The 273781-nt window shown below is 41.6% G+C and overlaps 1 pseudogene; it reads left to right on the top strand.

The window, feature by feature from the left end:
• Positions 1 to 38366: 38366 nt before the first annotated feature.
• LOC108705483 lies at positions 38367 to 253087 on the top strand (annotated as a pseudogene).
• Positions 253088 to 273781: the final 20694 nt, after the last annotated feature.

Below are 273781 nucleotides of genomic sequence, written 5' to 3'. Positions count from 1 at the left end.
CTTGTTCACATTCTGTCTAAATATCAATAATAATACCGTCTCCAGAAACACCACCTGAGTGACGTTTTTCAAGCAGCAATAATATATTCCGTATCCACCACTGCTGTAGTGTATACGTTGACCTTGTAGGCATTATTTGCCCAGTGTGTTCTTCATTTTCAAACCACTCCCATCTAGCTCTGTGAGCTTGTTCACATTCTGTCTAAATATCAATAATAATACCGTCTCCAGAAACACCACCTGAGTTGTTGTTGTTTTTGTTTTAAAAATAATGCCAGGCAAAGGCAGGCCGCCACGCAGAGGCACTAGGGGCCGTGCTGCTATGCTATCCTGTGGCCCTAGGAAATTGCCCAGTTTTAAAAAGGCAATGACCCTGAACTCCCAAAATGCTGAAGAGGTAGTTGACTGGCTTACACAGCACACCCCATCCTCTACCGTTTCTAACTTTACCACAACATCCTCATCATCCACTGCTATGGCCACCCCACGTAACACTTCCTCCACCACCGGCGCCCCTTCTTCACTGGAGTCAGAGGAGTTATTTTCACATGAGTTTCTTGAACTGAGTGATGCGCAACCATTATTGGCAGAAGAAGATGAAGGAGATGAGGACGTTACACCAGATTTAATTCTGGCAGAGAACACAACAGAGATGGACATAATGAGTGATGACGAGGAGGTCCCCGCTGCTGCTTCCTTCTGTGAGCTGTTAGAAGAAATTGATGCATCTGAGGAGAATGAGGATGAGGAGATTGATGTTTTATGGGTGCCCAGTAGAAGAGAGGAAGAGGAGGATAGTTCAGATGGAGAGACGGAGAGTCAGAGAGGCAGGAGGAGAATAAGACTTAGAAGAAGCAGGGAGGACAGCTCGCAGGGAACAGTAGGGCAACAACATGTATCGGCACCTGTGGTCAGCCGGCCAACGCACCCGCCATTGCCGCCAACGCCGCCGACTTCTACTTTTACCCCCAGATTGCCAGCCTCAAAAAGGTCAGCAGTGTGGGATTTTTTAATGTGTGTGCCTCTGACAAAAGCGTTGTAATTTGCAATGAGTGCAGTCAGAAACTGAGTCTTGGGAAGCCCAACAGCCACATAGGTACAACTTCTATGCGAAGGCACATGAACGGCAAGCACAAAGCACTTTGGGAGCAACACCTCAAAGGCAACAGGCAAACTAAAAGCCACCCTCCTTCTGGTCCAGCATCTTACTGCTCTACCTCTGCTGTCCTTGACCCGTCTGAACCACCCTCCACTCCGCCTTCCACCTTGACCACCAGTTCCCATTCCCAGTCATCTGCCCCCAGCCAAGTTTCTGTGAGGGCCATGTTTGAGCGTAAGAAGCCAATGTCTGACTGTCACCCCCTTGCCCGGCGTCTGACAGCTGGCTTGTCTGCACTCTTAGCCCGCCAGCTTTTACCATACCAGCTGGTGGACTCTGAGGCCTTCCGCAAATTTGTAGCAATTGGGACACCGCAGTGGAAGGTACCCAGCCGCAATTTTTTTTCAAAAAAGGGAATACCACACCTGTACCACCATGTGCAGAGCCAAGTCACCGCATCTCTGTCACTTAGTGTTGGGCCAAAGGTCCATATGACTACTGACGCATGGTCCTCCAAGCATGGTCAGGGCAGGTACACTGCCCACTGGGTGAACTTGGTCATGGCTGGGAAGCAGGAAATGTGTGGCTCAACAACGACAGTGGAGTTGGTGTCACCGCCACGGATTGCACGCGGTTCTGCCACCACCTCTACTCCTCCTTCGCTCTCTACCTCGTCTTCTTCCTCTTCTTCGTCCTCTGCTGCTGGGTCCTCCTCCTCCTCCACACCTGTGCACCCCCAGCTCCCCCTAGGCTATTCGACGTGCCAGGTACGCCGTTGTCATGCTGTCTTGGGGATGACGTGCCTGGAAAGCAAAAACCATACCGGATCTGTACTCCTGTCATCTCTGCAGTCACAGGCCGATCGGTGGCTGACCCCACACCAACTGAAGATCGGAAAAGTGGTGTGTGACAATGGAAGCAATCTGTTGGCAGCACTGAGACTGGGCAATTTAACACATGTGCCCTGCATGGCACATGTTCTGAATTTAATAGTACAACGTTTTGTCTCAAAGTACCCAGGATTCCAGGACGTTCTCAGGCAGTCCAGGAAGGTGTCGGCCCATTTCAGACGTTCCTATACAGCCATGGCACGCCTTGCTGACATTCAGCAGCGCTACAACATGCCAGTCAGGCGTTTGATTTGCGACAGCCAGACTCGCTGGAATTCAACGAATTCCTCATGTTGGAACGTCTGCTGCAACAACAAAGAGCAGTCAACGAATACCTGTTTGAACTGGGTGGTAGGACTGGATCTGCAGAGCTGGGGATTTTTTCCCCCGTTACTGGGTGCTTATGCGCGATGCCTGCAGGCTCATGCGACCTTTTGAAGAGGTTACAAATATGGTCAGTCGCACCGAAGGCACCATCAGCGACCTAATACCCTTCGCTTTCTTCCTGGAGCGTGCCGTGCAACGAGTGACAGATGAGGCTGTAGACCAGCGTGACGAGGAGCAGGAAGCGCACGATTTCTGGTCGGAATCACCAGAACGAACCCAGGCACCTGCTGCAACGCAGGGAGAGGTGTCAGAAGTGGAGTCAGAGGAGGAAGGTGGCTTTGTGGAGGAGGAGGACCAACAGGAGCAGGCTTCCCAGGGGGCTAGTGGTGACCTTTTGGGGACCCCTGGTCTTGTACGTGGCTGGGGGGAGGAGACCGTGGATGATGCAGTCCTTGATAACGAGGAAGCGGAGATGGATACCTCTGCATCCAACCTTGTGAGAATGGGGTCTTTCATGCTGTCATGCCTGTTGAAGGACCCCCGTATCAAGAGGCTTAAGGAGAAGGACCTGTACTGGGTCGCGACTCTACTAGACCCTCGGTACAAGCATAAAGTGGCAGAAATGTTACCAACATACCACAAGTCTGAAAGGATGCTGCATTTACAAACCAGCCTGCAAAACATGTTGTACAATGCTTTTAAGGGTGATGTCACTTCAGGAACTCATCAACATTCCAGGGGCAGAGGTGCCAGTAATCCTGCCACGAGCACACCTGCAAGGACAAAGCACTTTGGCCACTCTGTAACGTCAGACATGCAAATGTTTTTCAGTCCAAGGCAGCGGCAGAACCCTTCTGGATCCACCCTCAAAGAACGCCTCGACCGGCAGGTAGCGGACTACCTGGCATTAACTGCAGATATCGACACTCTGAGGAGCGATGAACCCCTGGACTACTGGGTGCGCAGGCTTGATCTGTGGCCAGAGCTGTCACAATTTGCCATGAACCTCTTGTCTTGCCCCGCCTCAAGTGTGCTCTCAGAAAGGACCTTCAGTGCAGCAGGAGGGATTGTAACTGAGAAGAGAACTCGCCTAGGTCACAAAAGTGTGGATTACCTGACCTTTATTAAAATGAATGAGGGGTGGATCTCGGAGGGTTACTGCACGCCGGAAGACTTGTTCTGAGTTTCTGATTCTGACTCCCCATGCAGCTGTCCTTCTCTGCACGCCTCATGACTCCACATACAGCTGTCCTTTAGCGTCCTCCTCCCTCCACCACCGTTACAAACTAGGGTGCAAACCCTACTGGTTTAATTTGAATCCAGGTAAATCCTGAGTTTTTCTGGCCTCTGTGCTTCAGTGGCTGCGACCAAAAAAAACAGAATATTTTCAGCATTTATATGGCATATTTTTTCTGGCCTCTGTGCTTCAGTGGCTGTGACAAAAAAAATGAATATTTTCAGCATTTATATGGCATATTTTTTCTGGCCTCTGTGCTGCAGTGGCTGCGACAAAAAAAATTAATATTGTTTGCATTTATATGGCATATTTTTTCTGGCCTCTGTGCTGCAGTGGCTGCGACAAAAAAAAATTAATATTGTTTGCATTTATATGGCATATTTTTTATGGCCTCTGTGCTGCAGTGGCTGTGACAAAAAAATGAATATTTTCAGCATTTATATGGCATATTGTTTCGGCCTCTGTGCTTCAGTGGCTGCGACAAAAATAAATGAATATTTTCAGCATTTATATGGCATATTTTTTCTGGCCTCTGTGCTTCAGTGGCTGCGACCAAAAAAAACTGAATATTTTCAGCATTTATATGGCATATTTTTTCTGGCCTCTGTGCTTCAGTGGCTGTGACAAAAAAATGAATATTTTCAGCATTTATATGGCATATTGTTTCGGCCTCTGTGCTTCAGTGGCTGCGACAAAAATAAATGAATATTTTCAGCATTTATATGGCATATTTTTTCTGGCCTCTGTGCTTCAGTGGCTGCGGCCAAAAAAAACAGAATATTTTCAGCATTTATATGGCATATTTTTTCTGGCCTCTGTGCTTCAGTGTCTGCGACAAAAAAAATTTATATTGTTAGCATTTATATGGCATATTTTTCCTGGCCTCTGTGCTGCAGTGGCTGCGACAAAAAAAAATTAATATTGTTTGCATTTATATGGCATATTTTTTCTGGCCTCTGTGCTGCAGTGGCTGCCACAAAAAAAAATTAATATTTTCAGCATTTATATGGCATATTGTTTCTGGACTTCTGGTTCAGTGGCTGCGACAAAAAAAACATAATTTTTCAGGAAAGTACACATGCCTAATTTTTCAGGGTTCTGCAACAGTGGCAAAATCGCATCTTTTATGGTCACCGCAGGTGATCAATAAAGTAGACCAAAACTGGGCCCACACTGCAGAATCAGTGTTTTTTGGTTCACTTCACTGTACATTGAATTACCTCTGCCTGACAGTGCACGTGCGCACAAGTACGGTGACTGCTAAACACACCACTACAGAAATATTGCCACCAACAGGACGAACATCCTGGAGGTGACAAGCAACTAGTAATTAAAAACTATTATTTGCTCACTTGACGGTATCATTCATTAAAGCTCTTTGCGTCTTTTTGCGTTGCAGTAAGCACCGCGTTTTGTCTTTGCGTGTGAACAGGCTGTAACCTTTACACGACTTGATTGGCATGTAGACGCCGGACGTTTTAAAGCAGTTTATTACACAGGTTTAGAAATGTAGTGTGATTTCTGCCCTTTACAGCACAAAACGCAGCGCTGTGTCAACAATGGATTTTTTAGAAACATTTTTGCCCTTGATCCCCCTCTGGCATGCCACTGTCCAGGTCGTTGCACCCTTTAAACAACTTTAAAATCATTTTTCTGGCCAGAAATGTCTTTTCTAGCTTTTAAAATTCGCCTTCCCATTGAAGTCTATGGGGTTCGCGACGTTCGCGAACCGTTCGCATTTTTGACGCAAGTTCGCGAACATTTTTTCCGACGTTCGCTACATCCCTACTCACAAGCTTATAAACTACATAGATGGGGTAACAGGGACATCCCCTATACAAACATTACAGATGTGTAACTTAAAAATGACATTACTTACAGGGAATGCCTTCAATGGGGTAATATAGGAAGCCTCACGTCTGTAAAGGTCTGTATATTAATCCCTTAACTGCCAATACTGGCTTCACTACCTTATACTCTCCCTTCCTGTTACATGCAACAGTTTAGCTAATAATTACAGATTGGGAATACCAAACAGATAAACTAAGCACAATTCAGCAGGAACAGTCCCCTAAGTTTGCTCATAGTCTGTACAGAGAGATCCCATAAAACTATGGCAGCATAGGTATTCCCTGTACTAAGCACAGTTCAGCAGGAACAGTCCCTAAGTTTGCTCATAGTCTGTACAGAGAGATCCCATAAAACTATGGCAGCATAGGTATTCCCTGTACTAAGCACAATTCAGCAGGAACAGTCCCCTAAGTTTGCTCATAGTCTGTACAGAGAGATCCCATAAAACTATGGCAGCATAGGTATTCCCTGTACTAAGCACAATTCAGCAGGAACAGCCCCTAAGTTTGCTCATAGTCTGTACAGAGAGATCCCATAAAACTATGACAGCATAGGTATTCCCTGTACTAAGCACAATTCAGCAGGAACAGTCCCTAAATTTGCTCATAGTCTGTACAGAGAGATCCCATAAAACTATGGCAGCATAGGTATTCCCCTGTACTAAGCACAATTCAGCAGGAACAGTCCCTAAGTTTGCTCATAGTCTGTATAGAGAGATCCCATAAAACTATGGCAGTATAGGTATTCCTCTGTACTAAGCACAATTCAGCAGGAACAGTCCCTAAGTTTGCTCATAGCCTGTTCAGAGAGATCCCATAAAACTATGGCAGCATAGGTATTCCCCTGTACTAAGCACAATTCAGCAGGAACAGTCCCTAAGTTTGCTCATAGTCTGTACAGAGAGATCCCATAAAACTATGGCAGCATAGGTATTCCCTGTACTAAGCACAATTCAGCAGGAACAGTCCCTAAGTTTGCTCATAGTCTGTACAGAGAGATCCCATAAAACTATGGCAGCATAGGTATTCCCCTGTACTAAGCACAATTCAGACTGCTGGTAACAAGCTATGTGTGTGCGCACCAGGAACAGGATCTCCTAAATTCTGTATAGTTACTTTCTTCTCCTTAAATGATGTCTCACCTCTGCTTTGTGTAACTGGGCTGGATAAAATTGCTGTGTAGTGAAAGCTCCTATTGTATCCTGCATGAAGATATGAATAGAAGGTAACTGGGAGTTTATATAGTACATACACATAATATACCCCCTGTTGTTACATGATAAGGATATTAGAATTCACTGAGGGGTTGTTCTGTGACCATATAAAGGCACAAGGCTGCAGGCTGAGTTATACAGGGAACTCTGAGTATCACTCATGTATTATAAGGGATAATGTACCCCCTACTGTAAATGATAAGGATATTAGAAGTCACTGAGGGGTTGTTCTGTGACCATATAAAGGCACAAGGCTGCAGGCTGAGTTATACAGGGAACTCTGAGTATCACTCATGTATTATAAGGGATAATGTACCCCCTACTGTAAATGATAAGGATATTAGAAGTCACTGAGGGGTTGTTCTGTGACCATATAAAGGCACAAGGCTGCAGGCTGAGTTATACAGGGAACTCTGAGTATCACTCATGTATTATAAGGGATAATGTACCCCCTACTGTAAATGATAAGGATATTAGAAGTCACTGAGGGGTTGTTCTGTGACCATATAAAGACACAAGGCTGCAGGCTGAGTTATACAGGGAACTCTGAGTATCACTCATGTATTATAAGGGATAATGTACCCCCTACTGTAAATGATAAGGATATTAGAATTCACTGAGGGGTTGTTCTGTGACCATATAAAGGCACAAGGCTGCAGGCTGAGTTATACAGGGAACTCTGAGTATCACTCATGTATTATAAGGGATAATGTACCCCCTACTGTAAATGATAAGGATATTAGAAGTCACTGAGGGGTTGTTCTGTGACCATATAAAGGCACAAGGCTGCAGGCTGAGTTATACAGGGAACTCTGAGTATCACTCATGTATTATAAGGGATAATGTACCCCCTACTGTAAATGATAAGGATATTAGACGTCACTGAGTAGCTCTGTGGCCATATAAAGGCACAAGGTTAAAGGCCAAGTGTTTTTGTAAAGGTTATTGAACTTCAAGGTGACTTTTAATATCCTTATCATGTTACAACAGGGGGTATATTATTTGTATGTATGTTATTATAACATTGAGTTACATGACAGAAATTGCATCACGGGGCCTTGTTTATAAGGAAATAATTTACAGAATATTCATGTTTCTTGTGATTATATGGGAATATATACACACACCTTGAGGAGATGGGCCATAACTCTTGCTAACAGGTAGGACTTATGTTCTCTTATCCAGGGAAGTATAAAGGGTGAGTTGCTGAGATGTTCTTTGTACTTAGATGTAAGCTTTGTATGAATGAATTTTGTTCCAGCAGCGCCACCTGCTGGTCAGTTTCCCACCAGTCTGACCAGCAAGTAGTCAAGGAAGTTGTCAGGAGAAAGAAAGAGGCTGCTCTGATGTTCTTCTGCTTAGGAAAGATTTGAGAAAGGTTTCTAATTTTATTCCTAAACAGATATATACATATATCTTTAGGAACCACAAGGTGGCCCTCTCACACAGCAAATATAATATATAATCCAGGAGGCTGCTGCTAGTGTTCCCTTCCCTCATCTGTCATAATGATTAGAACCATTAGCAACACCGTTATTTGTACCCTTACCATGTGCATTCTCTCTATATACATATATTAATCTCTGGTATAATGAAATAATATCAGCAGCATCAGTGAAGTACTTTGGTTTATGATAAATCACTAAATAGACCAGTGCAGTTAAGAAGAGCTTTTAAAATACACATATAAACTTATACACACACATATATGAGATCATTCAGAAGTCCAGAGTAGCGCTCTTTATGATAGTTATGGTGACGGCATTATTATTATCATTATAATACACAAAACACATGAATATCTTGTAAATTATATCCCTATAAACGGTGAGTTCTGATGTCATCAGTTATAAACGGTGAGTTCTGATGTCATTTCTGTCACATGACTCACTGAAACTTGTGTATTATAATAAATAAAGTACCCCCAGTTGCAAAATATGAGGATATTAGAAGTTACCTCAGAGTTCCATGACCTGTATAAAAACACTCGGCCTTCGGCCTCGTACTTTTATATGGTCATGAAACTCCTCGGTGACTTATAATATCCTTATATTTTACAAGATGGGGTACTTTATTCACTATATTATATATACAGCATGATTTTAACATTTCTGCCATTTTTGGAAAAAATAAAATATTTTAAACATCGAGTGACTTCTATTGATCATATTTCTATTGTCTCTCTAATGAAGAGAAGTAGCATTTATGCTTATTTTGTTTCAGCTGAATTTAGCCTTTTGCTGTTCGCTGGCGCTTTATTGGCTTCTATTTCCCACCTCATTTTTCTTCTATTAAAAACACATTGGCTGGTCGCTGGTGGGATTAAAAACTCCTTGCAAATCAGTTATTGTTATTCCACATTAAAATCACTAGGTGGCGCCAGTTCTTAGGTTTATTTTAACCCATTACACAGTATTGGGACTCTGCTGTTGAGACGTGTAACTTGCAGTCTGTTTTTTTCCCCAGACTGGCCGGCTTCTCTAATGCCAGCTATTGAAATGATTTCACATATTGGCGGCAGCACTGGCCTGTATGCTGGGTACAGCAGTAACTTTAGATTGTAAGCCTTTGAGAGCAGGTCCCTCTGATCCCAATGTTTGTTTAATAATTTTAAAGTGCTGTGTAACTTGCTGCCGCTATATAAATACACAATGCTGATGTTGAATAGCCCTATGCATGGGATGTTGGGTTTGCTTGTCCTTCCATGCTGGTGGGATTGGGGACTGACCAGAAGGATTATGGGTAATTGATGCTAAAAGCAGATGATAGAGGGGACTTATTCCTCTGGTTCAGTGCTATAGAAACAAGCGGTTGTAAATGAAATTATTGTCCCTATTTCTATAGGAGTCCTTTATTGGGGGTAGAAATGGCCAAACAAAGGTTATCAAAGACAAGTACCACACCATGCAGACATTGTGGATTCTCGGCAGGCGTTGAATTCGCTGCTTTGAAGGCAGGTGTCAGATTTCGGTGAAATGGAACATTTTGCGTCTGCCTGCACCCGAGTGGAGAAAATGCTTCCAGGCGCAACAGCAGTGAAGGAGAGGATTCTTGGCAAATATCTGGCACTAGCCAAAAGCTTTGCCTTCATGTCTATCAGGCCCGGAACTAGAGTTGTGATGCACATCTCCCAACTGTCCCGTTATTCGCAGGACAGTCCCGATTTTGTGGCAAATTCCCTAACCGGCGAAAATTCACCAGCGACGGCTTTGCAGTCATCACAACACTTCGCCAGGTGTAAATTCGCTAGGACAACGCTAATTCACTAAAATGCTTGCGTCCAGGACGCCCAACGCTGGCGAATTTTCGCTAGCGTTACGTCGGCAATCAAAGCGAAGATGCACTAGCGTTGCCTAATTTGCATACGGCGGGAAATGATAAAGTTGAATGGACGTATATGTTGCAGCAAATACATTACATTACACAAGTCCAGGGAACCTTAATAAAGACAATAGAGTTGTTATATTGCCCTACACATGAGCCCAGTGTATAGTTTATGTTCCATATGTTAGAAAATGTAGGGGGGAAACCAGTTCCCCAAAAATTTTACAGGCCTTTGCAGCCTATCACTCTGAAAAAAGGAGAAGACGCCAGCGTTTTTTGGGACTTTTTTTACTAAACATTGAGGAAAATCTATCAACTCCAGTGCACTTTGTCTGGTCTGAGCTGGTGAAGGCAAGTCTGGCGATTGAGGTAACGTTCGGTGAATTTACAGAGCTACATCCATTTGCCAGAGCCAAAATTCGCCTGGCGTTAGAGTGCGAATGATCGCTAGCGTCTGTCTCTTTCGCTAGCGAAGTTACACCTGCGCCCATTAGTAAATCGGCAAAGTGCCTGAATGACGTCACACTGGCGAATTTACACCAGCGTTAGTCACTTCGCCCCTTTAGCAAATCTGCCGCATACACAGCTCAACCCACAGTCCCGGGTTTGTTACTGAAATGTCCAGACTTTCTCTATGATCTGCAGCGCTGAACAGCCAGATAAAGATACAAAGTTTTTAAAACTCAATTGGCTTTTGGCAGAGCGCCCAGAATACGTGGCCGATGCACTTTTGTAACAATTTAAGATAAGCAAATAAGCAATTGTAACAATAATCAGGTCTCTTGGGGAAACTGATTTGCAGCTTAAAGGGCAATGCACCTTCATTAGCAAAACTGTAATAACACATAAAGACCACAGAAATCTGTTCAAACTTTATGAAAAAGTGTTCAAATTTTGTAAAATGAACATGGTAATTAGGGGGTGTGACCACAAAATGGGTGCGGTCAAAAAAATTCCGGCAGGCTCTGCGAGGCAAATCTTTTTGTCCCTCTTTCTGTTTCCAAAATGTAGGGAGGTGTGATAATGTGGCTCCCAAAACGTTTCTGTGCATTATCCTTGTACTTGGAGTTATGATTAGTGCATAAGGTTCTCCACAATGCACATTTACCTACCCACACACACTTGTGTATACATACTTATATCTAAATATTTGTCGTCTTCTTAAAGAGATATTGACACCAGAAAATTTTTTTTTTTTCCATAATAACATTATCTTTGAATGCTTTTTATCATTTTGCCATAAAAGTATTTGCCTGATGCTTTTCAATGACCTTTCCCTGTGTTCCTGTATGAGGGGGCTGCCATATTTGTGCAGCAGGAGTCCGTTAGCATTAGAAACTGTAACTAACAGTCTCAGATGGGACAATCAGGTTGGCAAAACTGTCAGGTTTAGGATCTTCAACTAACAATTACTTACAAAAACAAACCTTTCAGCAAAAAATGATCAACATGACCTATAGGTAACTTTTAATGTACATTCATGTTTTAAAAAGTAGTTTTTTAGTGTCAGTATCACTTTAAAGGACAAGGAAAGTCTAAAATAGAATTAGGCTAGAAATGCTGTATTTTGTATACTAAACATAAACATGAACTTACTGCACCACAAGCCTAATCAAACAAATGATTTATGCTTTCAAAGTTGGCCACAGGGGGTCACCATCTTGTAACTTTGTTAACCATCTTTGCAAGACTAAGACTGTGCACATGCTCAGTGTGGTCTGGGCTGCTTAGGGATCGTCATAAAACAAAGCTGCTTGAGTTCTGCATGGCTGGGAAGTAAGGTGAGGGCTCCCCCTGCTGTTCATAAGTATGATTGTTTCCCTGCTCAGCAGTTAGGGACTGTCTGACAATTCCTATCCACAGCAGTAAATGAAGGGAGAATTTCACTGCATACAGTCAGGTTTCTTATAAAAACGTTACACAGTTTTTAATTAAAGTATATTCGAGATAGGTTTCTTTTTCATTAAAGAAATTAAAAATGGGATTTTATTTTTGTTTGCCTTTCCTTGTCCTTTAAGAGCCCCAGCTAATAGTTCCATGTGCTTCTTTATTGTTCCAGGCCGGGAGAGTAGAGTGTTCCATTCATTTAGCATGGGGCTCCCTGGGGCAGGGGCGCTTCGCCAATGAGGCGACTTGACCGGCAAAAATGCCGCTCCTGGTACTTTAAGAACCATATTTCTGTTTTTCAAACAGGAAATTCGGCTCTTCTAGCGCAGAGAGCGCAGTTAGGCTTTCTGTGCTAGTGCACTGGCCCTCTCTGCCACCCTCGTGGACCCCCTCAGGCGCAAAATGGTAAGCGCACGGGGGAGGGGGCGGCGGAGGGGCCAGGATCACCCCTGCCCATGGCAATGAATTGCTGAACCCTGGCCTAACACTCCATCAACTAAATGGACTTTACTTGCTCGATCTGTTCCCGTGTTTGGTCCTGTGCCAGTTTGTTAGAGAACAGTGTGAAGCCTTTTTAGAGCTGAGCTGTGGTTAAATGCAGAGATTCACATATTCACATTTAATATTCACTTCCCATCTTTACATCCATTCACTCTTTCCTTCCTTCATTAATGAAGCGGCTTTTCCTGTGGTCGGAGCTGAACCAATAGGAGGTGCCGTTACTGCTGGGCAAGTGCCACCCCATGAATCTTGATGGATGACAGTTTGGGATATTTGCTTTGCTAGTGCTTAATACCTTCTTCATAACAGACTAATTGTTCAGGGCATCTCACTTAAGCCTGGAAGTGTATTTCTATTATTTAACTAAAGAAGGGCACTGTGTGCTCCGTGGCACATACAAAATGGCACATTTATATTAACTGCCCATATAAGAAGGAAGCCTCTTTGTCTATTAAAGTGTGATATTAGGGGAACATTCTTAAAGCAGCTCATCCATCTTGTTTTATTTGTGCAAGGGAAACAGAATGTCTTTTAGTTGGTAATTCAATGGATACTTTCATGGGAAAAAAAATGTTTTTTTCAAAACACATCAGTCAATAATGCTGCTCCAGCAGAATTCTGCACTGAAATCTGTTTCTCAAAAGAGCAAACAGATTTTTTTATATTAAATTTTGAAATCTGACATGGGGCTAGATATATTGTCAGTTTCCCAGCTGCCCCCAGTCATGTGACTTGTGCTCTGATAAACTTCAATCACTCTTTACTGCTGTACTGCAAGTTGGAGTGATATCACCCCCCCCCAGCAGCCAAACAAAAGAACAATGGGAAGGTAAACAGATAGCATCTCCCTAACACAAGATAACAGCTGCCTGGTAGATCTAAGAACAACACTCAACAGTAAAATCCAGGTCCCTCTGAGACACATTCAGTTACATTGAGTAGGAGAAACAACAGCCTGCCAGAAAGCAGTTCCATCCTAAAGTGCTGGCTCTTTCTGAAAGCACATGACCAGGCAAAATGACCTGAGATGCACCTACACACCAATATTACAACTAAATACACTTGCTGGTTCAGGAATGACATTTTATATTGTACAGTGAATTATTTACAGTGTAATTTAGAAATAAAAACTACGTCCTAAAATCATGACAGAATCCCTTTAAAGGGGTGGTTCCCCTTTAAGTTAACTTTTGGTATGTTATAGAATGGCCAATTCTGAGCAACATTTCAATTGGTCTTTATTATTTCGTTTTTATAGTTTTTGAATTATTTGCCTTCTTCCTGTGACTCTTTCCAGCTTTCAAGTGGGGGTCACTGACCCCATCTAAAAAATATATGCTCTGTAAGGCTACAAATGTATTGTTATTGCTGCTTTTTATTCCTCATCTTTTTATTCAGGCCTCTCCTATTCATATTCCAGTCTCTTATTCAAATCAGTGTGTGGTTGCTAGGGGGATTTGGACTCTAGCAACTAGATGGCTGAAACTGCAAACTGGAGAGCTGCTGAATAAAAAGCAAAATAACTCAAAAACAACAAATAATAAAAAATGAAAACCAACTGCAAACTATCTCAGAATATCCCTCTCTACATCATACTAACTGTAAACTCAGAGGTGAGCAACCCCTTTAAGGGTTTTTTCTTCAGTTCCTTGGGCCCCGCGAGGTCGTTGAAGTCGCTGCATATGGAAGAGCCTTTAAAATAAATGATCTCTCTCTGGCCACACAGAGTAACATGATTCTTTTCCTTTGCTGAAGTCTAGCACACAGCTAAGTAAGAAAGTGTGACCACTAGTGGATCCACAATTCGCTCTTTATTGTGCCGTGGACATTTGCTTTCAATTAGAGACGTGTAAAGCGGCCAGACCCAGGGACCACCTTGGAGATAAAGATTGAGATTTCCAAGAAACGTACTTTGAGTTAAGCGGAGACTGTTGGAAATGAAGAGAGTGAACTAGAAGGAGCACAAAGAGTGGGATCATGAACTCCGAGGGCTGGAATTGCATAAAGACCCATCACATGAGAAACAAAGAGAGATCCACAACCTCAAATCCGGTTCCTCTCTTACTAATCCCAATCAGATATTTCCTCCCTCGCATCTTTAGACTCTCCCGGTCCCACCCTGCTTCCAGAACCCTTGTCTAACCTACACATTCTGCCTATGTCTTCCTTTATTATCCATCTCCTGCTGGGAAAATCATAGGTTTCTCCAGCTGCTTTGCTGACTACTGCTTTGTTCTGTTACCTGTTATTTCTTCTCTATCATAAATTATTGCCAGCATTCCCCATGTTATATGAAAGGGATACCTCATACAGGTTCTACTTTTTAATTACGCCAGTCACACCGAAGCATGAATACGTGTACTTATAATGTATTAATTCACAAAGCTCTAGTTTATGTAACACAGACCAGGGAACTCTCGTTTAAATGATGAATGATAAGGATATTTGAAGCCACTGAGGAGCCCTGTGACCATATAAAGGCACAAGGCTGCAGGCTGAGTTATACAGGGAACTCTGAGTATCACTCATGTATCATAAAGGATAATGTACCCCCTACTGTAAATGATAAGGATATTAGAAGTCACTGAGGGGTTGTTCTGTGACCATATAAAGGCACAAGGCTGCAGGCTGAGTTATACAGGGAACTCTGAGTATCACTCATGTATCATAAAGGATAATGTACCCCCTACTGTAAATGATAAGGATATTAGAAGTCACTGAGGGGTTGTTCTGTGACCATATAAAGGCACAAGACTGCAGGCTGAGTTATACAGGGAACTCTGAGTATCACTCATGTATTATAAGGGATAATGTACCCCCTACTATAAATGATAAGGATATTAGAAGTCACTGAGGGGTTGTTCTGTGACCATATAAAGGCACAAGGCTGCAGGCTGAGTTATACAGGGAACTCTGAGTATCACTCATGTATTATAAGGGATAATGTACCCCCTACTGTAAATGATAAGGATATTAGAAGTCACTTAGGGGTTGTTCTGTGACCATATAAAGGCACAAGACTGCAGGCTGAGTTATACAGGGAACTCTGAGTATCACTCATGTATTATAAGGGATAATGTACCCCCTACTATAAATGATAAGGATATTAGAAGTCACTGAGGGGTTGTTCTGTGACCATATAAAGGCACAAGGCTGCAGGCTGAGTTATACAGGGAACTCTGAGTATCACTCATGTATTATAAGGGATAATGTACCCCCTACTATAAATGATAAGGATATTAGAAGTCACTGAGGGGTTGTTCTGTGACCATATAAAGGCACAAGGCTGCAGGCTGAGTTATACAGGGAACTCTGAGTATCACTCATGTCTTATAAGGGATAATGTACCCCCTACTATAAATAATAAGGATATTAGAAGTCACTGAGGGGTTGTTCAGTGACCATATAAAGGCACAAGGCTGCAGGCTGAGTTATACAGGAAACTCTGAGTATCACTCATGTATTATAAGGGATAATGTACCCCCTACTGTAAATGATAAGGATATTAGAAGTCACTAAGGGGTTGTTCTGTGACCATATAAAGGCACAAGGCTGCAGGCTGAGTTATACAGGGAACTCTGAGTATCACTCATGTATTATAAGGGAAAATGTACCCCCCTACTGTAAATGATAAGGATATTAGAAGTCACTGAGGGGGTTCTGTGACCATATAAAGGCACAAGGCTGCAGGCTGAGTTATACAGGGAACTCTGAGTATCACTCATGTATTATAAGGGATAATGTACCCCCTACTGTAACTGATAAGGATATTAGAAGTCACTGAGGGGTTGTTCTGTGACCGTATAAAGGCACAAGGCTGCAGGCTGAGTTATACAGGGAACTCTGAGTATCACTCATGTATTATAAGGGAAAATGTACCCCCCTACTGTAAATGATAAGGATATTAGAAGTCACTGAGGGGGTTCTGTGACCATATAAAGGCACAAGGCTGCAGGCTGAGTTATACAGGGAACTCTGAGTATCACTCATGTATTATAAGGGATAATGTTCCCCCTATTGTAAACTATAAGCATATTAGAAGCCATTGAGGGCTCATGTAATCACAGATTATGCATTTAATTTGTCTTTTCAGGATGTCTCCTAATTATTCTTTGTTTTGGCCGTCATACAGATTCCTAGCTGCTAGGGTCCGTGTGCCTAACAACCAGTTCAATTCTTGAGTATTTGCAAAAAAGTAAAACAAAACCTGTAAAAAGTACAAACAAAGAAAATGATTGTCTTTGAATATTGTTGTTTGCTAAAAGTTAATATTCAAGGTGGGCTCTGACTTAATGTGTCCCTGGAAACTGAAGCTCATCCTAAGGATCATTTCATAACCTTTGTGCTAAGATTGTTTATTCCTGAGCGTGCAGTAATGTTGTTTCCTATTTGTTCTGTTTCAGTGCCGACTCAAAGCTCCTGGAAGAGGGGACACTTTCCATCTGCAAGTCATTAAGTAAGGAAACTCACTCGATTCGATTAAAATGTAAATTTTTGTTTTATCTAAGCTTTCCTGGGGATGTTGTACAACAACTCTCACCTTCATGGAATTCTGGGAGTTGTAGTGCAACATCTTCAGGAATAATGGTTCCACTACTTGATTTACACTGGTTATTTGCCATGGTGTATAGCAAGTAATGCCTGAATAATTAGTACGAATCTTTGGTTATCCGCTCTTAGGCTCAGGGCACACAGGCAGATTCGGGGAGATTATTCGCCCAGCGACAAATCTCCTCTTCTTCGGGGCAACTAATCTTCCCAAACTGCCTCCCCTGCCTTCCCCCCAGCTAAAATGCAAATCGCCGGCGGGATGGCACTGGAAGCGATTCTTTTTCCAAAGTCGCCCGAAGTTCCCTTGTCAGGCAACTTCGGCGACTTTGGAAAACAAATCACGATTTACATTTTAGCTGGTGGGGAGGCAGTTCGGGGAGATTAGTCGCCCCAAAGAAGAGGAGATTTGTCGCTGGGCGACTAAACTCCCTGAATCTGCCTGTGTGCCCTGACCCTTAAGGTGGCCATTAAAGCAGATTAAAGCTGACAATATTGGTTATTTAGATAATTTCTACATATTATCTGCTAGTGTATAGTGGCTTCCGATGGGTCTCCCTGATCGATTGGCCAGAAAAATTGGCCAGATATTGATCGGAGAGGTTTGATTTTTCTAGCTATCGAGAATTGCATCGACTAGTTGATGAGGTCCTATGACCCATCAGCACCCATTCTCATTGGTGTGATCCGATCGTTTGACCCTAGGGCCGAAATGTTGGGAATAAACTGATATTGCCCTGCAGTTGGTGGGCATATCGGGGAAAGATCCCCTCGTATGGCGATCTTATCGTGTATGGCCGCCCTTAGAACCATGCAAACGTTCCATTCATACAAAAGGAACAGTTTAGTGTACAAATAAAAACTGGGTAAATAGACAGGCTGTGCAAAATAAAAAATATATCTAATATAGTTAGTTAGGCAAAAATGTAATGTATAAAGGCTGGAGTGACTGGATGTGTAACATAATAGCCAGAACACTACTTCCTGCTTTTCAGCTCTCTAACTCTGAGTTAGTCAGTGACTATAAGGGGGGCCACATGGGACATAACTGTTCAGTGAGTTTGTAATTGATCCTCAGCATTCAGCTCAGATTCAAAAGCAACAGTTATGACCCATGTGGCCCCCCCAGTCACTGATTGGTTACTGCCAGGTAACCAATCAGTGGAAAGCAAGAGAGCTGAAAAGCAGGAAGTAGTGTTCTGACTATTATGTTACACATCCAGTCACTCCAGCCTTTATACATTACATTTTTGCCTAACTAACTATATTAGAGACCCAGTTATTCACCCAGGTTTTATTTTTACCCTGAACAATTCCTTTAAGTGGGCCGGATGTGACTCTGTCCCTCAATCTGTCACCGCAGCTCCAAAATTTTAGGTGGTACTGAGTGATGGATATGCAGATTGGCTTCTCATTGTAGAATCAGCATATCCAATAAACCCCTGGGCTGTTGGCAAAGCAAACAAGGAGAGTTGCCATGTCAATGCCAGCAATGTGCTGCCAAAAAACTAACCAAAAAAAAAAAAATTGCAGCTCTGCTCAGGAGAACAGTATCATTATAGCAACTTTGGTTGAAGAAAGATAACTAGTAAAAAATAGATGTACAGTGTCTTTAAAAAGACTTGAAAATACTTGAACAATGTTGTTTTCAATGTTTGCCTGATTTGGCCACCAATGTCCCGGGCATAATCCATGAATTGATCATAACAGTGACTGGACTGTATTGACCTCTGTTATGATCTATTTACCGGCAGATTTGTCTCATCACATAGGTGGCCATATCAGACAAAGATCCACTTGTCCAGTAACCCAACCTTATAGTGATTGGGAAGGCCCCTCAATGGAGAAGCAAAGTCAGCAGCCTACAGCGGCCCCTGTATTTTCCACCAATGCCAGTGACTGGCCAATAGTGATTACCTGTGGGTTGGGCAGGTTTTGGGCAACTTCCGCACATGATTGTCTGGTCACGGGTGGGTTCAAGTTGAGCTCATCCTTCTGCTCTCCCTGCCTGTGACCTTACTGTGCTGGTTCCACCTCCAGTTAGAGATTCTTATAGACTGTAGCCCTTTCCTCAATGTCATATCAGGGCAAGGTGGGTGCAGGTCTATAAATTTGGAGGCACATCAGATTAGGGTCCGGTGAAAGTGGTGGAGTTTTAGTTTAGGGTAGGGTGCGGGTCTACATTTTACTGATTTGTACAACGCTACTGCCCAATGTTCTCCTCGCCACCTTTCATCAACTTTAATTTGTCCCCCTGCACAAAACTCTTTCTGCTAATTTGGTAAATTCACTTGAGTGGTTGGACCATCTCCAGCTGCTCCCATTGTTTGGTCTAAAAGTCAACAATCTGATCACTTGGGTACTCCTTCAGACCCATCTTTAGTTGATCACACTGGTGTAATGTGAAGGCACCGGGGACCACCCCATGGCCCAATTGCCCTCCCCACGTCATGATTCAATCAACTACCCACTAGTTTTCAGTGGTCAGCAAAGTTAAATCAGAAGAGACAATGAAACTGTGATGCTACTGGATTACCAGTGCCAGTATCAATATAATGGGAGTGTAACACCAAAAAATAAATGTGCACAGTAGATAACAGATAAGTACTACTATAGTTTATATAAACAAGCTGCTGTGTAGCCATGGGGCAGCCATTCAAGCACAGGATACACAGTAGATAACAGATAAGTACTACTATAGTTTATATAAACAAGCTGCTGTGTAGCCATGGGGGCAACCATTCAAGCACAGGATACACAGTAGATAACAGATAAGTACTACTATAGTTTATATAAACAAGCTGCTGTGTAGCCATGGGGCAGCCATTCAAGCACAGGATACACAGTAGATAACTGATAGTACTTATCTGTTATCTACTGTGTGTCCTGAGCTTGGATGACTGCCCCCATGGCTACACAGCAGCTTGTTTTTTACTTCCCTTCTTCCAAATCAATGAATTTGATTATTCAGTCTTGCAGGGAGAAAATGTGTTTGTTCCTTTGTCTATTATCTCAACAATCTGTTATCTATACAAAAATGTTTTTTTCCACAAGGGATACAGCTTTAAAACATGTGCTTTTTGTTTGATTTATAACCTGTCTATGACTTAAGTAGGGGGAGTTAAAGAATTGTACACAACATGCAATTTTTAACTTTGAACTGCCTTCACATGTGATTGTGAGTGGAATTAGCATGTTTGCTTAGACGTGGGTGAGTTCTAAAGGGAATATTCTTCACTTACACTTCAGAAAAAAATCACATTGCATTTATTAATGGCTTTTATTGCTTCCTTTGTAACAGTTGAGAATAATCCAAGAACTGGCGCTTTAATCAGAGTCTTCCTCAGCCGAACGAAAGAATTGAAAATATCGGCAGAATGTCAGAAGTACGTTTTTCCAGCTAGGGGTGCTTTATGTATTTTTTAATTCACTATTTGAACCATTCGATGATTCACACTAAAGACCCATTTACAGTAGGGGGTACATTATCCCTTATAATACATGAGTGATACTCAGAGTTCCCTGTATAACTCAGCCTGCAGCCTTGTGCCTTTATATGGTCACAGAACAACCCCTCAGTGACTTCTAATATCCTTATCATTTACAGTAGGGGGTACATTATCCCTTATAATACATGAGTGATACTCAGAGTTCCCTGTATAACTCAGCCTGCAGCCTTGTGCCTTTATATGGTCACAGAACAACCCCTCAGTGACTTCTAATATCCTTATCATTTACAGTAGGGGGTACATTATCCCTTATAATACATGAGTGATACTCAGAGTTCCCTGTATAACTCAGCCTGCAGCCTTGTGTCTTTATATGGTCACAGAACAACCCCTCAGTGACTTCTAATATCCTTATCATTTACAGTAGGGGGTACATTATCCCTTATAATACATGAGTGATACTCAGAGTTCCCTGTACAACTCAGCCTGCAGCCTTGTGTCTTTATATGGTCACAGAACAACCCCTCAGTGACTTCTAATATCCTTATCATTTACAGTAGGGGGTACATTATCCCTTATAATACATGAGTGATACTCAGAGTTCCCTGTATAACTCAGCCTGCAGCCTTGTGCCTTTATATGGTCACAGAACAACCCCTCAGTGACTTCTAATATCCTTATTATTTACAGTAGGGGGTACACTATCCCTTATAATACATGAGTGATACTCAGAGTTCCCTGTATAACTCAGCCTGCAGCCTTGTGCCTTTATATGGTCACAGAGCAACCCCTCAGTGACTTCTAATATCCTTATCATTTACAGTAGGGGGTACATTATCCCTTATAATACATGAGTGATACTCAGAGTTCCCTGTATAACTCAGCCTGCAGCCTTGTGTCTTTATATGGTCACAGAACAACCCCTCAGTGACTTCTAATATCCTTATCATTTACAGTAGGGGGTACATTATCCCTTATAATACATGAGTGATACTCAGAGTTGCGTATTTAACATGTCTTCTACCTTGTGCCTTTTTTTTCTGAGCTGAAATAACTGGACAACTGTATCAGACTTGGTCGGGTTGATTCCATGTTAATGAATAATTACTAAGTAAATACACTTATTTCTGGGATATTTTATAGGTGCGTGACACCACATAATTTGATTCTTTAATAAATACCAGGTGAAATGTTCACAGTTGCACTTCCAATCGCCCTGTAATCTGAGGGACCCGTTTTGCATTACTTGGATTTATTTCATTGCAATAACACTTTTTGGTGGGCTTCCTGCATGGATTTGGCCGGAGCAGACTTTGGAAGGATTCCAGGAGACGATCAAGTCAAACTTCTTTTGTTTTCTTTTAATCTGTCAGACGCTATGACACATGTTGGGCTTGAAAAGCTTGACCTGGGAATCAAAGTGTGAAAACTTGACAATCCAGAGTTGTAGTCTGATGTGACTTCACCCACAACACAACACTCTCTTGCCTCTCTGCTTATGTGTCTTGGAGACCCTCCAATCATATTTTTCCTTTTGCTTAACCAGCTCCTGGCAGGGGCCTTGGGCTTTATACAGGAATACTGACAGCTGGAAGGTTTTCACAATAATGTGACACTTTTCTCATTGAGCATATCCAGTGTCGGGCCCCGGGCTTTTGTGGGCCCAGCCGGCCCAGATCCGCTCCTTAGTGGGGCGGCGCGATCCCACTTTGTCGGGAGTCGCGGTAGAATAGAAGATCTGCACACAAACGTGGTGCTGCGCGACACGGAGCCGCACGCATGCAGCACATCGGAGCGGCAGAGGGGGGCCCTGGGGCAGTAGCCCCGTTGGGCCCCAAGCCCCCCAGTCTGACCCGAGCATATCGCTAACTAATATATTTTGTTTTTGGAAAAGCTGATGGCCTGTTTAACTGTGTATTCACACATATAGGGGCAGACTTATCAAGGGTCGAACTGAAAATTAGAATTTCCACATTTTTTTTATGGTCAAAATTGGCAAATTCAACTAAGAAGTTATTAAAATTCAATTCGAGTTTTTCAGAAAATTCGAATTCGAGTTTCAAATTTATCATACTCTGAACCTTTAAGAACTCAAATTCGACTATTCTCCACCTTAAACCTGCGGAACTGCAGTTTAAGTCAATCGGAGACGTCCTGGGATCAATTTGTTGTTTGCTGCCTTCCTGACATTTGTGGTTTTTTCAGAGGAAAAAACATGAATTGAGTTTTTAATGCTCAAATCAAATTCGATTTGAGTTTTCGGGTCGATTTCATTCATCCGAGTTTATAAAATTAGATTTTTTTAATACATTTTGATTGGTCAAATTTCGAGTTTATGGGAGTTTTTAAAAACTCACATGAATTGGAAATTCGACCTTTGTTAAATGGGCCTCTAAGCATCCATAATCCGGAAACCCGTTATCCATAAAGCTCCAAATTACCAGAAGTCCCATAGACTCCAATATAATCAAATACAGGTATGGGACCTGTTATCCAGAATGATCGTGACCTGGGGTTTTTCAGATAACGGATCTTTCTGTAATTTGGATCTTCATACCTTAAGTCTACTAGAAAATCATATAAACATTAAATAAACCCAATAGGCTGGTTTTGCTTCCAATAAGGATTAATTATATCTTAGTTGGGATCAAGTACAAGCGACTATTTTATTATTACACAGAAAAAGGAAACCATTTTAAAAAATTTTGATTATTTTATTATAGGGATGCACTGAATCCACTATTTTGGATACTGCCGAACCCCCAAATCCTTCGCAAAAGATTCGGGTGAATACCAATCTGAATCCTAATCTGGGAAAGGGAAAAATTTTTTACTTCCTTTTTTGTGACAAAAAGTCACGAGATTTCCCTCCCCGCCTCTAATTTGCATACGCAAATTAGGATTCGGTTCTGCCAGGGCAGAAGGATTTGGCCGAATCGCGCCGATAAAGGCCGAAATTGTAAATTATTACAATTGTTTCTTTGCTTATTTTACATTTTTACAATTACTTATTTGCTTATCTTAAATTGTTACAAATGGATCTAAGTGCATCTGCCTCGTATTCTGGGCTTTCTGCCAAAAGCCAATTAAGTTAGAAACTTTGTATTTTTTTTTCTGCAGGATATCAAAGAGAAAGTCAGGACATTTCAGTAACAATCCGGGACTGCGGGTTGATCTGTCAAAATCGGATTAGTTGCTGGGCAACTAATCTCCCCAAATCTGCACGTCTGCCACCAACCTGCAGCGTTGAGCATATCACTAACTAATATATTTTGTTTTTGTAAAAGCGGATGGCCTGTTTAACTGTGTATTCACACATATAGCGTCAGATTTATCAAGTGTCGAATTGAAAATTCGAAATGCAAATTTTCACGTTTTTTTATGATCAAAAAAGGCAAATTCGACTAGGGAATTATTAAAATTCATTTAGTGTTTACTGTAATTCGACTATTCGCCACCTTAAACCCGCTCAATTGCTGTTTATGTCAATGGGAGACGTCCAGGGATCAATTTGAAATTGTTTACAGCCTTCCTGACTGTTGAGTTTGTTTTTGGAGAAAAATCTTCAATTGAGTTTTTTTAAAACTTGAATTGAATTTGATTCTAATTTGATTTGAGTTTACGGGTCGATTTCATTCATCCGAGTTTATAAAATTAGTTGTTTTTTTTTTAATACATTTTGATTGGTCGAGTTTATGGGAGTTTTTAAAAACTCACATGAATTCGAAATTCGACCTTTGTTAAATGGGCCTCTAAGCATCCATTATCTGGAAACCCGTTATCCAAAAAGCTTCATTATGCATTAGACTGTATACAAACAAATGCATCTGAGCAGATCTACAATTGCACTGGTGCAATAAATTAGTCTAATTCATTTACTTTCTTTCTTAATGCTTCTTCGGGCAACTAATCTCCCCAAAGTACCGTCGGGATGGCAATCGGATCGCTTTGGTTTTCTCATGAGGCAACTTCGGGCGAAGCGATACAAAGGGGCTGATAATTGATTCACTAAATTCGAGTGAAGGATTCGAAGTAAAAAAACTTAGAATTTCGAAGGTTTTTTTGGGCTACTTCGACCATCGAATGGGCTACTTCGACCTTCGACTACGACTTCGAATCGAAGGATTCAAACTAAAATCGACCATTCGATAGTTGAAGTACTGTCTCTTTAAAAAAAACTTCGACCCCCTAGTTCGGCAGATAAAAGCTACCGAAGTCAATGTTAGCCTATGGGGAAGGTCTCCATAGGTTTGCTAACCTTTTTTTGATCGAAGGATATTCCTTCGATCGTTGGATTAAAATCCTTCGGATCGTTCGATTCGAAAGGATTTAATCGTTCGATCGAAGGAATAATCCTTCGATCGTTCGATCGAATTTTCTGCGCTAAATACTTCGACTTCGATATTCGAAGTGGAAGGATTTCAATTCCTAGTCGAATATCGAGGGTTAATTAACCCTCGATATTCGACCCATAGTGAATCAGCCCCAAAGTGTCATCCCACCGACGATTCACATTCTTGCCATTTGGGGAGTTTAGTCGCCCGAAGAAGATGAAATTTGTCGCCGGGCAACTAATCTCCCCAAATCTTCTCGTCTGCCACCAACCTGCAGCTTTAAATCAGACATAATTTACTTTTGCTCCTCTGGCTGTTTGTTTTTTCTGTTCCTTTTGGTGGTGATTGTGAGGTGTGAAAAGAAATATATATATATATATATATATATATATATATATATTTATATATGTTTGTATTTTATTCCAACTATTATTCTATTATTTACAGTTACATTGTACTATGCCTCCCTCTTTACGCCAAATCTTTGTCTTTTGCAAGGTGTGCGCTGTTAATTCAAATTTGAAACTCCCGATATTTAGCACAGGGTCTTTCCAGACGTTTCACTTCTGAAACGTTTATAAGGGCTCTTACACATGAGCGTTTTTACCTGCGCTTCCCTGCGTTCCGTTTTTCGGCGTTCAGCCGCAGGGGAGCGCAGGAATAGACGCATTTCATTATTTCAAATGGGGCTGTACTCACACAGGCGCGTGTAGGCGCCGAACGCAGGAAAAATGCAGCATGTTGCGTCTCAACCTGCGTTCGGCGCCTACACGCGCCTGTGTGAGTACAGCCCCATTTGAAATAATGAAATGCGTCTATTCCTGCGCTCCCCTGCGGCTGAACGCAGAAAAACGAAACGCAGGGGAGCGCAGGTAAAAACGCTCATGTGTAAGAGCCCTAACATGTTTTTCTTTTCTGCCAGCTTCAGCTCGTTATATTTCCACCCATCATGATGTCATTAGCAAACTTAAATGATGTGTAAAGCATGCTTTGTTTAAGCCTGATAAGGCCTGAAAATGTTAATGGGGTCTATAAACCGAATTATAATAAAATCTTAGTAACTGCAACCATGTGCGTTTTTTAGGATTTTTCCTTTTATCTATAGTTAAACTTTATAGATTTTAATTACGGGGACAACTTCAAAGAGGAAGAGGAAAAGCCGATCTGTTGTTTTAATTTAGTTCTGATTGAACCACAATAAGTTTCTCTGTCTCTTGCGGCACCATTTGGAAGAGAAACTGCTCTATATCGAGCAGACAGCAAATTTGGAAAAACACAATCTGCTTTTGGGGCCGAATGTTCGGGGGAACTCAAAGCCGGCAGAATGAGAATAGCTAATCCATTAAAGCTGGCCATAGCAGCAAAGATACAGTCGTACGAAACAAAGATTCATATGATTTTTGGATTGTGTGTGGAGTGACCAGACATTTTTCATGCCTCATCTGTGGGCACCTTTACTTCACCGTGCCAAGTGATGTTTTTGTGCTTGGAGCAAAATTCAAATATTTAAAGGCACCCCATCCCTATTTCCATTTTCCAACGTAGGTCTATTTCCATAGTTCCTGGGTGGGCTTATTGGTCTGATCTTTGTGCTTGACCCTTGCTTGTCCCTGACCTCTGCTGATTTGCTGCCTGTAGTGACCCCTGCCTTTTACTGATCATTTTTCACATCCTGACTTTATACTGCATTACTGATTGGTGTTGACTTTGCAAACTGGAGAGCAGCTGAATAAAAAGCTAACTCAAAGACAACAAATAATAATAAATGAAAATCAATTGCAAATTGTCTCAGAATATCACTCTCTTCATTTGGGTGGCCTCCCCAATCTTTTTTACTGCAACATTCATAAAAGTTAGGGAGCAACAAAAGCATGAAAATTGTTCCTGGGTGGTGCAAAATAAGGGCTGTGATTGGCTATTGGTAGCCCCTATGCGGACTGGCAGCCCACAGGTGGCTCTGTTTGGCAATACAACCAAAACTTGTCTCAAAAATAAGCACCTGCTTTGAGCCACTGGTTGGGTATCACTGCGCTTCTTGAACCAATACGTTTTCAAGCATAAGGCAGATGTAGTAGAATCACTCACCTAAGTAAAGACGTGGCATAGGTGCTCCAGCCCCAGGCCCTCAGCTCAAGGGAGCGGACAATCCGTATAGAAAAAACATAAATGTTGGTGCCGGGCACACTGGCAAACTCACGTATTGATCAGACCAGAAAAATAGTACATTTAAAAATTGAAGCTTTATTATATAGTCTTCTCTCGCCTGACGCGTTTTGTGTCACTAGGACACTTAAAGCACCTGCTTTGAGCCATTGGTTGGGTGTCACTGCGCTTCATCATACTAAAAGTTAGTTTAAGGGTGCGCAACCCCTTTAACTCCAACACTTTAGTGCGTGCATGTAACTTATGCAGAGCCAGCAGGTTGAAGCACATACACATCTAGAATGAGAGTGCTCAACCGTTAAATATAGTGGAATTGCATTGTAGTTGTAATAATACTATATATAATTTTAAATAGAATAACCCTTTTCCTAGTTATTTTTAACAAAACTTCCATAAAACATTTGTGTCTCAACATGTTTAATTAATTCACAAGTTCATTATATATATATAGTCGAAAGGAAGCAAATAGATACAGTTAGGAGCACTCACCGGGCACTTCCCGTGAGTGCTACTAACTGTATCTATCTATCTATATATATATCTATATATATATATATATATATATATATATATATATATATATATATATATATATATATATATATATAATATATAGAAGGAGAAAAGTGCAGTGCTAAAAAGTTTCATGAACTCAATTCATGAACACCAATTAAATGATACAGAAATCAAGTATTACCCATAATTAATTAATTGGAAATGCATCTGTGTCAATTAAAGTGCTGGGTTTTTCCCACTATCACACAAGTGCCAGTGCAATCAATAAACTAACAATTGATCAAAATTGAAATCAATTATCGCAAATTGCGTCTGTGGTTTTGTAGGATAAACGGTCTCTCCTGCAGTTTATGGTCAGGGCATACGCTCAGATTTGGGGCGACTAATCTCCCTGATCTGCCTCCCGCTGGCTAGAATGTAAACCGGCAGCGGAATGGAACTCCGAGCGCTTCGTTTTCCGAAGTCGCCCGAAATTGCCTCATGAGGGAACTTCGGGCAACTTTTGAAAACGAATCGCTCCAAGTGGCATCCCGCCGCCGATTTCCATTCTAGCCAGCGGGGAGGCAGTTCAGGGAGATTAGACACCCCAAAGAAGAGGAGATTTGTTGCCGGGCACTAATCTCTCCGAATCTGAGCGTGTGCCCTGACCCTTAGGGATGGTAAATTTTGAGATTGCAGCCGTTTGGCTTCTGCCTTCTCTATCTTTGTTATGTTCCCAGGGACTAGCAAAATTGAGGATAGAAGCTCCACCATTTTTTATTTCTATTTTCCAATCTCATCCTATTTATTAAGGTGATTCCAATGAACTGTGTGGCGTAATTTGCGCTAATTCAGTTACATTTTAATCAATTATTAGCTAATTGTTTGCACTGACACTTTTGTGATTGTGGAAAAACCTGGCACTTTAATTGAGACAGATACATTTCCAATTAATGAATTAATTATGGGTAGTAATTCATTACCATGGGATATCAATTAATTGGTGTTCATGAATTGAGTTCATGAACTGTTTTAAGCTTTTTAGCACTGCACTTTTCTCGTTATATATTTTATATATGTGTTAAGACAAAAATGTTACAGGGTTATCTCCGTATAATTAACCAATAGGGTAATTGATATTTTATTGAAGTTTTGTTAAAAATAACCATTAGGAAAAGGGTCACTTTCTTTAAAATTTTATATAGAATCTTTTTACACTTTTAGTATGTTATAGTTATGTTCTAAGCATCTTTTCAAGTGGTCTTCATTATTTTTTTTTTATAGTTTTTTTTAATTATTTGTCTTTCTTCTACGTCCCTCCATGTCAGTACAGTTGGGGCATTGCCCCTCCCAGACCTGGAGGTAGGACCTATAACATAGCCAATCAAAATTAAGCATGACCTATAAGACCACATGACTTCCTGCTCACCCCAGTTATTTTTTGTACTATTGGACAGGGAGGTAGGATCTCCCTCCTCACTCTTTTTATTTTTTTGGTGAATTTTGAGAGAACTCAAACACAGTTTTTTTTTTATCTTTTGTTTACTTTTTACCTCTGTGTGAACACAGAGAGATGATTCCCAGGTAATGGAGAAGGATTTACCTGATGCCTCAAGTCCCCTTTGCAAGGTGAAAGGGTACTGGGAATGCTTCTCTGGCAGTGCCTCCACCTAATGGGATCTGGGAATTCACCTGCAGTGGCCCCATTAGGACAACAAATCAATCACACACTTTATTATATAACAAATATAACTTTTATGCAAATTTAAAGGGGAAGTAAAACTTTACATGGTCATTAATATAATTGCCCACTACCCTAGGAACCTGTAGCTGTCCAATCCTGGTAATTCCCTACCAGGAAAAGTTCCTCAACTCCATTTTGGCAGCCCAAGAGTCTCACTCCCTTGTCCCCAAAAGAGTATCAGTTCTAGGTAGCGCTACCTGCCCACATACTTTCCCACTGGAAAGTGCTGCTCCCACGTGGCAGGCAAACAAACAGACTGTTTCTCCAAACAGGAGATCGCTGGATCCTCATACATTCCTACCCCTTCCCTCAGGTAGCACTCACCCCAAAGGAGTCACACAGACAGGTAGTCTCACACAGAGACACAGAGCATCCACAGTGATGAAGATTCTTTATAGGCGCCAGACTCTCCCAGTCGAGCACATAACAAGGCTTGAATCCTTCAGGTATTTGCTCCCAACACTGTCTATAGCGTGAGCTCTCCCGACACCCATTGCTGAACTGCAGCTCTCAACACTCTCCATAGTGTGAACATGAAAATCAGGCGATCCAAACTCTAAACCTTCCTGGTTGAGCTTTCAGGCACTGGAGGATCCTGCCCAGCCTTGGCAGGCCTATTGAACTCCCTTTTAGCCTACATTTTGCCAGATAGGATTCACTATCTCCACAGTGAAAGGTTCAGCAGCAAGACAACAGTAAAACTGTAAAACTGTAATGGCTGTGAGCACATGGCATTCTCCATTTATATTGGTGCACAGCGACACCTTGTGGCTGCGTTTGGGATCAGCCATGCTGCACCAATCCAAGAGCTCTGCCCCTGGAAACTCTAGGGAAACCCCACTCTCAGCCATGAGGCTCTGACTGAAGGGGAAATGAACTGTTAGGGTCCCTACAGAATGTTTTAGTTGGCTTCCTTCTGACTCCCAAACAGTACCTTTCTGCCCATCGCCTTAGACGTCCCATACTCTTCAGTTACGGCCATTGGCCAAAACACTAGGTTGTCAATGGAGATTTCTATCTGGGTGACTAGCTATGTAGTTGTTCAGACTGGAATCTCTTGCTCTGGAAATTTGGTTTGGTCTTGAGGCACAAGGGGCCAGAGGAAACGTACTCTTGGAAAAAAACTGAAAGAAAAAAAGAACCCTGCATATAACCAAAACGATTACGCAGTAATCTCTAAATTAAGGTGTATTACCTTATCGGTAATGGACAATAAATTAATTAAAGAAAAATGAGTGCCAATTAGGGTGTGTATCAATTCCTTATCCTAACAAACATATATTTAAATGAATGAATCAGGTAAAGAGTCAATTTATTTAAAATGCGTGCCAATCAATAAATAAAGTAGGATCCAATAAGTTAGTTAAAAAATAATGCTCTGGGCATTTAATAATAGATCTATACTTTATCACTCCAATTAATGACAATAAATTAGTATGGTGCAGTTCATAAGTGAATAAAGTGCTAGTGGGACAAATAGTAAGGATTACTTAAAAGTTCATGGAATATCTAAAAAAATTATTATATTTCTAATGACCAAAAGTGAGGGGCGAGTTGTTAAAAACAAATCGTGGCTCAAATCCCTAAAAAAGAGTTAATAGGAAAATTGGAAAAATTGGATAGAGGGTGGAGTTGTCCCAAAAGTTAACTGCCTGATCGTTTTCCAAGACCTGGGACACCACAAAGTAGGAGGCAGGACAGGGTAACCGGGACTGTGGCCTTGTTGTATTAGCTTGCCCTAAACTTAGGAAGAGTTGAGTAACCCTAAAAAGTCACAAATCCACTGCCCCTTAGAAATGAAGGAAGCATTCGCGATTGAGAGAAGAGATGGATTTTGCCAGGAAATATTAGACCTCACACCCCCAATAGTTCTGGACTGAAGATAATTAAATTTAAAAAGTAGGTTAAAAGTAGAAAGAACGCCAACGCGTTTCGCTTAACAGCTTTTTCAAGGCGCAAGTGGCCTCTGCAAGCGGTGTTGGTTTTTAAAAAGTCTTCTGCATTCAGCGCCATTATGCGTCATCGGCTAAGTCTTGCGAGAACTTAACCCCTGTTGATCCGGAGGACGTAAGTCCTGTCATCAGTTTGTCAGTGATTTCGTCGGGGGTTAGACATCATCTCAGTTCTCCCACTTCAGCCATCGGACCAATCATAATGCTACAATGACTTTAAGTCTATGGGGAATTTCAGTGCTGTTGCCTAAGTCAGCTCATACAAATATGTATGATGGATTCCATTTTTGTATGTAATGTATTTTTAATCAACTATTTTTTAATAAAAACAAAATTTGTTTGTATATACCCAATAAAATGTACTATCATGAATTACATTGCACTAATCATATCTATTGTATGAATAAAAGCCAGGGTAAGGGGACACAGAAAAAGGGAAGAAAAGGGGAAAGAAGTAGTTCAGAGAGAACATTAGTTGCTACATATAGAGTAGAGATGCACCGAATCCAGAATTCGGTTCGGGATTCGGCCAGGATTTGGTCTTATTCAGCAGGATTCGAATTTGGCCGAATCCTTGTGCCTGGCCGAACCAAATCCAAATCCTAATTTGCATATGTAAATTAGAGGTGGTAGGGAAAACATGTGACTTTTCGTCACAAAAGAAGAATTTTTTTCCATTTTTTCCTTCCCTGCCCCTAATTTGCATATGCAAATTAGGATTCGGTTCAGTATTCGGCCAAATCTTTCATCAAGGATTCGGGGATTCGGCCGAATCCCAGATAGTGGATTCGGTGCATCCCTAATATAGAGAGCATATTACATATTAGATTAGAAATTTTTCAAATAAAAGCAGTAAATAAATTATTCTCATTGATTCCTTTTGGAGAGATGGTGTCTAGTTTGAATATCCATTAGCAAGAGGAGGAGGGCTTGTTCCAGATCTCCCTTGCGGATAAGGAATTGATACACGCCCTAATTGGCACTCACTTTTCTTTAATTAATTTATTGTCCATTACCGATAAGGTAATACACCTTAATTTAGGGATTACTACGTAATCTTTTTGGTTATATGCGGGGTTCTTTTTTTCTTTCAGGTTTTTTGCAATTATCTATTCTGACAACCGTCAGACCTCTGCATATAACTATCAAATTAATCATTTATTAATTAAGAGGTGCCGTATTCTTTTTTTCTTCAGAAACTTAATCTTGGGTCATCATTAGGGATTGAACCTAGATCCCCCTGAATCCTGTGGCTTAACCTCTCGGCTATTATTATGTAACATAGCAGTACCATGGTGCCAAGATTGGAGTCATGTGAGGAGATCATAGACCTGTATGAAAACAAAAAGGAAAGGGAAAGTAGCAGGGAAGAAATACTTGAACAATAGGAGAACATTTAGAGGGTTATATATTAAAGGTCAAATTTCGAATTTATGTGAATTTTTTTTTAACGCGAAAAAATGTCAAAAACTCAAATGTCTGGAGTACTTGATCAAATAGTCCTGACACACAATTTCTAATCAAATTCGTATCGAGTTTTCCTCCAAAACTGACAACGGACCTCTGCCATTGACTTGTAAATTAACTTGGCAGGTTTTTGGTGGCGAATATTCAATTTGGAACTGTTTCCATGGTCGAGGTGTGAGTTTTGCCACAAAAAAAATGTGAAAATTGGAATTTACCATTCGAACCTTAATAAATCTGCCCCCCAGACATTACTTTTCTCCCTTCTCAGGAGAAAGAAAGAGGCTGCTCTGATGTTCTTCTGCTTAGGAATAAAATTATAAACCTTTCTCAAATCTTTCCTAAGCAGAAGAACATCAGAGCAGCCTCTTTCTTTCTCCTGACAACTTCCTTGACTACTTGCTGGTCAGACTGGTGGGAAACTGACCAGCAGGTGGCGCTGTTGGAACAAAATTCATTCATATTAACAGTACATGTATCCCTTAATATCTTGGAATAAAAAGAAATTAATTAATGAATGTAAATGACAAAAGTGCTTAGAATAGCCCCCTCATCAATTTTACAATTACTTATTTTACAGGTTTAATTATCCTTTAAGGATGACTTAGCCTTGCCGCGTATTGAAAGGCTCCCCTTATTTTGATTTTATTGAAAGCACACGGGACAGTTTGTGGCTTTGTTGCTTCCATGAATGCCTTCTTTGTCGTTGGGTTTGTATTTCTGCACTTCTTCTGTTCTGCAATTTCAACATTTCGTACAAGTCTTCGTTTGGAGAAGGTTCAAAGGATTTCTTCGTTCCCTTTCAAGTTCCCAAACAGGATACCATAAAAGCACAAAAGCCTTCTTCTTTGAGCGCAAATTAAAATCTCCAACTGAAACTGTGCATGCCCCGCCATGTTACCAGCACATGAAGCAATAATTACAGGGACGCTGGAGAGATAGAACATTTCATTGGGATGATTTCGGGGGAATCTTTACTTTGGAGCGTCAGAGATTGGGACCTTGATGAACTGCACATTTAGCCAGATTTAGCCACTTTTATTGCATTACCTGTAGTTTCATATGTGCCAACCCCTTCCATTGTGGTGCATGTCAGTGTCAAACCCACTGCTCTCCAGTTCTTGCCAACTACATATCCCAGCATCCTCTGTTCCCCTCCAAAATCTGCTTATGCTTGAATGATGAGGTGACCATCCTTGTCATGTTCCTCTCTGCTCTACTATCTGTATATATAATGGTTCAAAGCTCACAAGACTAATGGGTATGGTCAGTGGCCCACTATATATTTCTATATTTCCATTGCTTACATATACTAGTATGGGACCTGTTATCCAGAATGCTCTGGGGTTCTCTGGAAAATGGATCTTCCCCTAATTTAGATCTTCATACCTTAAGTCTATTGGAAAAGTCATGTAACCATTAAATAAATCCAATAGGCTTGTTTTGCTCCCAATCGTTTTTAAAGATTTGTATTAATTGGATAGAATGGAGTCTATGGGAGATGACCATTTCATAATTCAGAAGTTTCTGGAAAACGGGTTTCCGCATAACGAATCCTATACCTGTATCTTTCAGCCAAAGTTCCAATAACATGTAGGACAGCATATACAGGTATAGGACCTGTTATCCAGAATGCTGGGGGACCTGGGGTTGTCCGGATAACGGACATTGCCATAATTTGGATCTTCATACATTAAGGGGCACATTTACTTAGCTCGAGTGAAGGAATAGAAGAAAAAATACTTCAACTTTCGAACTTTTTTTGGGCTACTTCGACCATCGAATTGGCTACTTCGACCTTCCACTACGACTTCGAAACGAATGATTCGAACTAAAAATCGTTTGACTATTCGACCATTCGATAGTCGGAGTACTGTCTCTTTAAAAAAAAACTTCGACCCCCTACTTCGTCAAATAAAACCTATCCAACCTAAATGTTAGCCTATGGGGAAGGTCTCCATAGGCTTTCTAAGCTTTTTTTTGAATTTCGTTCGATCGATAGATTAAAATCCTTCGAATAGATTTGAAGGATTTAATCGTTTGATTGAACGATTATTCCTTCGATCGTTCGATCGAACGAATATCGGTAAATCCTTCGACTTCCATATTCGAAGTCGAAGGATTTAACTTCCACAGTCGAATATTGAGGGTTAATTAACCCTCGATATTCGACCCTAAATAAATGTGCAAGTCTACTAGAAAATCATGTAAACATTAAATAACCCCAATAGGCTGGTTTTGCTTCCAATAAGAACTAATTATATCTTAGTTGGGATCAAGTACAAGTTACTGTTTTATTATTACACAGAAAAATCAAGTTGTTTTTAAAAATTTGGATAATCTAAGGGAGACAGGCTTTCTGTAATTCTGAGCTTTCTGGATAACGGGTTTCTGGATAATGGATTCCATACTAGTAAAAGCCACTTTGGCATGCGATGGAAAATGATTTTGTATGTAAAGTGCTCTAATGTATTTATGAACCCGGCACCTGTGTGTATAATGTGCTGTGTAATTAAATAATAGTAACTCTGGGCCAACAGCTTAATTACTATGTCATAATTGGGGCAATTAGAGCTCCCATCCCATGATTTCATTGCTTCTAGGCTTAAATTTTGCAGATTGCAGAAAAGTTCACATCAGTGAAACACTTCTCTAGCAATAAAATTAAGATCTTCGTAAACTGATGTTTGGGTTATTTTTAAAGGGGTGAATGATGTTAAAATAATATTTAGTATTTTTTTAGTAAGTCCAAGAATAATTTGGGATGCACCGAATCCAGGATTCGGTTCGGGATTCTGCCTTTTTCAGCAGGATTCGACCGAATACTTTTGCCCGGCCGAACCGAATCTGAATCACGTGACTTTTTGTCACAAAACAAGGAAGTAAAACATTTTTCCCCTTCCCACCCCCAATTTGAATTATGATTCTGTTTGGTATTCGGCGACTCTTTTGCGAAGGATTCGGGGGTTCGGCCGAATCCAAAATAGTGGATTCGGTGCCCCCCTAGGAAAAATTCAGGCTAATTATACAGAAGAGACCTTAACAGGGCTGTTCATCTTTCAATTAACTGTTAGTATGATGTAGAGAATGATATTCTTAGATCATTTGCAATTGTTTTTTATTTTTTATTATTTGTGGTTTTTGGGTTATTTACCTTTTTATTCAGCAGCTCTCCAGTTTGTAATTTCAGCCATCTGGTTGCTGGGGGTTTTAGCTGAAAACCTAATGCCCCAATCAATGCTCTGTAGGGCAGCCCTCAAGGCACTAAAATTAGCTTTTCCAAAATTCATGTTTTTTGTTGCCCCAGTATATATTTGTTCTTTGCCCCAGACATTAAATGATATAACATTATGGTCACTATTACCCAGGGGTTCAATGACTTGCACATTCGCTATAAGTTCTGGGTCATTTGAGATCACTAGATCCAGAATAACATTATTCCTGGTTGGCTCCTCAACAACTTGTGCCATAAAATTGTCATGTAACAGTTTATAGATTTGTTCCCATTAACTGATCTAGCAGTAGCGTTGCTCCAGTCAATATCTGGGTAATTAAAATCCCCCATTATCATTACTTTACCCAAACTAGTAGCCTTTTCTATTTGCATCAGGAGCTTATCCTCGTCACTTACATTAGGGGGTCTATAGCAACTCCTTAAAATTAATTTGCTGGAATACTTACAATTGGTGAAGAACTCCACCCATAAGACTTCTGCCCCCTCAAGTAACAATAACAATAGATTTGTAGCCTTACAGAGCATTTGTTTTTTTTAGATGGGTCAGTGACCCCCATTTGAGATCTGCAAAAGGTCAGAAGAAGAAGGAAAATAATTAAAAAACTGTAAAAAAAAAAGAAAAAATGAAGGGCAGTTGAAAAGTTGCTTATGATTAGCCATTTGATAGCATTGTAAAAGTTAACTTAAAGGCGAACCACCCCTTTAATGATAACGAGTAGCGATGAGTGAGATTTCATGCCTTGTTTTCCAAAAAAAAAAATAAACCCGCCCATAGACTTCAATGGGTGAAATTGTTGCATGTCAAAAAAGAAAATCCCTTTTAAAGGGGTTGTTCACATTTAAATTGACTGTTAGGGGCTTATGTATCAAAGGTCGAAGTGGAATTTTTTAAAACTCTAATAAACTCGATTTTTATTCACAATTTGAATGGTACGTTTTTCATGAAAAAATTTGAACGATAAAAATTCAATTGAATAGTCCCGACCCAATAACTCGAATCAAATTCGAGTTTTCCTCGAAAAAAAACGTTTGCGCGTCAAATTTTTCTGATGCGCAACATTTTTTACTCACATTGGGGTGCCATACCTAACTACAGGTATGGGACCTGTTATCCAGAATGATCGTGACCTGGGGTTTTCCAGATAACGGATCTTTCTGTAATTTGGGTCTTCATGCCTTAAGTCTACTGGAAATTCATATAAACATTAAATAAAGCCAATAGGCTGGTTTTGCCTCCAATAAGGATTAATTATATCTTAGTTGGGATCAAGTACAAGTTACTGTGAACGGCCGCTGGTGTGTCCTCATTCGATCTCCTGCTCACGGCTCCTCACGTTTTCTCTGCATAGAAAGATGCCATTGATTTCTCATTGCTCAACAATTGTGCAGCAGAGCAAATACTTGTGTATAAGTGATGTTTATCTTTATTTGCCATTGAAATAATGAGGACATAAGTCGCCTTGTGTAAAGAACGAGCAGAATGACAACTGCCAGTCACAAGTATAAATATGTATGTAATGAAGGAACTGTCTGTGCACAAACAAACTATCACTGTATCACTTATACTCTAACAGTACTGGCATATAACTCAGCCAATGTCATTTCTTAGTGATGCTAATTCAGTGGGAAAACCTAAACATACTTTTTTTTTGGTAGGGAATACCTATGCTACCATAGTTTTATGGGATCTCTCTGTACAGACTATGAGCAAACTTAGGGACTGTTCCTGCTGAATTGTGCTTAGTACAGGGAATACCTATACTGCCATAGTTTTATGGGATCTCTCTGTACAGACTATGAGCAAACTTAGGGGACTGTTCCTGCTGAATTGTGCTTAGTACAGGGAATACCTATGCTGCCATAGTTTTATGGGATCTCTCTGTACAGACTATGAGCAAACTTAGGGACTGTTCCTGCTGAATTGTGCTTAGTACAGGGAATACCTATGCTGCCATAGTTTCATGGGATCTCTCTGTACAGACTATGAGCAAACTTAGGGGCTGTTCCTGCTGAATTGTGCTTAGTCAGGGTCGGACTGGGAGGCATGGGGCCCACCGGGGCTACTGCCCCAGGGCCCCCTCCAGCCGCCACTGCCACTCCGGAGTGCTGCAGGGGGCTAGTGCGCATGCGCAGCCATTCTATTCTACCGCGACCCCAAACAAAGTGGGGTCGCGCCGCCCCACTAAGTAGCGGATCCATGATGGGATACCTATGCTGCCATAGTTTTATGGGATCTCTCTGTACAGACTATGAGCAAACTTAGGGGCTGTTCCTGCTGAATTGTGCTTAGTACAGGGGATACCTATGCTGCTATAGTTTTATGGGATCTCTCTGTATAGACTATGAGAAAACTTAGTTGCTGTCCATAGTAGGGATGCACCAAATCCACTTTTTTGGATTCGGCCGAACCCCCGAATCCTTCGCAAAAGATTCGGCCGAATACCAAACCGAATCCAAACCCTAATTTGCGTATGCAAATTAGGGATGGGAAGGGGAAACCATTTTTTACTTCCTTGCTTTTTGACAAAAAGTCACACAATTTCCCTCCAGCCCCTAATTTTCTTATTCGGTTCGGCCGGGCAGAAGGATTCTGCTGAAAAAGGCCAAATCCCGAACTGAATCCTGGATTCGGAGCATCCCAAGTCCGTAGTAAATGCTGGTGGCAGCCACGTTGCAACTTGTCCCAGCCCTGCAGAGCTTACAATTAGATGGTTAAACTGTATGTCGCAGAGAGACCATTAGGTGCATTACAGGGAGCAGACTATGTAGGGATTGCTTACTCTGAGTGTCTTCCACACCTCTCAGTTTGTTTCCCATTAGTCTCCCATACACAAGTCGCTGGTGAAGACTCTGTTGTACAACTTTATAAGGCAAGAGAAAAGCCCCCCCCCTGGCTCTCATATAAGACTGAGGGGGCCTCCTTCATGGACTGGCATCTGGTGTGGCAAGTGAGTAACCTGTGGGGATGTAGATGTGGCACCAGTCTGTGTCCATGTAAAGATTTCATGCAGTTGTAGTTAAGGAGTCTACTTCTAAATTCACTATTAAAGGAGAACCAAACTGGTATTAAAATATATAAAAATATGGCTATAAATGATACAGAACTTACTGTACCAGCCTAGAACAGGCTTTCAACATTAATAACCCATCAGCTCAGGCTTCATGGATCCAGTTGGGCCTTCCCTTGTGTGTCAGTGGCTCTGCACATGCTCAGTGTGAGAATCTAAGCCTGATGCAACATGTTATAGCCTAACTCCAGAAAGCCCCTAGATTTAGCGTTAGCTTTAATGTAGGGATGCACCGAATCCACTTTTTTGGATTCGGCCGAACCCCCGAATCCTTCGCGAAAAAATTCGGCCAAATACCAAACCGAATCCTAATTTGCACATGCAAATTAGGGCTGGGAAGGGGAAAACTTCCTTGTTTTGTGACAAAAAGTCATGAGATTTCCCTCCCCGCCCCCAATTTGTATATGCAAATTAGGATTCAGATTCGGTTCGGTCAGGCAGAAGGATTCGGCCGAATCCTGCCGAAAAAGACCGAATCCTGGATTCGGTGCATCCCTACTTTAAAGGAGAAGTAAAGTCATCTTGCACTTGGGGGTGCCAAATGTATTTACTTACCTGCCAGGCCAATTCAATTAGGGTAAAACATGGTACAGGTATGGGATTCGTTATCCGGAAACCTGTTATCCAGAAAGCTCCGAATTTCAGAAAGGCTGTCTCCCAAAGACTCCATTATAATCAAATAATCCACATTTTTCAAATTGATTTCCCTTTTTTGTGTAATAATAAAACAGTATCTTGCACTTGATCCCAACTAAGACATAATTAATCCTTATTGGAGGCAAAACCAGCCTATTGGGTTTATTTAATGTTTATATGATTTTCTAGTAGACTTAAGGTATGAAGATCCAAATTATGGACAACAGCATTCTGGATAACAGGTCCTATACCTGTATATGCTGTCCTACATGTTATTGGAACTTTGTCTTAAAAAGACTGATACAAGTAAAGGATCCGTTATCCGGAAACCTGTTATCCAGAATTACAAAATGGCTATCCAAATAATCCAAACCTTTAAAAATGATTTCCTTTTTCTGTGTAATAATAAAACAGTAGCTTGTACTTGATCCCAACTAAGATATAATTAATCCTTATTGGAGGCAAAACCAGCCTATTGGGTTTATTTCATGTTTATATGATTTTCTAGTAGACTAAATATATGAAGATCTGAATTACAGAACGATCTGTTATCTGGAAAACCCCAGGTCCAGAGCATTCTGGATAACAGGACCCATATCTATACATTGATTTATCTGTATAATGATATAGATTTCTTGAGCGGTGTAGTCAAATATTAGTGTCTTGCAGAGACATGTGAATGTACCACTGTTCTTTATATAGTTCTATAGTAGAATATCTCAGCATTACTAGTTAGTAAATATCTGTGTGTGTATAGTAAGTGTCGGTACAGACTGTGTTCCTTGCTGCGGGATTCAAATGGAATCTTCTAAGAGAAGAAGAGGAGAGGGTTTGGGGAAAGTCCCACGGACTGACAGTTGCATTTATTGGTGGATGAAACATTATGACAGATTGAGCAGCGATATCGACATTCCGATGTGCTCATGTGAGTCTATTCATGAAATACTGTAATGTTTTACATCCCCGGGGCCCACAGACTGGAAACCTCGGTGTATATTAAGCATTTTAGATACAGAGAGATCAATAAGATTCCACACGATTAGCAGAGATAGCATCTTGCCCGTGATTAAGTGCTCTGCACAGTCAATAGGCAGATACATAACCAAAATGCCATTGCCTTTCACTGGGATGTAATTAGAGAAGCTGGTCAGCATGGAGGGTGAGGCCTAATAAAGTGGAAACGCAGCAATAGCCCATGGGACAGGGACATAAATCAGTAACATGCCTTAATATAGCATAAGTTGATCAGTGTATTTCATAGGATATGTAACCGGCCAATGTGTTGGGCTTGAGGCAAGTGCTTGTTGTTCAAATTGTGCCTCTTCTTCAGAATAAACAGAGGGAGCTGCTGGAATGAGGGCTCCTACTGTATATTTATCTTTTCAACTATATTTACCCTTTTTTCAACTTTGAAAACTCTGATTGCCATTTTGGAGTCAGGAAGGAATTTTTTCCCCTCTGAGGCAAATTGGAGGGATTTCAAATGTTTTTTTTTTGCCTTCCTCTGGATCAACTGGCAGTTAGGCAGGTTATATATAGACTTAACAGGTTGAACTTGATGACGTGTGTCTTTTTTCAACCTAACTTGCTGTGTTACTATGTTACTATGTTATGGGCAGGTCTTGCAGAACAAAGGCTATGGCCAGCCTATAGTGATTCAGAACATTGAAAAGTCTAGAACCAACCTATAGTGATGCAGAACAGTGACACGTCTATAACCAACCTATATTGATCCAGAACATTGACAAGCCTAGAACCAACCTATAGTGATTCAGAACACTGACAAGTCTAGAACACACCTATAGTGATCCAGACACGTTTAGAACCAACCTATAGTGATTCAGAACATTAACAAGTCTAGAACCAACCTAGACTTGCTCAGTCAGAAAAGGGGGTGTTTCTAGGTCCGTTCTAGACTTGTTAGTGTTCTGCATCACCATAGGTTGGTTCTAGACGTGTCAATGTTCTGGATCACTATGGATTGGTTCTAGACTTGCTAATGTTCTGAATCACGGTAGGTTGGTTCTAAACGTGTCAATGTTCTGGATCACTATAGGTTGTGATTCAGAACATTGACAAGTCTATAACCAATAGGGATGTAGCGAACGGCGGAAAAAATGTTTGCGAACATATTCGCGAACTTGCGTCCAAAAATGCGAACGGTTCGCAAACGTCGCAAACCCCATAGACTTCAATGGGAAGGCGAATTTTAAAAGCTAGAAAAGACATTTCTGGCCAGAAAAATGATTTTAAAGTTGTTTAAAGGGTGCAACAACCTGGACAGTGGCATGCCAGAGGGGGATCAAGGGCAAAAATGTATCTGAAAAATACATTGTTGACATAGCGCTGCGTTTTGTGCTGTACAGGGCAGAAATCACACTACGTCACTCAGGTGATGTTTCTGGACACGGAATGTGAAAAAGCTCACACAGCTAGGTGGCACTTGGTTAAAGACTGGGCAAACAATGCCTGCAAGGGCAACGTATACAGTAGTGGATACGGAATATATTATTGCTGCTGTAAAAACATCACTCAGGTGATGTTTACGGACACGGAATTATTATTGTTATTTAGACAGAATGTGAAAAAGCTCACACAGCTAGGTGGCACTTGCATACCTCCCAACTGTCCCTCTTTTGACCACTCAACCCCCTGTCCCTCTTTTGTACTGGAAAGTCCCTCTTTTCTCTGCACTGAACAGCCAGAAAAAAACCAGTTTCTAACTTAATTGGCTTTTGGCAGAGAGCTCAGAACAGCTAACAGGTGCAAATAAGATACTTTGTAACAATTTTGACTCTGGTTGGTGCTGGTAGTGGTGAACTACTAGGAGGAGCAGCACACCAGTCCCTCTTTTCTCTGAACTGAACAACCAGAAAAAAAACAGTTTCTAACTTAATTAGCTTTTGGCAGAGAGCTCAGAACAGCTAACAGGTGCAAATAAGATACTTTGTAACAATTTTGACTCTGGTTGGTGCTGGTAGTGGTGAACTACTAGGAGGAGCAGCACACCAGTCCCTCTTTTCTCTGCACTGAACAGCCAGAAAAAAACAGTTTCTAACTTAATTAGCTTTTGGCAGAGAGCTCAGAACAGCTAACAGGTGCAAATAAGATACTTTGTAACAATTTTGACTCTGGTTGGTGCTGGTAGTGGTGAACTACTAGGAGGAGCAGCACACCAGTCCCTCTTTTCTCTGCACTGAACAGCCAGAAAAAAAAACAGTTTCTAACTTAATTAGCTTTTGGCAGAGAGCTCAGAACAGCTAACAGGTGCAAATAAGATACTTTGTAACAATTTTGACTCTGGTTGGTGCTGGTGGTGGTGAACTACTAGGAGGAGCAGCACACCAGTCCCTCTTTTCTCTGCACTGAACAGCCAGAAAAAAAACCGTTTCTAACTTAATTAGCTTTTGGCAGAGAGCTCAGAACAGCCAACAGGTGCAAATAAGATACTTTGTAACAATTTTGACTCTGGTTGGTGCTGGTAGTGGTGAACTACTAGGAGGAGCAGCACACCAGTCCCACTCCCCAACACAGCTAGACTAATAGCACTGGGCTCTTATAGTAGCAAAGTAAAAAAACAAAAAAGAAAATAAAAGCAGTCCTTACAAGGACTATTGGGTTACAGGCAGCAGTCAGCAGATGAGAGATCAGCAGCAGTGCCCACAGCAGCTACATACAGAGCACTGCAGTAGAAGGTAGATTACTAGCCAGCAAAGCTACCTAACCTAAAATGTCCCTCAAATCCCTGCAGACTTCTGTCCCTACAATACAGAGCAGTATCAAGTAGATTACTAGCCAGCAAAGTTACTATCAACTGTCCCTCAAATCACTAACAGCTCTCTCCCTACACTAGCTCTTCCAAGCACACACAGGCAGAATGAAAAAACGCTGCAGGGCTTTAGTTTATATATGGAAGGGGAGTGGTCCAGGGGGTGTGGGGGTGGTCCAGGAGGGAGAGCTTCCTGATTGGCTGCCATGTATGTGTCGCGCGACGTTCGCGAACATTCGGTGGACGCGAACGGCCGATGTTCGCGCGAATTAGTTCGCGGGCGAACAGTCCGCGACATCCCTAATAACCAACCTATAGTGATCCAGAACACTGACAAGTCTAGAACTAACATATAGTGATTCAGAACATTGACAAGTCTAGAACCAACCTAGAAACATTCCCTTTTCTGACTGAGCTGTGTGACCATTTAGTGTTTTCCTTCTGGTAAGAGAATGTAGCACCATACATGGCTTCCTCGAATGTGTATTTAAAGCCTTGGCCATCCTCAGTTCTAGTCAAATTTCCAAATATCCCTTGTATCCCCCAAACCTTGGCCAGAATAAGTTCATATATGTAGGGGAAAGGGGTTCCAGAACTTGGAGACACCACTGAATTCACAAATCCTAAAATGGACCAAACGTGAGCAGTGTCTGGCTTGTATCAGCTGCTATTTGTAAAGCTGCCCCAATATTCTTTAGTCTCTGAGGTTCCCCTGGCCAGAAAAAAACATGCAATATGAGCTTATAATATGGTGGGAAGCCTTTAATGGTTTATGCCTTTATAATGACCTCAATTTATAAACAATATTTAAAGGTTTCCAAGAGTTATTTGCACATTACATTCAGCGTGGGAATATTTAGAATAAAGAAAACTGCAAATGAAGCCATAAATAGGTTGCCCAGAATTCTCAGAGTAATCCAAGTATTGTGTAGTACTAAACGCTGGAGAGAAGATGCACACGGACATGTAACCAATACCTGCTGGAATGAATAGTTGAATCTGAACCTAAAGAACCTCTGATATATAGTGATGGGCGAATTTATTCACCAGGCGCGAATTTGCGGTGAATTTGCGCGATTCGCCGCCTGCGAATAAATTCGCGAAACGCCCACGAAAATTTGCGTCAAAAATTCGCCGGCGTCAAAATTGATTTTTTCCGGAAAACGGACACCAGCGTCAAAAACGGGCGCCGGCGTAAAAAAGGGCGAATTCGCGCAAAGTTTTTCGGCGAAGCAAAACGGCGCAAAATCGCCCATCACTACTGATATACACCTTTTATTTTAAGGAAAATTAGCATTTTGAGTTTGCTTTCATTACAACGATACTGTATTATCTGCCAGACCATCACCTTTGAGAATAGTTTCTGTATCTGCCCTTTAAATAAAGCACAATAATAAAAATGCCACCATCCTTATTGTTTTATATAGCGCCAACAAGTTAAGCATCACTTTACATTAATTTATAAGAAACAGGGGTCTTACAAACATTTAACAAACAAGGAAAAGTGGGATCAGAGGGCCTGACTCATAGGAGTTTACAATCTAAAGGACTAAATCACCTCCAGTTTATATGGTATTCTTGAATTGCTAGATTTTTTTCGGGCTTTTTCCCTAAAAGTCTGACTTTTTCGGGCTTTATCCCAAAAAGTCAGAATTTTCCAGATTTGTGCCTGAAAATCCCAGAATAGTTTGATTTTCAGGCTAATTCCAATGCAGACCACAAATAGGATGGGGACCTCTCCCATTGACTTATCTTATATACAACCTCAGCAGGTCTGAGATGACAGATTTTCAGATTCAGACTTTTTGCATCCTCGGGGTATAATAAATCTCGAAAAAATTCTAGTTTGCTGTGATGTTCTTCTGCTTAGGAAAGATTTGAGAAAAGTTTCTAATTTTATTCCTAAGCAGAAGAACATCAGAGCAGCCTCTTTCTTTCTCCTGACAACTTCCTTGACTACTTGGTGGTCAGACTGGTGGGAAACTGACCAGCAGGTGGCGCTGTTGTAACAAGATTCATTCATATTAACAGTACATGTATCCCTTAATATCTTGTAATTAAAAGAAAATAAATAATGAATGTAAATGACAAAAGTGATTAGAATAGCGCCCTCATCAATTTTACATTCCTTATTTTAAAGGTTTACTTATCCTTTAATAAATAACCCCTTTAATGTAGAGAGAGAGATATATTCTGAGACAATTTGCAAATGGTTTGCATTTTTTATTATTTGGTGGCCCTGAATAGAAGGAGGAGTAATAAAAAGTAGCAATGACAATACATTGTAGCCTTACAGATGTTTTTAGATGGGGTCAGTGACCCCCCCCATTTGAAAGCTAGAAAGAGTCAGACAAAAACGGCAAATAATTAAAAAAATCACAAAAAAATAAATAACAAAGACCAATTGAAACGTTGCTTTACCATAATAAACCATAAACATTCCCTTACCTGGCACTCACTAACAAATATGTTATTTCCACCGGCGCCTGTGCCCAGCAACAACATGTGGATGTCTTGTGGTGTTTTCCTTCAGCCAGAAACCCAAACAGAGCCCTGTCGTTTATTCCATTGTGACCTTTCATTACATGTCTTATCTATATGTTTTCTTTGGACTCAGCACATTCTACAAAGAAGTTCATAATTCTCAATAGTCTCAGCCCTCCTGTGTTTAGCACAGACGCAGTCCTCTGATTGTCCTGCAGGAGGCACTAGCACTCTAGCTTCCAATGTGGCACAAACCTAACATTCTCCACAGTCTACACAGTCATATACAGAGGTGCACTTTGCTTTATTATGAGCAATAAAGCCTTACCTCACATAACATGTTTGCTAAACAAGAAAGCTGAACAGTAACAGGCGATGTGTGTTTGATTGTGTCTGTAAAGTAATAACTGCAGCTTATAAAAACCATTTAAAGTTCATTGTGCTTTGCAGGTTTTACATCACTAGGCTATAAGTGACCAATTGTCTGTGTAACATTAAACTAAAGGGCAAATTAAATGGATTTTGTATAACTAGAGATTAGGAAGACTTGCGCCCAGGACCGCCATCAGAAATCGCAGGGCCCCATACGACAAAATTTCCTGGGCCCCCTGGGCTGCACCCACCACAAGCCCCACCTACAGGTCCGCCCTCCCCACCCCACAGGTCCGCCCTCCACCACACAGTAAAAAAAAACATTTGTGGCCAGGGCCCCCCCCATTAAAAAATATTGGTGGCTAGGACCCCGCATGAGAAAAAAAAATCGGTGCCCCCCCACATTATGAGAAAATTGGTGGCCAGGGCCCCTTAAACGTCCATGCCTTCCCGAAGACAGCAGCACTCAGAAAGATGGTGGGCCCGGCTAATCAAGTAAGTGTGGCGTGGCCGGGGCCCCCTTACCCCCTACAACTCTCCCCCTTGTCCCCCCCTGATGGCTGCCCTGCTTGCGCCTGTAGGTGCCATCCTTGATTTGCCCTCGTGTTCTTCTCTAAGGGGCTCGTGCATCTTTAGTCTTCCCCACCGTGTACATACCTCCCAACTGTCCCATTTTCTGTGGGACAGTCCCAGTTTTAACAGCTCAACCCGCAGTCCTGGATTTTTATTAAAAAGTCCAGAGTTTCTCTTTAATCTTCTTCCCTGACTATTGATATGCAGGTTGAGAAAAACTGGACCTGCGCGCCCCTGATCCACGTCTGCCCACACCTGAGTTCCGCGTTACTTTTATAAAACCACTGACCTGCCCCGCCCTGTCAATGACATCACAAAAGGGCGGACAGGCAAGGAAGTCGGTAGTGTGAGGCAGCAGGTGGGGCTAAAGCAGGCAGAAAGAGCTCAACCCAAAACTGCCTGCAACCTGCAAATGGAGAAGCAATGTCTGCCTGAACCCACTTGACCCGCGTGTATCAGCCGGCCCGCACATCACTAGCCCTGGCGCCAGAAAAAGTTACATAGTTTCTGAAACGAAATTAAAATAAGAGGCTTTTTGGAAGTGAGCCTCAGCAGCTGCACTTGGAAACATTTGTAACAAATTAAGATAAGCAAAGATACAATTTATGATAAGCACTCACAGTAATTCACCTTCATTAGCAAAACTGTTATAACACATAAAACATGGCCCTAAAACTCCCAGAAATGGGTTCAGACTTTCATAACCTGCCACATTTTGTAAAATGGACTTGGTAATTAGGGGGTGTGGCTGTAAAATGGGCGTGGTTAAAACATTCTTTTGTCCCTCTTTGATGTTGGGAGGTTTGCATGTATAATATGTGGATAAGCAACCTGCACTTTCTGGATATCTTTATCAGGGGCGTAACTATAGTGGAAGGTATAGGGGCCCCATGAGGCCCTAATTCATATACAATTTCAATAAAACTTTGGTCAAACTCTAGACATTTTCAAGGCCTGAAAAATAATTTGCTATGGGGCCCCGTAATATCTAGTTACACCACTGATCTTTACTATGTCTATTTAATACCAGTGAACATCACGTGGGAAGGTTTTAATCATGGAACAGTGAGTGAGAACCAACCGGTTGAGTTGGTTATTTGAGAAATAAACGTCACTCTCCTGCCCCCCCCCCGCCCCTCAGTTAGAGGAATCGATAAAGAGTTGCAACTCCCTGTACCCTGTGAATGGATGCCAGCTGGGGCTCTAACACCCGCGTTCCTATTATGTATTACTTTTGCAATGTGTTTATTGTTCAGCAGGGCTTTGTTTTGGCTTCTTCCTAGGAAAGAGATTTGCCGAACTCATGAACTCATGAACTTGTGCTGCTTTACTCTTTAACTTCTTACAGCCTTTTTCATTTATCTTGGAACCCCATGAGGTGCAGACATGTTCCCACTTCCCCACTGACTAACCCACTGTCCCCTGATTAATTAGGTTTCTTTCCTCCCATTTCTTAATTATTAACGAGAGAGGGTAAACTCAGCCCCTAGTTCCCATCCCATGATACCTTTCAGCAGATTCTCTTGCCCATAACAAACCATGTCCATGTCCTAGAGTCCTGCGCCGAACCAATTTGTTGAACCCAACCCGGAACCCACACTCTTACCCGCCTGAACCCGCTACCCAACCCGCAAGTACCTTATCCGCAACCGATCCGCGACCCGCTGACCATCAAGAATCAGGAAGTGCTTTTACTGTAAACAGGAAGTGACAACATCGGAAATGATCAGAAAAAAAGAGTAAAACTCACTATTGAGAAGACCTGCGGCCCAACCCGCAGAACCGCCGACCCACGTCTATACCCGTACCTGAAACTTCTAACCCACAGGTTACCCACTTTTTTGCGAGTAACCCACAGGTAACTGACCCGCTGCGGGACTCTACCATGTCCCAATACTTATACGGTTTGTTTTATTTATCATTTTCTTCTCCAATTGGGCGCTGTTTTCGGCTGTTCGTGGACGTGGTTTATCCACCCTGCATCTCATGCCGTACAGACAACTTCATTAAAACAGACTTTAATTGTGAATTAAAGGCAATTTATAAGTAGTGTTTATAAACTGTTTATTTGTCCTTAAATAGACTGTTAAGTACACAAATAGGCAGAGGCAAAATACGCACACAATAGACAGTGTATGTCCTTGTACTTCACTATTTAAAGTGACTCCATTTCTGCCCAGATCTTTATAAAAGGGATGGTATAAGAAACATAAATAACTTATTTTTAAATAACTCGCAAGGTGATTTAAAGAGTCATTCTCTTTATGTCCTTAGTTTTTATCAGCTCAACCCTTACAAATACCATGAGGATTCTAATGCTAAAAATGTTTTTAATAGGGATGCACTGAATCCATTCAGGATTCAGGATTTGGATTCAGCCAAATCCATCTGCCTGGCTGAACCAAATCCAAATCCTAATTTGCATATGCAAATTAGGGGCGGGGAGGGACATTGCGTGACTTTTTGTCACAAAACAAGAAAGCAAAAAAATTTTTCCCCCTTCCCACCCCTAATTAGAACATGCAAATTAGGATTCGGTTCGGTATTAGGCCAAATCTTTTGTGAAGGATTCGGGGTTCGGCCGAATCCCAAATAGTGGATCCGGTGCATTCCTAGTTTTTTTATGTCTTCAGCCACAATTATTATTATTATCGTTTGTATAACCCCAACATTTTCCTGTGGGTTCATAATACTGGGTGATGCTGGTCGTGTGCTTTACTTTGAGGATATAATCTTGTTTCTGGACTCACAACTTCTTCCATGTTGTTGCCCTTATTGGGTTTGAGTTGTGGCCCAGGGTTTTGGAAGGTTTATGTCCCCTCTAAGTCACAACACTTAAGAAATGAATCAGCGGTTTAATAGATACAGGTTGAAGATCCCTGATAAACAACGTATTGGACAGAAGCTGGAAGATTTTGGAGAGAAACAAAGGCAATTTAAGGTCAACGCTGTTTTTCCTCTTTTACACAATATTGCGTTCCTCAAGCGCCAGTTTAACATACATGATGCAATGCAACTGACCAAATTGGTTAATTTGTTTAGTTTGGCCTGATATTGCTTGTTGTATGGTCAAAATGACTTTGGGAGTCCAGTGGTTTTGAGTTGGCTAACGGATCCTGTACTTTTGTGGTTCAGCGTAAGCTCTAGAGACGCACAGGGACTGGGAAAGATACAGTACAACACACAAAACAAAGCAATTACAAAGAAGCTTGATTAATGGAAATCACTATCAAAGCACTTGGAAATAATGGAGTTTAATCCTCTTCCTCAATCGCCCTGAAACTTCCTGTCTCCTGTTTTGTTTCCTGGTTTGTTTCCTATGCCGTATTGTTCTCTTCATGATGCCAGACCGTGTGGCTTATTTAGGTTCTATTTAAAAAGGTCTCTAGAAGTACAACGAGGGAGACGTCCCTTCTCTGGCATGTGTGTTGTCCATAATTCAATTACCTTGCACTTAGATATAAAGCCAAAGTGAATGCAACTTAGCCTTTTCATTCCACCTCGTCCAATTCATTTTAGTCAGAGTTGTTTTCTTGTGTATCTGTATCATGTGTCTGTGGTGTCCTGTCCATGAATGTTCCATGGAAATCTTAAAAGAGAAGTTAACTTTAGAGTTTAACGAGGGTCTAACCCCAATAAATCCACAAAAAAATATATTTGGTCAAAGATGTCTACTGGGCTCCTTTTTTTGTGGGTCCTTTCAAAGATTTAAATTTGTCTCAGGTGTCTTGATGTCCCATCCACCTGTTAATAAGGAAATCAGTAGATAATATTTTCAGTTTAGAGGGATTGGTTTCCCAGATGAAGGGACGGCTTGGTCAGAATCACCCAAATGGCTACCTCTGGGCATTTATGGCCACCTTAAAGGGATCCTGTCATGGGAAAACGTGTTTTTTTCAAAACACATCAGTTAATAGTGCTGCTCTAGCAGAATTCTGCACTGAAATACGTTTTTCAAAAGAGCAAACAGATTGTTTTTATATTTAATTTTGAAATCTGACATGGGGCTAGACGTATTGTCAATTTCCCAGCTGCCTCCAGTCATGTGACTTTTGCTCTGATAAACTTCAGTCACTCTTTAGGGTAAGGTCACAAGGTTTCGGGGAGATTTTGTCGACTGGCGACTAATCGCCTCGTCTTTGCGGAGACCGATCTCCCCAAACGCCTTCCCTCACTCTTGCACTGGCTAGAATGAAAAATCACCAGCGCTAAGCACATGCTGCAATTCGTTTTCCGAAGTTGCCCTGAAGTTTCCTCACAATTGGTCGCCGCAAAGACGAGGCGATTAGTCACCAGGCAACTAAATCTCCCCAAAACGCTCAGTGTGACCTTACCCGTACTGCTGTACTGCAAGTTGGAGTGATATGACCTACCCTGAGCAGCCTAACAACAGAACAGTGGGAAGGCAACCAGATAGCAGCTCCCTAACACTGCTAACAGCTGCCTGGTAGATCTAAGAACAGCACTCAATAGTAAAATCCAGGTCCCACTGAGACTGATTCAGTTACATTAAAGGGATACTGTCATGGGAAAAAAAAAAATTCAAAATGAATCAGTTAATAGTGCTGCTCCAGCAGAATTCTGCACTGAAATCCATTTCTCAAAAGAGCAAACAGATTTTTTTATATTCAGTTTTGCAATCTGACATGAGGCTAGACATATTGTCAATTTCCCAGCTGCCCCAAGTCATTTGACTTGTGCTCTGATAAACTTCAATCACTCTTTACTGCTGTACTGCAAGTTGGACTGATATCACCCCCCTCCTTTTCCCCCCCAGCAGCCAAACAAAAGAACAATGGGAAGGTAACCAGATAGCACCTGGTAGATCTAAGAACAGCACTCAATAGTAAAAACCCATGTCCCACTGAGACACATTCTGTTACACTGAAAAGGAAAAACAGCAGCCTAGAAAGCATTTCTCTCCTAAAGTGCAGGCACAAGTCACATGACCAGGGGCAGCTGGGAAATTGACAAAATGTCTAGCCCCATGTCAGATTTCAAAATTGAATATAAAAAAATCTGTTTGCTCTTTTGAGAAATGGATTCCAGTGCAGAATTCTGCTGGAGTAGCACTATTAACTGATGCGTTTTGAAAAAAAAACATGTTTTCCGATGACAGGATCCCTTTAAGTAGGAGAAATAACAGCCTGCCAGAAAGTAGTTACATCCTAAAGTGCAGGCACAAGTCACATGACTGGGCAGCTGGGAAACTGACAATATGTCTAGCCCCATGTCAGATTTCAAAATTGAATATAAAAAAATCTGTTTGCTCTTTTGAGAAATGGATTTCAGTGCAGAATTCTGCTAGAGCAGCACTATTAACTGATGTGTTTTGAAAAAAAACATGTTTTTCCATGACAGTATGCCTTTAAGTTATTGATGCCTGTTGAGTTAGATTGTTCCAGCATTGATTGTAGATGCTGGTCTTGATCATTGCATGACTGATTGGTTGATTTGGGAGGAAAACAGAAAGATTCCATGAATGATCTACAATACTACCAAACTAGTTATCAGTGACAAAACAAATACAAACTACCTATTTCCAAGAAACAAACTATACCAAAACTAACAATATTTATGGGTGTAGACTCTATTTTGGTGCCAGATAGTTTAAATTCCTAAGACATGTGCTCATAGAATTAAATGTCCCAATAAGTCCATAAAACACTTACCCACCCATGGAAGTCTTATGCAAAGACGTGTTGTAAAAACACATAACTTCACATCACAGATCAGATCAAGTTCAGAGGTCAGTGGAAGGAGAAAGATGGATTTGAAGCAGAGGAGTCTAAAGCAACATTTTTAGGAGACGGTTTAAATTTATATATGGTGGTAATTCGTTTATTTTAACGCTCTTATTGGTTATCGGTCTGGCCTGTGAATGTGCCATTGCCCTCATTGGCTATAAATTAATCTAATGGCCTAGGTTGTGGAATGTTAAATTGTTCTTATTGGCTATAGGTTGGTCTACTTTGTGGAATGTTCTATTTTCTCATTGGCTATTGGTTGGTCTAGCTAGCATGTAAATGTGTTATTACCCCCATTAGTCTATGTTTGAATACTGTAATTGTCCATAGGTTGGTCTAGCTTGTGGAATGTTCTATTTTCTCATTGGCCGTAGATTGGTGTAGCCTGTAAATGTGCTATTACCCATATTGCCTATAAGAACTACTTCTGCAAATGTTCTAATACTGTAATTGTCCATAGGTTGGTCTAGTTTGTGGAATGTTGTATTGTTCTCACTGGCTATAGGTTGTTCTAGCCTGTAAAACTTCTGTTGCCCTCTTTGGTGATAGGATGCTCTGGTACGGAAAGTTATGCTTTGATTATCTGTATATTGGTCTAGCCCAGTGATCCCCAACCAGTGGCTCTCCGACCCCTTGGATGTTGCTCCCAGTGGCCTCAAAGCAGGTGCTCATATTTTAATTCCTGGCTTAAAGGCAAGCTTTTGTTGCAAAAAAAAAATGTGCTACCAAACAGAGCTTCCCTCCTTGCTGCAAGTCCTTATAGGAGCTACCAATAGTCAATTACAGCCCTTATTTGACCCTTATTTTTCATGCTTATGTTGCTCTCCAACCTTTTTTTACATTTGAATGTGGCTCACGGGTTAATAAAAAAGTTGGAGACCCTTGTTCTAGACTGTAACGGGGGAATGTAATAAAAATCGCTAACGGAAAAACTATTCGCAATGCGAAAAGTTATGCCTTTGCGCGAACAAATTTTGCTTTGTGCGAATTTAATATAGCTTTTGCGAGCCCGGAAACTGTTTAGCGACCACTTCCGACAGTGAAAGACCGTTTGCGAATTTTATAGTTTGCGCCAATGCGCAGTCAATGTAATAAAACTTCTTACTGAAAAAGTCGTTATGTTTGCTCCAAAAGATTACGACACCTTCAAGCACTTCTTATAAGTGCGCAATTAAAATTCGCAATGTGCAATTAAAAGTCGCAATGCGCAATTAAAATTCGCAATGCAATAACAGTTTAAGAAACAATATTACATTGCGAGATGTGGATTTTTAGTCTTATTGGTGCGAATTGTTTTGCTCTTTGCGACTTTTATTACATTCCCCTGTAAATGTGCTATTGCCCTTATTGGCTATACGTTGGTCTTGTTCTACAACTGTTGTAATGCTGCGATTGTCTGTAGGTTGGCCTAGCTTGTGAAATGTTCTATTTTCTCATTGGCTATAGGTTGGTCTAGCTTGTGGGATGTTCTGTTGTTCTCATTGGCTATAGGTTGGCCTAGCTTGTGGAATGTTCTGTACTTCTCATTCTCTATAGGTTGGTCTAGCTTGCGGAATGTTCTGTAGTTTTCACTGGCTATAGGTTGATTTAGCTTGTGGAATGTTCTGTAGTTTTCACTGGCTATAGGTTGATCTAGCTTGTGGAATGTTCTGCTGTTCTCATTGGCTGTAGGTTGGTCTAGCCTGCAAATGCACTATTGCCTTTATAAGCTGGTCTACTTCTGCAAATGTTCTAATGCTGTGATTGTAGGTTGGTGTAGGTTGTGGAATATTGTATTGTTCTCATTGGCTATAGGTTGGTCTCTAGCCTATAAAACCTCTGTTGCCCTCATTAGCAATAGGTCGTTCCTAGTTCTGAAAATGTTGTTATGCTTTGATTGGCTATTGGTTGGTGTAGTGTGTGAGTGTTCTATTATTCTTATTGGCTGTAGTTCTGCAAATATTCCAAGGTTCTGCTTTCCACTCATAATTGCCATGTATTGGGAACTCTGCCTTGGGGCTAGTGAATCCCAGAATTAGGAACCAGTGTATGCAGTGTATTAAGTACATTATGGGGCCCATTCACTAAGTTCGAGAGAAGTAATAGAAGAAAAAATACTTCGAATTTCGAAGTGTTTTTTGGCTACTTCGACCATCGAATGGGCTACTTCGACCTTCGACTACGACTTCGAATTGAACGATTCGAACTAAAAATCGTTCGACTATTCGACCATTCGATAGTCAAAGAACTGTCTCTTTAAGAAAAAACTTCGACCCCCTAGTTCGCCACCTAAAAGCTACCAAAGTCAATGTTAGCCTATGGGGAAGGTCCCCATAGACTTGGCTATCTTTTTTTGGTCGAAGGATAATCCTTCGATCGATGGATTAAAATCCTTCGAATCATTCGATTCAAAGGATTTAATCGTTTGATCGAATGATTATTCCTTTGATCGTTCGATCGAACGAATTGCGCAAAATCCTTCGACTTCGATATTCGAAGTCGAAGGATTTTAATTTGCCAGTCGAATATCGAGGGTTAATTAACCCTCGATATTCGACCCTTAATACATCTGCCCCTAAATGAGATTACCATTATGTATGATGGGCCCGGGTGCACACGCCCAGTCCATCAGCAGAGGTAGCAAACACCAGGAAACATCAAAACAGGCCTATGACTGTGTCCCAGGGAAACACGAAACGCATCAGGCCTTGGTTCTTAATTATGGAAAATAAAATGTACGTTTTTTAACCTTTTACCATCTGACTCCGGCTCTACTACTTTGTTGGTCCAGGCCTGTGCCGGACTCTTCTGATGTTTGCTAGTGAATCCCCAAACTGCTCACAATCACTCCATTTGCGACGTGTCTCATGAATGGTCTTTCTTTCTATGCAAAATACATTTTTTTCAGAACCTGCAGTAATTTGTATTTAAGTATACAGTGTGTTGCTTTGACTTTCCCAGCTCCTCGTACGGTGACATTTCATGCCGTGTCAGTAATTTACAGTTGCCAGAGAGACTGTAAGTAGAAGACAAGACTCCATTTCCATTAATAAAGAAACCTGTGTACTCCACTGAATTAACAAGCAGATATTTCTCCTGATGTTCCTGCCCTCTGCGTCTGATAGTCTGACGCCTCCCTCACCTTCGTCTCATCATGACTCTGTAATGCAGTGATGGGCAAACAGGGACCTCTCTGTGTTAAATTATGGGATTCTGGGAGTTGTAGTCTATCAGAGGGCTTCTTGGTTGCAATAGTTTTCAAGGTTTGGACTCTTATTTCCATGTTACGGCTCTGCAGATGGTCTCTTGCTGCATGAGTTTGTACCTGTTACTTTAATTATTGATATACTCATTCTGCTCTCTGGGAATCTGCATGTAAATGACTGTCCAGCTTGTGCAATGTTCTGCGGTGCACACGCACATGTATGTTCAAGCCTTAATTAGGTTCTGGTCACAGGGATATGCAGCAAGAAAAAATTGCCATTGCCCGCGCTTAACAAGACTTAACAAGGGATTACATGAGCCGTAACAGTTTTACGGCCTTCTAAACATAGCATTTAGGGCTGGGATTAGAGCTGGGGATTATGGTTAGAAGGAGAAATTCCCAGATGAAAGGGTATGTGATAGATGTAGGAGGCTTCTGGGTGCAAAATTAGGGGCAGATTTATCAAGGGATCGAAGTGAAAATTCGAATTTGAGTCTTTTTATGGCCAAAACTGTGAAATTCGACAAGAGAATTGTTAAAATTCGGTTCACTTTTTTTAAAAAAAAAATTCTAATTTAATTTTCAAGATACACTGGCCCTTTAAGAAATGGAATTCGACTACTTGCCGCCTTAAACCTGCCGAATTGTTGTTTTAGCCTATGGAAGATGTCCTGGTATCAAGTTGGAGTTGTTTGCAGCCTTCCTGACATTCAAGTTTTTTTCGCAGAAAAAACTCGAATCGAATTTGATTCAAGTTTGCGGGTCGATCCTATTCACCCGAGTTTCAAAAATTCGATTTCTTTTTTTTTAATAAATTGCAATTGGTAGAATTTCCAGTTCATGGGGGTTTAAATAACTCCCATGAACTTGAAATTCGACCCTTGAAGTTAACTTTTATGGAAGTGGTAGAAAATGATCAGTGCAAATTCCCTGAATTTTTGTTTAAGAGGTCATCAAACTTTTTTTTGGGGTTGGACCTCTTATCTCTTGCTAATGATTTGTATATGTTAACCCGGAACTCAGAATTACAGGAAGGCCGCCTCCCATAGAATCCATTTTCAGCAAATAATTAATATTTGTAAAAATGATTTCCCTTTTCTCTGTAAAAGGAAGACAAAGCTTTGTACTTGATAATCCTTATTGAAGTGGAAAACAATCCTTTTGGGTTTAATTTAGGGATGCACCGAATCCACCATTTTTGATTTGGCCAAACCTCCGAATCCTTCGCAATAGATTCAGCCGAATACCGAATCCTAATTTGCATATGCAAATTAGCGGTGGGAAGGGGAAAACATTTTTTACTAGTTTGTTTTGTGACAAAAATTCATGCAATATACCTCCTTGCATATGCAAATTAGGATTTGGTTCGACCGGGCCGAATCCTACTGAAAAACGCAGATTCCCGAACTGAATTCTGGATTTGGTGCATCCCTAGTTTAATTAATGTTTAAATTATTTTTTACTAGACTGAAAGCATGGAGATCCAAATAACAGGAAGATCCCTTATCTGGCAAACCCCAGACTCTGGGTATTCTGGATAAGAGGTCCCATATTATACAATAAAACACTCATATCCATCACAAGCAGGAATGCCCAGTAAAGCAGATCAGCAGGGTCTGACTGGGCTGGCGGGACCCCGGGAAAAAACCTGGTTTGCTCCCAGCTGTCTGCTCCCTGCCCAAGTTTTTTATACCTGCCTCTGACCCCTCTTTCTGGCCTGCTTGTGGCAAAAAAAACTGGTGCGCAGCTCTTACCACTTCAATTGGGTTGCGGCTGGGGACCTGGAGGGGATTTTGTGATGGGGGCCCTGAGATAGCAGCCCCAGAGGGCCCTGTGCCCCCCCCCAGTCCAACCCTGCAGATCCGTATGCACCTACAATCTCACCCTTAAAGGAAAACGAAACCCCCAAAATGAATATTTAAGCAACAGATAGTTTATATCATATTAAGTGACATATAAAAGAATCTTACCAAACTGGTATATATATTTAAGTAAATATTGCCCTTTTACATCTCTTGCCTTGAGCCACCATTTTGTGATGGTCTGTGTGCTGCCTCAGAGATCACCTGACCAGAAATACTGCAGCTCTAACTGTAACAGGAAGAGATCACCTAACCAGAAATACTGCAGCTCTAACTGTAACAGGAAGAGATCAACTGACCAGAAATACTGCGGCTCTAACTGTAACAGGAAGAGATCACCTGACCAGAAATACTGCAGCTCTAACTGTAACAGGAAGAGATCACCTGACCAGAAATACTGCAGCTCTAACTGTAACAGGAAGAGATCACCTGACCAGAAATACTGCGGCTCTAACTGTAACAGGAAGAGATCACCTAACCAGAAATACTGCAGCTCTAACTGTAACAGGAAGAGATCAACTGACCAGAAATACTGCGGCTCTAACTGTAACAGGAAGAGATCACCTGACCAGAAATACTGCAGCTCTAACTGTAACAGGAAGAGATCACCTGACCAGAAATACTGCAGCTCTAACTGTAACAGGAAGAGATCACCTGACCAGAAATACTGCAGCTCTAACTGTAACAGGAAAAGATCACCTGACCAGAAATACTGCAGCTCTAACTGTAACAGGAAGAGATCACCTGACCAGAAATACTGCAGCTCTAACTGTAACAGGAAGAGATCACCTGACCAGAAATACTGCAGCTCTAACTGTAACAGGAAGAGATCACCTGACCAGAAATACCGCAGCTCTAACTGTAACAGGAAGAGATCACCTGACCAGAAATACTGCAGCTCTAACTGTAACAGGAAGAGATCACCTGACCAGAAATACTGCAGCTCTAACTGTAACAGGAAGAGATCACCTGACCAGAAATACTGCAGCTCTACCTGTAACAGGAAGAGATCACCTGACCAGAAATACTGCAGCTCTAACTGTAACAGGAAGACGTGTTGAAGCAAAAGACACAACTCGTGTGACCTAACATGTATGGTTTGTTTTTGTGCACCGTGAATCCTATGATCCTAGGATAGTTTTTAAAATTACCCAATGGCACAAACTACTAAAAACGTATATTATTATGAAAATGGTTTATTTACATGAAGCAGGGTTTTACATATGAGCTGTTTTATGCAATATCTTTTTATAGAGACCTACATTGTTCGGGGAGTATAGTTTTCCTTTAATCTGGGGCCCTCCAGTCCAATGCAGGTACAAGGCCCAGGTAGTGCAGAGTCAGCATCAAGCACAATCTGGAATGGATCAGGCTGGAGTCCCAGTGTGTAATATGATGGTGGTTGGACTCAGCCCAAGTTATCGCTTGTCCGAGCGAAGCTGGAACGTTCTGGATTGGGGATGTAGATGGCGCAGGACGCAGAGCATGTCGTTTCTGAATGATTTCATGCCATTAAAGAAACAAAACAAAAACAAAGAGAACGCACGACATAGTTTGGCAGTATCCAAAACATATATTGCCAAGTCATTTATTTCTTCTGTTGGACATGTCTTAAATAATCCCAGATGTAGTAAAGCCTGAGCACAGCCATCAGGGAAGTCTGGAGGGGGCTGCAGTGCTAATGGCAAGGTGTAAGGGCTGGGGAGACGCACCCATTACTAATTCTTATGGAATTGTGTGATATAAGAAAGTCTTCCCATTTCTAATATCTACGTATGCAAACGTGGATTATCCAACAGCATTTTATAGTCCTAGCAAAGCTATTGCTGCATATGGCTCTGTTTTCATTATTAATCCCTTGGATATCAGTGTATTTAGCAAACAGCTCTGAAACGTGTTACTGTGTATTCAGAGACAGGCATGCTCTGGGCAATCTGCCGATTTATGAAATCCTGATAATAAATAGACATTCTAGTTCTGTGTGCACCATACTTATCATTCAGACGCCACGGCCTGCTCCAGCGATATTGTTGGTGTTTAAAGATAACAGCAAATATACCTTCCTATAGTATTAACCACAAACTATGTGAAAAACCATATGTAAGGCTTCCCACACGGGCTCATTGCACACAAAAAATTTAAAGAAAACATAAAACCCTAACAAAGCTCAAATGGTTTGTAAGCTTGAAAGGCTATTGAGAGTAACTCCATGTCAGCCTCATTTGAGCAGTACTGATGATCCAAGGTTTAAAGGGGCAGTATACCCCCCTTTGAAAGTGAAAGTCACATTCTTTTTCCTGGTTCTAACAAGCACAGTCCACTGAGAAGCCCCCTGTATAAACAAACGGTTCCCTTCCCTCAGATGCAGGCTTTGTTAGGCTTCCAGATAAAGAGCAGCTTCATTACACAGAGGACTTCTCAATGGACTACCCATATGTTTTGATTTTGTTCATGACAACCAGGAAGCCTTACTTTCAATTGTGCCCTGCTAAGAGCAAGACTTATCAGAAGCAATTAGTAGTGTTACCTATTGTTTTAAAGGACAAGTAAACCTTTAAAACAAACAAATGTAAAATTGATGAGGGGGCTACAGGTATTCTAAGCACTTTTGCAATGTACATTCATTATTTATTTTCTTTTAATTCCAAGATATTAAGAGATACACATACTCTTAATATTGATGAATTTTGTTAAAACAGCGCCACCTGCTGGCCACCAGTATGACCACCAAGTTATCAAGGAAGTTGTCAGGAGTAAGGAATACAATTAGAAACCTTTCTCAAATCTTTCCTAAGTAGAAGAACATCAGAGCAGCCTCTTTCTTTCTCCTGACAACTTCCTTGACTACTTGTTGGTCAGACTGGTGGGAAACTGACCAGCAGGTGGCACTGTTGGAACAATATTCATTCATTCAACAGTACATATTTCCTTTAATATCTTGGAATTGAAAGAAAATAAATAATGATTGTAAATTGCAAAAGTGCTTAGAATAGCACCCTCGTCAGTTTTACATTCACTTATTTTAAATGTTTACTTATCCTTTAATAATTAAATATCTGATGCTCTTCTTGAGTGGTACATTGGCCTATGTTAACACAGACCGGCCATGCCATATTGCTATAAATTACACTCTGTTGTAAATTACACGCTAGATTTGTCCTGATTGTAGGCATCTTTTTACCCGTTTGTCCCTCTAGTTTCTTCTCTGCTATGAGGAGGTGAGTCTGTCTACAGGGAGTGTAGAATGATACAACAGGACCTGGGCCTAGGAGCCTCAAGGAAATCAGATCTTTAAAGCCAAAAGAAAGAATTACTGAGGATCCCAACGCTAAATCCAGTATACAGGGCTTGAAGTATATGAGGGTTAGAAGGTTGAGTTTATGATGGTGGTTAAGGACATTGGTGACTTCAAGTAACAAAGGGGACCAATGAGCCATTACCACATTGCAGAACAGACTTTGTTTTTGGTTATTAGAGGAGACCATTTTTTGCTGGTGCTACCTTAATGGATTTGCTGACCCGGCATCACTAAATAATGTTGATTATAACACCCTGCTCCTTAATATGTTTTCCTGACTATCACAGCATTGTCCATCCCTAACTCTAAGGGCTTTATTTAGAAAAATCTGAATTTTTCTGACTATTTCAATAAAAAAAAGTCCGACCTAACTAGAATCCACCATTGGACCTTAATTATTAATAAAAATGCACGATTTTATCGGATTGTGGACAAACACGAAAAAAACGAGAGAAAATCCGAATCATTATTTTTCTGGCTTTTTCCTCGAATCCGGATTTTTGTCCGAAATAGTTGGATTCCAGGGCAGACGACAGAAACTTCCAAATAGGATAGGGACCTCTCATATTGATTTATATACAACTGCAACAGGTCTGAGATGACGAATTTTCAGATTCAGACTTTTTCCATCCTTGGGGTATAATAAATCTTGAAAAATTCGAGTTTTTTTCCCCATGAAAAATTCAGATTTTGTTGTTAATTTATTGTTGTTTTGGATTCGGACTTTGATAAATAACCCCTAAGTGTTTTGTCCTCCTAATCCAAAATTTAATCCCCCACTAACTCTAAGTATTATGTCTTTCACACCTAGAATATTATCTCATGTAAGCCCTTTGGGTTATGTCCTTTTAAAGGAGAACAAAACCCTAAAAAATTAATATGGCTAAAAATTCCATATTTTATATAGTGAACTTATTGCAGGAGGCTAAAGTTTGAGCTTGTCAATAGCAGCAATGATCCAGGACTTCAAACTTGTCACAGGGGGTCACCATCTTGGAAAGTGTCTGTGACACTCACATGCTCAGTGGGCTCTGATTGGCTGTTGAGAAGCTAAGCTTAGGGCTCGTCACTAATTATCCAGCAGAAAATGACCTTCCCCTGTAATATAAACTGATGCTACAGGTTTGCTGATTATTAAATTCTGATGCTAATTGCACTGGTTTCTGTGCTGCCATGTAGTAATTATGTGTATTAATTACTAATCAGCCTTATATTGTGACATTTCTATTCTATGTGTACTGTATATTGTGAGTGGCTCCCTAAGCTCAGTAAGTGACAGCAGCACAGAGCATGTGCAGTGAATCAGCAGAAAAGAAGATGGGGAGCTACTGGGGCATCTTTGGAGACACAGATCTTTACTGCTAAAGGGCTGTGGTTGCCTTGGGCTGGTACAGAAGTACAAAACATCATGTACAATATTTCTAGCTACCTCTTTTAGTTAGGCTTTAGTTCTCCTTTAATCCAGAACATTATCCAACCCTATCACTTAGCATTTTGGTCTCCCAAAGTTAGAGCTGTCGCCCCACAGCCTATGAGTAAGTGTTCACCTTGGCACCAAACGCATTAGGCTCATACATGTCCTAATAAAGATTTTTTACATTTAATATTACTTTGGGCTACTTCACGAAACAGTAGGTCTCTCCTGATCTTTTTGTTTTTGATTGACTTTACCAAGTGATGCATAACCCTTGACTGGGGGTTTTCTGGGATATGACCACTGTGTATAACTTTGACTCAATTGGACAACTCTTTTGACCATAATTGGACTCATAACCATTGTTCTAAAGTAGAACTACACACCACGGCAATATTACGTATTTAGTTGTCACCCCACACTAACCTTTAGCACCATGTTCTTCTAACTCAAAGGATAATTCAACCCTAGCCCTTAGCATTGTGTCTTCTTAACCCAGACTGTTATCCCAGCTAAACCATTATTCCACTGTTGCTCTTAGTTTTAAGCCATCCTAAACCTCACTATATCATTCTACTAATCGGCATTCAGCACGATTAGATTATTTTACTCTGAAGCTCAGATTAAATTCCTCTGGTGCGCATTATAAATGGTATGATGAGTTTATCATTAAGGATTGTAGCAAAACCCACAAAGCTCATCATTTAGCTTTCCATGAGCAAATTCATGGGCATTACATTGTTTTATCTCGCTCACAGAAAGTGTTTACTTTGGAGCCGGTTGCTTGCTATGAGCTTGGAAATTGCTAACTGCTAACTAAACAGCGAGGAGGGGGGGCAGTAACCGGACAACTGGAGTCAGAGAAAGGCTAGCCGGGATGTTTGGGATCGTGTCCAGGGAGTCAGGAAGAAGCCTTGCCAGGGCTTAGAGTGTGGAGCCTTGGTCTAGTCACTGTGGTGCCAGTGATGCTCAGAGGTTGGTCACAAGATGTTGGTATCTTAACCCTGTCACCTTGCTACACTGTAGCTACACATAACCCAGAGGCTAGTCAGACCCGCAGCAAACTCGTGCCTCACAAGACCATTAAGCCTGAACAGTACCTTGCATTGAGTTCAGTCCCTGTCCCTACATAGTAACCAGCGTCAGCTTTAAACTACTTTGTACCCCCGGGGCTTCCCCTCTGATATACAGCTCTTTACATTTATTTGTGCGTGAAAATATTCCCTATGGGCTCAGTACATTGCAGGCAGTGTCCAGAGTTCTTCTCGGGTTTCATTATAAATGACTCTTTCTGCTTCAATATTTTCTGGTCCTACAGCATGCCATTTAATGGCAACAACACCCGTGTTTAGCACCTCGTGTGTTTTGTTTTCTCCAAACAGAACAGTTTGATTTCGGACATAGACGTTAGGATTTTTAAAAGATCTTTTTGTTAATGTAGGACCAAGCTTATCCTCAAACAATCATTTAAATATACAATTTGTCCACCAACTAAATAGATCATTTCAAGTGATATGGTCTAGGGCCAGGGATCCCCAACCTTTCTAACCTGTGAGCAACATACAGAAGTAAAAGGAGTTGGGGAGCAACACAAGCATGAAAAATGTTCTTTGGATGCCAAATAAGTGCTGTGATTGGCCATTTGGTAGCCCCTACATTGAGGCTCTGTTTGGCAGTGTACCTGGTTTTTATACATCCAAAACTTGTCTCCAAGCCTGGAATTCAAAAATAAGCTCCTGCTTTGAGGCCACTGGGAGCAACATCCAAGGGGTTGGAGATCAACATGTTACTCATGAGCTACTGGTTGGGGATTACTGGTCTAGGCGAAGGCAGGAAAACTGTGGGTAGTTGCCTGCTTGGCCCTGCAAACAATTGGACAATGCAGCGTTCCCCAACCTTTTTTGCATCATGGACCAGTTTCAACCAAGATCATTTTTATGAGGATGGGGAGGGGTTGTAGATGAATAGGTGCTTTTCAGGCTTACCAAAAAACATCAAAAAACAAACAGTATTTTGGTCCTTATCGTGATCAGTAGAAAGCTTCCTGGGCTTCGCACAGCTGTTGTCATGGCAATGGCACATCAGGGAGCTGGGATTGCAGATAATTAGGGCCTTTTTTGTTGTTTTTGCAACTATTATAGACTGCAGCTGGGACTATAGGGGGCCTAGTTCGGCACAGATTACGGTGCCCCTGGGACAATGATACATTTCCCTGTGAATGATGAAAATTTTCTGAACGATGTCAGATGAAAAATCTCTAGATGCACTATAATTCTGTGCCAACTAACCTCACGATAATTTGATAGATGTGTTGGATCGCACTAAAAATCTTAACGTCTATGGCCACCTTAACGCCATCCTGTGTTGTTTTGTTGAATCAACAATTCTGCGAGGAGGAGAAGGTAATTAGCCAGATTCTTCCTCCAAGTTAATAGTCTTTTTTATGTTTTTTTTATCTACAAACAAGAGGTACAGGCAGCCATTGTAGAACCATTATAAAGATCTTATAATCACTTTTCATGGTAGTTCTATTGAGTTAAGGATGGCGAGCCAAGGATTATAGCAACATTCCATTTTTATATCAAGTTAAAAGAGCACATGTTCAATACAGTCACCGTCTGGCTTATGAAGATCTACATAGTGGGGATTGTATCACTTCCAGAGTGCACCTTAAAAACAATGTTTGTATCTAATTGACTGGGTGCAAGTCTGGTGCACCTGTTGACGGAATGCTCTGTGGAAGCCTGGAGTTACCGGCAGGTCTTGGGTAGCTCTATCTCCAAGGTGTCCAGAGTCATCATATAGGCAGCACTGACACATCTTGACTCAAGTACCTCAATCAATTTCATCAATGTGCATTCTCCATTACTTCCATTTGTGGATCAGTTTGTAAACGAGTCCTAAAATCTTATCTGAACCTCAACACAGAACAAAGGAACCTTTTTGGTCACCAAGCTGGATCCACTTCAAAGCCAACAATTTTGGGGTGTGATAAATCTAAAGGAAGGCTCTCCAACTAGTAAATGGAAACTCACCACATCAAGGAAGAGGCCCAGGTGCACCGCCCTGAGCCCTCATCACGGGGAGCGTACAATCCGAAATTTCTTTGGAGCAGGCACTCAATAAAGGCAATCTTCCACCAGGCACTTAAATCAAAGTGCACAAAGTCCACAGCCTAATTTTTGGGTCTAATCCTCATATCATGAAAGTTCAAATTTTGCTCTGTTGAATATTACTGACTAGACTGTCAGTGTCTTTGGAGTGGAACTTCACCAGCAACTGAAGGGCTGCAGACTGGGCAGCATTACTGTAAAGAGTTATTGGCAGTTTGGCACCACCTTCTTCTTCTTTTGTCCCTTTTGTCATCCTCTGGCTCTACTACTCCTCCACTATCCAAACATATCCTACTTCATTAGCTCTAAAGATCCTAGGAGTGACCCCACTTTTTTTTGTTCCGTTTGTCATCATCTGGCTCTACTACTCCTGCATTCTCCAAACATGTCCTATTTCAATAGCTCTAAAAAACCTAGGAGTGACCCAACCTAGGCCTATGCCCAGGTCTTATGGAGCAGTGGGCAGTTATTTGCAATTTTGGTCATCCACTTGTTACTCTGCTAGATGCTGGGGGCACTGATACCAGTTGTGCAGCCAAAGTGTGTTATCTTGCCCATGTTGTGCTCTTGTTATTCATATAATTATATGTTGGCTCATAATACTGCGTAAGGGGCAGATTTATTAAGGGGCAGATTTACTAAGCTCGAGTGAATTTTTGAAATTAAAAAAGTTCGAATTTCGAAAGTAATTTTTTGGGTACTTCGACCATCGAATAGGATACTACGACTTCGAATTGACTTCAAAATTCAAATTTGAATTTTCAAATTCTTTTTATGGTCAAAACTGTTAAATTCAACTAGGGAATTATCCAAACTCAATTTGAGTTTTCGAATAAAATCTAATTTGATTTTCGAGATTCATCATTCTCTGTAAGGATTCAAATTCAACTATTCGCCAAACCTGCCAAATTCCTGTATAAGTCAATGGGAGAGGTCCAGTGACCAATTTGGAGATGTTTGTAGCCTTCCTGACATTCAAGTTTTTCTCGGAGAAAAAACTCGAATCGAGTTTGATCGAATTTTTTTCGGGTCATTTAAATTTGTCCGAGCCTTTAAAATTCGATTTTATTAATACATTTCCCCCAGTCGAATATCGAATTTAAGGGAGTTTAAAAAAAACTCATGTAAATTGGAAATTCGACCCTTGATAAATGTGCCTCTAAATGTTTTTCCTTCCAAATCATTAGTGGAGCAAGTTAAATGTGGGCTCCTACCAGCCGTTATCAATTATAACTCCCTGCATCCTCAGGGGCCACAAGTATGATATCCCTGTATTGATTCCTTCTGGCTGTTTATTTTACTTGGCCGTCGAGCACTCACATGCCATATAATCAGAACCTACGAGAATTGGAGGAAAAGGATTTCTTTTTCTCAATGTAAAGACAAACAATAAAGTTCTTAAGAAAAGCATTTAAATGTGTCTGCGTCTTTGCCTTATCATTTAATGATCCTTCCCACCCCGACTCTGGCCTATAAAAGCGCTATTGTGCTGCTATTACAATGACTAATGGCACATTTATATATACAAAGGTAAAGTCAAGTGGCTCCTTTTCCCCTTAGATTATTTTATTTCTTTGTGCTGGCAACACAATTGTGTGCATGTGTGGTTTCATTTCTCCAGAGCTGGCAGCGTATAGACTTCTTTACTAGATTGTGAGCTCAAGAGCAGGCATTATTCAGCTAGCAGGTGGCCGCTCACAGGAAGTGACATCATGTCTGCCTGAAGAGCTTACGTTTTGTTTGCCCAGAGGGTGGGACTGAATTGAGACTGCATTCATTTCTACAGAATGCTGTGATACTAGTAGCAAAAATAATATCCTAATATAGAGGAAATCCCATAATCTAAATGACAAGGGCAGAATTATACAAGGGGCAATTCTAGCAATTGGTCATTATGGACCTTAATACCATTTAAAACAACATTTTTGATCATTTTTATACAAGTGTGGGACCTGTTATCCAGAATGCTCGAGACTTTAAGGGATTTTCTGTAATTTGGATCTTCATACCTTAAAGGGGTTGGTTCACCTTTACGTTAACTTTAAGTATGTTATGGAATGGCAAATTCTAAGCAACTTTTAAATTGGTCCTCATTGTTTATTTGTTATAGTTTTTAAATTACTTTCCGTCTTCTTCTGACTCTTTCCAGCTTTCAAACGGGGGTCAGTGACCCCATCTAAAAAGAAATGCTCTGTAAGGCTACAAATGTATTGTTATTGCTGCTTTTTATTACTCATCTTTCTATTCAGACCTCTCCTATTCATATTCCATGAATATCAATGCCTGGCTGCTAGGGTAATTTGGACCCTAGCAACCAGATGGCTGAAATTGCAAACTGGAGATCTGCTGAATAAAAACCTAAACAACTCAAAAAACCCAAATAATAAAAAATTAATTGCAAATTGTCTTAGAATATCCCTCGCTTCGTCATACTAAAAGTTAATTCAAAGGTGAACAACCCGTTTAAGTCTACTGGAAAATCATATAAACATAAATTAAACCCCAATAGGCTGGTTTTGCTTCCAATAAGGATTAATTATATCTTAGTTGGAATCAGGTGCAAGCTACTATTTTATTATTACACAGAAAAAGAAAATCTGGATTATTTGATTGTAATAGTCTATGGGAGATGACCTTGCCATAATTCGGAGCTTTCTGGTTAACAGGTTCCCGGATAACGGATCCCATACCTGTAGCTGTAGAGTATTTGGATGCAAACACTTGTCTGGTGGGAGGATCTTCTTGAGCCATATATCTTGTAACACTGCATCCAGTATGTATATAATAATAATAATGTCTATAGGCTTCCTATAAGCTAAATTAGCTCATTCACTAAATGAGAAATGATCTGATATGAGGATATAATATGTATGATATCTAGGACTCAAAACAGCTGTAAATCTGCTGAAAATTATTTGATCTCTTAAAGAAAATCACTTAATTGGAAGGTGACACTGTAATAACCAAAGGCTATAAAACGATTCACTTATTACACAAAGGGGCAGATTCATTAAGGGTCGAATTTCGAAGTTAAAAATACTTCGAAATTCGACCCTCGAATTGAAATCCTTCGACTTCGAATATCGAAGTCGAAGGATTTAGCGCTAATCCTTCGATCGATCGATCGAAGGATTTTTCGTTCGATCGAACGATTAAATCCTTCGAATCGAACGATTCGAAGGATTTTAATCCAACGATCGAAGGAAAATCCTTCGATCAAAAAAAGGTTAGCAAACCTATGGGGACCTTCCCCATAGGCTAACATTGACTTCGGTAGGTTTTACCTGCCGAAGTAGGGGGTCGAAGTTTTTTTTAAAGGGAAAGTACTTCGACTATCGAATGGTCGAATAGTCGAACGATTTTTACTTCGATTCGTTCGATTTCGTTCGAATTCGAACGAATTTAACCAATTCGATGGTCGAAGTACCAAAAAAATACTTCGAAATTCGAAGTATTTTTCATTCGAATCCTTCACTCGAGCTTAGTGAATCTGCCCCCAAGTGTTGTGGACCTTGTGGCAGATATGATGGAGTATAATAGAAACCGGAGAGTCTTCAAATGTGAATAAAGTCGTTTTTATTGACGCACTACGTTTCGGACCCATTGGGTCCTTCCTCGAGTACTTGCACCAGAGGAAGGACCCAAGGGGTCTGAAACATGTAGTGCGTCAATAAAAACGACTTTATTCACATTTGAAGACTCTCCGGTTTCCATTATATGTCATGTTACTGCAGTGGAGATGGCTACTCCAAACCTGTTGAAGAGTCAGACTATTAAGTCATTTGGAGTGGGAATAGAAATTTGAATCCATTGTGCAGATATGATGGGTCTGCTCTACAGGTGTCGGCATTTATTGCCCAAAAAATACACAAAACACACATTTTAAGGTCCTGTATTAGAAAATCCACCATCTGCTGGTTATTGTATCCCTTCTGCACAATGTTATTTTCCCTGAAAATAGGATGGTGGGCACCAGGGCTGCCATCAGAAATCATGGGGCCTCATACAACAACATTTTCTGGGCCCACTGGTCCCTGCCCCCCCCCACCAGCCCCAAACCCCACCCCAGATCTCGCCCACCCCACAGTAAAAAGGCCCCACAGACAACACCCCCCCCCCCACACACACACAAGTTATAAAAGTGTTCAGGACCTCATTATGAGTTAAAAAAAAACATTGGCAGCCGGAGTCTCCCATAAAAGTTTTCAAAAAAAACATTGGTGGCCAGGGCCCCCCTATAAATTAAAAAAAGAACATTGCCGCCAGGGGCCTATATTACATTGGTGGCCAGGGGTTTGAATTAAAAAAAAAACCAAGAAACACATTGGTTTTCAGTGGAACTTACGGTAGGCTCCTTTCATGGCTTTGGGACTTCAACTTTGAGTCTTTTCGTGTCTTCAGCTCCGTTCATGGCTTCGGGACATCGGATCTTCTGCTTTCTGGACTTCAGCGGTTCGTCGCTGTCAAGGGGGGTCTGGCTAATTTGAAAAGTGCAGCACAACTGGGCCCTCTTTAGGCCCGGGCTAAATGTGCCCCCCTGATGGCGGTCCTGGTGGGCACTTGTAGAGGACTCCCCAAACAAGACCCATTAGATAACTGTCTATGTACAGTACTTCTGCCCTGAACTCAGTGTTGTAGAAGAAGCTCACTGACACACAAGCTACTTGACAAAGGGCTGTTTTCCATGGTTTGGGTCAGGGCTCCTGGTTCCAGTGGAAGCAAAATTAAAGGCTACAGCATCCCCGGGAAATTTGTGTTAATTACTTTGTGGCAATAGTTTGGTGAAGGATCTTTTTTGATTCAGTACAATAATGCCACTAGGCACAAAGCCAGGCTCATTAAAATAGGGTTTGCTAAGACTGTAGAGGATGAACCTGACTCCACAGAGCCCTGATCTCAACCCAACAGAATCCCTGTGGATTGAATAAAAATCCCATCTTTGAACCAGGCCTGATACCCAACATCAGTGCCCAACCCCAGTAATGCTCTTGTGGCTGAATGGGAGCATATCCCACCAACAATGTTCCAACATCTACTGGGAACCTTCCCAGAAGAGCAGGGGGTGTTATAGCAGCAAAGGAGGGGGCCGCTTCATATTAATCCCCTTGGTTTGGGAATGAGATTTTGGGTAGGCAGGTGCCAGATAATCTGTGCAGGGTAGTGTCTATGTATATATACCCCAGATATCATGACTTGTATGCCAGTAATCCTAAGGGTCAGGGCACACGGCAGATTCGGGAAGATTAGTTGCCCAGCGACAAATGTCCTCTTCTTCGGGGCAACTAATCTCCCTGAACTGCCTCCCCTGCCTTCCTGCCGGCTAAAATGTAAATCGCCGGCGGGAAGGAACCTCCGTTCCCTTCCAAGCTCCTCGGGCTACTCATTCATTGCCTCCTTCCATGTGAAGAAATGGCAGGGAAGTAACTATAGAGAAGCAGACCCTGCGGCTGCAGGGGGTATTCGGGCCCCATGAGGCCCTAATTCAAACACAGTTTCAATAAATATTAGTAAAACAAGTCAATATTTTGCTATCAGCCCAGTAATAACTAGTTACGCCACTGAGCAATGGGGATATCCCACTACAACCCACACACATTTCCAGATCTTTTCAAGAGGAGACAGAACACACTTTGCCGTTTGGAAAACATGGAAACTGCAACTAATCATTAGAAAGCAGGAGAGGGGCATTAACTTTTTCCTACCGCAAATGAATGAACATTTTCCCAATATTTCACTTAATCTTAGCACCTCCATAAATGTCCCTTTGGAAATATCTGTTTTTACTCTCTTCTTTGGAACAGGAACAGCATTCATTTAAAAAATGGAGCAAAAAAACACTCTTTTGATCTCTGAAATACATGAGTGACAAAACCAATGTTAGTGGGATATAGTCGTCCCTTAAACTGCTCTCTCTTCACTTCCTCCTCCTGTCGAACCACAATCTGGACTTTCCAAATATTCACCCCCAAAACAACATTTTTGTGCAATATACATAGAAAATACTAACAGATTTTTATTTTTACAGTGTTATAAGTTAAAGGGATCCTGTCAAAAACATGTTTTTTTCAAAACGCATCAGTTAATAGTGCTGCTCCAGCAGAATTCTGCACTGAAATCCATTTCTCAAAAGAGCAAACAGATTTTTTTATATTCAATTTTGAAATCTGACAGGATGGAACTGCTTTCTGTCAGGCTGTTGTTTCTCCTACTCAATGTAACTGAATGTGTCTCAGTGGGACCTGGATTTTACTATTGAGTGTTGTTCTTAGATCTACCAGGCAGCTGTTATCTTGTGTTAGGGAGCTGCTATTTGGTTACCTTCCCATTGTTTTTTTGTTTGGGGGTGATATCACTCCAACTTGCAGTACAGCAGTAAAGAGTGATTGAAGTTTATCAGAGCACAAGTCACATGACTTGGGGTAGCTGGGAAATTGATAATATGGCTAGCCCCATGTCAGATTTCAAAATTGAATATAAAAAAATCTGTTTTGCTCTTTTGAGAAATGGATTTGAGTGCAGAATTCTGCTGGAGCAGCACTATTAACAGTATCCCTTTAAAGGAAACAAAAGTTTCTAGGTTAAATATTGATTTTCAGTTTCCATTGTTTACACCAACTTATTATGCAAAGTATTACACTCAATCCTTAAAGGGGTTGTTTTGCCTTTTAATTAGCTTTTAGTATGATGTAGAGAGGGATATTCTGATACATTTTGCAATTGGTTTTCATTTTTTATTATTTGTGGTTTTTGAGTTATTTAACTTTTTATGCAGCAGCAGCTCTGCTGTTTGCAATTTCAGAAATCTGGTTGTTAGGGTCTAAATTACCCTAGCAATGATGCATTCATATAAATAAGGGTTTGTAATTAACAGTAGCAATAACTATAAATGTGTAGCATTACAGACTTAGAATTAACCATTCAATGATATACTAAAAGGTAACCTTAAGTTAAAGTACAAATACCAAATTAATGCAGGTGCTGCTAGATTAATTGATACATTAAATACTTGGGGCGAATTTACTTAGCTCCAAAGTTGCGCCAGCGTTGGCTTCGCCGCACTTCGCCAGGTGTAGAGTCGCTAGGGCAAATTCACGAAGATCCGAAGTTGCACACAAGTTACCGATCGTTTGCGAAGTTGCGCTAGTGAGGTTACAATCAGCAATTCGAAGTTACGCTAGCGATGGCAAATTTGCATACGGCGTGCAGTTAATGACGTATATGTTGCAGGAAATACATTATATTACGCAAGCCTGGGAAACCTTCATAAAATAAAATAAAGTTGTTAATTTGCCCTATACATGTGCCCAGTGTATAGTTTAGGTGCCGAAATGTAGGGGGGAAGGAGGGTACCCCTAAAAAACATATGATCATGATCACCCTTAAAAAAGTAAAAGACGCCAGTGTTTTTTGGGACTTAGAAAAAATGTAAACTTTTTTTTAAGCAAGTCCTATCTACTCTATTGCACTTTGCCTGGTCTGAGGTTGCAATGTAAAGTCTGGCGCAAGAAGTAACGTTCACGAAAATCCGCAACTTAGTAAATTAGCGTAGGCAGGGGCTCTTCGCCAATGAGGCAAGTTAAAGCTGTCGCCTCAGGCGGCAATGCCCCTCTGCATTCACAACTTGTGTGTCTTTTTCTCAGTATCTATTGAGGTTGCCGGTTACCTCTATCACTGGGCACCAAGTGGATTTGGATTTATCTGAAAAGACATGTGTGCGGGAGCAATCATACAATTGTACTGAGCGCCCCACTAGGTACCAGGGGCGGCAAAAATGCCACTCCTGGTATTTTAAGAGCCGAATTTCCGGTTTTCAAACCGGAAATTCTGCTCTTCGTGCATAGTTAGGCTCTCTGCTCTAGTGTACTGGTCCTCTCTACCACCCTCGTGGACCCCCTCAGGCGCAATAAGGTAAGCGCACGGGGGAGGGGGGCGGCAGCAACTGCTGCTGCCTCAGGCAGCGGAGGGGCCATGATCGCCCCTGAGCCTAGGTACGTCCCTTCACCAAAGCACAACTTCGCCTGCCGTAAGGGTGCCAAGTAGCGATAGAGTAGGTCCACTTCCCTTGCGAATTTACGCCAGCACCCATTAGTAAATCGCCAAAGTGGGAAAATGATGTAACACTGGCAAATTTTCGCTAGCGTTAGCCACATCGCCCTTTAGTAAATTTGCCTCTTGGTCGCTTATATTTTTACATATTTCCATTTTTACAAACGTTCACCAAGTAGTACATGTGGTTCGGGTGCCGAAGCCCCAAACCTGTCGCTAACTTAAACACAGTCTTAAGATTCAGGTGCACTGACCGCTCTCTGTTGGAGGTCTGGGTGCTGCGCCCCGAACCCGTAGCTTAGGCGAAACACTTTACATTGCAAATCCGCCTTGGGCACGCACTCCAGTGAGTTCACGGACGCAGTATAAGATCAAAGGAAAGTCTTTATTTCACAACAGGTAACACCTTACGCATTTCGTATGTTTCCACGCGTAGTCATGACTACTAAAGACTTTTCCTTGATCTTATACTGCGTCCGTGGAGTCACTGGAGTGCGTGCCCAAGGCGGATTTGCAAAGTGAAGTTAAAGTACCTCTTTAAAGCCCCAGTGAGTTGATGTCCTAGTGGAACTTGAAATCAAATTTAACTAACAAATGTTTTATTAATGTTTTGTAATGGGTCCAAATCAATTAAGCAAGGGGTCTAAGATTTGTGATGCCCAATATTTTAATTAGGCTATTATAGGGAGAAATTTCACATAATAAAAAGGAATGTTGGAGACCCACATTTAGAGGGTGATCCATTTTTGCACCGATATTTTAAGAAAGTTATTTCCTATCATATGCGCAGAGGCAAATATTAAGCACTCGTGGGCCACTTTCATCAGGAGTCATTTGTCCTACAAGATTGGAATGTGTCGGGAAACCAGAGAACCAGCAGTAAATCCACAAAACAGGCTCAACCAGTGATTCAGTTGGAATTGTAGCCAAAATCTCATTTCTTATGCTAAAATGGTAACTAATGATATAAATCGGAGCCTGCCACTTTAAGGGGCAGATTTATCAAGGGTCGAATAGTAAATTAGAATTCGAAATTCCGAGTGTCAAAATTCACACATTCAAATTTTAATCCCCCTATGTCAATGTGAATGTGAGATTTATTACACCTCGACCATGGAAAACGTCCTAATTCAAATATTCTCCACCTAAAACCTTCCGAGTTCATGTACAAGCCAATGGCAGAGCTATTTGGAGATGTTAATAGCCTTTCTGACAATCAAGTTTTTTTGGGGGGGAGAAAAACTTGATTCGTACGAATCGAATCCAATTCGAATTTTCGGGTTGGAACCATTCAATCTAATATTAGACATTCAAATTTTTTCTTAAAGGACAAGGAAAGGCAAAAAAATAAAATCCCGTTTTTACTTTCTTTAATGAAAAAGAAACCTATGTCCAATATACTTTAATGAAAAAATGTCTACAGTTTTTATAAGAAACCTGACTGTATGAAGTGAAATTCTCCCTTCATTTACTGCTGTGAATAGGAATTGTCAGACGGTCCCTAACTGCTCTGCAGGGAAACAATCATACTTATGAACAGCAGGGGGAGCCCCCGCCTTACTTCCCAGCCATGCAGAACTCAAGCAGCTTTGTCTGTTTCCCTGTAGAGCAGTCGGCGACTGTGTAGAGATTTGTTTTGGATTTTATTTTTGCATTTACATCACCTTTACTGTTTCCAACTCCAGCTGCAGGGACAAAGATCATGGAGCCAGATTTAAACAGATAAACTGGGATTCTATTTGGAGGATACTTTGATGCAGCCACTGGTTATGGAGAGTTGGAGAAAGTTTGTATTAAAGGACATGTAAACCCTATAAACCCTTACCATGTCTTTAGGTTGGGCACATATTCCCCACACAAAATGCATCATTGTCTCTGTATTGGGTCAGATAGTATCTGTATCCCCTCCATAGCTGCACTGTAGTGTTTTCCTGAATGCAGGATCTGCTTAAACCAGGCAGCCATTTTCTATTGGCTACATCATCATTTATATTTGTATATCCAGCCACACCTGATGACCGTGCTCAGAAGTATATTTTGATAATGTAACTTTATTAGCAAGAATGTGTAATCCTACTCACTCCTACATGTAATCCCACTCACAAATGCATAATCCTGATCACTCATATGCATAATCCCACTGATACTTGTAATCCCACTCATGTGTACATATAATACCATTTACTCATATGCATAATCCCACTCATACTCATAATCCCATTCACTCATATGCATAATCCCATTTACTCATATGCATAAACACACTCATACTCATAATCAAATTCACTCATATGCATAATCCCACTCATATGAATAATCCCACTCATATGAATAATCCCACTCACTCATATGCATAATCCCACTCATACTCATAATCCTATTCACTCATATGCATAATCCCACTCATACTCATAATCCCACTCACTATTATGCATAATCCCATTCATACCTGTAATCCTATTCACTCATACATGTGAGTGAGTGATATTATGAGTATGAGTGGGATTATGCATATGGATGAGTAGGATTATGTATATGAGTGAGTGGAATTATGCATGAGTGAACGGGATTATGCACGAATGAGTGGGATTATGCATGAGTGAGTGGGATCAAACATCCTTAATGTTAACCTTTTAACAACCAGAGTGGCAGTTATCTAAAGATTTCAAAGATTTCAAAGAGGCCGTTTAAGAGTGGGATTATGCATATGAGTGAGTGGGATTATGAGTATGAGTGGGATTATGCATATGGATGAGTAGGATTATGTATATGAGTGAGTGGAATTATGCATGAGTGAACGGGATTATGCACGAGTGAGTGGGATTATGCACGAGTGAGCAGGATTATGCATGAGTGAGCGGTATTATGCACAAGTGATCGGAATTATGCACATGTGAGCAGGATTATTCACGAATGAGTGGGATTATGTTATGATTATAACAACCAGAGTGGCAGTTATCTAAAGATTTCAAAGAGGCCGTTTACTGATTAAATTTTTATGGGGGGTTACATGTCCTTTAAACAATAAAAAACGATAAAATCCACATTAGATTACATGACAACACAGGACCCAGTACAGTCTGTATATTCTGATTATTAATCAGTCTTGCTGTATTGGCTTCTGGCAGATATTATTTGACTTGTGCTGTTTTGATCATTTATGACGATCCCTAAGCAGCTCAGACCACACTGAACATGTGCACAGTCTTAGTCTTGCAAAGATGTATAACAAAGTTACAAGATGGTGACCCCCTGTGGCCAACTTTGAAAGCATAAATCATTTGTTTGATTAGTTTTGTGGTGCAGTAAGTTCATGTTTATGTTTAGTATACAAAATACAGCATTTCTAGCCTTATTCTATTTTACACTTTCCTTGTCCTTTAAATAACCTCCTAGTCGAATTGTGAATATATTAGAATTTTAAAAAAATTCACATGAATTTGAAATACAACCTTTGAAAAACGGGCCTCTAAATAAGTGGTATTTGGTGTAACATTGGCTTCAAGGGTTTCACATTGGGGAACATTCAAAGTGGAATGTTAAAGTGGAGAAAGATGATTGAGTGGAGTCCCAGAAATGATTATATTGCAGTTATTTTGGTGGGAAATAAGGGACTGAATTAGTATTTTGGCTGTACTGTTGGGTGAGATTTTGCACTGCTGTGTGCGTGAAGCCTGCAGAGTTTGGCAAGGGTTTAATTGAGAATTCTAAAAGAGTGCGGAGCCTTGTTAAAGAGAGCGGCGCGCTCAGGTTGATGTGTACATAGAAATTCATGTTATTGCCGCTGCCATGGAGGAATCTCTGGCTGCTGAATGAATGAGTTTAGCATCTTGAACTTCATCTTTCCTCTTCATGGGCTGAGCTCCTTTGTTTTGCTGGTCCTTGTGTTGGAGCTCACATGTACCATCAGAAAACCCATATCCCTGCCAATGTTATTCTAGAAATCTGAATCTTTGGCAACTGCAGAGCAGCTTGGAGCTCGGTCAATTCAAGCCGTAACACTCTATTTATTAACATAAAAAAAACGTATTTTAATACACGTAAACAAAATCTCGGATATCAGCGTGAATTGGCAAAGTCCTAAACATGACACACTGAGTGAGTGGGCTGCTAATGTTTTCTCAGTATTTTTATGTAAGCCCCAAATTTAACTTGTGTGGAGATCCTTCCACCTACCTCATTATGCCGATTTCATTAAATACCACAGTTAATGAACGTTGTTGAAATCATATAGGAGCAGAACAATACTTCCCACTCTCCATTTGTAAACGTTATGGGCCCTGCACAGAGAAAATTATACTATTACTCATTATTATATACTGCTTCATTATTATAATTAGCCCCCATACCTGGAATCCAAATGTAGAGCTACACACAACAGAGTGTCAGACTTTCTGGGGGTGGTGGTGGTCTTCATTGAGCCTCATCATTGAGCCATTGATCCTTCCCATTACCTATTTTTGTGGTCAGACTTGAAGTTTGTTGAGCTCATTATGACATATACCCTTTTTTAATCAATCAGGTTGCATTTGGGCAGTTTTAACGTTAGGAGGAGTGGGCAGCAAACCAACCCCCCAACAAGAACAGTCATCTCCTCTTGCCAAGCAGAGTCTTCTACTGTTCCTGGTTCTCTCCAACTTGACTGATGCCCCAGATCGTCCCAATCCTTTTTAGACAATCTGTTACATTCTTCAGGAACACACAAGGTAGGAATCTGGGATAGTATTTGGTACTGTTTGGAGTAGCCAATTGGTATCTAGTAAAGTCTAAAGCAGCAGGATTATTTTGAGTTTTTTTGTACTGAAGAAGCTGGATGAGAGGTGAAACATATTCAAGAAAACTCCGAAAGTTCTTCTGCTTTAGACTTAACTCTCCTAGATCCTGTATATCCTGACTTGGACAAATGAGAATCTCCATAGACAGTAGCCAATTAGCGTTCTGAAGCACCGTAATGCTTTTAATATTTTAATTGTCTTATCATAGGTACAATAGTATTAAGTATGTTATCAAGTACCACTACAGAATAGTCATGCTTTGAGAGGTTTTAGATATCAGAACCTTTGTGCAGTTTCATCCTAATGATTTCATTTATTTGTACGTAATACTACTACAGGAACAGAGAAAATGGTCCCAGAGTACTAATGGGTTTTGATCTTTCTTTAAGACAGTTCGGTTTCACCCACCCCAAATCCTCACTAGTTTCAGATAAATTTCAACAGTTTGAACACGGCTCTTTGTGAGCAGCAAAAGTCCGATCAGGCGACTCTTCTGCTATACACATTATTGCAGCAAAATAGCAACGTGAGGACTTGTGTCCTGGAGCGGACTGACATGGAAAACCTGGTAAGTATCTTAGCTCCCCCCAAAGTAGATCTGTTACTTCTACCCAATGCCGCCATAAGTGAACCTTCTGACAGTGGCATCTTTCTTCTGAAGCATTGTTTGTGTCTTAAAAACTGGGTTTGGGGTTAGGGGTGTTGTCATTGACCCTTACTGATCAGTATGTTCTTGTCCAACATGCCTCTCTCTCTCCCCCCCATTCTATGCTTACCATGACTGATGTTCATAGCGTGACATCTTTTGAACTATTTGTCCTTTTTCCCCTGTATTCACCAGTTTATGTAACTCAGGATCTTTATACTCATCACCAGGTATTAAGGGTCATCTTAGTTGTGAGCCCCCTTCCCATGTTTTTTTTGTATCTCACTGCCGATGCAACAATGATAGAGAATTTTCCAACTAAGTAGAGAAGGGACCTCATTTAAAGGAGAAGGAAAGGTTAAAAGTAAGTAAACTTTATCAGAAAGGTCTATATAAATACACCAGTAACCCCTCAAAGTAATGCTGCTCTGAGTCCTCTGTCAAAAGAAACAGCACATTTCTTTCCATCTATTGTGTACTCATGGGCTTCTGTATCAGACTTCCTGTTTTCAGCTTAAACCTCCAGGGCTAGGGCTTGAGCATGCTCAGTTTGCTCCTCCCCTCCCTGCTGTAATCTAAGCCCAGAGAGTGAGCAGGGAGAGACTCGGGCAGGAAGTGATGTCACACCAAGCTAATTCTGCAGCTGCTATCCTAAACAAACAGAGAGAGCTTCTAGAGCTGTTTACTCAGGTATGGTAAAAGATTCTAAAGAATAAAATAGCATTCTAGCTTGCAATATTACAGCTAATCTATTGGCAATAATATGCCTCCATAGGTTTCCTTCTCCTTTAAAGGGATTATGTCTCGATTTTTAGTATATTTTTTGCTTTTAAATGTATTACAAAATTACACTGTGTACATTGATAATAATTCACTCTACTGTTTAAAATGTTATTCTTGAATAAAACATTTTGTTGCAATATTGGTGTGTACGTAGCCAAATCAGGTCATTTTTCCTTGTCATGTACTTTCAGAATGTGCCAGTGCTGCACAATGGAACTGCTTTCAAATAAGCTATTGCTTCTCCTACTCAATGTAATTGGGGACGTTGCAGTGGGACTTGGATTTTTATTATCGAGAGCTATTCTCATATCAGTGCAGCTGTAATCTGGATACCTTCCCATTTTTTATCTGAATGGCTGCTGTTAGGGGGCAGGATGGACAGGCTCGGACTGGGGGGTTCTGGCAAATGCCAGAGGGGCTGCTGTAAAGTCCCATAGATAGTCACTAATCAGTGGGCTGGTGGAGGAATAATTGGGCCTCTGTGTAGTTGGAATGCCAGGGCCTATTTTGACTCCCAGTCCAGACCTAAGGGTGGGGGTTATATCCCTCCAACTTGCAACAGTAAACAGTGACTGAAGTTTATCAGAGCACATCACTCGGGGCACCTAGGAAACTGACAACATGTTGAGCACCATGTCAGATTTCAAAGTTAAATATAAAAAAATCTGTTTGCTCTTTTTAAAAATGAATTTCCATGCAGAATTCTGCTGGAGGAGCTCTATTTACTGATGCATCAAGAAAATGCTTGATTAGTACGCCCCTAACCCTTCCAGGCCACAACAGATTATGCCCAAAAAATGCCCCTGAAATGTACAAAAATCCACCCACTCCTCAACAAACTGTCAGATCTTGGCCAGCATGCTCTTTGACAAGACCCTCGACAGGACAAGGAATTAGTCTTCCCTGATAGCTAGTGATGTGCGAATTTATTCGCCAGGCACAAATTCACCACCGATGAATAAATTAGAGAATTTGCCATGAAAATTTAGATGCCAACTTTGACGCTGGCGCTCATTTTGACGCCGGCGAATTGTCGCCGGCGTCAAAATCGGCGTTTCTTGAATTTTGCTGAAAATTCGTGGCAAATCGAAACGGGACAAATTCGCCCATCACTACTGATAGCACCTTGCCCATCACAACCAGCCTGGATCTCAAGCAAGAGGTTATTCTTTTAGCTGTGTGCGTAAAGAAATTGGCAGTAAACTGTTCTCATTTACAATAACACTATAAAATACAATAAAAGTTATTTTTTAAAGGAACACTTTTACACCTCAGTCGGTGTTTATTGTACAATGAACCTTTGTCAGCGGTGCAGAAGTTATATTGTTAAAGTACAACGTGTTGTAAATTGTGTCTATTCCTACGAATCGCACAAACCCACGCATCACGATATATGTAAATGTGTGCCGGAACAGTTTTATCATGGCATAAAAATGGCATTCTGTAAACATAATGAAGATTTCTAACATTCCAAAACACTTTATGGTCGGTGTAAACTCTTGTAAAAGGCTCATCTTTATGTGTCATCAGCTATACGTCCTCTGATTTCCTTTAACCCCAACATATTAAAGGCCCAAGATTGTGAGCAGTTCTCTTTATTTTTGCCACCCGCCAGCCAGTAACCCTCAGCAACCAGTCATTAATTGGCTTTGTTCAGAACAATAAGGGTTAAAGAGGTGCTTCACCGTTAAGTTGAGTATGTTATAGAATGGGCAATTCTAAGCAACTTTTCAATTGGTCTTCATTTTTTATAGGGATGCACCAAATCCACTATTTGGGATTCGGCCGAATCCCCGAATCCTTTGTGAAAGAGTCAGCCGAATACCAAACCGAATCTGAATTTGCATATGCAAATTAGAGGCGGGAAAGGAAAAAGTGGAAAAAGAATGTTTTACTTCCTTGTTTTGAGACGAAAAGTCGTGTGATTTCCTTTCCCACACCTAATATACATATGCAAATTAGGATTCCGATTCAGTTCGGCCACACACAAGGATTTGGCCGAATCTGAATCCTGAAGGCCGAATCCCAAGACGAATCCTGGATTCAGTGCATCCCTAATTTTTTTTAGCTTCTGAATTATTTGCCTTCTTCTTCTGAATTTTTCCTGCTTTCAAATGAGGGTCATTGCCCCATCTAAAAACAACTGTTCTGCAAGGCTACAAATTTTGGGGTAGATTTATTAAAGGGATACTGTCATGGGAAAAATTTTTTTTTCAAAATGCAGTAGTTAATAGTGCTGCTCCAGCAGAATTCTGCACTGAAATCCATTTCTCAAAAGAGCAAACAGATTTTTTTATATTCAATTTTAAAATCTGACACGGGGCTTAACATTTTGTCAATTTCCCTGCTGCCCCCAGTCATGTGACTTGTGCCTGCACTTTAGGAGAGAAATGCTTTCTGGCAGGCTGCTGTTTTTCCTTCTCAATTTAACTGAATGTGTCTCAGTGGGACATGGGTTTTTACTATTGAGTGTTGTTCTTAGATCTACCAGGCAGCTGTTATCTTGTGTTAGGGAGCTGTTATCTGGTTACCTTCCCATTGTTCTGTTGTTTGGTTGCTATGGGGGGGGGTAAAAGGGAGGGGGTGATATCACTCCAACTTGCAGTACAGCAGTAAAGAGTGATTGAAGTTTATCAGAGCACAAGTCACAAGACTGGGGGCAGCTGGGAAACTGACAATATGTCTAGCCCCATGTCAGATTTCAAAACTGAATATAAAAAAATCTGTTTACTCTTTTGAGAAATGGATTTCAGTGCAGAATTCTGCTGGAGCAGCACTATTAACTGATGCATTTTGGGAAAAAAAATTTTTCCCCATGACAGTATCCCTTTAAGGTTCGAATTGGAAATTCAAATTTTCAAGTTGTATTGCTTTGGATTGCTCCTGATTTTCTCTTTTGGATCTTTAGGTTCTGCCCATATTGGAAATCCTCTATCATGTGGAAGAGCGCAATTCCCACCACGTTTACATGGCTCTCATTATTCTTCTCATCCTCACGGAAGACGATGGTTTCAACTGTTCCATTCACAAAGTGGTGAGATTATTTTATTTGTTTCCACGATTTTTGGTTTCGGCACGTCCCAGGTGTTTCTTAAAAACTGAACACTAAATGCTTTGTCTTCAGGGTTGAAGCGTGTAATTCCCAGTAGTATTCATGGACTGCTCCTCTGCACTAGTATATATTCATACCTCCCAAATGTCCCATTTTCAGCGGGACAGTCCCGCTTTTGGCAGCTCAGCCCGCAGTCCTACATTTGTACTGGAAAGTCCAGTTTTTTCTGCACGGAACAGCCAGAAAAAGAAACAAAGTTTCTAACTTAATTTGATTGTGGCAGAGAGCCCAAAACAGCCACCAGGTGCAATTAAGATCATTTGTAACAATTTTGAGACAAGCAAATAAGTAATTGTAACAATATAAGATAACAGGTCCCTTGGGAAAAGTTAGACTCACAGCTTAAAGGGCAATTCACCTTCATTAGCAAAACTGTAATAACTGAAAATAACCACAGAAATATGTTTAAACTTTCATAACCTGCCAAATTTTTCAAAATGAACATGGTAATTATGGGATGTGGCCACAAAAATGGGTGTGGTCAAAAGATTTACATTTTTTTGTCCCTCTTTTTATTTCCAAAATGTTGGGAGGTATTTATATACAAGCAGCTTGACACTTACTTAGTCTGAGCTGGACACTGGCGTGTGAGAGATGCTGTTGCAGGGTTGGACTGAGCGTAATCTTTTAATTTTGTCATTGGAAATGCCTTCCAACAAGTAAAATTAGGCCACAATAGAAAAAGATGCCTCTCTCACACAATTACATCCCTGATCTGGCCCAATTATGGCTGAACTGCAGCCATGATCAACCCAAATACTGCCCACTCCCAGCAAGCCACACCCCCTTATCCGTGGAACCCCTCCTGATTGCAGTGCCCCCTGTACAATCTTAAAGGTGGCCCTGGCTCTGACTCTTGCGTGACACCTTTGGTCAAGAATTTCACATTCTTTTAAATGGGGAGTCCGGTGCTGAAGGTTGTTTGACTGCCTCTGTTGTTTCTTACAATGCTTTACCATACCAGAGTAAACAGTTCTAGATAGGATAGCTGCTGCCATATTAGCTTGGTGTGACATCACTTCCTGCCTGAGTCTCCAACGTCTGATAGCTCTTGGCTCAGATTACAGCAGGGAGCAGGGAAGGAGAGAGGAGCAAACTGAGCATGCTCAAGCCCTAGCCCTGGAGGTTAAAGCTGAAAACAGGAAGTCTGATACAGAAGCCCATGAGTACACAATAGAAGGAAAGAAATGTGCTGTTTCTTTAACATTTACTTCTCCTTTAAGTGTAGCATTGAGAGCCAGGCAGATATGAAAACTTAGAAATAGGGATGCACCGAATCCACTATTTTAGGATTTGGCTGAATCCTTGGATGAACAGCGAACAGAGTTTGAACCCTAGTTTACATATGTCAATTTGGGAAAGAGGGGAAAAGCGACCCCTGCGCTGTGCATGCAGTTAAAAACATTTTTTATTTCTTCTTCGTGTGATGAAAGTCAAGTGATTTTTTTTTGGATTCGGATTTGGTTTGGCCAGGCACTTGGATTCAGCCAAATCCTGCTGAAAAAGGGAGAATCTCGGCTGAATCCTGAATTCCTGTTTAGAAAACACATGTAATATAGATTTATGTGTTGGAACAGGTAGGCAATCCATTTTCCGAAAACCTGTTAAGATTCAGATTATGAAGGCCATCTCCCATAGACTCCATTTTAATCAACTCATTTAAATTTTTATACAGGTATGGGATCTGTTATCCAGAATGCTCAGAACCGGGGTTTCCCGGATAGCAGACCCTTCCATAATTTGGATCTTCATACCTTAAGTCTACTAGACAATCATGTAAACATTAAACAAACCCAATAGGCTGGTTTTGCTTCCAATACGGATTAAAGGGATACAGCACATCAGTTAATAGTGCTTCTCCAGCAGAATTCTGTTCTTAAATTCATTTCTCCCAATTAAAGTACAGTCCGCTGGGCCAGACACAAAGCCTTAAAAGCCCTGTTGACTGAAAGCTAACCAGTTCAGACACTCTTAACAATAGTTACTGGTTAAAACATAACTTTTAATAAATATATTAAAACCATAACACACACCACCAACAAACTGAGTAATAACAACAAGACTCCATAGTGACAGTGATGAAGTCCGGGAAAAGTGTCCCTAAAACCATTTAAAAAACCAGGCTATAGGTGGAACGGTGCATAGCACAATTCCAACTGTCTCAATTAACAGTGTACTAATTGCAAGCAGTTAGAGTAATGGATGCCAGTCGCAATCCCAGAACCCTCTTATGCCCCTGAAGAAGCCGCGCAAACGGCGAAACGCGTCGGGCTTGTGGCATAGGTGGACGGTGGGCGACTAGCTCCCACTTGCTCCCCATGTAGCTAGGTAGGAAAAATTGGCCTGGGGAACTTTTGGAAGGGAGGGTTCTGGGATTGCGACTGGCATCCATTACTCTAACTGCTTGCAATTAGTACACACAAGCTTTCAGTCAACAGGGTTTTTAAGGCTTCTTGTCTGGCCCAGCGGACTGTACTTTAATTGGGATTAATATTATACGTTCTTCAATGAACTCTAATCTGCAGACAAACCGTACTTTGAATGAATTGATTCTCGCAGCAGGGTAGTATATAAATTCATTTCTCAAAAGAAAAACAGATTTTAATTTTGAAATCTGACATGGTGCTAGACATATTGTCAGTTTCCCAGCTGCCCCCAGTCATGTGACTTGTGCTCTGATAAACTGTACTGCAAGTTTAAGTGATATCACCCCTCCCTTTCCCCCCCCCCCAGCAGCCTAATAACAGAACAATGGGAAGGTAACCAGATAGCAGCTCCCTAACACAAGATAACAGCTGCCTGGTAGATCTAAGAACACTCAAAAGTAAAATCCAGGTCCCACTGAGACACATTCAGTTACAATGAGTAGTAGAAACAACAGCCTGCCAGAAAGCAGTTCCATCCTAAAGTGCTGGCTCTTTCTGAAATCACATGACCAGGCAAAATGACCTGAGATGCACCTACACACCAATATTACAACTAAATACACTTGTTGGTTCAGGAATGAAATTTGATATTGTAGAATGAATTATTTGCAGTGTAAACAGTGTAATTTAGAAATAAAAAATACATCATAAAAATCATGACAGAATCCCTTTAATTATATCTTAGTTGGGATCAAGTACAAGCTACGGTTTTATTATTACAGAGAAAAAGGAAATCATTTTTAAAAATCTGGATTATTTGGATAAAAAGTAGTCTATGGGAGACGACTAGGGATGGGCCTTGTTTTGCCGAAAAAATTACGCCCATAGACTTGTATGGCGCCTTAATGGGCGTCCGCAACATTTCGCCAGCGTAGAATTTTTGGCGAATGAAATGGGTCAAATTCGCCCATCCCTAGAGATGACCTTTCCATAATTCAGCGCTTTCTGGATAATGGGTTTCTGGATAACGGATCCCATACCTGTAAATAATTTCCTTTATCTTTGTAATAAGAAAACAGTACCTTTTACTTGATCCTAACCAAGATATACAACATAATCCTTAACAAAGGTAAAGCAAACTTGTTGGGTTTATTAAATGTTTTAATTATTTTTTTGTAGACTTGAGGTATGAAGATCCAAATTCTGTAAAGCTTCCTTATCCGGAAAACCCCAGGTCCCGAACATTCTGGATAACAGGTCTCTCTACTATTGCCTTTCTTAGTTACAAGCAGTACAACCATCTGTTCTGCATTGTAAGGGGAGGAATTTTATATTTCCTATGGGATAATTATACATTAGAATATTCTTTATCCCCGTCCCCATTGCCAGTACATGTATCAGATTTGTTTGAATTGCAGCAGGAGCTCAGGTGAAGCTTCTTGCAGGTGATCCAGAGATAATGTAATGTATTAGGTCAGAATTGTCAAATGTGACCCCTTTCACTTTTTGTGGTTTAGAAGAGCCACCACCCCTCAGCCACAGGGGGCGCTGTAGTTCAACTGCCAATTGTAAGATTCCATTGTTTTAATTAGCAACATGTTTTGCTTCAGTACACGGAATTATAATAAACTATTCCAAAAGCTCACTATGGCTTTAATCCTAACAAAGCAGCTCTTTTGAATTGATCATTTGCTGTCACTGAATGAGTCCAATATGTGGCTGCTTAGTAATTCTTACAAAATGTAATAGGCAAATCTAAGTATATTTAATTTTTTATTGTGCGTTAAATAAAAGCCGTGTTCCTGTGTAATGCACACTTTATAGCTACAGGCGTTCCCATGTGGTGCTGTTAGCTTGGTTATAGGTAACTAACTCAACTACACTTCTAAAGAGGCAATAATACACATCATAATGTATCAGTCAAGGTCTGAGTATCACTCATGTATTATAAGGGATAATGTATACCCTACTGTAAATGATAAGGATATTAGAAATCACTGAGGGGTTGTTCTGTGACCATATAAAGGCACAAGGCTGCAGGCTGAGTTATACAGGGAACTCTGAGTATCACTCATGTATTATAAGGGATAATGTACCCCATACTGTAAATGATAAGGATATTAGAAGTCACTGAGGGGTTGTTCTGTGACCATATAAAGGCACAAGGCTGCAGGCTGAGTTATACAGGGAACTCTGAGTATCACTCATGTATTATAAGGGATAATGTACCCCCTACTGTAAATGATAAGGATATTAGAAGTCACTGAGGGGTTGTTCTGTGACCATATAAAGGCACAAGGCTGCAGGCTGAGTTATACAGGGAACTCTGAGTATCACTCATGTATTATAAGGGATAATGTATACCCTACTGTAAATGATAAGGATATTAGAAATCACTGAGGGGTTGTTCTGTGACCATATAAAGGCACAAGGCTGCAGGCTGAGTTATACAGGGAACTCTGTGTATCACTCATGTATTATAAGGGATAATGTACCCCCTACTGTAAATGATAAGGATATTAGAAGTCACTGAGGGGTTGTTCTGTGACCATATAAAGGCACAAGGCTGCAGGCTGAGTTATACAGGGAACTCGGAGTATCACTCATGTATTATAAGGGATAATGTACCCCCTACTGTAAATGATAAGGATATTAGAAGTCACTGAGGGGTTGTTCTGTGACCATATAAAGGCACAAGAAGCAGCAATTCCATCACAAGTGATTTAGCTAAACTGACCAGGCTAGCCCTAATTAACTCAGTTCTTGTTTGACCTTACTCTACTATGTGTTGACCAATGGTGTAATTTCAGTATCATTCATTAGTTTTTGGTCAAGAACTGTTTATAACTGATTGGGCTACTCGCTGTCTTTCTGTTATCAGACATTGTGCTATAAAATCCACGTTGCACTGCTGTATATGCTGCTTGTGATACACAGCACAGTATTTATATATATATATATATATATATATATACAGTATATATATATATATATATATATATATATATATATATATATATATATATATATAAATAAATAGCAATTTGCACTGCAGTCAGGATTGGGGCAGTATGTAGGCTGAGGGCAGTAATGTTCGGGCAATATACCTGTACCGTTAAGTGTCAGCTATAAGAGCAAGTTCTGCGCAGCAAGTAAAGGAGAGGAGAGAGAATGCAGCTTTGCCGGGAAGTCATTAGAGAGCTGTGTAGGTGGTCATGCAACTTTACAGACGGTTCTTTCTATGGAAGAAAAGGGGAAAAAATGAAACAACTTGAATCATGACATTTACAAGAAACAATGTAAGAAAAACACTTTTCTGATGTGAGAAATGCACCAGCCAGAAAGAGGATAAAATATGTGTGGTAAGAACGAGACATGTCAGGACAGTAGCCATCCAGCTGTGTATATGCCTTATTATATGCCTTATTATATTGTACATCAGCCCATCCTGATTGGCTCCCACTCAATCTGAGCATTTGCTAAGGGAGGCGACTAGGATAGAGCACCTTCATGTATCACTCATAAATATGCAGTTGGAGACAGTAGTTTGTGCCCTAAGAAGTCCTATATGGTCTCAGAACGTGGATATTGTGATGGGAAATGACCAATTATAGGTTTTATTTATATATATATATATATATATATATATATATATATATATATATATATATATATATATATATATATATATATATATGCGTGTATATATATATATATATATATATATATATATATATATATATATACACATATACCATATATACACCATGTAACCAAAAGTGTCTTTTTTTGCCAAATTCAGATAAGTTCTCTTTAATCCAATTGTTCCTTAAAGTTGTATAATGATAGTGCTGGGTTAATTTGTTTAGTTCAGTATATGATATAAGCCACACACCCATGCACCAGACTGATTTTAATTGCAACACATGGATGAGCTGCATTTTTTGTTTTTATATATACACATAAATATCTTGATTATAGGGGCAAGTGCTCCAGTGTCCGTTCCACTCCATCTTTGGCAATATTGCTCAGATCTGATACAGTAGAGACTGGAATCTGCTATCCGATTAAATCTCTATTTAAACACGACTAAGTGCTCTTCATGATTCCTCCTGCATATACTTTAAAACTGAACGGGGAAAGGAAGATTTATGAATTCAAATGTATGGAGTTATTTAACACATAAAGACAGGGCCTTAATTTCGGGTCAGGTTTCATGTCACACTATGTGACCTGACTGAATCCAGACTCCTGGACTATTTACAACCCACCCTAATTCATTGTATTATCTCTACATTTGATCTCTATCTATCTGTAACGTCCTAATTTATTGCCCATGAATACCTTTCACTGATTTAACAGTATATATGCTGTGCCTTTCTTGCTTTCATTTGTATTTTGCCTGACGAAGGGGCCTTGGTGCTCCGAAAGCTTGCAATCTATTTTTATTGTTAGCCAATATCACTTGGCCTGGCCCTGGTTGAAAACACAGTAGTATATTGATAAGTTTATTGATAAGATATTGTGATATTGTGATGTGATATTGGCTAACAATAAAAATAGATTGCAAGCTTTCAGAGCACCAAGGCCCCTATCACAATATCACGTCTACAATGCAGACAAGGCATTGAAATGATTGCCATGTCATCAGTCCCGCCCCCTATGCCACATGTCTGCCCTCCACATCACCCACCCCTTACGTTAGCCGGCCCACCCCCTTCAACATCCAGTCCGATGTCACCCACCCCCCTAGATCATCACCCCGCCCCCTGCCTGGTTTCCCCATACAAAAAAGGTGGCACCCTTAACGGGAGAGAGGCAGATGGGAGGAGCAAAACTATGCTGCAAACTTCATTTATTAGTAATGCACACACACTACATGTTTTGGGCCAGAATGCACTTTGTCAAGTGTACATGACAATCCCCAAAACCAGAGTTTAAATTTACATAATTAAAGGAAAACTATAAAGATATATTGCATAAAACAGCTCATATGTAAAACCCTGCTTCATGTAAATAAACCATTTTCATAATAATATACCGGTACTTTTTTAGTAGTATGTGCCATTGGGTAATCATAAATAGAAAACTGCCATTTTAAAAAATAAGGGCTGCCCGCTGGGATCGTAGGATTCACGGTGCACACAAACAAACCATACTTGTTAGGTCACATGAGCCAATTAACAGACAGAGTTGTGTCTTTTGCTTCAACGCTTCTTCCTGTTAAAGTTAGAGCTGCAGTATTTCTGGTCAGGTGATCTCTTCCTGTTACAGTTAGAGCTGCAGTATTTCTGGTCAGCTGATCTCTTTCTGTTACAGTTAGAGCCACAGTATTTCTGGTCAGGTGATCTCTTCCTGTTACAGTAAGAGCCGCAGTATTTCTGGTCAGGTGATCTCTTCCTGTTATAGTTAGAGCTGCAGTATTTCTGGTCAGGTGATCTCTTCCTGTTACAGTTAGAGCTGCAGTATTTCTGGTCAGGTGATCTCTTCCTGTTACAGTTAGAGCCGCAGTATTTCTGGTCAGGTGATCTCTTCCTGTTACAGTTAGAGCCGCAGTATTTCTGGTCAGGTGATCTCTTCATGTTACAGTTAGAGCCACAGTATTTCTGGTCAGGTGATCTCTTCCTGTTATAGTTAGAGCTGCAGTATTTCTGGTCAGGTGATCTCTTCCTGTTACAGTTAGAGCTGCAGTATTTCTGGTCAGGTGATCTCTTCCTGTTACAGTTAGAGCCGCAGTATTTCTGGTCAGGTGATCTCTTCCTGTTACAGTTAGAGCCGCAGTATTTCTGGTCAGGTGATCTCTTCATGTTACAGTTAGAGCCACAGTATTTCTGGTCAGGTGATCTCTTCCTGTTATAGTTAGAGCTGCAGTATTTCTGGTCAGGTGATCTCTTCCTGTTACAGTTAGAGCTGCAGTATTTCTGGTCAGGTGATCTCTTCCTGTTACAGTTAGAGCCGCAGTATTTCTGGTCAGGTGATCTCTTCCTGTTACAGTTAGAGCCGCAGTATTTCTGGTCAGGTGATCTCTTCCTGTTACAGTTAGAGCCGCAGTATTTCTGGTCAGGTGATCTCTTCCTGTTACAGTTAGAGCCGCAGTATTTCTGGTCAGGTGATCTCTTCATGTTACAGTTAGAGCCACAGTATTTATGGTCAGGTGATCTCTTCCTGTTACAGTTAGAGCTGCAGTATTTCTGGTCAGGTGATCTCTTCCTGTTACAGTTAGAGCCGCAGTATTTCTGGTCAGGTGATCTCTTCCTGTTACAGTTAGAGCTGCAGTATTTATGGTCAGGTGATCTCTTCCTGTTACAGTTAGAGCTGCAGTATTTATGGTCAGGTGATCTCTTCCTGTTACAGTTAGAGCTGCAGTATTTCTGGTCAGCTGATCTCTTCCTGTTACAGTTAGAGCTGCAGTATTTCTGGTCAGCTGATCTCTTCCTGTTACAGTTAGAGCTGCAGTATTTCTGGTCAGCTGATCTCTCAGGCAGCACATAGACCATCACGAAATGGGGGTTTAAGGAAGGAGATGTAAAAGGGCAAGATTTACTTAAATATATAGACCAGTTTGGTAAGATTCTTTAATATGCCACTTTATATTATGTAAACTATCTGTTGCTTAAGTATAATTTTCCTTTAAGGCTCTTAATCCATGCCACACCTCCCAGTGAGTTCGTTGGACCAATTATATCAATCCAGTTGGCTTGAATTCCAAACAAACAGTCCAAAGTTTTCTTCTTTCTTACAATAAGTCCAAAGTTTTATTCTTTACTTATTTTGGAGGCGATTGCTATCTGGCACATGAGAGCCTGACTCAAATAAATACAGTCCGACTTTTCGTGGACAATGGAAACTGCCAGGTAACCAAGGGTCTTTCCATAGCAAGAAAGTTCACTTAACATAATTAGCATATTACACCCATAGGTTTTCTCACATCCACTATTTCAAAATAAGCTGCCTTTATATCAGTAATATCAGTAATAATAAATATTATTTATCTTACCAAGTGTTGATTTCATTTATAACTATGGCAGCATAAGATTATCTGTGGATAAAAAACAGCAGATTAGAGGTTAAATAACAAACACCAAGTTGCCCTACTACAAAAAACATGAGTCATTCATACCAAATGGTGCTAAGCCATTAAGTTTTTTTTCCAGATTGCTTCAGTTGTAGTAACAGTTGTGTAAGTCACCTCCCCTTGCCGGATATTTAACAACTTCCCTCTACCCCATTACCTTGAGCGAGTACCCTTGTCTACCCCATTACCTTGAGTGAGTACCCCTCTAATTCATTACCTTGAGTGAGTACCCCTCTAACTCATTACCTTGAATGAGTACCCCTCTAACTCATTACCTTAAGTGAGTACCGCTCTACCCCATTACCTTGAGTTAGTACCGCTCTACCCCATTACCTTGAGTGAGTACCCCTCTACCCCATTACCTTGAGTGAGTACTCCTCTAACTCATTACCTTGAGTGAGTACCCCTCTAACTCATTACCTTGAGTGAGTACCCCTCTAACTCATTACCTTGAGTGAGTAGCCCTCTACCCCATTACCTTGAGTGAGTACCGCTCTACCCCATTACCTTGAGTGAGTACTGTTCTACCCCATTACCTTCAGTTAGTACCGCTCTACCCAATTACCTTGAGTAAGTACCACTCTACCACATTACCTTGAGTGAGTACCCCTCTAACTTATTACCTTGAGTAAGTACCGCTCTACCCCATTACCTTGAGTGAGTACCGCTCTACCCCATTACCTTAAGTGAGTACCGCTCTACCCCATTACCTTGAGTTAGTACTGCTCTACCCCATTACCATGAGTGAGTACCCATCTGCCTCATTACCTTGAGTGAGTACCACTCTACACCATTACCTTGAGTAAGTACCACTCTACCCTATTACCTTGAGTGAGTACCAGTCTACCTCATTACCTTGAGTGAGTACCACTCTACCCCATTACCTTGAGTGAGTACCCTCTACCCCATTACCTTGAGTAAGTACCACTCTACCTCATTACCTTGAGTGAGTACCGCTCTACCCCATTACCTTGAGTGAGTACCCTCTACCCCATTACCTTGACTAAGTACCGCTCTACCTCATTACCTTGAGTAAGTACCGCTCTACCCCATTAGTTTCAGCAAGTACTCCTCTTTGTCTTGAGTGAGTATGCTTCTGCCTGAACCTTGAGTGAGTACCCCTCTAGTCTACCTCTGCCTCATTCAGTGAATACATTCCACTCACTCAGGGCAGGCAGTAAGGAACTGGTTTGGAGGCCACAGCATAATGCGATGTGTATCAGAACAACATCTCCCTCTCGCTGTAGCTCTGGGTATTGCACAGTTTGGAGAAAGATCCCCTTTTTTTGAAAGGGTTTTTATATTTTTTATTGAAAACTTTACAACAGAATATGAACATAATGTCGACTAATATTACAATAACATTATACTCATACAGAACCATAGGTAGTGAGCCAAATTGAGTCCAAGAATAGTATACAATACTATAATTATCTTTTCAGAGCAGGACCTTTAAAATCCTCATTCATTCTATAACCCTTGTTTGATATTGAAAATCAACGTCAAACTTGTTGGTGCTGTATTAATAGATACATAAATGATGATGAATGATTTAGCTACACACTGATACTACTTTAATTGATGGAATTGCTTTAATGATTAGAATAATGGCTGCATGTGTTTTGATGAGCAACGCCCAATGCTCTGTGCTACCTGTGAATGTGTTATAGACTTGGCTCCATAGAGACGTGTAGGACATGCCGAGACATTGGTATCTGTTAATGTAATACTGGCAGAGACCTCGGAGTGATTAGAGCAATGCTCTGCTGCTCTCACTGCTGGAACTCTCCATTACACTTTGTTTTCTCGACTGCCTCCCTTTTCTCCAGAGACTGGATATCAGGAGAAGACCGGCCTGTTTTCTGGGAACGGCTCTGTGTTTGTTGGGCTCAGTCTGTCTCATGTTTGCCTGATGTCTGTTGGACTGGGGCAACTGGGATTCCTTCCAGCTACATCCTCACGTCAAGCCAAATTCTTCCGCTAGATCTTTTTCAATCATGTTCCAAAACAATAAATAAAAGCCCTTTAATTTAAATCAGCCTTTCTGGTATCAGCATTGACGTTCCTTTGTACGAGTGAATGGCTGTAAAATAGGAAGGTGGTACTGATGTTCCGTGTTTTTATTTTTCTCTGTAATTGAAAGGAAATAAAGTCTATTAGGAACAAGAACACTATTAGCTTGTATGAATGGCTGTGGATGAAATATAGATTCCTGTATACAACAGCCTTGTACAACTATACCCCACCCAACAAACAGCAAGTGTGCAACTAATTTAGAGGGATGCTGTATTACTCTGCACATACTAAAGGCCCCATGCAACTAATTTAGAGGGATACCGCAACACTTTCAACCTACAGCAGCCTTCTACAATGTTCATCTCTGGGGCTGGTGATCTGATTCGCAAGTGATACCAGGCATGCTCTGCATTACCCTCCTGTTTAAATTAAAAGGGTTCTGTTTTTTCAAAACGCATCGGTTTATAGCACTGCTCCAGAAAAATTCTGCACTGAAATCCATTTTTAAACTGAATTTTCATATTTAAATTGCAAACTTGGCTTGGGACTAGACATAATGTCACTTTCCCAGGTGCCCCAAACTATGTGACTTGTGCTCTAATAAACTTTAGACACTCTTTACTGCTACACTGCAAGTTGGAGTGATATCACCTCTTTCCCTCCTCCCAGCAACCCATCAGAAGCCTATCAACAGAACAGTGGCTAATAACTAGAAAGCAGCTACCTTACACCTCTGCTGAAGGATTTCTTTGCATTGCTAAAAGTGCTCCCTAGCCCTGCTTTTTCCTGCTTGGGTGCTATTCTCATTTCTACCACTGGGGCTAGAGAGCACAACTTGGGTCGTGGTGAAATACAATGAGAAGGGGAGAAACAATAGCTGTCTCAAAGCAGTTCCATCCTGAAGAGAACTGAAAAGAAGGAAGTAGTGTAGGGGAATGGTTCGTTAGTCTTACACCCATAGTTCAAAGAATGTGTAGGGTAACATGGTTTTCATACATAACTATGACATGGAGAAAGTTAGGAGAAAGGCGTTTTATGGACTTCAAAGGAACTAAAGAAGAGAGTAGCTGATGACATGAATGCGGTCGGCCTACATTGCAGAGCAGCAGAGAGCCATGTTTCAGTAACAGCAAGAAGGTTAAAGGATAAGCAAACCTTTAAAACAAGTGAATATAAAACTAATGAGAGTGCGTTATTAAGAACTTTTACATTTTACATTCATTATTTATTTTCTTTTAATTCCAGGATATTAAGGTATACGTGTGCTGTTAATATGAATGAATTTTGTTCCAACAGCGCCACCTGCTGGTCAGTTTCCCACCAGTCTGACCACCAAGTAGTCAAGGAAGTTGTCAGGAGAAAAAGGCTGCTCTGATGTTCTTCTGCTTAGGAATAAAATTAGAAACCTTTCTCACATCTTTCCTAAGCAGAAGAACATCAGAGCAGCCTCTTTCTTTCTCCTTGTTATAGACATTCTCTCTTGCTATAGACATTCTCTCTCATGCTATAGACATTCTCTGGAACAAAAAGGTTTCCTCTTGGCTTAACTCGTGTATGTGTTTTGGACGTCTATACTGCACATTAAAACACATTACTTGGCTGCTATTCTGCCGTCACATAGCAACATAGCTATGCATGAATAAAGACTACATCACTCAGACTCACCCTTCCTCCTATAAAATTTGTATGTAGCTTCTTGTCGATCCAAAAGAAGGCTAATAATCTTGCTACTCAACATCATTCCAGTTTGCAAAGGGGAAACCTTTTTTGGTCACTTCAGTTCCACAATGGAAACATGTTCTTAGATCTTAGATATATTTAACCAGGAAGAGTAGCATCCGAGTAGTCACATAGTGGGTCTGCATGGGAGCGACATTTGCATCACTCTTGTCACTAACTTATTTCTATATATCTGAGTAGAGACGTTCTGTTAGACCTTCATATTTTACTGGCTCATAGGAAATAATGAAGTGATAAACACCTGAATATAAAGACCAAGCATTTAATCAGTCACCTAAGTGAAATGCTTTCTGAAATTCTTACCTCTTTTATAGGATAAATACCTCCATACCAATTGCCTGGCAGCCCTGGCCAACATGTCGGCTCCGTTGCGCTCACTTCATCAATACGCAGCCCAAAGGATAATCAGGTGACTGTACAATGACCAGAAAGCTGAATCTCCTCTATGTTTATTAAACGATGAAGGCAAAAAAAAAATAGGAGTGGAATGTATCTGGCACAGGGCACCCGATATTTCCCAGCACGGGTGGGTACACTCTGCCACCTAAAAATAAATGAATCATGAGCCATAAATGACATTATACAGGTATGGGACCTGTTCCTCACTTGAGGAAGGGCATTTGTTTGTCCCGAAACGTTTGAACATGACTCACATGTCAAGAGCACTACAATAAATTTGGGATCACCCCGCATTTGAACAAGGTATTGGTTATTTCATTTTTTGCATTATATTATTGCTGGCGGTGGAAGAGGCCAGTACCAATACCTTCCCCAATTTTTTCTATTTTTCTGAAGATTATACAGGTATGGGACCTGTTATCCAGAATGCTGCAGAACCTTGAGTTTTCCTGATATTTCTGTAATTTGGATCTTCATACCTTAAGTCTACCAGAAAATCATGTAAACATTAAATAAACCCAATAGGCTGGTTTTAGGATTAATAATTATAACTTAGTTTGGATCAAGTACAAGGTACTGTTTTATTATTACAGGAAATACGTTTTTAACATTTGGATTATTTGGATTAAATGAAGTCTATGGGAGACAACCTTTCCGTAGCTTTTTGGATAACGGGTTTCTGGATAACGGATCCCATACCTGTACTAGTCTCTCCACTTGCTGGTTGCTAGCCTTCTAATGGTGGCAGGAGGCTTAATCAGAAAAGATGATGTTATTGCTGCATTGCATGGGACTAGATGTGCACCCCATATAATCAACTATATATCCAACTATATATCCAACTATATAATCAGCTATATAATCAGCTATATAATCAGCTATATAATCAGCTATATAATCAGCTATATAATCAGCTATATATCCTGTTAGCCCGGTCAGTCTTCCTTTCCTCCAGATCCGCTTTTATAGTCTTTGCACAGCCTCTGATTCAATAGCTCCTAAAAACCCCTGTAGGAAAATGGGCATAAAAGAGATTTATTGTGTTTAGATAAAAAAGGATGTGTTTCTTTTCTTGGTGCAATAAAATAAGAGATTTGTGGATCGCATAATAAAATGGGAGTACGTGATGCTGAAGCGTGGGACTGTGGGAAGATTGCTTGTTTCAGGGCCATTAAAGATGCTGCCTATAAATCCACACACAGCAATGAACTGGCTGCAGCTTTTAGGGGCTTCTGGGATAATGTTCCATTCTGTAACCTGTTCAGCAAGGAATTCCTAATGTGCCGTCTTCATGTTTGTTTAATGTTGTAGTTCATCAAATCTGGCGTTGGTACTTTGTTTCCTTTTCATTTATATTATTATTTCTTGCTAAGGCTTCCTGGCCTCGTATTATTTCGTGTTAAGCTGAATTACCTTTATCGATCTGTCCTGATTTGTGCATTTTGTAAGCTCTCTACACAAATACAGTAGTGTTACGTATATTACAAGTGCTTCAACATACAAAGGCCAATAAAAACCACTGACTTGGCCTCTTCAGACCAAGTTAGAAGCCTATGCTGCCATGGTTTTATGGGATTGCTCTGTACAGACTATGAGCAAACTTAATGGACTGTTCCTGCTGAATTGTGCTTAGTACAGGGGAATACCTATGCTGCCATAGTTTTATGGGATCTCTCTGTACAGACTATGAGCAAACTTAGGGGACTGTTCCTGCTGAATTGTGCTTAGTAAAGGGAATACCTATACTGCCATAGTTTTATGGGATCTCTCTGTACAGACTATGAGCAAACATAGGGACTGTTCCTGCTGAATTGTGCTTAGTACAGGGGAATACCTATGCTGCCATAGTTTTATGGGATCTCTCTGTACAGACTATGAGCAAACTTAGGGACTGTTCCTGCTGAATTGTGCTTAGTACAGGGGAATACCTATGATGTCATAGTTTTATGGGATCTCTCTGTACAGACTATGAGAAAATTTAGGGACTGTTCCTGCTGAATTGTGCTTAGTACAGGGGAATACCTATGCTGCCATAGTTTTATGGGATCTCTCTGTACAGACTATGAGCATACTTAGGGACTGTTCCTGCTGAATTGTGCTTAGTGCAGGGAATACCTATGCTGCCATAGTTTTATGGGATATCTCTGTACAGACTATGAGAAAACTTAGGGACTGTTCCTGCTGAATTGTGCTTAGTACAGGGGAATACCTATGCTGCCATAGTTTTATGGGATCTCTCTGTACAGACTATGAGCAAACTTAGGGACTGTTCCTGCTGAATTGTACTTAGTACAGGGGAATACCTATGATGTCATAGTTTTATGGGATCTCTCTGTACAGACTATGAGCAAACTTAGGGACTGTTCCTGCTGAATTGTGCTTAGTACAGGGAATACCTATGCTGCCATAGTTTTATGGGATCTCTCTGTACAGACTATGAGCAAACTTAGGTACTGTCCTGCTGAATTGTGCTTAGTACAGGGAATACCTATGCTGCCATAGTTTTATGGGATATCTCTGTACAGACTATGAGCAAACTTAGGGACTGTTCCTGCTGAATTGTGCTTAGTACAGGGAATACCTATGCTGCCATAGTTTTTATGGGATCTCTCTGTACAGACTATGAGCAAACTTAGGGACTGTTTCCTGCTGAAATTGTGCTTAGTACAGGGAATACCTATGCTGCCATAGTTTTATGGGATCTCTCTGTACAGACTATGAGCAAATTTAGGGGACTGTCCTGCTGAATTGTGCTTAGTACAGGGAATACCTATGCTGCCATAGTTTTATGGGATCTCTCTGTACAGACTATGAGCAAACTTAGGGACTGTTCCTGCTGAATTGTGCTTAGTACAGGGAATACCTATGCTGCCATAGTTTTATGGGATCTCTCTGTACAGACTATAAGCAAACTTAGGGGACTGTTCCTGCTGAATTGTGCTTAGTACAGGGAATACCTATGCTGCCATAGTTTTATGGGATCTCTCTGTACAGATTATGAGCAAATTTAGGACTGTTCCTGCTGAATTGTGCTTAGTACAGGGAATACCCTATACTGCCATAGTTTTATGGGATCTCTCTGTACAGACTATGAGCAAACTTAGGGACTGTTCCTGCTGAATTGTGCTTAGTACAGGGGAATACCTATGATGTCATAGTTTTATGGATCTCTCTGTACAGACTATGATCAAACTTAGGACTGTTCCTGCTGAATTGTACTTAGTACAGGGGAATACCTTATGATGTCATAGTTTTATGGGATCTCTCTGTACAGACTATGAGCAAACTTAGGGACTGTTCCTGCTGAATTGTGCTTAGTACAGGGGAATACCTATGCTGCCATAGTTTTATGGGATCTCTCTGTACAGACTATGAGCAAACTTAGGTACTGTTCCTGCTGAATTGTGCTTAGTACAGGGAATACCTATGCTGCCATAGTTTTATGGGATATCTCTGTACAGACTATGAGCAAATTTAGGGACTGTTCCTGCTGAATTGTACTTAGTACAGGGGAATACCTATGATGTCATAGTTTTATGGGATCTCTCTGTACAGACTATGAGCAAACTTAGGGACTGTTCCTGCTGAATTGTGCTTAGTACAGGGGAATACCTATGCTGCCATAGTTTTATGGGATCTCTCTGTACAGACTATGAGCAAACTTAGGGACTGTTCCTGCTGAATTGTGCTTAGTACAGGGAATACCTATGCTGCCATAGTTTTATGGGATCTCTCTGTACAGACTATGAGCAAATTTAGGGACTGTTCCTGCTGAATTGTGCTTAGTACAGGGAATACCTATGCTGCCATAGTTTTATGGGATCTCTCTGTACAGATTATGAGCAAATTTAGGGACTGTTCCTGCTGAATTGTGCTTAGTACAGGGAATACCTATGCTGCCATAGTTTTATGGGATCTCTCTGTACAGACTATGAGCAAACTTAGGGACTGTTCCTGCTGAATTGTGCTTAGTACAGGGAATACCTATGCTGCCATAGTTTTATGGGATCTCTCTGTACAGACTATAAGCAAACTTAGGGGACTGTTCCTGCTGAATTGTGCTTAGTACAGGGAATACCTATGCTGCCATAGTTTTATGGGATCTCTCTGTACAGATTATGAGCAAATTTAGGGACTGTTCCTGCTGAATTGTGCTTAGTACAGGGAATACCTATACTGCCATAGTTTTATGGGATCTCTCTGTACAGACTATGAGCAAACTTAGGGACTGTTCCTGCTGAATTGTGCTTAGTACAGGGGAATACCTATGATGTCATAGTTTTATGGGATCTCTCTGTACAGACTATGATCAAACTTAGGGACTGTTCCTGCTGAATTGTGCTTAGTACAGGGGAATACCTATGCTGCCATAGTTTTATGGGATCTCTCTGTACAGACTATGAGCAAACTTAGGTACTGTTCCTGCTGAATTGTGCTTAGTACAGGGAATACCTATGCTGCCATAGTTTTATGGGATATCTCTGTACAGACTATGAGCAAATTTAGGGACTGTTCCTGCTGAATTGTACTTAGTACAGGGGAATACCTATGATGTCATAGTTTTATGGGATCTCTCTGTACAGACTATGAGCAAACTTAGGGACTGTTCCTGCTGAATTGTGCTTAGTACAGGGGAATACCTATGCTGCCATAGTTTTATGGGATCTCTCTGTACAGACTATGAGCAAACTTAGGTACTGTTCCTGCTGAATTGTGCTTAGTACAGGGAATACCTATGCTGCCATAGTTTTATGGGATATCTCTGTACAGACTATGAGCAAACTTAGGGACTATTCCTGCTGAATTGTGCTTAGTACAGGGAATACCTATGCTGCCATAGTTTATGGGATCTCTCTGTACAGACTATAAGCAAATTTAGGGGACTGTTCCTGCTGAATTGTGCTTAGTACAGGGAATACCTATGCTGCCATAGTTTTATGGGCTCTCTCTGTACAGACTATGAGCAAACTTAGGGACTGTTCCTGCTGAATTGTGCTTAGTACAGGGAATACCTATGCTGCCATAGTTTTATGGGATCTCTCTGTACAGACTATGAGCAAACTTAGGGACTGTTCCTGCTGAATTGTGCTTAGTACAGGGAATACCTATGCTGCCATAGTTTTATGGGATCTCTCTGTACAGACTATGAGCAAACTTAGGGACTGTTCCTGCTGAATTGTGCTTAGTACAGGGAATACCTATGCTGCCATAGTTTTATGGGATCTCTCTGTACAGACTATGAGCAAACTTAGGGACTGTTCCTGCTGAATTGTGCTTAGTACAGGGAATACCTATGCTGCCATAGTTTTATGGGATCTCTCTGTACAATGTTAACATCATACAGAGCTATGGTTAAGTATATGGAAGGTTGTATGCAACCAGCCAAGAGACCCCTCTTTCTAAGTTGCTTCTGTTTGTTTTGCATGAAGCGATTGTGAGCCTTTAAATACATTTTTAAAGCACTGAACAGAATTTAGTTTTAGGCCCGTGTCTTGCAATATTATTTGCAAGTTTACTTATCAATCTGACGCCAACTTATGCCCCAGGTAATGTTATCAAGTGTAGGAAATAGGCCCTTTATTTATATAGTGATGGGCAAATTTATTTGCCAGGCGGGAATTTGCAACGAATTTCTATGTTTCGCTGCTTGTGAATAAATTTGTGAATGTGCAGCGAAAAAGTTTTTTGGATGACGACGAAGGCTCAGATGCTGGCAACAATTTAGACACCGGCGACGGAGTTGTTGCCTTCGTCAAAAGTTGCGTTTCTCTTATTTTTTGTCCGTTTTGTGGGAAATTCGCCAATTCCGTTCCAGGAGAAATTCGCCCATCACTATTAATGAGCTTGTCTGTAGCGTAGAAATAAAGCCGGAATAAACGGAATAAAACAGGATTGGAAGTATAAGAGTCACAGGCAGGCGGAGATGTAACAAACACACTGTAAATTTCACCGATTCTCCAGCCCTGTGTAATTTATAATAATATAAGTATCATTTAGCTTTCACTGTCTTGGTATGCTGCTCTGAAAACACTTTAAAAAAGATGCATAGATCTATTTAAATCCGCCTGAAATGCTTTGGCTTTACCCGTCACTTGCACAGTCAGGGGTAAGGGGGTTCTCTCCAGCATTTAAAGGAGAACTAAACCCTAAACATGAATATGGCTAAAAATGTCATATTTTAAATAGTGAACTTTGCACAAGGCTAAAGTTTCAGCTTGTCAATAGCAGCAATGATCCAGGACTTCACACTTGTCACAGATGGGCTCTGAGCAGCCGTTGAGAAGCTAAGCTTAGGGGTCCCCGGCCTTCCCGCCAGCTAGAATAAAAATCGCCAGCATTGGGAACGCTTAGTTTTCCGAAGTTTCCTCGTGAGGCAACTTAGGGTGACTTCGGAAAACGAAGTGCTCCGAGTGCCATACCCCTGGCGATTTTCATTCTAGCTGGCGGGAAGGCAGTTCGGGGAGATTAGTCGCCCCCACGAAGAAGAGTTGATGCTGGGCGACTAATCTCCCTGAATCTGACCGTGTGTCTCTGCGCTTAGTCTACTAGAAAATCATATAAACATTAAATAAACCCAATAGGCTGGTTTTGCTTCCAATAAGGATTAATTATATCTTAGTTGGGATCAAGTACAAGAGACTGTTTTATTATTACACAGAAAAAGGAAATTGGATTATTTGATTATAATGGAGTCTGTGGGAGACTTTCTGTAATTCGGAGCTTTCTGGATAATGGGTTTCTGGATAATGGATCCCATTTTGTATTGCACACTTATTAAATGTATATAAAACTGCAAGTGGCTGAGTGCAGCCATGTATAATAAGCTTAGGGAGGTCAGCACATAGAGAGGTGCAATGGAATGAGGAGTGACTGCCCTACAGCAACACTTTCCCTTTATTTTCTATCCAAGTTTTACTCTCCTGCGTCTTGGAAATTCGGTAGCGCTCATGTTTATCCCTTAGATGGTTCAGGAGAGTTTTCGTGGAGTCATTTATGATGCCATTTAGCTCACAGCAAAGAGACTGTTTATTCCTTTGCTCGCAGGTAACATTGCTATGCTTGATGCTCCGCTTCAGGAGGACTTTTTCCATCGCAAAAAGAAATATATTTGGGGGGGGGGGGTTACTTTCTTTTCCAAGTCTGGTTTTTTTACCATGAGAAATTAACTTTCACCCCTTCATTGCTAGACTTTCCCCTGTGCGACTTTGGCTGTTAGGGGATTAAAGGGTGTCGACTTTTTAAGCAGCAAAGTAACCAGGTACCTTCAGTGTTAATTTGCACGCTTAAGGTTTAACCCTTTGCCAGCGCAGTATCCATTGCATGTGAGCCTGGTGGATCCAAGGAATTCTAACAGTGCAGCCGACTCTATTGCACTTCTAGCAGTTTCTAAGGGCCAACTAAAATCTAAATCCTAAATATGTAAACTAAAATCATGTGTTTTGGGACTGAGATGTAAAATAGGCCCTGGCATTTAAAGGAGCAGGAAAGGCTAAAACTTTATCAGAAAGGTCTATATAAATACACCAGTAAACCCTCAAAGTAATGCTGCTCTGAGTCCTCTGTCAAAAGAAACACCACATTTCTTTCCTTCTATTGTGTACTCATGGGCTTCTGTATCAGACTTCCTGTTTTCATCTTAAACCTCCAGGGCTAGGGCTTGAGCATGCTCAGTTTGTTCCTCTCCCCCTCCTGTAATATGAGCCCAGAGCTATGAGTGAGCAGGGAGAGACTCAGGCAGGAAGTGATGTCACATCAAGCTAATATGGCAGCTGCTATCCTAAACAAACAGAGAGAGCTTCTACAGCCGTTTACTCAGGTATGGTAAATCATTCTGCAGAATAAATATAGTGTTATAGCTTGCACTATTGTGGCTAATCTATTGGCAATAAACTGCTTCAGTAGCTTTCCTTCTCCTTTAAGTGTACAAAAGCACACATGGCTTCACACTTGGCAAAATGAAAGTGTTGGTCTGTGGAAGATGAAACAGCCCATCTGCCAAATGCCGGCCCAGATCTGATTATCCCTTTCCCTCCTTCTCGTGCGTGCCATTAGATGTCTCTGACTGTCTCCTGCTGATACAGTGACCTGATGTCTCTGACTGTCTCCTGCTGATACAGTGACCTGATGTCTCTGACTGTCTCCTGCTGATATAGTGACCTGATGTCTCTGACTGTCTCCTACTGATATAGTGACCTGATGTCTCTGACTGTCTCCTGCTGATATAGTGACCTGATGTCTCTGACTGTCTCCTGCTGATATAGTGACCTGATGTCTCTGACTGTCTCCTACTGATATAGTGACCTGATGTCTCTGACTGTCTCCTGCTGATATAGTGACCTGATGTCTCTGACTGTCTCCTGCTGATATAGTGACCTGATGTCTCTGACTGTCTCCTGCTGATATAGTGACCCGATGTCTCTGACTGTCTCCTACTGATATAGTGATCTGATGTCTCTGACTGTCTCCTGCTGATATAGTGACCTGATGTCTCTGACTGTCTCCTGCTGATATAGTGACCTGATGTCTCTGACTGTCTCCTACTGATATAGTGACCTGATGTCTCTGACTGTCTCCTGCTGATATAGTGACCTGATGTCTCTGACTGTCTCCTACTGATATAGTGACCCGATGTCTCTGACTGTCTCCTACTGATATAGTGACCTGATGTCTCTGACTGTCTCCTGCTGATATAGTGACCCGATGTCTCTGACTGTCTCCTACTGATATAGTGATCTGATGTCTCTGACTGTCTCCTGCTGATATAGTGATCTGATGTCTCTGACTGTCTCCTGCTGATATAGTGACCTGATGTCTCTGACTGTCTCCTGCTGATATAGTGACCTGATGTCTCTGACTGTCTCCTGCTGATATAGTGATCTGATGTCTCTGACTGTCTCCTGCTGATGTAGTGATCTGATGTCTCTGACTGTCTCCTGCTGATATAGTGACCCAATGATACCCACGCAAACCTGGTAGTGTGGGAACTATAGATTGGATTCTGAGGCAAATGAGTTAATTGAATAACAAGTTGATGCAGTCGACTGGTTCTGAGAGAGAGAGACAGCCGTGTTTTTGTTATGTCTACAAACTATTAATGTTGACTCTGTTCTTGAGATGTTCAGTAATAGAGAATTGTGCAATCAGAATGAGCCAAGCTGAGATTTGTTCAGATACTTATTTAAACATCCAGATGTGATGATGAAAGTACTTGTCCTTTTGTGTCTGCCCACTGAGGCCACTTATCTCTCACTTATCTCTCACTTATCTCTCACTTATCTCTCACTTATCTCTCACTTATTTCTCATGAATGTCTGTCTGTGCCACTGAGCTGCTGCTGCTCAACACAACTTGCTGAAACATGGGCCCTGTCCCAGCGCTGCACAGATCCTATCTGATCCCCATTGTAAGCAGCAGTCCTGTCCTGCTTTATGGCAGCTGAGATTCTAGCTATCTGTATAACAGAGCATTCTGTCCCAGGGCTGCACAGATCCTATCTGATCCCCATTGTAAGCAACAGTCCTGTCCTGCTTTATGGCAGCTGAGATTCTAGCTATCTGTATAACAGAACATTCTGTCCCAGTGGCTGCACAGATCCTATCTGATCCCCATTGTAAGCAGCAGTCCTGTCCTGCTTTATGGCAGCTGAGATTCTAGCTATCTGTATAACAGAGCATTCTGTCCCAGGGCTGCACAGATCCTATCTGATCCCCATTGTAAGCAACAGTCCTGTCCTGCTTTATGGCAGCTGAGATTCTAGCTATCTGTATAACAGAACATTCTGTCCCAGTGGCTGCACAGATCCTACCTGTCCCCATTGTAAGCAGCAGTCCTGTCCTGCTTTATGGCAGCTGAGATTCTAGCTATCTGTATAACAGAACATTCTGTCCCAGTGGTTGCACAGATCCTATCTGATCCCCATTGTAAGCAGCAGTCCTGTCCTGCTTTATGGCAGCTGAGATTCTAGCTATCTGTATAACAGAACATTCTGTCCCAGTGGCTGCACAGATCCTATCTGATCCCCATTGTAAGCAGCAGTCCTGTCCTGCTTTATGGCAGCTGAGATTCTAGCTATCTGTATAACAGAACATTCTGTCCCAGTGGCTGCACAGATCCTATCTGATCCCCATTGTAAGCAGCAGTCCTGTCCTGCTTTATGGCAGCTGAGATTCTAGCTATCTGTATAACAGAACATTCTGTCCCAGTGGCTGCACAGAACCATCTGATCCCCATTGTAAGCAGCAGTCCTGCCCTGCTTTATGGCAGCTGAGATTCTAGCTATCTGTATAACAGAACATTCTGTCCCAGTGGCTGCACAGATCCTATCTGATCCCCATTGTAAGCAGCAGTCCTGTCCTGCTTTATGGCAGCTGAGATTCTAGCTATCTGTATAACAGAACATTCTGTCCCAGTGGCTGCACAGATCCTATCTGATCCCCATTGTAAGCAGCAGTCCTGTCCTGCTTTATGGCAGCTGAGATTCTAGCTTTCTGTATAACAGAACATTCTGTCCCAGTGGCTGCACAGATCCTATCTGATCTGAGATGCCTTTTTAAATGGAATGTAATGGGTGAAGTTCTTCTCTGGTAAGACTTTGCAAAAGGTGAACATGCCCTTCAATATAAGAATGACAAGAACACCAAACCATGACAGTTTTATAATTGTATGGCAGCTGAAAATTAAAACAGAAAATCTGACCAAACTAAGAAAGTGGGAGGGATGTGAGCTTTCCATTTGGTTAATCATACGTCCCACTGTGGTTTAATTATTATTATTGGGATACATGTACAGAAGCCTCTCCTTGTATAACAGTGTGATGCTTCTATTTTCCATACAGTGCTTGGGAGTGTCTCTATGAGTGGGTTCTGGTAGATGAGGAATAAATCTACGTAACCTGTGGCAGGACTGTGCCTGTTGCATTGTCTGTACAGCTTGTCTCTATTTCATCATGTGGGGGCGCAGTTTAAATGCAGACGTGTGTCTGGCACTATTGCTGTAGTGTTATCACTGCAAGATGTACAGAACATAATGTGTACCCTAATAAATTTCAGTAGAACACCCTACAGAGCCCCCTCATTTTGCCCCCTATTCACTTGCGGTGATATCACAGTCTCCTGCTCCCCGTAATTTGCACCCAAATTAATGCTAATCCCCCAACTGACACAACCTGAACTTCACCCAAAAATACTAAAACAGGCAACATTATGCAGAGCAGCACGGTGGGGGCATGACTGTGGCATAATGGGGTGCAATTAGGATTAAGGGGCCCACTGGTTGTACTGGAGAGGAACAGTCTATTAATAGGGGGAGGAGGGATGGGCAGAGGCCCCTGCCAACAAGTAGAATGACTCCCCAGTGAAAAACAACAGGAACATACCTCCTCCCCAGTCCTGCCCATTATGCTGAAACTCTGCCAACTTCTCCACTAACTCCACTTCTTTCAAAACCTACAAATCACACATTTAATGCAACAGGACCCTTAATTGCAGTACCCCCTGTACCCCCATACCCTGGCAGCTATAGCATGGAGTACTGTTTGCTCATATACAGCAGCCTATGGAAGGATGACTCCGACACTAATTTTCAGCCCAATGGGGTCCAAAAAAAGCAGCACTGCCCTGGCAGCTCACTCTCCTCCTCATCACTGCGGGTACCACTGGGCTGGGGCATTTTTATACAGAAATAATGTTGCTCCCACTTCCCTACTAACACATTTCTATAGATTTACATAGGGATGTGCCAAGTGCTCAGTGGTATAAGCACACGAGTCCACTTTTCTTATGGTTCTGTACTGGCTTAGCAGCAAGGTTTAAAGGAGAATGAAAGCTACAGAGGCAGTTTATAGCCACTAGATCAGCCTTGACAGTACAAGCTAGAACGCTATATTTATTCTGTAGAATGCTTTACCATATCTGAGTAAACAACTCTAGAAGCTCTCTCTGTTTGTTTAGGAAAGCAGCTGCCATATTAGCTTGGTATGACATCACTTCCTGCCTGAGTCTCTCGCTGCTCACTCATGGCTCTGGGTTCAGATTATAACTGAGCATGCTCAAGCCCTAGCCCTGGAGGTTTATGATGAAAACAGGAAGTCTGATACAGAAGCCCATGAGTACACAATGCAAGGAAAGAAATCATGTGTTTCTTTTAGGGATGCACTGAATCCACTATTTGGGATTCGGACAAATCCCAGAATCCTTGGCGAAAGATTCGGCCGAATACCAAACCGAATCCTAATTTACATATGCAAATTAGGGTCAGGAAAGGAAAAAGTGGAAAAAAATCTTCTTTTGTGACGAAAAGGCGTATGATTTCCCTACCCGCCCCTAATTTACATATCAAATTCGGATTCGGTTCGGCCAGGCACAAGGATTTGGCCGAATCCGAATCCTGCTGAAAAAGGCCGAATCCTGGCTTAATCCCAAACCGAATCCTGCATCCCTAGTTTCTTTTTACAGAGGACTCAGAGCGGCATTAATTTAAGGGTTTACTCCTTCAAGCATTAATGATGCACTATGCCATACCCGCTACTGTAAATTATAAAGATATTGGAAGTCACTGAGGGGTTGTTCTGTGACCATATAAAGGCACAAGGCTGCAGGCTGAGTTATACAGGGAACTCTGAGTATCACTCATGTATTATAAGGGATAATGTACCCCCTACTGTAAATGATAAGGATATTAGAAGTCACTGAGCGGTTCTGTGACCATATAAAGGCGCAAGGCTGCAGGCTGAGTTATACAGGGAACTCTGAGTATCACTCATGTATTATAAGGGATAATGTACCCCCTACTGTAAATGATAAGGATATTAGAAGTCACTGAGGGGTCGTTCTGTGACCATATAAAGGCACAAGGCTGCAGGCTGAGTTATACAGGGAACTCTGAGTATCACTCATGTATTATAAGGGATAATGTACCCCCTACTGTAAATGATAAGGATATTAGAAGTCACTGAGGGGTTGTTCTGTGACCATATAAAGGCACAAGGCTGCAGGGTGAGTTATACAGGGAACGCTGAGTATCACTCATGTATTATAAGGGATAATGTACCCCCTACTGTAAATGATAAGGATATTAGAGCTCAGTGTGGAGTTATGGTCAGAAGCTTCAGCCCTATGGCAGGTTTATAGACTTATAATACGTAGGAGCCGTGGATATCATACCTGCATGCTGGTGCTGGGATAGTTTTATATGGGTATAACATCAATTCTTTTGTTTTGGGTCCTTGGGAGCATGGTACCAACAACCTCAGCTGTATGGAACTGGTTAGACTACTTAGTATCACCAATCACATGTCATGGCCTCGTTTTTCTTTTAGTTGTATTTATTACCGTATAGAGAGAATGGCAGAATGGGTTAATGGGTTCTGATGGTGGAGCTGCCTCTGGGCACATCATTTCTCATGAGACAACTGTCTGACTGGCTAATGAATGAAGCGATACTGTTATCTGTGGATGTGGCCTGTCTGCATACTTGGCATGTTTTCTAGGAAATGCAGATAATGGAGACAGGATAAGACTTTGTTTTATTAAAGAGAAAAGGCCCCATGGGAAATGGCTTGTGACTCTGAGCGTCTCCCAGCCCTGAGCCTGTGAATCGGCCACTTTCGAGAATGACTTTATTCTTTTCTGTTGTAATTATATCCCGTAGCTTTGGCTCCTGGTTATTTGCATTACTGTGTGTGACCTTCTCTGTGTTTGTACCTTTGTTCAGAGGTGGGAGCTGCCATATTCATCAGTATGCGGCTAAAACATGCTGTGCATTCCTGATACCCCCATTAGAAAAAACGTGTGTGTGTATTTAATTATATCGATCTTTTACTGTAAGTCAACCTGGGGACTTTATTTTAAATAAATGGAGCTCCGAGCTGGACAGTTGAGAATGTGGGGTATTGTGTACAGGGCTGCCATCAGAAATCACAGGGCCCCGTACGATAACGTTTTTTGGGCCCCTCAGCTCCACTCAGTTTGTGATTTTGGGTCTTTTCGCGGCTTCTGGTCTTTGGCTCTTCAGTCACCTTTAAATGAACTTTTAGTATAATGTAGAAGAGAATGATATTCTGAGACAGTTTGCAACAGGTTTTCATTTTTTATTATTTGTGGTTTTTGAGTGATTTAGCTTTTTATTCAGCAGCTCTCCAGTTTGCAATATCAGCAGTCTGGTTGCTAGGATCCATATTACACTAGCAACCATGCACTGATTTGAATAAGAGACTGGAATATGAATAGGAAGGGGCTGAGTAGAAAGATGAGTAATAAAAAGTAGCAATAACAATACATTTGTAGCCTTACAGAGCATTTGTATTTTAGCTGGGGTCAGTGACCCCCCCCCCCCCATTTGAAAGCTGGAAAGAGTCAGAAGACGAAGGCAAATAATTCAAAAACTATAAAAATTAAATAATGGAAGGCAATAAAAAAATTGCTTAGAATTAGGCATTCTATAAAATACTGAAGTTAAGGGTGAACTACAAGTACAGCACGGCCCCTAAACTATACCCCTCAAACAATGTAGGTCTCTATAAAAGATATTGAATAAAACAGCTCATATGTAAAACCCTGCTTCATGTAAATAAACCATTTTCATAATAATATGCTTTTCTAGTAGTATCTGCCATTGTATAATCATACAGTAAATAGAAAATTGCCATCTTAAAAAATAAGGGGCGCCTCCTGGGATCCTACAATTCACGGGGCACACAAAGAAACTTAGATCACATGAGCCAATTAAAAGAGTTGTATCTTTTGCTTCCACACTTCTTCCTGTTACAGTTAGAGCTGCAGTATTTCTGGTCAGGTGATCTCTTCCTGTTACAGTTAGAGCTGCAGTATTTCTGGTCAGGTGATCTCTGAGGCAGCACACAGACCATCACCAAATGGGGGTTCAAGGCAAGAGATGTAAAAGGACAATATTTACTTAAATACATATTCCAGTTTAACAAGATTTTTTAATATGTCACTTAATATGATATAAACTATATGTTGCTTAAATATTTTTTGGGGGTTTATAGTTTTCCTTTAAATTCTGCGGGGCCCAGGACAGCTGTCCCCCCTGATGGCGGCCCTAATTGTGTACATTGCATGTAATTATCAGGGAAGGATAGCTTGGCTTCCAACATTGCTGAACTTCACCATGAGGATACTGACAGAAATACATTTTTACCAGCAGAGGTTTGTCCTGGTCTAATGACCTCAGTAACCAGTCAGCAGTTGGCTTATTCTAATCTAGTAGAGTTTGAAGAATGAGAGCTAACATCTGATTGGCTGCTAATACTAAGGGTCACAGACATAACCTTCCATTTTGTTATAGCCTGTATAGCCTTCTCCTGGAGCAGGACACCCCAAGGGCAGGTGACAAGTGTGTAGTGCAGGTGTGGGACCTGTTATCCAGAATGCTCAGAAACTGGGGTTTTCCGGATAACAGATCTTTCCATAATTTGGATCATCATACCTTAAGGGTAAGGGCACGCGCAAAGATTCGGGGAGATTTAGAGGCCTGGCAAAAATCTTCTCTTCTTCAGGCGACTAATCTCCCTGAAAAGCCTTCCCACCAGCTAGAATCTAGATCTCTGACTGAATACCACTTGGAGCTCTTCGTTTTCCGAAGTTGTCTCATGAGGAAACTTCGGGCGACTTAAGAAAACTAAGTACTCCGGGTGCCATCCAGCCAGCCATTTAGATTCTAGCTGGCGGGAAGGCTTTTTGGGAGATTAGTCGCCCGAAGAAGAGGATTTGTCGCCGGGTGACTAAATCTCCCCGAATCTTAGTGTGTGCCCTTACCCTAAGTCTACTAGAAAATCATATAAACATTAAATAAACCCAACAGGCTGGTTTTGCCTCCAATAAGGATTAATTATATCTTAGTTGGGACCAAGTACAAGCGACTGTTTTATTATTACACAGAAAAAGGATTATTTTTAAATTTATGGTTTATTTGGATAAAATGGAGTCTGTGGGCTACGGCCTTTTGGTAATTCGAATGTTTCTGTATAATGGGTTTCTGGATAAGGATCCCATACCTGTATCATAGTTGGGATCAAGTACAAGGTACAGTTTTATTATTACAGAGAAAAAAGAAATCATTTTTTATACTTTGGATTATTTGAATAAAATAGGGTCTATGGGAGATGACCTTCCCATCATTTGGAGCTTTCTAGATAAGGGTTTCCAGATAATGGATCCCATACCTGTATTACGCTGTGTCATGATTATAAGATATTTTGTATTTTAGTTTGGGGCCCTCTGGTTGTTAAACTGCAACTCAAACACCCATCTGACCCCTAGGCAAACCAATCGACCTGGGATTTGTATATTGCTCTAATTCTTGGATCCATAATAAAGGCCAAGTTAATCTTCTGTCTGTGACGTACAAGTGTGACTCTTGTACTTGTCTTTATTACCCTGTAGACTGGATTTATATTAATTCCCTTTCTCAAGCTTCCCACCATTGGCCTCCATCAGGATTATGCCTTTGTTTAGGAGTTTTGTGCTGGGGCTTTGGCTCATTTCGTGTGGGTCGCCCCATCATCCAGGGTTTGGAGCTGACATTTGTAATGCTGGCGCTGCTGTGCATTTTGCATTAACCAAAACTTATATAAACCGGTAGCAGCAACATGCATGTAATACAGAACTGACTCTCTGCTATTTTAAAGACCTGAAACTCAAACTTGTATATGATTGGTGCTGGGAGTTGTAGTCGGGCAGCTGGAGGGCAGCAGATAAACAGCCTTGATTTCCATAGTTTTTCCTTTGCAACTTGGAATACATAATCAGGCGCCACTTTTTTGTAGGTCCACCCAAATTCTCTGGGTCTATTCTAAATGCCAATTGAGTGCACAATGCAGCCATGACCCAGCAGGGGACTGAATGGGAGAAGATGGCAATGAAAGGGTGTGAGACTGACCCTGGTCCATTTCTCTAAGGCTGCTCTGAACTGATCTCATGATGTTTTCATAGAGACAGACGTCTGTTGGCAGCATTAGAGCAAGTGCCGGTGCCTAGTGACCCAGTTATTCTCGGTGAAATCCTATAATCTGTTCACTGGCGGATAAGGTGCCACTGTCTGATGCCCGACTGTCGCTGTGCCAGGGACTGATGATCCCAACAGCACAGAACCAGGCTATGGACATGCTCATATCACCTGTCTCGTGCACTTACGGACACGTTGTTTAGACTTTTTTCCCCTCTTTATTCTGTTTTCGGCTGTAAATGTTCCCTTTTATCCTAATACAGGCATGGGACCTGTTATCCAGAATGCTCGGGACCTGGGCTTTTCCGGATAACGGATCTTTCTGTAATTTAGATCTTCATTCCTTAAGTCTAGAAAATCATGTAAACATTAAAGGGATACTGTCATGGGAACAAAATGATTTTTTTTCCCCCAAAGGTATCAGTTAATAGCGCTGATCCAGCAGAATTTTGCACTGAAATCAGTTTCTCAAAAGAGCAAACAGATTTTTTTATATTTAATTTTGAAATCTGACATGGGACTAGACATATTGTCAGTTTCCCAGCTGCCCCCAGTCATGTGACTTCTTCTCTGAAAAACTTCAGGCACTCTTTACTGCTGTACAGAAGCCCAAATAGCGAGCCTGGGACAGGTGGAGCGGAAGGGGCACATGACTAAGGGGAGAGTAGAGGAAATTAAGGGGTAGTGGTGACAGGTATTGTGGGAGTTGTAGTGTGGAAAGGCAAGGGAAAAGGGGGCAGGGCTTAACCTTTAAATAAGGGCTAAAGCGTGGGAGAGCTCATTACCTGTAGATGGCACAGCAGTTACAACATCCCTCCCTCCCGCCCTTTTGGAAGTGGGGGGGGGTGGATGGTTATGTCGCAGCAGGGCATAGTGGGGCTGCCCTACTGGGTAGCCAAAAAGGGGGCTGGAAGGTAAAGTAAGTTCGGTTGGATAGGCCTGGGGCGAGGCTAAGGGGGCAAGGAGGCACCGTAAGTGAGGAAACAGGTGACGGAATCTTAGCCTTAGGCTAGTTAATGGGTTTTGACTAAGAAGGGTTTGGGAAGTTATTGTAAACATTGTTAAATGTTATGTGCAGCCTTCAGCGGCTATTATTTTATACAAAGTGTTGTGCATTATTATTTTATGCTGGTATGTTTGTTATAAGTTAAATAAGAACAAGTGAATGAAAATGTTACTTAATAAAACAAGCTGCGGCCTTTTTCACCAAATGATCTGTGTTGGAATGTATTTATGGGGTGTTGGAGTATTGTATCGGAATCGAAGCACTATAGTCATGCAAATTGGAGTGATATCACCCCCTCCCTTCCCCCAGCAGCTTGACAACAGAACAATGGGAAGGTAACCAGATAGCAGCTCCCTAACACAAGATAACGGCTGCCTGGTAGATCTAAGAACAACACTCAATAGTAAAATCCAGGTCCCACTGAGACACATTCAGTTACATTGAGTAGGAGAAACAACAGCCTGCCAGAAAGCAGTTCCATCCTAAAGTGCTGGCTCTTTCTGAAAGCACATGACCAGGCAAAATGACCTGAGATGCACCTACACACTAATATTACAACTAAATACACTCGCTGGTTCAGGAATTAAATTTTATATTGTAGAGTGAATTATTTGCAGTGTAAACAGTGTAATTTAGAAATAAAAACTACATCATAAAAAATCATGACAGAATCCCTTTTAATAAACCCAATAGGCTGGTTCTGCTTCCAATAAGGATTAATTATATCTTAGTTGGGATCAAGTACAAGTTACTGTTTTATTATTACACAGAAAAAGGAAATCATTTTCTAAAAATTTGGATTATTTGGATAAAATGGAGTCTATGGGAGATGGTAATCCGGAGTTTACTGGATAACAGGTTTTCCAGGGATCCTATACCTGTATATAAGAGCTTCTTTACAACTGGCATACGGAAATCTGCACTTTGTTTGCACGTTGTTTGTATGATGTAGAGAGTGATATTCTGAGACAAATTGCAATTTGTTTTAATTGTTTAAAGGGAAACTATATCCCTCACACAATGTATTTTCTATAAAAATATATTACATAAAACAGCTCATATGTTAAACCCTGCTTCATGTAAATAAACCATTTTCATAATAATATACATTTTTAGTAGTATGTGCTATTGGGTTATCATAAATAGAAAATTGCCATTTTAAAAAATAAGGGCCGCCCCCTGGGATTGTGCACGGTGCATACAAACAAACCATAGATTTTAGGTCACATGAGCCAATTAACTGAGTTGTGTCTTTTACTTCCACACTTCTTCCTGTTCCAGTTAGAGCTGCAGTATTTCTAGTCAGGTGATCTCTTCCTGTTCCAGTTAGAGCTGCAGTATTTCTGGTCAGGTGATCTCTTCCTGTTACGGTTAGAGCTGCAGTATTTCTGGTCAGGTGATCTCTTCCTGTTACAGTTAGAGCTGCAGTATTTCTGGTCAGGTGATCTCTTCCTGTTACGGTTAGAGCTGCAGTATTTCTGGTCAGGTGATCTCTTCCTGTTACAGTTAGAGCTGCAGTATTTCTGGTCAGGTGATATCTTCCTGTTACAGTTAGAGCTGCAGTATTTCTGGTCAGGTGATCTCTTCCTGTTACGGTTAGAGCTGCAGTATTTCTGGTCAGGTGATCTCTTCCTGTTACAGTTAGAGCTGCAGTATTTCTGGTCAGGTGATCTCTTCCTGTTACAGTTAGAGCTGCAGTATTTCTGGTCAGGTGATCTCTTCCTGTTACAGTTAGAGTTGTAGTATTTCTGGTCAGGTGATCTCTGAGGCAGCACACAGACCATAACAAAATGGTGGTTCAAGGCAAGAGATGTAAAAGGGCAATATTTACTTAAATATATATATTCCAGTTTGATAAGATTCTTTAATATGTCATTTAATTTGATATACACTCTGTTGCTCAAGTATTCATTTTGGGGATATAGTTCCCCTTTAATATATGAGTTATTTAGCTTTTAATTCAGCAGCTGTGTAGTTTGCAATTTCAGCCATCTGGTTGCTAGGGTCAAATTCCCCTAGCAAATACACACTGTTATCAATAAGAGACTGGAATATGAATAGGAGACTGAACAGAAAGATGAGTAATAAAAAGTAGCAAGAACAATAAATGTGTAGCCTTACAGAGCTTAGATGGGGTCAGTGACCCCCAACTGAAAGCTGAAAAGAGTCAGAAGAAGAAGGCAAATAATTGTAATGCTATTAAAAAAATTAAAAGTTGCTTAGAATTGGCCACTCTGTAACATACTAAAATTTGAGTTAACGCAATAAGAATGTTCGTTATTTGTACTGGATTATTACTTTACTATGCACACAGATATTTGTCAGTAGTTACCTGTATGAGTGAGACCTGTGGTGCTGCCATATTGCTTGCCAGGGCTGAAGGGCCTCTCTCTATAATAAAGGGCTGCTGCCCCATGAACAGATGAGAATCCCTCAGCCTTTCATAATGATACTGCTGTTTAAATCTCACCTTGCCAAGTACATTGTATTCAGTGTATTCATGTTTATTTGCTTGGCGTCATTCAAGGCTTACTAATAATCCCTATTTGGAAAATGGACCTTGTGACTGGCTATGAGTCCAGACTGTCTGGTGTCAGTCACTTTGTGAAGGTTTAGCCACGTGAATAATTTGTTGTTACATTAATAAGGAATGGCTGATGCACAAATGGAAATAAAGTCATTGAATCACTTACTCTGGAGGCAGGACGATGAAAACGGTGATACTCGTTAATGAGCCAAAGTAAAAGAGGTCCAGAATTAGTAATGTAACTTCATATAGAGCAGTATTTAATTAGTCCATAGGACAAGCCTTTATTATTATATTATTGTGGCTATACTTGCCTTTGGTCAGGTCTGAAAGGAGTGGGTCACCTTTAAAGGCAAAGGTCTTTTTACATGAGGGTGCCAAAAGTTACGCACCCCCAGGTGATCGCATGTACTTACCTGCGCAGCCGCGAGAAAAAAGAAGAAGCCAGAAGACGATCGATCCGGGCTGCTCGCTGGAATAACCCTGAGCCGGTGGAGTTTTCTCCTAATAGATGCACCGGCACGGGTTTCAGGTAAGTACATGCAATCACTTGGGGGTGCCTAACTTTTGGCACCCCCAAGTTAAAAGACCTTTCCTTCTCCTTTAAGTTAAATTTTAGTTTGTTATAGCATGGCAAATTCTAAGCAACTTCTCAATTGGTCTTCATTTTTTTAAATAGTTTTTTAATTATTAGTGTGCTCTGACTTTTTCTAGCTCTCAAAGGGGGGTCACTGACCCCATCTGAAAAAATAAATGCTCTTTAAGACTACAAATGTATAGTTATTGCTACTTTTTATTACTCGTCTTTCTATTCAGGCCTGTCCTGTTCATATCCCAGTCTCTTATTCAAATCAGTGCATGGTTGCTAGGGGAATTTGGACCACAGCAATCAGAATGCAGAAATTACAAACTGGAGAGCTGCTGAATAAAAAGCTAAATAACTCAAACACCACAAATAATAAAAGATGAAAACCAATTGCAAATTGTCTCACAATATCATTCTCTACATCGTATTAAAAGTTAATCTAATGGTGAACATCCCCTTTAACCTGCCCCCGGCACACATGGGGGTGGCAGAAATATAAAGCTTGAGTGATTTTTTGAGTGATTTTTCAGTTGACTTATAGGGATACACCGAATTCACTATTTTGGATTCGGCCAAACCCCCGAATACCGAACTAAATCAGTTTCGGATTCGGTTCAGCCTTGCAGAAGGATTTGGCCAAATCCGAATCCTGCTGAGAAAAGCCGAATCCTGGATTCGGTGCATCCCTACTAATATATGGTCATTCTCAGGGTTTGGCATTCGGAGGGCAGAATCTATCTCTAAAGCAGAGCTATTGGGTTCAGGGCCTTTTTGCAGAATTTGTTCTTCTTCCCGCTAATTCCAAATTCTTATTCATATAATGAATTTATAATTGGAGGGCCCCTTGCTGTTGCATGCAGCCTGTTGGCCAAATTGCCAGAAACTCATTGTGACGGGAGCAACAGACCCGAACAGAGTAAAATCTGGACATCCTTCCCGCATCATAAAGGAGAGCTAAAGGCAAAAATAAATATGGCTAGAAATACTGTGTTTTATATTCTGAACTTATTGTACCAGCCCAGAGCCTCTGCAACCCTATAACAGGAATGGTCTTCAAGTTTGTCTGCAGGAATATTTTGAGTGTCAGTGGCACTGCACATGCTCAGTGAGTTCTGGGCAGCTGTTGAGAAGCTAAGCTTTGGGGTTGTTGGAAATCATAACAAAAAATTAATTTCATCATCGAAGGTGATGCTACCGGGCCTTCATATCTGCAAGACCTTCCCATCTAACATCTTGTTAGGCGGTGGAGGAGATCACCATATTCTAAGTGTCAGTGGCACTGCACATGCTCAGTGAGATCTGGGCAGCTGTTGAGAAGCTAAGCTTTGGGGTTGTTTGAAGTCATACCAAAAATGAGATTTTTCATAAAAGCTGATGCTACTGGGCCTTCATATCTGCAAGACCTTCCCATCCTGCATCTTGTAAGGCGGTGGAGGAGTTCATCATATTCTAAGTGTCAGTGGCACTGCACATGCTCAGTAAACTCTGGGCAGCTGTTGAGAAGCTAAGCTTTGGGGTTGGAAATCATAACAAAAATTAGATTTTTCATAGAAACTGATGCTACTGGGCCTTCCCATCTTGCATCTTGTTGGGTCATGGAGGAGCTCACCATATTCTAAGTGTCAGTGGCACTGCACATGCTCAGTGAGCTCTGGGCAGCTTTGTTCTTAGAAGAGCACTGTGATCAATTTGACATTAATTTTTTGGGTGGGTGCCATGATCCTTTAATGCATCCTTCCACTGCTTTGGGTCCCCGTTACATCCGGCCATGCAATTTGAGAGCTTTATAGTGAAATAAATGGAGCATAGTGTCAGCAAAGGGCAGAGGGAGAAAGGCTTGAGTGGTGCTTGTCTCTTGGTAATGTGCTTTAATCAGCTTATTATACTCTTGCCAATATCCACTGGAACCTAATGTATATTCCTTTAGCCCAACGTTCAATTTTTTCAGGGTAGGTCAGTCACAGGTTGAAATGCAATAAACATGTTATAGAAAGCGCATTACTGTATATAGAAATCCTTTGGGGTTTGTAGCTTTCATTGTCAGAACAGAAGTGGCGATGGAAAAGAAGAAAAAGCTGCATTGGATGGAAAAACATAGTAATAATCAGTGTTCAGAGCATCTACTGCATGTTCATTCTTTTATATTTATACCTGGTCTGTGCCCTGTAATGTAAGCTCTGAGTGCAGTACCCCAATAAACATTATCTATATATATATATATATATATATATATATATATATATATATATATATATATATATATATATATATATATATATATATATTGTGCTGTGAGAAGCTCTAATGCATTCCAAATAACTACTTATTATCAACAGTAATGATCATATATCAGTATATGTATAAATATATATCTTGTATCGGTCTGTTCCTAATTCCAAACTGTTATGCAGAATTCATCATTTATTGGGTCAGTAACAACCCTGCAGTGCACTGCTCAGACCTGTCAACCCTTTTTTTCTGGAGTCATCTGTATTTATACCCAGCATCGGACTGGGGGGCCCAGGACCCACCAGGCCTGCAGCCTCCGGGGCCCCTCACACCATCCCACAGCTGCTGAGCCCCCTCTCCCCCAGCCCAGCCACAACATGCATCTCCCCCTCGCATGCGCATACCTTTTCCTGCATGCCACAGCCGGGGTGAGGCAGGGAGGTAAGCAGCGGCAGTGCAGGGAGTGGGTCTGGGCTGCCGGGCCCAAAAGAGCTAGCGCCCACCAGGTTTTTTCCCGGTGTCCCGCCGGCCCAGTCCGACCCTGTTTATACCCTCCTCCTGATAGAGATGGAGCAAGAGGCATGGGCAGAAATCTCCCAATTAGCTTTTAGTACAGTGATCCCCATCCAGTGGCTAGTACGCACACATGTTGTTCACCAACCCCTTGGCTGTTGCTCCCAGTGGCCTCAAAGCAGATTCTTACTTTTGAATTCCAGACTTGCAATTCCAATTGCAATGGACCAATGGCACATTAGTGGGCTCTCCTTAGATCTTCAGCTCACAACTTTATGGCAGCGCTGTGTTCCCCTTACATCGGTAGCGCTAATGTTTCAATATGGCGGCCACTTGGTATAACATGAAACCTATGGGACCATAAATATGTCTTGGAGAGCCAGTTGGTCAGCCCTACTATAGAGAGTTGTATGGTACAAACTCGTGGTGTGGGGTCTGACTTTTGTGACAATAAAATGATGAATTCTGACCAATGGCTCATGGAGGGATATTGAGAGTTGTAGTTTAACCAAGAGCTTCACTCCCCCCCCCCCAGCACTGTGCTGGTTAAGTGAGGCTGGTGAGATCCATGCCGTGATGAAATGGAACCTATGGTACAATGGTGACGGCCCACTTGTCTGCACATCTATACTATGAGGTTACTCAGTGGTGAGACACATTAGTGAGACATTTCCCAATAGTGTCACATTCTGTCTGCGGCCTGACCAGCTCCTTGTCTGCTTTCTTTTCTCATTTCTAGTCCTTTTAGTCATTTACTTCCCTTTCTGTTTCATTTCATGTGCTCCACATTCTTACTTGCCCTTTTATCTGTCATTTCTAGTCTTTATTTTCCCCATGTTATGAGACAGCCGGGCATTTTGCACATGTAGCCGCGACTTTAATGCCCTTATCAAAGCGATACAGCGATTTCTGCCCCACTTGTGACTGTTCTGTGCCAATACTTCAAAATGAGATCCCCTCTCTGCACCTCATCAGCACGTCCCACCATGTTTCACGAGTTACCTCCCATACAGCATTTGTGTAACAATTACATTATATTTCTTTTTTCTTTTCGCACATTTATTTCTCTGCCAGAGACTGTCACCCTTTAACTGTCACCCTTTAACTGTCTGTCACCCTTTAACTGTCACCCTTTAACTGCCACCAGGGTGTGATTGACCATCTCAGCCTGAGTGCGGGCACTTGTACGAGGTTTAAAGGAGAACTAAACCCAAAAAATGAATGTGGCTAAAAATGCAATGTTTTATAAACTGAACTTATTGCACGAGGCTAAAGTTTGAGCTTGTCAATAGCAGCAATGATCCAGGACTTCAAACTTGTCACAGGGGGTCACCATCTTGGAAAGTGTCTGTGACACTCACATGCTCAGTGGGCTCTGATTGGCTGTTGAGAAGCTAAGCTTAGGGCTCGTCACTAATTATCCAGCAGAAAATGAGCTTCCCTGGCTGTAATATAAGCTGATGCTACAGGTTTGCTGATTATTAAATTCTGATGCTAATTGCACTGGTTTCTGTGCTGCCATGTAGTAATTATGTGTATTAATTACTAATCAGCCTTATATTGTGACATTTCTATTCTATGTGTACTGTATATTGTGAGTGGGTCCCTAAGCTCAGTAAGTGACAGCAGCACAGAGCATGTGCAGTGAATCAGCAGAAAAGAAGATGGGGAGCTACTGGGGCATCTTTGGAGACACAGATCTTTACTGCTAAAGGACTGTGGTTGCCTTGGGCTGGTACAGAAGCACAAAACATCATGCACAACATTTCTAGCTTCTTCTTTAGTTAGGCTTTAGTTCTCCTTCAAATCAAAATAATCTTATTAACCATAATTTATAATAAAAATACCCCCTAGCGTATTCCATGGGGTTGCTGAATAGTACACCTGTTACACTTGACCTTCCTAATAGGAATGCGGTTCTTCCGGCCAGACGTTGCTACGCGGTGCTGCATTGTTGGTGGCCATGTTTGCAACGGGTAAGCTATAAACTGTTTTCAGTGTAGGGATTCCTGTGGTCTGGCTAAGTGCAAAGTTTATATATTTATTTCCAAACAATTCTAAAAGCATTGTTTGTTTGTCTAATATAACATTTGCACACAATGGGGAAATATGGCAGCCGGTGTCCTTATTACTGTGCAGCCAGTACCACCACGGAGGGGCCTTTCTATAAAGGGCAGAGAGGGCATTTGCCCCGGGCTGCTCTGATGGGATTGGTTAACAGGATATTTATGGATGTTCAAATGGCACATCATATTATGTAACAGTAGTTTAATAGCAGGATTGTCCAACCTGCAATATTCATAGTAGGTATGTAAGTTAGGTTGAAAAAAAACACACGTCCCTCAAGTTCAATCTTTTAACATTTTTTAACCTGCCTAACTGCCAGTTGATCCAGAGGAAGGCAAAAAACCCATCTGAAGCCTCTCCAATTATCCAATTCCTTCCTGACTCCAAAATGGCAATGGGACCAGTCCCTGGATCAACTTGTACTATGAGCTATCTCCCATATCCCTGTATTCCCTCACTTGCTAAACACCATCCAACCCCTTCTTATACCTATCTAATGTATCAGCCTGTACCACTGATTCACTTCCCAGCTCTCCCTGTAACACCCCTTTCCCTCCTCTAATCTCATTGGCTCCCTCCTGTCTGCTGGGAGGAGCTACTGGTGAATAGAGCATCCGACCCTTCCTTATACCTATCTAATGTATCAGCCTGTACCATTGATTCAGGGAGACAATTCCACATCTTCACAGCTCTCACTGTAACAAACCCCTTCCCAATATTTAGCTGGAACCTCTTTTCTTCTAATCGGAATGGGTGACCTTGTGTCAGCTGGAAAGACCTACTGGTAAATAAATCATTAGAGAGATTATTATATGATTCCCTTATATATTTATACATAGTTATCATATCACCCCTTAATCGCCTCTTCTCCAGTGTGAACATCCCCAATTTGGCCAGTCTTTCCTCATAGCTAAGATTTTCCCTTTACCAGCTTAGTTGCCCTTCTCTGTACCCTCTCTAATACAATAATGTCCTGTTTGAGTGATGGAGACCAAAACTGTACGGCATATTCTAGATGGGGCCTTACCAGTGCTCTATACAGTGGGACCCCCTCCTCCCGTGACTCGCTGCCCCTTTTAATACAGCTCAAGACCTTATTTGCGAAACGTATTTAAGGCAACGGGCTTTAAAATAATTTTAATGTGCAACAATTTTGATGTGAGTGACGATTTTTATATGCGCGACTATTTCGTCCGAATGCATTAAAGTGAATGGGCGTCCGAATAACTTTGACATGCAAAATTTTTATACGTGCACCAATTTTGACGCACAACTTTTTTTATTTTTTTTTGCGGCTAATTTTCTGCCGGCTAACTTTCGCCACTGTTTCACGAAAACATTTGCAGACGACGAAACGCGGAAATTCGCCACAAATCCATGCCTGGTGAATAAATTCACACATCACTACTTATTTGCCCTTGATGCTGCTGACTGGCATTGCTTTAGTCCCTTTAAGGGTATAAGTGGATATTGTTACATCCCAGGTGCAGGACTTTACATTTATCAACATTGAATCTCATTTGCCACTTAGCTGCCCAGATTGCCAGTTAGTCAAGATCATGTTGCAAGTGCCACATCCTGGATGGAAATAATTGGGCTGATAATTTTGTGTCATCTGCAAACACTGATACATTACTTACAATCCCCTCCCCTGAGTGATTAATGAACAAGTTAAACAAAAGTGGACCCAATACTGAGCCTGAGGGGCCCCACTTACTGTAACTCCCAGCATGCCATATACAGCTGAAGCCTAGATCATTGAACCTTGTGTTGTTGGTAAAGAGGCATTAAACAGGATAGAATCTTTAACGTGATATTCTGGGGGCTAAAACAATGTGTAATCTTGTGTGAAGTCTTGCAATCCATGCCTTAGTTCCATCATTTGACTGTTTCCCTTACCTTTCTGTCCAAGAGCAGCAGTTCTGTCTTACTTTATGGCAAGGGCATTAGATACACTCTCAGTATCAGAGCCTGGATCCCACAAGCCAAAAAAGGATCCATTATCAGAAGATTTAATTGTATTCACTGAAAAAATCTGAGATTGGTTTTACAATGAGATTACGTCACTGCCTCCCATAGCAACGCATGGGAAAGGTTCCGCCTGAGGTGGACACTGGCAATGCCAGGAGGCCTCCACTCAGCAACTGCCCATGTACCACGCTGTGAAAGTGAAAGAGATATGGTTGAGCTGAGGTAAACAGAAGCACAGAACCTGTGAATACAATACATAAAGTAAACCTTTAGGGCAATGGCACACAGACCAATCATTGGCATCTTCTTGCTAAAAACATGGTGTTGCAGTACTCCCAAGTACCTCTATGAGGAACACCTGAAAACACTCTCTGATGGAACTTTCCCTTTGAGTCACACCACTGTCTCACGAGTTATTGAAACTAGCATGACACTTGGTTGGTTGCTTTAAATGGGAATTTTAAAAAAAAAGTGTAAATATTTGGTAATTGTAACCTTTTATAAAGTGCAGCTATGCCATGATCTTTTTGGGTAATTCATAGGCACAGAAATATTTCAGTAAGAAAAAAACATCCTGTCCAGAAATGGAACTAGAGGGGGGCGAGCCCTGGCGCAGGACGCGCAGGACGCGCAGCCGGGCCCCCGCCCCCCTCCATACACCTGGAACCGGCCCGGGAATATGCGGCGCGCGGACTGCCGGGGGGCCCTGAGGGGGTGCGGGCCCTGGCCCGCTCGCACACCCTGCTCCCCCCGTAGTTCCGCCCCTGAGCCTGTCCTCAAGCTCCTTTGCTCAAGCAACTCAACCAGGGGCTCAGGGTTCCAAGAAGATCCTTCAAACTCTCCCATTTACCCTGTAATGACGTAATGATTCCAACTAGACCCATCTGAACAAAAAGATAATATTTCTAATTATTTCTTCCTGGATTAATCATTTTATTGCACCTTAAATGAGAAGGAAATGCTTTCAGCACCTGGGGTGCCAAATGTTAGGCACCCCACAAGTGATTGTAGTTACTTACCTGAAACCCCAGGCCGGTGCTCCTATCAGCAGAAAACTGCACTGGCCGGGGTTATACCAGTGAGCACCACGGAGATTTCTTCGTCTTCCTCCTTCTTCGTGCAGCTGCACATGTGAAAAGCCGAACTTCAACTAAAAAGTCGGCTATTTCGTTCAACTGCACTTGCATTTGCCCCGGGAAATTTAAAGACAGAAGAAGACGGAAGTGGATCGCTCCATGGTACTCACTGGTATAACCCCGGGCCGGTGCAGTTTTCTTCCGATAGGAGCACCGGCCTGCAGTTTCAGGTAAGTAACTACAATCACTTGGAGGTGCCTAACATTTGGCAGCGCCAAGTGCTTCAAGCCTTTCCTTCTCCTTTAATAGAGAAAAAAAAAAGGGAAACAAAATACTTTTTTCCTCCTTTATGTTCTACCTCTCACCACAGCCCCCTCTCCTCTAACAGGGTTTGTTGGTAGGAGCAGTTCTATATTTTGGTGGCCCTGATTTCTTTGTAGTTTATTAATTTCTGTCTTTCCTTCCAAGTTGTTATCTGCAAAGTGGCATTTCTTCCTCACTCTTTCCACTTCTAAGTGGAACCAAACATTGTAGAAACATAACCCAGGGCTTTGCTTGTCTTCCACTAAGTACTACTTGTTTATACTGAATTAATTAGAGGATGTGACCTCTGAGAATGAGATTTCAGATCAGTTAGGGCTTCCGAGGTTACCAGGTTTCTCTTGCCTTTCATGAGAAATGTGACTCATTTCATAAACCGTTGTTTTATGTGGGAGTCATCCAAACCACACTCATCCTTTCTCTTGAGCTTCAGCCCTTGTCCCTGCCAAATTAGCCATGAAAAAAAACGCTTAGGCCATCATGACTGAACAGCAAGTCTAAGTATGTCGATGTCGGTTTAAACTCACTAAACACAACAATGACCAGTTACAGGTCCAAACCAAGCTGAGTCTGCATGTGCACAATTATTTATATCGAACATTCATCTACCTTATAGTTTAGCTAGCACATTTTCACTATTAAGAGAAGCCCATTGATGGCAATCTGAAAGTGAATAGGAGCTGTGTCCCCTTAACAGCTTCCTCTGAGACTATGGAATCTGGAACATGATAAAGAAGAATCTAATGTCTTACTCCGTCACTGTTATTATCCATGCTCCCCAACACCACTTCCTCCCAAACATGCCCCTTGCACAAACCTGACTATGGAATCTGGAACATGATAAAGTAGAACCTAACATCTTATTCCATCATTGTTATTATCCCATGCCCCAACACTTTTTTCTCTCTAACACGGAATCTGGAATATGATAAACAAGAACCTAATGTCCTACTTCTTCACCATTCTTCTCCCATGTCCTCCTACACCATTCTCCCTTATATGCCTCATCCACAAACCTTACTATGGAATCTGGAAAATTATAAAGAAGAACCTAATGTCCTACTCCTTCACCAGTCTTCTCCCATGCCCCCCAACACCATTTTCTTCCAAACATGCCCCTTACACAAACCTGATTACGGAATCTGGGACATGTTAAAGAAGAACCTAACATCTTATTCCTTCACTGTTATTATCCCATGCCCCCAACCTCATTTTCTCCCTAACACAGAATCTGGAATAATATAAAGAAGAACCTAACGTCCTACTTCACCATTTTTCTCCCATGCTCCCCAACGTGATTTTCTCCCACACATGCCCCTTGCACAAACCTGAGGCACACATGGGTTCAGTTCTACTTCAGTAAGCCCAGGTAATTTTTGGTTGTGATTCACGCAGGCTCTTTTACAAACAAAAATCTCAAGGTTGAATCTTAGCCAACCATTTTATTCCTTCACTGTTATTATCCCATGCCCCCCAACACCATTTTTTCCCGAACACGGAATCTAGAATGTCCTTCTTCTTCACCATTCTTCTCCCTTGTCCCCTTGCACAAACCTTACTATGGAATCTGGAAAATGATAAAGAAGAACCGAATGTCTTACTCCTTTACCAGTCTTCTCCCATGACCCCCAACACAATTTTCTCCCTAACATGCCTCTTGCACAAACCTGAAAATGGAATCTGGAAAATGATAAAGAAGAACTGAATGTCCTACTCCTTCACCAGTCTTCTCCCATGCCCCCCAACACCATTTTCTCACAAACATGCCTCTTGCACAAACCTGACTATGGAATCTGGAAAATGATAAAGAAGAACCTAACATCTTATTCCTTCGCTGTTATTATCCCATGCCCCCCAACCAAATTTTCTCCCAATCACGGAATCTGGAATAATATAAAGAAGAACCTAATGTCCTACTTCACCATTCTTCTCCCATGCCCCCCAACACCATTTTCCTACAAACATGCCCCTTGCACAAACCTGAGGCACACATGGGTTCAGTTCTACTTCAGTAAGCCCAGTTCATTTTTGGTTGTGATTCATGCAGGCTCTTTTACAAACAAAAATCTCAAGGTTGAAGCTGAGATGACCATCAGAATCCTATGTTTACCTATGTAAGGTTATTGGTCTGGGGCATTCTGTTTGCTGTGTGAATAGTATACATTACACACAATATCCTCACAACATGCGGAGCAATGCTCTGTTGTCTGGAGAGGGCACTTTTATTCCCTTAAAGCCTGGTCTGAGGCTCTAGCTACATTATGGCACATATGGAGTTTTCCTTTCTGTTGAGCCAATAATCATTTCTTCATGTTGTTTCAATCAGTTAGAGAAAAGGGCCCCTAATCTAAAGTGATAAAACAGAGTGTTGGTGCCACAGTGTCTCCTCGCACACACGCATTACAGCAGCGCAATCGGTGATACGATGCAGGCGGCCTGCTGGGACCTGTGGGATGGCTGATATTCTGGGGTATATCACCACGGGCTTTATCTGTGAGAAACAATGTCATTCTATCTGCAATAAGTGGCTTCATATGATTCATATTTTCCCACACTCAACAAATGGCTATCAGAGAAGGGCTGACTCATTTCAATGATGAATGTTACAAGCAGGACTCCTTTCTCGCTCCTCATTTCAGTTACATGAAACCACAGACGCAAGGGCCTATAATTAGAAGCAAGTTCGGTATTGTGTGAGATTCCTTCAATTTAATGCCATTTTGCATGTTCTCACCTGGGGGGATAATGCAGTGCAGAGCACCATGATGCTTGTACAATTAGCCAGCTCTGTTTCATCCTGCCCAAAATTCCTTTCTTTATCTGGATCTGTCCCACCAGCATAAAATATAAAAATATAACATTTCATAGCTGAAGACAAAAAGAGCTTTCTCCGCCTTAAAGGGACATGAAGCTGCGAGTTACAGTCACACAGTTAAAGCTGCGTGAAAGTGGGACTGTCCAATTCTGAGCAATGTCATTGTTTGGGAAGGCCAAGCAGTTGAATTAAAGTAAAACAGTGACACCAAAAAATGAAAATGTTTTAAAGTAATGAAAATACAATGTAATGTTTCCCTGCACTGGTAAAACTGGTGTGTTTGCTTCAGAAACACTACTATAGTTTATATAAACAAGCTGCTGTGTAGCCATGGGGCAGCCATTCAAGCACAGGATACACAGTAGATAACAGATAAGTACTACTATAGTTTATATAAACAAGCTGCTGTGTAGCAATTGGGCAGCCATTCAAGTACAGGATACACAGTAGATAACAGATAAGTAATTCTATAGTTTATATAAACAAGCTGCTGTGTAGCCATGGGGGCAGCCATTCAAGCACAGGATACACAGTAGATAACAGATAAGTACTACTATAGTTTATATAAACAAGCTGCTGTGTAGCCATGGGGGCAGCCATTCAAGCACAGGATACACAGTAGATAACAGATAAGTACTACTATAGTTTATATAAACAAGATGTTGTGTAGCCATGTAGGCAGCCATTCAAGCACAGGATACACAGTAGATTGCAGATAAGTACTACTATAGTTTATATAAACAAGCTGATGTCTTGAATGTATTGAAACCACCATCCTTCTCAACTCAAGGCATGCCTTCTTGTTCTCTTGTATGGTTTGATGGTGAGAAAGAAGCAGTGAGTTTATTATAGCCCCCTATATTGTATTACAGCTATGGGACCTGGTATCCAGAATGCTCCAGACCAGGGGCTTTCCAGATAATGGATCTTTCTGTAATTTGGATGTCTACTAGAAATCATGTAAACATTAAATAAAGCCAATAGGCTGGTTTTGCTTCCAATAAGGATTAATTATATCTTAGTTGGGATCAAGTACAAGCTACTGTTTTATTATTACACAGAAAAAGGATTATTTGAATAAAATGGAGTCTATGGCTGATGGCCATTCCGTAATTTAGAGTTTTCTGGATAACGGGTTTCTGGGTAACGGATCCCATATCTATAGTGACGTTGGGAGGGTCTGCGGACTGGATCATTGATCTAACATGGTCCCATTGATCTAATGAGTAAGGAGGCTGATCGGATCAAAGCAAAAGAAAGATGGCAGCTGTAGTCTCCCATTGTGTGTGTGTAGAATATTCCCATCACTAATGGCAACTGTACACTTTTCCTGAGATCAGCTCTGGGCAGGGAAATAACTACAGAGGAGAACCTGAGGCTACAGGGGGGCCCAGGAGATATTGGGGCCCCATGAGGCCTTAAAGGAGAAGGAAAGCTACGGAGGCATTTTATTGCCAATTGATTAGCTGCAATATTGCAAGATAGAATGCTATATTTATTCTCTCCCTGGTCATAACTCTGGACTCTGGACTCTGGATTACAGCAGGGAGGGGAGGAGGGAGGGGGAGAGAGGAGCAAACTGAGCATGCTCAAGCCCAAGCCCTGGAGGTTTAAGCTGAAAACAGGAAGTGTGATACAGAAGCCCATGAGTACACAATAGAAGGAAAGAAATGTGATGTTTCTTTTGACAGAGGACTCAGAGCAGCATTACTTTAAGGGGTTACTGGTGTATTTATATAGACCTTTCTGATAAAGCTTACTTACTTTTAGTCTTTCCTCCTCCTTTAATAAATGAGTAATTTCAATAAGTATTGGTAAAAAAGGACATCCTCTGGTTGTGGATTTTAAAATGAATTTGCTGTGGGGCCGAGTAACATCTTGTTATGCCAGTGTTTCTGGGATCTGCGGTGGGACTCAGTAAATGACAAAGGTCAAGGTGTGGGGCAGACCTGGTCAGTGTAATGTAATGATTTCTAATGGGAAGTCAGACATGTAAACAGCACAGGACTTTACATTCAACTACATGACACACCATATTGGGCTACTTTATGTCCCTTTGTAGAGGACGACTGTCTGGAACTAATTGCCCAGAACGACATGTTTATCAGTGAACAATGGTTTTATAATGAAGGGTTTGGCCAATCTCATGTAACGGTCGGACACACAAGCTTCTCTTTCATTGCTGAAATGATATGATCAGATTTCTCAAAGGAACATTTCCCTTTTTCCTCCATGTCTCTCCCTCTTTCCTTCCCCTTGTCTTTCAGTTATGCCTGACGCCACTTGCGGACATATTTGTGTGTCCTGGACAAACTCTATTTCCCTCACTCGCACTGCTCTACGCTGCACCATTGCTTCTCGACTCTCAGTGACAATGGGGAGGAACTCTTGTCTCTCACTTGCTCCCATATACTCAGATCCTATACTTCCAGGTTATTAACCTCTGCTTGCTCTTACGTCTTGTCTGCATGCTGCATGATATGGGCTATGTGTAACCTCTCTCACACTCCATGTCACAGCCAGGGACCCCCGAGCTAATTATTCAGGGAATCCTTTACCCCCACCTTCAGTGAGAGGGAATGTTTATTGGAACAGTTTTCTGAATTACTGATATAGCACTGGCATTGTCATTGGGCCCTGACCCCTAACCAAATTTTGGATCCAAAATCACCTTAAAGGCACAATACTGCTGTAGTAGAGTTTCAGAAGCTCTGAGTATCATCATAAAGGATAATGTACCCCCTACTGTAAATGCTAAGGATATCAGAAGTCACTGAGAAGTTGTTCTGTGACCATATAAAGGCACAAGGCTGCAGGCTGAGTTATACAGGGAACTCTGAGTATCACTCATGTATTATAAGGGATAATGTACCACCTACTGTAAATGATAAGGATATTAGAAGTCACTGAGGGGTTGTTCTGTGACCATATAAAGGCACAAGGCTGCAGGCTGAGTTATACAGGGAACTCTGAGTATCACTCATGTATTATAAGGGATAATGTACCACCTACTGTAAATGATAAGGATATTAGAAGTCACTGAGGGGTTGTTCTGTGACCATATAAAGGCACGAGGCTGCAGGCTGAGTTATACAGGGAACTCTGAGTATCACTCATGTATTATAAGAGATAATGTACCCCCTACTGTAAATGATAAGGATATTAGAAGTCACTGAGGGGTTGTTCTGTGACCATATAAAGGCACAAGGCTGCAGGCTGAGTTATACAGGGAACTCTGAGTATCACTCATGTATTATAAGGGATAATGTACCCCCTACTGTAAATGATAAGGATATTAGAAGTCACTGAGGGGTTGTTCTGTGACCATATAAAGGCACAAGGCTGCAGGCTGAGTTATACAGGGAACTCTGAGTATCACTCATGTATTATAAGGGATAATGCTCAGTGGGCTCTGATTGGCTGTTGAGAAGCTAAGCTTAGGGCTCGTCACTAATTATCCAGCAGAAAATGAGCTTCCCTGGCTGTAATATAAGATGATGCTACAGGTTTGCTGATTATTCAATTCTGATGCTAATTGCACTGGTTTCTGTGCTGCCATGTAGTAATTATGTGTATTAATTACTAATCAGCCTTATATTGTGACATTTCTATTCTATGTGTACTGTATATTGTGAGTGGCTCCCTAAGCTCAGTAAGTGACAGCAGCACAGAGCATGTGCAGTGAATCAGCAGAAAAGAAGAAGGGGAGCTACTGGGGCATCTTTGGAGACACAGATCTTTACTGCTAAAGGGCTGTGGTTGCCTTGGGCTGGTACAGAAGCACAAACCATAATGTACAACATTTCTACCTACTTCTTTGGTTAAGCTTTCCTTTAAGGTCTGTGATCTCTGGTCTACGTGTGTAGCATGAGGCACGTAAATACCGTCAGTTCTAAGATGGCCTTTTCTTGCATTGATAAGCGCTTTTTGGCTCCTTTTATAACTTGATGGTTATTTTTTGTTGCTTCAGAGGAAGGCATAACACCCCACCGTAGGAAACAGAGAGCCCCTTCACCTGGGATGTTACATAATAAGCTTTTATAGTCCATGTCTCACTAGACAAGTAACTAATGTACTGATCAGATCATCTTCTGAATCTCTCCAACTACTGAGTGGGAATTGCAGCACTTGCCCATTCCCCCATTTGCTTCCTTAGAAACCTTTACTCTGGTATCAGATGTCCTGTTCTCCCTGGCTCTGTCCCAGCGAAGAAATGTTTGTTCTTCCTTATTTATATTATTCGCTATGTTTATACTTCTACAGTTTGACTGTGTCACCTCTTTTCTGACATAAACAAAAGCTTCAAACTTTCCATTCCCTTCATTTGTTTGGTTGCCTGAACTTTTCCATTTTTAAAAGGTTGTTATTAAAGGAGAAGGAAAGTCTTCTTCGACTTGGGGGTGCCAAATGTTAGATACCCCAAGTGAATGTATTGACTTACATGAAACCCCGGGCCGGTGCTCCTATCAACAGATAACTGCACCGGCCCGTGGTTATACCAGTGAGCACCACGGAGCGATCCTCTTCCTACCGTCTTTGCGCGGCTGCACATGCACAGTAGAACGAAAAACAGAACTTTAATTAAAAAGTCGTGTATTTCATTCTACAGCGCTTGCGGGAAATTCGAAGAGAGAGAGGAAGAGGGAAGAGGATCACTCCGTGGTGCTCACTGTATAACCCCGGGCCGGTGCAGTTTTCTGCTGATAGGAGCACCAGAAGTAACCGTGCCTAACATTTGGCACCCCAAGTAGGGATGCACCAAATCCAGGATTTGGTTTGGGATTCGGCCAGGATTTGGACTTTTTCAGCAGGATTCGGAGTCGTCCGAATCCTTCTGCACGGCCGAACCGAATACAAATCCTAATTTGCATATGCAAAATAGGGGCTGGGAGGGAAATCGCGTGACTTTTTGTCACAAAACAAGGAAGTAAAAAATGTTTTCCTCTTCCCACCCCTAATTCGCATATGCAAATTCGGTTCGGTAATGGGCAGAATCTTTCTCGAAGGATTCGGGGGTTCGGCCAAATCCAAAATAGTGATTCAGTGCATTCATAATTTCATTCTACGATGCTTGCGTCTGCCCTGAGAAATTTGAAGAAAGAAGAAACCTGGAAGTGGATCGCTCCATGGAGCTCACTGGTATAACCCGGGTCGGTGCAGTTTTTTGCTGATAGGAGCAAAAGAAGTAAATACATTCACTTGGAGGTGGCTAACATTTGGCACCCCCAAATAGGGATGCACCAAATCCAGTTTCGGGATTCGGACAGAATTCGGTACGCAATTCGGCCAGAATTAGGCCTTTTTCGGATTCGGATTCAGCCAAAACTTCTGCCCGGCTGAACCAAAACCAAATCCTAATTTGCATATGCAAATTAGTGCCGGGCGGGAAATTGCGTGACTTTTTTCACAAAACAAGAAAGTAAAAAATGTTTTCCCCTTCCCACCTCTAATTTACATGTGCAAATTGGGATTTGGTTCGGTATTTGGCCGAATGTTTCGCAAAATAGTGGATTCAGTGCATTCCTACCCCCAAGTTCAAAAAGACTTTCCTTCTCCTTTAATCAAGGACCTTTGATCATTCGGCCTCATTTTTGGTTCTGGGAATATGTCCATGTCCATTTTCGGGTTGGACAGAGCCTTGCTAGGGAAGGGGTTAATCAGTGCAGTGCCAGTTAAACTGGGAAAGGAAAGGGAAAAATCGCATGACAGAAACAATGGAAAGAGTCCAAGCTGAAAATAGTGGAATTGGTGCTTAGCAGGGGATGCGGCAGAAACAGACCACACAGCGAATGTAAGTGAAACCATCTTCATCGTCTGAAGAGAGGAAAAACTACGCAGTTATACTCATGTTTAATTTGTGTGAAAGGCTTTATTATATGAAGCCCATGAAGATGTCCCCCAAAGGATCAGCAGTAGGTGGGATTCAAAATTCACAGGAAACTGGATGAAGAGAAGAGGGATCTATTGAGAGAGGATTTTAATGCTCGATTCTTCCAAGAAAAACCAAAGGCAACGGAAATCCCACAAGAGTGAGACGCACAATATGATGTGAATTTCTCTTGCAGAAGTGTTTGTTAGTGGGACAAAAAGGCAGCGCAAATAATGAAGCATTTTAGAAGAGACAAAATCCACCCAAACAATTAGAGATGAGTCAAATCCCCCCAGGACATTGTTCTTCACATAAAGACAGGGAGAGGGTGTGCAGAGACACTACTTCTTGGATTTCTCTGCTATGAAAAGAAAAGTTCAAATACAATCAGTATAGAGCAGGGCTGGCAGGTATTAGCACAGGGGAGTCCAATTGGCTTTCCTCTACCAGCAGAACTGGAACTCTCACACATACTCCCAATCCACTGACTCAATGTGCCCCAGGAGGCCCCCTCAGTTCTGGCCAGGGGAATGGCTGCTCTTTGCACCAGAGAAGGGATCCGGCATAAAACATGGCCTAACACGATCCAAGATGGGGAGCTCCTGTGCACAACCTTGAAGGCCTGAATCATTACTGTTATAGGGCAATTGAATCTCTAGGCTGATCGCCTTAAAGTCTTAAAGGGATTCTGTCATGGGAAACCATGTTTTTTTAAAAAAAACACATCAGTTAATAGTGTGGCTCCAGCAGAATTCTGCACTAAAATCCATTTCTCAAAAGAGCAAACAGATTTTTTTATATTCAATTTTGAAATCTGACATGGGGTTAGACATTTTGTCAGTTTCCCAGCTGCCCCCAGTCATGTGGCTCTGATAAACTTCAGTCACTCTTTACTGCTGTACTGCAAGTTGGAGTGATATCACCCCTCCCTTTCCCCCCCAGCAGCCTAATAACAGAACAATGGGAAGGTAACCAGATAGCAGCTCCCTAACACAAGATAACAGCTGCCTGGTAGATCTAAGAACAGCACTCAATAGTAAAATCCAGGTCCCACTGAGACACATTCAGTTACATTGAGTAGGAGAAACAACAGCCTGCCAGAAAGCAGTTCCATCCTAAAGTGCTGGCTCTTTCTGAAATCACATGACCAGGCAAAATGACCTGAGATGCACCTACACACCAATATTACAACTAAATACACTTGCTGGTTCAGGAATGACATTTTATATTGTAGAGTGAATTATTTGCAGTGTAACCAGTAGGGTTGTAAACGAATCCAGGATTCAGGTTCAGGATTCAGCCTTTTTCAACAGGATTCAGATTCGGCCGAATCCTTCTGTCCGACTGAACTAAATCCTAATCTGCATATGCAAATTAGGGGTGGGGAAGGAAATCACGTGACTTTTTGTCACAAAACAAGGACGTACAAAAGGGTTTCCTTCTTCCCATTCCTAATTTGCATATGCAAATTTGGATTTGGTTCGGTATTCGGTTCGGTATTTGGCCGAATCTTTTGCAAAGGATTCGGGGATTCGGACGAATCCAAAATAGTGGATTCAGTGTACTTTAGAAATAAAAACTATTTTACCTGCCCTATAACGGCAGTGTGTTGCTATGTGAGTGCATTGCTATATCCATTTGCCTTTCACAGAATGAATTCCATTCCCCTGTTTGGGTACTTGGGCAGCCCTACAATGTCTCCAACACACCGATGAGATTTCCTGGAATTCGATACTTCTCCTCGCAAGGTCCTGTGAACTGCTAGGAAATATACATTCATTTTGGAAGGTCATATGTTATTATCCATATTTCAGTGAATCACTTAAAATGTATTTACTGTATATGGCACTATAGTATCAAGCAGAATTAGTAAGTAATAATATATCCCTTAAAGCCATCTTGTAACTGCACCCCTGTCATCACATTTTAATGTGCTGGGATTTTGAGACCATGTCATGTTCCCCTCCTATATCTCCAAATGTTCTGTTTCTTGATGGTTCATTAAAAAGTGGGTTTTGGTTACAGGAGTCTCTGCCAAAAAAAGTACATTTTATTTCTGCACAAACAATATTATTTCTATTACATCCTAAACATCTAACAAGCCAAAAATTCTCTGTGCCAACTGCCCAATGGATGTTGTCAGCATCGTTACTTCTGATTTGTTACGTGCCAAACGGCCGGTGTAGTTTGATAATTTAGTTACTCCTGATTCAATGTGCCAAGTTCCCAATGCAGTCTGATAGTATAGTAGTTACTCCTCATTCAATACAGTCTGATAGTATAGTTACTCCTCATTCAATACAGTCTGATAGTATAGTTACTCCTCATTCAATGTGCCAAGTTCCTGATACAGTCTGATAGTATAGTTACTCCTCATTCAATGTTCCAAGTTCCCGATACAGTCTGATAGTATAGCTACTCCTCATTCAATGTGCCAAGTTCCCGATACAGTCTGATAGTATAGTTACTCCTCATTCAATGTGCCAAGTTCCCAATGCAGTCTGATAGTATAGTAGTTACTCCTCATTCAATACAGTCTGATAGTATAGTTACTCCTCATTCAATACAGTCTGATAGTATAGTTACTCCTCATTCAATGTGCCAAGTTCCCAATGCAGTCTGATAGTATAGTTACTCCTCATTCAATACAGTCTGATAGTATAGTTACTCCTCATTCAATGTGCCAAGTTCCCAATGCAGTCTGATAGTATAGTTACTCCTCATTCAATACAGTCTGATAGTATAGTTACTCCTCATTCAATGTGCCAAGTTCCTGATACAGTCTGATAGTATAGTTACTCCTCATTCAATGTTCCAAGTTCCCAATGCAGTCTGATAGTATAGTTACTCCTCATTCAATACAGTCTGATAGTATAGTTACTCCTCATTCAATGTGCCAAGTTCCTGATACAGTCTGATAGTATAGTTACTCCTCATTCAATGTGCCAAGTTCCCAATGCAGTCTGATAGTATAGTTACTCCTCATTCAATACAGTCTGATAGTATAGTTACTCCTCATTCAATGTGCCAAGTTCCTGATACAGTCTGATAGTATAGTTACTCCTCATTCAATGTTCCAAGTTCCCGATACAGTCTGATAGTATAGTTACTCCTCATTCAATGTGCCAAGTTCCCGATACAGTCTGATAGTATAGTTACTCCTCATTCAATGTGCCAAGTTCCCGATACAGTCTGATAGTATAGTTACTCCTCATTCAATGTGCCAAGTTCCCAAAACAGTCTGATAGTATAGTTACTCCTCATTCAATACATTCGGATAGTATAGTTACTCCTCATTCAATGTGCCAAGTTCCCGATACAGTCTGATAGTATAGTTACTCCTCATTCAATGTGCCAAGTTCCCGATACAGTCTGATAGTATAGTTACTCCTCATTCAATGTGCCAAGTTCCAGATACAGTCTGATAGTATAGTTACTCCTCATTCAATGTACCAAGTTCCCGATACAGTCTGATAGTATAGTTACTCCTCATTCAATGTGCCAAGTTCCCGATACAGTCTGATAGTATAGTTACTCCTCATTCAATGTGCCAAGTTCCAGATACAGTCTGATAGTATAGTTACTCCTCATTCAATGTGCCAAGTTCCCGATACAGTCTGATAGTATAGTTACTCCTCATTCAATGTTCCAAGTTCCCGATACAGTCTGATAGTATAGTTACTCCTCATTCAATGTGCCAAGTTCCCGATACAGTCTGATAGTATAGTTACTCCTCATTCAATACATTCTGATAGTATAGTTACTCCTCATTCAATGTTCCAAGTTCCCGATACAGTCTGATAGTATAGTTACTCCTCATTCAATACAGTCTGATAGTATAGTTACTCCTCATTCAATGTGCCAAGTTCCCGATACAGTCTGATAGTATAGTTACTCCTCATTCAATGTGCCAAGTTCCCAATGCAGTCTGATAGTATAGTTACTCCTCATTCAATACAGTCTGATAGTATAGTTACTCCTCATTCAATGTGCCAAGTTCCTGATACAGTCTGATAGTATAGTTACTCCTCATTCAATGTTCCAAGTTCCCGATACAGTCTGATAGTATAGTTACTCCTCATTCAATGTGCCAAGTTCCCGATACAGTCTGATAGTATAGTTACTCCTCATTCAATGTGCCAAGTTCCCGATACAGTCTGATAGTATAGTTACTCCTCATTCAATGTGCCAAGTTCCCAAAACAGTCTGATAGTATAGTTACTCCTCATTCAATACATTCGGATAGTATAGTTACTCCTCATTCAATGTGCCAAGTTCCCGATACAGTCTGATAGTATAGTTACTCCTCATTCAATGTGCCAAGTTCCCGATACAGTCTGATAGTATAGTTACTCCTCATTCAATGTGCCAAGTTCCAGATACAGTCTGATAGTATAGTTACTCCTCATTCAATGTACCAAGTTCCCGATACAGTCTGATAGTATAGTTACTCCTCATTCAATGTGCCAAGTTCCCGATACAGTCTGATAGTATAGTTACTCCTCATTCAATGTGCCAAGTTCCAGATACAGTCTGATAGTATAGTTACTCCTCATTCAATGTGCCAAGTTCCCGATACAGTCTGATAGTATAGTTACTCCTCATTCAATGTTCCAAGTTCCCGATACAGTCTGATAGTATAGTTACTCCTCATTCAATGTGCCAAGTTCCCGATACAGTCTGATAGTATAGTTACTCCTCATTCAATACATTCTGATAGTATAGTTACTCCTCATTCAATGTTCCAAGTTCCCGATACAGTCTGATAGTATAGTTACTCCTCATTCAATACAGTCTGATAGTATAGTTACTCCTCATTCAATGTGCCAAGTTCCCAATGCAGTCTGATAGTTTAGTTACTAGGGATGCACCGAATCCACTATTCTGGATTTGGCCGAACCCCCGAATCCTTTGTGAAAGATTCGGCCGAATACTCAACCGAATCCTGATTTGCATATGCAAATTAGGGGTGGGAAGGGGAAAACATTTTTTTACTTCCTTGTTTTGTGACAAAAAGTCACACGATTTTCCTTGCTGGGGGCGACTAATCTCCCCGAATCTGTTTGTGTGGCCTGACCCTAATAAAGAAGTCACTATTTAGTTCTACTGCACATGCTTCTGCCCTGGGAAATTTGAGAAAGAAGGAAGCCGATCGCTCCGTGTTGCTCACTGGAATAACCCCAGGACTGGTGCAGTTTTCTCCTGATAGGAGCACCGGCCTGGGATGTGAGGTAAGTAAATACAATCACTTTTGGCCCCCCCAAGTAAATAGGCCTTTCCTTCTCCTTTAAGGATTATAAATATTCATCTAATGACCCCCATTGGTGACTGTGAGAAGTTCTTGGCCAATACCCAGTTATCTACACAACATGGAGACCTGCCAGTAAACAGGCAATGTACCTGTATTCCAGGTGTTCTTTCTGTGATGGCAAGAGAGACATTACAAAGTCAGTGTACCAGTTGCAATGATATTTTCAATGCTTCATATGAATGTTACTGGTAAGACAGAGCTGCCAATAATATATTATTATTACTGGAATAAACAGACAGCGCCAGCCTCTGATGTGGTATAAATCTCATGCACTAGATCTGTCATTTTCAGAAGCACTTGTTGGCCTGTCAAATTGATGTCACTATGACTCCAGAATGGATTAGCCACACGAGTTAAACGTCCGAGTCTTTCCATGACTAGTGTTGGTGTCAAGTGGCACGGAGAGAACATTGGCTTCCTTGCCCGTCACAGGATTCTTATTAAGTCAGTTCACATTTCACAAAGATGTTTTAATAAAGGCATTGTGGGTTCATCCTCATGACAGCACAGATGAAAGAACTTGTGTGGTCTCAAACGACCGGCCTCATCTGCGCAGGAACAAAATAAAACGTAAAGCGAAAAATAATTGTAAGCTGCTTGTGTCTGCTGGAGAGAAACGCTACAGTTTCACGTTTTGGTTTCCTTTTTCGTGACACATAGAGAAGTCATAGCTGATTTGGTGCTATTAAACCATCCCTGGGTCTGGTTCCCCTTTAATCCTCTCCACCTATAAAGGCAATCACTATGGGGCAGTAGGGATGTAGCGAACAGTTCGCCTGTGAACTTGTTCGCGCGAACTTCGACCGTTCGCGTCCGCCTAATGTTCGCGAACGTTTGGGAACGTTCGCAATTTGAGTTCGCGACCATTCGACCGCTAAAATCGAACGATTTCCATTCGTTCGAACGATTTCCATTCGTTCGAACGATTAAAATCCCTCGACCGTTCGATTCGAATGAAAATCCTTCGATCGAACGATGAAAATCCTTCAAACGTTCGAATCGAACGAAAAATCCTTCGAACGTTCGAATCGAACGATTTTGCGGGTGTTCGAAGCTCGCGAACGGTTCGCGAACCGTTCGCATTTTTTGCCGGTGTTCGCGAACGGCGTTCGCGAACACCAAAACGGCGGTTCGCTACATCCCTATGGGGCAGATTCACTAAAGGGCAAAGTGGCCGTCGCTAGCAACAATTTGCCAGAAATCTCATCCACAGGGACATATCCAAACAGGCATAGAGGGCAATTTACTAGCGAGCCTTTGTTCGCACTCTAACGCCAGGCGACTTTCCACCCGAGTTTACTTCGCCACCTCAGACCAGACGAACTGCTGAAACTAGGGATGCACCGAATCCCCGAATCCTTTGTGAAATATTTGGCCGAATACCGAACCGAAATCCGAATTTGCAAATTAGAGGTGGGAAAGGAAAAAGTGGGGAAACATTATTTTATTTCCTTGTTTTATGGCGAAAAGTCACATGAGTTCCCTTCCCGCCCCTAATTTACATATGCAAATTAGGATTCGGTGCATCCCTAGATAAAACGAAGCTACATCCTCCTCAGTCTCAGTGACATCATATCCTGTATGCCGCAAATGCATTCAAGTTTGGAGAAAAACTCGATTCGTACAAATCGGATACGATTCAAATTTTTCGGTAGGAATTATTCGATCAAATATTGGACAAACAAATTTTTTCTTAACCTAAGTTGAATTGTGAGTATAATCGAGTTAAAAAAAATTCACATAAATTTGACCTTTTATAAATGTGCCTCCCAATGTCAGCTTGAAGACTGAATTCCCCTTTAATTTAGGTTCAACTTTGCTTTAATGTCATCCAGGCTCACCTTACCTATGGATAGCTTTCAAGTTCTTTGTACTTGCAAACTATGTGCTACTATCTGCCTAGTTTTGGACCCAACGAATCCAGTATAATTTGCCTCTTCTAATCCAAATACTTCTAAATACTAAGCTCCTAAATACTCACTATATAATGCACGTAAATAGCGAAGCATTGCTTATGTCACAAATTAAGAAATATTAAGCTAACAGTGAAAAATGGTCCCAAGAAATGATAAACCATGGGGTTTAGGGCTCCTTCAGGTGGTGTTGGAGGGGTCAGACTCGCCTGACCAGAGTCTCCAGATGAAACACAACAGTTGCTTATGTTAAAAGGCTGCTGTCATCAGATAACTGTTGTCTAATCACAAGCGCATTTCATTATTTACACAATCTTTGATATATCTGTGTTATATAGTTAGGCGATATTGACTACTGTATAGTTTATCTAGAATGCGTGGTCTTCGGGGGTTCCTAATGTTATGGTTGAATCAATGGTTGATGATTGTGGCCATTCTTTTCCACTTTTCATTTCAATATTTACAAGCAAAAGTGTCACATCAGAACGTTAGGTCTTTCATCCTGGTTCCCCAAAGAGTCGGCCTGCTTCATATTTCATGAATCCTGGATGCTTTCTTCAAAAGCAGCCTACTATGGGGCAGATTTACTCGAGAGCGAAGTGGCTAACGCTAGCATCAATTTGTTAGCATTCGCACCCACAGGGACATCGCCAATTTACTAAAGGGCGCAGGAGTCACTTCGCTAGCGAAAGAGATAGACACTAGTGGTCATTCGCATTCTATCGCAAGGCGACAATCGCTCTGGCGAATGGATGTTAGAGTCCTACGTGGAACCAATTTGTTAAACCCGAACCAGACCCGCAAATTCCCATACTTACCCGCTTGGACCCGCAACAGACCCGACCCGCAAGTACCTTATCCGCAACCCGATCTGCGACCCGCTGATCATCAAGAAACAGGAAGTGGTGTCCTTATAAACTGGAAGTGACATCATTGGAAGTAGGCGTGATCAGAAAAAAAGAAGTAAAACTCGCTATTGAGAAGACCCGTGACCCAAACCATGATCCGCAAACCCGTAGAAAATTTTATCTGCAACCCGTAGGGTACTACAGATGGTTCACCTTTAATTTAAGTTTTAGTATGTTATAGAACAGTCTATCCTAAGTAACTTTTAATGTGATCTTCATTGCTTTTTTAAAGTTTTTTAATTATTTGCCTGTTTCTTCTGACTTATTCCAGCTTTCGAATGGGGGTCGCTAAAAAACAAAAAAAAAACAAATGCTTTGTAAGGCTACAAATTTATTATTATTATTGATACTTTTTATTGCTCATCTTTCTATTCAGGACTCTCCTATCCATATCCCAGTCTTTTATTCAAATCAGAGTATGGTTGTTAGGGCAATCTCGACCTTAGCAACCATATTACAGAAATTGCAAACTGGAGAGCTGCTGAATAAAAAGCTAAATAACTCAAAAACCACAAATAATAAAGAATGAAAACCAATTGCAAATTGTCTCAGAATATCCCTCTCTACATCATACTGACCCATTTAAGTACCACTGATCCACCGTGTGTCTTGTACTACCTTCGCTGGGACTGTACATTTAAAGATAGAGTTTCTAAAGCAAGAAAATAAATTCGAGAGAATACCATGGATAGTATTGCACAAAGCTGCTCTCCGAAACCCCGTTGTGTCTTTTTTATGCATAAGACTCCAGGCTTCTGTGTCTTGGGGCGATTATTCTATTTCAGGTCACAATGGTGGTTTCCAAGTGTGGACAAAGAAAAAAAATATCCCTTTTAACTTCAAAACCATGTTCTGTTATAATTGGACTTGCAAAATGAATATTGCAGAGCTCTGTTATTATAGTGTGGCATTAGCACCGCAAATCATTTATTCTGCTTTTTTTCTGCCATTTCCTAAATTGCCACTTTTTTCCGATGTTTTCTTACATTGTATTTGTAACACTGAGAATGTAACAAATTCCTTTCCGTAACCATCACAAGCGATTTAACTAAAGGTCACTGAGAAACACCTCGTGCCATAACCACGGCCTAACTGGATTAAGGTTTTGCACAAATCTGCTGGATAAATAAGACTTATTGTTGGATGACAAAATTCATCCTTCACAAAAGCAGAAACATTTGTAATAACATTTTCAGCTTGGGCTTGGAATCCACCCATTCTTATTCTCCAGTCATAAAGGTTGTTCAGGCTCTTCAGTAACAGTACTCAGATATATATATATATATGTTAAAAGCATAATACAGGGATAATGTACCCCCTACTGTAAATGATAAGGATATTAGAAGTCACTGAGGGGTTGTTCTGTGACCATATAAAGGCACAAGGCTGCAGGCCGAGTTATACAGGGAACTCTGAGTATCACTCATGTATTATAAGGAATAATGTACCCCCTACTGTAAATGATAAGGATATTAGAAGTCACTGAGGGGTTGTTCTGTGACCATATAAAGGCACAAGGCTGCAGGCTGAGTTATACAGGGAACTCTGAGTATCACTCATGTATTATAAGGAATAATGTACCCCCTACTGTAAATGATAAGGATATTAGAAGTCACTGAGGGGTTGTTCTGTGACCATATAAGGGCACAAGGCTGCAGGCTGAGTTATACAGGGAACTCTGAGTATCACTGATGTATTATAAGGGATAATGCACCGCCTACTGTAAATGATAAGGATATTAGAAGTCACTGAGGGGTTCTGTGACTATATAATGGCACAAGGCTACAGGCTGAGTTATACAGGGAACTCTGAGTATCACTCATGTATTGTAAGGTATAATGTACCCCCTACTGTAAATGATAAGGATATTAGAAGTCACTGAGGGGTTGTTCTGTGACCATATAAGGGCACAAGGCTGCAGGCTGAGTTATACAGGGAACTCTGAGTATCACTGATGTATTATAAGGGATAATGCACCGCCTACTGTAAATGATAAGGATATTAGAAGTCACTGAGGGGTTCTGTGACTATATAATGGCACAAGGCTACAGGCTGAGTTATACAGGGAACTCTGAGTATCACTCATGTATTGTAAGGTATAATGTACCCCCTACTGTAAATGATAAGGATATTAGAAGTCACTGAGGGGTTGTTCTGCGACCATATAAAGGCACAAGGCTGCAGGCTGAGTTATACAGGGAACTCTGAGTATCACTCATGTATTATAAGGAATAATGTACCCCCTACTGTAAATGATAAGGATATTAGAAGTCACTGAGGGGTTGTTCTGTGACCATATAAAGGCACAAGGCTGCAGGCTGAGTCATACAGGGAACTCTGAGTATCACTCATGTATTATAAGGGATAATGTCCCCCCTACTGTAAATGATAAGGATATTAGAAGTCACTGAGGGGTTGTTCTGTGACCATATAAAGGCACAAGGCTACAGGCTGAGTTATACAGGGAACTCTGAGTATCACTCATGTATTATAAGGGATAATGTACCCCCTACTGTAAATGATAAGGATATTAGAAGTCACTGAGGGGTTGTTCTGTGACCATATAAAGGCACAAGGCTACAGGCTGAGTTATACAGGGAACTCTGAGTATCACTCATGTATTATAAGGGATAATGTACCCCCTACTGTAAATGATAAGGATATTAGAAGTCACTGAGGGGTTGTTCTGTGACCATATAAAGGCACAAGGCTGCAGGCTGAGTTATACAGGGAACTCTGAGTATCACTCATGTATTATAAGGAATAATGTACCCCCAACTGTAAATGATAAGGATATTAGAAGTCACCGAGTTTTTTGTTTTATAATACGGAGTTGTATGCCTTTAGCCCATATCAATATAGAACATGTTATCTGGTATTGTTGCAGAAAACAGAACATCTCAATTACAGGTTGTTTCGGGGACTAAATAGCAGCCTATTAGGGGGATATAAGGCAACTAATTGTCCCTTCCTTGTGATCTTCCTATTCAAACACCACATGTATACACATGAATTCCTCCATACTGAGTTGATACATGCACGAGACGATTGTTTCAGACCTACTTTGCATTTCTGCTCCCAAAATAATTGCTTTAATTTGTGTTGCGTCTGTGCCCGCCCTCATTATATCTCCCTGCATCGCTGATCATTTTTTAGAGCTAATGGTGCTATGATCTGCATGTCATAACAAAGATAAAAAGATGTCTCTCCAGACGGAGCGGTAACACAAACACAGGGTGAGCCGAGTCATGCGATTTCTAATGTTAATATTCCGAGAAGGTACACTTACATCGAAATTGTTTGGATATAGCCTTCCTCTGAGTTATGGGAAGTATAAACACGTAGGGATGATACACTGCTTGCCTCCAGATACATTCATACATTCAGGACGTTTACTGGGATTTTAAGTTTGAGATGTGCAGTACAGGTATGGGATCATTATCCAGAAACCCTTATTCAGAAAGCTCCCAATTACATAACGGCCGATTCCATTAGAATCAAATAATCCAATTTTTTTTAAATGATTTCCTTTTTCTCTGTAATAATAAAACAGTCGCTTGATCCCAACTAAGATATAATTAATCCTTATTGGCATATACAGGGCTGCCATTAGAAATCAAGGGGCCCCGTACAACAAAATTTTCGGGGAACCCCGGCCCAAATCCCGCCCATCCCACCCAAGATCCCGCCGAACATATACAACAGTTAAAAGACCACACAGACAGTTTTTTAAAAATCATTGGTAGTCAGGGCCGCCCATAAGTTAAAAAAAAAAATGTTGGTGCCAGGAACCCCCTTACAAGTTAAAAAAACATTGGGGCCCCAGAGAATATTTAAAAAAAAAAAAAATTGGTGACAGGGGCCTATAAAGTATTAAAATAATACATTGGTGGTTAGGACTTCAAAAAAATTAAAAAAACATACACATTGTTGTTCAGTAGAGCTGAACTCGTGGCTTCAGGACTTCAAGTTCAGCTTTTTTCGTGATTTCAGGTCTTTTCCCGGCTTCAGGACTTCAAGTCCAGGTCTTTTCTTCACTTCGGGTCTTTTCGCGGCTTTGGCAGTTCGGGACTTCAGCTTTTCGGCAGTTCAGGAATTACGAAGAGGCAGCACAGCCGGGCCCCCCGTGTCTGGTACAGGAGTACCCCTTGTGCCCCCCTGATGGCGGCCCTGGGCATATTTCACACCAAATAGGATCTCGTCCCAGGTGTCACCAATTTTTTTAACGTGATCTGGGCTTGTACTAAAATGAATCACCAGATAGCAGTAAATATCCAACAACCCCTCAGAGACTTCTAATATCCTTATAATTTACAGTAGGGGGTACATTATCCCTTATAATACATGAGTGATACTCAGCGTTCCCTGTATAACTCAGCCTGCAGCCTTGTGTCTTTATATGGTCACAGAACAACCCCTCAGTGACTTCTAATATCCTTATAATTTACAGTAGGGGGTACATTATCCCTTATAATACATGAGTGATACTCAGAGTTCCCTGTATAACTCAGCCTGCAGCCTTGTGCCTTTATATGGTCACAGAACAACCCCTCAGTGACTTCTAATATCCTTATCATTTACAGTAGGGGGTACATTATCCCTTATAATACATGAGTGATACTCAGAGTTCCCTGTATAACTCAGCCTGCAGCCTTGTGCCTTTATATGGTCACAGAACCCCTCAGTGACTTCTAATAGCCTTATCATTTACAGTAGGGGGTACATTATCCCTTATAATACATGAGTGATACTCAGAGTTCCCTGTATAACTCAGCCTGCAGCCTTGTGCCTTTATATGGTCACAGAACAACCCCTCAGTGACTTCTAATATCCTTATCATTTACAGTAGGGGGTACATTATCCCTTATAATACATAAGTGATACTCAGAGTTTCCTGTATAACTCAGCCTGCAGCCTTGTGCCTTTATATGGTCACAGAACAACCCCTCAGTGACTTCTAATATCCTTATAATTTACAGTAGGGGGTACATTATCCCTTATAATACATGAGTGATACTCTGAGTGCATTTAAATGGTCACAGACTTCTAATATCCTAATCATTTACAGAAGAAGGTACATTATCCCTTACCCTATGGGTATATAACTGGACTTAATGTTACAAAAAATATTATCACAACTTGTTTTGTCAGATAGTTTTGGTGCTTACTATGAATAACTCTCTTTTGGATCTTGTAATAATTTATAATAACATTTATAGCATTTGTATAGGTGAACATTTAGGGAATAGTGATCATTTGACATTACGTTGTAGAGAAAACTCTCTAGGAGGTAACTTTAAAAAAAGAAAAGTGTGGCCTGTAGATGTCACTGTGCTCATACTTATACTGTGCATACTTCCTGGTAGCTTAAAAGTGAAAGTTACTGTTGTGTAATGCCTGCATGACTGTGCTAATAAAGCACTGTTATACTCTACTCATCCTCGGCTACCCAAAACGTAACAAATGGCGACAAGGATGGCTCTTCTACCTCTGCAGCAGCCTGCAACTTTTCTTCCAAACCCTGGTGAGCCTACCATACCTTTTACTGCTTGGATCCGTATGTTTGAAAATTACATTATTGCTGCTGACCAAGGGGAGATTTCTGCTGCTAGAAAGCTTCACTTATTCACTGCCTGGGAGCAGAGGGACAGCATATATTCTATACATTATCATTACCTGATGAGACTTATGAAACTGCTCTTACTGCTTTAAAGAACTTTTTCGTGCCAAGAGTAAATGTGGTTGCTGAAAGATATAAATTGCGCCAATGTGGACAACGTAAATGCGAATCCACAGAACAATTTGTAGCAGCTTTGAGAGAGCTGGTTGTTACCTGTGAGTTTTGGAATCTAACAGATGAAATGCTAAGAGACCAAATAGTGGAAAAACAAACTCACCTCACATTAGAGAGAGACTGCTCCTAGAGCAGGATTTAACCCTTGCAAATGCTATTACAGTTGCTAGCCAAATTGAAACAGCAGTGGCAGAGGCTAAAACTCTCAGTCAGGGAACTGCTGGGAATGTACAGACTGTGAATTCAGCACTGTGGCCTAATAATGCACAGTCACAGGCAAAATACAGTGCTAAGGAAAGGGATTCACCTACACTGCAAAACCGTACAGCAAATACAAATAGAAAATACTGCTTCTGCTGTGGTTCAACATAACACTCTACTACAAATGTCACAGTATTAAGTGTGGATAAAGCTGGTACATTTATTCCAGACAAGTTTATATGCACTGTCAGTGTCAGTACTGCTTCTGCTGACAAGGGACACTCCATTAACCTGATGATACAGGTTCAGCTGTTTCTATACTACCAAAGGAGATTTTCTTGAAATACTTTGCAAAATATCCGTTAGTTGCACCTGCCCTGAAACTGGTTGGTTACTTAAAGGATCCAATCCCTGTGCTTGGTTACTTGCCAGTGACTGTACAATTTGAATCAAATACTGCAAAATGTGACTTTTCCATTGTGAATAAGGGAACTGCTATACTTGGAAGGGATCTCTCTGCTGCATTAAACCTACAATTAGTTGATGGTCTCATTACTACAGCACCAGTGCCTGCCACACAACCAGTGTCTAAAATTTCACCACAAAGCAACACTTCACTGGGTTGTGCAAAGAACTTTATACACAAAGTTAAGTTGAGACCAGATGTAAAACCAGTATGCCAGAAATTGAGGCGATTGCCCTACTCTATAAGGGAGACTGTCTCGCTGGAACTAAAGAAACTGGTAGAGCAAGATGTGATTGAAAAATCAGAATCCTCTGAATGGGTTTCACCAATTGTTGTAACAATGAAGAAAACTGGAGGTATTCAATTGTGTGTTGATCTCCGTGAACCTAATAAAGCAGTTGTTATGGATAATCATCCCTTGCCACATATAAAGGAAATATTTTAAGAACTCCGAGGAGCAAAATTAGTTTCTACTCTGGATCTTCAGAGTGCTTATTAGTGATGGGCGAATTTGCGCAATTCGCAAAATGGCGCTGGCATCTCGTTTTTGATGCCGGCGTCCGTTTTTGATGACAGTGGCCGTTTTTTTTAAGCCGGTGTCCGTTTTTTTGGACGCAGCTATTTTATTTTTGACGCCGGCAAATTATTACCAGCGAATTTTTGCGGCCGTTTCGCGAATTTATTCTCCGGCGGCGAATCGCGCAAAGACTGATGTCTACTATACTCCATGACATACCTGGTGTAGAATGCTACTTGGATGATATAATTGTCTACGCTCCAACTATGGATCTTCATGACAAGTACCTAGAAAAGGTTCTGAAATGCATTGATTCTGCAGGACTGAAACTGAACCTTTCCAAATGCCACTTCAGACAAACTCAGCTGTCATTTCTGGGTCATATAAACTCACAAGATGGATTACTGCCTGACCCTGACCATGTCAACGCTGTTACACAAGCACCTCCTCCTTCTGATTTCCCGACCTTACAAGCTTTCTTAGGTCTTACTTCATGGCATTCTAAGTTTATTTCCAACTATGCTTCAGTTGTGGAGCCACTACTACATGGAACTTTAAGTCTGGTGTGTCAAAGTCTGCTCAATATAGCTTTGAAATAGTGAAACAGCTAATTGTGAACAGTCCAGTGCTAGCTTTATTTGATCCTGCACTACCCACTATGGTTACTACAGATGCCTCAGACTATGGCGTTGGTGCAGTTCTCACACAGATCATACAGAGAAAACTGTTGCATTTGCATCCAAAACAGAGACAGAGCTTAAGTATTCCACTGTTGAAAAAGAAGCTCTAGCATGTGTTTGGGCAACAGAAAAATTGAGAACCTACCTATGGGGTAGAAAGTTTACCTTATGCACTGATCATAGCTCTTTAACTACACTGCTTACACCAAAGGGACTAGGAAGAGATGGAATGCGTATAGCTAGGCGGTCAGCAAGGCTACTGAATTTCAACTTCAAAATACAATACAAACCAGGTTTGAAAAATGTTACTGCTGATAGTTTGTCACGTTTACCTTTACCTGCAGCTTCTGATACACTGGATGAGGACATAGAAGTTGTAGCACTTACTGATTTACTATCATCTACAGTTACAGCTGCTGATTTTAAGTAGGGATGCACCGAATACACTATTTGGGATTCGGCCGAATCCCCGAATCCTTCATGAAAGATTCGGCCGAATACCGAACCGAATCCGAACCCTAATTTGCATATGTAAATTAGGGGTAGTAAAGGAAAAAGTGGAAAAAATTCAGCTTTTCTGACAAAAAGTCATGTGATTTCCCTACCCGCCCCTAATTTACATATGCAAATTAGGATTCGGATTTGGTTCGGCCACGCACAAGGATTCGGCCAAATCCTGCTGAAAAAGGCCGAATCCTGCCCGAATCGTGAACCGAATCCTGGATTCGGTACATCCAAAATTTTAAGCAAGCTTGCCTCACGTCCAATTCAAGTAAAACCACGGGACATCCTACAAAGCAAATGACCAAATGCTTTCCTACTATAGGGGGAATATGTGGTGTTCATGCAAATGGCCTGTAGATGTCACTGTGCTCATACTTATACTGTGCATACTTCCTGGTAGCTTAAAAGTGAAAGTTACTGTTGTGTAATGCCTGCATGACTCTGATAATAAAGCACTGTTATAATCTACTCATCCTCAGCTACCAAAAACATAACAAAAAGTAAATTTAAGATGTGCAAATTTTGAGAGCATAAAGGCATCTCTGCAGTATATAAACTGGGAAAGACTGTACACAGGGTTAAACACATAAAATATAAAGTCTTTAAAATGCTGTTTAATGAAAACGTCATAATAAGGACATTGCAAAGCGAAACCCTTATGGTTTGATAAAATCTTTAGTGTTGAAGTTGGTAGATAAAAATGTGCATTTAAGGTATTCAAGTTGGCTGGGAGATCTGAGACTTTAATTAGGTACAAAGAGGCCAATAAATATAAGAAATTGCTATCAGACAAGCTAAAATAGAGAACGAAAAGGGCATTGTAGTAATGAATCCAAAATATTTTTAAAAATATGTAAATAGTAAAAAAAAAATAAAGCAAGAAGTTGTGGGATCCTTAGTATTAGAGGGAGGTTGGCTGGTTGATGAGAGCAGAGAAAAGCTGAGAATCTAAACTATTTTTTTTATATGTCTACACAACTGAAGAACCAGCTAATGATGCTTTCACTTTTAATAGACCCAGTTCCAATAATATAATTATCGATAGATGGGTGACTCAGGGGAAAATTCAAAAGAGACTTAAGTATGTGAAGGTAAACAAAGGTCTATTACCGGAGAGGATTCACCCAGCATTCTAAAAGAGCTCCACTCTGTGATTACCAAACGTGTTTACTAAATCTTTCTGGATTCTTCGAGGTCTGGTATGATGCCAAGAGATTGGCAAATTGCTAATGTGCCACAATACTCTGCAGTGAGTTTGGGTCAACGTAGTTTTATTTGAAATAGATCTTGCCAGACTACATTTAATTACCTTTACGGGGAGATGAGCAGAAGCCTAGACTCCGGGATGACAGTGGATATGATCAATATCACACATGTACTAGTTAAAGGACCAGTAACATCAAAAACATTTTTTTAAAAATTCGTTAGTATACAACGAAAAAAACACACCAAGACGAATTAAACTTTAAATAGCAAAGCCTTTATTAAGAAATAACTTACTGAAATTCCACTTCCGCTCCTCTTCAGAAACGGCGACACGGCGACCATCCATTCTACGGCGTTTGATTTCTCCTCCCTTGCTGTTTCTCCTCCATGACAGCTGTTCTCTGACCCGATCTCCTTCTCTTCTTCATCCTCCGTCCTCCCAGGTGTCCAACAGCAGCAGTAGGAAGGCGATGTGGGTAGCCTCCCCAATGTCTCTACAAAAGGTGCAGTAGGGTAGAGGAGTGCAGACACGAGCGTGCAGCCTGCGGGGGAGCCGAGCTGAACCGGTACTTATACATCCGCTGAGTCCTGCGCCATGGAAACGCTGTGTATCTAGAGCCCAGCAGCAGCGGTATGGGGGTCGCCTTCCTAGGATCTCCATGGACGTGCAGCTTGTGGGGAAGCCGAGGCAGAACCCCTGCCTATACTTCCTGCGCTGCCAACTCCGGCCGGGCAAAAGGGCCAATGCAACTTTAGGAGTCCGACCACAGCTCCTATCTCCGCTTACCGACACCTCGGTTCACGCCCACGGCCGCTTTGAAATTAAATGAGCGGCGGCTTCATTATTTGTGACCTCTTCCCCTGACCCGTGTTTGTCCATTTGTGTGTCACGACCCCGTTTTGTTTCACTGATCGCTCTGCCATTCATCTCGCCCATCGGATCCCATTCATGGACAGCTGCTGCCCGTTTAACAATCGTGCGAATTGTTTATTGATCATTAAAAAAAGGTTATTGTAAGCGGGGACTGTTTAACCCGACCCCCTGCACATAAACCACTCGCTGGGGTCGGCTGGGCTCATTTATTCCTTACAGATCCGCAACCCGAATGAATCTACTGTGTATATAAGCTATAGTATAAATCAGCTTTATCCACACTTAATACTGTGACATTTGTAGTAGTGTGTTGTGTTGAACCACAGCGAAAGCAGTATTTTCTATTTGTATTTGCTGCACAGTTTTGCAGTGTAGGTGAATCCCTTTCCTTAGCACTGTATTTTGCCTGTGACTGTGCATTATTAGGCCACAGTGCTGAATTCACAGTCTGTACATTCCCAGCAGTTCCCTGACTGAGAGTTTTAGCCTCTGCCTAGGAGCAGTCTCTCTCTAATGTGAGGTGAGTTTGTTTTTTCCACTATTTGGTCTCTTAGCATTTCATCTGTTAGATTCCCAAACTCACAGGTAACAACCAGCTCTCTCAAAACTGCTACAGATTGTTATGTGGATTCGCCATTACGTTGTCAACGTTGGCGCAATTTATATCTTTCAGCAACCACATTTACTCTTGGCACGAAAAAGTTCTTTATAGCAGTTAGTGCAGTTTCATCAGGTAATGGTAATGTATAGAATATACGCTGTCCTTCTGCTCCCAGGCAGTGAATAAGTGAAGCTTTCTAGCAGCAGAAATCTCCCCTTGGTCAGCAGCAATAATGTAATTTTCAAACATACGGATCCAAGCAGTAAAAGGTATGGTAGGCTCACCAGGGTTTGGAAGAAAAGGTGCAGGCTGCAGAGGTAGAAGAGCCATCCTTGTCGCCATTTGTTATGTTTTGGGTAGCCGAGGATGAGTAGAGTATAACTGTGCTTTATTAGCAGAGTCATGCAGGCATTACATAACAGTAAATTTCACTTTTAAGCTACCAGGAAGTATGCACAGTATAAGTATGAGCACAGTGACATCTACAGGCAATTTGCATGAACACCACACTTATCTGTTATCTACTGTGTATCCTGTGCTTGAATGGCTGCCCCCATGGCTACACAGCAGCTTGTTTATATAAACTATAGTAGTACTTATCTGTTATCTACTGTGTATCCTGTGCTTGAATGGCTTCCCCCATGGCTACACAGCAGCTTGTTTATATAAACTATAGTAGTACTTATCTGTTATCTACTGTGTATCCTGTGCTTGAATGGCTGCCCCCATGGCTACACAGCAGCTTGTTTATATAAACTATAGTAGTACTTATCTGTTATCTACTGTGTATCCTGTGCTTGAATGGCTGCCCCCATGGCTACACCGGAGCTTGTTTATATAAACTATAGTAGAGTTTTTAAAGCAAACACACCAGTTGTACCAGTGCAGGGCAACAGTACATTATATTGTTATTTCTTTAAAACACTTTAATTTTTTGATGTTACTGTTCCTTTAAAGGTGACGTTTAGCAGCACTTAGATAATGAATAGAGGATGGTGCATTGTTAGAGTTTAATTCAATCAGTTGAGCTATGAATCTATAATCAGATGAAAGGATCTGTGCTCACCTGCAGATACAAACTAAGAGAATTATCGTTTTTATTAATGTAAAAAACAGTACAGCTCCATAACATCACCCTAAATTATTCCACCCTCAGGGATTTTTCTTCTGTAGCTAAACAGTCATTAGGCTGTCAACAAGTGGAAATATCATTGTAATAACATGTAGCTAACGAATGCATCACGTCATATTGCATGGACACACTGTGGGAAACGCAACATTATTTATCCTGTAGGAGTAACATCCATAAAACATCTAGATCAGATACTGTCTTGGCATTGTTCTTCAGCCTCTACCCCGGGCTGGTTAAAATAAGCAGGTATAGTATCCCTGCCTCCCGTTTTTTCCCAGTTCCTTAGTTTGTAAGCAAAGGTTCATCTGAAGAATACCAGCGTGTTGGGTGTCTAAGGAAGCCAACGACCCCCTGTTTGGGGACATATTGCTTAAAGAAAATACAAGTTAATTAAAACAATGCATGGAAACATTGCTCCAAATTGGTTAGAAATGATAGGAGACGCACTGAAAAATATTAGACCTTATTTTTATATTCCAGAAGTAATATGAATGCACCTACTCCTGTAGATGCCTCATGGTGTCATCAGCTGCTTGGTGCATGCAAGTAATATGGATAAAGCATGCCTCTGAAGAAAACTGGGGTATCCAACCTAATTCTGCTTGTTGTTTTGAGGAACAGGGTGCATACTAAAGGTGGCCATACATGCAGATATCTACTCATTTGGCGATCTCCCCAATATGTCCATCTTGAGGTGAGTGATATTGGGCTGATCCAATTGTGGGCCCTAGGACCCAACAATCAGATCACAAAGAGGAGAATATCGGCGGTCGGAAAGTGGATCCAACGGGATTTTTAAACCTGCCCAGTTTTCAGACAGATATCGATTGAGGGAAGCCTGTTGGAGGAACCCCATACACTGCCCAAAAAGCTGCCGACTTAAACTGTCATCTGCGTATATCCGCCCATATAGTTGGACCTTAAGGCTCACAGCCTGCGGCCTGCTACATACAGCAGTGGTATAAACTTTAAAGCTTTCAGAGACAGGATCAGTGTTTTGACTCATTTCCGTGTATAATGTTCAAATCCCAAGTATGAAGACATGCTGGGACTCAAGTTTTATTTACAAGACGCAGATATTTGTCTCTGTGCAAGCAGACAAAGTAAATATACCTTTTCTGAATACAAGCCAATGCCACTCTCTGTTAATCAGTCTCACAATAAATCACATATACCATGCGTGCATAAATAGACTCATCTTATTTCAGGAAAAAAAGTTCTGTCTCTCTATGCTTGTTCTTCCTCAAATATTAGTTTTTCATTGAAGTTCTCTTTCCCTCTAATGTTATCAAGAGGCCATCCAAACCACACATCACTGTTGGCTTTCTCTGCGTGAGAATGTAAGGGAAAGGCAAACTTTTAAGGAAAAATTTCCCTATAAAATCTAAGGTTTGAAATGAGACATCTGTAAAATCTTTCTGAATTGACCTGGATGGTCTATCTTTGAAACAGGGGCCTGAACTATAGAAATGTGCCAATACCATGTTTCACCCCTTGTACAGGTGTCAACTATCAGTTGGATTCCATTGAGGAACTTCCATTGCAACTAAGAAAGACTGAAATTCCAGCTACACTGTTAGATGACTTAAGGTGGCCATACACAGACCGAGTCGGCAGCTTATTGGCCCGTGTATGGTGCCCTCCGACGGGCTTCCCCGATTGATATCTACCGAAAGTCGGCGAGATGCCGATGGGACAGAACTAAAAATCCCGTCGGATCGCATCTCTTCGCTGATGCGGCCCCGCGACCCTACCACCCGTTTACCCATCGTTATGATCGGATCATTGGGCCCCAGGGCCCACGATCGGATTATTATTATTAACATGTATTTATATAGCGCCAACATATTGCGTAGCACTGAAGTAAATGTGATTATACAACTACATCACATGAATTACATATATAGAATATATGGAGTAACAAACATCACAATCAATACAGGTACAAAAAGGTGAGGAAGGCCCTATGCAGAAAGAGCTTGCACTCTAAAGGGAAGGGAGTGATACACAAGGTGTGGGAGTGGGCAAGATCGAATTAAGTGGGTGAGAAACGTGGTATTGTATGTGGTGTTGTGTTTGGTAGTTAAGCAGAGTGAGGGGAGGCTTCTCGAAAGAAGTGCGTTTTCAGAGATTTCTTGAAAGCAGAAAGGTTGGGAAAAAGTCGGACAGACCGTGGGAGAGAGTTCCAGAGGAGGGGTGCAGCCCTTGCAAAGTCTTGAATGTGAGCATGTGAGGAGGTAATGAGAGAAGAGTTTAGTAGCAGGTCAGTAGAGGAACGTAGTAAGCGAGTGGGTGAGTATATAGAGATGAGTTCAGAGATGTAGGGTGGGGCAGAGTTATGAAGTGCTTTGAAAGTCAGTGTCATTAATTTGAATTTGATTCTGAAAGGTAACGGAAGCCAGTGCAGGGATTGACAGAATGGCGAGGCAGAGGAGGAGCGGTTGCTGAGGTGTATGAGCCTCGCAGCAGTGTTCATTATGGACTGGAGAGGTGACAGTCTCTGGAGGGGGAGGCCAATTAAAAGAGAGTTACAGTAGTCTAGATGTGATATGATGAGAGATTGAATAAGAATTTTGGCAGCGTCTTGGGTGATAAATGATCGTATTTTGGATATGTTCCTTAGGTGGAAGTGACATGATTTAATAAGTGACTGGATATGAGGAGTGAATGACAGGGCAGAATCTAGAATATCAGCCCAATATCGGGGAGAGATCTGCTCGTTTGGCCTCCATGTATGGCCACCTTTAGAGATAACCAGTGTCCCTTGAAATGTGCTCTTCAGCATTTACAGGTGAGGGTCTCTGCTGATAGTATTTGGCTCAGCCTCAAAGGAACACTGCTGAACATTCTTTAAAACTTTCTCTTGGGGATGAATTACATCGAGGAACTCTCCACCCTGTGTGCTGCTTAGATCTTAAGAAACATTGTATGTTGTTAAAAATATGTATATACGTACCCGAAACAAATGGTACATTGACAGTAGCCTTCTTCTTTGTTATATGATGATATTGATTTCTTTGCTTTGAATGAAGGGATATTTTTCTTGAAAATGGCTTGCTTTGAAGAACGAAAGAAGTCAAAAGTGAATGATAGGAGTAATGAGTGATGGGCCCAATGAAGGAAACTCTATAAGCCTGCAAAATGTGTATAGAATATTCTAGGCTTTAGTATTATGATTATACATATATATCTATATCATAAAGGGAAGTTGTTAGGAGCACCAATCTCACTTTTTTATTCCAGTAAAGCCCACTGAAAGACTAGTAATGGCAGGATTGTCTTCTATAGTTTTCATCTTTCTAGTTAGTCTGGAATTGACATGGTAGCTAAGCAGGCTGTGCCATAGCTGAAGTCACTGTAGCTAATGGTACCACAAGCAACTCATGGACTTTGGATGACTCTACCCTTATCAGATGACAAGCAGTGAACCTTATGCAGTGCAAAGAAAACACTGGTAGTAGTTTCAAGCTGTTCAAGGTCCTCACTGTGGTCAATCATCTAATCATCAGATGTTGCTAAATTGGTACTGGGGCTTTATTAGCTTGGCATTCACTCTTTATGGGATTATGGACAGTCATCCAAGTTGGGTATTCAGAATGATGGGCACATGGGCAAATGGTGACAGCATCCCGCTGGTCTTAAGCTGGCCATAGACATGCAGACTTTACTCTTGTATCCGTCGAATGATCGGATCGGATCAATCTTCCTGCCACTAACCATTCAGATTAAATAAAGTAGTAAAAGAACAAATCAAACAATGTTCTGCCATGACAGCAATTGTAGGAAAGTTATGTCTGACAAATAGAAGTGACAGTCACCCATTGATATAGTCAGATAGGCAATACATGCAGAGATATTATCATTAGCCGAAAGAAATCTTCTAACCTCTCCCATCAACTTAACGATCGCCATGGTACGAAAAATGCTGGAACAATCCACACATGATCCGAAAATCGTACGAAACTTTGATTCATACGAATATATCTTTGTGTCTATGGCCAGCTTCAGAGTGAGACATTGTAGTCATTTCATGTCTGTCAGAGGAACAGAAAAGGAATTCCAGATATTTAGCCTTATAATATACAAGGCTCCCTAGGATGCTGACTACTGGCCAGTCAGTTCTACAGAGACCCACCCTAGTGATCCTGTCACTAAAGACCCCCATACACGGGCCGATAAAAGCTGCCGACAGACCGAGACGGCAGTTTATTGGCCCGTGTGTTGGTCCATCCGACGGGCTTCCCTGATCGATATCTGGCCACATTTGTGCAATTATGTGGTCCCATGAGCCGACCGCCCGTATTGGATGCGTTATGATCCGATCTTTGGGCCCTAGGGTCCACGATCGGATCAGCCGGATATCGCCCACCTCAATGTGTGCATATCAGGGAGAGATCAGCTTGTTTGGGGACATTGCCAAACGACCGAATCTCTACGTCTATAGCCACCTTAAATAACAAGAAAAGGTCCAGTCTTAGTGGTGCCAGAGCCAAACAGATTCCAACATTTGACCCTTTGTCCACTGGTGAACTACAACTGAAGGGCCACAGTTTGAGTAACAATAGATTACTGTCATCATCTTTTTCTCACAGTAGAATTCTACCTGAATCGGACGATTGAGCAGTTCATGAAAATTTTCCGACCTGCAATGTGGGTAGTCAGCCTTGTTGGTTTCTCATTTTTGTGCAAGTAAAAGCACAGCCGGAATCATCACTGTTTTTCTGCAAACTGTGGAAGTACTGAATCACGGATATTGTGCATGAATGCGTGTTATTGTGCTCGTGATTTTGGGCGCCTCTGCTTGAGATTATCTCTATTAACTGCATCCTTTCCCCCCCCTCTACAGTTTGTTTTCCTTACTGTCTAAAAAACACAACAAAGTTCTGGAGCAAGTCACCCAGTCTCTGCGAGGATCTCTTGGCTCCGACGAGTCCCCGCTTCCTGACTACGTGAGTCTCACACTCGTGCATCTTGTGTGAGAACATTTCTGCAAGCGAGCACAGGAATGTTCTAGACATAGAAACCCTCGGCTGCCACAGTCTGTCAAACAGAGACCGATATCCAACCTCAGAAAACTCTGCTAATGACTAAATGTCTCACATGTGGTTAAATGACAAGGGAATATAATCATGTGATGATATTCCAAAGCCAAGCCATGATCACAGGCCCATGTGTCTGGGCCCCACAGCAAATTAATTTTAGGGCCCCCAAAATATACAGAGGTTGTATTGTTTTACAAATATATATTGAAATGGCTCATGGGGCCCCTATACCTCATAGGCCCCCTGCAGCTGCAGGATCTGCTTCCTCTGTAGTTACACCGCTGCTCCTAGTCAATAAGAGCAGAAATTCTGTGCTTACTCCTTTGCAAAGCTTTAGGAAACAGTAAACACTTTAGGAAAATTGCACAGATACAATCAAAGTCACATTTCAGATGAAAATTTACGATTCTGGTGAAAATGTGAATCTGGTGGGAGGCAACTTTGCTGCTAACATCTCTCATTTAATTCATGTGACATGAGGTATTTGAGCCCCTTCTTAGGGTTTTGGCTCCTTTTGCCCTCTTCACCTTTACATATCTGGTTCCTTCATTTAGCAGTCTGGAAGAGAAACACTAACCCTATGCCTAAGGCAGAGACATACGCTGCGATTTGGGGAGATTGATCACCCAGCGACAATTTTTCTCTTTTTCGGGCCCCCCGAACTGCCTTCCCGCCAGCTAGAATCTAAACCACCGGCTGATGGCACTCAAAGCGCTTAGTTTTCCGAAGTCGCACGAAGTTGCCTTACAAGGGAAAACAAAGTGCTCCAAGTGCCATCCCGCCGGCGATTTCCATTCTAGCCGGCAGGGAGGCAGTTCGGGGGGGTTAGTCGCCCCGAAGAAGAGGAGATTTGTTGCTGGGCAACTAATCTCCCCAAATCTGTGTGTGTCTCTGCCCTAAAGGTGACCTAAAGTAATTAGATGCAAATTAGATGCAATTGTATTGGATCTCCCTAGGATTCTTAGTTATCTGTGAGGGCCTGTGATTCTAGATGAAGGTAAAACTGGAGAGATCTGAGGTTTAAATGAATAGAAACAATCTCAGTTCTGTTTTATTTCCATAACCTAGGAAAGAACCTAGTCTGTTTATGGGGAGAAAGGCTAAAAAGAGCCAAAAAGCCCTAAGGCAGTGCTATTTATATGGCACGAGACTAGAAAATACCATCTGATTTGAGAAGGCCTTATGCTGCATAGTCTGCATGTAAAGGGCTTTTCGGCTCCTTTTAGCCGTCTCACCTTAAAGGGATCCTGTCATCGGAAAACATGTTTTTTTCAAAGCACATCAGTTAATAGCGCTACTCCAGCAGAATTCTGCACTGAAATCCATTTCTCAAAAGAGCAAACAGATTTTTTTATATTCAATTTTGAAATCTGACATGGGGCTAGACATTTTGTCAGTTTCCCAGCTGCCCCAGGTCATGTGACTTGTGCCTGCACTTTAGGAGAGAAATGCTTTCTGGCAGGCTCCTGTTTTTCCTTCTCAATGTAACTGAATGTGTCTCAGTGGGACATGGGTTTTTACTATTGAGTGCTGTTCTTTGATCTACCAGGCAGCTGTTATCTTGTGTTATCTGGTTACCTTCCCATTGTTCTTTTGTTTGGCTGCTGGGGGGGGAGGGAAGGGGTGATATCACTCCAACTTGCAGTACAGCAGTAAAGAGTGATTGAAGTTTATCAGAGCACAAGTCACATGACTTGGGGCATCTGGGAAATTGACAATATGTCTAGCCCCATGTCAGATTTCAAAACTGAATATAAAAAAATCTGTTTGTTCTTTTGAGAAATGGATTTCAGTGCAGAATTCTGCTGGAGCAGCACTATTAACTGATTCATTTTGGAAAAAAAATTTTTTTCCCATGACAGTATCCCTTTAACCAAGCTAATAGGTTCTTTGCTTAGCTACTCTACAAGTCCTTCCCAATCAGCCATGTTCCAATATCTTGTACTGATGAGATCTACCCATATTGAAACAGGCTGTCTGCAAGGTTGTATATATGGCTCTGAACTATTAGGCTGTATCTGTGCTATAAACCAGCGGTTCTGGATGCATAGTTGGCCAAAGGGACATAAAGGAGTGATTTGCATGTCTCCGGCCCTTATGGGAGATTTAAACTGTTATTTTTGGTATTAAAGGAATTGTTCGGTATAAAAATAAAAACTGGGTAAATAGACAGGCTGTGCAAAATAAAAAATGTTTCTAATATAGTTATTAACCAAAAATGTAATGCATTAAGGCTGGAGTAACTGGATGTGTAACATAATAGCCAGAACACTACTTCCTGCTTTTCAGCTCTCTTGCTTTCCACTGATTGGTTTCCAGGCAGTAACCAATCAGAGACTTGAAGGGGGGCCACATGGTTCATAACTGTTGCTTTTGAATCTGAGCTGAATGCTGAGGATCAATTACAAACTCACTGAACAGTTATGTCCCATGTGGCCCCCCTTATAGTCACTGACTAACTCAGAGTTAGAGAGCTGAAAACAGGAAGTAGGGAGCCTGTTGGAGGGCCCCATACACTGGGCAATAACCTGCCAACATAGGCCCCCATAGACAAAAAGATTTTTTTCTTTGATGAACTACCGATTTCAGTGCAATCCAACCAATCAAATTATCGTAAGGTTAGTGGGAATCGAACAATTGTGCATCTAACAATTTTTCGTCCGACATCGTCAGAATATTGATCAGCCAGGTTAGAAAATCGGCCACAGTGAAATCGATGTATTATCCAATTGTTTGCAGGGCCAAGCAGGCAGCTACCCTCCGTTTTCCTGGCTTCGACTAGACAACATCACTTGAAATTGCCTTTTTGGTTGATGGACAAATCGTACATTTAAACGATCATTTAGAAGATAAGCTTGGTCTTACGATAACGAAAAGATCTTTTAAAAATCCTTACATCTATGGCCAGCAACTTATTCCAGCCCATGTATGGCCACCTTTATCCAGTGGACCACCCCGGCCGTCACATCACTTTATAGTCGTGTAAGAAGTGTGTCATTGTGGCCATCTCTCTAGTTTTCATTTTGGCCAATTGACTTTGGTGCAGTCACATGAGAGGGGCAAGTCTATTATTTGAGGGTGCATATTAAGCTTGTTTTAGGGTTCTCACAATTGCACGTTGGTAAGAACATAATCACAAATTGTCAGATAGAAAGAAAACAAGTCGGCAGTAATAATCGCTCATCTCAGCGCAGAGACAAGTCTTTTACCTGCAGGAGAATCTGACTATAAACTGGAGCTGAGCCGTTGCTATCTCCACATTTCCTTTCATTTCTGCCTTCTTCTTCCTTAATGGGCTAAATGAGGGCCACTTTTAAGGTCCTCCTTTGATTTCTCTCCTTAATTTAGCCGCTAAATAAAAAGCAGCTGTCCCGCTCAGCAAGTAATTCATCAGAGAAAACCCTGTGGCCCCTTTCTCGGCATCTGGAACTGATAGAACCTTATAAAAGCAAGTTAAAAAGAAAAAGGGCCTGTGTTTGTTTTATGTGGGATGAAATGATTTTATTCAAGGGCCTTTAATTCGGCCATTAGGAAGGTTATTAAAAAGCCGTATTACAAAAGCGGTATTTACAAAGGCTTCTCTTTTTTTTCCATCCTTCCCCTTCCTTTGTATCACATTACAGCTGATGAGAGAAATAGATAGAAAATCTCCCCACAAAGCTTTCCACCATTAGACTCGGAAACGGTGGTCCCGCAGAAACAGGGAAATAAATCCTCTCTTTATGTGCCACGGAGAGATTCCTATAGAGAATGGCAGATCAGCCTAAATGAAATTATTAAAGCATTATTATGTTAATGGAAACTTACAGCAATGGATTGCAAGCCTGCACATTTCTTTGGTTGTGCCAAACTACTTCCTGTCTGCAGCATCTGTGTCAACAAGTCTGAAAAGTAGTAATAAAGGCTTCAAGTAATGAAATTCCTTCTATAAAGCATAATACTCGCTAACTAACCTTCCTGTCATTTTATTGGATCACCTACACATTTTGCATGTAGGACCAAAGGAACAAACTCTGAACATACTGGGAGGAATAGTGTGGGAAAACGCAATAGTAATGCTGTAGTAGTACTGGGAAGGGAGTGTGACTATGGGATAGCAGGTATAGTAGGGAGAGATGGTGTCTATAGTAACAGTGGATAATAGTCTCTGGGAAGGGAGTGTGACTGTGGGATAGCAGGTATAGTAGGGAGAGATGGTGTCTATAGTAACAGTGGGCTAATAGTCTCTGGGAAGGGAGTGTGACTGTGGGATAGCAGGTATAGTAGGGAGAGATGGTGTCTATAGTAACAGTGGATAATAGTCTCTGGGAAGGGAGTGTGACTGTGGGATAGCAGGTATAGTAGGGAGAGATGGTGTCTATAGTAACAGTGGATAATAGTCTCTGGGAAGGGAGTGTGACTGTGGGATAGCAGGTATAGTAGGGAGAGATGGTGTCTATAGTAACAGTGGATAATAGTCTATGGGAAGGGAGTGTGACTGTGGGATAGCAGGTATAGTAGGGAGAGATGGTGTCTATAGTAACAGTGGATAATAGTCTCTGGGAAGGGAGTGTGACTGTGGGATAGCAGGTATAGTAGGGAGAGATGGTGTCTATAGTAACAGTGGGCTAATAGTCTATGGGAAGGGAGTGTGACTGTGGGATAGCAGGTATAGTAGGGAGAGATGGTGTCTATAGTAACAGTGGATAATAGTCTCTGGGAAGGGAGTGTGACTGTGGGATAGCAGGTATAGTAGGGAGAGATGGTGTCTATAGTAACAGTGGATAATAGTCTCTGGGAAGGGAGTGTGACTGTGGGATAGCAGGTATAGTAGGGAGAGATGGTGTCTATAGTAACAGTGGATAATAGTCTCTGGGAAGGGAGTGTGACTGTGGGATAGCAGGTATAGTAGGGAGAGATGGTGCCTATAGTAACAGTGGATAATAGTCTCTGGGAAGGGAGTGTGACTGTGGGATAGCAGGTATAGTAGGGAGAGATGGTGCCTATAGTAACAGTGGATAATAGTCTCTGGGAAGGGAGTGTGACTGTGGGATAGCAGGTATAGTAGGGAGAGATGGTGCCTATAGTAACAGTGGATAATAGTCTCTGTGAAGGGAGTGTGACTGTGGGATAGCAGGTATAGTAGGGAGAGATGGTGTCTATAGTAACAGTGGATAATAGTCTCTGGGAAGGGAGTGTGACTGTGGGATAGCAGGTATAGTAGGGAGAGATGGTGTCTATAGTAACAGTGGATTAATAGTCTCTGGGAAGGGAGTGTGACTGTGGGATAGCAGGTATAGTAGGGAGAGATGGTGCCTATAGTAACAGTGGATAATAGTCTCTGGGAAGGGAGTGTGACTGTGGGATAACAGGTATAGTAGGGAGAGATGGTGCCTATAGTAACAGTGGGATAATAGTCTCTGGGAAGGGAGTGTGACTGTGGGATAGCAGATATAGTAGGGAGAGATGGTGTCTATAGTAACAGTGGATAATAGTCTCTATGAAGGGAGTGTGACTGTGGGATAGCAGGTATAGTAGGGAGAGATGGTGTCTATAGTAACAGTGGATAATAGTCTCTGGGAAGGGAGTGTGACTGTGGGATAGCAGGTATAGTAGGGAGAGATGGTGTCTATAGTAACAGTGGATAATAGTCTCTGGGAAGGGAGTGTGACTGTGGGATAGCAGGTATAGTAGGGAGAGATGGTGTCTATAGTAACAGTGGATAATAGTCTCTGTGAAGGGAGTGTGACTGTGGGATAGCAGGTATAGTAGGGAGAGATGGTGTCTATAGTAACAGTGGATAATAGTCTCTGGGAAGGGAGTGTGACTGAGGGATAGCAGGTATAGTAGGGAGAGATGGTGTCTATAGTAACAGTGGATAATAGTCTCTGGGAAGGGAGTGTGACTGTGGGATAGCAGGTATAGTAGGGAGAGATGGTGCCTATAGTAACAGTGGATTAATAGTCTCTGGGAAGGGAGTGTGACTGTGGGATAGCAGGTATAGTAGGGAGATTGAAATAGTAGTGATGATAATAATACTGATCCTCATGTTTGTATGCATTTTCCTCCTAGCCCACATGGACTCCAATGGATGTCTTCATTAACAAGCCCGCACTCCTTTGCACCGGAAAGGGAGGTTTCCTTTAAGTACCCCAAGGGTATATCTCTTAATACCCAATTTGCTCATCATATGATTTCAAGGGCACAAAGCACCCACCGCTCCACATTTCTATGTTACTCTCTTTCCCTCCACCCTTAATATTTAAGGAAGTTGTAGTTACCCTTTAAACTGGTCAAAGCACAAAAGTAATTCATTAAAGTGGATTTAGAGTTTCTCAGATTCCTGCATAAAATAGAAGAATTCAGGATTCCAAGAAACACATTAGTATGTAAATATCCCAGCAGCCCCCACTCTGAGATATGACACCCCTCGGCCCCCTCCAGTCCTACAAATCATAATGTTTCCTTTAAAGAGTTCTGGAAATCTTTCCCCATGTGAGTAGCCTCCCTCCCTCCCAACCTCTGACAGAAACCAGAGACCATTCTGCTCATCAGCCTCCCCTTTTTCCTGCGAGCCTTGCCAGTGAGGGGATTACATTTAACCCACCCAGAGTGCAGAGCATGCTGGGACTTGTAGTTCTTATAAATACCAGCAAGTTTATTTATATGAGATACATAATAACTGGGTTTAGCTGTTTGTGGCTTTAATTGAATATCTGAGGGCTTTCCATTGTACATCGCTGTGGAATATGTTTGTGCTATGTCTTAAAGCGGTTGTTCACCTTTGAGTTAGTATGATTTACAGAGGGATATTCTGCGACAATTTGAAATTGGATTTCATTTTTTATCATTTGTGGTTTTTGAGTTATTTAGCTTTTTATCCAGCAGCTCTCCAGTTTGCAGCAGTTTGGTGTCAGATATTCACTGACAGTTAGATCCAATATATCTTATAGGGGGGCTCCTTTCCTAGCAGATGTATTAGAGCTCACTCAAATAACTGATTCCAGTAAAAACAAAATCTAACAAAATAACTGCCTTTTGCACAAATCCTGCATGTAGAGAGACATGATGTCTGGTGAGTTTAATAGAGTGAGCTCTAATACATCTTCTAGGCAAAAGGAGCCCCCCTATAAGATATATTGGATCATTCATCTGACACCCAACGCCTGTATGAAGACAGAATGAGGAGATAGTTTTGCGATAGTTCCCCTTTAAAGTCAACTTAAAGCTGACCCACCCCTTTAAGCGGATATTCTAGCCTGCCAGATACATATTGGATAGATTTAAAGGAGAAGGAGAGTTGTATCCCAATTGGAGGTGAAAAATGTGCCGTTTTCTGCTGATAGGAGCCCCAGCCCGGGGGTTTCAGATAAATAAATACATTCACTTGGGGGTGCCTAACATTTGGCACCCCAAAGTGGGATATGACTTTCCTTGTCCTTTAAGGCCAAATACTGATCAGAGAGGCCATTGAAGAGACTCATACACAGGCCAACAAGCTGGTCGCCGGGTCTGGACGGCCCTGTTGGTAAATGTTGGTATTTTCCTCGGTGGGTGAAGTTGATCCTGGTGCTCTTTGGGGGTAACAAAGGTCATTTTTGTATATTTGTGACAATATAGGGGTGCAGTGTCATTTCTTGTAATGTAACAAAGTGCCGCCCTATAGCCTCTATACCCCCCTGTCCCAAACTGGAATTGAAGGAGTCACATGGCTATTCCTCACCCCCTGGCTTGTGCTGGCCCAGCTGTCATGGCTAACTAAACACATCAGGGCCATTAGTTAAGATCATTACTAAATGAGACTCTCCCTTTCAGGAAAGGAACACAAACACTTCAGCCGTTTAGGGAGAAAGACAAAGAAAATGTCGTTTTCCTCCTTCCGAGGCTGAAATGTTAGTGCAGCTCCCTGACCTGAAAGGAAACAGCATCCCGTTCCTTCATGTCCCTTTCCCACACTGTTTTGTCTCCTCTCTGTGCATCAAAGGGAATAATTATGGCCTCTCAGGTTTCAGCTCCCTGGGAATATGTCTGCCGTCCATTGCTAAATAACTTCCCTAACCAGACTCCCTCCTGCCTCATTTCTCTCTCTCTCTGTATTCTTCTTCTCCACTCTCTCTGTATTCTTCTTCTCCACTCTCTCTGCATTCTTCTTCTGCACTCTCTCTGCATTCTTCTGCACTCTCTCTGCACTTTTCTTCTGCACTCTCTCTGCATTCTTCTTCTGCACTCTCTCTAAACTCTTTTTCTGCACTCTCTCTGCATTCTTCGTCTGCATTCTCTCTGCACCTTTCTTCTGCACTCTCTCTGCACTCTTCTTCTGCACTCTCTCTGTATTCTTCTCCTGCACTCTCTCTGCACTTTTCTTCTCCACTCTCCCTGCATTCTTCTTCTGTACTCTCTCTGCATTTCTCTTCTGCACTCTCTCTGCATTCTTCTTCTGCACTTTCTCTGCACTCTCTCTGCACTTTTCTTCTGTACTCTCTCTTCTTCTGCACTCTCTCTGCATTCTTCTTTTGCACTCTCTCTGCATTTTTCTTCTGCACTCTCTCTGCATTCTTCTTCTGTACTCTCTCTGAACTCTTCTTCTGCACTCACTCTGCATTATACTTCTTCACTCTCTCTGCATTTTTCTTTTGCACTCTCTCTGCATTCTTCTTCTGTACTTTCTCTGCATTCCTCTTCTGCACTCTCTCTGCACTCTTCCTTAGATCATGATGGCAGCAGCAAAAAAAACGTGATTTTTTTAGCCTTTTCCCTAGAAAAGACAATTTTCCATGCTTGTATATCCAGCAGTTTTTTATACTGTTACTGCAAATATATATATATATATATATATATATATTTAATGGTGCTTCAGCTACAGTGTAGTCCCTGGAGTAAATACACAGAAAGCAGGCCCCCCTAAATTACTAGCACTTTCAATATACATTGGTATAACACAAGGGTCCCCAACCTTTTTTACTTGTGAGTCACATTCAAGTGTAAAAAATGTTGGAGAGCAACACAAGCATGCAAAAAGTTCCCCCCCCCCCCCAACATACACCAGGTTGGATCACCTTGGGACATTCGGAGTAGTTAGGGCTAAAAAGCATTTCAAGCAGCAGCAGCAGTGTTTCATGACTATAATAATATATAATACTATAATACTGCCTTCCAGCAGGGGGCAGAAGAGATCTCTACAGTCAAGGGCTGGTTCCTATTGGCCTCTCTGCTGAACTCTGGTCTCAAGTGCGAGTATGTGACACTCAGTGTGAAACTCGCTATTTTTATGTAGGATTATGGCAATGTCAAAGCAGATGATTCAAAGAAATCTAAAATTACATTTGCAGTAACTCTGAGGTTTTTAAAATACTTTTGAATCCAGTAAATCTACATCATTTTTATTTTTATTAATTCATGGTTTTTATTTGTTATGCAGAAAAAAATGAACAAATTATTGTTCCAGTTTATATAATAATGGCCATGATAAATATTATCCGAGGGGCAAAACCATGTATTGAGTTTATTTGCAGTGGCCTGTGGGGAAATTCCAGGTGCCAAGTGGCTTATCACCCGTCTGTGTGGCTCTATGGGGACGTCCCACCCAGGGGAAAGCTTTACTATTGCATTGGGTGGGGACTGCATCGACGTGATGATTGGCTCTCCATAGGCTCCCGTTATGATCCAATCGGTTTCTGTGCTGCCATGTAGTAATTATTAATTACTAATCAGCCTTATATTGTGACATTTCTATTCTATGTGTACTGTATATTGTGAGTGGCTCCCTAAGCTCAGTAAGTGACAGCAGCACAGAGCATGTGCAGTGAATCAGCAGAAAAGAAGATGGGGAGCTACTGGGGCATCTTTGGAGACACCGATCTTTACTGCTAAAGGGCTGTGGTTGCCTCGGGCTGGTACAGAAGCACAAAACATCATGTACAACATTTCTAGCTACTTCTTTACTTAGGCTTTAGTTCTCCTTTAATACAGTATGAGACAGGTGTTGCCCATGGCAGATCTAGCCTTTCAGTATGTTTTTTGGGAAAGTGTCTTTGTTTCATTTCCTGTTTTTTTTCTGCCACAAAGATAATACAGGTATGGGACCTGTTATCCAGAATGCTCGGGACCTGAGATTTTCCAGATAAGGGATCTTTTTGTAATTTGGATCTCCATACCTTAAGTCTACTAGAAAATCATATAAATATTAAATAAACCCAATAGGCTGGTTTTGCTTCCAATAAGGATTAATCATATCTTAGTTGGGATCAAGTACAAGTTACTGTTTTATTATTACGCAGAAAAGGGAAAAATTTCTTTAAAATTTTAATGATTTCGATCATAAAGGAGTCTATGGGAAATGCCCCTCCCGTAATTTGGGGCTTTCTGGATAATGGGTTTCTGGATTCTGTACCCGTATAGCTTTCATCTCATGGAAATGAGGAACTTTCTAAACAGAATCAATTGAGTTCTGGGCTGTTCTGAAATAATCCAGTTATTGTTCAATATCCCCCTCTCTGCAATCTGTCTCTGTCCGTGCAGGAGTCGGAGTCAGAGTTTGATGGACAGTTCTCTCTAATCCATCACTGGTCTGTCCTCCCTCTTCCTAGTCTGTAAATTTGACCTAACTGTCCATCAAACCCTGACCCCGACTCCTGCCGGAAGAAGCAGGAGGGGGGGTGAAGATTCATTTGATTATTTCGGTAAATTTTAATGAATTCCCATGACATCAAATTTAAATTTGTTATTCATTTTCATGATCGTTTCCCTATAAAAGGGACCCAGACAATGCTTATACAGTACATACTTCATACAGGTATGGGACCCATTATCCAGAATATTTGGGACCTGGGGTTTTCCGGATAAGGGGTTCTTCCGTAATTTGGATCTACATACCTTAAGTCTGCTAAAAAGATAATTTAAACATTAAATAACCCCAATAGGCTGGATTTGCTTCCAATAAGGATTAATTATATCTTAGTTGGGATCAAGTACAAGCGACTGTTTTATTATTACACAGAAAAAGGATATCATTTTTAAAAATCTGGATTATTTGGATAAAATGGAGTCTAGGGGAGACAGCCTTTCTGTGATTTGGAGTTTTCCGGATAATAGGTTTCAGGACAACATATCCCATCAGATATGGGATCCATCTTGTTGAAATCTGTTATCCAGAGACCTCTGAATTAAAGAAGAACTAAAGCCAAACTAAAGAAGTAGCTAGAAATGTTGTACATGATGTTTTGTGCTTCTGTACCAGCCCAAGGCAATCACAGCCCTTTAGCAGTAAAGATCTGTGTCTCCAAAGATGCCCCAGTAGCTCCCCATCTTCTTTTCTGCTGATTCACTGCACATGCTCTGTGCTGCTATCACTTACTGAGCTTAGGGACCCACTCACAATATACAGTACACATAGAATAGAAATGTCACAATATAAGGCTGATTAGTAATTAATACACATAATTACTACATGGCAGCACAGAAACCAGTGCAATTAGCATCAGAATTGAATAATCAGCAAACCTGTAGCATCAGCTTATATTACAGCCAGGGAAGCTCATTTTCTGCTGGATAATTAGTGACGAGCCCTAAGCTTAGCTTCTCAACAGCCAATCAGAGCCCACTGAGCATGTGAGTGTCACAGACACTTTCCAAGATGGTGACCCCCTGTGACAAGTTTGAAGTCCTGGATCATTGCTGCTATTGACAAGCTGACACTTTAGCCTCGTGCAATAAGTTCACTATATAAAATATGGCATTTTTAGTCATATTCATTTTTTTGGTTTAGTTCTCCTTTAAGGGAAGGCCATGTCCCATAGACTCGGTTTTAATCAAATTTTTAAAACGTATTTCCTTCTTCTCTGTAGTAATAAAACAGTTCCTTGTACTTGATCCCAACTAGGAAATAATTAATCCTTACTGTAGACAAAACAGCTCTGTTGGGTTTAAGGTTTAAATGATTTTTAAACAAATCAATCCAAATGATGGAAAGAACCAATTTTTCTGGAAAACCCCAGGTCCCAAGCTTTGTGGATAACAGTTGTCATACCTGTATATGTATATATCTACATATATAAATATATATATAATACACAAGAGCCATGAATATCTTGTAAATTATATCCTTGTAAACGGTGAGTTCTGATGTCATCAGTTATAAACGGTGACTCACTGAAACGGGTGTATTATAATAAATAAAGCACCCCCAGTTGCAAAATATGAGGATATTAGAAGTTACCTCGGAGTTCTATGACCTGTATAATGTCATGAAACTCCTCGGTAACTTATAATATCCTTATAATATACAAGAGGGGGCACTTTATTCACTATATAAACAGAGAGTACTGATGTCATCAGTTATAAATGGTGAGTAGTGATGTCCTTATAGCTCTATAATTTACAAGAGCGGGTATGATACATACAAGCCATGAATATACTGTAAAGTATATAGTGAATAAAGTACCCCCTCTTGTAAAATATAAGGATATTATAAATTACCGAGGAGTTTCATGACCATATAAAACACGAGGCCAAAGGCTGAGTGTTTTCACACGGGTCATGGAACTCTGAGGTAACTTCTAATATCCTCATATTTTACAACTGGGGGTACTTTATTTATTATAATACACAAATTTCAGTGAGTCATGTGACAGAAATGACATCAGAACTCACCGTTTATAACTGATGACATCAGAACTCACCATTTATAGGGATATCATTTACAAGATATTCATGGCTTTTGTGTATTATAAAGTGAATAAAGTACCCCCTCTTGTAAATTATAAAGCTATAACGACATCACTACTCACCATTTATAACTGATGACATCAGTACTCTCCGTTTATATAGTGAATAAAGTGCCCCCTCTTGTATATTATAAGGATATTATAAGTTACAGAGGAGTTTCATGACCATATAAAAACACGAGGCCGAAGGAACTCCGAGGTAACTACTAATATCCTTATATTTTACAAGAGGGGTACTTTATTCACTATATATCTAAATAGTTCTATAGATATTCGGTGTTAAATTTGCAGAAGGAATTTCACTAAGGGCAGAGACACAAGCTCAGATTCGGGGAGATTAGTTGCCCGGCGACAAATCTCCTCTTCTTTGGGGCAACTAATCTCCCTCAACTGCCTCCCCGCCAGCTAGAATGAAAATCGCCAGTGGGATGGCACTCGGAGCACTTCGTTTTCTGAAGTCGCCCGAAGTTTCCTTGTGAGGAACTTTGGAAAACGAAGCGCTCCGAGTGCCATCCCGCAGGCAATTTTCATTCTAGCTGGCGGGGAGGCAGTTGGGGGAGATTAGTCGCCTCGAAGAAGAGGAGATTTGTCGTCGGGCAACTAATCTCCCCAATTTGCAGTGTGTCTCTGCCCTTAGAGCCGTGTGTTAGGGCAATGGCCCCCAGGGCAATTCGGAGCGTTTGGCCACTTAGGCAAGGGTGGGGGCAGGGTACTGGGGTGGGGGGGAGGAATTCCGTTTGTGCTAATTAGCAATGAAATGATAGAAGAGACTGAGCTTCGGGGTTGCAATGAGCCTGTGTGTAATGAGATTTTAATCATATTATTCAAGTCTCTTTGCCAGAGGAACCCGGAGAGCAGAGTCGGGACTCATCCATCTTTCAGCAGCCGCCTCATTTGTGTTCTCAGGAAATGTTACGGCGTCATATGTTTCTTTATTCCACGTAAGACCCACACAATGGCCCAGTCTGCAGTCTGGGGAGATATAGGGTGGAATGTATGAAAAAGAAACATTTAATCTGAATGTTGTGTCCTACAGCACAATCAGTCTGTTTAAACACTATCAGCTCTCAAGGGTCTGTCTCTGCTTTCTTTCCTGTTTGTGCTCTCGCTGTTCTCTGAAGAGACTGTCTAAGATAGGCCTGGAGCATGACAGATTAGACAGCGCTATGGGCTGCGGACAATCCCGGCCTCGGCTCAAAGCTAAAAAGGTTACGTCCGAGCACAGGAATGCTGACGCTTGCGTGAGCCGCACACAAGCCATTCGTCGCCTGTATTGATGAGTGAAAAGTTTCGCCATGGTCAGCTTCCGTGTTTCGCCACGGGCAAAAAGTTTTGCTTAACTGCGGCAAAAATTCGCCATCCGTTTAGTTTCACGCATCAAAAAAATAACGGGCAAAATTTTGGTGTATAAAAAAAATGATACTCGTCCAAAAAAAAGTGTATGTATATATGTATATATATATCAGAATGTGTCTTCTCTGGCTCATTATCCTCATTCATACGTGAGAAATCAAATTTTGATCAATTAGATTTTACAGCTCCTGGCCGAGGAGAAAAGAAAAATAATTTCACTGACTTTACTGTCCCCAAATGACTTAAGAATTTGCTAAGGAAACCACCTCCCAACTGCTTCCTACATGCGTGTTCTATAAAGGAAATACATCCTTCTTAGATATGATATTTATATTTATTTCACTTTTCTTCATATCGACCTTCCCTTAACTTGCGTGCGCTGATAATTCCTCCTCCGCATTTTCTACAGTAGTGCAAGAAGTGGGTAGGAGCTGCCATATTGTTTCCCTATTGTTTCAGAGCACAAGTCACACGACTGGGGGCACCTGGGAAACTGACAATATGTCAGATTTCAAAATAAAATATAAAAAAAAAAACTTCAAAATTTGATTTAAAAAAGACAAACCGAAATGAAAAAAAAATAGTCCGTATTTCTTCATATTCGAATCGTATGAATCGAAGAAATAGCGCATTTGATTGAATTCGAATCAACGTTTTTCCCAAAAAACTTTCAATTTTTCAAAGTCCACCAATTGACTCCAAATAGGTTCTGGAGGTCCCCCATAGGCTAAAACAGCAATTTGGCAGGTTTTAGACGGCGAATGGTCGAAGTCTAATTTTTAAAGTATAAGTAAACCTTTAAAATAAGTGAATGTAAAATTGATCAGAGTGTTATTCTAAGAATGTTTGCAAATTTACATTCACTATTTATTTTTTTTTAATTCCAAGATATTAAGGGATACATGTGCTGTTAATATGAATAAGTTGTGTTACAACAGCGCCACCTGCTGGTTATTTTCCCACCAGTCTGACCACCAGGGAGAAATCCCAGTACTGGTGGGCCCAGACAGCTAGAGATGTGTGAGTACACAAAATGTCAGCCCATGGCCAACCTGTCATCATTACTTAAAGGATAAGTAAACCTTTAAAATATTATATATATATATTTTGCTTTTTATTCCAAGATATTAAGGATTATTTACAAATACTATTAACATGAATGAATTTTGTTACAACAGGGCCACCTGCTGGTCAGTTTCCCACCAGTCTGACCACCAAGTAGTCAAGGAAGTTGTCAGGAGAAAGAAAGAGGCTGCTCTGATGTTCTTCTGCTTAGGAAAGATTTGAGAAAGGTTTCTAATTTTATTTCTAAGCAGAAGAACATCAGAGCAGCCTCTTTCTCTCTCCTGACAATTTCCTTGACTACTTGGTGGTCAGACTGGTGGGAAACTGACCAGCAGGTGGCGCTGTTGTAACAAATTCATTCATATTAACAGTACATGTATCCTTTAATATCTTGGAATTAAAAGAAAATAAATAATGAATGTAAATGACAAAAGGTCTTAGAATAGCCCCCTCATCAATTTTACATTCACTTATTTTAAAGGTTTACTTATCCTTTAACACTTCTCTATCTTTTTTCCTTCTTTCCCAGCAATCCTTTCTCTCCTTTAATCCTGTATATATTATATAGTGAATAAAGTACCCCCTCTTGTAAATTATAAGGATATTACAAGTTACTGAGGAGTTTCATGACCATATAAAAACACGAGGCCGAAGGCCTCAGACAGAATGTGACAGAAATGACATCACTACTCACCGTTTATAACTGATGACATCAGAACTCACCGTGTATAAGGAAATAGTTTACAAGATATTCATGGCTTTTGTGTATTATATAGTGAATAAAGTACCCCCTCTTGTAAAATATAAGGATATTATAAGTTACCAAGGAGTTTAATGACCATATAAAAACACGAGGCCGAGGTCAAGGAACTCAGAGGTAACTTCTAATATCCTCATATTTTGCAACTGGGGGTACTTTATTTATTATAATACACAAGTTTCAGTGAGTCATGTGACAGAAATGACATCAGAACTCACCGTTTATAAGGATATAATTTACAGCATATTTATGACTTTTGTGTATTATAACTATATTATATTGGACCTCAGCATTTTATTTGCATTGCAAAGTGGAGAGGGGCAAAATAAAGTTCCGGGATTCAAAACTCTTGTATCCCCAGTGAGAGGAATATTTCACCGAAATAAAGAAGTGAAGGGATGGCGTCCCTATTCATCCATCCCCAATTGGATCAGCTCAGAGAAAGCCGAAACAAACACCGGGCTGGGTTCTGTGCGTGGCATCAGCCAACCTCAACGCTGGTCTGGCAGGAGGAGCAGGGCTTGTGTGAATGAAAGATTGTCTCCCATGGAATTCCTGTAATTCGGATGGGTTTGTGTGTTTGTGTAAGAAAGGCCTGTGTACATTATAGATGAAGGCTGACATGCAGTGGTTTGCTCTGCCACCAATTACAGCATTTATCGGAAATACGGATTGAAATAAAGATTCCTACGTTCCTGAGCTTCATGCGCTGTCAGGATCCGTAGCCAGGGGGCAAATATAAACACAGAGAGATGATGGGACAGTAAAAGAACCTGTACAAATAAGGATGGTTCACCTTCAAGCTAACATTTAGTATGTTATACAATGGCCAATTCTGAGTAACCTTTCAATTGGTCTTCATCTGTTATATTTTTTATTCAATTATGATTCTTTCCAGTTTTCAAATGGGGGTCACTGACCCCATCTAAAAACAAATGCTCTGTAAGGCTACACATTTATTGTTACTGCTACTTTTTATTACTTTTTTTTCTATTCAGGCTTCTCCTATTCATATTCCTGTCTCTGGAATGGTTGCAAGGGTAATTTGGAGCCTAGCAACCTGGAGAGCTACTGAATAAAAAGCGAAATAAATAGTCTTTACATCACACCAAATGTTAATTTAAAGGTGAACAACCCCATTAACCGAAAACAAGTAACCCAAATAGGCACAGTGGTCATGGCCCTCAAAAATTAGTTCCCCAACAATTTAGGGTCAGGGCACACGCTGAGATTCGGGAGATTAGTCGCCCGGCGACAAATCTCCTCTTCTTCGGGGCAACTAATCACTCCGAACTGCCTTCACGCCGGCAAGAATGTAAATCTCAGACATGATGGCACTCGGATCGCTTTGTGTTCTGAAGGCGGCCAAAATTGCCTCACAGGGATACTTCGGAAAATGAAGCTCTCCGAGTGCCATCCCGTCGGTGATTTTGATTCTAGTTGACGGGAGGCAGTTTGGGGAGATTAGTTACCCCGAAGAAGAGGAGATTTTTTGTCGGGCGACTAATCTCCCGAATCTCATCGAGTGCCCTGACCCTAAATTGTTGGGGAACTAATTTTTGAGGGCAATGACCACTGTGCCTATTTGGGTTACTTGTTTTCGGTTAATGGGGTTGTTCACCTTTAAATTAACATTTGGTGTGATGTAAAGACTATTTATTTAGCTTTTTATTCAGTAGCTCTCCAGTTTGTAATTTCAGCAAATCTGAGCGTGTGCCCTGACCCTTGAGGATCCAATGATAAAAAAAAACCCACAAAAGCTCACTAAAAACTGACCAATAGAAGGTTGCTGTGAGACAAATAGACTAAGTCCATTTGCTGTTAATATTTTCAGCCACCTACTGTATAGGGCCTGAGTTGGGAAGATCATCCACAGAACCAGTTTAGCATAGGATGTCCCACGTAAATGATACTGATGTCAATGAAATACAGGTATGGGATCCGTTATCAAGAAACCCGTTATGCAGAAAGCTCAGAATTACGGAATGGCCATCTTCCCATAGACTCCCTTTTATCCAAACAATACATTTTTTTAGCTTTTTCTCTGTAATAATAAAACAGTCGCTTGTATTTGATCCCAACTAAGATACAATTAATCCTTATTGGAAGCAAAACAAGCCTATTGGGTTTATTTCATGTTTATATGATTTTCTAGTACATTTAAGGTATGAAAATCCAAATTACAGAAAGATTCGTTATTTGTAAAACCCCAGGTCCAGAGCATTCTGGATAACAGGTCCCATACCTGTACTATTGGATAATAAACGGATACCTAAGACCAAGAAAAAAATCCTTTTCAAGCTAAATGACACTAGAAGGTGGCAGTTAGGTGCCCAACGACTCAAGGGCACCTCCAGTGAAGGGAGAGGTGTTGCCTCAAGGTTTGGCAGGCGTGGGTTAGTAAGTGAACCTGTTTTTGACATTATTGCCTTCCTGGCAAACTCTATGTATTTGGTTGCTTGTCAATGATCACAAAGCACTTGGTCAATACCCAGCGTTGTCCCACAATCAGGTCAGTTGGGTGTTTGCCCTTCCGTCTTCTTGGCATTAAAGTCTTGTCAGTGAATTTTGGACTTTATGTGCTCAAGCCCCTCTTGGTCAGGAACCACGTAAAGGGGAACTATCGCAAACATGAAAATGTAATATAATGTGAAATAAGACATTTTCTAGATACAATCAATTAAATATTCTGCATTGTTTCTGAAATAATTATGTTTATCTTCACTATTCCTCTCTCAGCATCTGTTTCTCTTCATTCTCTCTTCATGCAGCAGTTGGGTGTCAGATATTCATTGACAGTTAGATCCAATATATCTTATAGGGGGACTCCTTTTGCCTTGAAGATGTATTAGAGCTCCCTCTATTAAACTCACCAGACATCATGTCTCTCTACATGCAGAATTTGTGCAAAAGGCAGTTATTTTGTTACATTTTGTTTGTACTGGAATCAGTTATTTGAGTGAGCTCTAATACATCTGCTAGGAAAGGAGCCCCCCTATAAGATATATTGGATCTAACTGTCAGTGAATATCTGACACCCAACTGCTGCATGAAGAGAGAATGAAGAGAAACAGATGCTGAGAGAGGAATAGTGAAGATAAACTTGATTATTTCAGAAACAATGCAGAATTTTTAATTGATTGTATTTGGAAAGCTTCTTATTTCAGTATGCTGAAGCTTATATTAAATTTTAATTTTTGAGATAGTTTATCTTTAAATTTTATGGTGATATGGAGATATTGTTTACTGGCCACAAATCCAAGAATATCTAGAAACAAAACTAAGAGCTCAAGCAAATCCGACCTTAATTAACCTACAGACCAAATGAACATTGTCCCAAATTCCTGCCCAACTGACCTCATACAGGGGTCCCATACACTTAGGTCTAATTGGGCACAACAGGAAAAAATACAGCAGCAAACAGTTTTTCTGTAAAGCTATTTTGAGCATATCAGCGCCTTTTTGTCATATAAGGTAGAGTTTAACTACTGAAAAAGCAATGAATTGTTCCTTTCCCCAACAAGCTGAATACAACACTAAGGGGAACATCATGTTCAAGGACTGGAAAGCTACAGAGTCTGCGACATGATATTTCTTGTATTCTAGCGTTGCTCAAGTGTCTGTTCTCATTTATATTACTCATCTTTCTATTTAACCCCTCTCTTATTCATATTCCACTCTCTTATTTAAATCAATATGTGGTTGCTAGGTACGTTGGACCCTAGTAACCAGATGGCTAAAATTACAAACTGGAGAGCTGCTGAATAAAAAGCTAAATAACTCAAAAACCACAAATAATAAAAAATTAAAAAATGAAAACCAATTACAAATTATCTCGGAATATCACTCTCTACATCATACTGAACGTTAACTCAAAGATGAACAACCCCTTTAATCTCAGGTGTGCCACTGCTCTAAATAAATGCAGCAAATACACAATGGTATGTGGCTTAGGCTGAGAAAAAAAGGCAATGAGAGCAGCTGTGCATGTTGGAATAAACAGGAATCATTAAAGACTCACTGTGTATAGAACATCACAACCAAGAGGATGAAATATCCCTAAAACATCATGGGAGGGGGCACATATACCTACACAAGCAGCTCACACACACGTGCACAAACACACACACACACACATGCATGGACACACGCACATACACAATATACTGAGAGGCAGAAGCTACAATCAGTAGGGAAATACAAACTCTGAGTCACCCGTCCTTGATGTGCCAGGGACAGGGCACAACCAATTTAGTTCTTACAACAATCCCTCTGACAGTGCCAGGCCAGATCACATTTACACTGAAAACATGTTCACTTTCCTACCTCCATCCATAGATTCTACATCTCTTAGCTTGTATGAAATGGACCTACACCTAGGTATCTGTAGGGTGACACTGGTAGGTAGGTATCTGTAGGGTGACACTGGTAGGTAGGTATCTGTAGGGTGACACTGGTAGGTAGGTATCTGTAGGGTGACACTTGTGGGTAGGTATCTGTAGGGTGACACTGGTAGGTAGGTATCTGTAGGGTGATACTTGTGGGTAGGTATCTGTAGGGTGATACTGGTGGGTAGGTATCTGTAGGGTGATACTGGTGGGTAGGTATCTGTAGGGTGACACTGGTGGGTAGGTATCTGTAGGGTGATACTTGTGGGTAGGTATCTGTAGGGTGATACTGGTGGGTAGGTATCTGTAGGGTGTTACTGGTAGGTAGGTATCTGTAGGGTGACACTGGTGGGTAGGTATCTGTAGGGTGTTACTGGTAGGTAGGTATCTGTAGGGTGACACTGGCTGGGTAGGTATCTGTAGGGTGACACTGGTGGGTAGGTATCTGTAGGGTGATACTGGTGGGTAAGTATCTGTAGGGTGATACTTGTGGGTAGGTATCTGTAGGGTGTTACTGGTAGGTAGGTATCTGTAGGGTGATACTGGTGGGTAGGTATCTGTAGGGTGATACTGGCTGGGTAGGTATCTGTAGGGTGACACTGGCTGGGTAGGTATCTGTAGGGTGACACTGGTGGGTAGGTATCTGTAGGGTGACACTGGCTGGGTAGGTATCTGTAGGGTGACACTGGTGGGTAGGTATTTGTAGGGTGACACTGGTGGGTAGGTATCTGTAGGGTGACACTGGTGGGTAGGTATCTGTAGGGTGACACTGGTGGGTAGGTATCTGTAGGGTGACACTGGTGGGTAGGTATGTGTAGGGTGACACTGGTGGGTAGGTATGTGTAGGGGGACACTGGTGGGTAGGTATCTGTAGGGTGACACTGGTGGGTAGGTATCTGTAGGGTGGTACTGGTGGGTAGGTATCTGTAGGGTGACACTGGTGGGTAGGTATCTGTAGGGTGGTACTGGTGGGTAGGTATCTGTAGGGTGACACTGGTGGGTAGGTATCTGTAGGGTGGTACTGGTGGGTAGGTATCTGTAGGGTGATACTGGTGGGTAGGTATATGTAAAGTAAGGCCAACATGGATTTCAGCTGAAGGAGAAAGAGCTAAAGTGTCCCATTTTGGGGCTGATGTTCCTGTAGACACACAGTGATGGTGATGATAAGTGGCCGGATGAGTTCAGTCTGGCACAATACCTGCGTGCCCATGTGACTCATTGTATAAGTTATGCAGACACATTGCAGTAATGCAGACGTACCGGAGTGTTCCTTGAATGCATCGCTATCACTCACAATGAATGCACCCATCCCAATTACCCGGAAATGAGGCAGCAGTGAGCCAGCAGTGTGAGTTGCCATACTGTCTGCCCCCCCCCCATGCCCACATGTTGTAACCTTCCTCTTCATTTACAAAGAGTTTACTGTAAAGCCACTTGCTGCTAATTAACTGTTGATCTTGTTTTTATTAAAGGAATACTGTCATGGGGAAAAAAAAAAATCAAAACCCATTAGTTAAAAGTGCTGTTCCAGCAGACTTTTGCACTGAAATCCATTTCTGAAAAGAGCAAACAGATTTTTTTATATTTTTTTTTAAAATCTGACATGGGGCTAGACATATTGTCAGTTTCCCAGCTGTCCCCAGTCATGTGACTTGTGCTTGGGTCATTCTTTACTGCTGTACTGCAAGTTGGAGTGATATCAACTTGCAGTACAGCAGCCAAACAAAAGAACAATGGGAAGGTAACCAGATAGCAGCTCCCTAACACAAGATAACAGCTGCCTGGTAGATCTAAGAACAGCACTCAATAGTAAAATCCTGGTCCCACTGAGACACATTCAGTTACATTGAGTAGGAGAAACAACAGCCTGCCAGAAAGCAGTTCCATCCTAAAGTGCTGGCTCTTTCTGAAAGCACATGACCAGGCAAAATGACCTGAGATGCACCTACACACCAACAAAAAAATACAGGAATGAAATTTTATAAACAGTGTCATTTAGAAATAAACAGCTTAAAATCATAGCAGGATCCATTTAACGATGGGGAGTTTCCATAACAGGTTGGTGTTGGCTGTATTATTTCACTTGGAAGGAAGGAACAAACCTCTCCTATATCTTCTAGCGCCTGCTGGAAACAAAAACATCCTGATTTGGGAAAAAATGGTAGTTGTCATTTTTGTAGAAATTAGGGATCCAATGCCCTTTGCTGGCCCCTTCCTTATTCTGCAGGACAGGGAGTTGCTCAAGGGCTACTAATGTAAAGCAGGGTAGGTTGGAAAGACCAGTACAGTGGTAAGCAACTAGATTAAAGGGAAAGTCAAAGCCCACCACAAGCGTTATAATGTTATAACATTCTCTAGCTGAAGCAGCCCTACATAGAATGGATAATGAGGGGAGACCCACACCTACAAAGTACATATCAGTCCAACTTTCAGTACAGCAGTAAAGAGTGACTGATGTTTATCAGAGCACAAGTCACATGACTGGGGGCAGCTGGGAAACAAACAATATGTCTAGCCCCATGTCAGATTTCAAAATTAAATATAAAAAAAGAAATCAGTTTGCTCTTTTGAAAAACAGATTTCAGTGCAGAATTCTACTGGAGCAGTACTATTAACTGATGCACTTTGGAAAAAAAAAAAAAACATTTTTTCCCATGACAGTATCCCTTTAAGTATGGCTAATTCCCATATACATTCATGGGATCTGCTGTCCCGATAGCGCTGAATCACAGAGTCCATTTATGATCAAATAATCTACATTTTTAAAACTCCAAAATATAATCAATCCTTATTTTTGGTTAACAATAAATCTATTGGGTTTAATTTTTTTTGTTCAGATTTAGGATGTGTAGATCCAAATTATAGAAAGACCTTTCATTCAGAAAACCACATGTCCTGAGCATTCTGGATAATAGGCCCCATACCTGTAACTATAAAAGCCTACAGAGGCAGTTCCTAATACACAGTAAGGGGCAGATTTATCAATAATAGAAAGTGAAAATTCAAATTTAAAAAATTCGAATTTCGCGCTAAATTCGATTAAAATTTGAAAACAATTCAAAAATTTTAAAATCAAATTTTATCATGTACTGTCTCTTTAAATGGGTTGTTCACCTTTGAGATAACTTTTAGTATGATGTAGAGAGGGAAGTTCTGAGACAATTTGCAATTGGTTTTCATTTTTTATTATTTAAGGTTTTTGAGTTATTTAACTTTTTATTTAGCAGCTCTTCAATTTGCATTTTAAGTAATCTAGTCGCTAGGATCCAAATTCCCCTAGCAACCATGCGTTGATTTGAATAAGAGACTGGAATATGAATAGGAGAGGCCTGAATAGAAGACCACTAATACAAATTAGCAATAACAATAAATTTGTTTTTTTAGAAGGGGTCAACGACGCCCATTTGAAAGCTGGAAAGATTCTGAAGAAGGCAAATAATGATAAAACTATTAAAAATAAATAATGAAAACCAATTGAAAAGTTGCTTAGAATTGGCCATTCTATAACTAAAAGTTACCTTAAAGGTGAACCACCCTTTAAACAGATAAGAGAGGGTTATAGAGAAAAGGAGAGAAGAAGAAAACAGGGGAAACAAAAATAGAAAATGAAGGTATTAAACTGCAGCAGATAAAGGAATAGTGAGAGAATGATATATATATATATATATAAAATAATCTTGGATAATACAGAATATGATGGGGTTGTGATGTCATACCTCCCAACTGTAACATTTTTCGCTTGTGACAGCTCAACCCGTAGTCCCAGATTGTTACTGAAATATCCTGACTTTCTCTTGCACTGAACAGCCAGAAAAAAAATACAACATTTCTAACTTAATTGGCTTTTGGCAGAGGGCCCAGAATAGCCACCGGGGGGGACTTGGAATCTTTTTTAACAATTTAAGATAAGCAAATAAGTCATTGTAACAATTTAAGATAAGTAATTCTAACAATTTAAGATAAGCAGATAAGAAATTGTAACAATATAAGATAAGCAAATAAGTAATTGTAACAGTTTAAGATAAGCAAATAAGTAATTGTAACAATTTAAGATAAGCACATAAGTAATTGTAACAATTTAAGATAAGCAAATAAGTAATTGTAACAGTTTAAGATAAGCAAATAAGTCATTGTAACAGTTTAAGATAAGCAAATAAGTCATTGTAACAGTTTAAGATAAGCAAATAAGTCATTGTAACAGTTTAAGATAAGCAAATAAGTCATTGTAACAGTTTAAGATAAGCAAATAAGTCATTGTAACAATTTAAGATAAGCAGATAAGAAATTGTAACAATTTAAGATAAGCAAATAAGTAATTGTAACAATTTAAGATAAGCAACTTGGGGAAACTGTGAGCGTAAAGGACAATTCACCTTCATTAGCAAAACTGTAATAACACATAAATACCACAGAAATGTGTTCAAACTTTATTAAATAGTGTTCAAATTTTGTAAAATGGATATGGTAATTAGAGGGTGTGGCCACAAAAATGGGCATGTTCAAAACTTTTGTTTATAAGTGTGGACCTAGTTCCCCTTCACTGTCATGTCCACTGGACCCTTTGTCTTTGTTCCCTTGTATCATCAGGATTAGAACTAGGCTGGGTCAGGAATGTAAATGAACAGATGAGAGCTGACTGGTTGCTATGGGTTACTATACCTGGAGCAAACTTTGCATCTATTACTACATTACACATATTTTATCTAATTATTATTTATAGAATATTGAATATTACAATGGGTTGCCAGATTCTTACTGGGGTCCTGCATGGAACAAGTCATAATTCTTTTATTACAGGTTTGGGATCCATTATTCGGAAATCCATTATCCAGAAAGCTCCAAATTACAGAAAGGCCGTCTCCCATAGACTCCATTATATCCAAATAATCTGAATTTTTAAAAATGATTTCCTTTCGATTTCCGAAGTGGCCCGATGTTGCCTCACGAGGAAACTTCGGTCGACTTCGGAAATCGAAGCGCGTGAGTGTGTTGGCGCTGGCGTTTTCACATTATGGCAGGGGGAAGGCAGTTTGGGGAAATTGTTGCTCCGCAGAAGAGTCGACTAGTCTCCAGGCGAATCTCCCTGAATCTGCCCGTGTGCCCCTGCCCTTAAGGTGTGAAGATCCAATTACGGAAAGATCTGTTATCCGGATTACCCCAGGTCCCGAGGATTCTGGATAACAGGTCCAATACCTGTACTTAATCTCATCTAAGATATAATTAATCCTTATTGGAAGCAAAACCAGACTATTGATTAATGTTTACATGATTTTCTAGTAGACTTAAGGTATGAAGATCCAAATTATGGAAAGATCCATTATCTGGAAAAGCCCAGGTACCGAGTATTCTGGATAACAGGTCTTATACCTGTACTGCTATTTGCTTTATTTCAGAATATGCAGACCCTTCATCCATTTTCTCATTTTCGCCAGTAATTAATTCTACAGTGAATCAGGATTCTGCAACATTCAGCCCTCCTGTGATTGTTGAATTGCAGCTCTCACTTGAAGCTGAAAGATTTTGGGGGGGTTTGCTGTAGTTTAGCAAATTATCTGCAGGTCCCTCTTCTCCAGTCCCCTCCCCCTTTAAAGGGATGAGTAAAGTTGTACTGTGACTTTTTTTGGGAGACCTTCCTACTGAGCACATGTATCACCAATGTAATATACACAGCTTAATGATGGAATCCCATTTCTTTCTTTTTTCTATGACCAAGATCTGAATGTCATTGAAGAAGTGATCCGGATGATGTTGGAGATAATCAACTCCTGCCTAACTAATTCACTCCACCATAACCCGAACATGTTATACGCCTTGCTGTACAAACGTGAGCTCTTTGAGCAGTTTCGGAGTCACCCTTCCTTCCAGGACATCATGCAGAATAGTGACCTGGTGAGCAGTTCTTCTATATGTTCTGTTGATTCCAGTTCTGAGGGCTTCTAGGACCTGTCCATCTTCCTTTTCCCAAAGCATAGAGATTGTCCCTCTTTGCTTACGCTATCTGAGGTCTTTGAAAAGGGGAAACTACAGTTAGGTCCATAAATATTTGGGCAGAGACAATTTTTTTCTAATTTTGGTTCTGTATGTGAACACAATGAATTTTAAATGAAACAACTCAGATGCAGTTGAACTTTCAGCTTTAATTCAGTGGGTTGAACAAAAAGATTGCATAAAAATATGAGAAACTGAAGCCTTTTTTTAACACAATCACTTCATTTCAGGGGCTCAAAGTAATTGGACAATTGACTCAAAGGCTATTTCATGGGCAGGTATGGGCAATTCCTTCGTTATATCATTATCAATGAAGCAGATAAAAGCCCTGGAGTTGATTTGGGGGGGGGGGTGTATGTGGAACAGACAATATGCGGTCAAAGGAGCTCTCCATGCAGGTGACACAAGTCTTCCTTAAGCTGCAAAAACAGAAAAACCCATCAGAAAAATTGCTACAATATTAGGAGTGGCAAAAGCTACAGTTTGGTACAACCTGAGAAAGAAAGAAATCACTGGTGAACTCAGCAACGCAAAAAGATATGGACGTCCATGGAAGACAACAGTGGTGGATGATCTCAGAATCATTTCCATGGTGAAGAGAAACCCCTTCACATCAGCCAAACAAGTGAACACCACTCTCCAGGAGGTAGAGTCTCCATATCCAAGTCTACCATAAAGAGAAGACTGTATGAAAGTAAATACAGAGGGGGCACTGCAAGGTACAAGTCACTCATAAGCATCAAGAATAGAAAGGTTAGATTGTACTTTGCTAAAAAAAAACATCTAACAAAGCCAGCAGAGTTCTGGAAAAACATTCTTTGGACAGATGAAACCAAGATGAACCTCTAGCAGAATGATGGCAGGAAAAAAGTCTGGAGAAGATGTGGAACAGCTGATGATCCAAAGCATAGCACATGATGTATAAACATTTGGGAGGCAGTGTGATGGCTTGGGGGTGCATGGCTGCCAGTGGCACTGGGACACTAGTGTTTATCCATCATGTGACAAAGCAACCCAGGAGTTTATTAAAGCAAAGAAGTGGAATATTGTTGAATGGCCAAGTCAGTCACCTGATCTGAAGCCAATTGAGCTGCATTTCACTTGTTGAAGACTAAACTTGGGACAGAAAGGCCACAAACAAACAGCAAGTGAAAGCGGCTGCAGTAAAGGCCTGGCAGAGCATTAAACAGGAGCAAACCCAGAATCTGCTGATGTCCATGAGTTCAACACTTCAGCCTGTCATTGCCAGCAAAGGGGTTTCAACCAAGTATTAGAAATAAACATTTTATTCAGTTTTTTAATTTGTCCAATTACTTTTGAGCCCCTGAAATGAAGTGATTGTGTTAAAAAAAAGCCTTAGTTCCTCACATTTCTATGCAATCTTTTTGTTCAACCCACTGAATTAAAGCTGTAAGTCTGTAGTTCAACTGCATCTGAGTTGTTTCATTTAAAATTCATTGTGTACAGAACCAAAATTAGAAAAAAGTTGTCTGTGTCCAAATGTTTATGGGCCTAACTGTATATAGTTCAACCTCTGGGAGTCAATCATCCTTTTTATTTTATTCAGAACCTCCTTTGAGATTAAACGTCTGCCCAAGGCTCCTCTTTATCAACAAAATCATTCAGTAGGCGACCAGCAAATACCAGCAAATTGGTATAACTAAATCATATTGTTATTAAATGAACGCCAGCATTTATGGTGCAATCGAAATGTTTTAAAGGAGTTGTAAGTTAATATTACTTTTGTCATCCATTAAGCGTTACATGAATATCCTATGCTGAAATTGTTCAGCCCAGATTTCACCCTTACTGGCCTTCAGACTGGGCCCCCTTAGCTCATAACAAGGTTACAGATATATAGAAACATTGGGGTAACAGTCACCCTGCTATAGTTCCAGGGGTACCCAGGGCACAAATAAGCATCACCCCAAATCTCCCCCTAACTGGCCTTCAGACTGGGCCCCCTTAGCTCATAACAAGGTTACAGATATATAGAAACATTGGGGTAACAGACACCCTGCTATAGTTCCAGGGGTACCCAGGGTACAAATAAACACTCACCCCAAATCTCCCCCTAACTGACCTTCAGGCTGGGCCCCCTTAGCGCATAACAAGGTTACAGATATATAGAAACATTGGGGTAACAGTCACCCTGCTATAGTTCCAGGGGTACCCAGGGTACAAATAAACACTCACCCCAAATCTCCCCCTAACTGGCCTTCAGACTGGGCCCCCTTAGCTCATAACAAGGTTACAGATATATATAAACATTGGGGTGTCACCCTGCTATAGTTCCAGGGGTACCCATGGTACAAATAAGCACTCACCCCAAATCTCCCCCTAACTGGCCTTCAGACTGGGCCCCCTTAGCTCATAACAAGGTTACAGATATATATAAACATTGGGGTGTCACCCTGCTATAGTTCCAGGGGTACCCAGGGCACAAATAATCACTCACCCCAAATCTCCCCCTAACTGGCCTTCAGACTGGGCCCCCTTAGCTCATAACAAGGTTACAGATATATAGAAACATTGGGGTGTCACCCTGCTATAGTTCCAGGGGTACCCAGGGCACAAATAAGCACTCACCCCAAATCTCCCCCTAACTGGCCTTCAGACTGGGCCCCCTTAGCTCATAACAAGGTTACAGATATATAGAAACATTGGGGTGTCACCCTGCTATAGTTCCAGGGGTACCCGGGGTACAAATAATCACTCACCCCAAATCTCCCCTAACTGGCCTTCAGGCTGGGCCCCCTTAGCTCATAACAAGGTTACAGATATATCGAAACATTGGGGTAACATCATTGTCTGCCTAACATTTACCTATATTTGCTGCTCACACTGAGCGAACAGGATTTAAATAATTGGGGTTGATGGCCTTTATGGATCAGTAGAGGAACCTACGGTTAAACCATTTCCCTCTTTGGCTCAGTACACAATTCAGCACGACAGCCGTAACCTTGTGAGCTGAAGCAGAGTCTCTAAATACTTGGGTGTTGCTTGTATCCAATATAGGAGTCAGACTTGGAGTGTTCAAGGGAAAGGCCTGTAGGACAATCACTGGCCAATGGAACTGCTGAATTTATCAACCCTGGGACTTGTGCAGATGTTTCCTAATCTCAAACTGGACTTGGCATGTCTTGTAATGGGGTTTATTTATTACTAAGGGAGACACTGTCAAGAACATATTGTTGTTATCTTTAACTGCAGAATTTTGAACATTTTGTTCCCTCCTTTTGCTGCCCAATTAAAGACTAGATAGGGCGTGTTGTGCTTCATTTTTTTCTTTTTAAATAGAACCGGTTAAAGGGAGAACATACCATGTGGCATCTCCATTCTTCAGAGAGAACAAATTGGCATAGGTTTTTACCATATTGGTGACCCTGATCAGTACAAGTCATCATCCAGGTAGGCTTCCATGCCTCACTTACCTCCTGCCCTTGGATGATGTCACTTCTGGGTTTTTTTATGATGTCTCTTTCTGACCAGGATGACCCTACATCTGGTTTTATTGTTGCTTCCATGCTTGCTCAATTCTAATAGAAAGGTCTATTATTATTACAGTAATCCCTTGTAACTGTAATGCTGGAGTTGTAGAACCAAGACTAAATTGAGCCTAAAGACCCCCCATTGAGGGCAAACCCATCATCCTCCAATAGCAGAGGACATAGACATTTCCATAGACATTCCCTTGCTCACTGTGTGGTCAGAAAGGATCGACTGAATTTCCAAAGGCTCATCTTGCGCTAATGACTCTTCTTCTGAACACAAATATATTCCCATAATATCAATAGTAAACCTGAATCTTTATTTTTAGCATTTGTTTTGATCTCAATCAAGGTGAAGAATAACATTTCCTTTAAAGGGATACTATCATGGAAAAACGCATCAGTTAATAGTGCTGCTCCAGCAGAATTCTGCACTGAAATTCATTTCTCAAAAGAGCAAACAGATTTTTTTATATTTAATTTTGAAATCTGACATGGAGCTAGACATATTGTCAGTTTCCCATCTTCCCCCAGTCATGTGACTTGTACTCTGATAAACTTCAGTCACTCTTTACTGCTGTACTGCAAGTTGGAGTGATATCACCCCCTCCCTTTCCCCCCAGCAGCCTAACAACAGAGCAAAGTAACCAGATAGCAGCTCCCTAACACAAGATAACAGCTGCCTGGTAGATCTAAGAACAACACTCAATAGTAAAATCCAGGTCCCACTGCAACATATTCAGTTACATTGAGTAGGAGAAACAACAGCCTGCCAGAAAGCAGTTCCATCCTAAAGTGCTGGCTCTTTCTGAAATCACATGACCAGGCAAAATGACCTGAGATGCACCTACACACCAATATTACAACTAAATACACTTGTTGGTTCAGGAATGACATTTTATATTGTAGAGTGAATTATTTGTGGTGTAAACAGTGTCATTTAGAAATTAAATATACATCATAAAAATCATGTCAGAATCCTTTTAAATAAGTTGTTACGACAGACACTTGCTGCACATTCTCATTTTGACAAGTGGCTGGTACTTTATTCCAACTCTACCCTGGTATAAACATTTAACCAATGCTGTAAGCTGTGCCAGGATTTAAGCCACTTTATTGCTCTTTTGAGAGCCAAAAACCACCCTTACCCCATCTGCAACCCACCAAGGACTATGGCAGAGGCTACACATCCTGGGGTTTCTTTTTATTTCTTTATTTTTATGATATAAAATTTAATTTCTGTGTAAATTCAGATGTTTGATGGAAGCGCAGCGTCGGCTCCAGCCACCAAGTAACAGAAAAGTTTTAGACCGAAAAACAAATAACCCAAAACCACAAAAGGAGCATGGATCTCGGAAATGTTTCAGAGATCTTTCAAGTTTCAGGGGAAAAGGAGACAGAGAGGAAAGATGGTTCTAAAGCGTCGTTTGTCTGCTCCGCTGGCTTTTCATCCTCTTGGCACAGGAATCGCTGCCTGTCTGGTTCTCTTCTCCTTTGAAATGTTACACTTTGCCCATTGCCCAAACGCACTAGGGCTGTTGACTCTGCAGTTTAGGCAGGATGAGTGCAACTAGCAGGGTGAGCTTGGGTGCAGGGAGTACACTTCTGCTTTGTATGCATCAAATCCCTCATTAAAAGACATTATTTATGTATTGCACCAACGTATAGGATAGTGCAAAGATACGATTTGTCCTGAGCCCCTTCAGGGAAAAATGTATAGAACCAAAATACAACATATTATGCAGAGCCTTAAAGGGATACTATCATGGGAAAAAAAAATCCCAAAATGAATCAGTTAATAGTGCTGCTCTATTCAATTTTGAAATCTGACATGGGGCTAGACATTTTGTCAATTTCCCAACTGCCCCAAGTCATGTGACTTGTGCTCTGATAAACTTCAATCACTCTTTACTGCTGTACTGCAAGTTAGAGTGATATCACCCCCTCCCTTTCCCCCCCCCCCCCAGCAGCCAAACAAAAGAACAATGGGAAGGTAACCAGATAGCAGCTCCCTAACACAAGATAACAGCTGCCTGGTAGATCTAAGAACAACACTCAATAGTAAAAACCCATGTCCCACTGAGACTAGGGTTGCCACCCGGCCGGTATTTTACCGGCCTAGCCTGTAAAATACATGCCAAGGCCGGGGCAGGTATTACAAATTTACCGGAAATGTAGCTGCAGGCAAATTTGTGATCAAAAGGAGCCCTCGGCCTGCCCCCAATCCCCTGCAACTTACCTTTTTTTTTTCCTCTTCTAGCATCCGCGGGTCTCTGTTGCGTGTCCCCGCCCCCTTTGACATCACGCCCGCCCCTTTTGACGTCACGTCCCGCCCCTTTTGAGGCAACCCTAACTGAGACACATTCAGTTACATTGAGAAGGAAAAACAGCAGCAAGCATTTCTTTCCTAAAGTGCAGGAACAAGTCACATGACTTGGGGCAGCTGGGAAATTGACAAAATGTCTAGCCCCATGTCAGATTTCAAAATTGAATATAAAAAAATCTGTTTGCTCTTTTGAGAAATGGATTTCAGTGCAGAATTCTGCTGGAGTAGCACTATTAATGATGCGTTTTGAAAAAAAACATGTTTTCCGATGACAGGATCCCTTTAAGCTTATGGTTGACATAAGTGTTAAAGAAAGCACACTGGCACACAAGGCTGTTGTTGCAGGTAAAACCTTGCAAAAAAAAATTTAATGCGTGCAACGTTTTGGGGCATTGACATGCTTGACAAAGGGTTGTGCCATAATATGTTGCACTTCCGCATTAAAATTTTTTGCAAGGTTTTACCTGCAACAACAGCCTTGTGTGCCAGTGTGCTTACTTGCTAATGATATTTGGAGGTTGCCGTTACCTCTATCACTGGGCACCAAGCAACTTTGGACTTACTGGTATAGTAGGGGTGTGCGAGAGCTCTTCTTTCTTGACATTAGTGCTAAGCCCTTGAGCCTGCCAGCTGATTGCACTCAAAACCTTGGTGCCAACCATGGAGCCACCATGATACCGTAAGGTAATAAACATTGCCATGAGTTATTCGTGGCCTTGGGCATGATTTCTTGAAATAATTTTTCAGACTTACTTAAAGAAGTAGGTTCTCCAACAATAAAATTATATATTTGACTTGATACAGAGTTGGATTGACCATAGCAAGTTCCTTAGTGAAAGGAAGGATGGAAGACACAGGCCACTCGATAAAGAGCGTCTTCCTCAAAACATGTTGTGGCAATAAAACTCACTAGCAGCTAGTTCTGCTGTGGCCTGTGTCGTCCATCCTTCCTTTCTGAAATTTGCACACCTGCAGCGGGGTGCTTAAAGGATAAGTAAACCTTTAAAATAAGTTAATGTAAAATTGATGAGAGTGCCATTCTAAGAACGTTTGCAGTTTACATTCATTATTTATTTTCTTTAAATTCCATGATATTAAAGGATACATATACTGTTAATATGAATGAATTTTGTTACAACAGCGCCACCTGCTGGTCAGTTTCCCACCAGTCTGACCACCAAGTAGTCAAGGAAGTTGTCAGGAGAAAGAAAGAGGCTGCTCTGATGTTCTTCTGCTTAGGAATAAAATCTTTCCTAAGCAGAAGAACATCAGAGCAGCCTCTTTCTCCTGACAACTTCCTTGACTACTTGGTGGTCAGACTGGTGGGAAACTGACCAGCAGGTGGCGCTGTTGTAACAAAATTCATTCATATTAACAGCATATGTATCCCTTAAAGGGATAATGTCATGGAAAATTTTTTTTTTCAAAACGCATCAGTGAAGAGTGCTACTCCAGCAGAATTCTGCACTGAAATCCAGTTCACAAAAGAGCAAACAGATTTTTTTATATTCAATTTTGAAATCTGACATGGGGCTAGACATTTTGTCAGTTTCCCAGCTGCCCCAGTCATGTTACTTGTGCCTGCACTTTAGGATGGAATTACTTTCTGTCAGGCTGTTATTTCTCCTACTTAATGTAACTGAATCAGTCTGGGACTTGGCTTTTAGTATTGAGTGCTGTTCTTAGATTTTCCAGGGAGCTGTTATCTTGTGTTAGGGAGCTGCTATCTTGTTACCTTCCCATTGTTCTGTTGTTAGGCTGCTGGGAGGGGTGATATCACTCCAACTTGCAGTACAGCAGTAAAGAGTGATTAAAGTTAATCAGAGCACAAGTCACATGACTGGAGGCAGCTGGGAAATTGACAATATGTCTAGCCCCATGTCAGATTTCAAAATTGAATATAACAAAATCTGTTTGCTCTTTTGAAAAATGGATTTCAGTGCAGAATTCTGCTGGAGCAGCTCTATTAACTGATGTGTTTTGAAAAAAACACGTTTTCCCATGACAGTATCCCTTTAATATCTTGGAATTTAAAGAAAATAAATAATGAATGTAAATGACAAACGTGCTTAAAATAGCCCCCCTCATCAGTTTTACATTCACTTATTTTAAAGGTTTACCTAACCTTTAAGAGAAGACTGGACCTTAAAACCTCCTCCTCATTTGTCGGGCTCCTATATTCTTGTGTAAAGTTCATTAGTGACTTTTCTCTGGTGCCAAATCGTGTATATTGACTAGCTCTTGTCTATCATTTGCCTTATCCATGCTCTGGGGATTTAGTGCATTCATATTTGTGTTGTTCAAGTCTATGGAAACCAGACTGTTATTTCATAAGAAAAACGCTGAATTGTGCATCACATTTATGGAGGCAAAACAAACCGAAACCCTCATGGGAAAAGTAGAAATTACAAAATGTTTTTCGATTATATTTAGGAAAATAACAATTCATAGTAATGAATCCATTTTTCATTCCTGTTTGTCAGGCTTGGTGGCAGTGATATATAGGCCGGTATTCTGGTGGTGGGGGGGAAACTGTCTTCTTGTGAATTATCTTCTGCTGGAGGAGAAGGGGCTCCCGAGATGTGTCTGGAGTCTAGAATTATCTGGAGATTTGCAGGAGATGTTTAGCCAAAGATAACAGTGGGAAGGTTTTCTATTCTCTTCTCCAGACGCAGGGGTAACAGCTCAGTTTCTGGAGAAACATTGACAGTGTGATCAGCTTCAGTAAAACTTTTAACTTATCATATGTGGATTTTTATGGTGTCCCTCTATAATAACAGGTCACTCCTAGTGCTGTGCCGGCCAGTTGCAAGGCACCCAATCAGACATTATTGCCTCTCTTGCCTGTATATGGCAAATGCCTTAGAGGTCTGCACATACAACTAGGCTCCTTCCACCCCGTAGAGTCATAGATAGGAGGGAACCATAAAAAAGTCATAAATTTTAAGGGCTACATACAGAACTTCCCAGAGAACATAAAATATTATTTATTTGCACCAAGGAAGGTCCAACGAATGTCTGTGGCCCTTGTATGTATTTTTAAAAGTTGGTAACTGGACGGACATTTACTTCCCCAATAAAACATTTTGCAGTCAAAGTTTACTGCCTTGGATTTGTCCTACCATATTTTCTTTGACCGTGTGATTCGAGTAGTTGACACAGGACACCCCTGCAGGAGAACCTACTGGTACTGGTGAGCTACAGTTTAAATAATTATAAGGTAACTGGATGAACACTACTTGATGAACCCATTTTCCTTACTTCTATTGCTTTCATCCATGGGGAACTTACCCCAAAGCTTTAATGTTGTATAGAGCTCTGCACCATTGCTGCATCCAACAAAGTGAAATTGGGCCTTTGTTTTGCTCTTACTTGTGGCTATCTATCTCCCTTTCTCCTACAGGTGATTAGCTTCTTCAGCTTATGTTTGGAGCAGGCTGGAGCCGATCTGTCAGTGGAGAGAGTTCTGGAAGTGATCAAGCAAGGAGCCGAGGCATTGCCTAAAGACAGGCTGAGAGTAAGTGTTGACAGAATGGCCTCTCTTTCTCAGCTCTCGGGTCCTTAAATGTTGTCGGAGAGTGACTTTTGGCAAGAGTCCTTTGACAGTCCTTCGCTGGGCAGACATCACACATATGACCTGATTGTAGTAGAATACATGGGGTTGTCACACAAAACATTGCTATTGCTGCCTCCTGGTTTAATCTTTAATCCACGCCCTCTCTCCATAATATATAAAACGTAGAACCTAATGAACTCTATAGTCCTTCCTTAAGTGATACAAATTGATTTGTGTCTATCTGTATATTAGGTTCACTGCTTACAAGTCAGGACTATCTTAAGAGAGCTAAAGAGTTTGCCAGATCAGTATGTTACATAGTTACATAGTTACATAGTTAAATTGGGTTGAAGAAAGACAAAGTCCATCAAGTCCAACCCCTCCAAATGAAAACCCAGCCCCATACACACACCCCTCCCTACTTTTAATTAAATTCTATATACCCATATCTATACTAACTATAGAGTTTAGTATCACAATAGCCTTTGATATTATGTCTGTCCAAAAAATCATCCAAGTCCCTCTTATAGTCATTAACTGAATCAGCATCACAACATCACCCGGCAGTGCATTCCCCAACCTCACTGTCCTGACTGTGAAGAACCCCCTACGTTGCTTCAAATGAAAGTTCTTTTCCTCTAGTCTAAAGGGGAGGCCTCTGGTACGGTGATCCACTTTATGGGTAAAAAGGTCCCCTGCTATTTGTCTATAATGTCCTCTAATGTACTTGTAAAGTGTAATCATGTCCCCTCACAAGCGCCTTTTTTCCAGAGAAAACAACCCCAACCTTGACAGTCTCCCCTCATAATTTAACTCTTCCCTCCCTCTAACCAGTTTAGTTGCACTTAGTCTCTGCACTCTCTCCAGCTCATTTATATCCCTCTTAAGGACTGGAGTCCAAAACTGCCCCCATACTCCAGATGAGGCCTCACCAGGGACCTATAAAGAGACATAATTATGTTTTCATCCCTTGAGTTAATGCCCTTTTTTATACAAGACAGAACTTTATTTGCTTTTAGAGATGTCGCGAACTGTTCGCCGGCGAACTTGTTCGCGCGAACATCGGGTGTTCGCGCTCGCCGGAAGTTCGCGAACGTCGCGCGACGTTCCCCATTTTGGGTTCGCCATTGTTGGCGCTTTTTTTTGCCCTCTCACCCCAGACCAGCAGGTACATGGCAGCCAATCAGGAAGCTCTCCCCTGGACCACTCCCCTTCCCTATAAAAACCGAAGCCCTGCAGCGTTTTTTCACTCTGCCTGTGTGTGCTGAAGAGATAGTGTAGGGAGAGAGCTGCTGCCTGTTAGTGATTTCAGGGACAGTTGAAAGTTTGCTGGCTAGTAATCGTTTTGATACTGCTCTGTTATTGGAGGGACAGAAGTCTGCAGGGGTTTGAGGGACATTTAAGCTTAGGTAGCTTTGCTGGCTAGTAATCTACCTTCTACTGCAGTGCTCTGTATGTAGCTGCAGTGGGCAGCTGTCCTGCTTCTGATCTCATCTGCTGACTGCTGCAATAACAGTAGTCCTTGTAAGGACTGCTTTTATTTATTTTTTTGTTGTTTTACTACTACTACTACTACTACTACTATAAGAGCCCAGTGCTATTAGTCTAGCAGTGTTGGGGAGTGGGACTGGTGTGCTAATCTGCTGCTCCTAGTAGTTCAGCAGCACCAACTTTAATTTTTTTTTTTTAATATTCATTTTTTTTTATTTTACTTTTTTTTATTTTACTACCGCTGTAGTAGTGTATAAGTTGACCTTTTAGGCATTATTTGCCCTGTAGGCATTATTTGCACACTGTTTTCTTCAACCCGCCATCGAGCTGTGTGACCTTGTTCACATTCTGTCTAAATATCCATAATATTACCGTCTCCAGAAAAAACACCGGAGTCACTTTTTTCAAGCAGCCATAATATATTTTACGTAATCCGTATCCACCGCTGTAGTAGTGTATACGTTGGCCTTGTAGGCATTATTTGCACACTGTTTTCTTCAACCCGCCATCGAGCTGTGTGACCTTGTTCCCATTCTGTCTAAATATCCATAATATTACCGTCTCCAGAAAAAACACCGGAGTCACTTTTTTCAAGCAGCATTCATATATTTTACGTAATCCGTATCCACCGCTGTAGTAGTGTATACGTTGGCCTTGTAGGCATTATTTGCACACTGTTTTCTTCAACCCGCCATCGAGCTGTGTGACCTTGTTCCCATTCTGTCTAAATATCCATAATATTACCGTCTCCAGAAAAAACACCGGAGTCACTTTTTTCAAGCAGCATTCATATATTTTACGTAATCCGTATCCACCGCTGTAGTAGTGTATACGTTGGCCTTGTAGGCATTATTTGCACACTGTTTTCTTCAACCCGCCATCGAGCTGTGTGACCTTGTTCCCATTCTTTCTAAATATCCATAATATTACCGTCTCCAGAAAAAACACCGGAGTCACTTTTTTCAAGCAGCATTCATATATTTTACGTAATCCGTATCCACCGCTGTAGTAGTGTATACGTTGGCCTTGTAGGCATTATTTGCACAGTGTTTTCTTCAACCCGCCATCGAGCTGTGTGAGCTTGTTCACATTTTGTCTAAATATTGATAATATTATCGTCTCTAGAAAAACCACTTGAGTTACTTTTTTTCAAGCAGCATTCATATATTTTACGTAATCCGTATCCACCGCTGTAGTAGTGTATACGTTGACCTTGTAGGCATTATTTGCACACTGTTTTCTTCAACCCGCCATCGAGCTGTGTGACCTTGTTCACATTTTGTCTAAATATTGATAATATTATCGTCTCTAGAAAAACCACTTGAGTTACTTTTTTTCAAGCAGCATTCATATATTTTACGTAATCCGTATCCACCGCTGTAGTAGTGTATACGTTGACCTTGTAGGCATTATTTGCACACTGTTTTCTTCAACCCGCCATCGAGCTGTGTGACCTTGTTCCCATTCTGTCTAAATATCCATAATATTACCGTCTCCAGAAAAAACACCGGAGTCACTTTTTTCAAGCAGCATTCATATATTTTACGTAATCCGTATCCACCGCTGTAGTAGTGTATACGTTGGCCTTGTAGGCATTATTTGCACACTGTTTTCTTCAACCCGCCATCGAGCTGTGTGACCTTGTTCCCATTCTGTCTAAATATCCATAATATTACCGTCTCCAGAAAAAACACCGGAGTCACTTTTTTCAAGCAGCATTCATATATTTTACGTAATCCGTATCCACCGCTGTAGTAGTGTATACGTTGGCCTTGTAGGCATTATTTGCACAGTGTTTTCTTCAACCCGCCATCGAGCTGTGTGACCTTGTTCACATTTTGTCTAAATATTGATAATATTATCGTCTCTAGAAAAACCACTTGAGTTACTTTTTTTCAAGCAGCATTCATATATTTTACGTAATCCGTATCCACCGCTGTAGTAGTGTATACGTTGACCTTGTAGGCATTATTTGCACACTGTTTTCTTCAACCCGCCATCGAGCTGTGTGACCTTGTTCACATTTTGTCTAAATATTGATAATATTATCGTCTCTAGAAAAACCACTTGAGTTACTTTTTTTCAAGCAGCATTCATATATTTTACGTAATCCGTATCCACCGCTGTAGTAGTGTATACGTTGACCTTGTAGGCATTATTTGCACACTGTTTTCTTCAACCCGCCATCGAGCTGTGTGACCTTGTTCACATTTTGTCTAAATATTGATAATATTATCGTCTCTAGAAAAACCACTTGAGTTACTTTTTTTCAAGCAGCATTCATATATTTTACGTAATCCGTATCCACCGCTGTAGTAGTGTATACGTTGACCTTGTAGGCATTATTTGCACAGTGTTTTCTTCAACCCGCCATCGAGCTGTGTGAGCTTGTTCACATTTTGTCTAAATATTGATAATATTATCGTCTCTAGAAAAACCACTTGAGTTACTTTTTTTCAAGCAGCATTCATATATTTTACGTAATCCGTATCCACCGCTGTAGTAGTGTATACGTTGACCTTGTAGGCATTATTTGCACACTGTTTTCTTCAACCCGCCATCGAGCTGTGTGACCTTGTTCACATTTTGTCTAAATATTGATAATATTATCGTCTCTAGAAAAACCACTTGAGTTACTTTTTTTCAAGCAGCATTCATATATTTTACGTAATCCGTATCCACCGCTGTAGTAGTGTATACGTTGACCTTGTAGGCATTATTTGCACACTGTTTTCTTCAACCCGCCATCGAGCTGTGTGACCTTGTTCACATTTTGTCTAAATATTGATAATATTATCGTCTCTAGAAAAAACCACTTGAGTTACTTTTTTTCAAGCAGCATTCATATATTTTACGTAATCCGTATCCACCGCTGTAGTAGTGTATACGTTGACTTTGTAGGCATTATTTGCACAGTGTTTTCTTCAACCCGCCATCTAGCTGTGTGTATTATCGTTTCCAGAAAAACCAACTGAGTTTTTGTTGTTGTTGTTGTTTTTTTAAAAATAATGCCAGGCAAAGGCAGGCCGCCACGCAGAGGCCGTGCTAGGGGCCGTGCTGCTATGCAATCCTGTGGCCCTAGCAAATTGCCCAGTTTTAAAAAGCCAATGACCCTGAACTCCCAAAATGCTGAAGAGGTAGTTGACTGGCTTACACAGCACACCCCATCCTCTACCGTTTCTAACTTTACCACAACATCCTCCTCATCCTCCACTGCTATGGCCACCCCACGTAACACTTCCTCCACCACCGGTGCCCCTTCTTCACTGGGGTCAGAGGAGTTATTTTCCAATGAGTTTCTTGAACTGAGTAATGCGCAACCATTATTGCCAGAAGAAGATGAAGGAGATGAGGACCTTACACCAGATTTAATTCTGGCAGAGAACACGATAGAGATGGACATAATGAGTGATGAGGAGGAGGTCCCCGCTGCTGCTTCCTTCTGTGATGTGTCAGAAGAAATTGATGCATCTGAGGAGAATGATGATGAGGAGATTGATGTTTTGTGGGTGCCTAGTAGAAGAGAGCAAGAGGAGGGTAGTTCAGATGGAGAGACGGAGAGTCAGAGAGGCAGTAGGAGAATAAGACTTAGAAGAAGCAGGGAGGACAGCCCGCAGGGATCAGCAGGGCAACAACATGTATCGGCACCTGTGTTCAGCCGGCCAACGCACCCGCCATTGCCGCCAATACCGCCAACTCCGCCAACTTCTACTGTTACCGCCAGATCGCACACTTCCAAAAAGTCAGCAGTGTGGGATTTTTTTAATGTGTGTGCCTCTGACAAAAGCATTGTAATTTGCAATGAGTGCAGTCAGAAACTGAGCCTTGGTAAGCCCAACAGCCACATAGGTACAACTTCTATGCGAAGGCACATGAGCGGCAAGCACAAAGCACTTTGGGAGCAACACCTCAAAGGCAACAGGCAAACTAAAAGCCACACTCCTTCTGGTCCAGCATCTTACTGCTCTACCTCTGCTCTCCTTGACCCGTCTGAACCACCCTCCACTCCGCCTTCCACCTTGACCACCTGTTCCCATTCCCAGTCATCTGCCACCAGCCAAGTTTCTGTGAAGGCCATGTTTGAGCGTAAGAAGCCAATGTCTGACTGTCACCCCCTTGCCCGGCGTCTGACAGCTGGCTTGTCTGCACTCTTAGCCCGCCAGCTTTTACCATACCAGCTGGTGGACTCTGAGGCCTTCCGCAAATTTGTAGCAATTGGGACACCGCAGTGGAAGGTACCCAGCCGCAATTTTTTTTCTAAAAAGGGAATACCACACCTGTACCAACATGTGCAGAGCCAAGTTACCGCATCTCTGTCACTTAGTGTTGGGCCAAAGGTCCATATGACTACTGACGCATGGTCCTCCAAGCATGGTCAGGGCAGGTATGTCACCTACACTGCCCACTGGGTGAACTTGGTAATGGCTGGGAAGCAGGGAATGGGTAGCTCAACAACAACAGTGGAGTTGGTGTCACCGCCACGGATTGCACGCGGTTCTGCCACCACCTCTACTCCTCCATCGCTCTCTACCTCGTCTTCTTCTTCTTCTTACTCTGCTGCTGGGTCCTCCTTCTCCTCCTCCACACCTGTGCACCCCCAGCTCCCCCTAGGCTATTCGACGTGCCAGGTACGCCGTTGTCACGCTGTCTTGGGGATGACGTGCCTGGAAAGCAAAAACCATACCGGATCTGTACTCCTGTCATCTCTGCAGTCACAGGCCGATCGGTGGCTGACCCCACACCAACTGCAGATCGGAAAAGTGGGTGTGACAATGGAAGCAATCTGTTGGCAGCGTTGAGACTAGGCAATTTAACACATGTGCCCTGCATGGCACATGTGTTAAATTTAATAGTCCAACGTTTTGTCTCCAAGTACCCAGGATTCCAGGACGTTCTCACCCAGTCCAGAAAGGTGTCGGCCCATTTCAGACGTTCCTACACAGCCATGGCACGCCTTGCTGACATTCAGCAGCGCTACAACATGCCAGTCAGGCGTTTGATTTCTGACAGCCAGACTCGCTGGAATTCAACGCTCCTTATGTTGGAACGTCTGCTGCAACAACAAAGGGCCGTCAACGAGTACCTTTTTGAACTGGGTGGTAGGACTGGATCTGCACAGCTGGGGATTTTTTTCCCCCGTTACTGGGTGCTTATGCGCGATGCCTGCAGGCTCATGCGACCTTTTGAAGAGGTGACAAATATGGTCAGTCGCACCGAAGGCACCATCAGCGACCTAATACCCTTCGCTTTCTTCCTGGAGCGTGCCGTGCGACGAGTGACAGATGAGGCTGTAGACCAGCGTGACGAGGAGCTGGAAGCGCACGATTTCTGGTCGGAATCACCAGAACGAACCCAGGCACCTGCTGCAACGCAGGGAGAGGTGCCAGAAGTGGAGTCAGAGGAGGAAGGTGGCTTTGTGGAGGAGGAGGAGGAGGACCAACAGGAGCAGGCTTCCCAGGGGGCTAGTGGTGACCTTTTGGGGACCCCTGGTCTTGTACGTGGCTGGGGGGAGGAGACCGTGGATGATGCAGTCCTTGATAATGAGGAAGCGGAGATGGATAGCTCTGCATCCAACCTTGTGAGAATGGGGTCTTTCATGCTGTCATGCCTGTTGAAGGACCCCCGTATCAAGAGGCTTAAGGAGAAGGACCTGTACTGGGTCGCAACGCTACTAGACCCTCGGTACAAGCATAAAGTGTCAGAAATGTTACCAACATACCACAAGTCCGAAAAGATGCGGCATTTACAAACCAGCCTGCAAAACATGTTGTACAATGCTTTTAAGGGTGATGTCACTTCAGGAACTCATCAACATTCCAGGGGCAGAGGTGCCAGTAATCCTGCCACGAGCACACCTGCAAGGACAAAGCCCTTTGGCCAGTCTGTAACGTCAGACATGCAAATGTTTTTCTGTCCAAGGCAGCGCCACAACCCTTCTGGATCCACCCTCAAAGAACGCCTCGACCGGCAGGTAGCGGACTACCTGGCATTAACTGCAGATATCGACACTCTGAGGAGCGATGAACCCCTGGACTACTGGGTGCGCAGGCTTGATCTGTGGCCAGAGCTGTCACAATTTGCCATGAACCTCTTGTCTTGCCCAGCCTCAAGTGTGCTCTCAGAAAGGACCTTCAGTGCAGCAGGAGGGATTGTAACTGAGAAGAGAACTCGCCTAGGTCACAAAAGTGTCGATTACCTGACCTTTATTAAAATGAATGAGGGGTGGATCTCGGAGGGTTACTGCACGCCGGAAGACTTGTTCTGACTTCTATGCAGCTGTCCTTCTCTTCAAGCCTCATGACTCCACACACAGCTGTCCTTTAGCGTCCTCCTCCTCCCTCCGCCACCGTTACAAACTAGGGTGCAAACCCTACTGGTTTAATTTTTTCTGGCCTCTGTGCTTCAGTGGCTGCAACCAAAAAAACTGGGCAAACAATGTCTACAAGGTCAACGTATATGGCAAAAAATGACTATTTTCAGCATTTATATGGCATATTTTTTCTGGCAACTGTGCTTCAGTGGCTGCGACCAAAAAAATGCATATTTTCTGCATTTATATGGCATAATTTTTCTGGCCTCTGTGCTTCAGTGGCTGCAACCAAAAAATTTATATTTTCAGCATTTATATGGCATAATTTTTCTGTCAACTGTGCTTCAGTGGCTGCGACCAAAAAAATGCATGTTTTCTGCATTTATATGGCATAATTTTTCTGGCCTCTGTGCTTCAGTGGCTGCAACCAAAAAAGTTTATATTTTCAGCATTTATATGGCATAATTTTTCTGTCAACTGTGCTTCAGTGGCTGCGACCAAAAAAATGCATATTTTCTGCATTTATATGGCATAATTTTTCTGGCCTCTGTGCTTCAGTGGCTGCAACCAAAAAAATTTATATTTTCAGCATTTATATGGCATAATTTTTCTGGCAACTGTGCTTCAGTGGCTGCGTCCAAAAAAACTGGGCAAACAATGTCTACAAGGTCAACGTATGGCGAAAAATGACTATTTTCAGCATTTATATGGCATATTTTTTCTGGCAACTGTGCTTCAGTGGCTGCGTCCAAAAAAACTGGGCAAACAATGCCTACAAGGTCAACGTATGGCAGTTGTTTAAAGAGAACAGTAGATTACTAGCCAGCAAAGCTACCTAAGCTAAAATGTCCCTCAAATCCCTGCAGACTTCTGTCCCTCCAATACAGAGCAGTATCAAGCAGATTACTAGCCAGCAAACTTACTATCATCTGTCCCTGAAATCACTAACAGCTCTCCCCCTACACTATCTCTTCCAAGCACACACAGGCAGATTTTTCAGATACATTTTTGCCCTTGATCCCCCTCTGGCATGCCACTGTCCAGGTCGTTGCACCCTTTAAACAACTTTAAAATCATTTTTCTGGCCAGAAATGTCTTTTCTAGATGTTAAAGTTCGCCTTCCCATTGAAGTCTATGGGGTTCGCGAACCGTTCGCGAACCGCTCGCGTTTTTGCGCAAGTTCGCGAATATGTTCGCGAACTTTTTTTCCGACGTTCGCTACATCCCTATTTGCTTTAGTAGCCACAGAATGACACTGCCCAGAATTAGACAACTTGTTATCTACAAAGACCCCAAGATCCTTCTCATTTAAGGAAACTCCCAACACATTGCCATTTAGTGTATAACTTGCATTTATATTATTTTTGCCAAAGTGCATAACCTGCATTTATCAACATTGAACCTCATTTTCCAGTTTGCTGCCCAGTTTTCCAGTTTAGACAAATCACTGTGCAAAGTGGCAGCATCCTGCATGGAACCTATAGTTCTGCACAATTTAGTATCATCATGATAATTAGGAGTGTGGCTGATTGGGAAAGCGGAAATCCTCAGGGTGCCGAGAAGGTGGCCTAGGTGTCTCCTTACTGTGGTGACCTACAAGCTTGGAACAAAGTCAGTCCCACCACTCCAGTCCCAGGGCTCTTGAAGGCCGTTAGTGGGATGCTGAAAGAAAAGCTTGTTCAGAACTGGCTTTTCCAGATTTAAGCAGTTTTTCTCCATTTGGCTCTGTGCTAGTAAGTTATCTTCCATTGGGAGCAATGGGAGCATGAGAGACCGCATCTGGAGCCTAAAACTGTCTGGAGATTTGGAGGCGTTGTGTAGCCAAGAGATAAAGGCCTTCTCTGCAGTGAGTGGGAACACTTGCTGCTATTGCTCAGGACAAGTTTATTAGCTGAAAGCTGATATTTTTAGTTTCTGTATAAACACATTTAACGTGCCTTTTTACTACTTTTTTTTTTTCTTCATTCGTGGGCTTTGATAATGATAATTTTTCCTGCATTACACTCATAATTTGTGACTTCTCCCCCCAGGCCTGGAGCCTGACATGAGGCCAAGAACTGGTTTTGCCAGGTACTACCTCCGGTGTGAGGATGGCAGGTTGGAGCCTATGTGCTGTATAACCCAGGCCGTGCATGTAATTGAGATGATGCAATGAAGAAAAGAAGATTTAATGAAGACAAGGATACAACAAAGTCTGAGCAAGCATAAAGAGAAAAACGAGTCCTAATACTAGTCCATTGGTCAAAGGCTGTGTAGCGTTCACGTTATCAGGAACCTTGCTCAGCGATGGGTACACTCTAATGTACAGGGAACCCCTGTGGATTCCGGTGTTCACCGATGCCCACTGGCTTTCTGTAGCGGAAACCAACAAGGAAAAGTGTGGAACAATAAACAAGTCCATAAACAAGGTACCAGCAAGGGTTTAGAGAAGACGTGGTCGAGATACAGGCAAAAGGTTCTAGGCAGGTGGCAGGAATCATAGTCAAAAGTCAGGCAGTAGTCAAAATCCAGGAATTCAAATACAACAATAACGAAGGATCAGTAAACTGAAGCCAGCCTGGGCACTCACAAAATGGAGGACTGGGCTTTTAAGGCTGATTTTGGTGCTAAAGATTCAAATTCGGCGCCTCTTTGTGACGTGACAACGCTTGGTGTCATCCTGGCGCATCTCACAGGCTGGCTGCTAGCAATGGCAGGTCCAGAAAACAGGCAGAGGGTCTTGACAGGCGGCAAACAAGGAATGTCTGATGAACAGGCCGAGGTCTGGGGCAGGCTGAAGACAGAAGCTAAGTCCAATAACAGGCCGAGGTCAGTACCAGGAGATCTTACCAGAATCAGGCAAGGAACTGAAGCAGGGAACAAGGGCACAAAGCAGAGAACCAGGCAGGACACAAGCAGGAACAGGGAACAGGGAGGGACTCAGGAAACAGAGGCAGAAATCAGGTACAGGAACCGCAGGTGAGATCAGACTTGGGAGCTTTGATGATCAAGCAAGGAGCACTGGTCAGGGACAGGTTTAGAAAGGGTAGATAATTGGAAATGGGAAACACATGAGGGTAACGAGATGGGAGGAGACCAGGGATGAGACAGGTAACACAATGAATATATGTATAGGTAGGAGGACTGGTCAGATGCAGCCATGAGAGCCTCCAGTGACTCAACACCTTATAGTTTGAATCTCCAAGAGTCCTGACAGGTTTAGCACAATCTGACATCTGATATATTTATTGTCTTGCACCTTGTATAGAATGTAACATAGACATCAGCCCTGGCCATTATCACTCCCTACAACTGGTATAAACCAACCAGGCAGCCTGAGTCAGCATTTCCAGCTGAATGGGCAGATCATTGGGTCCCCGATCGTATGAACTTTAATGGGAACTAATCATCTGAAACTCAAAAAAAATTGAAAGCAGCCGAAAGCCATAGCCTCAGTCAGTTCCTGTATAATAATAATAATAATTAAGTTTTATTAGGCCAGTTGGGCCCACGTGTGGCCAAACTGCCTGATTTAACCAATTGTTGTACTGGCCAGTCATTTGAATATGCTGAAGATCTGCCCAAGTTTGGAGCGTGTTCAATCTTAAAGGAATACTGGCACATCTCTGAAACTGCAGTTATGCCTCCCCAGGGCCTATATCCTAGGGGATTGTATTGAAATCACACATCTTTAGATAGGCTGACATTTTGTTGACACATCTCTAGCCGCCTGGGCCCACCAATACAGGGATTCTCCCTGGTGGGCAAGTTTGACCCTAAGTTTGGGGACTACACAAAGGGATTCCATAATGTTATGCTATTACTCTGTATAGAGCACGGAGCCGCAGGGAACTTTGTGATTTGTGATGTCCTTTTGAGTAGCAACATCAGTAATGTCCAGCCTTCAGCATCATTCTGCTGTAACTGCAAGTAACCTCAGGAGGTTCAGAGAGTTGTAGTTTAGGAGTAGAAGAGAAGCTGCAGACTAGATGTCCCTGACTGCTATAGCTCTGACCTTCTGCATTGCCTTCTTGTTTCCAACTTTGACCCTGAGTTTTCCCCAGTGTACCGGCTGCTTTCACTTTAGAAATACAGTAAATGCTACTTGCTCTTCCTATAAGGAAACATTGTACATATTTGCTGGAGACCGTGGGGAATTTCATAGAGTGATGCTTGAGAAATCCATTGACATAAGAAGTCAGTGAATGAGCAGGTTCTACATCGCTCCAGTATGTCCATTGTTCCCAGGATTTCTGTTTCCTTTCTTAATATATCAGGTCCCCGGGGTGAAACATCCTAAGAATAACGCAGACAATTTCTGAGACGCCGTGGGGATTATTTATTAAAGTACAAATGCCAAAAACTCAGAGAAATTCAAGTTTTTTTTTTACTATAAAATCTGAATTTTTAGTAAAAAAAAAAAAACCTTGAATTTTTCCAGATTTATTATACCCTGAGGATAGAAAAAGTCCGAATCCAAAAATCCGGCATCTCAGACTTGCAGAGGTTGTATATAAGTCAGTGGACAGGTCCTGCAGATATCTTGATCTGTGCTGAGTTTCATGCAATAATCTGAAGATTTCGTGGTTTTCTGCAAAAATCTGAAAGAAATTCAAAAACAAAATGTGTACATTTCAAATTTTCATACGATTTTCAAAATTTTTTCGAGTTTTTCCCCACACTGGAATTTTTCAGGGAAAATGTATTGATAAATAAGGGGGAAATAACCCATGCGGATTTGGTTGGAGTATATTTCAGAAAATAATTCGATAAATTTGGTTTTTGATAAATAACCTCCCAAGTGTCCTGTTCATCACAAAGCAAAAGCTGCTCAACTCTGTGTTATTTTTCAGACTGGCATTAAAGCCACAATGGAGCCCGGCTGAGTTTCATCCTTCAATGACATAGATAATAAAATATAGAGTAATGGTTAAAAGTGACACCGTGCCAGTGCCGTAGATTTTACATTTCTTGTTTCCATTTGATCAATACCGAGCTGTGTAATTATTGGCAACATGAGGCACCACAAGATCATTATGTTACTGTGTTATATAGCGACTAATACATAGGCACAAAACCCTCTCCATAAGTCTATTGGCAAGTAGTTCATTTTCCCATGGCACAGAGAGTTTCAGTCCTTTCTGACTGCTACAGAGGCAGTTTATCGCCAATAGATTAGCCACCATAGTGCAAGTTATAACACTATATTTATTCTGCAGAATGCTTTACCGTACACGCTCTCTGTTTGTTTAGGATAGCAGCTGCCATATTAGCTTGTTGTTACATCACTTCCTGCCTGAGTCACTCCCTGCTCACTCATAGCTCTGGGCTCAGATTACAGGAGGATGGGGAGGAGCAAACTGAGCATGCTCAAGCCCTAGCCCTAGAGGTTTAAGCTGAAAACAGGAAGTCTGATACAGGAGCCCATGAGTACACAATAGAAGGAAAGAAATGTGGTGTTTCTTTTGACAGAGGACTCAGAGCAGCATTACTTTAAGGGGTTACTGGTGTATTTATATAGACCTTTCTGATAAAGCTTACTTACTTTTAGCCTTTCCTTCTCCTTTAAGTAAACATAGTGCAACCTCCTCTTAGCAATGGGCTTAGCTCTCTGTTTGCACCGTACCCCGGGGGAATCAGCATTACTCAGGGGCCTGTGGCCTCATTATTGGATACTAGTTAGGCTAGCTTTACCTTTAGTCATGTCACGAATACTGTGCTTGTTCTGATACTATAGCGTCATGCTGTTTATATCGGGAATGTATGTGGCACCTGCTGCTGAAGAGCTTGCAGTCCTTGAAGGAGACGAGACAGAAAACAACAGGGGAACCGTGGGATGTGTATTGTACTTAAAGGATCATACTGATAATAGACTGTTGTGAGTGAGTATTGGGAGATGAGAGCAAATGGAGAGATGGAGCGGGGGACTGCATTGCTATAAAAGACAAAAGATGAGGCCTCTGCATTTTTGGTTTCAGTCTAACATCGAAATAAAAGATTGAATAGATTTTTCATGGGGAATCTGTAGCCATACTGGTCCCACTTTGCTTCTGCAGGATAATGTTAATACTAAGCCAGTGGCAATAGGCAAACTATGGGTCCTTGTGGGGCAGTCATAGGATTCGGCAGCAAGTTCGTATTCTGTATTAGCCCTGTTTTTGTATTCAAATTGAATGGTTACGTATTTTCCTTGGTAAGGTAACCAGCTCAAGCAGAGATTGTCCTTACAAAGCCACGGACATAATTCTGTGCATAACTGATGTTGAGTGTTCAACGCCACCAACAGTGTTGGCCCGGGAAAGTGCCATTAGCAAGTAGGTGCAATAGAGTGAATGTTAAGCAAGGGTTATATGTGTGGGTACACTGCATTAGAAAAATAACTTTATAATTATCATCTCTGATCGCTCATAAGTGCAGATACCCCCGGGCATGTCTCTTCCAGAATACAAGAGCCCTTTTATTCTATAAATATCTTATTGAATAGAGAAACCAGCTACAGCTGCTAAAATCATCAGCGTCCCTTTCATAAGTTCCCTATCCCAGAGCAGCTTCCCTTTAGCCTGCCATCACCATCTCGCTTCCCCTTTAATCACAGAGCGAAGGGAAACCTACTACCAAGGGTGGATTAGTCTATAGCCTAGGGGCCCAATGTGATCAGGGGCCCATTTCTATTTTCTTTCTTTTAAAAAGTCTGGCACAAATTTTATGGGCGCTTGAATGGAGCATCTGGACCCAGCAGCCTAGAAGGGGGCCCTGTGTTGATATAGCCTTGGGGCCCCACATGGCATTAATCCACCGCTGCATGCTACAGTGTTTTACACTTTCAGGGGACCCAAATGAAGAGAGTTAGTCCTGGGACCCAAACTTTGGTTTAGAACCAGTTATGAACCACAACACTGCGTTTATATACATAGAACCTACATACCTTCTACCTATTGCTGTTTCTGCTGGGAGGGCCTGACCTGAAAATAATGGGATTAAGTTCAATGGTAGGAATTTGGTTCTGTGTCTGCATTTGACCCCAAGGGGTACATCTTCCATGCTGTTTGCCCCAGGACATTTGGGGGTTATTTATTAAAGTCTTAATGCCAAAAAAGCTAAAAATTCAAGTTGTTTTTACCATAAAATCTGAATTTTTAGCGAATTTTTTTTATATTATTTAGGATGCAAAATGTCTGAATCCAAAAGTCAATGGTAGAGGTCCCTATACTGTTTGGAATTTTCTGTGGTCTGCAGGTAAAAATCTGAAAAATTCTGACTTTTTGGGGAAAAAGCCCGAAAAAAATTGAGCGATTTTTCCCACAATCCGATTAAATTGTGCTTTTTTAATAATAAATAAGGTAAAATTGTGGATTCCAGTTTAGTCAGACTTTTTTATTTTGAAAAATTCGGATTTTTGATTAGGGATGCACCGAATCCACTATTTTGGATTCGGCCAAACCCCCCAATCTTCGTAAAAGATTCAGCCTAATACCGAATCAGAATCCTAATTTGCATATGCAGATTAAGGATGGGAAGGGGAAAACATTTTTGCAAATTAGGATTCAGATTCGCCCAAAACTGAATCCTGGATTTGCTGTATCCCTAATTTTGTTAAATAACCCCTTTAGTCTTCATAATGGTCAGAAATAGGTCACAATATGCACAGTATGCTAATTCAACTTATCATTTGCCTAAATTGTTTTTTTAAAAGACATTTTTGAAATCCTGCATTCCCCTCTGGCAGTATCCAAACCCCTTAGATGGCAGTTTTGCTTGACATGCCCTTTTGGCACGGGGAGGAACAACACACTAATGTCTTTCTGACACCAATGACTGGAATGAGTTCAACCAGCGACAGAATCAACATTGGAAAGTCCGAATGAGCAATGCCTTGATTTTTTTGCTTTTTAAACCCTTCTCCCATGTAATATCAGGTTCCATCTGTAAAGCCGCCAGCCGCCCTTCCAAAACAAAGTAATAATCAGGCCTTCACATGGAAATGACACATCATAAAATAAGAATCCGTGTTCCAGGTCTCGGGGGGGAAAACTGCGTGTCAGCATCATTTCTTAGGAACCCATTGCTGTCTTATGGACTTACTCTTTGGGTTCTCTAACTCTACCATAGAGACAGACACCAGGATAGCTGGAGATACAGACAAGAACTATGATAATAAACACATTTTGGTGCAGAAAGGGACTATATATTGAATACAGCACTGACAGCAAATGTAGGGAGCTTCAGTATGTAGCATCATATTCTTGTAAGGGATGATTTGTGGTGGAGGCTTCTTAGCACCTTCTCACAGTAATATAGTAAATTAGGTTGAAAAAGGACACACGTCCATCAAGTTCAACCTGTTGACACTGTTTTAACCTGTCTAACTGCCAGTTGATCCAGAGGAAGGCAAAAAATCCCATCTGAAGCCTCTCCAATTTGCCTCAGAGGGGGAAAAAATGGCAATGGGACCAGTCCCTGGATCAACTTGTACTATGAGCTATCTCCCATATCCCTGTATTCCCTCACTTGCTAAACACCATCCAACCCTGGGCAGCAAACTGGAAAATGAGGTTCAATGTTGATAAATGCAGGTTATGCACTTTGGCAAAAATAATATAAATGCAAGTTATACACTAAATGGCAGTGTGTTGGGAGTTTCAATAAATGAGAAGGATCTTGGGGTTTTTGTAGATAACACGTTGTCTAATTCTGGGCAGTGTCATTCTGTGGCTACTAAAGCAAATAAAGTTCTTGCATAAAAAAGGGCATTAACTCAAGGGATGAAAACATAATTCTGCCTCTTTATAGGTCCCTGGTGAGGCCTCATCTGGAGTATGGGGGCAGTTTTGGACTCCAGTCCTTAAGAGGGATATAAATGAGCTGGAGAGAGTGCAGAGACTAAGTGCAACTAAATTGGTTAGAGGGAGGGAAGAGTTAAATTATGAGGGTAGACTATCAAGGTTGGGGTTGTTTTCTCTGGAAAAAAGGCGCTTGTGAGGGGACATGATTAGACTTTACAAGTACATTAGAGGACATTATAGACAAATGGCAGGGGACCTTTTTACCCATAAAGTGGATCACCGTACCAGAGGCCTCCCCTTTAGACTAGAAGAAAAGATCTTTCATTTGAAGCAACGTAGGGGGTTCATCACAGTCAGGACAGTGAGGTTGTGGAATGCACTGCCGGGTGATGTTGTGATGCTGATTCAGTTAATGACTATAAGAGGGACTTGGATGATTTTTTGGACAGACATAATATCAAAGGCTATTGTGATACTAAACTCTATAGTTAGTATAGATATGGGTATATAGAATTTAATTAAAAGTAGGGAGGGGTGTATGTATGGATGCTGGGTTTTCATTTGGAGGGGTTGAACTTGATGGACTTTGTCTTTTTTCAACCCAATTTAACTATGTAACTACTATGTAACCCCTTCTTATACCTATCTAATGTATCAGCCTGTACCACTGATTCAGGGAGACAATTCCACATCTTCACAGCTCTCACTGTAACAAACCCCTTCCCAATATTTAGCTGGAACCTCTTTTCTTCTAATCGGATTGGCTGACCTTTTGTCAGTGGAAAGACCTACTGGTAATCCGGCCTTTTTCAGCAGGAATCTGATTCGGCCGAATCCTTCTGCCCAGCCGAACCAAATCGGAATCCTAATTTGCATATGCAAATTAGGGGCGGGGAGGGAAATTGCGTGACTTTTTGTCAGAAAACAAGGAAGTAAAAAATGTTTTCCCTTCCCACCCCTAATTTGCATATGCAAAAGTTCTTTGATGAAATAACAGATGGATTTATTTACAAGAGCAACAATAGTGACCACATATTTACTCACGTATGAGGCAATGCAGGTGTAACAAGTCACAGAGGAGGGTGGATAGAGGAGGATGATTCACTCCCATAAATCAAATAGTCAAATGTACATCAATTCCCTCAGGCAATACACCTTTAAGTGCTCCGGATCCCATCCAGTGGAGTGGATAGGGAGAAGAAGTCTACCCGCTGTGGTCCCTTCACTAAAGGCAAACAAGGAAGCCTTGTGGGAAGCTACTCCCTGCTATTATCCTTGATGGAGCACACAACTGCTCTTTCTATATAATCTGACTATCTTACTCTCCTAGAGAGTCTATTAAAAGTATAACCTGTGCTTGCTAACCTCGTTCACGGGATTTCTTGGTTCCCGGCTTAGTCGCTAAAGGTAGAGATCCCTTTAGGGCAGTGGCTTTACTGGGCCATGGTGTAACCAGGCTCAATGAGCACAACCAGTTGAATAGGACACCAGCAGCCAAAGAGGAGGAGGCCGCTCCTTTCCAACACTATATGGAAGTGTGGCAGGAAGTGGTCATACACCCTTTGGCCAATGACATAGTGAAATACTTAAGATACATGGACTTTTGCCTAGTAACTAGGAAATAAGGAAGGGTAGGGATTTAAAGCTATAGGAGCCTATCAGATCCTATAGGTCCCTACAGAAGTATACGAAAACAGTGCGTCTCTACGTGGCAGTACGTGTCTATTATTAACACCTTCAGCACACAGGCAGCAGTATAGACCAAGTGGCAGATCATTTCACTAATGTGCCCAAATATTACTGCTATGGGATTCCTGATCGCACTGTGCTGGGGGGGTCTATTATTAATAATTTCATGATGGCCGGTGTAAATTTGAAAAAGGGCCGCACTTTGGACATGCCTGAAATAAGGGTATAAGTGGAAATTATTACATCCCAGGTGCATGACTTTACATTTATCAACATTGAATCTCATGTGCCCATGTATGGTCACCTTTAGGCAAATATTCATTTATTTGTTTGTTTGGGAACTTTGTATGGACAGATTTAGGGCAGTGTCACACTCAGGGGTTTCTCTACAAGTTTATCGGCTCCTTTCAGCATGAAAATGCGTGCTTTTGCATTTCTGTACCAAAATCGACTTCATGTGTGCACTCACAGGCTGATTGTGTGCCTGTTAGTTCAAGATTGGAAGTGGATTGACCCTCTGTATCTGTGCAAGCAGAAAATATGCTGAGTGTAGGCTTTAAGATAAGAAGCAGCTGATGATGCAGGAGGCTTATCTGTTCATTTGTTTTTTTCAACTTGTCATCTGCTTATGTTGAAACAAAAAATTAGGTTTTTTTTAGCTTATTTAGTGAATGGAATTAAATTACTTAATTAAAAGTATAGGTAAAAAGTAAAAGCCCTATTCATTGAGTGCATACTGTCTCTTTAACAAACTGCTTTATGTCTTTTATGCACTTGGGGCCTATGAAGACCTAAATTCCTTCTGCTCTCGTAGCAAGTTTTCCCTCCTTCTCTTGTCTCTTTGTAGTACAGGTATGGGATCTGTTATCTGGAAACCCGTTATCCAGAACGCTCCACTTACAGAAAGGCTGTCTCCCATAGACTCCATTATAAACAAATAATCCAACATTTTAAAAATGATTTTCTTTTTCTGTGTAATAATAAAACAGTCGCTTGGACTTGATCCCAACTAAGATATAATTAATCCTTATTGGAGGCAAAATCAGCCTATTGGGTTTATTTAATGTTACATGGTTTTCTAGTAGGATCCAAATTATGGACAACCCCAGGTCCCCCAGCATTCTGGATAACAGGTCCTATACCTGAATATGCTGTCCTACATGTTATTGAAACTTTGGCTGAAAGACTGATACAGGTATAGGATCCGTTATCCGGAAACCTGTTATCTAGAAAGCTACGAATTACAGAAAGGCCGTCTCCCATAGACTGAATTCTAATCAAATAATCCAGATTTTTCAAATTGATTTCCTTTTTCTGTGTAATAATAAAACAGTAACTTGTACTTGATCCCAACTAAGATATAATTAATCCTTAGTGGAAGCAAAACCAGCCTATTGATTTTCTAGTAGACTTAAGGTATGAAGATCCAAATTACAGAAAGATCAATTATCCGGAAAACCCTACTTACCATGGGTTTAGCATGAAATATGGACATGCATTACTTTAACCAAAAACTTAAAATAGATCCTAGAATAAAGTTCTATACCACTGCTACGTACCCCACTTGTCCTTTCTCAAAAACCTATAAGTAGTGCATTGTCTCCCTGGCTGCCAAAAAAATCCGGCCTTCCTATATATTTATCTTTTTTCCCTATTTATAACATTGGGATCAGCCATAATTTTTACCGGCTCGCCAGTATAATACCAACTAGGTGGCAACACTATCTACCCCTGAGCAGTAGGTAAACTCAACAATAAAGTATAAAGCAGAAACTCTGAAGTGTGGGATCCATTTTTCGGAAACCCATTATACAGAAAGTCGTCTCACACTTTATCCAAACTATCCAGATTTTTAAAAATGATTTCCTTTTTCTGTGTAATAATAAAACAGTCGCTTGTACTTGATCCCAACTTAGATATAATTATTCCTTATTGGGAGGCAAAACCAGCCTATTGGGTTTATTTAATGTTTATATGATTTTCTAGTAGACTAAGAGTTGGGGCACACTGGGCGATTCGGGGAGATTTAGTTGCCTGACGACTAATCGCCTCGTCTTTGCGTTGACCAATCTCCCCGTATTCCGAAGTCACAAGAAGTTTCCTTGTGAGGCAACTTTGGGCGACTTCAGAAAACGAAGCACCGCGTGTGCTTCAGCGCAGGCGATTTTTCATTTTAGCCGGCGCAAGACAGAGGGAAGGCGTTCGGGGAGATTGGTCGCCGCAAAGATGAGGCAATTAGTCGCCAGGCGACTAAATCTCCCCGAATCGCCCAGTGTTCCCCTACCCTTAAGGTATGAAGATCCAAATTATGGAAAAATCCGTTATTCGGAGAACCCCAGGTCCCAAGCATTCTGGATAACAGGTCCCATACCTGTAATATCACCCCTTGTACCGCTGAAACCAGACCTCGTGTGGCAACACTGGGCATATTGATTCAGATCTCTCTGCAGGGCCATATGATACCGGAATTGTTTCTTGTCAGGGAAATGGGCACAGTGTGGAGTAACAGCCTTCTGGACCGTGGGCCACTCCTTGCCAGGCACATGAATGGATTTAGTTCAGCAGTACTAGTTGTTCTGTTGCGTCTGTAGAAGTACAAGACAGTGTCCAGTTGCTAATTGCTCTTCCAGAACACAAAGTTCATGTTCTCTTTTATTATATTTGGTCTTGCATAGTCTCTTCAGTATCTGTCATCTTTCACAATTGTAATACTGTGCCGCCCCATTGGCACTGGTTCTGCCATCGTAGATTATACTCATAGGGCCTTACAATAAACCTGTGATTCACTGCAGCTAACCCCGTGGCTCATCCTAATGGGACCCAGGAATATGCCATGGCCAGGCCCACTCAGAGGAAATACATAGGACTCAGGATAATGCACATGTTATCCAACCAGCTATGCCAACACAACCTTTGGTTCTGTGAGAAAGAAAATTTCAAGCAAAAATACTCCGGCACCTCTCCAACTGTGCCCTAGGCACATGCCTACCCTTAAGGTGGCCATAGAAGTGCAGATTTACCTTCACATCGGAAAAACGATTGTTCAGGGTCATCTCCAGATCTGCCACTAACCATTCAGATCAAATAAAGTAGTAAAAGAACAGATCAGCCGATGTTCTGCCCCTACAGTAATCGTACGAAATTTATGTCCGACAAAAGCTGGTGACAGTCTCCTACTGATATAGTCAGATCGGCAATACACGCAGAGATATTATCGGTAGCTGACAGAAATATTCTAACCTATCCGATAAACTGAACTACCGATTGCCAAGACACGAAAAATGTCGGGACACTCCACACACGGACCGAAAATCTTCGATTCGTACAATCAAGTCTTTGCGTCTGTGGCCAACTTTAGTTTTGGCTTTGGAAACAATTGACTGACCCTCTGACCCTGGAGTAACACTGGGGGCTAAATCAAGGGGCACTTCTGTGTTAGTGATAGATGAAAAGATAGATGTAGATAGATGTGATAGATGAAAGATAACTTTGGGGTTTATTATCCAATGGATAATAGAATATTTTATTTTGACATTGTGTCCGCAAGCTCCCGGAAACAGAACTCTCATACCGAATACAGTTATACTTGGACAGGTAGGATCGTAGTGTGTGGGGTGACCTTCCACTTTCTTTGGTTCATTTTGGGTCACAGTAGGGACAGGGCAAGTCAGTAAATCACAGCATGGGTGGAAGGATCAGTGCTGTTTCACTTTCCCAAGTTGCACATTCTCACAGGACAATAGAAATATACAGGCCCAGATTTGCGGCAAGGCCCCGTTCAACTACACCAGCTGCGCCGGCGTTTTTTCTCTGGCGCGCTGGGTAGGCGGGCGCTAGGACCGCCCGGCCGCAGCAAGAGCAGGTATCCCCAACATTTTTTACTTATGAGCAATATTCAGATGTAAAAAGAGTTGGGGAGCAACACAAGACAATAGTCCCTTGGGTGCCAAATAAGTACAGCGATTGGCCATTTAGTAGCCTCTATGGGAACTGGCAGCTGGTTCTATTTGACAGTACACCTGGTTTTTATGCAACCAAACCTTTCTTCCAAACCAGGAATTCAAAAATAAGCCCCTGCTTTGAGGCCACTGGGAGCAACATCCAAGGGGTTGGGCAGTAACATGTTGCTCACGAGCTACTGGTTGGGGATCACTGAGCTGGAGTAATCAAAGCAAGAGGTGAAATGTTTATGTATTCGCTTTTATTATTTACATGAGCCCCTGTGTGTATGTATATATATATATAATATGTGAGAATGAACTTTCCCTTTTGGTCTGACCTCCTTTAGCAGAAGCTGCACCTCATCTATAAGAAATGTGCTGGAATGGAACAGGAAAATCTCAATTTCACGGGCTCTGCTCTTCCTTAGCCATTTCTTTTTTAGTTTTATTGTTTGTTGTACTTTGCATTTGTTTAACCTGCCAAGTCCTTTCCCCTAGAAAAAGAAATCCCCCCAAGTCTGTTTATTTATGTCATTCTCGTTGGTGTTCTGATCGCAGCATTAATCTCGTAACCCTTCCTGCGCTAAAGAGCCCATTCCAGAACAATGTAAGGTCTTCCTGTAGTGAAGGGGTTGAAGGGATCAGGCCTGTTTATAAAGTGTTATCACACAGAGGCTCAGCGAGAGCTGCAAATAGGAGCTGGCACTTCCCAGTGTTTGCCTGGTGCTATTTGGCTCGGCTCTGATAAGCAATAGACAGCCTGGCTCCTTCGAGGAGTCTCTCAGCAGTGTCTGAGCACTCGGCAGTTCCGAAACCCTCTGGCTGACTTTCCCCTGTGGACTGTTCATTTATCAGGAAATTAAATTGGTTACAGGGTTTCTCACATTGCCAAACCTCACTGACGAAATCGGGATTGTTCCTGCTTTCAGAACTTTGTTTAGTTCCAAAAAACATATAGGGTCTTGCTAAAGACCCGTTGGAGATACACAGAGTTCTTGTTCCGTCTTAAGGCCCCCATACACGGGCCGATAAAAGCTGCCGACAGACCGAGTTGGCATCTTATCGGCCCGCGTGTAGGCATACCTCCCAACTGTCCCTTTTTCGGAGGGACAGTCCCTCTTTTGACAGCTCAACCCGCAGTCCCTCATTTGTACTGGAAAGTCCCTCTTTTCTCTGCACTGAACAGCCAGAAAAAAAAACAAAGTTTCTCACTTAATTGGCTTTTAGCAGAAAGCCCAGAACAGCTAACAGGTGCAAATAAGATACTTTGTAACAATTTTGAGACACAAAAACACAGTTTAGATAAGGAGAAATATTTTCAAACTTTCATAACCTGCCAAATTTTGTAAAACAAACATGGTAATTAGGGGGTGTGGCCACAGAAAGGGGTGTGGTCAAAAAAATTGCTGCGCTACGTGCGGAAAACATTTTTTTGTCCCTCTTTTTACTTCCAAAATGTTGGGAGGTATGGTGTAGGGCCCTCCGACGGGCTTTTCTGAACGATATCTGGCCTGAAAGTTGGGCCAGATGGCGATCGGGCAGGGTAAAAAATCTCGGATCACGTCCCGCATCTTTTGCGTTGATTAGAGTTGCCACCTGGCCGGTATTTTACCGGCCTAGCCGGTAAAACACCTGCCAAGGCCAGGGCCGGTATTGCAAATTTACCGGCAATGCAATTGCCGGTTGTGGAGATGTGAATGGTACTGCTTCAAATTGTATATAATATGTACTAAAATCTGTCACACTGGTTTTAATGCAAGTGTTCACATGGACTGACAGACCTATGCTGGGTGAATGGTATTCCTTTCTGTTACTTTTCCTCTTCTCCATTAGGCTGGCCACCTAATGCACTTTCCTTTCTCTACTCTAAATCTGTCAGCACCTGTGAACCATGCATGTAATTAACTAGCTTGTGCCATGACGTAGGACGGTCGCATAGACAGAGAGCTCCGTCCCAACGGGAGATATATTACCCGATCTTAGCCTCTATATTGCAAACTTTTGCTAATCGGGCGAATATGAGCACCAAAGGAAAGCGTGTCGAGCTGGGGAAACGCCGAACTAAGGTCTCACCCGACACAATGTCTCCTTATTTTCAGAACTCGGCATCTCAGAAACAGCGTGTCCAAGATGGCGCCGGAGACTCTGACAATGGCGCACTTGCTGATATCTCTCCGTCTAGCTCTCCGGGACACAGTGACTCGATAGCTACCTCTCCTGGTCACTTCACCACTGAGTCCACTATACAACCGCGTACCACACTCCCGCAGGCACAAGGCCCAGACCTGGTAACGGTACAGGTACTTGCGCAACAGCTTACAGACCTCCATGAGCGGTTAACAAACTCGATTACGGCAAGTTTTCACCTGGCTCTTAAAAATGTACAAGCGGATATAACTAATCTTGGGGACCGGACTGATCAACTTGAAAACAAGGTTGACGATCTTATCACACGCTATAATCAAATGGAGGAGGAGAATTTCACACTACGTGATGAGCTCCATTCCCTACAGTCCCATACGGAAGATCTGGAAAACAGATCCAGACGACAAAACCTACGGGTAAGAGGGGTTTCTGAAAACATTTCTCCTCAAGACATTAGGCCCTTCCTTCGCTCACTCTTTTCAGCCATTAATCCGGATCTCCCGGTAGAAGCATGGCGGTTCGATAGGGCCCATAGAGCCCTAGGAGCCAGACCTCCCAACGTCACAACGCCTAGGGACATTGTTGTATGCTTGCACTATTTTGAGAGCAAGGACAGCATTATAGCTAAAACTAGAAATTGCTCACATGTGGACCATCAAGGTCAGAAAGTGCAGATTTTCAATGATGTCTCACCAATTACACTGAACAAAAGAAGGGAACTTCGCCCCACAACTCAAACATTACGGGAACATAATATCCCCTATCGATGGGGCTTCCCATTTCGGTTGATTGTGTCAAAGGGGAACCGCCAGTATACGTTACAGGATCACACTCAAGGATCTAAATTTCTACATGATCTCGGCTTGCTTACGTTGGATCCAAAAATACCGACACCGGCTAAGACGGAGCTACAACCCACCCGACTCTCACCCATTTGGGAAAAGGTGAAGACCAGCACTCATCGATCGACACCCCCTAAAGATGCACCCTGAGCCTCCTCCTTTGGTATTATGGTCTCTGAGAATAGATCTCTCCGGATACTGAGTCTCTGACTATTTCTTTGTTTAGTTCTACCCTACTCATTGACACCTGGGACTCCCCCAACACAGATATGGTTATCTTGTGGTCCCGATACCTGCCTGATTTGGCGGTAGAGCTGCGACTAACTGAATCTTTCCTTACTGGCTCCCTTCAGATGGGTTACGACTTACAGAGTTCCTTTTATATAAGTATACTTTGTTTGTTTTTGTTTATTTTCTCTGGTTTGTTTTCTATATTTTACCCTTGGGGATGGTTCACCGGGATTTGTTTTCTTTACCATATCTTATTTTCACTATTTTACCCTTGGGGATGGTTTACCGAGATTTGTTCTTTATACCATGCCTTATTTTCATTATTACATTTGCTAAAGCCCATTATAGATTTTCGGTTTGAGTTTGGGCTTTGGGAAAACTGTTGGTATAATGAATGTTCAAGGAAGCTTATCCTACCTATAAGTCACCATGGTTAAATGTCTAACATTAAATGTGAATGGTTTGAACAGTGTTATGAAACGATATATGCTCAGAAGGGAGCTACACAGATTGCGACCCGATATTGCTATGATTCAAGAGTCGCACTTTAGGACATCCGACAATATCTCATTCATAACTAAATTGTATCCTACTGCTTATCAAGCAACCTCTAGCTCTAAAAAAGCGGGCCTTATGACATTAATACATAGGAATTGTCCCTATGAGGTTCAAGGTATTCAGGCAGATCCTAAAGGTCGCTATTTGATATTGGATGGCCTTTTGGAAGGCAAACCTCTCAGGCTAGCCAATATCTACTCCCCCAATAAGAATCAGCTGCGGTTTTTGAAAACCACCCTTCCTAAAGCTAGAGGGGATTACGATTATCCTATTATTATTGGAGGGGATTACAATTTAGTTCTCTCGGAAAACAGGGATCGTTCTCACCCCCCTCTTTCCAAGCACTATAAATCTCAATGTCAAAGATTTCGCCAACTAATTCATAGATTAGATTTGAGAGATATCTGGAGGGTACATCATCCCAATGAGAGGGCCTTTTCCTTTTATTCAGCACGCCATTTGCTCTATTCTAGACTGGATTTTTTTTTGACTTCCAGGGACTTGTTAGCATATCCAGCCTCCTCAGATATCATCCCTATTTCATGGTCAGACCATCATGCTATTACACTGGACATTCATCTGACCTCCTCAGTGCGGAAATCTACGCATTGGAGGTTAAATGAAGATCTATTGAATAACTCTCGTATTTGCGAAGATTTATCCCAATCGATCCTAGATTATTTTAGAGACAATGCTCACTCAGTGAATAAGATCTCAACTTTATGGGAAGCCCATAAAGCAGTATTGAGGGGTAAACTTATAGCTATAGCAACAGCTCGGAAAAAAGCTAAATCACATACTAGGATCTAGGATTTACTACACAAATTGAACCATTTAGAACACAAAGCTCATCGTACTCCAACAGCTGAACTTCGTAGGGAGATTCTTGGGGTTCGAAAAGAACTTAGTTTACTTGCCTCAGGGGACATCTCGAAAGCGTTAAAATGGACCAAGCAAAAATATTATGAAAGAGGGGATAAACCACACTCTTTATTGGCTAAGAAATTGAGAGAACAGATTGCTCATTCCGCCATAGTCTCCATAGACAAATCAAATGGAGAAAGAACGTTCTCTCCAAAAGGGATTGCCTTGGCATTTGAGGAATACTACACCTCACTTTATAATCTTCCTTCTCCTCAACTTCCATTAGGCACTAGCGTTCCAGTTCTCAGACAATGCTTTTTGACAGACAACGTACACTCAGTTCTCAGGCCAATAGAGCTTGAAACTCTTAATAAACCAATCACTGAGGAGGAAGTCAAGAGCACAATTAAGTCTCTTCCTTCTTCAAAGGCGCCTGGCCCAGATGGCTACTCATATGCCTATTATAAAAAATTTTGCGAACTATTGATCCCACACCTGACTACGCTTTTTAACTCTTTTATGTCAGACCAACCCATCCCCCAATCCATGCTGTCTTCTTACATCACCCTACTACACAAGGAGGGTAAGGATCCTGGCCTCTGTGGTAGCTACAGACCTATAGCCCTTTTGAATTCAGACCTTAAGATCTTTACTAAACTCTTGGCTAACAGGTTGGGACCCCTCATGCCCAGACTCATAAATACAGATCAAGTTGGTTTTATATATGGTAGGCAAGCAGGTGATAATACTCGTAGAGCAATTGATTTAATTGATGTTGTGAACAAAACCAAAACACCAACATTATTGCTTAGCCTAGATGCCGAAAAGGCTTTTGATCGCCTCAATTGGGATTTTATGTTTGACCTACTAGAGCACATGGGCATGGGGGGCCCCTTTCTTAAAGCTCTTCAGTGTTTATATTCGTTTCCTGCGGCCTCACTTAAATTACCGGAAGCCTCTCATAAACAGATACCTATCCGCAATGGGACTAGGCAGGGGTGCCCCTTGTCGCCATTGTTATATGCCTTGAGCATTGAACCTCTAACCTCGGCCATTAGAAACCATACAGATATAACTGGGCCTGTCATCCAACAACAGGAATTTGTTATCTCCCTATTCGCAGATGACATCCTCCTTACCCTGACAAACCCAGTTATCTCCTTGCCAAACCTACATAAACTTCTGGTACGATACGGCCAACTTTCAGGATATAAATTAAACATAGATAAAACAGAAGCGCTCCCATTGAATATACCCAGACCGATCAAAGAGGCTTTAGAAGCTTCGTTCCCGTACAAATGGAAAACTCACTCCTTAAAATATTTAGGCGTTCACCTAACTAAAACATATAGTCAATTGTATCAGGTCAACTTTCCCCCATTGATACAAACGATCAAGGCATCCCTCCTTAAGTGGAATTCTTATACTATATCATGGTTGGGTCGCATAACAGTGATCAAGATGTCGATTCTTCCCAAGCTCTTGTACCTGTTTGAGACCCTCCCGGTAGCGGTTCCCCGTTTAGTTCTTAGAGATCTTCAGACGTCTATCTTTAAGTTTATATGGGGCAAACGCAGACATAGATTAGCTGGCACTCTTATGACCACTAGTAAATCACAAGGGGGTCTCTCGGTCCCATCCTTGAGGGCCTACTATGAGGCATCTCACTTAAGACATATACCTGGGTGGACCACATATAATCACACGAGTAAATGGGCTTATATAGAGACGCTATGGATTTCTCCAATACATCCTGGCTCTCTTCTCTGGGTCCCAAAGGATAGAAAACTTGGTCCACTCCTCTCTCCAATGTCATTTACTCTGAGGATATGGAAGTTATGCAAGGCAAAATATCGTCTAGCCAACCCCCACTCACTGGTCACTCCTTTCTTAGGAAATGCTGCCTTCCCTCCTGGTCTTTCGATGCACTTTAGAAACTACTGGGGTGCACAAGATCTATCCAGAACTTATGATTTTTTAAATCCCCTAACTCTCAAGCAACGAACTCTTGAGGAACTTAAGATTAAGTTCTCTATCCCACCAAATAGGATGTATGAATTGGTACAAATACTTTATTTCATCGGTCAAGGCCTTCCCCGAGGCACATCATCCCCCTCCCTAACCCAATTTGAGAGGATATGCTTAAAAGGTCTACCTAGGAAAGCCTTGATCTCTACTTTATACAATAATATTATGACTATTTCAGCCAGCCCTTTCCCCAAGCATCCTTATATGTTAAAATGGGAGGAAATCACTTCCGATCCTCTCCCTATGGAAGTTTGGTCCGAAATTTGGGAAAATGCAAACAGAAGTGCAACATGTGTCAGACAGAAAGAAAGCATCTATAAATCATTGTTCTTTTGGTACGACACTCCAGCTAAACTTAGCCGTATTTTTCCAGGCACTTCCCCGTTGTGTTGGAGAGGTTGTGGTCTTAGAGGAACGCAGCAACATATAATGTGGGAGTGCCCCAAATTAACATCATTATGGCACAAAGTAGAGGAGCTACTAACGAATGTTCTTTCTAAAAACGTCCATCTTGACATCTATACTACTTTGGTGGGCAGGCCATTCCCAGATATCACTTTTGCAGAACAAAGACTTACAAATTTTATTCTAACTGCTACCAGATTGGCTATTACAGCCCTTTGGAGATCGGCCTCCCCACCAAAAATAGAGGATGTTATCTATAGGGTGAAGGATATGAGAGAGATGGAATATATGACGGCCAACATTAGGGGTAACAGATATAAATGGGAGAAAGTGTGGTCAAAATGGGATGTGTACACTGTCGGGCATTCTGAAAAAAGGGCCTAAACCTAAACAGTAGACTTTGTCCTGCTTATATAGACACACCCGGATTTGATTGTTCTTTGGCTTCTTCCCATGCTTCTTCCCATCATTACACAACTGGTCATGCAATCTTCAGTGGATTGTTGGTTAACTTGAGGATATGTAGGAATTGCCTATATTCTACACCTTCCACTACTTAATGTATGATTCTCTGCTCTAAAAGAAAAATGGATAACTTCTCCTTTTGTTTCTGAATGTAATTTATCTCCTTGAAATATACTAAACTGTTATACAGTGTTCATTTTCAATGCATATTGTTTGTATAACTATGATATGTATGCACCTTTATCCAATAAAAATTTTAAGTTATAAAAAAAAAAAAACCTAACTGCTATTGTGTTACATTTAAATGTGTAAGATAAATGCTACAATGTACACATATGCATAGGAAATGTAATTTGTGATAACTATATTGTGAAGGATTTTAAAATACAGCATGATTGCAAATGCAGCTTTGAAGTTAAAAGTTTTACCTGTGATACAGCCTGGTGTGGGGGCTTGCACCTCTTAAGAGGCAGGCCAGCAGCACTTCCAGGAATTTAAAGGGAATGCTGCAGTGCATGGTGGGAGTTCTGACTCCTATAAAAGGCTGGAGTGATTAGAAAGCAGGGGAGTCATTTGTAAAGCACAAGTTGGAAGTGCTGGGTTAAACAAGTGGTGCTGTATGATGCAGAAATCATTTTTTTTTATTTGTAACAGTCTGCTTTGCAAGTTTTTGAACTGTTAACAAAAAGTTTCTTATTGTTTTTTATGGAGGTCTGGAAAGTTAAATAAACCTCTGATTTTTTTTTCATCAAGAAGAGTACTTTTTTTTGAGAAAATTTCCCCATGCCTCACACCGGTAATTTGAAATACCCTTTAAAAAAAAGCCCCTGGCCTGCCCCCAATTCGAAAAATACCTTACCCCCGTTGCGTAGCTCCGCCCCTTTAGCGTCACGGACCGCCCCCTTTTGGTGCCCGCGCCCCACTGGCCGGTAAAATTTTTTCATAAAGGTGGCAACCCTAGCGTTGATGCCACCCATATAGCCTCCATTCAGATCCAATCATTGGGCCCTAGGGCCCAAGATCAGATCAGCCCGATATCGCCCACCTCAATGTGGGCATATCGGGGCAAGATTCGTTCATTTTGCAACATCGCCAAACGAGCGGATCTCCCTGTGGATGGCCACCTTTATTCATGAAGATATTTGTTATCAGTATCATGTTTATCATCTCATCTGTTGCAAGTTTTACCTGGGGTTCTCAGTATGGAGCGTTAAAGGAGAAGGAAAGTGATATCCCACTTGATTGTGCCAAATGTTAGGCAGTAGGCACCCAAAGTGATTGTTTTTATTTGCCTAAAATCTCAGAATCAGCAGAAAACGGCACTGGCCCGGGGTTATTCCAGCGAGCACCACAGAGAGATCCTCTTCCTTCTTCTTCTTTTTTCTTGCAGTTGCACATGCGCAGTAGAGTGAAAAGCTGAACTTTAACGAAGAAGTCGCTACATCATTCTACTACGCATGTGTTTGCCACGGGAAATTGGAAGAAAGAAGAAGCCGGAAGAAGATCGCTTAATGGTGCTCACTGGTATAACCTTGGGCCGGTGTAGTTTTCTGCTGCTAGGAGCACCACCCTGAGGTTTCAGGTAAGTCAATACAATAATTTGGGGTGCCAAATGTTAGGCACGGGATACGACTTTCCTTCTCCTTTACAGTAGGGGCGTAACTATAGAGGAAGCAGACCCAGCGGCTGCAGGGGGGCCCAGTAGGTATAGGGGTCCCATGAGGCCCTAATTCATATACAATTTCAATACATATTGATCAATACAAGTCAACATGTAGACATTTTAGGGGCCTGAAAAATAATTTGCTGCGGGGCCCAGTAATATCTAGTTACGCCACTGCTTTAAAGCCCAAATATAGGCTGTCCACCATATTAATTCTTTCCATTAATCCTTGTTCTTACTTTCATCATTTCACTCCTTCATTATTGCTCCCCGCATTTGGATTCACTTTTGGTATAATAAGTAATATTCTAAGACAATTATCATATTTTTTTTTATTTGTGGTTTTTGACTTATTTAGCTTTTTTATTCCTTAGCTCTGCAGTTGGCAATTTCAGCAACCTGGTTGCTATGATTCAAATGACCCTAGCAACCATGCACTGATTTGAATGAGAGACTGGAATATGAATAGGAGCGGGCCTTAATATTAAGATGTGAAATATAACAATACATTTGTATCCTTACAGAGCACGTTTGTTTTTTTAGATGGGGTCAGTGACCCCCATTTATAATGTGGAAAGAGTCCAGCACAATGGTTTTTGTTGACATACATTACATGTATAATAATAGATAATTTAGCCTTCCCCCCACTGTTAACCGACAACGCCCACATCCCAAACAATAACTGCAAAATGGATCATTTTCACCCTCAAACTGGATTTCTCACTATTTTCATGTCATGTGTTCTACAATTCCCAGCATTCTTAGCTGAGCCTAATACAGCTGATATAACAAAGAGTGGAGCTTCTTGCACAAGGAATAACATTCAGATCAGGGTATAAACAGCAACATGGCCACTTATTATATTTCAAGCTTTCTTGGTAACAGAAGAAAAGTTGGACTCGCCGTCTGCCTTCTGGCACCGGCCCGTTAATGTTTGAACTCACTACATGGGAAAACCTGGGGGGAATGTGAAGACAGGAGTTTTGTGATCAGCCAAAATTTACTTGTTTTATTTTGTTTTGTTTTTCAAATTCAAGGAGGTTTTGGCAGAGACGGTACAGAGTGCGTTGCCAATAGATCCCAGTAAATGTTATCGCTCGCAGGATTATTGGAGCGTTCGGATGCGAGTTTGTTGCACAGTAGTTCAGCCAGATTTCTACGTTAAATAGGAATAATCGATTTCCACTTCGTTTGTGTTTCCTCTCCCAGTCATTCCGCTCCATTGTTTCTCCCCTTTTGCTCTGTTTATAGATTAAATAGCCTGTGTGCCGATATATCCATCATTTCTGTGCAGATTTACTCAAACTTATTGTTCTTTCCCCATTCTGGATACTTTCAGAAGCCAGCGCCATTTTATTTATAGCTCCAATCAGCATTAGCGATGCTCCAAATCCACGATTTGGTTCTGCTTTTTCAGCAGAATTCGACCAAATTCTTCTGCCCAGCCTAACCGAATCCAAATCCTAATTTGCATATGCAAATTAGGGGCGAGGAGGGAAATCACGTGACTTTTTGTCACAAAAGAAGGAAGTAAAAACTGTTTTCCCCTTCCCACCCCTAATTTGCATATGCAGATTAGGATTTGGTTCGGTATTCGGCTGAATCTTTCTCAAAGGATTCAGGGGTTCGGAAGAATCCAAAATAGTGGATTTGGTGCATCCCTAATCAGCATCCCATTGTTCTTTCCCCTTCAGAATTTTGTTCTGAGAGAAGGATGGGAAATGTTTAACAGATAATGTCTATGAAAAACTGCCACTCGGACGCTTATAGTGCCTAATAGTCCCCAACCTGCTCATGGAGTGACCCCTGTAAATGTGTTGGACCCTGTTACATGAGCTCAGCTTAAACAAGGCTTTCAGACTCCGTTTTCATGGGTTGGATGAACCCGTTCTCTTCAGTTCTGTTAAGTTCTGTGGGTGCACCAAGTCTGCATGGCACCCCCAGACTGGAAGCTTAAGGTGCACACGTCATTAGAAATTAATTTAACTCTCCTACTGGGTGCAAAGCCCTGCGTCCATGAAGCCAGAATCCAATAAAGCCCAGCAAGTGCATGGAAAGTGGGATGCAGTACAAATGTAGGGCCTCAGAGCAAATTTACTCCATAGGCCTTTAGTAGCACCACTGGTCTCCTAGGTCCTGTTTAAAGGGGTGGTTCACCTTTAAAGGAGAAGGAGAGGTAAACCTTATCAGAAAGGTCTATATAAATACACCAGTAACCCCTCAAAGTAATGCTGCTCTGAGTCCTCTGTCAAAAGAAACATCACATTTCTTTCCTTCTATTGTGTACTCATGGGCTTCTGTATCAGACTTCCTGTTTTCAGCTTAAACCTCCAGGGCTAGGGCTTGAGCATGCTCAGTTTGTTCCTCTCTCCCTCCTGTAATCTGAGCCCAGAGCTATAAGTGAGCAGGGAGAGACTCAGGCAGGACGTCATGTCACACCAAGCTAATACTGCAGCTGCTATCCTAAACAAACGGAGAGCTTCTAGAGTTTTTCTAATCAGGTATGGTAAAACATTCTACAAAATAAATATAGTGTTTTAGCTTGTACTATTGGCAATAAAATGCCTCCGTAACTTTCCTTCTCCTTTACAGTTAACTTTCAGTATGTTATAGAATGACCGTATTTATTATATAGAATAAGCAATATTTATAAATTGGTCTTCGTTATTTATTATTTTAAGGTTTTTGAATGATATGCCTATTTATTTTGACTCTTTCTATATTTCAAATGGGGGTCGCTGACCCCATCTAAAAACCAACGCTCTGTAAGGCTACGCATTTATTGTTATTGCTACTCATTTATCTTCAGGCCTCTCCTATTCATACTCCTGTCTCTTATTCGACTCGATGCATGGTTGCTAGGGTCATTTGGACCCTAGCAACCAGATGGCTGAAATTGCAAACTGGAGAGCTGGTGAATAAAATACTAAATAACTGAAAAACCACAAATAATAAAATTAGATGTTTTTCTTAAAGGGATACTGTTGTGGGGGAAAAAATTTTTTTTCAAAATGAATCAGTTAATAGTGCTGCTCCTGCAGAATTCTGCACTGAAATCCATTTCTCAAAAGAGCAAACAGATTTTTTTATATTCAATTTTGAAATCTGACATGGGGCTAAACATTTTGTCAATTTCCCAGCTGCCCCTGATCATGTGACTTGTGCCTGCACTTTAGGAGAGAAATGCTTTCTGGCAGGCTGCTGTTTTACCTTCTCAATGTAACTGAATGTGTCTCAGTGGGACCTGGATTTTACTATTGAGTGTTGTTCTTAGATCTACCAGGCAGCTGTTATCTTGTGTTAGGGAGCTGCTATCTGGTTACCTTCCCATTGTTCTGTTGTTAGGCTGCTGGGGGGGAAAAGAGAGGGCGACGATATCACTCCAACTTGCAGTACAGCAGTAAAGAGTGATTGAAGTTTATCAGAGCACAAGTCACATGACTTTTGGCAGCTGGGAAATTGACAAAATGCCTAGCCCCATGTCAGATTTCAAAACTGAATATAAAAAAAATCTGTTTGCTCTTTTGAGAAATGGATTTCAGTGCAGAATTCTGCTGGAGCAGCACTATTAACTGATTCATTTTGAAAAAAAATTTCTTCCCATGACAGTATCCCTTTAAGCTTTTGTTTTGCTGACCAAGAGGTTGGAGTTCTGTCTGCCCTGCAACTGGTCATGGTGTCAGCAGTCGTGCGTTCAGTGGTTTTCCATAGACCCGCCCCCTGTCTGACTGAGCTCCACCCCCTCCCGCAGCATCATGGAAAATAGCAGTAGCTTCTTCTTTAATGTCAACTGATAACATCACATTGCGTTCCCATGTGACACGGCCTAAAGTATGTGCCATAATTGAATGAGTCTATTCACAGGCCCATTCATTGGCACATGCACTGCTCCCCGGCATCCTGACTCCGTACCATTAGTATACAGGCTGTGCCATTGGCTTTGCTTTCCCCTCCCGGCCGCTCATTGATGTCGCACAGGAAGCGGCTCTGCTTTAAACATTTATAAACAATCCACAATAATTTCCTTGCACAGACAACAAACCCAAACACACAGTAAAAAATAGCCCTGATTCATATCAGCAGTAGACGCTGTTTGGAGAGGGTTTGTAGGAAGGTTTCCCTTTCCTTTATAAATAGGGCATCTGTGTATTCCGCTGCTCACGCTTAATAACTTCGCCCGTGTCTTTATAAATACAAGTGTAAGGGATAGGGAAGGATTAAGAACCCCAATACTGAGCAAAACACAGAACCCGCACCCCCCCACACACTTGCTTAGATCAATGTCGGTCACAGCCTTATCTTTCCAGACGTCACTCTGATCCACCAGCGAGTCAAAAAGAGTTTAAATTTGGCTTTAGGTTTTTTTTTTTTTAAGCAAAATATTTACATTTTTATGTTATACAACTTCCAAACTTATTTATATACATTTACTTATTATTTTTATTATATCGAATTTGCGAAAATGCCAATTTTGACGCCTGCCTCAAATCGAGTCAGTTTTGACACCCGCATTAAAGTCAATGGGCATCCGAATAATATTTACTGTTTTGACACGAGCGACTATTCCGCTGCACGTCCAAATGTTTTTGACACTGGCCAATTTTCGCCAGAGTTTCTCGAATCTATTAACCAGCACGAACCGCGGTAACTCTCAGTGAATTCGCCCCCCTGGTGAATATATTCGCCCATCACTACTTATTACCATAGCAACCAGGCAGCAGTTTGGAAGTCAGAATGGAAAATGAATAGGATAGAACTAGGGATGCACAAATCCACTATTTTGGATTCAGCCGAATCCTCCGCGAAAGATTCGGCAGAATGGCGAACTGAATCCTAATTTGCATATGCAAATTTGGGTGGGAAAAGTAAAAAAATATAATTCCTTGTTTTGTGACAAAAAGTCACACAAATTCCCTCCCACCCCTAAGGTGCATATGCAAATTAGGATTCGGTTCAGCCGGACAGAAGGGTTCGGCCGAATCCGACGCCTGCTAAAAAAGGCCGAATCCCGAATTGAATCCTGGATTCAGTGCATCCCTAGATAGAACCAATGAGGAGCAATGAAACATAATAATAAAGTTGAAAACTCATTACTTGGAATAATAACCTTGTAAAAATAAGGGGATTATTTTCAGGCGGCAGGGAATGGCCAGTTACAAGGGGTGGCAAAAGCTGCCTCCTGTAACTTTAAGGGGGGTTACCGGAAATTCGGCTCTGCTAGTGCAGAAAGCGCAATACGCGCTCATTACACCTTTTGACCTGCTCCGACGCTAAACTTTTAAGCGTGGGCATGGCTAGACATAACAGGGGTTATTCATCAAAATCCAAAAATATCGGAGTATTTTCTCAAAACTAGAGATGCACCGAAGCCAGGATTCGGCCAGGATTTTGGCTTTTTCAGCAGGATTCGGATTTGTCTGAATCCTTCTACAAGGCCGAACTGAACCCTCATTTGCATTTGCAAATTAGGGGCAGAATGGAAATTGTGCGACTTTTTGTCACAAAACAAGGAAGTAAAAAATGTTTTCCCCTTAGTGGTTGGTTCGTTATTCGCCCGAATCGAATCGTATGAATTTTTTTTGATTTTCTGATTTTTTCTCCCATTGGCTTATATACAACCTCGGCAGGTCTGAGATGCCGGATTTTCAGATTCTGACTTTTTCCATCCTCAGGGTATAATAATCACGACAAATGTTGAGATTTTTTTTTCCACTAAAATTTCGGAATTTATTGTAAAAAAAATAGATTTTTTTGAGTTTTTGGAATTTGGACTTTATTAAATAATCCCCAACATGTTTTGCAGTGCCCACCACCCACAGGACTGGACAGGCAGTGGGCTAAGAACCCTGGTAGGGGTCCTGCAGATGAAGTAATAAGGGGCCAATTAATTTCTAATGACTGTACATAAGCAGAACAGGGCTGTAATTATATATAATATAATATATACAGCAAAGACGGAAGCCGCACTCTCTGGTTTAAACAATAGGTCGTTTATTAGGTGGAGACTAACGTTTCAGCTAATCCTCTATATATAGAAATCTGGTGGTGGAACTGTTGGGTTACCCCTTTGTTTTGTGACTGGCGCATGCTCAGTATACAGACTGTACTGACAATGTGACAGTTGCTAACTGGGGCTGGCAGGCAGTTAGAGGTAAGGGGCCTAGGGTGGCACTGGACAGAAAAAGAGCTCTGAGGCACAATAGTGATGCAAATAAAGTATAACCAATAAATAATGGGGACTAAATAAAAATGTGCTAAGTCTGAGAGTTAATGTAAAGCTTATCATTAATTTGGCCCCATTCTCTAAAGTGCAGCCTGACTGCAGAATTGGGTCCAGAGTGTATGAGACCCTCGCTGTGCCCCTGTAACTCTCAGATGTCTCTAAATCTTCCAGCCTCGGGGCATATGTAAGTGTTATCCCCTCTGCCAAGTTATCCTCCTGAATCGGCACAGAACTAATCTCCTTACCCTCCAGCATTATCAGCCAGTAATGGGTCTGTACTTAGTGCTGTTAGGCACGAGGAGTTGGAGCCAAGGCCCCTGCGCTGGCAGAATAACTTGTAGCCCATCACAAGACACAATGTCTGTCTCCGTGTATCAGCGGCTGCCATTGCCTCTGGGAGACAAAACAACTTATTGTCAGTTCTGCAGCCGTAAAGGTTATTCGGGTGCTTTTGAGCGAAATGAGAAATGATTACCAGTAAGTCATACCCAGAATTTAATACTTACTATAAAGTTCTGCTCTGCAGCAGGGGGATTCATCTACTCGCCCTACAACTCCCAGAATGCACCAGTCATTTCTTAAATGGATATTATTATTTTCCCCTCTCAGTCTGCCATTGTCTGGTAAGATGCACGTCTGTCTTCATTATCGACCTCTTTCATTCCTATTATTCTTCTCCAGCATCAGACATTCTGCAGCTTTCATTTAGCAAATGCACAATCTCTGAAATGCTGTTTGATAATGAAAGCCAGTACATCAGCCATAAAGCATGATAGAATGTGGAAAAATGCTCTGTTATACAGAAAGCTAGAATCTCAGCTGCCATAAAGCAGGACAGGACTGCTGCTTACAATGGGGATCAGATAGGATCTGTGCAGCCACTGGGACAGAATGCTCTGTTATACAGAAAGCTAGAATCTCAGCTGCCATAAAGCAGGACAGGACTGCTGCTTACAATGGGGATCAGATAGGATCTGTGCAGCCACTGGGACAGAATGTTCTGTTATACAGATAGCTAGAATCTCAGCTGCCATAAAGCAGGACAGGACTGTTGCTTACAATGGGGATCAGATAGGATCTGTGCAGCCACTGGGACAGAATGCTCTGTTATACAGATAGCTAGAATCTCAGCTGCCATAAAGCAGGACAGGACTGCTGCTTACAATGGGGATCAGATAGGATCTGTGCAGCCACTGGGACAGAATGCTGTTATACAGATAGCTAGAATCTCAGCTGCCATAAAGCAGGACAGGACTGCTGCTTACAATGGGGATCAGATAAGATCTGTGCAGCCACTGGGACAGAATGTTCTGTTATACAGATAGCTAGAATCTCAGCTGCCATAAAGCAGGGCAGGACTGTTGCTTACAATGGGGATCAGATAGGATCTGTGCAGCGACTGGGACAGAATGCTCTGTTATACAGATAGCTAGAATCTCAGCTGCCATAAAGCAGGACAGGACTGCTGCTTACAATGGGGATCAGATAGGATCTGTGCAGCCACTGGGACAGAATGTTCTGTTATACAGATAGCTAGAATCTCAGCTGCCATAAAGCAGGACAGGACTGCTGCTTACAATGGTGATCAGATCTTCTCTCTGTTGGCCCACCCATGTGCATACCTCCCAACTGTCTGTTTTCGGAGGGACAGTCCCTCTTTTGACAGCTCAACCCGCAGTCCCTCATTTGTACTGGAAAGCCCTTATTTTCTCTGCACTGAACAGCCAGAAAAAGAAACAAAGTTTCTCACTTAATTGGCTTTTAGCAGAGAGCACAGAACAGCTAACAGGTGCAAATAAGATACTTTATAACAATTTTAAAAAACAAAAAAACTGTAGAAAATAGAGAAATATTTTCAAACTTTCATAACCTGGCAAATTTTATAAAATGAACATGGTAGTTAGGGGGTGTGGTCACAGAAAGGGGCTTGGTGAAAAAAATCGTTGTTCTACGTGCAAAATTTTTTTTTATCCCTCTTTTTACTTCCAAAATGTTGGGAGGTATGTGCAGGCTGTAATAGCTTCAAATGATTAGAAGTACTGGAAATAAAGAGGACCTGTATCATCATCAGTTTTTGTACCATACACTTGCTGACATGACACAAGGGCAGATGAAATTTTCATATGTGTCCACTTAGTGAAAAGACAATATCCAGAGTATACAGCAGGTGTGTAGGTGGATAGACAAGGTTATAGTATCAGCATGAATGTTCTGCTAACACACAGGCCAATGCAAGGTGGAGTCTGTTCATTTGCCTTTGCTGATTGTGATGCCATTAACCCTTTGGGTGCTGGAGAGGTCTATAAGTGAGACCATTGGCCTGGGAATGGCTCTGCTCTGCTTTTCTTGCGAGATACAAGTTAGCTGAGTGCTGACAGTGTTGGGGAGCTGGAGGAGGGTGTGGGGGTTATCAGGGTATCAGTGGTAACAAGCAGAAGTGCTGTGTGTGCTGGCGCTAGCAGTGAATGGGAGCTTGGAGCTTATCACACACACTTCCCAGGGCTTAAAGATCCTGGAGCCAGAGGTCTGGAGCCTGAATAGGGGGTATTAGTCAGCATGTCCTGAACTCAGACAGATAAGGGTCCGCTTCCTAGGCTGCTCTGATCACACAGTTAACATTTGGTGACACAAAGTCTGTCTCTGCTTTTATGCAATTGTTGTTTTCTGAGGTTTTTTTTCTATATTTACAAGTCTGGCAAAGATTTGAGATGAACCCAACATTAATACATGGAATGCTAAATCCTCTCTGTTTCCAGCACATTCAACTTTCCTCTTTCGTACTCCATGAGACATCCGTCAGAACAAACATTGCAGAATTCCTATTGTGGTGCTGCGGGGGTTTAATACAGAGAGATCTGGGCTTTAATGTACATGTGGGGAGCACAGGGCTCGCTGCCCCCCCCCCCCACATAGGCAGTTTGTGACTTCTGTGTTTGGGATAATTAATGACATTTGCTTCACAATTTTGTTTCATAGTATCCCAGGGCCAATATCACTTATTATACCCCAGAACACATGTATAATACCCAGAACACACAACAGGATAAATACAGTGTCAAATCCATGTATAATACCCCAGAACACACAACAGGATTAATACAGGGCCAATTCCATGTATAATACCCCAGAACACACAACAGGATTAATACAGGGCCAATTCCATGTATAATACCCAGAACACACAGCAGGATAAATACAGTGTCAATTCCATGTATAATACCCAGAACACACAGCAGGATAAATACAGTGCCAATTCCATGTATAATACCCCAGAACACACAGCAGATAAATACAGTGTCAATTCCATGTATAATACCCAGAACACACAGCAGGATAAATACAGTGCCAATTCCATGTATAATACCCCAGAACACACAGCAGGACAAATACAGAGCCAATTCCATGTATAATACCCCAGAACATACAGCAGGATAAATACAGTGCCAATTCGATGTATAATACCCCAGAACACACAACAGGATAAATACAGGGCCAAATCCATGTTTAATACCCCAGAACACACAGCAGGATAAATACAGGGCCAAATCCATGTTTAATACCCCAGAACACACACAAGGATAAATACAGTGCCAATTCCATGTATAATACCCCAGAACACACAGCAGGATAAATACAGGGCCAAATCCATGTTTAATACCCCAGAACACACACAAGGATAAATACAGTGCCAATTCCATGTATAATACCCCAGAACACACAGCAGAATAAATACAGTGTCAAATCCATGTATAATACCCAGAACACACAGCAGGATAAATACAGTGTCAAATCCATGTATAATACCCAGAACACACAGCAGATAAATACAGTGCCAAATCCATGTATAATACCCAGAACACACAACAGGATAAATACAGTGCCAAATCCATGTATAATACCCAGAACACACAACTGAATAAATACAGTGCCAATTCCATGTATATTACCCAGAACACACAACAGGATAAATACAGTGTCAAATCCATGTATAATACCCAGAACATACAACAGGATAAATACAGTCCCAATTCCATGTATAATACCCAGAACACACAGCAGGATAAATACAGAGCCAATTCCATGTATAATACCCAGAACACACAACAGAATAAATACAGTGCCAATTCCATGTATAATACCCAGAACACACAACAGGATAAATACAGTGTCAAATCCATGTATAATTCCCAGAACATACAACAAAATAAATACAGTGCCAATTCCACGTATAATACCCAGAACACACCACAGGATAAATACAGTGCCAATTCCACGTATAATACCCAGAACACACAACAGGATAAATACAGTGCCAATTCCATGTATAATACCCCAGAACACACAGCAGATAAATACAGTGTCAATTCCACGTATAATACCCCAGAACACACAGCAAGATAAATACAGTGTCAATTCCATGTATAATACCCAGAACACACAGCAGGATAAATACAGTGCCAATTCCATGTATAATACCCAGAACACACAGCAGGATAAATACAGTGCCAATTCCATGTATAATACCCAGAACACACAGCAGGATAAATACAGTGCCAATTCCATGTATAATACCCAGAACACACAGCAGGATAAATACAGTGCCAATTCCACGTATAATACCCCAGAACACACAGCAGGATAAATACAGTGTCAATTCCATGTATAATACCCAGAACACACAGCAGGACAAATACAGAGCCAATTCCATGTATAATACCCAGAACCCACAGCAGATAAATACAGTGCCAATTCCATGTATAATACCCCATATCACATTGCAAGATAAATACATTGCAAGTTCCATGTTTTCCATGGAAGCTTAGCCTTCCCAAGTCTTTATTAAAATCCTTGTGTGACTATGCAGTGCTACACACATAGCTGTTTAGGGCGAACTGCTGCATTCTATAACGCGTTATTGGTTATTGGATGCTGAGAAATGCTGTTCATCTAAATCTAAATGAGAGGGAACAGGGGAGGAATTAAGTATGTCCCAGTCCTAATGTATTGTTGGTCATTATGGGCCGCATGCAATTTAATTGTCAGCTCTACATTAACACAAAAGTGAATTGCCCACATTTTTGGAAACAAGCGTGCCCTACACATAATTGTATATACATAACTCACAGTCTGTACAGAAAGATACTATACAGTGCAGGGAAATATAGCCGTTCCATAGTCCTTTCTGTATAAATGGTGCCCAGAAAATCCGTGTCATTGGGTCAGTATCTCCAGGAGACGGCACTTACATATCACAGGGGGAACCAGATCATCTCAGTGACGGACCCAAGCAGCATGAAGACTTGATGACTCCACTGGGCTCTAGTGTCAGTCAGCTCTTAAAGAGAGAATTCCAGAGACATGGCAGGGTCTCTTAAAGGAGAACTAAACCCTAACAATGAATATGGCTAAAAATGGCATATTTCATATACTGAACTTGTTGCACGAGGCTAAAGTTTCAGCTTGTCAATAGCAGCAATGATCCAGGACTTCAAACTTGTCACAGGGGGTCACCATCTTGGAAAGTGTCTGTGACACTCACATGCTCAGTGGGCTCTGATTGGCTGTTGAGAAGCTAAGCTTAGGGCTCGTCACTAATTATCCAGCAGAAAATGACCTTCCCTGGCTGTAATATAAGCTGATGCTACAGGTTTGCTGATTATTCAATTCTGATGCTAATTGCACTGGTTTCTGTGCTGCCATGTAGTAATTATGTGTATTAATTACTAATCAGCCTTATATTGTGACATTTCTATTCTATGTGTACTGTATATTGTGAGTGGGTCCCTAAGCTCAGTAAGTGACAGCAGCACAGAGTATGTGCAGTGAATCCGCAGAAAAGAAGATGGGGAGCTACTGGGGCATCTTTGGAGACACAGATCTTTACTGCTAAAGGGCTGTGGTTGCCTTGGGCTGGTACAGAAGCCCGAAACATAATGTACAATATTTCTAGCTACTTCTTTACTTAGGCTTTATTTCTCCATTAAATGCTGGATAACTGAGCAAACTTAACTAACCTTGTGATCTGGATTTAATTGTTCAGTTAGATTAACTCTACTTTGATTACTTTATGGAGAAGGCTTGTTTGCATTGCTTGCATAATGTTCCTCTGGCCCAGAGAAGGATGGGGAGAGATTTGACTGTCTCTTTGGCCTATAAGAGTCTCTCGTGTAGTTTAGCCCATAGGGAATACAGGGGTAGAACACCACCCTACAGCCAGAATGTGTTTCTTAGCATGACTTTCCCCTGCATCTCCTGCGCTATTAAACACTTATCTTATTCAGTGTGTGCCTCCTTCCAGCATTCCAGATGTTCATGTCAGAGCTCGGAACAGCCTCCAGTTCTAGACTTGTGCAAAGCAAAATCAAAGTATAGAAGGACGCGTGGAATGCAGGGGATTTGGTGTCTGTTCAGTGTAAGTGTGTGTGTGGGGGGTGTAAATAAGGAAAGCCCAGCACCATGCACAGTATGTTTCCTAGCACTCTGCTATTTGCTTCATTGCTTCAGTGTCCCAACCCCCTTTATTAACTGCCCCCTCTAATTGCCAGTTTATCCTTGGTTGCTAGGGGCAGCTAAAGTGCTGGATATTCTCCAGTTACCACTGGTCAGGCTAACCCTTTGCCTGGCATAAAAACATGGTGTCATCCTGGGCTTTAGGTTCCCTCTGTTCATTTACTCACTGGGGAGGAAATTGGGGAGTGTTAGAGAGATTACAAATTAGTCTGTATTTGTTTCCTTATTATTCATTCCTGTTTCCTTATTATTCACTCCTGTTTCCTTATTATTCACTCCTCTTTCCTTATTATTCATTCCTGTTTCCTTATTATTCATTCCTGTTTCCTTATTATTCACTCCTCTTTCCTTATTATTCACTCCTGTTTCCTTATTATTCACTCCTGTTTCCTTATTATTCACTCCTGTTTTCTTATTATTCATTCCCGTTTCCTTATTATTCACTCCTGTTTCCTAATTATTCATTCCTGTTTCTTTATTATTCACTCCTGTTTCCTTATTATTCACTCCCGTTTCCTTATTATTCATTCCTGTTTCCTTATTATTCACTCCTCTTTCCTTATTATTCACTCCTGTTTCCTTATTATTCATTCCTGTTTCCTTATTATTCACTCCTCTTTCCTTATTATTCACTCCTGTTTCCTTATTATTCACTCCTGTTTCCTTATTATTCACTCCTGTTTTCTTATTATTCATTCCCGTTTCCTTATTATTCACTCCTGTTTCCTAATTATTCATTCCTGTTTCTTTATTATTCACTCCTGTTTCCTTATTATTCACTCCCGTTTCCTTATTATTCATTCCTGTTTCCTTATTATTCACTCCTCTTTCCTTATTATTCACTCCTGTTTCCTTATTATTCATTCCTGTTTCCTTATTATTCACTCCTCTTTCCTTATTATTCACTCCTGTTTCCTTATTATTCACTCCTGTTTCCTTATTATTCACTCCTGTTTTCTTATTATTCATTCCCGTTTCCTTATTATTCACTCCTGTTTCATAATTATTCATTCCTGTTTCTTTATTATTCACTCCTGTTTCTTTATTATTCACTCCTGTTTCTTTATTATTCACTCCTGTTTCCTTATTATTCACTCCTGTTTTCTTATTATTCATTCCCGTTTCCTTATTATTCACTCCTGTTTCCTAATTATTCATTCCTGTTTCTTTATTATTCACTCCTGTTTCTTTATTATTCACTCCTGTTTCCTTATTATTCACTCCCGTTTCCTTATTATTCACTCCTCTTTCCTTATTATTCACTCCTGTTTCCTTATTATTCACTCCTGTTTCCTTATTATTCACTCCTGTTTTCTTATTATTCATTCCCGTTTCCTTATTATTCACTCCTGTTTCATAATTATTCATTCCTGTTTCTTTATTATTCACTCCTGTTTCTTTATTATTCACTCCTGTTTCTTTATTATTCACTCCTGTTTCCTTATTATTAATTCCTGTTTCCCTATTATTCACTCCTGTTTCCTTATTATTCACTCCTGTTTCTTTATTATTCACTCCTGTTTCCTTATTATTAATTCCTGTTTCCTTATTATTCATTCCTGTTTTCTTATTATTCATTCCTGTTTCCTTATTATTCATTCCTGTTTCCTTATTATTCACTCCTGATTCCTTATTATTCATTCCTGTTTCTTATTATTCATTCCTGTTTCCTTATTATTCATTCCTGTTTCCTTATTATTCATTCCTGTTTCCTTAGTATTCATTCCTGTTTCCTTATTATTCATTCCTGTTTCCTTATTATTCACTCCTGTTTTCTTATTATTCATTCCTGTTTCCTTATTATTCACTCCTGTTTCCTTATTATTCACTCCTGATTCCTTATTATTCATTCCTGTTTCTTATTATTCATTCCTGTTTCCTTAGTATTCATTCCTGTTTCCTTATCATTCACTCCTGTTTCCTTATTATTCACTCCTGTTTCCTTATTATTCACTCCTGTTTTCCTTATTATTCATTCCAGTTTCCTTATTATTCATTCCTGTTTCCTTATTATTAATTCCTGTTTCTTTATTATTCACTCCTGTTTCCTTATTATTCATTCCTGTTTCCTTATTATTCATTCCAGTTTCCTTATTATTCATTCCTGTTTCCTTATTATTCACTCCTGTTTCCTTATTATTCACTCCTGTTTTCCTTATTATTCATTCCAGTTTCCTTATTATTCACTCCTGTTTCCTTATTATTCATTCCTGTTTCTTTATTATTAATTCCTGTTTCTTTATTACTCATTCCTGTTTCCTTATTATTAATTCCTGTTTCTTTATTATTCACTCCTGTTTCCTTATTATTAATTCCTGTTTCTTTATTATTCACTCCTGTTTCCTTATTATTAATTCCTGTTTCCTTATTATTCACTCCTGATTCCTTATTATTCATTCCTGTTTCTTATTATTCATTCCTGTTTCCTTATTATTCATTCCTGTTTCCTTATTATTCATTCCTGTTTCCTTAGTATTCATTCCTGTTTCCTTATTATTCATTCCTGTTTCCTTATTATTCACTCCTGTTTTCTTATTATTCATTCCTGTTTCCTTATTATTCATTCCTGTTTCCTTATTATTCACTCCTGATTCCTTATTATTCATTCCTGTTTCTTATTATTCATTCCTGTTTCCTTAGTATTCATTCCTGTTTCCTTATCATTCACTCCTGTTTCCTTATTATTCACTCCTGTTTCCTTATTATTCACTCCTGTTTTCCTTATTATTCATTCCAGTTTCCTTATTATTCATTCCTGTTTCCTTATTATTAATTCCTGTTTCTTTATTATTCACTCCTGTTTCCTTATTATTCATTCCTGTTTCCTTATTATTCATTCCAGTTTCCTTATTATTCATTCCTGTTTCCTTATTATTCACTCCTGTTTCCTTATTATTCACTCCTGTTTTCCTTATTATTCATTCCAGTTTCCTTATTATTCACTCCTGTTTCCTTATTATTCATTCCTGTTTCTTTATTATTAATTCCTGTTTCTTTATTACTCATTCCTGTTTCCTTATTATTAATTCCTGTTTCTTTATTATTCACTCCTGTTTCCTTATTATTAATTCCTGTTTCCTTATTATTCACTCCTGTTTCCTTATTATTCATTCCTGTTTTCTTATTATTAATTCCTGTTTCCTTATTATTCACTCCTGTTTCCTTATTATTCATTCATGTTTCCTTATTATTCACTCCTGTTTCCTTATTATTCATTCCTGTTTCCTTATTATTCATTCATGTTTCCTTATTATTCACTCCTGTTTCCTTATTATTAATTCCTGTTTCTTTATTATTCACGCCCAAGCAGTGTTTTTCTCTGCTTGGGACTTCAGATCAATTGTAAGATTTTAGGGGGAAACTGCCTCCTGACCCCCATGTGTTTTCCTGCCTGTTGAAGCCCCAGCGAGGAGGGTGACTGAGTGTATGAGGCCAATGGAATGTTCAGTCTGTAATGTCAGGGATTATGTTGTGTTTGTGGGATTATTCTTACACAATATACTGTGAGTCACTTTTTTGTACAATATAAATCGCATTGCGTTCCTGGGTCAGACGCAATCCATTAATCAGGAGGTGTTACACTGATTGATTAAATGTGAACTCCACCCAAAAGCTCTAGCAACTTCCCATTAATCACACATAGTTATTTGCAAATAGAAGGATGTGGCTCTCTATATTCTCTGCACTTCTGGTTCTGACTTATGAAGCAATGTACCTAATGAACCCAAAATTTCCTGTTTTTCAGCTATTTTGCTTTTCACTGTATGGTTACCAGGCAGTAATCAGTGAATGGGGTCACATAGGTCATAACTGTTGCTTTTGAATCTGAGCTGAATGCTGAGGATCAATTACAAACTCACTGAACAGTTATGTCCCATGTGGCTCCCCTTATAGTCACTGACTAACTCAGAGTTAGAGAGCTGAAAAGCAGGAAGTAGTGTTCTGGCTATTATGTTACACATCCACTCACTCCAGCCTTTATACATTACATTTTTGGCTAACTAACTATATTAGAAATATTTTTTATTTTGCACAGTCTGTCTATTTATACCGTTTTTATTTTTACACTGAACTGTTCCTTTAATGGCACCGGGAGCTTTGCAAACATTGTCATCCTCGTAGTAATCACGTTGCACAGCGTTGCCAGTTTATTATTAGTCCGAGCCACATCCTTATAAATAATAGAATGGCTGGTGTATTCTCTCCCCGTGTGGTTACAGCCGCGCGCCTTTGTATCCCAAGAAGCCGACACCACCCGGGCAGCACCCGTATTGTGTGACAAGGAGGAGCATCGCATGAACGCCAGCTGTATCGTATGATATTGTGTCGTGTCACAGACGGGTTACACCAAGCCGACCCCAAACTACTATACGACCCTCTTCTCATAGGTCTGTAACAGTGTGCCAATCTGCTCCTGACCCGTTGGGTCTTTCTAGCCAGTTCAACTGTCTATAATTTCATCATTTCCAGACAGATTTCAGTAAGTGACAGCAGCACAGAGCATGTGCAGTGAATCGGCAGAAAAGAAGATGGGGAGCTACTGGGGCATCTTTGGAGACACAGATCTTTACTGCTAAAGGGCTGTGGTTGCCTTGGGCTGGTACAGAAGCACAAAACATCATGTACAATATTTCTAGCTACTTCTTTAGTTAAACTTTAGTTCTCCTTTAAAGATCCTTTCTTTTTGCAACTGCCGCTTCCAACCTGCCTGCAATGAAACCCCATACCTTACACAGTATGACAGGTGAGCTCCTATTTTGGCTTCAGCAGCATCCACACTAGTAGCTCCCTGTATCCGAACATCTAAACTGGTCGTCACAACGAGATCAGAGCAACAGTATGATGGATGGCTTCTGCGTAACCTATCGGCGATATATAAATAAATGATGATGATGATAATGGCTTCATGACCCGCTATCAGGGTGTCACATCAAACCGGGTGCTTTTATTGTTTGATTCCACTGCAAATATGTCAGAAAGTGACATCTCTCCTGCCTGCAAATCCCCCGGGACCTTCATACTTAAATATAATGTTAATAGCCAGTAGCTGTACCAAGAGATATTAAAGATACCCTGCTGGCTGTTAGGGGTTTTAAGGGCTGGGTATCAAAGGAAAGCCCCTACAGCAACAACTTTATAAGCAGCCAGTTGCAAAGAAGTGATACATAGAGGTTGTTTGTCCAACCCAAATGCTTGGACACAGGCCCAACTGCACATGCAGACTTGTTCCACTGGTTTTAGGATCGGCCGCAAATCAAAACTGTCGGAGAAATGGGCAAATCTCAGCAAATATGCACCGTGTCAAACATGAGCTGACCATTCACCTGGAGATATACTTGGTTAGGACACAGAGTGAGTGGATCTTCTCTGATATAACACCCCCCCCCATGCTTTGGGCAAAATGAGCTGATCCAATTGCATGGCTCCACGTTGGTGATTGGATCATACTGCTGACCCATTGGAAGACCACATCAAGCTCCAAATTGCTTCTCAACTGATGGGATTTTCCAACCTGCTGGATAGAGATCTACCTGATAGACGTTCACGTGTCCGTTGGGCAGACCATCACGAGAGTCCCATGTATGGTCCAATAAGCTGCTGAGTCGGAAACTTTTATTGGCCTGTATATGACGCCTTTATTATCATCATTAATAAACTCTTATATGACGGGGGTGGCACAGCTTTCAGACTGACTGTAGCGGTGGGTAAAGTGCCCTGTGCCATAGACTTTAGGAGTGTGCATTTGGGTAAGGCACATAATAGTAACTTATAGTTTGGGCTGCTGTGTGCCCAGGAATCCCTGATACAGAGAACACATGGAGCCGTCATGGACTCAGGAGATTATAAAGTCATTAGCAGCGCTGACAGCTCCCACCCATAGACAGACTGATGAGTGCACATTCCCAAACATCCAGATAGGGATTTATTGCTGTGATTGTAGTGTCAGTGTGAGTATATTTCAGCAGAAATGGGGTAATAGGAGATTGGCAAATGTGCAGCAGTGATGCATTCCAGAGGCACAGGCGCATGGGAAGATGGTGTCTTGCGGTGACACGTGTTGGACACGTGTAATGAGACCTTCATACATGGCCTCCGTCATGGTGCACTTAGCTGCCTTTTATTCCTTTTCTGCTGAGGCCTCTGCTCCAGGCTCAGATAGAATGAAGACTATATTACTGAGCTCTCTGTGCACACGTAGCTATAGGAGAAAGGCTCCTTTCTGTATCCCCATCCTTGCATGCTCCTATCTTATTAAAGGGATACTGTCATGGGGGGAAAAATTCAAAACACATCAGTTAATAGTGCTGGTCCAGCAGAATTCTGCACTGAGATTAATTTCTCAAAAGAGCAAACAGATTTTTTTATATTTAATTTTGAAATCTGACATGGGGCTAGACATATTATCAGTTTCTCAGCTGCCCCCAGTCATGTGACTTGTGCTCTGATAAACTTCAGTCACTCTTTACTGCTGTACTGCAAGTTGGAGTGATATCACCCCCCTCCTTTTGCCCCCCAGCAGCCTAACAACAGAACAATGGGAAGGTAACCAGATAACAGCTCCCTAACACAAGATAACAGCTGCCTGGTAGATCTAAGAACAGCACTCAATAGTAAAATCCAGGTCCCACTAAGGCACATTCAGTTACATTGAGTAGGAGAAACAAGAGCCTGCCAGAAAGCAGTTCCATCCTAAAGTGCTGGCTCTTTCTGAATGCACATGACCAGGCAAAATGACCTGAGATGCACCTACACACCAATATTACAACTAAATACACTTGCTGGTTCAGGAATGAAATTTTATATTATAGAGTAAATTATTTGCAGTGTAAACAGTGTAATTTAGAAATAAAAACGACGTCATAAAAATCATGACAGTGTCCCTTTAATGATAGTGCCCACTTGCTCAGACTCACAATTTTCTCATTCACTTGTTACCAATAAAACTCCTAGGAACCACCTCAACTGCCGCATCTCATGTCTTAGGTCTGTGTTTATAAAAAGGTTTAACCCTTGGCCCCCAGTGCCCCTTGGAGGAAAAACTATGTCACAGTAGACGTTTTCCCCCACAAAGTCTAACCCTTTCATCAGTGGTGTAACTAGATGTTGCTGGGCCCCACAGCAAATTAATTTTAGGGCCCCCAACATATCCAGTGTTTGTCCTGTTTTACCAATATATGTTCAAATTGCTCATCAATGAGAGCCTCATGGGGCCTCCTGGGCCCCCCTGCAGCCGCAGGGTCTGCTTCCTCTGTAGTTACGCCCCTGCCTTTCATTTACCGTAAAGCTGAATTGGTTCAATTATGTGGAAGAAGAGCAGCCGGAGGAATTCTTTATCCCCTAAGTTTGGTCCTTAGTTTATCACTCGGGAGTCGGACTCTACTGGAACCCTCAGGACGTCAAGCTCTTCACCATGGATTCTGATTGACAAGTAAAAAGGACCAAAAGAAATTCCGCTCTGTCTGACTGAACTGCTTGAGTGCATGATGTGATGTGTATTCCTCAGCACTGTTACCTCCCCACCAGAGGATTTAATATCCCAGAAGCCCCTACCCCTATCCTGCCCTTCGTCAGGGGCCCCATCACGACTCTGCGTTTTTCTATTATTATTATTATTTCTATTATTATTGCTTCCCCCAGGCTCAGAAGGGGCTCCTTGGAAAGGTAATGTCACTCATACAAAGTATGCATTGCATATCATTCATGTGTTATATTTTTATTAAACTGTATAATAATTGATAGATTTTATTTAGTATTTGCCACTCACCTGCCTTCAGGTAAGTGCCACCAGCTTTTGGGTTTGTCTCACTGAAACAGGGACGTTGAGGAGGATCCTGCAGCTCTTGTTGGAGTACAGTTCCTGGTATCCCACCGACAGCCAGTACACAGTAGATAACAGATTCTCTCTGTAGAATCCCATTGTATTCTATTACAGAGCTTTTCTGTTATCTATTAATTTGCCTGTGTCTTTTCTCCTTTTTTTAGCTTAAATAGCTGCCATTATGGCTACAAAGCAGCTTGTTTATATAAACTATAGTAGTACTTATCTGTTATCTACTGTGTATCCTGTGCTTGAATGGCTGCCCCCATGGCTACACAGCAGCTTGTTTATATAAGCTATAGTAGTACTTATCTGTTATCTACTGTGTATCCTGTGCTTGAATGGCTGCCCCCATGGCTACACAGCAGCTTGTTTATATAAACTATAGTAGTACTTATCTGTTATCTACTGTGTATCCTGTGCTTGAATGGCTGCCCCCATGGCTACACAGCAGCTTGTTTATATAAACTATAGTAGTACTTATCTGTTATCTACTGTGTATCCTGTGCTTGAATGGCTGCATCAGTCGCATGGCAGCACTGCAGTTTCTATGGAAGGTGAATATTGCATTTCCAAAACGGCCAAAGAAGAATAGTGACTTTGTCCAGCAGTGAGAAACAGGGGTGAAATTTCTCTAAAACTGCAACCCTGATTGTGACCCGTAGTGTCAGGACAGCAATTCCCATGGGTAAGAAATGACTGTGTTATTTTTGATATTTCTAGTCCAACCAACTCAGTCTGTCTGATCCATCTTTTGTGACGCTACTCTCCGTGGCTCCGCCCCTTTTGCGGCGCCCCTCATCGGCTCCGCTGCTTTTTGCGTCACGCCCCGCCCCTTTCTTTTCCGCCCCCCACCATGGCCGGTAATTATTTTTTTAAAAGGTGGCAACCCTAAATGGGCCCCATGTGGGCCAACTGTGTAGGCATAATAGGTTTTCCACCACAGCCCCATCCCCCATAAACTGAAGGACTTTAAGGGCTTTAATGTGGGCAGAGTTGGTCCTTGTAGAGCCCATAAGCAGTGAAGTAACTATAGAGGAGGCAGACCCCAATCACAGGGGGGGGGCGGGGGAACAGGGGGGTCTGGACTGTGGTTCTGCATCCTCTATAACCAATAAAAAAAAACTCCTCCCCAGCCGCTCTCTCTCTCTCTTACCAGTAAGAAAGTGGGAGCAAGTCAGGTGGGAGTGGGCGGGGTCAGGTGGGATGTGGGTGGGGTGGAGGCAGGGCATGGGCGGGAGCAGGGTGGATGTGGGCGGGTGAATGGAGATCAGCGTTCTCCGGGCCCCTCTGAAGATTTTTTTTTTTTGCACTATAGTTACGCAACTGCCCATAAGGCAAGGGGCATATATTTAAGGGAGGAAACTCAAGCCTTTCTCCCTTATTCCCTTATTACACCCAATCAGTATCTGACACTTACTGGCCTGGAGCACTTACAGGAATGAAAGCAGACACCTGATTGGTTGCTATGGATTACTGGGCTGGGTCAGACTTTTCCCATATTGTGCTCTTTTTCTTATGCAGAAAAACGAGAACGTATTGTCCCCACTTTCCCCATAGTTCCCATAATAATGAACAAGACACAGATGGTTTGGGGCATCAACGAAAAATGCCTGGAAGTGGGTTTTTTCCCCTCTAAAAACATTTACAGCATTTGAGAAATTCAAAATAAGAAAAAAAAATCTGTTTTTCCATCTTGATCAAATTATCAGTTATTAAACCAGCGCTCGGCCCCACAAACACATAAAAACGGGACGAATCCTTTGTTCCCATTGTCACAACATGTTGTAATGAATTTTCTGACGTTATTCATTTCCCCCGTGTTGTTAATTACAGGCTTTTCTTGTAATTAGACTCCCTGGAACAGGAAAGGCTTCCCAGTATTAGTATTTGTGCCATTGAATTGGTTACAATACGTCAATATTTCGCTCCCCCATTGTTGTCGTGGTAGAAATAAATTGGGTGACAAAAGGTTTCTGTGCCACGGGGTTTGTTCAGAGGAGAAATAAAATGTATCTGTTGTATAATAAGCCTCAGTAACCAATCAAATGTTTGCTTTCAGGAACTTCAACAGACTTGTGATTGGCTGCTGTGGGTCACTGGAATAGAGCCAACGTTTGCCAATGGACGAGTAGCACCAATAATGAACATATTTGGCTACCCACATTGGCTATAATTGGTTTTAGAATTCTAATGATCATCCCTTAGTTTCATGTAGAGACCACTTCTTCCAGGAGTCTGGCTGCAAGGTGTTAGAATAGAATTAGAATAAAATTAGAACCCTTTCTCAAGCAGAAGAACATCAGAGCAGCCTCTTTCTTTCTCCTGACAACTTCCTTGACTACTTGGTGGTCAGACTGGTGGGAAACTGACCAGCAGGTGGCGCTGTTGTAACAAAATTCATTCATATTAACAGTACATGTATCCCTTAATATCTTGGAATTAAAAGAAAATAAATAATGAATGTAAATGACAAAAGTGCTTAGAATAGCCCCCTCATCAATTTTATATTCACTTATTTTAAAGGTTTACTTATCCTTTAAGGGAGTACTCTACCCAAAACTCTGTTTTGCAGAATAAAAGAAAATGTAATTCTAAGCAACTTTCCAATGCACGTTATTAGGGATCACTAGAGAACCTGCCCTCAGTGGCCCACTGTCCACCCCCCATTAGAAGTAAAATGTGCTACATGGGTGTAGAACTGATGGGATGTATCCTACGAAGGGGAGATACGCTGGAATCCAGTCCAACGCTGGAATTAAAGAGACATTTTTAGTATCTTATTTATATAATCAGTTGAACATTATTAATGGATGTGTATTGGGAAGTTGCTTAGAATTACATCTTGATGATAATTGTCTGTATAAAGAATTACATCATTTGATGATAATTGTCTGTATAAAGGGACAAATAATATAAAATGTCAACTGCACCCCCAGTTCCTTCATATGCAGAGGCAAAACCTAAGCCAGGTGGGTGCAGGAGAATTTATGGTGGTCCAATAAAGTAATACAGGTATGGGACCTGTTATCCAGAATATTCAGGACCTGGGCGTTTCCAGATAACAGATCTTTCCGTAATTTGGATCTGCATACCTTAATTCTAATAGAAAATCATGTAAACATTAAATAAACCCAATAGGCTGGTTTTGCTTCCAATAAGGATTAATTATATCTTAGTTGGGATACAAGCTACTGTTTTATTATTACACAGAAAAAGGGAATAATTTTAAAAAATGTGATTATAATGAGGTTGATGGGAGATAGCCTTTCCGTAATTCGGAGCTTTCTGGATAAAGGGTTTCCGGATAACAGATCCCATACATGTACAAAACTGTGCTCATATAATGTCAAGGCCCTGCAGCCAAAGACCAAAGGGTTAATTAACATGAGTTGGGACACGAGATAGAATTGCAGCTACAGAACTGCACGTTTACACCCTGTCTGCAGCTGGCAGATCTAGACCACAAGGCTTGCAACATTTGTGCCCAGTAAACCATTTGATTAGGAAATACGTATTCCAGCAATTGCGCACTAAGCCTGTTACAAGAAGTGTTTTACCATTTACAGAAATCCGTGTACCCCCTTTTTACGGTAAATGCCCTGTGAAATGTATAAAAACTTGCACAAATAGACGTCAATTGTGTCAGCTGGAAAGACCTACTGGTAAATAAAGCATTAGAGAGATTATTATATGATCCCCTTATATATTTATACATAGTTATCATATCACCCTTTACAGGGCTGGATTTACATAGTGGCCGCCCCTAGGCCCACTGCCGTTCGTCACCCCTGTCCCCCCCCCCCTTTATTCATGCAAATTTTCATCATCATCATCAATTGGTGCATTGGTAATTCAAAGAATGATTGTATCTCCAGTGCATCCCCAGTGTTTTTGTCTGTATAAAGGGACAAAAAGGGTTGGGCAGCATGCCGCCCCCCTAAAATCCTGCCCCCCCCCCTATGCCCGGGCCTTGGAGGCCTTTCCACAAATCCTGGCCTGACCCCTTAAGTGACAAGCTTCCCACAATTCCAATGTTTTGTCTAATAAACTCTTATTCTGAAGAAACGTGTCTTGAAATCTTGTTTAATAATAAGGTTCTGAAAAGCAAATTACCAACATTTTGGGTGCACATCTTATACCCCAATCAGAAGCATTAAACCTCTAGGGATGTAGCGAACGTCGGAAAAAATGTTCGCGAACATGTTCGCGAACTTCCGGCCAAAAATGCGAACGGTTCGCGAACGTCACGAACCCCATAGACTTCAATGGGAAGGCGAATTTTAAAAGCTAGAAAAGACATTTCTGGCCAGAAAAATGATTTTAAAGTTGTTTAAAGGGTGCAACGACCTGGACAGTGGCATGCCAGAGGGGGATCAAGGGCAAAAATGTTTCTAAAAAATACATTGTTGACACATCGCTGCGTTTTGTGCTGTAAAGGGCAGAAATCACACTACGTCACTCAGGTGATGTTTCTGGACACGGAATGTGAAAAAGCTCACACAGCTAGGTGGCACTTGGTTAAAGACTGGGCAAACAATGCCTGCAAGGGCAACGTATACAGTAGCGGATACGGAATATATTATTGCTGCTGTAAAAACATCACTCAGGTGATGTTTACGGACACGGAATTATTGTTATTATTTAGACAGAATGTGAAAAAGCTCACACAGCTAGGTGGCAGTTGTTTGAAAATGAAGAACACACTGGGCAAACAAATTGAAACAATGCCTGCAAGGTCAACGTATACACTACAGCAGTGGATACGGAATATATTATTGCTGCTTGAAAAACGTCACTCAGGTGGTGGTTCTGGAGACGGTATTATTATTGATATTTAGACAGAATGTGAACAAGCTCACACAGCTAGCTGGCAGTTGTTTGAAGAACACACTGGGCAAATAATGCCTGCAAGTGCACTACTATTGGTGCACTACTATGAAGAACAGCAAACAGCACTGGACACGTTAAAGAACAGTAAGATAAGTAAAATAAAAAAATATGTATATGTATATTAAAAAAAAAAATTACTCTGGTTGGTGCTGAACTACTAGGAGCAGCACACCAGTCCCACTCCCCAACACAGCTAGACTAATAGCACTGGGCTCTTATAGTAGCAAAGTAAAAAAACAAAAAAGAAAATAAAAGCAGTCCTTACAAGGACTATTGGGTTACAGGCAGCAGTCAGCAGATGAGAGATCAGCAGCAGTGCCCACAGCAGCTACATACAGAGCACTGCAGTAGAAGGTAGATTACTAGGCAGCAAAGCTACCTAACCTAAAATGTCCCTCAAATCCCTGCAGAGTTCTGTCCCTACAATACAGAGCAGTATCAAGTAGATTACTAGCCAGCAAAGTTACTATCAACTGTCCCTCAAATCACTAACAGCTCTCTCCCTACACTAGCTCTTCCAAGCACACACAGGCAGAATGAAAAACGCTGCAGGGCTTCAGTTTATATATGGAAGGGGAGTGGTCCAGGGGGTGTGGGGGTGGTCCAGGAGGGAGAGCTTCCTGATTGGCTGCCATGTATCTGCTGGTCTGGGGTGAGAGGGCAAAAATAAGCGCCAGCTAAGGCGAACCCAAATTGGCGAACGTCGCGCGATGTTCGCGAACATTCGGCGGACGCGAACACCTGATGTTCGCGCGAACTAGTTCGCGGGCGAACAGTCCGCGACATCCCTATAAACCTCATGCACCCCTGGTCAGCCTTGTTATTTATTCTTTTCCCAACAGTTTAATGACATTCCTCTTTATTCATATAAATCCCTATTGTCTTGGGTTCATCTCATCCTCTCCAGGCATTTTGTTTCTTATGTTGCCTTTAAGTTTTTCCTTCCTCTGATTACGCCTTGTGTCTCTCATTTCTAGCTCAGCCCCGGAACCCTTTCCATATACAGCAGTACAGTGTATACTCCCCATTTCACTTGTGTTGTTTGGCACAAAGGTCCCTAACCTCTGCTGGCTCGTGCCATGTTGATCTACAGTTCTGGAGCCTTGTTTTCCAGTAGAAAAAGGCATGTCTGGCTGATGCGCCCACAAAGAGATCCTACATGCTAAACCAAAGGGGAGAGACGATTGTGGGACTAGAACCCTTTCACTAAAATTATAAAGCCCTTCAAGAGGAAAGGACCCCAAGCCTTGGAGACAGAGTACAGCAGAAAATGAAGCCACCAGGCAGGTGTTTGTTGTATGAATGCTGAGCTTGGAGACTTGAGACTTGAAATGTTACACTTTATTCGTCTAATGTTCTTAAAATAATAAAAACAAACATCTTATAGGTGGTTATGGGTTAGAAGACTAAACCCATGCTGCTACACAAGTTCCATTATATTCTACATCCAAATTACCAAGAGAAATCTCAAGTATTTGCTCTAATGAGAAGAGAACGGCACGATGCTTGGTCAACTTTCTCATGGGAACAGTGGTTGCCCCAATCTCCACTACTTTCTTGGCACCGCACCGCAGTGGCATTACATGATAGAGCCATACCACCCACAAAACATGAACAGGGCCGGATTTACATAGCAGACGCCCCTAGGCCCGCCGTCATTCATTGCCCCCGTCTCATCCCTTACTTTGTGCACATGCGCAGATTTTCAGCATCGAGTCTGGAGTACTTGGGATTGGTGCACAGGAAATTTTAAAAAATATTTTATCTCCTGCAAATCCCCAGTGCTTCCGAACCAATACGGGCATGCCGCCCCCCCTAAAATTCTGCCGCCCTAGGCCCGGGCCTTTGTGGCCTTTCCACAAATCCTGGCCTGAACGTGAAGGTTTCCTATAGATTCCCATAGGCCGTGTGAGATTTCTTCAGCCTGTGAATATGAAACGAGCCTTTGGATTCATCCACGAAAAATACCATTGTGTCCATGAATGACTCCTATAATCCCATGTATTAGTTCAGCCTATGAGCGCCTGGTACACGTGGAATGGTGGATGTGAGCGCAGAATAACTCTTAGAATATAAATAAATTGGTAACAAAAAGTGCGAGCTCATGTCCTGCCCATCCCCCCAATGGCGCACTCTATGTGCCCGTGTTTCCCAAACCCTGGGCTTTATTTCACATTAGCAGCCACTAAACAAAAAACAGATTTCCCAAGCAAATTTGTGAATAGTAATTAGAAGGGGAAAAAGCTGGAGAATAACAAAAGTGTTTATTGGGTTCATTAAGTGAAATTTCGTTAAAAAAAAGGAGGATTCTTGGTGGTTCCTCTGTCAGAATATACTGTATATATATATATTTATATTTATAGCTCCTATATCTTTTGTGCCCTTGTGCCTCTTATATCAGATGTGTCTCTATAGCCCCTGTATTCTGCTGTGCCCATGTGACTCCTAATCTGCTGTGCCCATGTGACCCCTAATCTGCTGTGCCCATGTGACCCCTAATCTGCTGTGCCCATGTGACCCCTAATCTGCTGTGCCCATGTGACCCCTAATCTGCTGTGCCCATGTGACCCCTAATCTGCTGTGCCCATGTGACCCCTAATCTGCTGTGCCCGTCTAGTCCTTCTATATGCTGGGCCTGCGTGGCCCCTGTATCTAGTAAAGCCTGTGAGCAGCAAAGGCAGAATAATATTCTTGTATTTTCTCACTTAATAAACCAACAGCCGGCCCTTTCCCATCTGCATCTCTTCAATCTGCCAGTGCCACTCCTCCAGGTCTATGTACAGTGAAGTTGCTCCATCTCTCAGAAGGTCTCTGTGTCACCCAGGGGGCCCAACCTCCGCATCCAATCACATCACAAGACTCATACAGAGACCTATCTACTCTATAGTTTTATTCCATAACAGATGGAGCGGTACCTGGGCTGGTTTATAGGGACAGATGGAGCGGTACATCTCCTGGTTCATAGGGACAGATGGAGCGGTACATTTGCTGGTTCATAGGGACAGATGGAGCGGTACCTGTGTTGGTTCATAGAGACAGATGGGGCGGTACCTGTGCTGGTTCATAGAGACAGATGGGGCGGTACCTGTGCTGGTTCATAGAGACAGATGGGGCAGTACCTGTGCTGGTTCATAGGGACGGATGGAGCGGTACATGTGCTGGTTCATAGAGACAGATGGAGCGGTACCTGTGCTGGTTCATAGGGACGGATGGAGCGGTACATGTGCTGGTTCATAGAGACAGATGGAGCGGTACCTGTGCTGGTTCATAGGGCCGGATAGATCGGTACATGTGCTGGTTCATAGGGACAGATGGAGCGGTACCTGGGCTGGTTCATAGGGACAGATGGAGCGGTACATGTGCTGGTTTATAGAGACAGATGGAGCGGTACATGTGCTGGTTAGACACTGGCGCACCCCTTTATCTCACTTACCTCCCCTATGCTCCTCCCTGCACCTCCCTGCTCTGACAGCTCCTCTATCTCACTCCCTCACTTAGCACCTCAGGCATCTTTTGATGATTTTCCTTATTTTCTTTGATTGTGTGAGTGCCGCAGCCTACAGGGAGTACTGACACGCCACGCATAATGAATTCCTACTGAAATACCACTTTCTGGGGGTTATTACTGGGCCCTTCTGTCTTCTCTCCACATTTCCCCTTTATCTTGACAGGCTTCTGAGAGATCACTAATAAGAGGCTTCAGGAGCCCACGGGTTATTAGCAAGAAATGGAGAAGAATGAGCTGATTTAAAGTCTTCCCATTGCTCAGTGTGTCTGTTCTCTGTCTGCTCCAGTCAGTGAGATTTGCTGATGGGACTCAGCATGGCAGCTCCCATACATAAATATAAATAGACCGAGTAGGAATGTTCTGGGCACCCACCCTCCTTACTGCACCCTTTCTTCTGTCTGCACCCAGGCACTTGCAGGGTAGCACCTTGGGGTAGACTTGGGGTTGTGTTCATAATAATCTGTATTTATAGACTATAACAGGCAAGAGCCTTAAATATTGATGCCAGGAATGTTTTTTCTTTTCAACTCTATTTTATATATACTATATAAAAAGCCCGTGGCATCTTTCTGCCTACAGGACCCCCATCACAGACACTTTCTGGCAATAATCGGTGGTCCAATCCGTGCCCAGTCTCCTTATGTTGTGCAGAATCACAAGACAAACATCAGAAATACAGTAGAAGTGGCCGTGGAATAAGTAAACAGAGGAAGACTACTTTGCTTGTTTTGCAGCTCTGTCCATGTACAAAGAAAGATTGGGACACACTGGGGCAACAACATGGTCTTTGTGTAGTGGCACCAACCCCTGGCCACTGGCACCGAATGGAGCCCAACGCACAGGGTTATGGCTGAGAATTCAGATGGGATCTACAGATAAGGGAGTGACAAACGGAAGGGGGAGCAGAGAATTGTAACATTCCCATGGTCTTTAGTAATATGGAGCTGATGCAAGCTCAATGTAAAAATGCTGCATTGTGGGTAAAAATATGGTGATTTGTGCCGATGAGTTGCTTTGCACCAGTGTAGTTAACAACCTCCCTTATGTGTGAGCAAAGATAGTCTCATTTACAGATTCCATTAAAATCTTTTTTTTAGAGCAGAAACAGGTAAAAGCACATTTATTCAAAACAACTTTTAAAGAACTAAAGCCGAACTAAAGAAGTAGGTAGAAATGTTGTACATGATGTTTTGTGCTTCTGTACCAGCCCAAGGCAACCACAACCCTTTAGCAGTAAAGATCTGTGTCTCCAAAGATGCCCCAGTAGCTCCCCATCTTCTTTTCTGCTGATTCACTGCACATGCTCTGTGCTGCTGTCACTTACTGAGCTTAGGGACCCACTCACAATATACAGTACACATAGAATAGAAATGTCACAATATAAGGCTGATTAGTAATTAATACACATAATTACTACATGGCAGCACAGAAACCAGTGCAATTAGCATCAGAATTGAATAATCAGCAAACCTGTAGCATCAGCTTATATTACAGCCAGGGAAGCTCATTTTCTGCTGGATAATTAGTGACGAGCCCTAAGCTTAGCTTCTCAACAGCCAATCAGAGCCCACTGAGCATGTGAGTGTCACAGACACTTTCCAAGATGGTGACCCCCTGTGACAAGTTTGAAGTCCTGGATCATTGCTGCTATTGACAAGCTCAAACTTTAGCCTCGTGCAATAAGTTCACTATATAAAATATGGCATTTTAACCATCATTTTTAGGGTTTAGTTCTCCTTTAAGTCAAGAGAACAAGGCAGCAACACAAAGTGATTCACTGATATTAACTGTGTTTTACTGAGAAACGAAGCGTCCGTCGTGTGCCCCGTGGAGGCGTCAGTCGCACCCGGAGGGAATGGTTGGACAATTCAGTTAGAGAATGACGTGATGTACGAAAATAAATATTTCCTCTAAACTTGTTTCAATGTAAGTAAAATTCTGCTTTATGCCTTAAAAACAAAGGCCCATTGCATCTCCCCATAAATAGCTCGACATGTACAACCTTCTGGCTACAGACTGACAAGCAAGAGACTCTTCTAGGCGCCAGGTCTGTTGGGAAGGAGGGTTCATATCACACTGGCGTCATTCAGATCCACTTGTGTAACACAAAAATACCCTTTGGACCCTAGTATAGACTCTTCTTTTCCTTCCTTCCCTACTAGTATATATACTTCCCTCCTTCCCAAGTATATGATCTTACTCCATCCTGCCTTACTTTCCAGCTAATATATACTCTTCCCGCATTCCCAACTAGTATATAATCTTAATCCCTCCTTTCCAGATAGTATATATGCCTTCCTTCCCTTTCCAATTTGTATATACTCTTTATATTGATCTGCCAGAAGTACATCTGCTTTCCTCTCATTCCCAGAGTCTCACTCTAAATCCATAGCCTCCACCCTGCTATAAAGTATATATAAGGAGTTATTTGACAATATAAGTCACTCAGGGGTTGTTCTGTGACCATATAAAGGCACAAGGCTGCAGGCTGAATTATACAGGGAACTCTGAGTATCACTCATGTATTATAAGGGATAATGTACCCCCTACTGTAAATGATAAGGATATTAGAAGTCACTGAGGGGTTGTTCTGTGACCATATAAAGACACAAGGCTACAGGCTGAGTTATACAGGGAACTCTGAGTATCACTCATGTATTATAAGGGATAATGTACCCCCTACTGTAAATGATAAGGATATTAGAAGTCACTGAGGGGTTGTTCTGTGACCATATAAAGGCACAAGGCTGCAGGCTGAGTTATACAGGGAACTCTGAGTATCACTCGTGTATTATAAGGGATAATGTACCCCCTACTGTAAACGATAAGGATATTAGAAGTCACTGAGGGGTCATGTGACCATATAAAGGCACAAGGCTGCAGGCTGAGTTATACAGGGAACTCTGAGTATCACTCATGTATTATAAGGGATAATGTACCCCCTACTGTAAAAGATAAGGATATTAGAAGTCACTGAGGGGTCCTGTGACCATATAAAGGCACAAGGCTGCAGGCTGAGTTATACAGGGAACTCTGAGTATCACTCATGTATTATAAGGGATAATGTACCCCCTACTGTAAATGATAAGGATATTAGAAGTCACTGAGGGGTTCTGAGACCATATAAAAGCACAAGGCTGCAGGCTGAGTTATACAGGGAACTCTGAGTATCACTCATGTATTATAAGGGATAATGTACCCCCTACTGTAAACGATAAGGATATTAGAAGTCACTGAGGGGTTCTGTGACCATATAAAGGCACAAGGCTGCAGGCTGAGTTATACAGGGAACTCTGAGTATCACTCATGTATTATAAGGGATAATGTACACCCTACTGTAAATGATAAGGATATTAGAAGTCACTGAGGGGTCCTGTGACCATATAAAGACACAAGGCTGCAGGCTGTTTGAAAATAAACTCACAGACATTTACGCAATAAAATGTGTAAGTAGGAAAGCTGTGAGGAGCAGTAGTGGGTGTTTGTTATGAGTGTGTAGTCACTTGGAGCCAATAGGACAGAATACAAGCTTGTGTGACACAAATAACCCCTATTTTATATTACAAGTGAGAGATATTCAGAATGATAAAATCACATGAGGAATTATAACTACTGACTTGCATTTCTCCAAATTAAAACAAATCTAATATCTGCTTAATTGCCTTTTAACTTCCCACTGACCCCACTATTCCTTAGTCTGAGAACGTAAATTGCATTTTATGAAATTCCAGGCGTTGTTACTCTGAATTGGTAAAGAAATGAAACATCATTCAGTTCCACTTCCAAGTTTGTGAGGGCCGGTCCCACTGGGCTTAAGGCTCCTGTTGAGGTCAATATAAAAGCTCTGGGGTCGGTGATTGTCATGTGATTCTTGACAATGAATTTGCACCTCAACTTGCACTTTTTTCAGTGGAAGGAGAATTGTACCATGTTACTGATGCTCCATTGAGCAAAGGTGCAATGGGACCTACTACACATTCAATAGTGAAACTCGTAGGGCCACAACCACCATCTATTTGGAATATTTGCAGCCTGGGCACCCTCCAGCCCTGCGCTCAGCTTTGCCCCCGACACAAAAACTTGTGACTATAGAGGTGGCTCTTGGGACTGGTGCCTTGAGGTTGGTGGAAGGATAATGTAATAATACTACCTTGTAATAATACTACACCTTGTGTATTACTCCCTTCCCTTTAGACTGTATGCCTATGCATAGGGCCTTCCTCACCTTTTTGTACCTGTATTGATTGTGATGTTTGTTACTCCATATATTCTATATATGTAATTCATGTGATGTAGTTGTATAATCACATTTACTTTACAGTGCTACGCAATATGTTGGCGCTATATAAATACATGTTAATAATAATAATAATACTGATTATTCTGATGTGGTCTTTATATTTCATCATATGCAGAAAGTTCTCTAGGGTTACACCTACAGAGCCTTGTAAAATATCTCCTTACAAACAGTGCTTAATGATGTCATCAGTTATAACTGCTTAGTGATGTCATTCGTATCACAACCCATTTAATATAAAACATAATATGCCACCTGATAAATTATAAGGATATAAGAAGGCATCATGGAGGTCCACAACCATAGAAATGCACATCACTCAACGCGGTGGGGGTACATTTTTCCCTTTATATTTGCACCTCCCCAGGTGGCATCTTCATGGTGAAACCAACTATAGGAGTAGGAAGCAGAAATGAACAGAAAGCAGCCCTGTCTTACCCTTTAACCCTGCCTTGGAACGTTGACTTTTTATCTCTTTAACTGGCACTTCTGCTTCTTCTTGTGTTAATCATCTGAACTTCAATCCCAATCAAGAGACAAACAGGAAACATCAGAGACAGTTCCTTCATTTGCAATGTGTTTTCACTTTCGCTATGATATAGAGTCTGGCACTGTCTTCCTCCTTGTTAACCCTACTGGAAGCCGCACGCTGATTGCTCTTCTCTGTGCAATACAGATATATATATATTGATGCAGGACAAGCACTAAACTTTCCCACTAGGCTGCTGGAAGTTAAATGAGCTCTTTCCTGATAAACAGGGATGATTCAGTGCTCACATAGGGTCAAGAGTTGAGTTGACCTTACAAGAAGTCCTTGGTGGATGTTTTATGTGGGTGTTGGTCCTACTGGGAGACTCTTCATTTGACTCTGGAGCTGTTCTTTCAAAGAGAGAAAAATGGGGAACCGTCATGTTGTAGAATCTGGGGGTGATCGGGTAAACTGCTGGCTTGACTCTTCAGCTAAGGGAGTGGACAATCCAAAAAACAATAATGGAGGAAGACTCTCCGAAACAGAAATCTCTTGGAGATGGTTATAGTCTTCAATATTCAGTGTTGGAATGGGTCTTCCTGAGCCCACGTGACACCCTGGGCACTCTCTCAAACTCATTAGATATAGATAGTGCCTAATGGATTTTAATTAGGCAACAGAGTGGAAATAATGATGGGTTTATGGGAACTGTGCTAGGGTGGGGCCCACTGGGAGATAATCTGATACTCTGCTAGGCCAGCCTGACCATGTCCATGCATATAGGGTTGCCAACTTTCCGTGACCACAATCCTGCAGGGGTGGAGCCATGAGATCAGAGGGATGGCTCAGTGGCATTGTGGGCGGAGCAAGAGCTGTCAGCAATTGGCTGATCACCATGTCAATCAAGGTAGAGTCTGTCCAGTTTTCCTTATTTGGAAAACCGGGCAGACTGTCTTGACCCAGGCAGCCCTTCTAAAAAATTGGGATGTCTGGTCAAATCCGGGATGGCAACCCTAGATGTATAAGATGCATTGACCACATTGTTTATTTTATGAGGAAAGTATTGAAGTACTTACAACCAGAATACTCGTCTCTGTAACCATTTTACTGGAAGGAACAACACAAGGTATTGGCTCACAAATGTTTCCAGCTGGAATGTAAATAGGTTAATTATAAATGGTGAATAACAGAATCCTGGGTGCCAGCCAAATAGGAAGCCTCTTAACATTTGGAGAAAGGTGATTTCATGGCTGAACTTGGATAACCTGAGCCCTGTGTATATTACCTACATGTGTGTGTGTGTATATATATATATATATATATATATATATATATATATATATATATATATATATATATATATATAAATATATACAGAGTAGTTCAGCATTTCCACATACAGTTTCTCTGTATCTCGTTTCAAGGGCTGCCATTGCTTCTCATCCACAAACATGCAAAGAAAGAAAAGGGAATATCCTTGGTGCTCCTGGAAGGAGAAGGGCAATATTTCCCTACATTCTTCTTTGTTGGTAGGAAACGCAATAGGATAGTTAGATTAATTAGAATAGTCTTCTAACTTGAAGGCAGTGTGTAAAGTACAAAAAATGGGAACAGACCCTTGTATGCCCCAGCCAAGGCCGATTTCTAGTAGCGATGCACTGAATTCACTATTGTGGAGTCGACCGAATCCCAAATTCCTCTGTGAACGATTCTGCTGAATACCGAACCGAATCAGAATCCTAATTTGCATATGCAAGTTAGAGGCGGGAAATGAAAACAATCTTTACTTCCTTGTTTTGTGGTGAAAAGTCACGTGATTTCCCTTTCCTACTTTACATATGCAAATTTGGATTCGGATTCAAAGTATCCGCCATCAAGTGGGCTTTTGAGGAATGGAGACAATGGGGCTAAGCATGCAGTTACAGTTTTTACTGATCATACGAACCTGTTGTACATTGAAACTGCTAAACTGTTAAATCCTAGACAGGCAAGATGGGTACTATTTTTCATTCATTTTATTTCATTCTGACATACAGACCAGGCTCTAAAAACATGAAGGCGGATGTCTTATCCAGAAGCTTTGTCTTTAATCCTCTAGAGAAGGGCTCCCCAACCTTTTTCATCCGTGAGCAACATTCAGATGTAAAAAGAGTTGGGGAGCAACACAAGCTTGAAACAAGTTCCTGGGTGGTGCCAAATAAGGGCTGTGATTGGCTATTTTGTAGCCCCTATGTGGACTGGCAGCCTACAGGAGACTCTGTTTGGCAGTACATCTGGTTTTTATGGAACCAAAACTTGCCTGGAATTAGAAAATAAGCACCAGTTTGAAGCCACTGAGTGCAACATCCAAGGGGTTGGGGAGCAACGTGTTACTCGCGAGCTACTGGTTGGGGATCACTGCTCTAGAGGTTCTTGAACCTGAGCCTATTATTTATAAGGAAATGATTATGGCCGCCTTGAGTTCAGACCTGTTTGCCTCTCTGTCTGAGGCTCAAATTGATTCGTCTGCAAATGTGTCACTTGGCAAATTAATGAAACATATTTAAACTTAATCAATACTGGAGTATAACAATTTTTCCAATACCTAATATTTAACAGTTTGTCCCAGAGAATTGCCATGAATCTGTCTTGTCTGTGACTCACAATTCCGGGTCCAAGTAAAACCTGTTCCCTTATTTCCTTTTCCCTCTATTTCCTTATTTCTTATCACCAGTGGCTGATTTTGAGGCAGAATATTAATAATTACATGAACTCTTGTGCTCCATGCCAGTGTTCTAAGCCATCCAGGTCCTTATCTCACTCACTTCCTGTTCCTAAAAATTCATGGACCCATATATCCATGGATTTCATTGTTGATTTACTTCACTGTTAGGAGAATACTGTTATCTGGGTGATGGTGGATTGGTAGAGTAAAATGTGTCATTTTATTTCCCTTCCCACCTGCTCCTCTGTGAGGGTTCAATTTGTTTCTACGTTTCTGCAGAATTTTTATTCTCTTATGTTGTCCGTTTTTACTGAGTAGCATCTGCAAACTGATGGTCAAACAGAAATGACAAATCAGTCTTTAGAACAGTATCGTAGGTGTTATGTTTCCCGTAATCAGTCTTTATGGGCGGCCTTCCTTCCATGGGCTGTATTTGGGCATAATAATGATACTCATGCTTTCCCTGTACAGGGTCTGGCCACACGAGCAGATTCAGGGATATTAGTCGCCAGGCAACAAATCTTCTCTTCTTCCCAGTGACTAATCTCCCCGATTTGCCTTCCCCTGACTCCTGCTTCTGGTCTCTATTGCCCCAGTATAAAGTATTTAATGGCATTTTTTGAGTCATCACACATCAGAGCCTTTCCTGATTGATGAACATATCACACGGACAGTGGATGTATATTTTTGTATTTCACTTGTGCAGAACTACAATTTTGTACAATGTGTACAATAGAACAGCTGGAGTTGTTTTATTCCACGTTTCATAAAGAAAAAATAACCTGTGTAAAATAGGATTTCACCTTAAGTCCCCATGAATCTGACCTTTATCCTCAGCACTTGGGAGATAGAAAAGCTTCTCCAGGAAAATATAATCTTTGTGATTCTTAACCGAATCTCCCCGGCTCCATTTGTAGGGAGAAAGTGTAACCTTTAGGCAAATTAGCCAATCAATATTCTCTGCCGGCATTAATGTTGCCTATTGACTCCCCTCTCCCAATAAATGGCTATAATTAATAGTGACACAGGATTTCTGTACAGCCAAATGGGAAATAATGCTCCAAAATCCCTCAAATGCTTTCTTTCTAAAGAGGCTTTAGCTGAGATTGGGGGTATCAAGGTGAATTTATGGGTTACAGAAATTACTTTTACCCTGGGGCCCAGTGCCAGAGGTTCCCTAGACAGTAGTAGCAGTGATATAAGTCTCTGGGAAGGGAGTGTGACTATGGGATAGCAGGTATAGTAGGGAGAGATGGTGCCTATAGTAACAGTGGATAATAGTCTCTGGGAAGGGAGTGTGACTGTGGGATAGCAGGTATAGTAGGGAGAGATGGTGTCTATAGTAACAGTGGGATAATAGTCTCTGGGAAGGGAGTGTGACTGTGGGATAGCAGGTTATAGTAGGGAGAGATGGTGTCTATAGTAACAGTGGATAATAGTCTCTGGAAGGGAGTGTGACTGTGGGATAGCAGGTATAGTAGGGAGAGATGGTGTCCTATAGTAACAGTGGATAATAGTCTCTGGGAAGGGAGTGTGACTGTGGGATAGCAGGTATAGTAGGGAGAGATGGTGTCTATAGTAACAGGGGGATAATAGTCTCTGGGAAGGGAGTGTGACTGTGGGATAGCAGGTATAGTAGGGAGAGATGGTGCCTATAGTAACAGTGGATAATAGTCTCTGGGAAGGGAGTGTGACTGTGGGATAGCAGGTATAGTAGGAAGAGATGGTGCCTATAGTAACAGTGGGATAATAGTCTCTGGGAAGGGAGTGTGACTGTGGGATAGCAGGTATAGTAGGGAGAGATGGTGTCTATAGTAACAGTGGATAATAGTCTCTGGGAAGGGAGTGTGACTGTGGGATAGCAGGTATAGTAGGGAGAGATGGTGTCTATAGTAACAGTGGATAATAGTCTCTGGGAAGGGAGTGTGACTGTGGGATAGCAGGTATAGTAGGGAGAGATGGTGTCTATAGTAACAGTGGATAATAGTCTCTGGGAAGGGAGTGTGACTGTGGGATAGCAGGTATAGTAGGGAGAGATGGTGCCTAAAGTAACAGTGGATAATAGTCTCTGGGAAGGGAGTGTGACTGTGGGATAGCAGGTATAGTAGGGAGAGATGGTGTCTATAGTAACAGTGGATAATAGTCTCTGGGAAGGGAGTGTGACTGTGGGATAGCAGGTATAGTAGGGAGAGATGGTGTCTATAGTAACAGTGGATAATAGTCTCTGGGAATGGAGTGTGACTGTGGGATAGCAGGTATAGTAGGGAGAGATGGTGTCTATAGTAACAGTGGATAATAGTCTCTGGGAAGGGAGTGTGACTGTGGGATAGCAGGTATAGTAGGGAGAGATGGTTTCTATAGTAACAGTGGGATAATAGTCTCTGGGAAGGGAGTGTGACTGTGGGATAGCAGGTATAGTAGGGAGAGATGGTGTCTATAGTAACAGTGGGATAATAGTCTCTGGGAAGGGAGTGTGACTGTGGGATAGCAGGTATAGTAGGGAGAGATGGTGTCTATAGTAACAGTGGATAATAGTCTCTGGGAAGGGAGTGTGACTGTGGGATAGCAGGTATAGTAGGGAGAGATGGTGTCTATAGTAATAGTGGGATAATAGTCTCTGGGAAGGGAGTGTGACTGTGGGATAGCAGGTATAGTAGGGAGAGATGGTGCCTATAGTAACAGTGGGGATAATAGTCTCTGGGAAGGGAGTGTGACTGTGGGATAGCAGGTATAGTAGGGAGAGATGGTGTCTATAGTAACAGTGGATAATAGTCTCTGGGAAGGGAGTGTGACTGTGGGATAGCAGGTATAGTAGGGAGAGATGGTGCCTATAGTAACAGTGGATAATAGTCTCTGGGAAGGGAGTGTGACTGTGGGATAGCAGGTATAGTAGGGAGAGATGGTGTCTATAGTAACAGTGGATAATAGTCTCTGGGAAGGGAGTGTGACTGTGGGATAGCAGGTATAGTAGGGAGAGATGGTGCCTATAGTAACAGAGGATAATAGTCTCTGGGAAGGGAGTGTGACTGTGGGATAGCAGGTATAGTAGGGAGAGATGGTGTCTATAGTAACAGTGGATAATAGTCTCTGGGAAGGGAGTGTGACTGTGGGATAGCAGGTATAGTAGGGAGAGATGGTGTCTATAGTAACAGTGGATAATAGTCTCTGGGAAGGGAGTGTGACTGTGGGATAGCAGGTATAGTAGGGAGAGATGGTGCTTATAGTAACAGTGGATAATAGTCTCTGGGAAGGGAGTGTGACTGTGGGATAGCAGGTATAGTAGGGAGAGATGGTGCCTATAGTAACAGTGGATAATAGTCTCTGGGAAGGGAGTGTGACTGTGGGATAGCAGGTATAGTAGGGAGAGATGGTGTCTATAGTAATAGTGGGATAATAGTCTCTGGGAAGGGAGTGTGACTGTGGGATAGCAGGTATAGTAGGGAGAGATGGTGCCTATAGTAACAGTGGGATAATAGTCTCTGGGAAGGGAGTGTGACTGTGGGATAGCAGGTATAGTAGGGAGAGATGGTGCCTATAGTAACAGTGGATAATAGTCTCTGGGAAGGGAGTGTGACTGTGGGATAGCAGGTATAGTAGGGAGAGATGGTGCCTATAGTAACAGTGGATAATAGTCTCTGGGAAGGGAGTGTGACTGTGGGATAGCAGGTATAGTAGGGAGAGATGGTGCCTATAGTAACAGTGGGATAATAGTCTCTGGGAAGGGAGTGTGACTGTGGGATAGCAGGTATAGTAGGGAGAGATGGTGCCTATAGTAACAGTGAATAATAGTCTCTGGGAAGGGAGTGCGACTGTGAGATAGAGATTATCAATAGAGAATTTTGTCTAATTAGATCCTGGATTAGAAGCAAACTGCCTTTAATCCCATTGTGAAACTGGCAGCCTCTTGCTGTCGGCCTCTAAGAGCGGCTGGCAGTTGCACTAAGGGCTCCGTGCAGACGCCACTGATAAGTACTAGGGATGGGGCCGACTGCAAGAGACATATTTTATCAGCCACGTCCCAGTGCTGGAGAGACTCTCAAGAATTATCAGCTCCCACAAGTATGGTTTTAAAGTAAAAGCTGTTAATGGACTGGTCTTAATAAGAACCATTCTGGAACATCCCTGCAGCGATTAGATATTCCCAATTTCTCTCTGTGTAATCATTCTGGGCAAAAAAAGAAAGAGTGAAACAAGGGGGGAAGAGAGATAAAGAAATTCCGCGTGAGAAGAGAAATGAATGACCTCCCCGGGAGTAGTGAACTTGGGGTTTCTTTAAATAGGAATTAGCCTATAAGAGTCCGGGAAAAGATGCACCGCAGGCCAGAGACCACCACTTACAAATTACCGTGGTAACTAGTGAGCAAGTCTGTCCCCAGTGGTTGTTTTTTTTAACTGCAGCTAAAATGGTGCAACTTCCTGTGGGATGGCTCTGTGCTCTGCAGGGTCAGTGATCCTTGCTAAAACACGGCACTTTAAGTGTCACTGATAGGAGGCAGACGGAGAGCCACACACACGAATCACAGTGTTGCAGAGTTGCTAATTGTCTCCAACTACAATATACTAAGCATTTTTTTTGAATGCGGAGTATCCCTTTAATGACATTTATTTTCATCAAGTTGTAGTTGGGGTCTGATCCTCCTGATCGGTAAAAGGATGTCCAGTTGTAATAAGCTTATTATTTACATCAGACTCTTCATGATCCCAATCATAATAATTCTGAGGGTATTTGTCTTTATTTGATGCATGTCTGAATTCTCAAGAGGTACAAGGAACCCAGTTTTACCTTGCGCTTTATATGTGGACATAGTAGGGCCCATAAAGAGCAGTTGTTTATTTCAGTTTTGTCCAACATTCGAAGCTTGAGTTGCTGCTGAGGCTAAACGTTTCCTCTCACTTCCGTGAGTTATTGTAAAAGTCAATGTTTTATTATGTGCACTGTCCAAAACCAGATCAGTTATTTACTCAGCTTAGGTGAAAAGTAATAGTATATTGCCAACAGTCCATGATGTAGTAATGCTGGAAGTCTTTTGTATCTGGCACATGGGGAAGGGTAACCAACTAAAGAGAGGAAACTAAGAATACATAGTAAAGTGCACAATTTTATACCATAGGCATGAATGTATGGTTTATTGTAGCTATCCTGCCCTACTACTCTGGTCTTTCTTTACTGCTGCAATCTTACCCCACTGTGTCTATCTTTTCCTACTATTTATTTTGCCCCTCAGTCACCACCCTAATCTACTGCCTCCATCATGTTCTACTGTCACTATATTGCTCAACTGCATTAGTGACCTACTGACTCCATCATGCATTACCGTCACCCTGCTGTGTCCATCTTGGCCCTATCGCCATCTTGTCCTGCTGTCTCCATCTTGTCCTACTGTCTCCATCTTGTCCTGCTTTCTCCATCTTGTCCTGTTTTCTCCATCTTGTCCTGCTTTCTCCATCTTGTCCTACTGTCTCCATCTTGTCCTGCTGTCTCCATCTTGTCCTGTTTTCTCCATCTTGTCCTGCTTTCTCCATCTTGTCCTACTGTCTCCATCTTGTCCTGCTTTCTCCATCTTGTCCTGTTTTCTCCATCGTGTCCTGCTTTCTCCATCTTGTCCTGCTGTCTCCATCTTGCCCTGCTGTCTTCATCTTGTCCTGCTATCTCCAGATTGTCCTGCTATATCTATCTTGTCCTGCTGTCTCCATCTTGTCCTTCTGTCTCCATCTTGTCCTGCTTTCTCCATCTTGTCCTGCTGTCTCCATTTTGTCCTGCTATCTCCAGATTGCCCTGCTGTCTCCATCTTGTCCTGCTATCTCCATCTTGTCTTGTGGTCTCCCTCTGTTTCTACTGTCTCCATCTTCTCCCGTGGACTTCATCTTGTTCTACTGTCTTCATCTTCTCCTGCGGTCTCCATTTGTCCTACTGTCTGCATTATATTCTACTGTCTCAATCCTGTTCTACTGTTTCCCTCTTGTTTGACCATCTCCATCTTGCCCAACTGTTTCCTTCTTGGATTACTGCCACCATCTTACCCTGTTGTCTCCTTCTTGCCCCACTGTCTCCATCTTACCCTATGCTGTTCCCATCTTTGCTCTTATATTGTCATCTCACCCTACTGTCACAATTCTGTCTGAGTAATACCAACTTGTCCTGCTATATATTTCATTCCTACAGCTGCCCTTATGTGCCCCCTACAAACAGCTCTGTCTATTCTTATGATCTTTTAAACTCAAAACAGAGAAAATGTAATGAAACATCCTTTGCTATTTGGGAAATAGATGTTTGAGTCAAAGGAAGAACACATGGCTTACGTGCAGAGCTCAAATGTATAAATGGCGCAACAAAACAAATTTGTTTTCAGAGAAGTGAGTAAATATCAACTATTTATAGGACTTGGCTTGGGCAGGTGTATTTAAGAACCCATTATATCCCTAAAATAATCCTGTGTGCCACTTACAATGAATCCCCTTGTACTACCTGACATAGAACGGCCATGTAAGGAGACAGAACCACAGCCAAAACCACACTTTAACCTCTTCATTAACTTTTTATCACTAATTGCCATTAGCAAGCCGTTTTCATGCCCAGAAAGCTGTGCCAACCTCCATATATATATAAGTTACATAGTTACCTTGACAGTCTCCCCTCATAATTTAACTCTTCCCTCCCTCTAACCAGTTTAGTTGCACTTAGTCTCTGCACTCTCTCCAGCTCATTTATATCCCTCTTAAGGACTGGAGTCCAAAACTGCCCCCATACTCCAGATGAGGCCTCACCAGGGACCTATAAAGAGACATAATTATGTTTCATCCCTTGAGTTAATGCCCTTTTTTATGTAAAACAGAACTTTATTTGCTTTAGTAGCCACAGAATGACACTGCCCAGAATTAGACAACTTGTTATCTACAAAAACCCCAAGATCCTTCTCATTTAAGGAAACTCCCAACACACTGCCATTTAGTGTATAACTTGCATTTATATTATTTTTGCCAAAGTGCATAACCTGCATTTATCAACATTGAACCTCATTTTCCAGTTTGCTTCCCAGTTTTCCAGTTTAGACAAATCACTGTGCAAAGTGGCAGCATCCTGCATGGAACCTATAGTTCTGCACAATTTAGTATCATCTGCAAAAATAGAAACAGTAATTTCAATGGCCACCTCCAGGTCATTAATAAACAAGTTGAAAAGCAAGGGACCTAGTACAGAGCCCTGCGGTACTCCACTAACAACATTGGTCCAATTAGAAAATGTTCCATTTATCACAACTCTTTGTAGTCTATCTTATAGCCAATGACAACACACCAGTATGGTTCTGCCAATGGCTATAAAGAACTCCCTGCACCCTTTTGCATCAGCTTGTTTAGCTTGGCTAGGAGTTGTGGAGCGCCATAATTAGACACAAAAAAAAGCAATTTCCCTTTAAAGGCATTACTGCTCTTTAGACCTAAACTCTCACCAGTCTCCCTCCCCATTTACATACCTGAGCTGGACTCCAGTAGAACCTTTCCCATGCCCACTCAACCCATAATACTTCCTTAACTCTGTAAAGATCCAGTAGGCTGGAGAGGCTGTTTATATCAAGTCTTTGCAATACCCATCAACCTCTTGGAACCACACTCAGCACAGCAGCTAGTGGAGAAAGGTTGTATTTTGAGGCTTAAAACAAGAATAACAATGACAATGTCCCTGTTGAAGGGCCAACCATGGGTTGGTGCCACCATTAATTCATTAAAAAGTAGGTGTATCAGTTACAGAGCCATAATTACAAGAATATGTTTAGGAGCAAATACATTTTCACCCGAAATATCACCATCCAAGATGTTCTCTCAGGCGTATCTCACTAGATCTAGGGGTGATCCTGGGCATATTGCCGTCCGAGGCGACTTTTAGTCTGCCTTCCCCCAGGGTACGATTGTGCTCTCTGCCCTCGAAGAGCCAAATTTCTGGATAGAAAACTGGAAATTCTGCTCTTAACGTTACCCAGAGTGGCGTTTGGCCGACCCTGGTATCTGCCTAGATTCCACCTAAACTGACCTTCAGACTTATCCCCAGTTTGGGATCCACTAAAGTTTCATTTATTACAATTACAATTAATTATATTAAGATTTATTATTAATAATGCTGACACTCAGTACATTGGGTCTTAGTTGCTACTGGCACCCTTGGAGTTTTATTTTTTGTGTGGGGGGGAGTTTTACTGATTTTCACTATTTTTATGAATTATTGGACACCCAAGAATAAATGACATGATGGTGGCAGCAACCTGGCTGTATGTGCAGGGTAATGTTCTAGTAGTTCTGGAAGTGGCACAGTTTATATGGGGAGATTATCCCAAAGCTTTATTCACAGGGCAAGGTCAGAGCTAGTGATTCACTGAAGGTGTATACTTACCAGCACAGATTCTCTCAGAACAAAACCCATTGTCGTCCCTTATTGTGCTTGTGTAAGCCTGGCTCTGTCTGGGAATGTCCTGAAGCTCAGGATTGTGCGAATGTGTTTGTGTATCACTATTTGCTGACATGAAAGAGATACAAGCAGATAACAAAAGTCGCTGTAGATTTCACATGCTATGGCAAGTTTCCCAAGCGCTCCCCTTCCCACCCTGCCTTGTCCTTATTCCGGCACCTCATTATTCTGCCTCTCATTGTCATCACTGTCTGGTTCTTCGGAACAATTCACTTTATCTGTTCCCACTGTGAGCCCAGCAATTCTAGCCTTTATTTTAGAACAGCAACTCAATCTCCACTCACCTCTGGTAGTCACCCAATGGGTGCCAATCAGATCCAGCTACAGACCGGTGTCCCCTATAAAAAACAGCTAGGGTAGGTGCCAATCTAGGGTTGCTACCTTTTAGGCCAGTGGAGACCGTTATGGGCGGGGCTGTGACACAAAGGAGGCGGAGCTGGTACACAGAGGGGGCGTGTCATGACCTCTGGGATGGGGCTATGACACGCAATTGGTCGATCGATGCGTCGATCATAGGGAATCCTGCCTGGTTTTCCTAATTTCAAAAACTGGGCAGGCAGTTTTGACCCAGGTAGACCTTCAAATTACCGAGCTGTCCGGCTCAAAACCGGACAGGTGGCAACTCTATGCCAATCAGATCCAGATACAAACTGGTGCCCCCATAAAGCACAGGTAGAGTAGGTAGGGTCAGACTGGACTGATTGGACACCGGAAAAAAAACGGTGGGCCCCGGCGACCAGTGGTGTAACTAGCTACTAGGCCCAGACTGGCAATCTGTGAGTTCTGGCAAATGCCAGAGGGGTTGCATAGAAAGTCACTATCTATTGGGCTGGTGGGGGGCTGCTTGGGCCTCTGTGTACTTGGAATGCCAAGGCCTATTTTGACTCCCAGTCCAGACCTGCTGGTAACACAGCAGACCCCAAGTTTGTGGGGGGTGAAGCTAGATCGCAGGTTCTGCTGCATCATAGTCCCCTCTCCAGACCCACTCTGTAGCCAGAAACCCGAAGAGCTGTCACCTGACCTCCCCTCATGGCCCTGATTGAGACTGGGGCGGGGGGTGGGCTCCTAAGGCAGCCCCGATGGAGCCTGGATAGATGCTGATTTGGGAAATTGCATGTGAGTCCATGAGTGTGAGTTTATGTGTGCTCACGAGTCAGTGATCAGTGTGTATTTCTGGCAGTTGCTGGGAACCATTTTAATTAATGGCAATTTTCTCTGCATTCTGGAATCTGCCCAGGGAACAATGGGAGTATTCATGTCAGGAGGAGGCTGTGATTCACCTCACTATTACAATATACTTCCCACTTAGAAATTCTTCATTTATTAAAAAGGAATTCCATGCCAGGAATCCTAGCCCCCCCCCCCTGTTAATAACAGAATTGCCTTGATGATTGATAGGCTGAGCAGTGGAATTGGACCTATTTATTGGTATTCTGTAGAACAGGCATCTTCATCCTGCAACACCAACACTGACAGTTAGACACTATTCCCAGAATTCCCAGAATTCCCAGCCTGCCAGGCCACAGGTTAAATAGCTTTATCTGGTGCTTGGTGTATAAGCAGGGCCTGGATCCCATCACATGACCTGCCAGAAACCATGTCCTGAGAGTCTTCAGCTCAACAAGGGCCACAGATTGGGTAAATTTGGCCTAGTTCTATGTTGCTATGGGTTACTAGACCAGTAGCAAACTGTGCCTTTTAAATATTATCTTAAATTTAGATTGTAAGCTCTATTGGGGCAGAGACTGATAAAGATTGCTATTATTATTAGGCAACCAGACAGTAAATGACACTGATCCTGCGTCTCTCTGAATGTGTCACTCCCGGAGCCCGTATTCTGCTTTATAGACTGTAATTAACAAGAAAACAGCAATGAAACAATATATTTCCTGGAACCCGCCGCTCGACTCATCCCTCTCATTGGGCTAAATTAGAAGCAACTGGAATGTTTAGACGCATCGGAGCTTCACCCGTGAGACTCGCATGCCATTGCTATAATATAACCTCACTGGCGCAGCCCTGCTTTTGAGGGATAATCCAAGTTGTTTGGGAGCAGAGTTGCATTTTTGGGAAGTTAGAGGAGGGAACAAGGAATGGATTTGATTTCAGATTGGGAATTTAGGGCTCATTTGCAAACACAAAGGCAGCACATTCACACATGCACCTTGCCTGCCTTAGACGTCAGTTTAATAAGGTGCGATAAGCGGCGATAATAGCCTGTGCCAGAAAAAAAACTCCAGAAAATCATGAGCCACACAAAGATGGCAACCCTAAGGTGCTCCCAACCAAACCCAACATTGTGGTTAAAAAAATGGCAAATGGCACCAAAAATTAGGCTATTAGTTGGAAACTTTAAGCCAGCGAAAGTTAGACCATTGAAGCCTTTATTACTAGGATGGTGGTAACCAGGAGCGGATACGCCTAGAATTTTGCAGGTCCCCCTAAATTTGTACAGGGCCAGACTTCCATCTGTGGCGCTCCTAGGCCACATGGTTTTAGCACCACCTGTCTGCCTTCTCGCGCAACTCCCCTTCCCCCGCACAAGCTGTGCTCCCCCAGTGCTCCTTAGGGATTTGGCTGGGCAACATGTCGCCCC

This window comes from Xenopus laevis, chromosome 1S (genome assembly GCF_017654675.1).
Source record: "Xenopus laevis strain J_2021 chromosome 1S, Xenopus_laevis_v10.1, whole genome shotgun sequence".
Lineage (NCBI taxonomy): Eukaryota > Metazoa > Chordata > Amphibia > Anura > Pipidae > Xenopus > Xenopus laevis.
This window is presented reverse-complemented; position numbering and strand designations above follow the sequence as displayed.